At 40.1% G+C, this 288,358-nt stretch overlaps 2 protein-coding genes across 4 annotated transcripts; one reads left to right on the plus strand and one right to left on the minus strand.

Annotated features, from left to right (window-relative positions):
- Positions 1-3,338: 3,338 nt before the first annotated feature.
- Positions 3,339-133,113, minus strand: CERS6 (ceramide synthase 6). 3 transcript variants are annotated; one of them, XM_050900244.1, is made up of 11 exons: positions 132,944-133,113; positions 91,921-92,026; positions 89,279-89,409; positions 64,088-64,145; positions 40,317-40,367; positions 36,081-36,173; positions 29,073-29,201; positions 24,752-24,858; positions 7,747-7,903; positions 6,710-6,733; positions 3,339-3,785 (listed from the first exon to the last, which is right to left on the minus strand). In XM_050900244.1, the coding sequence occupies exons 1-11, from the start codon at positions 133,111-133,113 to the stop codon at positions 3,624-3,626; spliced, it is 1,188 nt and encodes a 395-aa protein (XP_050756201.1). In that variant the 3' UTR covers positions 3,339-3,623. The 3 variants fall into 3 exon arrangements, with proteins under 3 accessions (XP_050756201.1, XP_050756202.1, XP_050756200.1); XM_050900245.1 differs by having other exon boundaries at positions 3,339-3,781; positions 6,706-6,733; XM_050900243.1 differs by lacking the exon at positions 6,710-6,733.
- Positions 133,114-178,504: 45,391 nt separating this feature from the next.
- On the plus strand, positions 178,505-285,240 carry STK39 (serine/threonine kinase 39). Its single transcript, XM_050899811.1, has 17 exons — positions 178,505-178,677; positions 201,107-201,219; positions 206,328-206,436; positions 207,786-207,927; positions 210,137-210,192; positions 214,424-214,533; positions 214,642-214,743; positions 214,937-215,070; positions 219,052-219,100; positions 219,207-219,272; positions 242,519-242,641; positions 242,770-242,802; positions 244,761-244,828; positions 262,732-262,784; positions 264,698-264,766; positions 279,594-279,658; positions 283,797-285,240. The coding sequence occupies exons 1-17, from the start codon at positions 178,557-178,559 to the stop codon at positions 283,869-283,871; spliced, it is 1,488 nt and encodes a 495-aa protein (XP_050755768.1). The 5' UTR covers positions 178,505-178,556; the 3' UTR covers positions 283,872-285,240.
- Positions 285,241-288,358: the final 3,118 nt, after the last annotated feature.

Raw genomic sequence — 288,358 nt, forward strand, 5'->3', positions numbered from 1 at the left:
TTTGTTTTTAGTTTTTTATGCAAAAAAAAGCCCCACCATATGTTTTTCCTTTGGTACAAAATATGCCAATATGGGAAACAGTAAACAAAGGGAGACCTGAATCTTATTCTACTATATTCTGGGCTGGCCAGGGAGAGAAGACAAATTCTTACTATTTACTAATAAACTCTACATATCATTTCCTCATTTTTCTACTTCAACATCTCAACCACTGTGTCGTGTACTGTACTATAAAAAGGGAGCATAGAAGTTGAAGACGAATAGGTTATAAAGTACAAACCCTTGTTTCTAAAACGACTAAAATGACAATTCTACAAAAGGTACGAATACACAGAACCTTTTAAGATCTTGCATTTACCATGAGCCATGCGAATCATTTCAATCAATTTCCTGGAATATGTGCGAGTATCCTCTAAATACTTGAGGGCCTCCAAAAGCACCTTGCAAAGCTCTTCGGCAGAGAAGCAAACAAATTCAAATGAAAAAGGAAATAGTTGCGTGACATTCTCTCTGCAGAGTGGAAGATGAAGCCAAAGTTTTGACATCCATTGGTTAAAGCAATGAATCAAAACACACTGCCATGTATGATCACTAAAACACTTGGTCCTTCCCACTAAAGACAGAAAAAATTGTGTGAATTTTTAATTTTCATAAAAAAACCTGTAGCTTAAAAGTTCAGTGATCGTTTAGCAAAGTTTAGTGAAGTTCTCAATGCTTCCTTACTCTTCTCCCATTTCCCCAAATGTGTCACTTGAATCTCTCATCAAACCTATTTTCCAGACATATCTGTATTAAGTTTATTCTAGGCTGCTAAGAACAGACTCCAAAAAGCCAGGTTTATAAGAGATAAGTAAGTCATTGGGAGTCAGCTGAACCATGGTAACTGTGTACATGCTTTAGCACATCATAGATGCAACTGAATTTAAACCTCAAAGGAAGAGTTTCAATCCAAGCTACATTATTTAACAGTTGGGGATACAAGAGCATACGTAGCCAGCGATGATAAATCATCTCAAGGGTTGTAGCCTTGACTGACATCTGAATCAAAACTATAGAGCACAACTGGGGAAGACCAACAGGGACCAAAGGTCTCCTGCCTCTTGCACAGGGATTGTTATTGGGAACTGCTCTCTGTCCTGGTATCAACAACATTACAGTACTATTGCATGTTGTCTATGTTGTGTATGTTGATAGTTCAGAGCAACATTCTGTCCCCATGTAAGACAAAATATTTTGCCAGAATGCCATTTTTGTAACCATCTTTGCAGAAGGGAAATGGTCCAGCGAGGTAGTAATCAACACCATGAAAGAGGTGTGTTTAAACTGCTATTCTCAATTACCATCTTAGCAGGACAGATTTCAGAAATTATAATGTTCATTCAATATATCTCAGGGTGGTTTTGTTTTAAAATCTTGGTATCATCTTGACAGTAATTATTAAACAACTGCCACTTCCAATACTGTGGATGCGATACTTTCTATTGCAATCAGTGTATTTTCACATGTATAACCTGCCCTGCAGGTAACTGTATGAAATCAGAGGCACAGGAGACAGATGAGAAAAGTTAGAGGCAGAGAAACTTTTGGGAGAGAAGGAGATTTAAATAAGACTCCCTTGCTCCCTCAGATATACTCATGGACACGTAAGCTATGCAGCTGCTGAATTACAAGGTTACCTGGCTTTTTCAAAAGATGCTCTGTGGGTAGTAAAACTGACAGCTCTTCTTCCATGATTTACAATTTTTCAGTTTCTTACCTTTATTGCCTACTAAGTGGAGGTACTATTTTCATTCATGCCATTCTGCCCTTACTTTTAGCACATTTTTTGCTAACACACAAGGTTCCCTATGGATAATAAAGGTTTCAGAAGTTTTCAAGTGACCAGTAGAACAGGACAAATCTCAGTTTTTCAAAAGAAAGAAGTGGCAACACAACTTTCTTCAATGGAGTCTGTATAAAATAGAGCCTTTAAACATGTTTTATGGCATCGGAAACCATCTATATTTTGGTATTTGCATAGGTGGAAGGAATCAGAAAGATTTCCTGGCTTAGAGTTACAGCTAAACTCAGCACTCCAATCCCTTTGTATATAGAAGACACACTCTTACATTTTTTCCTGGTTTGTTCCTTCCTTTTTTTTTTTTCCTTTTTTTAATATATATATAAGTCTTTGGTCTATAAGCACATTGGTTCTGTGTGCACATACACAATACTGTTGAACAGTAGGTTGCATAGACTCTGTTACCCAAGAACCTCGCCTACTTTTGGCACTGCTGTCACAAATCACAGAAAAGTGTCCAACAAGAGTTGTATGATCCTTAACATCCTACATCAAACTTTGACCGGAAGAAGTGTGTATATAATGTTTAAAAAGACATTTATTTGGGTGTTACTTCGTCTTCTTTGGGACACAGTTTCTAAATCTTGGATGAAAAAGGAGTGCAAAATTATTTTACAGACACCCTTTATTTTATTTGTAGAGGTGATGAAATACTGCTGAGCATTCAAAGTTTGCTGTGAATTACGTAAGTGAATTTTGCTCAAGTTTTCATGCATTTAAAATAAACTACTACTAGTAATGTATGACATTCTGCCTTCTCTCTCCTCTCTTCACCCTACCAAGAAAGTGGCAATAATTATAAGAACGATAAGTAGACTGAACTGTGTCTGAGGAAGCAATGAACTTTTCATCTGCTGTTTTTTCTACTATACCCCTGCTCTCATCCATCTGAACGTGCAAGAACAGTTTCAGGAGTGAGGTCTGGATTCACAATGGTGCACTTGAACAAATCACCTTTCAACATGGAATCTCTGCAAAAAGCTAAAATCTGTAGAGGTCAAAAATTGCAAGGCAAAAAAAAAAAGTTGAAAATGAGTCTATCCTAACTGTTGACATCAATGCTTTTGGGTATTTGCATAACAAATCAAGTCTACTTCTAATGCAATTAACCATCAAATTGAATTTTAAATTATGCTAAAACAATATCCCACAATTACCGCATTTTTTTTCCCCGAATTGCTAATTGACCACATTACCTACTATTTAAAATATCAATCCAGTGTTTTAACACTTTATGCTGGAGGAACAGCCACTGTGATTTGATAGGCAATTTCAAAACCAGCACTTTAAAACACAAAGATAGCAAAAATATCTGAAGCAGATCTAGAATCTATAAAGCTATGTTCTCTCTTGCTGTAAGTAACAAATCAAGCAACTATTACTTATAGCAGACTCAGCAAAAGCAACAGGGATGGACAGAAGAGATCTGAGTGTGATGTTCTCCACCACTGAGAATCCCAACAGATAAGTTTGAGAATGGATATTCCCTTTTGTCCAGAAGTTCCCAAAAGAGTACAAAATAAATAATATTTCAAAGACAGTACAAGTGAAAATACTGCTCCCATTGTGTCAGTTACATACACATACAGCATGCCTACGTATACAGAATGGTGTGTTGTCTTCATTCACAAACAGGAAATATGGCAGTGCGCTATCAGAATGCTTTGATACTCCTAATTTTTTCTGATGCTGAGATATATGAAGAAACTGCATTCACAACTTATAATTTACTTCCAGTAGCAAACAGTTCATTCTGTTCGTGTCTCATGACTCAACACAAGGATTAATGCTCCTCCGAACAAGTGCCACCAGTAAGATACCCGTTTGTCCCATTGGCACCGCTGGTCCCATTAGTGGTGATAGTGCTGTGCAGGGTCTTTGAACGAGGTACTGTTTCTTCCTCATCTGAGCTTGACTCAATGTCACTTCGGTCATCCTTTGCTACCTGTAGAATTTGAAAAAGAAGCAGCAGTAGGTGATTGTAAGGAAACAACTGAGCTTTTTGGTTCAAGAGAATCAGAGCATTCAAACATTTTTCAATTTGAGCTTTGAAGGCAATCTCAGCTCTGGCACACTTCTCTGCCTTTGCCTGCCTGGACTCACTTCAAACACAGATGTCTGTACACACATACACCACGTGCAAAGGCAGGGTGAGAACTTTGCACTGGTGCATTGAAGGCAGTATGTCCAAGTGAGGACACAGTGCTCAAGGCAAAGGGTTGTGCACAGACGAAAGGAACCAACAATCCAAGCTCCCAAGTTCAACCTAGCCCCAGTCCCTCTGTCCTCCTACAACTTTACTTCCTGTGCTTCCTTTGGGGTGCTTCTCTTTGACCTGATAATACATAATATTCAACCCAACTTCCTCCCCCTCACCTCCCAACTCATTCTCTAAAGGCTACACGGCTCCAGGGAACAGTGCTAAGGGCTGGCAGTAGGAGACAGGAGTACTGGCTGAAACATAACTCACCGCACCAGGTAACTCCAGTCTCTGACTTCAGGCAAGTGGTGAGAACAGGGACATGGTCCACTTCAGTCCCTATCACAGGAACCACAAACGTACTTGAGCAGTTCAACTGTCTGCCCCATCGTGTCACTGGAAAGTTGTTTCAGAAACAGACTGACCTTAATCACTAGGGATTTCCTGCTAATTTCCAGCTGACTTCTTTCCTGCCAGTTTATACCCATTTACTGGGTGAATGCTGTTCCTTAGGTTAAGGAGTCCGCTCTCCTCCTTTGTAGAGCTCTTTGAAGATCATAGAGGAAGATCACTAAGTTTGAGAGCTGAGTCCCTTCAGAATCCCTGAGGTGACTTTGCTTCACTCCATTCAGTCAGGCGCACCCAAAACAAGTAAAAACATGAGGAAGCCAACAACAGGCAGGTTAAGGAGAGCAAACAAGGGCAACAGAAAAGAAAATCCTGCAAAGAAAAGGCCCTGCCTGCCCTGTTTTTAATGGGATGTTTTTCCCAGGGAGGTAATAACGGCAGCGCCAACGTGTAGGATCACAGGATAACTCAGGTCAGAAGAAACCTCAGGAAGTCTATGCCCAACCTTCTGCTCAAAGTAGGGTCAGATGTGGAGTCAGGTAAGGTCACCCAGAGCTCTACCCAGTCTGATCTTGAAAATCTCCAAAACTGGTAGGAGTGCATCAGATGAAGTACAAAAAGCATCAATGGAAAGAGGTCTGAAGTCTAAGCTGCATGCAGCTTTAGAGATGCAGCTTTCTATGCCTGCTTCTACCCCTGTTTGTATAGCTGAGCTTCCTCATTCATTCAGAATCTATCCATGCTGTGCTGGTTGCCACATTGGGCGATTACAATTGACTTTACTAGAGAGAATGGACATAAAGGGGGCAAAACACATGGCGAGTCTTTTTCCCAAAGAAATCAAAACAATTAAAGAACAGGGCCACTGCATGTTATTTTTTCCTTACAGTAACCCTCCTCTACTCCACAAAGCCCTCATGACAATTCTGCTCTCCAGCTCTCGCCTCAGAAACAGCCGTTTGCCTTTGGGGCTCCCAATGCTGCTACCATCCTTGCAATATCATAACACCTGAGTGACACTATTCCGCTTAGGAACAGAGAAAAAACACACAGTTCATGTATACCTCCTAATAAGTAAAGTTTTTAATGTCAATGTCTAGCAAGCCCGCAATTCTGACACCCATGAAACTGGACTTCAGCTGAGGTCAGAAATTTGATTCCATACTTACACAGGTTCATTTAACAGATTACTTCAGTCTCTTTTATATAAAGAGACTTTCATACTAAAGCTGTTGGGATACAGAAATACACTTAGAATTATACTTTTATCAGACAGAAGAGAATGGGCCCAGCACAGGGTACTCAGTGCCTGTGATTGACATGAGGGCAGACCAGATGATCGAAAAATTCTGCGCCATCTTCAATTCTTTTAATATATTAGATTCACTGCCAATTCTTCTGCTAGGGTCCTGCCCTGAAGGCAAACAATCAAAAGAAGATTCTATGCTGCAGCCACTTCTGTTAAACATGTGATCTGCTCTCTTTATTTTTAAAATGCAGCAACATACCAGGGTCTTTGCACTTAAAACCTGATATGAATGCAACACATCTTGCAGTACTTAGTTCTCTTTGTTTATCCCCAAAAGAACCCACTGGAGTCATTTCTACAGAAGGAGTCTAGAAAATATATATCTAGGTTTATAAAAGTCCTAAGCATAACAGCGAGTAAGAAATAGATGATCAGGATTAGTTACAAATTTAATAATAATAAATTGCTTTATCAGCTGAGCTGTTTCAAAGGTGGATACTAGTAATACAAAAACAAAACAATAATTAAGGATGAAGATCTATTGTAAGATATCTGTAACGTGTTGTGAAAACACTGCTTATTTTACTGCAGAAATGGAAAGAATGGGGTTGCGAGTGAGGAAGTAAGTTAAGATCTGAAGGAAGGAGAATCCTCTGTGTATATGTTGTATACATGCATCTTTAACCTGGCCACTGTCTTACTGTGAGTGTCTAACTCTGCTCTCGTACAATTTAAATTTTCTCCTGTGCAATTGTTTGAACTACAAGGCAGAGGATTTACGCTCTCAAGTATGCTTCCTGAATGGTGACAGAGGAATATCCTGCTGATACGTATGTATAAAAAAGGTTGTAACATAATAGCACCCAGATACTACAGATAGAAGTGGGTTTGAATCGTATTAGGCAATGCATAGGCAAGAAGTAAAAATGGCCCTTAAAGATAGCCTTCACTTAAATATATAAACACAAACAATAGATAAAAATAACAAGCAGAAACTACAAATTAAAAAAAACCACAAACACCAGTATTGCGCAGAATAAATCTTTTGCATAGTAGATTTAAAGAAACTTACATGCAAGGGGTTCCACTTCCCAGCCTTCCAGCACAGCACAAGGGAAAGGATAAACAAGCAGAGTAAGAGAGAGTACAAAGCACTCTTTGGAGTCACTGGTGTAATTCAGACAGGACAGCTGAGGCTAATAATCGCTAAAAGCAGAGAAGACTGAAGTGCGGCTTCCAGGCAAAATAGTGTTCATGAATGCACTGTCTTTCACACAGACCGAGTGGCAGATTCTGGGCTCCATCCAGTGCAAGGCTGAGCTCTCCAGTATATTCATAGAAAGCAGTTTTCTGCAGAACAATCCCATTCACTTCGGGGGTGGTCATATGTCTAAAACATCTACTCATGCGCTCCACTCTTTAAGGGCAAAATGCCCTGTACATGATCTGTAAGTGTTAGTTCTATCACCTAAATGTGGATGCCATATCTGCACAGCAAGTGTAATGGGGCTAGCATTTTTGTGAATTATATCTTCCTGTCAAATGTAACAATGGCAGCAAGACACTAAATTTTATCCCAAATGGTCTTGCTGTGGGAATTCTAGGAAGAAAGTACATGGCCCTTCGCAGAACCTCATTAATACCAAAACCCAAAAGGGGCTGTGATTTGTAACTTTGCCACTAGCAAAGGCAGCAGAATTTCAATTTATATTATTATTACTATCACTACCAGCTGGGAAATCAACACTTTGCTAACAACTACTATAAAGAAGAAAAAAAGAACTGGCAGCCCCAAGAAAGCAGTTTGCTTGGTTTTTTTAAATCCAATTTCTCTAATGTAGTTCGGTTCAGTGTGTCAGATTATAAAAAAGAAGTGTGGAAGCACATATAAATACAATCACTATAAAGAGTATATTAACTTATCTGACACTTGTTAGAAGGAGTGGGCAAAAGTTTCCATGAAAAGAAAGAAGAGTTTACATAAAACAACATGTGTCTTCAGTAATGTGTTATGGATTAGAAAGAAAAAGCAATCAAAAAGTCAGTGACCCTGTATTGATATTGAAAAAGTTAAAATCCTAAACATGAAACAGAACCGTGCTGTCTTACCTTGCCCTTTGAAACAGCTTTGTAGGCTGCCTTTATGATTAGGTAAGACCAAAAACAGTGCAGAATTTGAAGAATCACCAGCAGCACGTTGAAGACCCACAAGGCAGGAAAATTGCCCAGAGCTTCATACAGTTCAAACAATGTTGTGTTTAATATCCTAGAAGTGAAAGGGACAGAAAAATAATAACACTTTCCTTAAGCCAACAATGTAAAAGAAGCCCTTTTTAAATCAAGATGACAAGTACTTGATTAGATGGGATCCACATGGATAGTTGGTTTTCAGAGTAATAGTGACTTGGACTGAATCACACAGGTGTCTCCAGCGAGAAACAACATCAAAATGTTGCTTTCAGTGTTTACCTTCATTTTGCAAACATCACATATAGAAAACAAAGATCCTCAGTGTGCATGTCTTCTCTTCTTTTATAAAGCTGGCAGGCGTTGGTTGTCTCAAATAACTCCTTCCCTGATTAATAACAAAGATTATTCCATTTTTTCAAATAAAGCTTTTCAATCTCAACTGCCTCCAGTAGGGGTTTGGTGCCCCCATATTAGCACACGGTAAAAGCATGTATGAGAACTGTTATACTACAGTGCAACCCACATGCAGTACCATATTCTTCAAACCATGTTCCCAGGCTGTGACAGTGAGCTGCAACCTCTCCCATGTTACACAAGACAAACCTGTCCCAAAAGCCAGGCAATGCTCCCTAGGTACTCCCATCTGAAGCCCTCTCTCCCAAACCCAATCTCACAGCCGATGGGGTTTGTTTCAGTGTAAAAAGCTATGGACGTCTTTGCCCTCTTGGTATCAGCAACTTGAGTGATGTGCTATGTGGAACTGAAAACAGTCTGAGACCATTCAATTAAAGTGAGACTTCAGTGGCATGTGAAACAATGGCACATGCATGGCAGGATTCAGCCTCTTCCGGGGTTTTCTAAAAATCGGGTGGGGGCTTTGGCTGAGTGTCCCAACATAAACTCTTACTTAGTGGAAACCTCAGCACCAACAGGAATCCAAAGTCAAAATAATCAACCAGTCAAGGGGCTTAACCCTGGGTCTTGAACATCCTGGGTGCCTGCACTAACCACTAAGGTACTGGGTAGCTCTAGTGGCCACTTTTTGCACAAAATCCAATTTGCACACCACTTATGTACAAGCAAGAGCGAGGTTTAGCAGTTACATAAAGGATATGTGGACAACAGGGATACTTGGGGATGGCAAGGGGTGGGAGACCTTTTTGCAGCCTTTCAATAGTTCAAGGGGGCTTATAAGAAAGATGGGGACAAACTTTTTAGTAGGGCCTGTTGTGAAAGGACAAGGGATAATGGTTATAAACTAAAAGAGGGTAGATTTAGACTAGATATAAGGAAGATGTTTTTTACAATGAAGGTGGTGAAACACTGGAACAAGTTGCCCAGAGAGGTGCTAGATGCCCCATCCCTGGAAACATTCAAGGTCAGGTTGGACGGGGCTCTGAGCAACCTGATCTAGTTGAAGATGTCCCTCCTCATTGCAGGAGGGGGGGTTGGACTAGATGACCTTTAAAGGTCCCTTCCTACCCAAACCATTCTATGATTCTATGATTCTATGAAATTCAGGCAGTTCTAGACGTTTGAACCAAGTATTTGAGAATCAACATTTCAGGTGCAGGCAGTAACAGTGATGTTACAGTATGACTTCTGAAGCTTTGTGAATACAGCACTAATTATTCTGCCCAAATACTCCGCCATAGCAGACGATTTCAATCTGGACCTCAGCAAACAGCCTGAGAGCAGAGAGTGGACAACAGACAGTAGAAACAATGGCATTTTTGGAAACAAATCATGAACTATGAATGCCTGTTAATTAGGGGGAGAAAAAGATGACAATATAAGGATTTGTCAACCTCCATCCATTTTCCCTGCTGGTGTAAAAATTCATTAAAAAGTCCATTGGCTTTATGTTCTTTTTCTTTTTTTAAATTAACTATCTCCCGCTAGCCACTAGATGGCACATTTAATCAAGCAAACGACTGCACAGCTCTTGGGTGCACCAGCTTCGTCTAAAGGCAGGAGATGTAACCGAGGTCCTGCAAGGGCTTCAGAACAGCACAGTTCTCATTTGGAAAGTTAGAGATACTGAGCTCAGCTTTTTAATGAGCAATCACATTTGCCACAATCCTTTCCAACAACATAAAAATCAGCTCAAGTAGTATTAATAAGAAGTATGTACAGACAGCAAACCCACAAGACAACATTTAGTGGTAATGATTGATGTGTATAAACAGCATTGGTCAGAAATCAACCAGCTATTTCTAATACACTGGCCTTAATACTGTAGCGCATTTCATAATAAATTTTCTACCTTTTTATTTTTGCCTTCTTACACTAAACTGCATGTTTGCTTCATAATTTATTGAGAAGTGGATGTTTTATAACCTTACTATACAGCTGTGTTTTTACACTGCCTTCTGTTTATGGAGTGAACATCAGAAAAAGAAACTGCTTTCCAGTTTGCAAAAACCCCATCATATTATTGCTTCTGTCAGCTAAAAGTCTTCAGTCTCAGCTTTGTGTAATTTGTTCTGCCAATGCTAGCTCTACATGGCACAGCAATACCCCACTTTATAATTCAAGGAGACGCCCTCATGCATATCAAAACATAGCTGTAGTCAGCATTGTTTTACTTGACCAGTACTTATTTCAGTTCTAACCACCATATCAAATTCAAACTTGAAATCAACAACTCCTGTCTGTAAAGCTACCATTGTTTACATCCAACTGTCTTTTTTTATATCTAAAATTTTATATGCTCCAGAATTGTAAATGCAGTTTCTACAGGTTTCTGTTTATATTTTCATTCATTGGACCAAATTCACCGCTGGGGACCTTCATAGGAGTCAAGCCAAAAAAGCAGCATTAGAGATGCAGATGGTCTGTTCTTGCAGAAGTCCAAAATATCAGGAAGACAGCAAGGCCAAAAAGAGTGCTTCTGGTTCCAAAAGCAGTTTCATCATGGAAATGAGTCACCTACTGTGTATTAGATATGGGAAATAAGCCTTCACTGAAAAAGCAGACCTCTTTCTAACCTGCTCGTGTCTGGCAAACTAGGGACAGGACTGGAACTCTCCATTAAAGCTGCATAAAGCTTTGCTCAGCAATGCTGAGAGGGGTCAGTGACCTGACGTGCAGGCTAGGTGTGCAGACAGAGCTAAGGCTATGTCTAAGCACGTAGGGCTGAGCAGAAGCTGAATGAAAAATACAGAAAACTAGAGAAAAAATGGAGGAAAGCAAATAAACTTTCTCTTAGAATAAATCAATTATTTCATGTCAAAAATCTGAAATGGGGGGAAAAATCACATGGTTAGTGGGCAGAATACAGAGAGAAATTCTATTTGTACAGACTGAGGAAGGGAGGGAGGGAAGAAAGGTTAGACAACTTTCCACCAATTCCACTACTGAAAGGTTTCAACGGAAGCATTTTCACCAACTACACAAATAACAGGGACTGGAAAAAGCAGCATGAGAATGGATTACATGAAGGAGAAAGTGCCTGTAGGATGTATATGCAAATAAATCTTAGGTTCAAATACTCAAAAAAGCATTCAAGCACTTAAATCTCCAAACATGCTTGCTGGAATTTTTCAAAGCTCTCCAGTGGTTAAATTCCAGCTTTTCATAATGAATCGTGGAAACTTTGATTCTTGGCTCTCTGACTTGAAACAGCTGGACTTGATCTCACAGGGAGAAATTACTTTAAGCTGCAAGTGCTCTACCTCTCTGAAAACTTTGGTCAGCATTTCTCAGGTCTCTGCAATTTGAAACAAAATGTTAGCTTCTGCTTTTGAAAATAGGTTCTGGACTGTAGCAATTTTTCTGAGGCCCTGAAAGATTTTGATAGCTGGACAAAACAACACAATCTCATGGAAGGTATTCTTCCCTCATTAAATGCATCCCAAGCAGGGTTGTGCACCTGGCCACGTAAAGCTCTCAGTTTAGCACCTTGAATTAAGTAGTGTGGCTGATGAAGGCAAATGAAACAAATTCACCACTTAAGTACCAATCTACTCTTACAGAAATCTGTGGCAGACTTTCAGGAATGCTGCCACAATATCTGAGCCACTGGGAGAGGTAATTCTGTACTGACTGTACTACCACTCTAATTGAACACTCAGGATAAAATTAACACATTTTCAACAACTACTAAACAATCAGCTGCATCACATCAACAATAACACAGGTTTTTCCTATACTGTCTAACTCTTTATCTAGCCAGCAAAGCAGTACTTGGGAGGCTATCGGCAACGGGCCTGTACACTGACTCAGATAAGATTACACTCCCTCCCCTCACCTTAGTGGGCACAAGTCCAGGCTCTTGGATAACAATTACTAATTCTTCGCAAATTGATCACTTGTCTTGCACCAGGGATGGAAGAAGAAAAGGGAGATGAAGGAAGAGAGACATAGAAAGAGAGGGATGGGTGGAAGAGTAAAATGTTTATTTACATTTGTCTGAGAATTGGCAAAAACGTGCTGTGTTTGCTTCTGAAAGGATCCCAAGAGGAATGAAAGGAGGTGAGAAAGAAGGCCATGTGGAAAGAGTAGGCAGTCTTCCAGACAGGCAGGAAATTAATGATAAACTCTGCAGAATGAAGCATAGCAGCGTGATGGGCACTATTATCACATCCAATGGGAGCAGAAACTGTGCAGCTGAAATGAGGGCTACTGCAAGTTGCCTTAACTTCTGCAGCACTGTCCAGTGACCAACATACTGTGCGTGCAACATGCTGAATGAAAGGCATGTTGTTACCACAGTGCAACAGCCAGAAATCTCAAAGTATAACCAAGGACAGCAAAACATAATACCAGCTTGTCTAAATAATTCAGAATAAACGTCTTTATCTCCTTTACCAAGTGTATATTAGACAACAGTATTCTATATTGCACCATAACCAGCTGCACTGGGACATCCTTCAATACTGCCTTAATTACAGAGCAAACAGATAATTACATCTAGGTGGGCATTAATGAAATTCAGATCCTATTTAGTGCAAGTAATCTGACAATACTACTGCCAGCAATTCTTCAAAGTTTCTGCTTTTTTGATTTTTTCCTTTAAAAAATAAAAAATTGCACTTATTTCTGCCCCAAAACATAGTAGTTTATTCTCCATTACACATGGTAAAAAGTGACCAAGACCAGAGAACAAAGAGTCAGAAGTCCTAAATTCTGGATTTAGCTGTTCTAGTAACTTATTATGTGATCCAAAAAAAATGAAAATTTCTTTACATAGTTTACTTTTTGCTAAAGATGGGCACAAGGTATTGGTACATCCTGTCTGCCACATAAAGATGCTAGAAGAATTAATTCATTAGCTTGTTTATAAAACACCATGGATTACTTGCTTAAAAGATGCTGTAAAACTGACAGGGGAAAAAAGTATCACTGAGATTCACAAATAAATGAAGAGGCAGTGGAGTGTGAAAGCACATGTATGTGCACATGTTGATCAGCCATAGGATGATAAATCAGCTACATTTCATCAGCAGTCAAGATTTATCTCTGGGATTTAGACCTTGATTGAAATCTAATAGGACTTCATATCCCAGGCTGTCCTAGTTACTTATAATGACAATGCTAAGCTAACTTTACACAACAGGTGATCTGACACACAGACGTTTCTGCATGAGAGACTTCAGGTGAGTTACCCAACTTTTTACCTGAGAAGGGTATGAAATGATATGCAAAATAGTCATTAAATTGAAGAAACTTTGGTCTATAGCACTTGCATGTCCTGAAGCCCTCAAGCTGCAGCACAGCTAAATATTTAATTATAGCAAATCCAGTACATAAAGAGCTGTACTGCCAACTTCTTCCTCTTCTGAGTTTCAGCTCGGCCAGCTGCTGTGTCTGTACCACTCTTCTGCTCTGAACAGATGCTTCTTGCTGAGTGGAAGAACAAGCTGGTTTCCCTTTTCAGATCCTGCTGTCTCTTAGGTTTTCAGTCCCTCAGAGTAGGATTTATGCTACTAATCAGTGCATGGTAAATATGAGGGGAGCAGCAGAGACCCATTGTGAACTGAGAAGAGTCAGATGAACCAGTTACCCCACACATCATCAATGAAACAGGGAAGGAAGGACGGGGGTGGAGAGAGAGATGATCTTTCAACAGCATCTCAGACTGATTCCTCAGATTTTTTAGTTGGTGGTGCTCATTACCCTCTTCTTTTAGACAGTAAGTTGATGAAAGATCTCCACAAAACATAGCGACAGAAGGGATATAAACTCTTGAGTCAGTATTCAGAGCAACATTAAATCCACACACTTCAATTTTATGAGTGAGCTCAGCATCACGTGAAGTTCTGCTCACCCACACCAGCCCCACATCAGAGGATTTCCTGACACGGTGCTAATACAAGCTCAGCTGCTGTAGAGATGGGTGGCTGCTGTCCTAATACTACTCAGGAACAATACCTCTGCAGAAATCACAGCCCTGCCACTGAGACTGTGTTATTTTAAGCCCTGTGTAGATCAGTAGGATTTCCAATTACTTAACTAAAATGATGGAACAAGTAGGAAATTATTCACGTTTGATGTACTGTAAAAGAGACCATTCTGATCAAGCTGTCACTGTCCTGGGTTCAGCTGTGCTCTTCTCTTCACTCAGTTCCTTCTCATCAACAGTTACTGCCTATTAACTGATTTTGCAGCCACTGGTATGAATAATAGTATTTCCACTCTTGTGGATAGAAAAAAACAAGAATACAAGGTCAGAGACACCTTCACAATCCAAGCTCAAATCTCAGGAGAGTCTTTCAACAGACATTAGGATATGGAGAGAATTCAAATTTCCTAGCAGAATGTAATTATACTCAGCAAAATGTTGTATCAGTAACATGTTCTGGCAAAATGCTTGTGTAAAGGCCTGTGATCATAACACACAGACACAAAGAAACTATGTTATGCTAAGAATGACACTTCCAAATCTGAAAATCTCCAGGCAGACATAAAACTTCTATATGAGCAACAGAGAATACATATCAAGATCCATTTGCCTGGAGTTCATGTTATTCTCCAAACAGGAAAGGCGTTTGTTGTAAACTATAGGAGGCCAGTTTCCAATCTTTGCGAAACAGGGTATCAGAGAACAGAAAAGCCTTCCCCATACCTCTTTCCGTTGACTAAAAATAAGTGCAGTACCTCTGCTCAAGGAATATTTCTTCCCCTTGCTTTTGGAGCACGCACTGACACACTGCCTTGTGTTTAGCTATATGCCATGGCAGACATTTTTGGGGAAAAAGATTACCCAAACTTTCTGTAAATGCAGGAACTAAACAGAACTAGTTCAAAAGCCCACAAAACATCACAGAACAGCTGCAGCCAGTTCTCTGCCAGGTACCCCATGTCTTTCAGGTGGCTTACATACCATCAATAGTAGGGGTACCACACTTTGGATTCATTGGTCTAGTCCTGAGAACATGGCCCTAGAGTAATGGAATAATTTTAAAATCCATAAAAATCACACAGCTTAAGGAAGTGTGGTGGCACAGTGTCTGCCAAGGACTCATCTTTCAAACAAATGACTCAAGTATTATGGTCCAGTTGTGGAAGAAACGCCAAAAGATGTGGATGGGGAGGGAAAAAAAACAACACCAAAAACCCTATCAACTGTACCTTTGCCCCCACAAGCATCATAAGAATTTCCTCCACACCAAAGTCTGGGAAATCAGCCTTAAACAGTTTTCGGTTTAATCCAGTGTTCTTAATAATGATCTCTACTTTCATAGCTATTACGGGTCAAACTCTGCCATCATGCAACATTGATGAAACCAACAGAATGTGCTCACTTCGCTCACTTACATGGGTCCTGGGTTTCTCCCAAAGTGTTTAGCCACAATGACCTCCTCCTAGCTGAGCACTAATGAGACCCTAGCTGCATCACGGCTGTTGATCATGATGTTCAAAAGCCATTTACTATTTCAAGCTGGCAAGTTAACTATCATACTCCCATGCTTTTGTACAGCTATGATTTTTATGTCCCACATATATCAGCAGCTCACAGTGAACCAGTAGCATTGTTCCGCTTTTATATTGACTCTCTAGCACTACAAAATATGCTCCACTAACAGCAAACGCTGGTGCTACAGATACAGCCTCTAAGAGAAATGTGGTTGAGAAGAGGCAGAATGTTTGCACATGGTCAAACTACCTACAGCCACCTAGACTGTCAGCACTCGTATGGGCTGTCTGTGGTACTACCATATCAGCACAGCTCTCCCCTCCACAGAATGGGCAATGCTTAAAGATGTACTTTGAGGCAAAGTTTCCTCACATCCCTCTCTTTTAGAAAAAAAACCAGTCAAACTGCAAATTCCCATGCTCAGCCACTTTTTTCTCCCCTCCTTCCCACAAGTGATGCAACTTCAGAGGAGACCTGGAGAACTTCAGCTGACTACAAAGTAGCTTATACGGGAAGCTGACTACCATGGCGGAAGCAACCCTCAGTTCAGCCTCCTCAGGTCATCCATACTCTCCAGTCACCATGCCTTGCTGAGCTGATTTAAAAGTGGCTAACATGTCTGGCCACAAGAAAAACACCAATGCTGCTTCCCTTCCCCTGAGACATTTACACTCATCAGAATAATTCTGAGCAAAAGAAGTGCCACAGCACAGGTTTCTGTCCTGTTTTCAATCAGAGCACAGGTTTTAGAAAGGACACATTTCATAATAAAAGGAGGAAAGTGAGAACACTGACTGAACAGCCTATCCTTGACAACAGAAAGCATTATTACAGCCACAGGGTACAGTCTGTAGAAACTAAAAATGAGGATAAGAATCAGCTTTGGGAGTCTGATGAAACCCTTTTTCATATAATTTTTTCCTGTCGTGATCACATGAAAATCTTAAAAACGGAAACACTGAGCAAATGCCACTTTTTGTTATTTACACTGCAAACCCACAATGGTGAATGACACCTGTAACCTTTCCATTTCTTAGAGCTTCCCTGCAAATAGCTGTATCAGTATTAACCTGGCACTCCAAAGACTTTAGCTTTGCTTCATGTAGCACTCAGAGGCCTGAGTTCACAAGCGTTGTAAACAATTTGAGGAAATAAAATAACCAGGCATTAGAAAGAACAACATCAGACAACGTTTTGTCAAAAGCAGATGGGATGACAACATTATATATGCTCTGCTAAAGAGCTAAGACGAGTTGTGAGTAAATTTATGGAGACTTAGTTACTTAAACCTTCTTTTTAATCCATAAATTGAAGTCTATGACTTCTTCAAATATACTGTAGTTAGCTTGCCAAAAACTTTTTATTAAATGCTCTTGATAAACTGATGAGTTATAAGCTGCCTGCTGAAATTACAAACAGCCTGAAATATAAGCACATTAGATAATTTTTGTTAGTTCTACAGCATCCACTCAGTGACAGCATGAATAACATCAGGAATCAAGTATCAAAATCATAATTTATTCCTTCAGTATCTGCTACCCACAAACAACTTTGATTGTGCTCTGGTTTAGACAATATTCTGAGCAAAATGAGCTCGCAACAGTGTCAGAAGAGATTTATTTCCTTAATAAAAAAGTAAGTTATTTTACTGTAGAACAGAGATGTTTGTCCAACTCTATACATAATACTAGCCAGGCTAGAAACATTTTCACTGACTTGAGGATCCAGTGAGAGTAACTAAAACCATCACAAAACACGGCGTTCATTCTGAGTCCAGACAAGGTCTGGGCAGTTGGGATTTATCTGGCTACCTAAACTCTTACCATCCCAAGTAACTGACCAGGATTCTTGCTTTAACTAGTGCCTATGTACTGCTTTGACATAGTAGGATGCTTTTTAAGGGTAGGTTTGAGCTTTCTGTTTTACCAGTATGTTCAGAGCAATGAAGCAGGGTGACTCTGCTGGGGTCCACATACTGCCTTCCCACAATACATGTGCTCCAAGGGCCAAACAGGAGAAAATGTGCCAGGAAAGAAAAGCAGTATGAAAGACGACGACTCAACTTCCCTGCATGTTAAGAGCTGCACAAAAACAGTCAATATCAGCTAGAAAAAGAACAAAGCTAGGAAAAAGAGAGGTTCAGCAAACCTTTGCAGCAGCTGCTACTCATGGGTGCTCTGCACTGCCCTATTTGTAACTCAAGCTGCAATTTGCTCAGAGGAAAGCTGATTCCAGGATAAAAGAAAGGAGAGAGAACAGCGCAAAGTGGCAATACTGGATCACTGGAGACCCAGTGTATGTGTTAACAGCATGGCTATATCCCACACTATTGTTCAACCAGTGATGAAACTTGGGAAGAGCTATTCAGCCAGTCATGCAGAGATGAGAGAAAGACCGGTAATAAGTAACTAGGGTTACGCAAAACATGACCTGTGTTCTTTATAATCAGCTTACATCAGGCTTTCATTTACATTTGTACAGTTAAGCCACTGTTTTACATTTGTCAGTGCATATATGTAATATGTGCATGCTGAGACCTCACAGGTCGCATGAATGCCACCGCCGTTTCCCTGCTTCCTTGCCTTTTGACAGCAGTACTTGTCAGCAACACTTCCCTGAAACCCACTGTGTTCCACCTCTCATACAATATAACCGATTATAAAAATAATCAAAAGTAGTGAAAAACAACTGCATACTAGTACTAGTCAGAGCAACCTGAAAGAACCTGAATTTACCCAGCTTGGTGCCTTCACCTGGTAAACATCAGCCTAGCTTTCCTGGAAGCCTTCTCCTTCTTCTTTCAAACCCAAAAGTTACACCTTTACCTGCAGTTACCTTAAGCTATCTTTTAAAACGATGAACAGGTTTAGTAACCTTGTATCTTCCTCCATGCCAACAACCTTTCTTCCACTGAAGCTCTTGGAAATACGCTGGTTCATGGTCACTCTGTGAAACCAGTTTCAGATACCAAACTCTTCACAGCATTAGGAGATTTATTCAAACTGCCCTGTCAAAAAAAGTGTGTATTCCAGAAGAATAAGCAAAGTAAGTGAGTAGTCTTGGGTCTCCTGTACAGCCCAGACTTGAGGAGTTTCACAGTTCTCACAACATGAACTCTGCAGCTAGCAATGAGCAAAGAAAGACTGGAAAATGCAGTGCATCACCTTCTTCACTCACGTCTCCTGGAATGGAAGATGCCTGTTTGTCCTCTGCACACCTCAAAAAATGATTAAAAAATATTACGACTCCTAATAAATATTACGACTCCATGGAGTTTCCCTTCCTGGATATTGAAAGAAAAACAAAACAACAGCAAAAAGCAAATCATTCCTTTATCAACAGGGAGAAGACTATGTCCATTTAACTACAGCAAAAAGAAGCATTTGAGGCCTGGGGAAGAGGAATTGCAAGGCTTATTGAAATAAAGAAAGGCTTGAGGTAACTGCTTTGCCCAGCCTGATTAGACTAGCCAAGGGCTCACATAATTTATATCAATTCTTTGGTTTGAGATTGCTTTCATTCTCCCTACAACCCTGTATCACCTGAGAAGGCATCATGTTACCCCTGACTCATGGAGAGTTGTGTTTTATGTTGTAACTTGCTAGAACAGTGATTATGCGCAAGTGGGAGAATTTCACAAGCAAAATGTCTTGTCAGTGAAAATAGCAGCTTTACTCCTACATTCGCTTAGCAGCAGGAGGCAGAAAGTGTCCTGGGGTTTTTGAATTATTGCTGAAATGAACTCCAGATGCCTGCAGAAAGACTGCTAAATATATACCTAATTGCCAGTTTCTTTTGTCTTAGCCCCGCTGCTAAACAACCTTCAAACAGCAGCATTTGATACATTCTGAATTCTTTATTAGCACCTTTATGCAACATTAAATGGCACTTGTGCAAAGCCGGAGCACAACAGCATGCCAGTGCTTCATAAGTGATGTCTCTGGAAGCCTGCCTTTGGTATTCGCCTTCCTGTGTGGGGGAAGTTTTCTTATAAATTACAGTCTTCCTTTTACATTACATGCACACCAATTTTATACCTCTGTCGTGGTTTAACCCCAGCCAGCAACTAAGCACCACGCAGCTGCTCCCTCACTCCTCCTCCCTCCCAGTGGGATGGGGAGGAGGATCGAAAAAAAAAGTAAAACTCGTGGGTTGAGATAAGAACAGTTTAATAACTAAAGTAAAATAAAATACTACTACTACTACTACTAACAACAAAAAAAAAATTGTAAAGAAAAGAAATGTTTAAAAAAAAAAGAAAAAAGGGAAAAAGAAAAGGAAAAAAAAGAAATAATACCCAAGAAAAGACAAGTGATGCACAATGCAGTTGCTCACCACCCGCTGACTGATGCCCGAACAGCGATCCACCCCTCCCGGCCAACTCCCCCCAGTTTATATACTGGGCATGACGTTCCATGGTATGGAATATCCCTTTGGCTAGTTCGGGTCAGCTGTCCTGGCCATGCTCCCTCCCAGCTTCTTGCACACCTGCTTGCTGGCAGAGCATGGGAAACTGAAAAATCCTTAACTTAGGATAAGCGCTACTTAGCAACAACTAAAACATTAGTGTGTTATCAACATTATTCTCACACTAAATTCAAAACACACTGTACCAGCTACTAGGAAGAAAATTAACTCTATCCTAGCCAAAACCAGGACAACCTCTCAGTTTTTATGCTAGAAAAATTTGCATATTTATGTAATATTAATCAGGCACCAAATACGCTATTTTGAATATTCACCAAAGGAGAGCAAAACTGTGCTTTCTGGCCTGCTGCCACTCCAATGACTCGTCTTTGCTGACACGCAAGCTAATGGGGGTGAAGATTTAGAATTGCTGTTTCATAGAGAAAAAGGATTTGGGAGAGACAAGCTCGTATGTCCCATGCTTCATCCCTCCTAACCCTGACTCACACATGCAATGCCCACAGTACAGCTGAGAACTATGAAACTGCCTCGGGGCTCTGTGATTACAGGTGTATGTAAGGATAACCATTAGAGTACATACATCAAGGCTTTTGTCTGGAAATATGATGGTCTTAAAAAATCAAAGATCATATACACCACACTGAACCATTTGCATATTCAAATAAATGTGTTCTTTCGTAGATTAAGGGAGAGGAGAGGCAGAGGGATCGCCAGTGTAGCCACTCCATCTGTGACACAGGAGCACACAGCACGCTGTCGGCTGCTGCATTCCCGTAATACACAATCCCTCTGTCTTCGCTGCCTTTAAGAGTCTATGCCGATCTTTTCCATCCCAGCAGCAAACCTCACCCATGGCTGTAACCTGCTGCCCTCATTAGCCCAATATTCAGTACCAAGGGAGCCGACATCAACGACAGAAGCTACTGTGCAGCCCTCTTCCTTTTCCCTCTTCCCCTGATCTACTTGCTTTGATTTTTGCCCTGCTTTCAGCACACTGGGCCAGTGCTACTCTACAGAGCAGGATTCAGACAAGGTTCAATCTAAAGTGGCATGGAAGTGCTGCTGTCACCTAATGTATACGGGAATGGATGGGCACATCCAGAACGCCAGCACAAAATGCCACAGCTGTAAAGCAGGGCTCAAGTTTTGTCACTTGCTAGATAACTTATCATTGTGCTGGTAATCTTTTCTGGGACTCCACCAGTCAGACAGCATGAGGTGTGTATTAGGGACACTTCCACAGACTTCAGCTCTATGATGCCTGATTCCCACTAGCCATGTCAATCTTTAATTTATAATTTGCCTAGTCCTAGCAAGGGATTGCCGCACAGTGTTACACTTGGCTGCAACACTTCATAGAAACCACTTGAGACAGCGTGAACCTCCAGTTTCTGAGCTTCAGTTCCAGTTATAAACACAGCATTATTTTAAACACTTCAGGTTGAAAGTGTGGACTTTCCAAAACTTGACTACCATATTAAGGATGTAAAGGATGCGAAAATCTGGACCTTGCCAATTTTCAGATGTCTCAAGAGAAAAAGCATATTGGGCAGCTGCTTCTAGTTAAATGTGTGAAGACTAACAACCTTCAAAATCGTGCACTCCGGACAAGATTAATCTGCTCTTCGTTGACTATTCAGCAAAGCAAGCACATAGCAGTGATCTGGTAAAGTTTCTGTTTGAGTAACAAAAAATTTCAAGTCAGCAGTTCCTTCTTTGCCATTTCAAATAATACAGAGTGAGGTTTAAATGCTGGAGTCACAGCTAAACACTTAAGGCAGCTCACAGAATCACAGAATGGCTGAGGTTGGAAGGGACCTCTGGACATCATCCTGTCCAACTGCCCTGCTCAACTTTGGTCACCTGTATTAGGCTGTCCAGGACCATGTCCGTACAGCTTTTGAGTATCTCCAAGGATGGAGACTCCACAACCTCTCTGGGCAACCTGTGCCAGTCCTCGGTCACCTTCACAGTGAAAAAGTGTTTCCTGATGTTCAGATGGAACCTCCTGTGTTTCAGTTTGTGCTCACTGCCTCTGGTCCTGGCCCTGGGCACCACTGAAAAGAGCCTGGCTCAGTCTTCTTTACACTCTCCCTTCATAGATTTATATATATATTGATAATATCCATCCTGAGCTTTCTCTTCTCTATGCTAAACAGTCCCACCTGTCTCAGTCTTTCCTCATGTGAGAAGTGCTCCAGTCCCTTAATCACCCTTAGTGACCCTTTGCTGGACTGTCTCCAGCAGCTTTGTATCTCTCTGGTACTGGGGAGTCCAGAACTGGACACGGTACTCCAGGTGTGGCCTCACCAGTGCTGAGTAGAGGGGAAGGATCATCTTCCTCAACCTGCTGGCAACACTTCTCCTGTTGCAGCCCAGGATACGATTAGCCTTCTTTACTGGAAGGGCACATTGCTGGCTCATGTTCAGCTTGGTGTCCACTGGGATCCCCAGGTCCTTTCATGCAAAGCTGCTTTCCAGCTGGTCAGCCCCCAGCATACACTGGTGCAGGACTTTGCACTTCCCTTTGCTGAACTTCATGAGGTTCCTGTTGGCCCATTTCTCCAGCCTGTTGAGGTTCCTTCCCTCTGGATGGCTGCACAACCCTCTGGTGTATCAGCCACTCCTCACAGGTTGCAACATGAGCAAACTTGCTGAGAGTGTACTCTGCTACCGCATCCAGATCATTAATGAAGATGTTGAATGGAACTGGACTCAGTATTGACCCCTGGGGTACACTGCTAGTTACTAGCCCCCAACTAGACTTCATACTACTGACCACCACCCTCTGGGTCTGGCTGCTCAGCCAGTTTTCAATCCACCTCACTGTTTGCTCATCTAGCCCATACATTATCAGCTTCTCCCTCAGGATCTTCTGGGGAGCCAGTGTCGAAAGCCTTACTGAAGTCAAGGTAGACTATACCAACCACCCTCTCCTCATCTACCAAGCCAGTCATTTCATCACAGAAGGCTATCAGGTTGGTCAAGTATGACTTCCCCTTTGCATTCCCCTTTGTGAACTCCTCCAGTCATCATCTGAGTGAGCCTTCCCTGAAGCAGAGTCATGTACTGCAGTCTCCAGCGGCAGAACTGCACTGGTGGAATGGGGTCCTCCCTCCGTTTCTCAATATAAACCAGAATGCAATAGGCAGATGATATCTTACGAGCAGGAGTGCCACCATTTTTCCTGTCTGAGACCATGCAAGTAGAAAAACTAGCTTACTTCATTTACAGAAATTCAGTGAATGGCCAAGTTAGCTTCAAGGAAGGACTGAGGAAAGGGAAGCAAAGCTGTTTAAGAAACAGATAATTGCTCCTTTGAAAAAATAAGAAGCATTGTTAAACACGCAGTTTGTGTGTCTATCCATTTTCTCCTTTTGTCATGGTCCTTCACCAACTCACAGCGCAGTAGGGACCAAGCATTATCACATTATCTTTGGAGTCATTAAATGCTAAATGAGACTTCAACATTGTGCTGTTAAGCAGAGCTGATGACACAGCTCCCTAACAGCACCTTGGTCTTATCCTGCTTGCATTAACAAAACCCCAAAGAGATATCATTATAGAGGATCTGAAAGGAAACTGTGGCAGAGAGGTTGATATCGGCATCTGTAAATCCTCTGCATGCTTAAATAAGGAGCTTGGTGGTAATCTCTCTAAATAAAACTCTACAAAGGGTAACATTTCTGGCATTCTTGGTGCTTCCCAAAACTAAAACTGTCACTGTTATCTTCTGATGCAATGACAGACCCCTGTTGCTCTCATAGGGATACAGAGATCTGGGTTAGTTCTGTTCATACGAATGAAAGGAAGGATCCTGAATACAAAAGAGTGAGGCTAACACCTTCTCCCAGCCCTCCTCATATATAGGGCACAGGTTATAGAGAAACTTGAATGAGTTTCTACACTGAAGTACATCAGTGTATTTCCTAACTAGCCAGCTGCCTTCTGGATGGTGAAGACCCTAGCTAAAGAATCGAACATCTATGTCCTGTTTGTGTGCGTACCTTGAAGAGAGAGTATGTGCACATGCAAGCAGTTGCCTTTGTCTGGGAAGAGGTGAGATTACAGTAACACCTGTATAACTACCTTATAGATACATGTACTACACAACTTCTCCAGGACCCCCAATTCAAAGGAGTGGTGGAAAAGGAGTAGCCTGCAGTATTGCAATCTGTATGGCAATAACATCCTTACACCGATTTCAGTGGGCCAGACTTTCCTTATCTCACTGTGTCTTTCTTTAAGCTGAAAATGTTCATAAAGTGTGCACTGAAAGCTAATGAGAAGATCCTAGCTTCAAGTTTAGCCTCTGGTCAGTGTCTTCGGTGACTAATATTTTATTTCTCCTCTAACTTCTTGCCAATGCAGGTGACCAACTGCTAACCTGAAGCTATGTGGTCTCCAACCCACTTCTACCTTAAAACCAGCAGAAGCCCTGTATTTTTCTTGTCTAGCACACAGTAAACACAATGGCACTCTAGCAAATAGGCTATTTCAGCACCTGGTTATGTCTGAAACTCTCCTTGGTGCTTTGGGAAACAGTAATGTCAATGAATCATGTTCAGTTACAACATAGTTATTTCCAGGCTTGTTTGATGCTTAGCATTTGAGGAAAATGATATGCTTACTCACCATAAGGGATATATGCCAAGCCTACTGACAATGAAGACAATGGCAAATGTAAGGAACAGAAGGTCACTCAGTTTTTGACACTTGCAATAGTTTGCCATTTTGGCAGCCTGTAAAAGAAAGAAATGTCTGTTTACTTCTGTGAGGACAACTGAGTTCTTTGGTATTGTGTATAAGCTGTAAGAAGAAGAAGAAATCAAATTTTTATGAAATCGCTAACATTTTCATTGGGCCACCTTGCAGTAACCTCGTAACTCCTCTCCACCAAGCATCTGGAAAATGTCTTCTCAGAAAAAAAACCAGACTGCATAAAACCAGAGTACATCTCTCATTTCTTCCTTCCCCAATCTCCTTTTTGAAATCCTACAATTTCAGATTCATAAAACTCTTCTAAACCTTTTATTGAACCCCATTGTGTTTATGCTGTCCTTGTCCCCAACCTCTTTACCTACCTGTCTCTCACCTTTCCAGTGTGCTCCACCTGCATTTTGAGCATCCATCCATCTTCCACCTGCCCCATGCTCTCTGACCTTCTAGTGTTTGCTATCTATAAACTTTGTCTCAAATCCTCTACTATGCCGCATATCCTACGTTCTCCTACAGCATCTCTTCTTCCTTTCTGGCCTATACAGAACAGTTTCCACCTCAAAGATTATACCCCTCCCCTTCAAATCTTTTTCCAAGGCTCTCTTCCCCTCTCTTTCCAACTTTTGCTTTCCAACTTGCCCTACGCCTATTTTTACGTTCTTCCCTCATTTGTCTTCATGCAGTCTTCCGAATCCTCCTCAGTGGAGGAGTCACTAATTACTCTTCACTCAAATGGCTCATCAAAACACTGATCTTCCCTGAAGTTTCTTTGCCCTCGTCTCCCTGAAGAAAACAGCATGTACAAGCAAGTTTGTTTTAAGACATCTATGCTGCTTCCACAGCGTTCACATGTGTAAGCAGTTACTTATTTTAAAACATCTGCTTCAAGGCAGGGACAGTCTTTCTTTATGCTTTCTGTCAAATGTATCCAGAGAGTCACTGCACAATTAAGTACATGAAGAGCCTGATTTAGTGTCCACTTAAGTCACTGGGAACCCTTTCAAAGCTGCCCTCTGAGGGGACCTGTATCCAGCTCCCATATTGAGAAGATGCTTACTTGTGCAGACTTTCCAGAGGGCTAAGAGAGAGGAAAATTACCACAACTATGCATACAGAATACTATTCTGAATGCAGAATTCAAACCAGAGAATTGCCTAAAATGGTGAGAGGCACTCTTGCATTCTGTCTGATTTTTTTGGTATGAACACACTGAACCTGAAAGTGCTCAGTGCTCATGTCAGACAATCTGGATGCCAAAACCAACCTGCACTTTTGGATGTTACCTAACTTCTGCAATGTTTCCACTCAAAACCTGCATATAAAAGATATTCCTCACTAACAGAAGACAATTTAGGAAGCTCACAAAACATGAGGAAAGCCACCAGTGCTGCAAAGAAAACATAACCCTTCTGAATCAGCCTGATATTCTAGTGGACACAAATGAGTTTCCTAGCAGTTTGTACTCACAGTCTTGTTTAGGGAAAAGAGAACACTTTGGTGCAAACATGCAAGCAGAAGAGTTACTAACACCTTGATTTTCAGATGACTGAAAGTTCAGATAGGAATTTTGGATGTATTTCCATGGCGGCAGTCCAAAAAAGCTGGTTTCATAGTGCGTGGAGCTGATATTGCTATAGCAACTTGTAGTAGTACCATGCCATTTCTCAAAAACAGTACAGCTGTTGGGTCATCAGTTCTCAAATAACAAATCTACAAATGATATTGATAAGGAAGGACTACAAAAAAGGGAGAGTATGTTGTTGGATGGAATTTGGCCACCTAAGACAAAACAACACAATTTTCAAAGCTTAAAAATCATGACTACAACTGAATAACACAGCTCTTCCAGATACTCTTGCTAGTCTATTTAAATCCATTTATTTTACAGCGCAGCTACTTCCCTTGGTCTGAAGTGTCCATTCCCTGCTCTTTTAGAAAAGTGTCTTAGGAGAAAGCTGGAACCTGACAGAAAGGATTCAGGTTGAACTGTCAGCTATGTGAGGCTCATACACCAGAAGCATACCAAATTGGCAACTATTCACATCGATACATTGGCATCAAAACTGTCACAGTGTTCATCAACTGAAGCTGAAAAGTCTCAAGGTCCCCAAATAGGCAGGATTTTAACTGCTTCAGCAGGTTAGGTCACAGCATTTCCAACCCACAAGCTGTACTGCAGTGCAAAGATACCCAAGTCCCTATAAACAACTTAGCTGGAATTCTGAAAGTTGCCTCCCAGTAGCCTAGATTCCAGTTTAAGCTAATGTAATGGCTTCCTAGGCAAGCAAGTTATTCTATGTTTGGTCTGTCCTGCCATGGCTAGGCTGCTCTGAGTATCCAAGATAACTTTCACTCAGACCTAAGAGAACACCTATGTATTCCTGAAAATCCTACTATGACTCTTCTGTACCTGCAGATGCCTTAAGACCTATGGAAAAAACCTCACCTCCAGTATTCATACCAATATATACTACTTTCTGCAATGAGAACAGCAAAACTGTTGCATTCCAGCTTTCCATTGGACATGTTTCATTATGAAATGGCAGGTAGAAAGAGTCTAGTGACCTCTGGAAATAGTTTTTCATTTTTACAAATACATAATAACGTAAAACAGGTCAGGTGCACAACTGACCCATCATGGCAAGATATTTTACCAGCTTCTTTTGCAGTTTGATAATTTTCTTCCTCTGCACTGACTTTCCCCTCAGTAATGTCAGCAATGTGTAAGAGTCCATCTTCTCTCATATGGCACCAGGGCTGTGACCCACTGCCCTAGCAGAAGAAAGTCTGTTGAGTGAGTTGTAATGGCCCTCCTAGTAAAAGCTGCTCAGGGCTTGTGATTCTCTTTCTCACACTTTAGAGTAGCTTTAGTATTTCCAGTCAGAACACACTGAATGAATTGAATAGAAAGACTACTGAAGTATGTGGCCCATGAGGAAGTGTATTTGCTGAATGTTTACAAATCATGTGAGAATACCGCAATTTCTCTTTGTCTTAGCCAGTGAATGAACAGAGGAATCGAGCAAAAACATGTATCTCACTGTGTTGAAGGTAAGGTTTTAGCTAGTCTATCACAGCTGCTCTCCAGTGGTTTTATAGTTCCACAGACACCGGTCTGATTGGGAATGAACACCTTCAATTACATCCTTCTGGTGGTGAGAGAAGAGGAATGAAGAAAGTCTGGGTGAACCCACAGCTAGCAATATGGATCTACACACATTGCTACAACAGAAAAATAAACTTGTAAAGATGTAATTATTTCTAACAAACAGGAGAAATCCAGATTCTCCGTTGCTTTCTATCTCAGGCAGTCATGTGCCTTTTGGATTAAAAAAAGATTAAAAAATAAAACCAGATTTACAGCATTATCGAATCAGAATGGCAGGATTTTGATTCTGTGATAGGTAACTCACACAGTGAGACTACATTCTTGCATAACAGGATCCTTGCAACTACTTTAATAAAAAATAATTTCAGACAAAATAGTTATTAACTTGGGTTTGATCCTGATGGAGAGTTCACAGACAGCCCACTCCCAGCATCACCCAGAGCTGTCTAAAAACTGATGCAGACACAGGATGACAACATCTCTAACTTGCTGCTATGGAAATTACAGACTATCTTGACTTAAAAGAATTTCATTCATCTCTTCCTCTCCAAAGCCAACTGCTTAATACTGGCATCTGCACGCGGAGACACAGGAACCTGGAGAATCCTGGGGATCAGAGGTCAGCTCACTGCCTGTGCACAAACAGCCACTAAATTGTCAAGCACCCTCTGCCCAGCAAAGCACAGCAGAAACAAACCGTGACACCTTGATTGTTTCGGAGACAGGATTCTTGCCCCACACACCACGTCAGAGGGGTCAAGAACCAGGAGCTTCTATCCCACAGTCACCACTTTCCAGATTTTGTAACTTTGAGCTTTTGACTTTACAATGTTATATTTAAAATCTGTGTGTAACTCTCCCTGGCATGCAATACATTACCAGTCTCTGCTCTGTACAAGCAACTTATCAAGGGATAAACCAGCCTGAAGTCACAAACATGAACTGCTACCAGTGTAATATACTTCAGCAAGGAAATATACTATATTAATCACCATTACCATCTTGAACTGGACTCTTTGCTTAGGAAATACTTGTTCTGCATAGCAAATAGATTCTACCTACTAACATGCTAGCTCTCTGAATAGTGAATACCATGTACAGACACTGATGACATACATATTATCTCACCTCTAGGACAACATCAGCCGCATCATGGAGACATAAGGTCAAGGTTCCCACTCGTGTCAAATTGGTTACATATGAGAAGGTTACCAGGGTGACTGTTACAATGTGATGTGTGAACATGATGCCAAAATCCTAGAGCAGCAAGAAGCAGGGAAAAAAAAAAACAATGAAGCAAACAGTGAGATTCAGTACTCTTATACAAAAATGGATGGATGTTTTTTAAACCCAGCATTATGGTTATGTTACATAAAGATCCTGCTACATAAGTGCATTAAATACCCTGCTATATATTTCACTTAGACTGAATAAAATAATCATTGTATGTTAACAAAATGCAAAAATATTATTGAAAGCTAGGCAATATCTACACTTCTCAGTTCATAGTAATTTAACCTAATGAAGTAAACGTTTGTGGCTGAAGTTACTTTGAAAAGGCATATGTACACACAGATCAAACTACACCATATTTTTTATACACCAAGCAACATACAATACTCAACGCACCATTCACAAGAGTTCAAATAGCTACAAAGGAACAGGAAACACATTTCCACCACACTAGGAGTTATCAACAGTCACTTGCCAAGCACAACTGAGAGCTCTCACAGAGCTGAGAATCCCAGTTCCAGTTTTTTATTTGTTTGTTTTTAATGAAGCTGCTTTGTCTTCACACTGTAACAGGGTCAGAAAAGTCTTCAAATGAGCTGGTGCAGCTCCTCCTACTCAGATCTAATCTGCTGCCTCCCAAATGACACAGGTTAGCTGGTCTCCAGATCAGTAACTCTGAGTTATTTGGCCAGCAAGTAACTGTTACTATTGAAAAATACAGGAGCAGTGAAGCTCCTGTAACATCACATTCCCAGATACATGCCAAGGGGCAGGCAAAGCAGAGGGAGCAACCTGTCTGCCCGGCCTAGACTCCTAGACTGATTACTGAGAGAAGAGGACCCGCAGAGCTTAGACTCTTCTCTGCAAGGCACCAAGTCAGTCAAAAAGCAGTCTTGCTGGAGTTTGCTGAACTACCCGCACAGCTTTGAGAAAGTGATATCAAAACCCTGAAGAAAAGATCACAGGCATCATTTGACCGGGGAGTTTCTCCATGCACCAGGTGCAAAGTTACTACCACAGCTCTCAGCAGATCTAGTGGCTTTCATGCAGGGCTGTCTGAAGGGAGAGAGATCCAGGCTGTCAGAAGCAGCAGCTCCTCCAGGCAGCCTGCTCACCAAGCATCTTGGGAGGTGGAATTTGGCTTTCTGGCAGCTTTTGTGGGCCAGTCCTGCTGAGCTGTGGTAGTCTTCAGCTATGTGGCCCACAGCAGAGAAATCGAAACTGAGATCCTGCGGTCTTTAGAGAGGCAGCATCTGGTTTGCAAAGGGACTGAAAGTACGTGTGTCAGGCAGGAGGACCCTACGGAAAGTGCTAGTGAGCTCCCAGTAACACAGGGTCAACTCCAGAAAAGCAGCAGCTACAGCTGCTGACTGCTCTCTCCAATATGGGGAAGAGTAACTGCCCAGTGTCACCGTACCTCTCTTTGGGAATGCAGCAGGCATGTAGCAGGCACCGCTGTTTTCAAGGACATGCAGTGCCACTGTCTCTCAGTACCAGCACTTGGCTTCACTGCAATGTACACCTGGAGTCCATGGAAAAACCTGCAGCTCGAGCAGTCTCACTAACTGAATAGGGACAGGACCTGCTCCCAGCCTATCACTTCATGTTTAATGCTATCACATGCTACAAGGTCCTATTTCCTACACACACTCATCACTGGGCATTGCCAGTATCTCCAACACAGAGCTGAGGGGGGATGGGGGGGAAGAAAAGAAAAAAAAAAAAAGACTAAAAGCAGAGAACCGTATCCTAGTTTGGTATACACCCAATGTTTCTCAGCCAGGTTATTTGGTCCCCAGCAGCATGGAGCACAATCAAATACATTCAGCAGTCATATCAGGCCATTGCTTTAAATCCATTTACTTAAAGCAGACCGAACAAAAAGAGAATTAAAGGCTGTTTCCCTTTCTAAGGGTCTTAAGGGAAAGCAGGGGTATGTCATCTTAGTCATTTCAGTAACTACAAACCCACACATGGGGACCATCTCACCATACCATAATCAAAACAGCAAAGCACCTACCTTATTCCCTGGGATTAGAAGCAAGCTACTAGCATTGCCATATGGCCATACTGCAGCCTAGCTCTTTACCTGCTTCAGCTGCAAATGCTATGGCACTGTTCTTCATTTTCATTCTAAGTGCAATTATGTTAGCACATAGGCAGTCCAAACGGGGGAAGAAGCCCAGTAGAAAACCTCTGTTTTTATAGCTGACACATTCATGTTCTACAAATACAAGATTTCTAGTCCCTCTTGGGAACTCTTCAAGGCATTCCTGACAATATGGATTATTCCTAAGCAGCCCTAATGCTCTTGGGCAGCAGTCTTCTGCACTTCTGCATGAGTCTACTTACAGAAATGCTGTCCAGGGAACTCCTTCTCTAATGTTTCTTAAAAAGAGACAGTTATATGACTCTGCCAGCTCTGAAACAGATGCTGGACTGACCTACTGAAAATTGTTAGAAAAAAGTAGCAGTGATATAAATAAGACTACTTTTGTTATTCTGGTCCTTTCTTTCCTGTTTGTGACATTTCTTTACGTCAGTAATTAATACTATGCTTTGAAGATGCTACCTGTTAGATTTTAATTATACGTAAGGGTAACGAATACATAGAAACTAATGGTACAAGTCCCCATAATGTCAAGTGGTACTTGCGTTCCCAGCTTACTCAAGCACTTTCACCCATACACAGCAGAAGAGCAGCTGTAACGGAATGGGCTTTTTCTTTTTTTAAATGTATTTCAAACTGTATGTATGTTTGTGCAAGATGCATTTATTTACAGCAGATTTGTAGCCTCCAGTTGTAATGGCTGAAAGATGTCATGTGCCTGTGTCACAAAAATATGTGACTAAGAATAGGAGAAAGAACCTACTCCTGACACCTTCAGTGGGAAGAACACAGGGCAGACAACAGAGAAACCCCATGGGTCTCAACTTGTAGACAAGCCCTCTGGAATCAAGACTTCTGCTACCCACGTTTATTTAACATGTCACACTCACTGACTAAACTGCCAAGTGGCTATGGAGCATTAGTGCCACTGAAGAGCAAAACATCACCTTCATTAGTCACTCCAGCTTCTGGAAATGGGCTATGTTATATATCAACAAGGAAAGGGAGTATCACCAGCTAAAGGTTTCAACCATTACAATTCTAGTAACGGTCTGCAAAATGTACACAATCTAAATTCCTTTCCTCTGAAACAAAAGAAATCAGCTCTAATACTCTTTTTTTACTGAGTTTGAAGAAAGAGATCTAGGATCCAGATTTAGTGAAATATAACATAAATTTTCTAGAATCAAAATGGAATATTCAAGAAAATTAGCAGCTACAGATTATTTTATTTTGGGAATGAGTGAACTGTCATTTTTTAAAAAAAGTAAAACGCAGAAGCTCTAGGAATTGCCAAATGCTTGGAACTAAAAGGTGTGAATACACAGAAAGGTCTCCCAGATCTTCTACAAACCTGTTAAAACACTGACTGGGTAGAAATTTTATACATTCTCTTAAATACACCCATCACATATTTTTCTATCAAGCAATACTTCAAGTATCTAGAAAGCATGTAAATAAGCCTCACTGCTTTTAAAATTCATCAGGGGCTTGTGAGAGTAACAAAGTTCCCTGATCTAATTTTTCTTCCTTTGTGTTTTACAAAAGAGGAGTATGGGAAGCTGGACAGAGATGATAAAAAACCAAATCATACTAGGTTGCAGTCTTTGAAAATGAAAACCCTTAAGGGTAGAACATCATTACAGCAACATAGTAGAAATTTATGAAGCAAACAACATGCCGTTATAAAACCGCAAAAGTTAATCTATTCAGTTCGCTGCCTTAATGCCAATAGTAGGTATGTGCAACAGCCTAAATAGTTTGCTCACACCTCTTCAGCCAGGCAAAGATAATCTGGTGGAATTTATAACACCTAAATAAACAGGTATTTGAAAGTCAGCAAACCAATTCGAAGTAATTTTGAAGTCATGAATTTGCTATTAGAGAAGAATAAAACGGAGATGGAAAACAGCAAGTACATTTCTCTTGAGGTACAGTGAGCAAAAGACCAGTGCTGGAGTTTGGCCAGTGCCGAGTGCTGGTGCTCTCAGAGAAGACCTACCGCACCTCACCTTGAGAGAAACCCAGCTACATAAAAGCGGTTGGATGAATTCCTGGAGTGCACAAGGCTGCCAGGGCGCTTTTGACCATCCCAGACTAGAACACAGCCACTGCTGAATTTAAAATATCTAAAATGATAACCAAGACTTAGATAAAAGTATTCCTCTCACTGTAACATGAAAACATGAACAGGTTTCTCAGGCTGAGAACTGTTAATCTGCTCTGTATAAACCGTCATGAAGTATTACAAATACCATCTGATAGTAGCTGGCAAATTTCCTGCTTCTTCCAGTTAAACAGAGCCTTATTTCTTATGAGCACCGTTTCACATGTTGCATATTGGGTACATTGAGAGGTTTCCACATTTTTTAAACTAAACATGCTCTTTAAAAGAGAACTACTATGGTGCTGCAAGAGCTGGTGTCTTTGTCAAGCTTGTACTACTTTCTGTCAACTACTGTAAGCCCCCAGTGCTAACATTTTTCAACTCATGGGTTTCCTTCACAGCTTGCACTTGTCCCTGGCCACAGAACAGTTTTACTGTGTTACAGCAGCGCACGGCCGCATTTCTCCAGTCTGATATTCCTAGTTATCAATTTTGCTTACACTACAAAAAGAACTGTCTCCACAGTTGAAACTGGTCAGTGACCTAATCGGTTATTTATAAATATGGCATCTCCACTGTCTCCTGCAGGGTGCTTATAATGCAAGGCTTTTGAAGTGCTATCGTTGCACTGCAGATATTGTGCTCCCGCTCTCTGCTGGACACTGGACATTCTCAGACACAGCAGATGCATGGAATACTGCTTTGATCTGGTGCTCTGGGTTCAAGCACTACAAATCTGTGGCAGGGATGTTACTTAGCTGTTAGTGATCCACTTCCCGACCTCCATCTCCCATTCTATTTCCACAGTAGGCTGCTGCAAAGTCTTCCTGATAACAAGTACAAGTCATTTATATATAACTGGGAAAGAGACTTGCAAAAGATTGTTTACTTGCACCTGTACTATGGACAGGATCAGGCTTTAGCTCTGTGGTCAGCTCACCAATGGGAACAAACTCTCCAAGTCATGAGGGAAAAAACTGTATCATTTGCTCATGAGATATATTAAATGAGAAAGGTATTACTGACCGTCCCAAGGGCCCATTTCAGAAGTGTACTTCAGCGCTGAACCTAGATGCTGTTCAGGTAGCCTCCAATTACTTTTCACATGAGCAAAGCAACTAGTCAGGAATCAATTAAATATTCTTTAAAGATGTATTGTACTGCAAAATTGCAGTACTGTTGCAATTGCAATGCTGTTACATTTTCTTCGCCCTCAAGAGGTACACAAAGAAAATAAAATATATCCAATGGCACAGTGCAGAGGGCTGAATGTGAATGAAGGGGGACTGATCAGACTAATACATTTCTGCAGCAATAAGCTGAACAATTCTGTAACATTGCTGCAGAGGTTTGGTTTTAGTTGATATATTCACAAATGACTATTCAGTATTGCTGGCACCTGCAGCTTATGTATATTAGTCAGTGTTACTCTTGATTTAAATTCATCTCCACTATCACACAGTTCCGTTGAGCACTGTTTTTCTGCATCTCTGTTTTTTGAAACAGTGAAGTTGTACTAATTTCAAACTCATGATTAACAGAATGTTTAGCATCTACAGACAATGCAAGCAAGGGATTTACATGTATTCATCCTAAATTGGTTGTTTTGTTTACAATTTACCCTTCAATATGGATTTAAAATTTGTGGATGTTTTCTTGAGATTTCTACTTCTGGAAAAATTCGGAAATTCAAAGAGAGAGGTGTTTTTCTATATACATAGCTCTGACACAAGACTCCCAGGAGCACACTGTGGTTCCAAATAGCAGATAAATTTATTCAGGACATACTGGATCCTTCATTTACTCTTTTCAGAGTTACGCTCCTGCTAAAATTCTAGTAAACAGGAATTTTTCCATTAGCATAGCCTACAATCATTTAACTAAATGACAGCAGAAGGAGGCATATAAAAATATTATAAAATCCTTGCAAATGTTTTAAACTAATAATTTTGCAACATTAAAAAACTCTGCAAGAATAGCTCAATGGACTGTTATTATAGAACGACTGCCATGCTGCCTGTTCTGCTATGGACTAGTACTCTCCTTGGAGGAGAGAACTTGGATGAAGGAATATGGATCAGGTTGCTACTGATACTGCAAAAATGTTTTTATCTGGCCAGAGTTTTATTTTCTTGATTAATAGCCCCTTAATAGCAATGCTCAGCTACTTGAAATTTCATAACCATAAAGGTAAGATTAAATGTAACATTGTCTTTTAATATTAAATGTATCCCTGTTTTTACCATCCCTTTGTAGAATAAATTGAAAGCTCTCATAGATCTTACCAAAGTGATACTGTGAATTTATGAGGCAGTCTTGCCCTGTCACTGATATTTCATCATTTAACTCTTAGAAGAAACAGTACATCTACTAGCTTCTACATGTTCAATTCCATTCAAGTCAGTGTATGAGAGCAGAAGGCTTTTTCGGCTGATGCTATTTCCCCTTGAATATTTGATTACTCCAGGCTCTTCTTCCCATGTGCAGAAAAACCCCACATCATAGTAACAAGGAACAGAGTAAGACAAGCACTTCAACACCAGTTTCTCACTGACAAATATCTGCAAGAGGTGGTGACTAGAAAGAACTGTATTTCCAGTTCACTGCACAGGTAATACAGGTATTCCTCAAGTCAAGAAAGAAACGTGCTTAAAGCTTTCAATGTTTTTAGTCTCATTGTTCTTACCTTTCTTTTGATGTCAATGAATTGAGAAAACATTAAGGACCAGTAGAATGACAATTCAACTATGTAGTAATAATGAAGGTCAGGCATCAGTGGCTGAAAGATGGAGATGAGAAAAAGTTAATAGAGGCTAACTGACATTACAGGCACCTGAGGTCTATAAGAGACATGTTTAATCACAGCGGGATTATTGAATTATACATAAGCATCCTATATAAGAAAAATGATGATGGTTGCCTCTTTCAAACTTTGATGGCTCTGGAAAAATAAAGCTCCTCAACCTACCCTCCTCTCATGTTTTAATATTGACAGTATTGTAATACCAAAAAATTATGATGTTGTCCGTTCGGAACTTAGAACAAACTAAATTCTGAGTACTCCTAAGTCTGTTTTGAAAGATTACTTGAAACATCTTGCTGTACATCAGTAATGTGGGTTTACAGCACAGCAAAAGAAACAATGCTAGAGCAGATTAGAGAAAAGTAAAGCTAGTATATAATCTCATCTGCTTATGATTAAAATGTTGTGAGCTTTAAGCAGGGCTCTTTCTAATATAAAAGCCCACTTTTGAAGAATTTAGCCATTTTCTGGGAACACGTTAACATTTGGAAAGAAGACAATAAAATTATTCAGGCATCTTGTTTGATATACAACATCGTTACACAGATGTTTAAAAGTAAAAGAAATAAAAATAACAAGACACAGGAACTTATGCACAACCAAAACCAACCTGGGTAACTTCAAAGAAGGTAACTGGTGGCATGCATAAGCTGTTTAGCCCCCAGCCTAAGAGAGCCAGTCCTAAGAGCTACTCTAATTTCCATGTGATTGTGCCTCCCTGCTAGTCATGTCTTCCATCGCAGTGATAGAGAGGGGCACTGGCACAGGAGAAGCTCCTGAGGGCATCTCTTGAGGGATTAGATGAACCACCCCTAGAGCAGCTTGCACTGGCACAGCCATGCACCCAAGCAGGGCATGAGCTATTTCCATTGGCAAGAGGCATTTCAGTTGCCTCTTTTATTCCCATTCCCTTTTGCAGACCAGTTCTTTGCAGCTGAAAAACAGTCCTTAGCTGCCCACTAAATGCTCTATGTGGGTTATTTAAATATAAACATATGCTTATGCTTTATGAAAGACGTGCCCACTCAAATCAATCTTTTAAAGCCATTTCTTGGGCCAACGTAATCCTTTTCTGATTTAGTGAGACTGCCAGTAAGCTTTTAATTAGGTGTAATTAAAAAAAGGGAAGAGAACATGAGCTAGCAATGAACCACAACTATGATACTCATTATTGCAAGACAACTCACTGGGGAAAATTTCTAGTAAAACAATTAAGATTGTCAGCTGCTTTATTAACAATAGTATTAGTATTTCTAAACCCATATATAATGATAATGTAGGGGGATTCTAAAGGTATCATGGTTTCCCTCCACGAAAGGATCAATAGTGTGTGTTTAACTTAGTTTAAATGTTAGGTTTCAGTTCTCCACAGACTTAACTTCAGTAGGACTATTCTGTGCTTATGGGTAAGTTGTCAGCCAAATGATCCATTTGACTATATCTACAGTAAGTCCAGCTGGATTTCTGCAATGCTGTGATGAGTAATTTACAAAGGATTTGTGGCAAACAAGAGATTAGAAACTTTATCTAGTTAAGAAAAAAAAAAACAAATTGAAAACCCAGTACTTAATCCTGATTAGCACCCCGTAGACACTTTTATCTCTGAGACAATGATTTTGATAATGACTTTTACTTGATGATTTGCTTTCTGTTGGACCCTCTCCACTAGTAGCATGATTTTCGATATAGTAAGTTTAGTTGCCGCTCTCTAAAAGTTGTAACTAATTTTCTGAATGACCTCGATCTTCTGATAAGTCTGGTAAACATATGTTCTTTAACCAGTAAGATTCATAGTCTTTCATCATAAGTACATCTCTTCTTGCACGTAATAACACAAAAATAGTAGAAAACAGGACTGAAAGACACCAGTGACTGCAGCCATATCAATTCTGACAAACGATTGTTCCTAAAATCTCTGAGGGATGAAGTTTCAACACTTCCCCCATTCAATTTCTTCTGCTGCTTCCCTAATATTATTCAGTTCACCCTCCAGTCCTTGGGTGGAATTTAAGCCATTATTTCTTCTGAGGCTAAATGACCAAATTCCTCCAACCTTTCTCAGATCAAGATTTCTGGTCATTCTTGCTGAACTATCTCCACTGAACTATTTCCAACAGGTACACAACCTTCAAGACCAGTAGCACCCAAACCTAAACACAGTTCTCCTGTTCAGCCTGGCCAGGGCTCTTCACTGTCACAGGGAATTCATGCGTCTTTCAGACAACACTCTTCTTCATACTTTCCAGTCTGGCAATGACTTTTTTTTTCCCCTCCTTGCCCTTTGGGGGGGTGGCGGGGAAAGGCAGTATACCCTAGACAGGTTAGACTCCTTAAGTTGCAAACTCTTTGCTAGAGCTTTTGGAATTCAATGTCAATTATATTTGGATAGCAGCTAGTACAATGCCTCAATGACCCCTATTGAGACTCCTGGGTGCTGAATTAAAAAAAAAAAAAAAAAAAAAAAAAAAAAAAAAAAAAAAGAGGCATTTTAAAGAAGCTCAGGTTTAGAATTAGAATTCAGACTAATTAAAAAAGCTACCAAAAGTGATCCTCAAAAGTTATTAAAAATTTTGAAGACTGTCTTACTAGGTCACATTTGAAACTTTTGTTACCTCTGATTTATAACAACAGGAAAAATTATATTTCACAACTTTAATCTCTTGTTGCCTCCTGTTATACAAAGGGTATTAAGGAAACAGGTGGCTCTCAGCTTTCCCAAAAGGGTTTCCAAAGTCCATTCCTAGCCCATATACATGATGATACTTTTTCCTCAAAAGGGCTACCTTACTGTTGTTATTATTAATAATAAAAGGGAACATTTAATTAATTCTCTGATCCTCACAACATCCATGTTGAAAGTTACTTCTATCAGACCAGGAGGCAAAATGAGGTAGTGGTACAGTCAAGGCAGAGTTCAGGAGTTATCTTTTCTGAAAAAGACATTAAATCCTTTAGAGCAGGTTGACTGCTCTTTTTAAATACATCCCATACCTTAACAACTATGTCCAGTAGCACAAACTAATGGAAAGCACAGGAGAGGTTTCTCCAAGCTCTTTGGGTATGCAAACTTTGGAAGCCGCTGTTCAACCAGATAATGATAGATAAAATTTCTACCCTTCTCCTTTCTCGTGTCCTGCTCCTTCTTCCCCTGGCAGAGGATAGTTTCTGGAGTTGTAGTGCTACAGTTAATCCTGGTGTTACTGCAGCACCTGCATGTTATTGCAGCAACTGTGAAAGATGGCCAGAACTTGGACCTAGGAATTAAATATTCCTGGAACTAGTTAAAACCTTAGCAGTGCAGTAAGGAATAAGTATACTGTTATTGTTCTTTTGAAGATTGTTTAAGGAAATCAAATTTCAAACTTGAGCATAATTTTTCTGGAGGACTGAAAGAAGGAATGAGTGCAGCAGGATACAACCTGAAAGGGCATTTTTACTTTAACAGTGGCATTCTTCTCCTTGGTAAAGGAGATAAATGACTTCAGTCCTTTCTTTGAAGTTAAGTTATATACTTTGACCTAGAACAGAGAGAAATGCTGATGCTTTTTGAATCCATGAAAATACACACATTGCTGAAAATAAAGACTTGAAACCATTCTCAATTCTCTCATTAATTTTACCTTCTTTCATTGTAAGCTTCCATGAGGCCAGGACTGGATAGCCCCTATTTAAGTACCTAAAGGAGAAACCTACCTTCTCTCTTCAGTCTCCTCTTTGATCACACCAACTGCCAGGGATTAAGTCTCGCCCTGTATGCAGTATAACAACTATGAGAACTATACTGGCTTTTCCCAATCCACTGAATCTGAGGCTTTGCTAAAACTTTCAGTATCCTCAGAACTTTGTAAAAAATGACCATTCTACTGCCGTTGTAGATGTCTGCTTTCACAGTTAGATTTCCCAGATCTGTTTTCAGATCCTGTGCTTCATTTCAGAACAGGTGTGACAGCTATATTAATCTTTCCCATCTTGAACTGAAGCAAGATGGGGACCATCTAGCAATGTTCTGAAATGCCAAGTAGCCCATTCACACTAACATATTGACACAAAGCTCCACCATAATAAAAACAGCTCTGCAGAGGTGTCATGTTTGTTTTTAGGCAGCACTGTAACTTTTACCTGATATGGATACCCGTTCCAGCACTGTCTGGTATTCCAGAGCCAGGGTGTCTGAGAGAGAAAGAAAGAAAGAAAAAAAAAAAGGTCTATACACACCATTTTGGGCAATGTAAGCGTATATGGTTAATACAAGTGAAGGACAAAACCACAGGAACAGCTTAACATTTGCAATTTTTGACAGAGGCTATGAAAACTGAATACAACAAGGAGATTCCTCAAAGTTTCACAGCACGAATTAGAGCAAGCTGCCTGTTCACAGAGATTTTTGGTTGGTGCACCATGACCTTATTTTTGCAGGAGTGCAGGCTGAACGTAATCAGCTTCTGCTCAGGTAGTCAGATCTCACAGTACCTTCTCAATAACCCAGGAAATCTTGGCCTTAGGCTGCTCAAATATTTTAAAGAACGTTCCTTGCATGTGCTGTTACATATAAATATTATTCCATACAGGATCCATCCTTCATCTCAGCCACATCAGCTCAAGATAGCAAATCATACCTTTTGCTTTCCTGGCTGAAGACATGACTGTCCAGAGGTGATAGATCTTGCTATCACACAGAAAATACTTTGATATCTTAGGGCAACATGAAAGGTGCTGGAGACAAATTTATTGTAGCGTGAATCTACAGACTCTTGCATTGCAAAAAGCCGGGCAAACTAAAAGACTTGGGAACATGCAGCTCTGTTATGCTTCCTGTTTCTTTGCTGCTTGCACAAAATTTATGTCATCATTTCTCTTTCAATGCCACAAGAGAGCCTTTTAAATCTTTTCTTATAAGCAGGTTGTTTCTTTCAGAGTTCTTTAGTTTTTAAGTCCTTTTCTGTGCAACTAAATGGACTCGAGATAGAAAATACCATATGGGCAAGCTCTTCTACCCAACATATTCAACCAGTAAGTATTTCCACATTGGGTAATAAGAACACAACCAAATCAACAGCTACCAAGCAGCCACACTTCCCTTTTTGTGCATGAGCAGGAACAACTCCTTTCAGAGATGCATGTCTTGCAAAGTACAGCTGCATCTCAGGTTCTGGCAGCATCTGGACTTTCAGAAGCACATGTCGACAGTACAAGTACCCACCCACTGGGTGTCTCAGTAGAAACATGAAAGAAAACTGTGGATTCAAGGTCTTTGTGCAACTCCTTTACATAACCTTAACTGCTCTACATCCAAGTATAAAGGGGGCAGAACATCATTAGTAAGTCTCCTGGATTAAGGCACACATACCCTCACAGCATTAAATGCTTCCACTAGATTACATTTTCTCAAATAAATCCTCAGTGCATGAGACGGCATTTTCTTGTTTTCACCATCAGGTGGAGCAGTTCAGCTCAGGCAAAGCATAATGACCAACTCATGCAAAATACAGTGGGTCAGCATCAAACCAAATAAAATGAACACAAAGCAGAATGTTAAAGCTCCAGGCTGAGAATCAGGCTAGCTAGGAAGGATTTCTACCATATCAAAAGACAGGATAAATTATAGCCCGATTCCCAACTGATACTTAAGTTCTAATTGTGATTTGTCTTATAGAAGGTCCTTACAGCCTTTGTTGGTTAACAGTGATGTAACATGATTACTAAAGGCTCTTCCTAGTTTTTTGAATATGTCCTTCACATGGCAAATAAGATAAAATAAAACTTGCACACCCATACCCCCAATGCTCCTGAAATGGCAAGGAATAATTCTTACAGTAACCTGAGCGGTATACCAACATTCAAAGTAACAGACCTCCTAGAGTTTCTCATATGCCTCTCACAAGGATGCTGTAAGAATGATTAGAGTCCATCCAAACTTCTTCTTCTCTCTATTAGGAATAATTATTTCATGCAAGTAATATATTTGTTCAAACATCTCCAAAGTAGTTACTATGCTAAGTGAGTTCTCCGCATTTCACCCAACAAAAAAGGTCTTTGGAAACAGCCACAGCCCATCTGCAAGTGTTACTAATATACAGAATCTAAAATATTTCTGTCTGACAGCTGCCTAAATTAGATCCATCCAAATATTGTAGGATAATTCATAGTTTTAGCCAGGTTTGAAAAGCTGTAACTGTCTTTCATATCAGATTCAACAGGAGATAAGAGATGCTTCCTACCCAATTATTTTGCTACCTAAATTACAGGCACTAGCAAAAAATGCACATTTTTCTCTTTCAAATATTATGACATCTTAAGGCTTCTTCAGAGAGATGCCTGCTGTAGGAGCTGCAGATACTGAGGTTTACGTGCAATTAAAATGCTGAATGCTAAATAAAATAGGCCTCACTGGAGGAACACATAACCACAAAGCCTGAAAGGATACCACAAATTGACAAACAATACAATATATGCATTAACCCTCGAAGACCAACACATTGCAGAACATCTGCCTCTTCCAAGCCACCTAAGGCTCAGAAAGTCATGCTGCCATCTCAAACAAAATGCTTCTGAGTAGCTGTTTGGAAACCTAATGGGTCCTACATGGGCAACAGTGGCTAAGACAGCAGGGCACCTACACCACCACCTTACCCCTCTTTCCTCCCCAGTCTCCCCTCCCCTTGACTTGCCTTGGCATCTCTGAGTTGATTCTAACAGTTGTAGCAGCAGGGGACTTTGGTTATGCTTGCCCTGGAGGGTTTTAGGGAAGAGGCAGAGAAAGAGCTTGGTTTAAGCACAGCCTTCCCCTCTGACCTCCACAATGAACACAGTCCTAGCCTGAACCTAACTTCTCCATGTAGACTATGGTTATTGTTGGAGCAAGAAGCATCTTGTTTAGTCCTCTGTGAACCTCACAACTGTGGGATACTCTGTGCAGGCTTCAGCAGGAAGGAGAGAATCCTTAAAAAGCTCACACAGTCTGCAGTATGACACCTAGACACATTGGTGAAGGGCGGATTCATCAGAAAGGACCTAATACGGGCATTCTCAGGGCTCAGCTGAGCCCTGCGTGTGCTCACAGGATACGTCCGTGAACTTCCTCACACCAGGCAAGCTCACCATGGAGCAGAGCCCAGCTCTTCCTGAAAAGTCCCACGATGGATGGCAAGAAAAGGTCAGTGACTTGTCTTTGCAACAGATCCTTTTTTCATGAATATAAAAAGTCTGCTACTGTTTCCACTGCCTGTTGAATACCCAAATTTCCACTTTACTTCTTGTTCTTGGTATATAATCTCTGAGGAAGGGAGGAATCGGAGGGGACTGGAGAAGAGAGGAAATGCAAAGATCCTGAGAACAAAAAGGCATCCTTAAGCTGGAAACAGAATACTAAAAACTTTAGTACCAATTATGTCAGGCACAAAGCACCAGCCCTACAATGCTGATAGCCTCCCTTACAGAACATAAAGGAGTTCAGATGGAAACTTAAGCTTTACCACACTTTGGTGCAGTGCCTAATCAGTGCAGTATCAATGACAGAGGAGGATGATAAACAGCTGTTGAATCTGCTGTCATTTACAGTATTAAGGAACAAATCTCTATTATTTTCATTTCCTTACAGGAATATCTGTCAAAAGCTCCATCAAACCTCTCTCCAACTCTGTGATTAAAGGGAGTAATTTTAAAGAACTCCTTCAGAAATAAAACTTCTTTTGAGACAAGGGAATGACTGAGGATTTGGGGAGAAAAAAAGAACAAATGATCTGAGATGTCTGCACACTTAGCCAGAAGCCTTGGGTTGTTTTGCAGTTGTCCCATTCACTTATCTTTAGAGAAAGCTTCTAATTGGGCCCTGGCTTTCAGAAGCCCCAAAGCAATGAAAATCTGCATGTCTTGCTCAAAGCGCTGCTAGTATCTAGTATGTGAAAGGTCAGTTTTGATAGTAAATGGAGGAAAAAAAAAGTATTACAATAAAAACCCTTCCATTTGTGATCAGTTCGCTAGACAGCTGATTTAGCTGAAAGGTATTTTTGTGTGTATTTTATCAGGGAGGCAACAGATGCACCTGATGAAATATTATTTTAAAATAACAAGGTAAATTTTGGTTCATCATACAGTAATAAAAATAACTAAGAACACTCCTCTCTCATCCATATGTACCCAGCAGAACCCACTGAGTATAGGAATCACACAAAAGCCACAGGCTAGGTTCTTGAAGAGACAGACCAGAGCCGTACATGTCACGAGCAAGTACCTTCCCATACTGTCAGCAAGCCAGCCATCAGATGTGTGTGTATCAGGCATGTCACAGGTGTAAGTGAATTCCATACACATTTTATAGAATCAACTTGTGTCTATAAATATAAATAGATATACACGTAGGTCACATAAATTCGCAAAATAACTACTTTTGGGCAGCTAAAGTTACTTCCACAGTTCATCTCACTGCAAGCTGCTGCATCAGCAACTGAGTCATTTTTCCTTGTACCCAGCACAACTAGAAATCCCAATATGCAAGTTGTACTCACAAGCACTGGTGTTACTTTGCCCTTGGAAGTGTAAGCCTATAGATAAATAAGAGATGTGCAAAAAATGAATACAGCATTGCTGGCACTCATTTTTTCTGTTTGTAGTCCATAAACTTGAAACAAGTAACATATTGAAGAAACACTTCAGAAGTACATCACTAAGCCTCATGACAGCAAAACCAAGCTCTCCACAGAGCAGCTTCTGCCCTAGCTGTTTGGAGTATTAGAAAGAGCTGTTACGCACCTGATTTACACCTGACCACACGGGCATGTTGTAAGTCCCAAAGGGGTTCTTCTTAAATTCCCAGATAAGTAAGAAAAATCTTCTGACTTTTCCAGCAGATAAAGAAATACAATCTGCCTGCTGCTTTTATCAGAATACAGCATGTAAAAATCCAGGAACATCATGACAGAATCCCCACATCTCACAAAAGCCTATTTATGCTTAAAAACACATTTCAAACCAAAATGAGACATCCTCAGTCCAAAACAAGATTTTGTTGCTTTTGCAATCAGAAAACTTTTGACCCTGTAAAACAAAACCAGCACAATACAGAAATCCTGAGCATTCACTGTGTGTATGCTCACTACTCTGCAATCTCAAAAGGCCAAGATTTTATCTGGCTTGGTTAATGTATTTGGATACAGCTTTACATAATTTGTCTCCGACAGCTACAAGCAATATTAAGTGGAACAGAAATTAGCACTGTTAATTAAAGTCAAGATAATACATACTTTTGGCAAAGTTCTACCCACCTCAGACATTTTGAGCTGATATGGGCAAAGATGTCTCACGGCATTTGTATCTCTACTTTCATCAAGCTAGACCAGGTTCTAGCTCTTCATGGAAACAAGTGGTACAACTGAGGCCAGAAGATTTCCTCTTGATTAGCGTTTACTTAGCCCCCCAAATGCTGTGCGCAATTTGCTCTTACCCCTAGACCTAACATTTGCTGTCTGATACACACGTATGACGTGTGACATACACATACTCTTTTCCTAAACAGGAGCTGCCTTCTCCCACCACAGGCAGAACACCATCTCCTGCTTGTGTGGACCAACACCTCGCCATATTCTGAGCTTTACAGCTTATCTACCTAAGAGTTCAATTGTAAGAGCAGGGGAGGAGGAGACTACAGTCTTTCTGTTGACTGCAAAACATAGAAATATTTAACACTTTCCACCTCTTTTTTAATATCCAGGAACTGAAAATTACAGGCTCTTAGTGAACAGCACCTTTCATAACATCAGCAGAAGGACAATTATTCATAATTAACAGTTGTTTTGGGGTGTTGGGCTGTGGGGGTTTTTTTTGCATTTGATCTTCTATGTGCTTAAATTAAATAGTATCTCAGTGTTCACTTTTTTCCCAATTATGGCTAGGGATTATAGAATTTTTTTCTTTTTCAATATATTAATAAGCATTCCTCTTGTACACCATTTCGTTGAATAAGCACTCGCTTAGAGGGGAATTACTTAAATTGCTTACTTTCTTTTTCTTTCCACAACACCTGCATCCTCTTAGCATCGTATGCTGAATAGCTGCTGACATTAGGAAGAAAGTCAGATTACCAGGCAGCACAAAAAGCATCCTTCTGTAGTTCCCGTGCCAGGGGCTCTATGTTCTAGTGTAAAAATGACTCCACCCATTTACGGTAAAACCAAGAGATTTTTCAATAAATTCATCTCTTTGATGCAAATTCCACAGTGACCCTGGGTGTCCTTCCCTACCTTCTTACTTGGCTCAATGCAGATCAGTATAAGTGTAGACTACTGCAGCCCTTCTCTTTTAAGGAGAGTATATATCCATGAAAACATTTGCTTCTGCATATAATGTACCAACTAATACACTTTTTTTCCTCTTAACTACAGAAAAACTCCCTGGTATTAATTGTTGTAAAACAAGTCACAGTTTTACAAGTCACAGAAAGTGACCTTTCTTTTTTCACAAGTATTAATATTTTGCAGCATCTTTCTCTCCAGCAGAAAGAAAATGAAACTCTTCCTCATCTTCCTTTACTTTTAGAAGATGATTTATAAAGGAACAACCAGAACATTCTGAGTCAGCTTTTCAAAGTTTCTATCATCTTCCACTAAGTTTGCCTGGCCTCTAAGGACTTCAGATTTATGATGTCTTGGAAACTTTCTCTGATTACCTAGAAATGTGGTTTTTTTCTTGTTATCCTCCAAAAAATTACCCTGGATAAGACAGGATCTGAACCATGTTAACATCATCCCTTGCTATTGCTGTATTTGTTTTGCTACTACTTAAGCATTTCTCATACTAAAGTCTCACTGATTTAAAAAATACATCAGACAGTTTCCTGTCTCTACTGGCCACCTGTGACAGGCATTGAGGGCACAACCTTAACAGCAAATGATGCCAACAGCACTGGCTGGTACTGTTTACAGCAGGTTGAACTGTGGAATAAACTGACTCTCTGCAGGCACCGATGTTTAGTCACCTACACATCAAAATTAAGTATACTTTACCCACAAAATCACTAAGTTCTGACAAAACACCATGCTGGGAACAAAGAGAACTCAGTAAAACAACAAAATCCATGGCTATTATTTTGCATCAACTTCTGTGTGTTCTTCCTTCCAGTGACTGGTGATTTGGTTTGGGATGCAGTTGCTTCTCGCACCAGGAATAGCATTTTCATCAATTCTTCACAGACCCAAGCAGTCACTCATATTTCTTGGCACAGCTGACAATAGAAGTGAAGACAATGTGACACATTGCCAATGAACCTCCTGAAGTTCTCTTCTCATATATTGTGACTAAGCAAGCTGTTACAAGTTTCTGCAGAACTGTTTTTTTCTCTAGAGCTTAGTGCTTTGTGTCTGCAGAAAAAAGGTGTTAGGGGGAAAAATGTTTTTGCAACTAAGAGCGCTCAGCCTTTCCTCTCAGCAATCTGCACTGCTGATTTCCAAACATAATTAAAAATTATACTTCTACTAATCGGAAACTATAAAATATACAGAAGGATGCAGAAAAGGCCAAGATTAACAACAATCACTGGAAGATGCACTTGACATTTCAAATGCAAATATATGTGTGTGCACAAAAATATTTTTAGAAAAAATACGAATTCAAATTTGGATTTATTTACATAAAATGATTTCCGGAAAGGCAGAGCAAGCTCCATGCACCACATACATACACTGTTCCCTTTAAAAATATGATGTACAGAGATCTGGTGTTTATATCTTGTGCTGAAAAACGCATAATTTCAACTTCTAAATGATGTGGAAAATGAAGATGGCAAAAGGAACAGATAATCCTAGAGAATCTGGAAGGGTCCTAATATTGAGGCATCACATGCATTGAACAGAAGTGAAGAACACTCCAGCTGGAGAAGCTGGTGGCTGTAGCATCTCCTCCCCCCTGCTCTGACCAGCCACCCATCAGCAAAAATATTTGCTCTCATGTGCGTACCTTCTTCCTCTGACACTTCCTCTGCTACTTGCCTTGTAGTAAGCAAAACTTTTTAAAACTTTTGCCTTCATGTGTAATGGTAACATTTTCAAGGACTGTTTTGTCATGAGCAAGTTGGGCAGCCAGTGGTGCTATGACAGTTTAGAGCAGCTGAAGGTCTATATAAATATTGTAGAAGCCAGGCTAAAGTTCCTATTCATTTGCAGGTAACAGGTTTCCCAGCAACACTACTCAACGTATTTTGTAGTCGCTCTATCTGAAGAAGAGCTCTGTAAGGAGAGTGCATAAAAAGTAGTGGACATATTCAGCCGAGCACTACAGATGCCTGATAACACTTTGGTGAAGCAAAGCAGCTGTAAATCCATCAGCCTTGTATTTTTTGATCACAGAGCCAGACCACATCAGTTAGCCTAGAATTTGCATCTAAAAGGGTATTTACGAATTTATGTTATTAAAACAGACAACACGCAAATGTAGGTCTGGAATTAGTTTGTAAAGAGAGAGTGCTGAGGTTTACACTTGCCAAACCATACCTTGGTAGGAGGGTGACCTGTATAAAATTATACCTTTAAGAGACCAGCAAAAATCCCAAGAGCAAATTATTAAAAAAATAAATAGGGCAGTTCACCCCTGGTAGATCACTGCAGAGCTGCATGATTTCAGAGTACTCCTCGTTTTCCTGCAGGATGAAGCTTCAACAAAGCTCCAGGGTTTCCAGCGCTCTGTGCTCTGATACTACCGTTACTCAAAGGCATACAGGAAAGTGGTTAATAATTAAACTCATCATTACCTATCTACTTTCTATAACTATAGCTCCTATCTGTGGCTGCTCTGCCGGAAGAGTGCATCTATCTGACTTTGGCCAGCCGCTGACTTCCATGCCATGTGCCGATGGGAAGCGTTTACCATGTCCTTCATTGTACTCCTGACGCTGACTTTTGGAAATCCCCAGGGAGCTGCTTTCCTTTGTAGGACTCACTGTGTGCCATAACAGCTTGCTTCACTGACATGTAACATAACTGCATGCAGCCCACAAAGGGAGACAGAGTCAATTTTTAATAATAACAAAACAACAACTCCTTACTAAGTGAGCACCGAGGTACCATTTCACACACAAAACCAGATGTTTAAGATTGTGGTTTTATGAACCTACACTGCCTACTGGAAAAAAGTTGTATAGATAAAAATCAAACAAAAGCCCCCTCCACCTTCCACTCCTCCAACTGCTGTGTTTTGCTGTACTTTTGTATAGGCACAGTAAGGTCTCAAAATCATCCCTGACAGCCTGAAAATTAGAAAGTTATTGCAACTGCAGAATTTTTAATAGGAAATATAGGATTTCTCTAGTTCACAGGGCCAAGATTTATCCCCAGAGAGCCAAGAGCATGTTTGAATCAGATGGTGCCATTACAGGCAGCTGGTGAGGAAGCCTTTCGGCAGTGAACTTCTCACTGTCAGTGCTGCCACTAAAACCTTGACAGAAGAGCTGACTGCTTCTAAACACCGAGATACCACCAAGTCCCACCTGATGACCAAGGGAGCAGAGCTCCTTCAGACAGGCTGCTGGAACAGGCAGGCTGAAAGCACCCCATCTCCAGCCACACCAGTGTGATAGTCACTAGATAGGGACCCATTTTTAAGCACTTCAGTCACTGGAGTGAGGCATAACTAAAATGAGGCATAACCCTAAGCAACAACAAGTAAGGACAGACTAAAGTAGCCTCTTCCTCTCCCACTTCTGCAACCGTTGCATTTTTCTGAGGTTAGTGCATATATACTGCATCAGGACAACTCGCCTGTCAGGCTGCAGGTGTCTTTACTACTGAACTACTTCTTGGTGTATTTAATAATGCCACAAGTACTAAGTACTGCCTGGAAAAAGCCCAGTGAGAAAATCTCTCTCATATTGTATTTTCCTCTAACAGAATGACGGGGGGGGGGGGGGAATGTTAATTAATTTTAATATAAAAACACAGTTTGCAAGGAATTCTTTCCTGCTCAGTTCTGAGTCAGTGGCCATGATAACGTTTACTTCACTAGAGCAAAGGAAGACAGCCAAAATAATTTCCCAAACCTTTAAAAATGTCTAAACCTACATAAAATTTTACGTCCATTTCCCCTTTGTTTTTCACCTTCCCCTCCCACTGAGGAAGTGCACAGATACAAACCTTCTGTTGTTTCCATGTGTCATCCTCCTGGTGGATCTATTCAGACATAACTTGTGGTGTTTTTCTGCAACTGCTCTGTTAAAACAACTAGCAATAGGAGTGGCTGGTAGAGATGAGAACAGAGGAACTATGCTTATGTTTTATAACTGCTAAATTTGTATTAAGTTTTAGTATAAAACCATAAACAGTAAATTTTGGGCACAGTAAAAACCTAGAGTAACTGGGCAAGAGGAGAGAGTGCTCTCCCTCAGTTTCTTGAGTCTACAAATCTTGGGGACGGGATAACAACAAACAAAAACCAAAAATCCCTGGTGAAACTCCTTAAGTCACACGTGAGATAATAGCAGTTAAAAAACAGAAGCAAAACTCTGAATGAGATTTGAACTTAAAGCAGTATTTCCCCATGCTAACTTCTGTCATTGTTCAATAGCCAGTAGCCGAGACCATCAATAGGCAGGAGAAATGAGAAAGCTCTGAGAGGTGTAGCGGGGTAACACTGGAAGGGAATATAATATGAAAAAAAAAAATGCTCACCGATAATATATTTATTTAACTGGCAAGCTTCTTTTCCCTACTACTTTAAGGGTAAAGTGAAGCAGCTTTATGACTCGAAGCCCTTATAGTGTAAAAATACGTATTGTTCTACACGTTATGCTAGCTTAAATGAGGACACAGCTATCCTGCTCCAAGTCACTGCCTCAATAGTGAGTTCAACTCCATAATGGCAACTCAAAGCACTGGTCAGATTATTAATAACCTACTCTTATATCCAAATGTGTACTCTTTGCTCAGGTTTAATTAGCTGTGCAAAATAGGACTGCTTCATTCAGCTGAATAGCAAAACATGAAAAGCTCCTGGCAACAGAGGAGTGCTGTGCTAAATACTTTGCTACAGGTATGAATGAGCCACCTTAGTTTCCAGATGAATTAAAACTATTTTTATCATAAAATTGCCCAAATAAAACACTTCGGGAAGTAATTCCTCTAGATCTGCCATTTTTATGTATAGGACACTGAAAATTTTTTATCTTTCGGAAAGCTGGGCTGCCAAGAAGATGAATACTGTGCTGAAGTCAAAATTGGCAACCAGCCCACAGGGGGACACAAGGTCTGGTGGCCCCTCTTTCACTGCCCTGAACAACAGTGTAATGTACAAGTAGTAAAGATGCTGTGTATGGCTCAGTACTAGCTTAACTCTCCAAATTGCTGATTACAGAGCATTAACTTATTACTCTGATGTTATTAAATACCCTCAGCTGGATTCCAAACAGATGAAGTGAAATTAAACTCTAGATATATTTTTTAAATTAGTGCGTTGCTTTTCCTCCCCATGGTTATGGCAAATTTGTCCCCATTGTCCACATTTGAAAGTCCTGTTGCCATCAGTGTCTTATTACTGAATTAGGATATCACTGATGCTCTCCTTTTGCTTGTTTCTTTCAAAAACCTTCTGTTTCCTTTCAGCCACAAATAAATTCTGCCAGCCGGTTTAGCTTTGTCCTCTTTTGCCTAATCCAGTTATTACCTTAACTTCCAACAGTTTACACAATAAATTATTTCCTATGCTGACTGGACTTCTCTTATGAATCCTCATCGTCCAAAATGCACTAATTTTCCTTGTTGATGTACACTGAAGTGTTGGAGTTATTTAAAATTAAGTTTCCCCACTGACTTTGATCTTTCTCACAGCATGACTCGTGATTTGTATCTCAGACATCCAAAGCATTCTATTAATCTCTCCTAAATGCCCTCAACAATTTTTATGGCCTTTTGAAGAGATATCTGAAACAAATTCCTTTTCCATTAGATGGGATCTAACTTTGGTCTTACTGGAAACTTTTTCCACTCATGATGCTTATTTAAAAATGTAATATGGCATTTCCCCTTTATCACAACAGCATCCTTCAGGAGACTCTGGCATGAGTGCTCTTTCCTGCTCACACAGTGAATTAGAAATTGTTTTATTTAGCACCTAATGCTCAGCCCTACTTTCACAGAAAGGAATAAGAGTATGATTTGGATTTTAACATCCAAAATTATTTTAGCTTAACTATTTTCACCACTTACAGATACTCAGCAATTTGTTTTCCGACTTAAAAAAAAAAAAAAAAGTAATCAAAAACCCCGGAGAATCCAAATCAATTTTACAGCAAGTACAATATGCCAAAGGCAGGCTTCATTTCCTCTCTGAGTGGCATACGTATCACATTATCCCTCTGTTAATAGCACAGTAAAATATCAAATATCAACATTGTGTTAAAAGGGCTCCAGAGTGGCCTCTGACATTCTTCATTTAAATGAGAATATTTATCCAGTATCGGGCAGATAAGCTCGCTGAACAAAAGTAATTACAAGGTTTCAGTAATACATAACATAACTTTTCAGGTACAACATGGGAAGGAAACATCACAACAGATGCACACTAGACTAGAAAAAGTGCCCAACTGAATGCCTGCTTCAAATAATTCAAGAACGAAGGAGACAGAGGGCAGCAGCAAGGGCTCTGGAAGCAAACCTCCCGCTTCTATCTCTTGCCACATTGTTGTTTTCTAGAGTCAGTTCTGGTTTAAACCAAGGTGGTAGATATTTCACAAACTTATGCTTTGGTATCTCAGCGTTAAAACCAGAAGAATTCAGCCTGGTTTAAGTAGTCTTATTCTAAGAATCAGACGGTCAGATATATTCCAAACAGCGGTGTAAATATTTCCGAGATGCTGTGTTTCTTGTATTATTCTGTTCTGCAAAATATCCAGAAGCATTAGCTTCATGAAAAAGTAGATGCAGCAGGTACAGCAAGAGGAGATGGACATGATAAATGAAATACTGACCATTCTGATGCAGCTCATTTTTTTCTGCTCCAAATGACATAAGTAACATGCAACATGTTCTGTAAATAGCTTTCCAATAGCTGAGAAACTTTTACAACAGAATCAAGTCTGTTCTACTGCTAGAAAGACCAAAAACTGTCTAGGGCATTGGACATTTTCAATATAGCAATTTATTTTTCAGTTTGGCAGCTGCTGCTGTTTTGCAGTACATTTTTTTTAATACCGTTTAGAACTACCAAAACTGATTCCAACCTGTGATGAATCTTTATAGTAACATTAATCCAAAAAGTTAAAAAAGCCACAGCTGCCAATTGCTGCCTTGGGGAACTTGGCTATTACAGGTGATCTTTGGTGTAGGATAGCTTCCAGTGGGAAGAGTTGCTGTCAGTACTTTAAGCATGAATTATGTCCTCTTATGATTCCCATACAATAGTGAGGAAAAATAAATTTATTCTTTATTTCTAATGACAGTAGTTGCCGAGAGTCCCCATGAAGGATGTTCTCTATGCACTGCAAAAGACTCATGTGAAGAATTTCAAATTATTCATTTCTGCAAACTTTTTTGTTATTTCCTCCAGAACAGTATCATTAGTATTCTAACTAAAACCCCATTTAAAATGCAGCATGACCTTTGTTTTGAAATTATGAACAGGTAATTTCATGATCCTGAGCCAAGTGAAAATCCAGAAGTCCAAGTAAATGCACTTGACACCTCTGTATCTGTTGTTTTCAGAAATAGCGTGTTGCTCATGAATCAGAAGCAAGGGATCAGTCCAGATAGAGCAGAGGGGAAGACCCTACACAGGAATCCTGTGAGAGTGATCTCAAAGTCCAAGGGCTTTTATTCAACAGGACATTTCTGAGCTATCATACTTGTAAAACACAGGGCTTTTAGGAAGCACAGTATCAGCACTATATACTGGTTGGTTATACTTTTATATGCTGTAAGAATATATACTTATATTTATTTACCTGCAACCTAATCTGCAACAATGCACAAATCCCAGAGCAGAACATTTACAGCCGAATGACTGCAGGTTTCATTTCAAACAGGATAATTTTCAAAATTATTTCCCATTTATTTCTTCATTTCTCAATCCAATGCCAACTAAAGGAGCAACATAAGCTTGTTTGAAAGCACAGTCAGGGATCTTCGCTATTAGCAGCTTCATTCCACTGCAGACCTCACAGTATCATGACTTAGTGTGCACAGTAACCACAAATACAGCACAGCTTCCCAAGTAAGTATAGCAGTTAAAATGTCAACTTCGAAACTTGTCATCAAGCTCGAAAGAATCCTTTTCAGCAATATCTATACAGAATCAGTGACATTAGGAAAAGAAAACTATTCATGGTCATGCTCCACTTGAATATCCAAACAGCTCTTTGCAGATGCAGTCACCTTTGCTACAACACAACTGCTCTGTCATGAGAGCAGTGGTGGGATGACTTCAAAAGACCAATTCAATAGAACACTGCAACCAGCACAAGGCTTTGAAAAGGCTACCACGTGTATCTCCCGTAGTGTGACTACAGTGAAGAGTCACTGGACAACTGAGAAAGACCAGCTGGCTCCAAAGCAGCTGCACCCTGGCTTGCTTCCCCTGCACCTCCAGAGCTGATCGATCACAATCCAGGCTGCCCTCTGTCTTACTGAACTGCCAGGTGACAGGGCATGGTATCAGTAAGGGAGCCAGAAGCACCCTGTTCTCACTAGCACTTTGGAAATTGCAATGTACAAAGATAAAATTCTCTTCATATTTTAGAGAACTGACAGGAACAAATAACCTCCAGAAAGATGAAAGACCCTGATGCAAGACTGCTGAACCACATTTGACCCTGAGAACTAAATCAAAGTCATCGCTACCTGTTTCTTTGGGAAAATGTGTTGATACTGGATAAAATGATAACGGTAAGAAGACGGCAACAAGAGAGGAACGAAACAAGGCAGTCTTTCTGTAGTCCACAGGAACATGTCAAACCTGCAGACTTACAGGATTCCCAAATCCACTCCCCAAAATAATAAAGTTAGTTTAAGAAGTGGGGAGAAGTAGTGTAGTGATCTGACAAAGAAAGATAAGTAGAAAATATTGATGTAAGAGGTAGCTGAGGACTATATGGGAAAGGAAAGACTGTATAAAATCATATAAAATTTAGTTTCTCCCCAGAACGGTCCTGCCAATCCTAGTGCCAACAAGCCCTAGGCTGCACAAAACAGAAGAACTGACCACGGGGAAATGGGCCGCTATGACAAACCAGCCTTTCCAAGAGAACTGCAAGGATAAAGCTTTACCTCCTCCCAACTACTCATCTTCAGATAATCCATGAGATTTCCATGGCCATTCTTGAGATAGAGAGGCCAGAAAACTACCTGTACAGCAGGTAGAAAGCTACCAGTGATCTCACTCATTGGGCTTTCCAAGGTCAGATCATTCCTTGCCAGGCTACACAAACCAGGTCAGGAAAAGTGAGAAACAAACAAGTAACCAACCAAACCTGTGCCCTCCATTGCTCCATGGAGATACAACTCAGCTCTTAGGGGAACAATTAAGAAAAAACAGCACCAGTGTCAAAAAAGCCTCATGTACAGCTGTGAAATTAGAAGCTTCCTTGTTTATTAGACAAAGTAATTTGTGACTGAATTAAGCTGCTTTATTGAGTCAATGTAGGGAATGTATGCTGAGCATCCCATGAGCCTGCTGAGACCCTATATGGCTGAGAAAGAAATAGGTGAAGAGAGTACAATGAAATGTATCTCCCGTAATAGAGAAATCATATACTTGCTTTTTAAAATAGTAAGAATGACTCAATTCAACCTTAATTTTCCAACTCTGGAAATAACTTTGGGATAATACCGGCAGTGTGTGGTTTTCATCCATTTGTCTTTTAAGAAAAGTTTCCATTTAAAGGAAAGAAGATTAAATGGTATAAATGCACATAGAAGTGCTGTAGTGAATTTACACTAATAGCAACTCCTTACTTTTCTGAGTATCTGAGCATCTGAGCTATAATATTACTTTGGCCAAAAGTAAGAGTCCACTGCCTCTTGGAGGTCCTTCAAAACATCTTACCATGACTAACCAGAGCAAACAGTGACAGCAGTTGCATTTTATTAGGTCCTGAACCTGACTAAAATAAGCCATCACCAACTCATCAGCTTAGTGACCAGAAACTGAGACACATTTCCTTTGAGGAGGAAGTGTATGCTAGTGTTTCCAAAATTGTTTTATTTAACAGCTAAAATAAATGGAGATGTATTTGATGACAACTGAACATATCATCACATCCAGAACAGACCTCTGGATGTTCTGAAGAAAACTGAAGATGAAGTATCAGCGATAGAAGAGATGCAAGACACAGCATACAGTGAAGCTATTAAATAGTTTAATACCAAAATAGCTGCAAAATTGATAGAAAGATAAATAGCAGGAAAATTCCAAAAGCAGAATGGCAAAAGAGACACCACTCCAGGTAAACATCCCATTGTTCCTGTGTCCCAGTCTTATTTCCCACAGGGCTATGAACTCACAATCTTCATCGCAGAGATGCCTGTTTCCCCAAATATAACAATTCTATGAAGTTGCTGTGCATATCAACAACTGTTTACTTTCTCTAAGGTTAACAATCTCAGTAATCAAGAGATACAGGTGAACTGTAATACAGAAATGATGTCAAAAACCAGTCACCACACCGTGAAGTGACAAGTTCTTTTTTTGTATTTGAAATTGTCATGGTTTAACCCTAGCCAGCAGCTAAGCACCATGCAGTCGCTCCCTCACTCCTCCCTGCTCCCAGTGGGATGGGGAGGAGAATCAGGAAAAAAGGTAAAACTCATGGGTTGAGATAAGAACAGTTTAATAACTAAAATATAATACTAACAATAATAATAATGAAATATAACAATAATAATAGTAATGAAAAGGAATGTAACAAAAAAAGAAGAGGGGAAAGAAAAAAGAAAAAAAGAGAAAAAACCTCCAGTGATGCACAATGCTATTGCTCACCACCCGCTGACCGATGCCAGAGCAGCTATCTGCCCCTCCCGGCCAACTCCCCCCCATTTATATACTGGGCATGACATTCCATGGTATGGAATATTCCTTTGGCTAGTTCAGGTCAGCTGCCCCGGCTACGCTCCCTCCCAGCTTCTTGCACACCTGCTTGCTGGCAGAGCATGGGAAACTGAAAAATCCTTAACTTAGGATAAGCACTACTTAGCAACAACTAAAACATCAGTGTGTTATCAACATCATTCTCACACTAAATCCAAAACACAGCACTGTACCAGCTACTAGGAAGAAAATTAACTCTATCCCAGCTGAAACCAGGACAGAAATGAAGGTAGTCTGACTTTAGGCTCTAAAATTCTGGACTATAAGCAATCCAAAATGGCATTTACAAATGCTATACTACTCTCCCAGGGCTGTAACATCTGCATGTATCACTGTTGCTATTTTATTCCAAAAAGAGGCAAAGAACATGCCAACTCAGCTGAGCAGCAGAATGAAGCACCCTCACTCACAAAAAAGCATTAGGAAGCCAGGTTCTCTCTAAGTGCGCATAGAAACTTCAGGCCACTAACAGAGCATCTCCTGCTGTCACACAGTAATTGGCTAGCTCACAGGTTAGTGCACACATGAGGATAAGCACTTCATTTTCTTCTTTTGAAACATCCTATAGTTTCAAGAAAGAGGAACTTTCATAACAGCGGAATTGGAGCTCTACCTGTTGGGGTTTTTTTTCCTCCATACTACACTGCCATGTTTCTAGCTGCCTTCCATAAATTTATGTTATTTGAGTAGGTTTTTGGAGTCAAATTTACACTTCAGTATGGCTCTCCTGTTGTTTTGCAATCTATCTGCACCGCTAGCAGTGCAATTACGTGGCAGACAGTTCTGGTATAGGGGATGAATCCTTAGGAAGGGAGATGCAGAACTGACACTCCATCAGCTGCATACATACCAAGCTTGTTGCACCTGGCATTTTTTTAAACACAGCCACAGCATCCTCGTATCATCAGCTTTACTTCAACACTAAATTTGAAACAGAGCAAGTCAAAACTTATTTGTTTATCCAGGCCGATGGTCCTTTTCCCAATAGGATACCTACATGCAACTTCAGGTTCCCAAGCCTCAATATAGACTTCATAAGACTCTTACTGCAGGGAATTCATGCTCTTTTGTGAGTTTGTAATTCGCATGGGCAATTAAAGGAAGGAAACTGAATGTGAAAAGTCACCATATATCACCTGGAAGCTTTGCTTCCAGATGTTTGTAAAGGTTTTTCATTCTACAGCATTATACAGGTACTGCTTAGCATGAAGGATCAGCAAGCAAGCAACAAGCCAATCCTGAATTCCTCATCCTGCACCACGGAGTCTGTGGGAGATGGGAGTTCAGCCTGGAGCAGAGTGTGCTCCTGACAGCCGGGCATGTCCTGAAACACACAGTGCTATGGGGTGCTGTGGTGGAGTGACAAACCCATCAATCTCCCAACATCTGCTTTATACTCATTACCTAGAAAGTTAACAGTTCATTTTCATCAAATTGAAAGTTCTGGTTTGGAAGACCAGAGACAAGCACACATTTCACTTCAACAATGAGAGACTCTTTGGGAAGCAGAAAGTCTCATCCCACTATTACACCACTTGGTAATATAAATAAGATAGCTACAATTGAAAGCGTTAAGTTAGAAAGGACTTTAAGAAGAAGCAAAAATTTATAAGGAACATTTAAAAAAGAAACCAAGACCAAGGAAACAATTTCATCTTTGAGATGCTTTGACATTGAAATGTCATTAATTACTTCACTAGTTACAGTCAATGACAGCAAAACCCCTAATAAAATTAAACCTTGCAGCTCTGTAATATTCATTTACTTATTTTGATGCAAAGGAGAGTAAAAAAAAAAAAAGGCTGAAGGCACACAAGAGCTGGGGAAGGGAGGAATGTCTAATATGATAATTAAATAGTAATAACTCCACGGTAAAAATTTTACTGAAGTCTGTTGGTGTCTCATGCGTACATATTAAGACACATTTTGTAGATGATGCAATAGTTTGACTGAGTATCTGGAAGGCTGTGAGCTATTCCTCTATGTGTGGTCCATTTGTGAGTCAGAAAGCAACTGCCTTGCCTTCTCTACTCTCTTACCAAAGACTTAATTCTCTCACTTCACTGTAACTCTTGAAAGGGGCACGTATTTCCTTGATATTGCAAATGTTTGTATGATGTACCAATCACACACCTGCACCGTGCAGTTAAAATCACCTCCTAACTGAAGCAGGCAGACACCAATGGTAGAAGCTGCACTTTTACTGTTTCTTTAGGCCCAAGAAAAGGGAAACAATCAAAGCAGCTGGATATGGTGTATGCCATCAACAGTACATGTTATAAGAAAGAAGTTCATTCATACAATGTCACCTCATGAGTCGTGTTATCACAACAAAGGCAAAGTTGACAACATAAGCCCATTTGAGTTAGGAGGCACTGAGGGCAAGACCAGTGCAAACTCCATAAAGGTCTCCTGCCTTGAGAGTTCAGTGGTGGAGTTGGCAGAAGGTGGGGGAGAGTGCTGTGAAGCAGCTGTTTTATGATCCAGAGGCTGTGGAAAGCAGACGTCCATATGGATAGAGGGAGGGAGAGAGGGTGGAAGCACAAGTTTTTGTGCGTTTTACATTGCTAAAAACCGTCATATACAGTATCAGTGCTTGGTCATGATACCATGACCTACAACAAACAGCCACATGCAGGACAGCTTACTGCCAATCCTCTGCCTTCCCAACCTAAAGGATTCTCCTGAGTTCATGGTGAACTTTATTCAGCAAAATGCCCCAATCTAAGTGTTCTGCAGACACCACTAAGACACAAACTTATTTAAAACATACAGGTTGATAGGTTCTGTTGCAACAGAGCAAACTTTGAAGATGAAGCTTTATGTCAGGCATTTTTTCCCTGTGAATTGCGATTTTTTGAAAATACTGTTCAACAAAAGTAAGATTTTTTAATTTTATTTATGACTTAACAGCATAGATCTGTCACTGGAAAAAAAGGCAAAACCCAACAGAACAGTTCGATAAACAGACACAGCTTTCAGTGAGAAGAAAGTTGCTAGATCTCCAGCAATGTACTCAGCCATTATAGCATAGCAAAAGAACTGATATATCATATGAGTGCAGTTGTTACTACAAAGACTTACAGGTTGCTTTATTGGGAGCAGAAATTTCTTTTATCTAGATCAGCCATTAACTGCAGTCACAGACAGTAACAAAGACAAGCTTGCCACGGCATTTTAGAGAGAGCTATGATTGCTCCGAATGACAGTTTTATTAGCTTTCACGTGCTTCTGTAGGGAAGTGAAAAATCAAAGCTGAAACCCCAGGCCTCTTTCTCCTTGCGAGATGCTCTAGCCAGGCAAATGTAAAACTTTAATGCAGTTAGTTACTACCATTCTAAAAATAAATCAACGTCAGCATGTGTGCCATGCTGACAGTACCACACTTTCAGAACTAAACCAGAGTTGATAAGTCTGCTAACCAATTACTGCTTATTAAATTTGGGCACATCTTCCCAAAAAGCCAGATAAGCTTGTCAGCTCTACCAAGCCACCAAAGACCTAATGACATTCTTTGCAAGAATGATGGTTTGCCAGAGTATCCTGGTTAGATCTTCCTCGGGCGGTTTGGTGGGCACAAGGATACACAGACATTCACCCTTCTGCTGATACTGCACTGATGCAGTAATATTGCTCTATACAGCAAACAGGGAAGGTGACAGTAGAAGACAAAGCAGCAATGATTCATGTGCTGTGGGCATTATGAAAAGGTGTTTTCAGAAAGAATCCAAAAGGTGAAATTCACCTCTAGGCAAAGGGCCAGCACAAAGCAAAGGACCTCAAAACTAGCTCAAAGTGATGCTTAAGTAATTAACAGGCTCCATGCCAGTCTTGTAGGTAAAGATGAATTTCACCCTCAAACGAAGGAAGGAACATTTAAGAAAGCCAAATGTGAACAAAAAACCCATCAGGTCAGCAACATATACAGCAAAGCAAAGAAGTGGCAGGTTGCAAGAAGACTAGGTCAAGTCGGGAGGGAAGGACAATAATACAGAAGTCCCAGTATTTTGTTGCCTGGTGATTCAAGAGCCAACAAAGAAACTATAAAAGAGGCAATGCATTGGGCATAATGTTTTAGGGAGAGCCTTTTGTACAATTGAGTTGGTTCACTTTTCTAAAGGGAGTACCTTGTGAGAGTAAAAGTTGTAAGACCAACTAATAAGGAGCACTTTCCACTCAAGATGGCAAAACCAGCTTTCTCAAATCAGGGATCTTAACTATCCAGAAATGGGCAAACCAACCAACCTTGAATGATTCTGCTTGTTTGAAAAGCACCAAAATGCAGTTTCCCTTTTAAAAATATATTCTTATTACATTTGGATGTTTGAAAGACATACTGTATCAAAACATCTTATCCAACTATCCAAAGTTATGTACTAACTAAGCATTGGCTTAGGTTTTAAAAGTCAAAGTGAATATTTCCAATGTGGTGCTACACTGGTGGCATATTCCATTCTTCAAAACGGGAACGTCTGTAGTATTTACTCTTTCTCACCCTCTCCCAGTAAGGCAGCACGTGTTGCTGTGATGGAACTGCACCCGTTGGGACTGCCGTTGCACCTGGGCTCACTCACCATGCTTATCAGTCTTCCGGACTATGTATCTTAGGGATGGTCTTAACCAGACCTTGTTATCTGAAAGGATGCAGATCTCTACTGTAGCATTAGCACAGCAAGACACCGCTGACTACGAAATGAACCTTCTCTCCAGGCAAAACAGCTTTTTGACAGAAAGATCTTTCTATCAAATTTCTAAGAGAATTTATTATGCTTAACTTTTTTTCACTAGCTTCCTAAGGAAGCAATTAAATGTTTCTTTGCAACTACTCCATTAAGAAAACCAAGACAAATTAAAAAGCATTTTCCATTTTGGTACTGTAGCAAAGCTCTGAAAGAAGTGTCTCTCTCCAGATTTTAGGGTCTGGATTTTATTCCTCGCAAACCCAGATTTCCGCCCTAAGTAGACCCAGCAAAATCTTTGGTGTTTGACAAACAGCAAAAAGCCTCTACCTTCTTTTAGTTATACAATGTTACTAGGGAGATGGGGTAAATATAAATACAATCACAATCATAATTTTGTTAATTTACATACATCCCCATGTGAAAGACCTCAGTATACGAAGGAGAACACCGGAATAACGACAATACCAGAAAATGTTGCGAGACTCATTTACAACACTGTATAAAAATGAGTACATACACAATTACATAATGAACAAGTTCTCTTTGTAAAAATTAAACATGTTGAAAGTTAAAATTACAGCAAAATTACACAACCGATCCTTGTTAAGCCTGTTAAGCAAGCAATGGTATACCTTGTTCAAACAACCATGCTATGTCAGCCAGCCCTCCTCAAACTGCAGTGATATGCTGAATTGGGAGGACAACATACTGCACTTTGCATGTCAACTCAGCCTTTAGAAACAGCTCACAATGGCTTGTAATGAAGCATGCATTTACTGTATTCTTCTCAGTCTTTAGAAATGCTGATATTCAGAGTTTTTCCTAGAACAGACGCTTTCTTTGTGCTGAGACAGATTCGCTTTATTAATCATAGGTATACTTTCTAGCAGTGATTTTGTGATACTGGCTAATGGTGATTTTTGTGGTATTTGCGGTAATCCATAATAGAGAAATTCAGAGGATAAAGCCTCCGTGCCCTTGTGTATTATAGAATCCTATGAACCCACAGTCACCATCTCTACACACCCGCAGGCCGAGTCACCTTTTAGGTTGTGACAATTGCTTATTAAAACTATTCTCGTATTTCATACCACAGACATGGATGTAATCACAGGCAGAAAACAGAATATCAGACCATGACCATACAGCATGTTAATGGATGAAGTACACGCAAAGCGTAAGTGTTCAAGGAGGCAGGGAGAGGTTGCACATTACATGCTGCTCTGGTCCATTCGGAGGACTGCTGCACACACTTCCTCTGGGGCTGACTACTGCTAAATAGCTGAGAATGAGCTCTGATGTCCCCTCTCTGCACAGGCACATCATCAGTCCTGCTGGCACAGGGTTGCCTGGCACCTGGGACAGCCTCAAGAATTACAACCATGAATAGGATGAGGATTTTTTTATTAGCTACTTATACTTACAAAGCACCAGAAACATTTAGGATACATTTTCTCGTGTCAAATTTTTATCCAAAATGAAGAAGATAAGATTACATGAATGCACTGAGACCACACATTCCCCTAATTTCACCTCTCAGAACTACGCAAATATGGCCCAACTTGCACAAAAGCTCTGAGAACTAGTCACACTGTAAAAATAATTTGCACCATAAATCCATATTACTGTCTACGGCACGGTTAACAGACCTCTGCCAGGGTGTTTAGAAGCTATCAATACCCTTCTCTGCTTAAATCACCAGAAACACAGAATTGATGGGAAACTCCATGGAAACTTCTTTCCACAGTATATCAGACAAAGAACGGGCAAAAAATAGCATTTTAAAAAACACTAATGGATTTTGTTTGTTAATAAAAAGCAACCTCTGCCAGAGGCATTTAAACAAGGATGATGCAGAAATTGACATGAATACTTTGGTAAGCCTTACTGCCAGCTTAATGCCTATAATGAAAAGTAATAAAGTGAACTAGGCATGATGCTATACCAATTTATTTTTTTTTACCCCATTAAATATTGATAAGAACTTATATTCCTTACCAATGCCAGTAGCAACTCATTTTATGAATGCAAATTAAATTTTAATTTTTATTCTTTGTGAACATAAGTTTTATGCCTGTGCTTTATATTATACCTATACAAGACTACAAACAAATCTGTGATGTGTTATGAAAGCATAATAATATAAGTGCCTACCTTTTTCAGGAACCGTACTCCATAGGTAAATATATAAAGGTAAAATGTAAATCTCCACCTGCAAAAGGTACAAGAGATTAACTCCAGGATACCAGGTTTGCATACTTTACAGTTCAAAACATGATTTCTTATAGTACTGCCAAACCACCACACCCTGGTCACATTAACAGAAGTTGAAGCAAAATTTTGACCTGGTTTTCTACAAATTTGTTATCAAGCATTGTGCTCATCTGCCTGCTTTTCCCGGCCTCCCATTAGCCCTCTGAAAATACTGGCTAATTTCACCTAAACACGACAGGAAAAAACAAATTTTCAAGGATAATTAAGTTTTTAAAAGTTTCATGAAAACTAGCAGGACAGTGGAGGACAGAGGACAATTTGCACGCCTATTGCAGGGAAGTTCACTTGTTATTAGACACCAGGACAATGACAATAAGAAATTTTATTAAGCCTTCAACAGGTGACTAATTTACAGTGCTGCACATCAAATACAGTCTTTAGTAATGAAAAGCATCATCCACAATGAGCTGGAAATTCGCTTAGCAGATTCCAGCACTTCACTCTTGATTTTAGGGAGTGCATTTGTGTCAGATAGATATGCTGGACACAGATATATATCCACAATTCACATCCGCTTCCGAAGAGTTTCCTTGATAAAGATGATTCTACATTTTCCCAAGTACACATGAAATAATTGCTGGGGTTATAGTTTTTTCCTTTCAGATAGAGGCAAACTAGAAGCTAGGATCAAGATGTCATGGAAAATAAGAGAGAAACCAGCAGGAGATTTAATATGAAATCATCCTCTCCTCTACATCTTTCTCCCTTCCCCCATAAAAGAAGACATACAGAGTATCTTCCTATCTTTTGGACCCATTATTGGCTTAGGAAAGAATAGTCAATGGAAGTATAAGGAAATAAAATCAAAACCTCATGCAGTGTGAATTCTTAGAGGAATTCCTGTTTTTTTTTCCAAGGGTTGAAGTGACTACACAAACATGCTTGACATAAACACCAGTGAGGTACTATTCATAACGTTTATAGCAGGATGAGACTTAGCTTCCTTAGTGTGAGGCAATACTGCAGCGTGAATCATCTTCAATTACGTATTTTACAGCACTTAAAACTTTCTCTCCACTGGCAAAACTATTAGCTTATGGTTAATTGGCATTGAAGTGTGTTCAGACATTACTGGAATGGTTTCAAAACTGAAAATGCTCCTATGTAAAAGAAGGTTAATCCAAACCCTCCTCTTCAAAGCTATTTTTACAAGTATTTAGAAAGAAAGTTGTGTCATACATAAATAACCCTCTGACAAGTTGAGTAAAGGAGAGCGTAAGAACATCAATGAGATTTAAAGTGTGATACTTCAGGCTGAACAGAAACTCTCTTATCCTGTAGCCTCTACAGCACTGCAGAGATTAATTTACTCAATTGATATGATACAAATACCAATCCCTTCAAGGGTTCAGTCACACTAGCAACACAGCTTGCAGCTTTCATGCTGGCAGTTTCCTCAAGGTACTGCAAAAATAGCATACTCAGAGGCAAAATGTTAGTTATGCTGGTAGAAACCTTCAGATCACGCACATGGAAGAAAACAGCAAGGACAGCAATATGAAGGAAGGTTTTATTTGGGTAACAATTTTCTCATTAAGCCGGTCCTACGGCTAGGAAACCTGCCATTTAACTTCAAGGTTACATACCTCATCTAGTGAAAGTTTGAAGGCTGTCACTGAAAATAAAAATACTAGGAGGGAAAAACTGTCTAACCTAATCTCACTGCTGAGCACTCCCAGTGCCCTTCTTTCACTCCTAAGTGTGAGCAGTTATGATAAATTCCTCACAAAGAGTTTTCTTGTTTTAAAAATTCCCTCAATACCACCTTTATTTCACATTTCTCCAAGCAAAAGTTGTAACATATTTGAGGACGTTTGTAGCTTGCTGTTGGGAGATGCAATATTCCACAGAGGAGTTCAAAGGCAGTCTAAAGTACTTGAAATATGTTAATGGTTAAGTTTTAGATGGTGGCTCTCAGGGATTTTCCAGTCCGCATGGACGTCTGGAAGACTCTGGTTGCAGCATTTGCTGCAGCTATCACCTCAGAGGAAATAAAAAGGTCCTTTCCTGAAACAAGCAAATTCAGAAACACCAATTTCCCCATCTAACTTTCCACCCACCTCCCAAAGTGCTGCCACTGCCGTAGATCTGCGTTAAAGCCATGGATTGCCCTGTAGGAGAATTCCTGGAGCTTCGGAAGAACCTCAGAGCCAAGAGCCACCAGATACTATTTGGGTCTGCCAAAGACAATCAACTTGCTCCAACTGTTCGAATGCTACAAAGGTGATACATGCATACAAGTATATGATAATATATGCTATTGGTCTTCTTTCCTCTTTTTCCCTAACCTGCCAAACAGGTCTACTTGGATTGAGCATCAGAAGACAAAGCAAGGCTCAGAACTAGGTGATAAAGCTTGTCAAAGTGCTAACTTCTTAAAAAAATAAGTAGTATTGGTAGAAAAAATTCCTGCTAAACAACATCCACAAAAGCTATTCAACAAACTTCTGGCTTGGTTAAACTGCAATAAAGAAAAATTCAAAACAAAGCAAAGTCGGAATTGGCCCCCAGCATGTTTATCATCATTAATCAGCTAACTCAGTTGGTAGCAGAGCTACAAAGGACTTTCCACTGCTCTGTACCAGGGCTTTTCTGTGGGCTTCAAAGGGAAATTCTGACAGCTCAATACCCTAATGGGAATCTCAATCCCATACAAAGAAGTCCAAGGAGTTTCCCACATTGTTTTACCGCTACTTGTAGATGGTTTATTGCTGCAATTAACAGCAAAACATCCACTGGCCAAGGTCGAATAGATGAACACAAGAAGGTCTGGAAAAAAATTAATTTTAAGTTATTAAAGTATTTATTATTATACTGTAAGTGAATATATCTGGTCTAACTAGCTAAGTAACTATGTTCAACATTTTAGTAAATGTTGCACATTAACTGCTAACACCAATGACCTTAACAACTGGAGATATTTCATTTGTAACTGTCTTTTTAAATAAAATAAAATTAAAAAAAAGACAAAGATGTAACTAGATGCTTGTTACCTACAAATTAACATATATTGAGATCTATAAAATCCACATTAAACTAAATCAACAGTTAAGACCATTCACAGAATGAGTGACATTTATGAGGCATTACAGTCAGAAGAAATATACATACAACAAATGGTCAAAATTAAGGGATGTTGTTCCCATCAGCTTCAGCTGTAGAGTAAAAGAAGGCAAGGAGCCTATCTGTAGCTGTCAGCTACGTGCTATCAGAAATTTAATGGTAGATACACCAATAATCCTTTGCACAAGGTCACACATAGATCACTATGCCTCTGAACACACCGGGAATTGAATTAGCACTCAGTTCTCTGCCCGGTTTCCTACTTTGCTGCAGGGAGCCAGTAACCTAAAACCCTGTTGATGCTTTATTGGTATATGAGCAGTCCTCACTCCCCCTCAGTCGCCCCTTTTATTCGGTAGCCCAGCAGTAAGAACATCTGCCAGGCTTTGGAAAACCTAGGTTCAGTTTTCTCCTCTGTCACATCTTTCACACACTCCTGAACGCTTTGTTAGCCACCAAGTCGCCATGTGTAGGACCATCTCTTCTTCTGAAGCTGTTTTATGTAGCAGAAAATACTCCATGATTTGGGATGAAGGACAGGGAGGAAAGGGACAGGAACTAGGTTGTGAAGCTGCATTATGCACTCAAAATCATACAGACAAGGCCAGAAGGTATGAGACAAATATATTTCATGCAACGTAGATTTGCCCAGCAAGATTCCTCCAAAGGTGAACACTCAATTCAATTCTCTTGCAACAAGTACTCTAACGAAATCCATCATTCACAATCTACAGTATATACGTCTTTATCCCTCTATTTGGGTCTCACTGCAGCCTGCTGATGAAGAGATGCAAGTGCAGGGAAACAGTTACAAGTAGGAATCACGTCCACTCACAGTATAGCCCAGTGTCCAAATCACCTTAGTATTTTGGGAACTTAGGGAAAATGTTATTTCTCTCTGCACAGGACATCATAGAAGAGAACGACATCTTTCTTAAGTGTGAGGTTATCAAGTCTCATTCCCAACTGGTAGTTGATTGAGAGGTCTTTAATTTGTCCTAGGTAATAGTCCCAACTCTCATAGTTGGAAAAAGCCCTTAGCCTGAGCACAGTCTGAATAGTCACAGACCCAAGGGAAGGGAAGATGTCTGGCCAGTGGCATAAACCCTCTCTAGTACCCTTTCTGGTATCCTGCTCAAGGTTGTTCTTAAGCATCATCAGCTCATGCTGAACGTCCCCAGGTCACTGGGGATAGTTTTTTGGGTCACAGCTGGTTGTCTGCACCAGGGTAAGTAACAAACTCTTCTAAAACAGCAGTAGCAGAGCCCAACAGACTAGGAAAGGCAAAACAAGATCTGTACTAAGATATCTTTTGTTCCCCTTTCCCTGCAGCAATACTTGCTGCCCTATTAAAGCCATACAATGGAGGCCACTAGGTGAAGCACCCCATTGTGGGCGACCAGCACATCAATTTACATTTAACTGAAAGATGAGGACAGCTGAAGCTGCTCTGTTTTGTGAGAATTTGCTCTGGCCCTCAGACTTGAAACACTCCTCCAGTCAGTTGTATAGAGACACAAAATTTGAATGACCCACATACACACAAAGCATGCTGCTTTAAAGACTTTTTAGGTTAATTTAAATCCAGCAAACCCAGATGAAAGCGCTCAAGGAACAAGTATTCTGGAGGACTTGATCTGTCTGCTCGCAATAGAGTTTATGAGGTTCACTTTAGTCCTGCACTAACATGCCTACAAGACTTCCAGACTGAACCAGGCTTGCGTCTGGTCTGCTGAAGCTTAGAATGAGGGATATCAAACCTGTTTACATATGGCCCTTCTGGCAAATCCTTCAGGTTGTGCTGGTGCTTACCAGGCCAGTGTTTCAAATATGGATGTGACACACTGCAATGAAGAGTCAAGCTAAGTGACTCTTCAGTAACAAAAAAATGAACTCTTTTCTAATGTAATCTTAAAATGAATGCTCTAGAGCCCCTCAAGAGTGCAGCAACAGATCTGATTGCTTGTTCAACACGCGAATGCATTCCTGATCCAGAGCACGGACAGTTTCTTAATCTCTCAACCCTTTTGAGTTGCTAATGAAATTTTAAAGAAGCTTCAGCATGACACAGAACACTAAGACGACGGAAAAGTTGGAGACTCTACCAACTAATCTGGTATACCCCATCATGCTCAGTTCAGCAAAAACTATTTAAGTGCACACTTGAGCAAGCACTTCACTAATTTCATGCATATATCTAACCAGGTTCCCTTCATCACACTGATGAATTTTGTCCTTAAAATTTCCCTCCAAATTTCTGCTCTGAAATGTGAAATTAAACTTCAGCTAATAAAAACGAATTGTTCATGCAACGTGCAAGCAAAGCACCACCCTACCCCATATACACACATACATATTTTACAGAGCCTACCACACGGCGTTCATGCTCTGCGTCAGAAAGACGCCATCCTCCCCATGGACCTGCTGTCCAGCAGAATGAGCTCAGCATGGCCACTCTCCCAGGAAAAGGGCCGCTTCTCCCAAGAACAAGGCTGAAGAGGCACAAAGCCTCTCTCCTCCTGCAGTTTTCCCTTCCATTTGTTTTGCAGGAAGACTGGCCAGCTGGGCTGTGAACACGGGCACTCCTGCAGAGCCCCCAGCTTAGCAGCATGCCCCTGGCAGTGCCCAGCCCTCCCCACCGAAAGCACACACCCCCCTTATGGCTCCAATGCCAAACCAGTGTCTGCTGCCCAGCAATGGTGTGCAAGGATCCAAAGTTATCCAACTGACTTCTGACAAGCAAACATGAAACATAATAAACGCACAGTGTTAAAAACATAACAGCCATTTTGCTTCCAGAATTGTAGCTGTTATTTACAGAGATGCTTTTGCCACTGATTTGCTACAGCCAGGGCCACAAACAGCAATGTAAGAATGCCACACTTCAAAACAGTTAACATTAAAAAACCCCTTATATTTAGCAACTAGCCATGGGCTCACCACATTGCCTGCAGGTGAAGAAACTGGCTTTCTGGCTCTGAAAACTATTTTTAGAGAAACTGTAGACTCCTGAAGTTTTTCCCATGGAAATTCACTTCAGTAAAATTTCAGATTTGCTGTTCTCAGTCACCCATTGCTCAAGTCCTGGCAGTGGCTGACAGACCTCTGGGCTCAGGCTTTGGGCTGAAAGCCAAACTGAGCCTAATGCAAACTCCACAGGTGCAGGCCTTGGTTCTGGAGATGAGAAGGCTTGAACTGCCATCACGCAGCTTGTTCTTCATTTTAATCCCCACCGTCTGACTGAACTGGGCAAGCACATAGCTGGGCTATTGCAATCGTTAGCTGAGACTGAAAACTATTTTTGCTGCAATGATTTCCTGTGGCTGTGAAGAGTATGTTCGCTGTGAGAGTGCTCAAAGGAGCATTTCTGAGGCTGAGTTTAAACAATACTGAATGTTTATTTCTTTTAAATGGGAAGCATTGCTAAGTTCCCTGCATGCCTACTGTGACTTAAAGCGGTCCATGTTTTATCCTCACATTGCATTTTCCTGCTCCCCCAAACACAGTACCAGAGCCTTCAACTTTTCAATTCACTCAAGGGGACTTAATCCAATTAATGCTGCTCCTGACATAGCCAAGGATATGTATTCCTTCTAGATGGTTATATTTAAGGAGAGATAATTATAGGATGATCCCAAAACCAACGGACTCTGAACTTTTGGATCAACTGCTTAATATTTGTGACATTATCTACCAACCTATTATAGCTCCCATTTTAGGTTAAAAAAACCCAAAAATCAAAAACAAACACCAAACAAACAAACAGCAACCCTTCTCCCCTAAAACAACAAAAAATCCCCACAAAGATAATATTTTTTTAGGCAATAAACCTTTTAAAAGTACCAGACAGCACACAGAAAAATAATGCTTAATCCATCCAAAACCTAGAACTACTAGCACCTCAAACATTTAATAGTCTCACAAATTCAAACTTAAGACCTTTTGTATTGTATCACAAGCGTTGATCTTACAGTATTAAGACTTCAATCTTACAGTAGTTAAGTTGCACAAACCTGTGCTTTTGTATCAGGCACACAACAATTCAGGTGTTACTGTGTTTCACTCTGAGCAATCTTTTTGGATGTTTTGCCTTCCCTGATCGAAGCCCTAACACACAGAGGCAGTAAGCAGTGCTATCCCACAGGATTGTTAGGGAATTCTGGTGGATGACTATTAATACTTCACAGCCTGCGTCACTATCTAGAACAGTAAAGCAACAAATGGCCACCTTCTTTTGAGACATCAGCTTTTTAAGGAATTTAGATCAGAGTTCCAACTCTTCTCCAGGCAGAACTCAAAATAAGACAGGGTGAAGGTAATTTGATAACCCAGGTGGCACACTCTCAGCTTCAGCCTGGTACGCACGGACATATGTTTTCACTTGCAAATTTTCAGAGAGATCTCCTAAAGAATTTCTACTCTAAGTTCCAATCTCACAATCTCCTTCACCTAATAAAGCTTGTTTAAAATAAACTAAGAGCTTTATTAAATCCTACATCTGCATGTGCTTAGATCACGACAGACCTATACACTGAAAACAAACACAGAGCAGATCAGAAACACAATTAGCGGGTAGGACAGCCCCATGGCATACCTTCGATTGGTTCAGAAACCAGATAGAAGTGCAGCTCTGTTTCAAACAGTCTGTACCCTCCACTAAATCTTTACTTATCTTCATTCCTGATAACTAGTCTCATACAAAGCTGCAAGCATGACAATATGGTTGATGGCAGTAGCCCCACTGCTCCAATTTGCTGCCTCCCAAGATTTCTGTAATGGTAATTTGCTGCATTTCTGCAAAGCCTGGCAGATGCAAGTGGGTATAAAGAATGTTAATTAAAAAAATAAAAAATAAATAAATAATAATAATAAAAAATCTTCTTGCCCTTTTTGGCATGGTACTGCTGTTGAGTTAGACTGAAGCAACCATGCAAATGGTAAATAGTTCCTGCACTATGGTTAAGCAGAAGTTATTTGAGGAAGGAGACAGTTACGTACTGCTCACTAAGATGTGCAAACCAGCAGGTATGATAAATTGAGAAATCTTTATTGCTTTCCTCTTCAATTTTCTGGCTTAAGATTTGACTGTCATCTGATTTTCCTCTTGGCTGCAGTTTGAATCAGTTATTTAATATTTAATGTTACAGTGTCACTTGAGACCAGTCCTGTCCTAAATCTATATGCTCAAAATGCAGCTCTGAAAGGCTTAAGAGCAAAATTTAGTAGTGCAGAAAAAAGGAAAGGAAAGAAAACACAGTACTAAATTTTGAAGTGATGCAGTTTTATAAATAATAAAGCATGTTTATATAATTAGACCAGAAAAGATGCATAACACAATAGGTGTTTCGGTAATTCCTTCTAGCTTACATAGCTTCTGTTTAATGGTTATGCAACTGTGCTCTTCTGAGTGCTTCGAGGACTACATGAAATAGATCTCTGAGGTCTTATCAGAGCTTTATTAGCATTGCCAAATCTTGCCCTACAAAGAGGTATTACTATCTGGAAAGCTCATGGGAAGAGCACACAGAAAAAACAGATGTTGCTGCCACGCACCCTCCCCTGTGGTCTGATCAACAGAACTGGATTCTCATCAGTGATGTTCAATGCACACAGCTGACACGTCTTGGAGAGAAAAACTGACCCCAAGTCTTTCCAACCTGGACCTCTAGTCTCCATTCTTACTAGTGTCTCACAAGTCACCTGTTTCCAAACATGGCCTTTCAGCTCCCCTCTGGATATCACAACAGCCACTCACTGTCCCACTCTTTTCCAGTTCTAGAGGAACAAAAACTTAAAATCTTCCAGATTGCATTTGCTTTTCACCTAGCAATGTTGTCCTAGCCATGATGGCCAACATATATGCATAAGGCAACTTTTGTGACAGGTAATTATCTTCTTAGACCAACTTGTATTAGCTGTTTCCATTTTTTCTCATGCTGAATGTTACTTTCCTGTAGCATTAAGTAATCTGCCTCAGATTGGTTTTTAGCCTGCTAAAGCAGATGCTGATCCCTTACGGGTATTGATCTTTCCAGAACTAGGCTAGGTGTTAGGGTTGTTTCTCCATTTCCCTGAAGAAACCGCCCAGCCATGCAGCATACTTTGTTCCATGCAGCACACACTGAGTTTGTGCACAGCAACCACACACCCTTGATATTACACGGTTACAGATCAGTCTTCTGGAGAGGGTTTGCTGTTTCTTCACATTCTGTACTTCCATTTCACATTATAAACCTCACCATCTTCTAAGCAGGAGTTGCAGTGCTGTCATAGTTGAGATAGGAGGATAAGCAAATTTTGTAGCAGTACATCCAACCCTCACCTTGTCCTTAATTTTATTTTCCCTTTTGCATGCTGAAGAAGTACATTTACTTAGTCATTTATGTTCCTCCCCTTTCCCTATGTCCCAGTTATCACTTGCTGCACCACTGAAACTTTAAAAAAAACCACTACAAGATGCTCGTTACAACGAAGGTTGGTTTTTGGTGTGTTTTTTATTTTTAAAGATTTAACATGTTATCTTTCAGTATTCCAAGCACACTACAAAGAAACAGGGACAGGAAATTTTTGTACTATTTTTCATGCAAAAGTGCTGTCATCAGAGCAGCAAGAATAAAACTAAAGAAGCCAGAAACCCAAATTTACCAAGAAGCACCATCTAACTAAACTATACTCATTAGTCTGAAAGTATTTAAATAACTAACCATAAGGGATAGCATTAAATATTTCAAAGCACAGTTTCTGCAGCACCTTGTACTGAATATTTCCTGTCTGATAGTCACAATTTTAGCCTGTTTCAGGGCCTGATCCTAGAAGATTTAACCTGCAAGTAACTGGGACTACATGAGCTGATGCATTAATTTACTCCTCAGGAGAAATCCATGATAAAATTTAACTCTCACATACTCATGTTTCTTTCATCTGCCAGTTTCTTGAAGTTCAGAGAAGTGAAAAACAAAGCATCCCTGAACGAACAAATGCTGGTCACCAGTCAATAGAAACAGAAGGGCCTGTCACACTAATGATATCAATAAAACAGAATGAGTGGAAGAAGTACATGAAGTGCAAAACATGTAATGTACAGATGAAGTTACCAGAAAGGTCTCCGTTGCAGCCTGGGCTCTGCATTCTGCCACAGCAGGCCTGTGTATACCCACCCTGGTGAGACACCAAAGCAGAAGACAGAGGCTATATTGAACACTGGGTTACCATATGCCTATGGCTATGCTAATAACTACCACAGCATCATCCCAAAAAGCATTAGGGGAACTAGCAAGTTTCTCACCTCCACCAGCACTGCGTACATGTTCTTGCTGAGGCCACTGCCAACATCTATTCAGTCACAGGCCACTGCTTGCCTCTTTTGAACCTAACAATACTTCAGTGATGCCTACCTTGCCTGTCCTGGACACACATATGATGCTATGCCCAAATATCACAAAAACTACTCTGCCAATCAAAAATTTGTTTCCATGTAGGTACAGGAGAAATCTTTCCACAAAAGCATTTTGATAGACAGCCATACAAATGCAGCATTAGGCAGGCATAATCTCAACCCAGGTTAGTTTATAGCTTTCAGCTCTCAGCAAAGAAAATGGAGAAGAAACAAATAAAAAAAAAAAATCAGAACAGCATATTGTTGGAGATATGTGAGAAACAAAAACAAAGGATGCTACTTAGTTAACGAGGCGTGACCTTAAGAAGAGAAACAAGATGACACCATAAGTCAGCCGGCTAAAGAAATACCAAGATAAGCACAAGGGCAACCAAAGAGCTACTTGAACTGTGAGTGAACTATCCTAATTAACATACTAGAAAACCCGCCCTCGGGTAGGGAGAGCCCCCTACCAACAGAAACCCCTTCCTCACAGAACATGCGCAGTAAAAAAGGAGGATGGTGCAACTTTAAGTAAAGATAAGGCTTGCGAGAACCAGTAGGAACAAGGGTAACTAAGCAAAACTGTAAAAATACTGATAACTGTTGCTCGAAATGTATAAAATGCTTTACCGTGTGTTAACCAGGTGTGCTAGCTTTGTGGAGTTACCACCTAGCACCCATCTCTGCGCAGACATGAAATAAACAAATATCTCGACTCTGTGTGTTAATTGGCTTTTTTGCACACCGGGTGAAAGAATCCTGATTTTTGGGACAACAATATGACAAGCTGCTACATTAGCTTACAAAATATTTACATCTGAAGAAAATACTCAGTTCAGCTTTCTCTAAAGAGCATGAAAGTACATTATCGGACAACTTACTAAGGCAGAAAACAATGTAGTTAAATTCCTGGAAGTGAAAAATATTAAACAATGTGGAAGCTAATTCTCCTCTGTTACTCTGTGTCTCCATGAACAGACACACACAGTCCATGTATCTATAAAATGAAAGGTCATCAAATGTAACATAAAACTGTGTAACAACATAAATATGAGGGAGAAGAGAGGAGTAAGGACCTGCATGCTGATTCATTCATTGCTGTGTACAAAACAAAACCTTACTGCCACTACCCTTCAGTGAGTAAGGTATTTTGATACAGGTTGATTGCGACTAGCAAACTGTAGAGAACAAGTCATACTCAAGTTTCTTTCTTTTGGTATAGGCTGAAATAGGGAAAGATACCAAATAGTTTTGGACTACTGAGTCTGTGTAGTTTGCAGTCTCCTGTGGAAGAGAATAACCTGCTACAAAAGGCATCCCTGGGGAGCTCCCGTTAGACCAAATCTGTATGGATTCAGTGTGAATTTGGCAAACACCATCTGCTAGTGCTACACATGCAGAACAGCTAACAACTCTGAAGACAGCAGAAATGGGAATAAGAAGGGTATCCTTCTAAATTAGCATTTTGTTCACATTTGTCTTTTTTAAATGAAAATAAGAGTAGAACTTGGTGGATATCTGCATTTACCGAAAATCCAAAAATTTGCATCCACATAAGAATGGATAATTTATTCTGAACCTGACAGTCACTCTTCATGAATGACTACTTGCTTGTAATGCATTTCATAAAGTTATTACAGCCTAAGCGAACATTGCTCATGTCGCTTTCATACTGCAAATGCATTACAGGTCAAACAAAAGCATAGTTTGGATTGGTAACAAAATGAACATCTTAGAAACAGAAAAGAGAACTTTCTAGGAAAACACAAAGCAATAAGGAGATAAAAAGTACAAGGCAAAAACTGCACAAGTAACCACTAAGGCATATATAAAGGAAGCAAACACCAAACCTACAGGATAAAAGCAATGAAGAGCAGAACATGTTGTGAAAGGGAGGAAATGTTTTTGCTGTCTTTCCTCTCTTCCACTCAGCTTTAAATCCAGTATCACAGATGAAATAAATTAAACTTTCCAATAATAAAATGATTCTTGCCCAAGTAGAATAGCAAATAGTGTAAAAGAGTTATTATCTATTAATAGTGAAGGTTGTGTTTACTTCTCAGATCTGTAATGGTGCTTGTCAGTTAAGAGAAATTTTAAAAGCCCTCAAATTTTGGTGGCAGTAAAATATTTTTAACAAGAGAACAAGAGATATCAGTACCTGAAATCTACCACTTAGGAGACATCAGTATCACAGACAAACACACTAACAAATGGTGAAGAAGACGCCCAATGCTTCAAGTAGAACAAGAGAGAAACTGGGAGAAAACCCTGTGCTGAATTCACAGAAGATCCTCCCCAAATCATCAAGAGTCAGTTTTTAAGCCCCGTGAATCCCACCTCCTAAGCATCAAAAGTAGTCTTGAAGTCTGTAGCATCCCAGACTGAACTCTTGCTTTCTTGGCTGTACATCCCCTATGGCTCTTCTGAAAAATCCCAGCTCTGTCTCAATGTTCCTTCAGTTTCAAGCCACTTGTCTGCAGTGTTTGGCAACTTCATTTAAAGCTGAGGCTGACCAAAGAAGGCAGTCGGTCTCTTCCATAATAAAGAGCTAGACAATTCAAGGCACGTGGAACATAAGAAAGCAGCAGCTACTGCAGTCTTTGCAGTTTTCCTTTAGTTGTCTTTAATCGTTGTATTGCGACTGTAATTTTGAACTAGTGTTCACATTAACTAGAACTTAGGGAAGAATTATTTAATTTCCATAACATAAAGTAATGAGCACACACAAACCACAAGAGAATGGAAACCTAGTTAATTTATTATAACCTTGCCTAATGTGCAATGATAATGTTAAGTGATGGTGTCTTTGCAGGACCAGCACATGAGTTAATTTAAATTATTAGTTGTGTTAAAAACTGTGTCACAGAAGGCAGTAAGGGCAGGGAATTCAAAGTTTTAAGTAATCCAATTTGAGGGAAGAGGGGAATTTCATAAGATGCAAAATGAAAAGTGCTTACAGCACAGTCTAAAAATACGGTGAGTATAGTCTGAGGACATGGCATGGACATCTTTGCCTGTCTCCTCCAGCAGAACAGCATGGGAAGAGGGCTGGTGATTCCTGACACTTAACCAATGTTTTGATTTCCCCCTAATCCCATGTTTGGGCACAGAGACATCTTGAGGCCCAGCTTAAAAAGAGAAAACAGAGATCATAGACCAGATTCACATGTGAGCATGGCAGATATGGTAGGAAAGGAATCACAAGGGAAACTGCCAACCTTGCCCAATTCTGGGGTCTGTTTCATAGCAGTCCTGAACTAACTGGAGCCTCTTGAGCAGCATACTACAGAGTTGCAAGAAGTCTACTCCCACCTTCCCCTTCACCAGATGGTTCAGCTTTCTAATGCAGTAGAATAGCAGGGCAACAAGAGCAGAGCCAGACCCAGTATTTTGCTATTCAAAAATCGAGAAATAATGATAGGAAGAGTTAGATAAAGGGTGTAAACACAGCCACAGGAGCAGCTGTTCAGCAGAAAAGCATTCATTCTCTCAGCCAGTGCTAATCTAAGCACTCTTACAGAGCTGGCAGCAGGAAGAGATGCACTTAGAGCACCGCATGGCACACCATGCCCTGCTCCACCACACCACGTCCTCCCCCCCCACCACGTGAGAAGGGGCCAGGTGGCTGCAGCAATTTCCCCACTTCTCCCCTCTGCCACACCAAAACCTGAGCTTTCACACTGGATGCAAGTACTGCCCATGCCTCCCCGGTTTCCCTTCTGTTACTCAGAGGCATACATGTTCCCTACCACCACAAGCAACAGTACTCCACCATGCTTATGTGACCACCTTGTGATCCACAACAGGAAAATTTGACTGACAAGCACCTTATGTTTTTATGCAGGGTGACCTTTAACCCCAGTAAGTATAGGGTGCTGCCCTATGAAACAGCTGTCCAGCCAGCTGTCTGGCACAGGGCAGGGCAAATGGGAGGGCAAGGATACAGAGGTCAGGGAGGTGGCCTTTACTGCTTACTAGAGCTGCAACGGTAGCCTGTGCTGCTGAACTACAACCTGAGCCAGCCTGTGCAAGTACGCCACAGCACAAAAGAGCATAAAATAATCATAAAAGGATGTATAATTAAGCTACTTATCCAGCCTGGACACCAAAGAAACGTGAATAGTCCAGAGCCTAATACAGATGCTCTGAGAGGCAAAGCTGAAGGCATAAACGCACAGCAAACCACACTGTAGCAGCTGGGCGTGATTGCCCAGACTCTGCCTTTGGAAGTGCAAGTGCTGAGCAAGCTGTGCGTTGGAGAGGAGGCATGTGCAAGATGTTTAGCCTGGATTCATCAGAGAGCAAGTGTTAGGGCAGAATTAAAATTGCTGTCAGTGGCTGCACTGTGTTCTCACAACTTTAAAATTAGGACAGCTTGCCAGCCATTAACTTATTCATGTGTCCAGGGACTCAGGCTACAAATTACTATATTTTATGTAACTCAAGGCAACTGGTACTGTCTTACCTTCTTTCTCTTGAAGCAGGGAAGCCATCAGTGAACCAGCTCTGAATAACATCATATGAAAAAGCATATTTACACTAAATAAAAAGCTTCATCAATACTCTTCTGCACTGACTTCACATGTGGCTTAGAGAGAAACATAAATTCAACTTAGCCTAACCTGGTATCAGACAAAGAAATCAGTAATGTACAGAGCTATTGAGTGCTACTCTCAAGGAGCAACATGTCACCCTGATGCAAAACAGAGCAGGATTTCCGTCTTAGCTTTATATACCCCAACATGACTCCAGGTCTTTTTGTACAGCACCAGTTTCCCTGACATGAGTCTCAGTATAAATGCCTCATTCTCTTTTACCTTCTATTGAGGCCTTGCATTCAAGCACATCTCTCTTCCTTTTCTGTGATGTTATTAGATATAATACTCTTAAGAGAATAATAGGTCCTCAAATGTATCAATCCCAGAGTCTAGATGTAACTCTTACAGTACTGTGATAAAATCGCAGTATTTTACATGCTTACTATAGGTAACAATTGCCAGACCATCTTTGCTACTCTTTACACTTCAGTTGCCACTTGCTAGATGACTTCAATTAGAGTCTCCTTTTTGGCATTCGTGACTCATCTCAGCTTCCCTTCTACCTGCAGCTACAATAAACTCTTCTTGCACGCAGCGAAGGTCACATCATACCTGTTCTGGAACAATTTCAGTCTCCAGCTCCCTCCACATCTCATTGAAAACCCATGTCCTCCCTCACCAAGCTGCCTCACAAATCTGACTCTGCCAACACCTGAGCTCCTACACCCTGCTACACCCTTCATGCCACAAACGCCTTTTGCTCACATGGCTCTTCTCTTCCTTACCTCTGTGCTCCAGTTTCAGCATGTATGATACTTCATAGTTAAAGACTTAAGATTAGTCTTCACAACAGTTCTCTAAGCAAACTATGGATACAATCTATTTATCAGCACAATACCAAATACTCTGGTTGCCCAAGTAAATAAAACAATCTCTTTAATGACAAATTACTGCTGAATTATTGCCTCAGGAGAGCAATGAATTCCATGAAAGAAACATGAAATCCTGTTTAACTACTCAGACCGGGAAAAACTATTCAATTTTCACTATTCAATTTTGAATATGCTCCTTTTCTTTTTCATTTAATACCTCCTGGTTTTTGCACAATGAAGACAGGCCGTTGCTGTTCTCCATTTATTTTCTTCATACAAGTCATCATTTCCGTATGTTTTTATCTTGTACTAAGGCGATCCTCTTACGTTGTCTCTCTGATCTCTTGCACAATCCTTGGAGCATCTACAGTCACTGTGCTGCTATTTGCATCTGCAAAGTACCATACTTTCACATTACACTTAATGAAAATTTTAATTAAAAATGGCAATGGAACAGTTTGTTCTGCTCACACCAGTCTAGCAGCACAATGGGAAATAGTGACAGGCAACCCAGCTTTACAGGTTTCACCAGTAACAGTTCTATTCCCTTCAAAGACAGCTTTCCCCGAGTAGTATAAAAGCTAGCCTTTGTTGCTCCCCCTTGCCTTACACTAACACCATCATTAAATCTGTATCACCTGATGTATGAATCCTTACCCAGACATTTCATAGAGTTCAAGGTTGCAAGAGACCAACTAGTTTGGATGGGCTCATATCCACAATGCTCAAGGCTGGAACACTGGATAGCACATGCCCAGGATCTACTTTACATTCATATGAAATATAGCTCTGAAACAACATAGGGATTTGTGGGTTTGTGGGTTTTTTTGTTGTACCTCCCTTTCTTTTCTTCCTTTCCTGCAAGAAGGATCCACGCTTCTGAAATACTAAGGCTGATGTATGGCACGTTACCAGAATGGCCTGACACCAAGCATATGCTGCTTGCCCTATGGCACAATGTAGAGGCACTAGCCCTATAGCACAACGTAGAGGCACTAGGCCTGCTTGGATAACAGGACTATCACAGCTAGAAGAGTCAGATTTGGGAAATTTTATATCCTTATCATCTGTCTGGAGGAAACCCTGGAGTGAATTATCTTTTCAATGAATTATCCTTTCAATAGTGCCTGCATCCCTTTTGGCAAGAGGTAGCAGCATCACCACAGAAGGGAGTCCAGTAGCAAATAGCTATTCATGAAGTGCAGCCCATGGGAGATGAGACCGCCTGGGGCAAAATGGAGTGTGACAGTGAAGGCGCACCCTTATTTTCCAGCTTTGGTTCCACTGTGAAGGCAAAGGCGACTTTTTTAGACATTATTTTGTTTCAAGTAAATGAGAGCTGAGATCTTCAAGCTGCTGTTTTTAGAGAGACACTAACATAATGAAAACAATAATAGAACCTCACAAGTTTGATAACACCCAGAATCCATTTTTGTTATTAGTTGTTCTTTCTCTAAAATTTCTACCTTAGAAATCACACAGCAGGTTTATGACTCCCTTCTTCTAGTGGTTAAAAACCAAACCAAACAAGAACACGCTTTTTGCTTTACAAGCAATTTATGGCTATTTGAGAGCCACCAGTTTACTTTCACCAGCAGTTTTATGACATACTTCTATCAGGATTCATTGACATGAAGATCCCATATCTTTTAATGGTAAGATACACATTACTTAGTTACATGACATTCAGCAAAGAAAAAATAAAAGTAATCAATAAAGACCTTCAGAAAACACCGTTAAAGTGGTCTTTACTTCTGATGAAGGCTGTCAGACTCAGTCTTTACTGGTTTTTCAAGTGCAACAAGTACAAACAAATAAGGATGCCACATGGAAAAAAAAAAATCAAAACTGGACAGGGCTCTCTGTGTGTGTTATAATAAAAAATAAAATTGTTGGTTCCAACAACAAAAAATCCTGCCAGCCATGAAGATTTATGCTAAGTGAGAGTAATTTCTCAGATAATTAATTTGAAAAGGGCATATTGTTTTACAAAGACAGATCATGTAGCAGTTGCTCCTCTTTCCTTTTGATACAATAAGCTTGGCACAGCTGGAGCGTACAGACAGCAGCAGCAAACAGTGACAATGCAAAACTTCTTCCAAGTAGGATGCCTCAAAATTTATTTTGCAAAGTGCTACACTTTGCTGAGTGAATTTAAAGAAAAATCTGTGTTCACACCGTCTAGCCTCAACTTGATCCTCCTGTAGGTTACAAGAAGTTAGCTTGGGCAACTTCTCAGCTTCACACTGGCACTCAGAGAAACTGGGTCAATCACAGCAGCTGACAGCTTCCCCAGCTTTCCCTTTACAGGTCTGTTTTAACATGGTGGTGTTTTGAGTTAGCAGCTCTGGGGAAACCACTTCATTGCCTGACCTGAGCCAAAGCAGACTCTTGGCTATAAACCCAGCTACTGTGCTTGAAGGAATACACCTCCTCTTATTCTTCCTGCCCAACTCCCTTTGTTTTAAGGCCATGGCGGGGGGAGCGGGAGAGGAAGTCTACATCCAGACACAAAGGTGTACACAAACATACACTTCCAACTCCTCAATGATATCACACAATACTGTGTTCTTCAGACATCACTAACAGAAATACAAAGTAGCTGCTCCAGTATTGTAACAGTTTCTGTGAAGCACTGATGAATATTTCACTCAAGGTCACAGAAAGCTAACTGAAATACTGAAAAGAAGTAAAGAAGTTAAGGATCAGCAAGAAAAATATGCAAATGATTCACTTTTTTCGCCTGTATAAACATTTATTAGTCCTATTAATTGTTTCAGTACAAAGTGTTCCAGAAGAAAGAAATCATAGTAATTACTTAGGGGTTTCCAGTACTATGCCTCATTGCAGAGTTTGCTGCTATTTCACAGTGACTTCCAGAAATTTTGGATTTTCCTTGATGCTTTCTCTCTCAGGCGAGACTGCTGTCCTCTGATCATCTGTCAACAGAAGCACCTGTCCCAGGAGCACCCAGATGCAGCACACAGCCCACGGCAGGACACAGCCCACTGCAGGATGTTATAAGAAGAAGCAGCAGAACTAAGTATCTGCCCAGTTAAAAAAAAATAATCCAGAATTACAATAACAAGGAAAACTTCTAACTTTTTATCATCATACTAGTTAGGTGTGCAGTTTCCCTTTCACCAAGCAGCTGGTTGAGTTACCAGTGCTTTAGATCTCCTGAACAGACCAGAGCAGCAGGGGAGAGGTTATGCCTCGTACCTATAAGAAGGTTATGCCTCATACCTATAACAGAGCGAGGAGGAACAGCCATTCCTGTCCCATGGAAAATAGCAGAGGAAAATGAGGGAGATTTGGTAATTCTACGGCCATTGAACAGTAACTATCACATTCACCCCAGAGCATGTAGCATGGCTTACAGACCCATCCCCTTGTTCTCTTTTCTGGTTGTGAAACACTGGTTAGTCCTCCATTGCATGTAGCCCTGAGGCAGCTAAAAACCTGTATTCACAAATCAGAATTAAATGGACCCATAATACCATTTACCACATATTTTTGCTTGCATCTCAAAGATCATTGTATTCAGCAGTGGTTTAGAAGCTGACTTAAGAGGGCTTGAGGCTATTAAAAATTCAGAGCTAGAAGCTTTTTGACGCCTATTTATTTTCTAGTGCTTTACTGCTACACACAAAGCACAGACTGATGAATTCTTTTATGCGCTTTGTTAAGATTTGTATCAGCACAGTTCAGAATTTCAACAACCAAGCAGCTGTCTCAATTTCTTTCCCTTGCATAGTTATTTTTCCAGTACAATTTTGTGGGAGAGAATTACTCTGCTAGTCGAGAAAAGCAATATGGCCAAGAAATCACAAACTGCCCATAAAATTTTCACACAAATGTGCACGAGAAGTGAAAAAAATATTTCGTATATATCTGTCTCTATACACATACACGTGCACACACATATATATACACAGCTATGGAGAGATAAAATCTCCCCAAAAGCAATGTGCACAAACACAGCTTCAATTCCTTAGGAAAAAGAGTATGTTCTGGCTAGGAGATGAGACAGACTCTTCTCTCCCCTACATCAAAACCAAGAGACACCCCACTTACACATACTTCAGCATCCAAGCTTCTTCTAGAGAAGAATGAGGAAAAAAAAAAAAAATCTTTGAATCTTCAGTTTGCTCATTTCCATGCTTTCACATGCAGACTGTTGTATAAACTCAAAAAACTCTCCTGGCCATATGTTTCTGTCAGCCACTCCTTGGAAACCATGTAAATGTCTCTAATAAACAGCTTGCTTAAATGTACATAGCTGTAGGACAGACAAGTCATGAGCCTGATGACATTCCAAAGTCCCAGGCTAATAACTTAGGGCATCACAGGTTCTTTCCCTTTGCTCCGGACAACAATGGAGGAGGACAGGATGCTTGCTCTTTCTATACTATTTAGTCTTTGAGAAAAGCAGATATGCCTACACACTGGTAGTATGAGCAGCAGTGCAATACACTGAAACCGGGAAGAAACTGGAAGTGGTTTGGGAATCACTACTGCATTGGCTTTCTGACACATCAGACATTAACAAAGACATTCTTGGATCCTGTATTCTGTCTGGCAATTAGCAAAGTCACCATTCATGGTCTTCCAAGACTTACATCCTCCCAGTCGTCCCCAGCATACCTTGAAGCCCTTTCCCCACTAGCTTATTCCATGCCTGGAATTCCCATTCCAGTATATTCAGATGCAACATTTTTCCTTAAGACATTTTTGGGAACTTATTTGTGGTCAGACATCTTCTTTTTTTTTTTTTAATTTAAAAAATTTAATTAAAAAAAAAGTTTCTGTGCTAGAACTATGCTCCAGCAGAGTTGTTAGAGCATTTGATCCAATTTATATCACCTGCCTATAAATAGATTGATAGTCCTCTGCAGAAATAACTTTTAGCCTTGTAAAGTACGGCAGATACTCTCCATGAATAACACAGAAACCACACAAACTTCAGAAAAGATTCAAAGTAATCCACTTTCTGTGTCTTCTCATGTGCTGCATACTCAAAGTGCAGAGCACAACATCCCTACGCTACTCTTGTTCAGGAGAAAGCCTGTCTTTCCTTAATGTTAGGCTGTGCCATGGGGACAGAGAGAAAGGAATAAAAAACAACAGAAATGCATGGCAGTAGAAAAGTCCACTTTGCTCAGTTCACCACTTTTTCTTCTCCTTTATGCACCTTGCATCTTTCAAGTTGAGGAAAGGAGCAAAACTGCCTAAATTCCCAAAAGAGAAAGAAAAGCTATGGACAGACTCACCCCTGCAGCTAATACAGTAAGCTAAGTGCCTGAGCATTACAATCTGAGGTTATACTAGGTGGATGCCTTTCCTAGTGACCAAAACCACTCTGCTGATAACTCCAAGTGTCATGTCAGAATCACCAAATCCTTGAGAAACAACCCATTGACTTGCTAATAAAGTAATCCTCAGCACCCCATTTATTACTGTCTTTCTGACTAATACTGGATCATGAATCATCACCTGGTGAAATTATCTATTTCATATTTCATATAGGTACTTATCACCATAACATCTGAAATCTTAAGCAGGTACATGATACCATTGAAGTCTCACCATTAGTGGTCTCCACAGCTCCGACAATGAAATGGTGCCTTTCAGACTGACGCACAAAACTCTATGGGGTGATTGCTGGTTAAGGTCCCTGCAAAGTAAGTTATTTTCACTACAATGCTGTGGCACAAACAGTGTCTATAGACAAGGGATTTTATTACTGCCTTTTTCTTCATATAACCACCATCAGCTAATGCCCAGGACATCTGACGAAGGCTGGCAGTAAGGGAATTATTCTGTTTTGGGGGGGGGTGGGGGGGGGGAAGTGTAGGTTTTGGAGTTTCTCTGCACTCTGTTTAGGACCAGAATTGAAGTTGCTTGAAAAGAAAAAGAAGGGAAGGGGTAGAGAAAGTGAGAAGCTTGGGACAAGAAGAATCTAATGATTAAGATACTCTTTTAGTCTGTTTGGGCCTGGATCTCGGGTGTCATTCATCCCAGCCAAGCTTGTTTATCATTGAGTTTCACTCTCAGCCTTTGTCCTATTGAAGCTCCTCTACCTTAGATAGTACCTACACTACTCATTTGGCAAGAAAGATAAGACAGTCAGAAACGGCCTACGGCCCTTCTGGCACAGCTGCCTTCTCCTTTGCATCCTGGAAAAGCCACTCTGGGCCCAAGGAACACTTTTTCTAGCAGTAAATTGAATCATCTCCATGTAAAAAGAGTTGGAGCTCTTTTTGAGCAGCTCCACATTTGCTGTGGGTTCTGTCACTTTTCTTCCCAAGTCACAGTCAGCCAATGCAGTTGCCAGCAAAACTGAAGTATTCTCTGGAAGGACAACAGCAGCTCAACAGTTGAAGGTGTAGGTGGGGATCACTGTCATTTTGCTTGCTCTGTGCCTGCTTATTACATAAAGGCACATTTCTTTCTCTGTCAGGGCTACAAAACTCTCCACTGGCACCCCAGTTACTGAAGACTTGGAGTGCTCCCCTTCCCACGACCGTCCTGGGAACATGTGCCTTATGCAGCCCAGAGCTCTGAAGCAGCTGCCACACATGAACTCTTCATCCGAAAAGCCACCCCATTAACTCAATAGTTGTGAAAAGGCTCCAGACCTCATACAGAAAGATTTATTTGCTCCAAACATACTGAAGCACCTCGCTTAGTGCCCTGATGCATAGATTTAACTAGACAACCATTTAACACCCATACTGAGGGGAAAAAAGGGTATCCCTGGCTTCGCAGTGCTATCCTGACTACCTACCAACAACTCCATCCAGCATGTGTGATGGGACAGCTGGTGGCACACACTGCACCACTGGAAATGCTATCAGGGCAATGCACACACGGTTGGATAACACCACATTCTCACAGAAGCATGTATAGAGATGAAGAGGCAACTCCCACTGCACCTTCTGCAAACCACGAGCAGAGAGAACCTGAACTATCCACTTATTATTATTTACACCACCTTGCTTCTTTTTGGACAAGTATTATCATAACTATTAAGTACATATATTGCAGTAATGCCCAATGGCTCTCTCTAAATGAAGCTGGCACTTAATTCGGTCAGTGTAACTTAGTGACATTCATTACAGCTTGACCTTACCTTCCAGTTTGCATTCATAGCTCTCATCTGCATGCTTTTTCCATAATGTATGCCACAAAGGAGCAAGTTCAGCACCCATAACTTTCCTATCTGTGCCTGTATTTAATGGTATGTTTAAGTTTTTTCTACCTCTAGGTCAGCCCAAATGTGCTGGCACTAATGCAAGAGAGTGAAGTCTTTGACCTGAGTTATAGAAGCAGCCAAATATACCACCCAAATACGCTAGCTCTAACAGTAATACAGTTTTAATTTTTTTCCAAGATTCCGCAGCCTTTCCTACAAGGTAAGCAGACAAGTGTATACATTAACAGCCACAACCCTTGTAGAAAAAAAAAGGTTGTTCTTCACTGATCTCAAAAATTAGTAACTCTAAGACTACCAGCTGCTGGCAACAGGATGACTAGGTTTATCCGTAATCTCACCCTGCCTGGCTTTATTAAATATTAAGTAGGGTGGATTTTAGCTGTGAATACCAAGGAAACGACTTAAGCATTCTGACAGTTAAGTTCCTCTGTTTATTAAAGGGCAATCATCTTTAGACAACTTATCTTTCTTCTTCTAAAATAAAAAAAAAGGACTCTAATTCTCTGAGCTAGAGAGACAATATGCTTAACAGTAACTCTTCTAATTTGTCTCCTGTTCAGTCCTTAGTTGAAAGTAAGTATCAGTTGCTACTCGAATAACATTTCGTCTATGGTTTGGCTTTAGAAAAAAATGCCTTAATACATTACTTATTCAGGACCATATTATGAACCTTCCTGTATGTCCCCACAGGAAAATAAAGTTTAAGGAAAATACTTAGGAAACCTACAAAAGGAAAAAGTATGAAATATATTCAGGAAATCTGCATGAATGATACAACAGTATATTCCACAAGTTGGTTTTTTAATATACACACACACACACACACTCCCCTCTCTCTCTGGCTGGTCTGCAGTGTTTTTGCGATTTCTTTACTTGCAATTTCTTAAAGAAATCATTTAAGAATTGTTAGGAATAAAAAAACCCCAAAACTTGGAAAACAATATTAACTAAGATTTGCTTTCTAACTTAAATAGGCTTCCTCTGTTTCTGCTGACATTTCTACCTAACACTTCTTTCCCAGCTAACAAAAAGTGTAACTACAGTTTTAAGCCAGCAATAACACAACTACTCAACCAACAGGGTGTAATAAAGCCAATACTTGTTTATGGCCTCAGCAATATTTGCCAGGTCTCTTGATTGAGAGCATGTAAAATCTGCCTTAAATGCATGACCTTCCATATCAAAGGAACAACATCCAGCAGTGCTAGAGGGCTGAGTCTCAGAATTAACGAGTCTTTCAAATAAACTAGTACCGTTCTTTGTGTTTTGTTATGAATTCAATGTCTATCAGTCTTCCTTTAAGAAAAACACGTAAATATTTTAAGTAGATTTAATTTTCCATGCTCTTTCAATGCAGATTAACTATTAATATGTTACGTCCAGCTGGCATGGAACTGAGATATTAAAAACAATGGAGTCTAGTTAGAAAACAACCATTATGTAGATAACCAGTTTGAAGAGCAGCTGAGTGCTGGGAAAGATTCCTTAGAAGTAAACCCTGACAGGTGAAAAATAACTTCCTAAAGAAAGTGTAGGAGCCTTTAGCTTCTCAGAGTTCAGTGCACCCAAGGAAATGGGCTAGTAAAGGGGACAAGCCTGGGATGAGAAAAAACAAAGAAGGGGTTTAACAACCCGATTGGCTTTTATCTTTACTCCTCCATCTCAGATCTCTGTCAGGTTGTATAGCTAAAGGTTGTGCTGTAAAGACAGCTTCCCACCCTAACACCAGGCGATTTGTCTCAAAGGATCAGGCTGGCACCCCGACAGTATAGAATCACAACCACCTGATTTCTGAAAGCTTTTCACCATTGAAAGTACACAAAAAGTACAATCTGACTCCTTCAGGAGAAAGGAGATTGTTTTTCTCATTTAAGAAGTTATATTCTACCAATTTGTACAATTTTCTACCTGTCTACAAAAATACCCATGAAGAACAAAGGAGAAAACTGATGAGGACACCAGCTCAACAAGACTCAAGAAGAGAACGCGCATCCTTACATGCTCTCACAGAACTTTGTAAGAGTGCTGGGCTTTTCCTGGTTGCGTCTCTGTCGAAACCAACGTTGAATGCTGCGTACATCCCAGTCCAGCTGCTTGGAGAGGCCCTCCAGCCTCTTCTCATCTGGATGCTACAGAACAGAGAAGGACAAAAATTATTTCTTTGCCTAACTGCAGTAACTCCACTTTAAATTTAGAACCACTGTAAGTGCCTCTCGATATCTTAGAGGCTGCCTGTCAGACACATGGATACGTAGAAATAAAATTACTTTCACAGAAATCTCTGCTGGCAGATACACATCAAAATAGGTTTACAGTGACTATTATTAATCTAGAAGGACATATGCCGTAATATCGCATTCACGTTATTACTAATAAGAAACTTAAAGGGGACAAAGTGATGAAAACTTGCTTGAAACTTGGAAAGTGATGATAAGTAGGGATAAAATGCCACGCATTTCTCGAGCGGCGGGGCTTACAAACATCCCCGTGCCTGCCACATGCTATGCCTGTTCCATCCTCCTGCATCAGAATCTTTGTCCTATCGACTGCTGCAGTAGTGAAGATTGTTTGACTGACATGGAAACAAGATACATCCCATGTTTGTGCATGTTAATGTTAAAAAATGAGGTCATCAAACAAAGTGACAACTTCAAAAGGAAAATCACCTTGACAACACGCGGAGAGAATTTTTTTCTGTAAAATTAGCTACACACAATTATTCTCCAAAGCAGCAAATGTGGAACTCTCATTCCATTAGAGCGGCTGCAAACCAGTGCAGAGGTAAGGTAAAATAAAATTAGTCTGTCCTTTATTTGCCTACTATATGGAAAAGAGCAGTACAAGCCACGTTTCCAATCATACAGCAATTCTACATGTACAGTACTGCATGAAGACTATTTATATATTTCTCCTGATCACATTCTTTTTTAAAGAAACAGAAAAAGCTTTTGGACAGTCTGTTTTCTGGAGCTTTAGCTTTATTTCTGCAAGCCAGTTACATACATTGAATGAGATAAAAGAGCTGCCACGATAAAGACTTTTTTAAATGTTGCAAGAGGTAAAACAGCAAAGCTTTCATCAGCCTGAAGTTTCATCTGTCAGCCTCCAGGAAAAGACAGGAAGGAAAGGGAAGGGAAACGATAAGACAAGAGAAGGGTGAAGTATTTGTCATTCATCTCAAAAAAAAAAAAAGTTTTTTAGTCAACCAAAGTAGCCACTAGTTTTTTAATGGAAGGTTAAGAAAAGCCATTCTCTGTAACTTTAGAAAAATCAAGTGATTGATGCAGCTCTTGGGAGTTTGACTAGAGAACTGCTGCACATGACTCAAAAAAGGCAGCTAGCTAAATCGGACAGTTGCTTTGACAGCAGCTACCAGACAGCCCTACCAAACTCTTGCAGGAAAGTAGATACTTTCCTTTGGAGCTCTTCCCACTCGTCTCCGTGCACTGGGTGCTGGCAGCCGTGTGTGCCAGCTCCTACCATGACTCACAGGCATTAGTTAGATCACTTCACACACTCAGGCCCTGTGTCAGACTAGCAGATTCTGCAAGGAAAAATTTAAACAAAAGAAAATAAATAATCCCATTCTTCCTCCAGCTGAGACTGGGCAAGAGCACATGTGCTACAGCTTTTAAAAACAAGGTATGTGCGATTCCCTCCCTGCAAACAGGACAAAAACCACACAAAGTGCCATGGTGATCTCAGGATAGGGTAGGACACACAAGGAAGACATCCATGGCATATTTCACTGTCCCTGACACTAAACCCAATTTTGACCTCTATGACTCTAATACTCTCTGAAGTTTAGGCTGATGCCTTTGCTGTGGCGTGCCCAGCTGCAGCCTGGAGCTGAGGTGGGACTGGGAAATTCCTGCAGCACAGTGGCTTCGTCCTTCAGGCCTTTCCACTACAAAGAGCTGACCACTGAGGTCTTCAGGAGAAGCTAAAGGACACCTGCTCACTGCTACGGGAAAGCTCAGGATGCTTCAAAAGCATGGACAGGATGACACAGAGGTTTAGTTGAGATGTTATACAGTGAGAGCTGTAGAGACAGAGACATAAGTGGTGTGGGAAAAACTTGTACAAAAAAAATCTGCAAGCTCTAAAACTTTATTCAGTCAGTTCCTCCCACTTTCCCAGCTTCTTCCCCCCGCCACCCCCCCAATTTCAAAGGACATTAATCACAATGTAAACAGCTGGGACATCAGCAAGCCACCAGTGCCCTGTGCTCAGGCAGTTCCCCTAGAAGGAGAAGCTTTGAAGTTTCATGGAAAACACAGTAAGGCCAATCTTACTGGCTCACAATTTGCTCTTTTTTCCAAAAAAAAAAAAAAAAAAAAAAAAAAAAAAAAAGAAAAAAAAAGATGATTTTGTGGAAATTTAAGCAAAAAAAAGTAGGTGGCCATATGGCACCTACAAAGTGTTTCTGTAACAATTTTTTTTTATTAAAAGCTTACAGGAGACGTCACGAAGGGATGCACAACTGCTCAAGCTGGCATGCCAATGACAACCTTGACATTTGCATGTTCTGATTTTAGCTGTAAAAATGCAGCACTGCATTTAGCAGTTAGCTTTCTTTTGTTCATAGTTTATAGTGCCATATCCCACTTTAAGGTAAATATTTTAGTTAAATACTCTACCTTTGTAATAGCTGTGAAAACTTTTTCCAGAATAGCATTAGGTTGAGCTTTCTGTGGTCCATTGGCTTGGACTTTAAGGCCTAAGGCACATGGTTTAGCAATGAACCTGCGAGAAAAAGAAGAATGAAAAAAGAAAACGAGTGAAATCTTTCAGTTATTTACTTCATTACCGTTATCAATCAATGACATGTGGTAAATGCACAAATATTATAACTTTGCCAACAAAAACAATACTTAGCCTTACAGCTCAAAAGCAAGCTCATACAGGCGATTACATCACAAAATAAGTAGCATCACTTTGAAGGATGAAAGGAACTCCACAGAGCACATGAAACAGAGGATTTTCTTTCATGTTGTGAAAAAAAAGGATAGAACCGAAGCATGAGAGGAATGCCTCCTAGAGAAGCACCAAATAATGAAAAGAGCAAGGCAGCTTGCAGAGATGAGGAGCACATAATATTCTCCTCCAAACAGAGCCTTTTTCATAAATCAATTTCCAGAGTAGCTACTGCCTCAGGACTCCCTTTGCACAATGGAAATTCAAAGTCATTAAAGGCAGCAAGCACTTAAGCTGCCCAGTCAATGCAATTTTCTAAACCATAAAGTTTAAACGGTGTTGAGCCATGCCTCAAAGACTTTGCTCTTCCTCCAAACTCTTCTGCTAAAATACGAAGCTGTCACAGATCCAAACACCAATCCGTAAGTTCATCCAGTTTATAAATTGGGTGTCTCCGATACATTTTAGAGATTAATTACACAGCTTACATTACATACACTCAAAGACCACCATTCCAGTCATTAAAAACTAAATTATTTGTAACTATGAGTCCAACTCTGGAATCCCCATGAAAGCCACAAAGTCTGTATAGGAATCACATTCATATACGAACAGTATGAACTTCTGCCATCTTTGAAGTATGTAACTCTTGATTTCACTTAAAAGACTTCTGTTTCCTAAAACTTCATTTGCTAGCAGGGACCAGAACAACACACTCAGTAGTTAAGTAGTTCCACGTTTATCCAGCTAAATGACCAGAAGCTCTTAAAAATCATGGAATTCTTATCCACATGCAAGCCCTATTTTAAGCACTGTTTTGAGCTACAACTGCTGTTTCTGCTATGTTTAAGACAGCACAGCTGATTAGAGAGAATTAAGTCCTAACCAATGTTACAGTGGTTACAGCAATAGCATTTGGTAAAGAAAGATGGGTGATCCCAGACCACCTTGTTTCCTTGTTTTTCCAAGGAAAAATTCTTGATACATTGATACCATTCCCATATGAAAGCCAGTTCTATAGCCTGAAATAATTTTGGTGACTATTTGCGAGAGGGGTGGGAAGTCATGTATCCAAAGACACATGCAGTAGTGAACTCACTATTTGATCCTTGTATGTTAGACGAGGAAAAAAAAAAACTTAGTACACTCTGTAAAAGTTTGGTCGCAATCTGGATCGGCTGCAGATTGCAATCATACTGCTAGCTCCGCAGCATCAACCAAATCAATGGCACTGCATCAGGTATAAATTCCCTGCTTTAGGGTTAAGAGCTTTGACGATACCAGATTCACTGCTGAGCTTGAGAAGAAAGCAGTCCAGTTTTCTGCTCATGAAACAGAAGCATATAAACTCTGTACATGTTATATGTAAATACACTGTAATCTAACTACACCAGAAACTTGTATATTACTTACAGTATAAGGTGACAAAAGAAGAAGCGAGAATTGTATTCTTTAGTTCAACACAGACATAACCAAACCAGTGCTGGCCACTGCTGTTAGCTGATAACCAAAAGGGTAGCTGAAGAAGCTAACAAGATGCTCATACAGTTTGATTTCAGAAACTTACTTTTTAATTCTACAGAGTTGTAAAACACTTCTAGCCATGTAACAGAGGGGCTGAGAATCTTACCATCCATGTCCATGTTTTGTACCAAAAAGCTGAAAAACACCGCAAAATTTCAGTCTTCGCTATTAAAGAAATTCAAACAATTTCCTGAAGAGAAATCAATAGAGCCAGAGAAAAGTCAAGCTTAAGTAAGACAGTAAAGGGGATGTCAATAAGTATTCAAGCTAATTTTACAAATCCCTACAAGGAAACACTTATAAGTAGACACAGGGCAGAGGAGTGCTGTAGGTGGAATAAAAACAAATAAAAGAAATGAAAAACAACTTCTTCATCAGCTTCATGCATTCACAAAGCAACCCAAGCTCAGCCTTCACCATCAACAGCAAGATCAAGAAACGTTCACTAAATAAACACAAAAATAACAATTGTTTCAGATGGATTTTCTGGGCACTTGCAAAGTCAGTCTCCTCTGAAGGAAGACTTGATTTGGGTTTGTTTGTTTGGAGGGTGTGGTTTTTTGTTTGGTTGGATTTTTTTTTTTTTTTTAAACACACATACATATTTCAACTTCTGTTCTGCTTTTCCCCTTCTACTGAGTGAAGGAATCAGACAGCCATGATATAACTTCAACAAAAAGGCAGTTCCCTAAACGTGCTAATTTAAAAGAAAAAAACAATATTTAATTTGGTAAAGTCAAAAGCAGATTAAAAAGTCCCAGTTAGAAAAATTCCACAGGGAGCAATTCCAACAAGCTTCATGCTGAGCTGATCTTCATTTGAATTTAAGCAAATCAGCTGGGTTTGCTTAAAGGCCATTCTTAAAATGACGTCTTGCTAACGAACAGCCCAGATAAATCAAGGACAAAGCACAGATACAGTGTTTGTCTAGATTTTAAAAAGAGAAGAGAATTGCAATATTGATGTTATACCCATTACCTAAAATGAAACACATTTTCTGCTTCAATCTGGTATTTTCTAAACAGGAATATAAATTTTTCTTCCTTTGCTGCTTATGTTTTTCACATGCACTGGAGGAACGGGCACATGATCTGAACCAGAGCTTGTCCACAAGGACAGCAAAGCACAGTAAGGACATGTACAGGGTACGCAGCTGCAAGACACAGGATGATCTTGGCCAGCTGTGTCAGAGAGGAAGGGACAGGGAAAGCTTAAAAAAAACCCACAAAGGTGTCTCTCCTGATATGCTCTTTTGGTCTTTCTCCACTTTTGATAAAAAGCTTTAAAAAAAATCCCTTCAAGGGATTGTTAATTCCTATTATGACACTCAAGGGAAATAAAGCAATTTTAAACAGAAACATTTTATACGCCTGCAATGCTGAGCAGGTCTGACCACCAATTCAAGTGTGCATGAGCCATGTCCATGCGATTGCCTTTGGTGGAACTGGTAAAATTTAAGAGATTTTTTTTTTTACTTTTCATACAAAAACTTAACAAATTCAAGCTATACTTTGCAGTATAAAAATTATTTTTCAAGGTTAAAATAGAATTTTGAAGTAGAATGTAATCAATAGGATCCCAAATGTCACACCAGGTGCCATAAAAAGCATCATTAACATAATTCTCACTGACAGTTTTCTGTAATAATTTAAATAGATTCATAAGTAAACAAAACAGAATTAATGTTTGATACATGTACAAACTATAAGCATCTTGCCAAATGTTGCACTTCTTAAAAGCATTACTCATTTTTTCCATTTCTGCTAACGCTGTGGTATTCAATTCCCTAAGCAGTCTTACTGAAGCCCATGGGACTATTTATTGCATAAGGTACTGCAATTAAGAGGGAAGAACTATTGTGAAAGAGTAAGGACAGCAGAATTGAGTATATTGCCAGCTTTTCTCTTTAAAATATGTAAATCTGAACAAACGCCACACTATTATCTTTTTTTCAATGGATTCCAGTACAGCTGAATCGAAAGCTGGTATTCAATTACACAGAAATTAAAGGACAAGCATTTTTTGCCGAATGCAGCCCCACTCATTCTGCATCTAGAAATGAAAGACCAACATAAAATTCAAGAACCTTGTTAAAGGCAACTTCCTCATTCACAGTCTAAAGCCACATTCAAAGCCAAAACCAAACCAAAAAGCCCTTAGCCAGTCAGTTCAGATAACATGGGTTACTGCAGAGCATCGGAGTGGAAAGCACTCAGTCTTTGCAGGCCCATAAATACTGCACCATCTGTGTGAAGATGACAAGCATTTCTGAGTGTCCCGTACCCCCTAAAAGCAGGTGCTGGTTTGCATTTTGGATCATGTCTGTTTTTCTCGAATCGATTATTTACAACAGCGACAGCAAGGCCTCATACTCCACCCCAAACTCAGAGATCAGTTTTTCTCTACAAAGGGGTCAAGAAACCCTTTGCAAAACGATCCCCCACCTCCTCTAGAGCCTAAAGAGAAGCACCATTTCACCCAAAGTATGTAAATTTGATCAAGAACAAGTACCATTTTGGGTTTCCCACTTGCCCTTTAACAAATGCCAACTAGACAAAGACAGCTGCTATTACAACAGATGAATAAGTAGAAAAAGGATAAGTAAAAAAAAAAACCAAACCCAACTGAAAATTAACTTTGCCCTGGTGGAGGAAGGTAAACGCCAGTTGGGCACCACTTGCTCTATGCAGTGATCGCAGTGGGTACAGTGCTGCGTAGAGGGAGACGAGGATCCCACCTGGCCATCAATCCCAGGGAAAACAAAACCCCAAACCCACAGACTCTTCAGAAGCCATTCCCACCACTCCACACTAGACGTCTAACTCCTCACATTCATAAAATTACAACTTAAAAATATGCTGGCTCCACTTCCTGGGCACTCCACACTCTGTAAAGTTTTTCTTCAGAAATATGAACAAGTCAGGTCAGCAATGAGCACAAACCATCCTGGGCACATCAATGGGAAACATAAGTGCAGTATCACTGATAAAATAACCTCTAATAAAAGAGTAAGGAAAATGCCCCCACTGACTCACAGAGCTCTTTCTGTTCTCCTTTACTGGCTATTTGAACCTTACTAATTAATTACCATGTAACTTTTTTAGTTTACTGCTTTTCATGTTGATAAATTACATCATTTTAATCCCAGAATTAACTAGAAATGTTAGCATTGACCCTCATAATCCTTGGAGGCTAATGTTCATTAGCACTAGCAAAGTCTGCATTAAATGATTTTTTTTTTTTTTTTTTTTTTAAGTATCACATGAAGGAGGAGGAGAAAAGTAAAAAAGATCCTTTTTTTTGTGATTCTCTGGATTTTACTACAAATCAAACAGTCCTACTTGCAACATGTAATCTTTGCCCTGAATCTGGTCAGAAACTAATATGTAGCAAATCTTTAGTCATCTGGGGCACTGGAAAAATGCCCGTAGGGTCCTCCTATAGCACATGAATGTAGTGTTTCCATACCAGCAGGTCATCTGCCATTTCTGAGCTCACCACAGTGGCTGCCCTTTAGCAAATCCATGTTTGGCAGTTTCCCAGCAGCTCTGAAGATGCTCAAACCACCACAGAGCCTACAACAGGTAAACAGGGATTACAGGTTTTTTAAACAGCCTAAAAGGTCTGCAAGAATTAAAGCTTTACAGGGCCAAAAAAAAAAAAAAAAAAAAAAAATTAAGCTAACAGGGCTAATGAATATTTGATTCAGTAAATATGCTTTTTTTTTTTTTAATGTATGGGGAGATATAAAGAAAATACTCAATGGCTTGTTCTAAACTTTCAATTTAAGAAATATCAGTCTTAAAATAACTGACAATGTCAGCTGGCAAGTGATACATGTTAACCAGTTCAAAGGAGGTTTGGATTCCTTCCCATGCCCTTTGAAGTGATAAAATTGTACTACTTTGCAATGCTTATTTGTCAAATGTTTCTGCTTTATTTAGAAACTCACTTCATTTCACCAAAATTCTCTCTAGAACAAGACAGCAAGAATCCAGAAATTGAGAACCATAAACCTTTCTCCATTTTTACAGAGGTAAATAAGCAAAAGAAAGAAAGAAAAACAAAAACGAAAACCCACCAAACCCCACAACTCTCTCCCCTCTCTCAAACTCAAGCCCTTCCCCAGGAATGGGGAAGCAATAGACTGAATGAACAAAAAGTCTGCTATAGATTTTTTTTTTTCCTCCTCTACTGCAGGAGGATAACAACTTACTACCTGATCCTTGATTTTACTACACTGTCCTAACATAATCTGCAATAAAAGCTATTGAACTCATGTCCAATTATTTTTACAAAAGGATAAGGACAAGATTATCCATTTAAGAGAACCTAAATCAAGATGAGGTTCTTTGATGTAGATGAAAAGGGGTGTTTTATACTTCTGCATTTAAAACTGGCATACCTAAAATAAGTCACCATCATGAGGGATGGAGCTGCAAGAAGTCTTACTATGCCCCAAACCCAGGAATAACTGCCAACAGAATAAACTTAGATTTTTAATTTATTTTTTTTTTTATTTATGGACTTCCTCTATCAGATTTAATAAGCTGTCCTGCCATTCACATGCAATATGTTTTAAATATTGTTGTATGTCAGGAAGGTTTCTGAAATCTGTTAAATTTTTAATTCAAAACTTTCAAACTACATGCACTGAGACAAGTAACCTGTCTGCTCCTTGACCTCGAAACTTCTCCTGCGGATTGCAAGCAAAGACTGAATTCGTTTCAGTTTCTGCCCTATTACTGTCATTTCTTAGTTTTGCATCAACCTTCTTGTTCCTCCTGAGTCTTATTAAAGCAATTACTTTTTCTGCCTAGGTGTAACGCATTTTAATGGCTAACAGGCTCTGTAAAATCTTCTTCCCACAAATTAGAAAACCTTTTTTCCTTGACATGTTTCAAGCACAGAAAGCTTCTTCCCTCACTTAAACAACTTTATTTTGTGGCCAACTTCAATATGGAAGCCCACAAACAAATTTTTATCAGTGCGAGAGAGAAAAGCTAAGCTAGTGCACATTTCACACTTTTTTTTAAATGCTTGTTGATCACAGCTTGAACCATTCCCTTTTGTCTTTCATTTTTATCAAAAGTAGGTCATATTATGGACCAACAGACAGGACTAATGGCCTCTTACTACAGCCCAAAACTTAAGGAGCCCATCCATCCCCTAACCAACAATCTATTTTCTGGGAAGGTACCTCAGCCAGGCACAAAGCATCTGCATAAAATCACCCTGGAGACTGCTCCTACATGATCTGTGCTAACAGATTAAAAATTTCATGAAGCATCAGGCAGAACCCTGGCTACAAAGTCCCCACGAACACTGAGAATATGCATTTTTGCTTTAGCCTTTCATGTCCACAAAGACATTTGAGTTGATTGCTTGCCAGTGCACTATGAGAGTTTGAATCTCCCCTTCCAGTGCTGAGGATGCATCTACATGGAGAAATTTGAGAAAACTACGGTGAATGTGAAGTGTGCAGAGCATCTCTGAGTCATCTCCCAGTATAACAAACTCTAGTTTGAGCTAAGTGGTATACTCTGATTACATACATGCAGCATCTCTGAGAACCTGGTATAAACTCTCACTTGGACACAGGCATAGTTCAAGTGGTGCTTGCATAAAAGGCTGCTCATGTTGCTATCACCAGCCAACTGTGAGCTCCATAACAAACCAAACCAAAACAAAAAAAAATATCAAACAAGCTATTCCTGCAAATTAAGTATGTCCATCAAATGTCATAGTTTCTTATCAGTATATTTACGAATACCAAGGAAGGCAGTTACAACCAGCAAAAACTGCTCTCTGTGCTAAAGAGGTGCCCAAATCTGTTTTGAAGAGTCTGGCTCCCTTTTTGAAAGATTGACGCAGAACAAATATTCCCAGCTCATCTACTTCATGCTCTCTAAACACAGATTGTTCCAGGGACTTACGATTACAATTGTCTGACTTGTTGGACATTGCTTGCTGGTTTTAAACAGAAACAATCTAAATTTGCTCTAACTACAAGGATGAGTAAAAGCAGAAGAGGCTTGTTTCTGAGCAGACGCTCAACAGATTTACTGCCATGACACACAAAAACAATTGCTGAATTCGTTTTGTTATTTTTGTACAGCTGACCTACTTAATTCAGAAATTACTTGCATTACTAATAAAAAAAGGCAGAAAAATCTTAATAGTCCTAGGACAAATTCAGTAGATAAGTAGGGTAGTCACTTCAGCATACCCATCCCAGCACTGATTTTGGCTTTATTTTCCAACTCCTTCTGCTACAGAAGGCCCACCAGGACACGATGTCTGAAGCACAGGCAGGGGTCTTAACCCAGTTAACCTCATCCAGTAGCTATACAGGAAAGTTAACTTCACTACAATTTGCTGGATGTGCTGGGAAATGGGTCACAACTCCCACAAGGAAACCTTTTCAAAGGTAAGAACCTGCCTGCCCAAGCAAGAAGCCCAGCACACGACTCAGTATGTCAGCAAGAGCCTTCTGCTGCTGAGCATCACAAGTGCTGCTTCAGATGGCAGCGTGCAGAAGAGCTCAGAGCCAAGCCTTTCAGGGGGACCTATTCCCAGCCCTCCTGAAATGATGTCAGAAAAGCACACATATGCATCTGCCTTTCATCTGAGAGGTCTGATGCTTTTCCTTGTCTTCTTGTTAGAGATGCATTAGCCGTTATTTCCACACCAGCATCATTATCCCATACCTCCCATCAAATTATACAAACTAAGCACTAAACTGTGGAACACGTGTTTCTAAAAACTAAAAGCTAAGCAGCTTGCAAGAGAATTCAGCTTACTGAATTAGTGAGGTTTTGTCTTTCCTTGGCTCAAATTATTAGACAGCATTTACACTCACTAGAGGGGGAAAAAAAAGATTGCTGGAAAATCAGTACTTTGGGGTTTGGTTTTTTTTTTCCCCCAAGGTTTTGAAAGCTTCTTGTTGATGTTTTGACCTGAGAAACCTTTCCAACAAGCAAATATGTTTTTGACCTCGGCATGTCTACAAAGTATTCCTAGTTTCATTAAAAGACTTTAAAAAAAACCCCCAAAATCAACCAACCAAAAAAAACCCCCCAAAAAACCCAAACAACCCACACATCGATCACCAATGTCCTGCTACTTCTTAAACACAGAGCTGGGAAGGTATTTTAAATCCTTCCTAACAAAGGGCATTGCTCATTCCTCATAACAAAAATCAAAGTACACGTCAAACTGGCAGTAGAAAATGCACCTATTACAATACTTGGACCTCAGGGAGCACGGCTGGCAGCAGCCTGCAGCGCTGCTGAGGGCTGGTGGAACTAATGGTGTGGAATGAGAAACTGCTCATCTAAAATACGGAAGTGCAATCCAATACTTCACTGAGCGCAGCTATTTGCTAGGATCTAGTGTGGGCAGAGTCCTGGAAGCCAGTGGTGGCAGAAGCTGATGCATCGCTACACATGGGCTCTATTGGACTTGCTCCATCGGCCCGATACTCCTCTGGAATACCAGTCACTAGTACTCAAGTACCACCACAGCCCCTGTAACGTTACAGCACCACTCATATGCCTTTTCACAGAAAATATTCTTTCCTTTAATATATCAAAGATGGATATAAAAGGCAGGCTAAAGAATAGCACTACACCTGAAACAGTTGATGCAATAGGAGTACTGACACGTACACATATTAGCTGTATAAAACTGCTCCATCTCTGCTTGCAAGAGCAACGCTTCACCTTCAAAAAGGTTTTAGTAATTTTTCAGCTGGGAAACAAAGTGCCCTATAAATTCAGCATATTGTCCTAGCAAAACAGCATTAGCATTGTCCTGGTTTCAGCTGGGACAGAGTTAACTCTCTTCTTAGTAGCTGGTACAGTGCTGTGTTTTGGATTTAGTGTGAGAATGATGTTGGTAACACACTGATGTTTTAGTTGTTGCTAAGTAGCGCTTATCCTAAGTTAAGGACTTTTCAGTTTCCCATGCTCTGCCAGCAAGCAGGTGTGCAAGAAGCTGGGAGGGAGCATAGCCAGGACAGCTGACCCGAACTAGCCAAAGGGATATTCCATACCATAGAACATCATGCTCAGTATATAAACTGGGGAGGAGTTGGCCGGGAGGGGCGGATCGCTGCTCGGGCATCGGTCAGCGGGTGGTGAGCAATTGCATTGTGCCTCACTTGTATTTTCTTAGGTTTTACTTATCTTTTTTTTTTTGTTACATTCCTTTTCATTACTATTATTATTATTACTTTTTATTATTATTAGTTAGTAGTATATTTTATTTTACTGTAGATATTAAACTGTTCTTATCTCAACCCACAAGTTTTACTTTTTTTTCCCAATCCTCCTCCCCATCCCACTGGGAGGGGGGAGAAGTGAGTGGCTGCGTGGTGCTGAGTTGCTGGCTGGGGTTAAACCATGACAAGCATCAAGTGTTTTTTCATACTTTGGATGCTATGTAAGTGAAAAATGGTTTTATACAGATCAGCTTTAGAGAAGAAAATTTGGTCACAGTAATCTGCTTGGGGACAATAAGGGACTCAAGGGCTTCCATCCAAGAGTACTTTCACATAATAGAAAGTTTCACGTTACTCAGTCTGTGAAAGGTAACTGTGATAAAAAAAGGACTTAGTAGCTGTATTTCAGCTTGCAGGCTTGCCAGTTAGTGCAGTGCTAACACACATCATTTTAAGTAAATAAAACAAATTATCCTCATCACTCAACAGCAGTATTATGAAACGCTTTGTCCTACAGAGTTACTCTTAAGGAACACGACTGATATGAGTGACCCATACCATTCAATTACTGTAAAACTGTTTATTTTTTGCAGCTGGATTTCTCACATTTATATTGTCCTGCCTTTTTCTTTTCTTGCCTGAACATACACGTCTAAAAGTCATATCTCCCCATTGTGCAAAGTCAAAAATACCCCCTTTTTCCTGAGATTTTGCTCCAATCACAAAAACCATGACCAGTAGCATCTGTTTGGCTTGAGCTACCTTTGCACACCTGCTAGCTCCCATCACAAGCTGCAGGCCAGACCCCGCTGATCACGGCCCCAATTCCAGCGCCTGTTCACACATACTGCTAAACCCTTTCACCTCACTGAGCCGGTAAACCTATTTAATCCTTTCTCTCACAAGTGGAAAAGTTAGGGAGGAGTCTAGCTCAAGCTGTAGGTTAGTTCATAACAGGACTGACTGGAGCAGAGGGTGTTCAGCCACCAATATGGGAATACCCCAGCGCAGCCTCTGCCAGCAGCACTCCAGTTGCTTGCCCAGTTAGTAAGTTACTATGAAAATGGGACACAAACAAGGCCAGCAGCTTACAAACAGAAGTTGCCATGTTTTCCAAACATGGAAGTAATTTTTTTTTTTTTTTTTAATAGATGCATGAATAAAGTTATAAGCATTTCAGTTTCTCCTGAAACTCTGTAAGACTGAAGAGCTGAAGCGGGGAGGAACTACATACTCTCTCCGGAATAGCAACAAGAACTGCACAAATGTAGAGAAAGGTCACAAATAAATATTTTTGCAGCCAGCTGTCTAATGCTTTCTTTCTTTGTAATGTCTAAAAATAAAGAGTTTAGTCACTGTGCAACTTTCCAAGCGCAGATGAGGCAGAGGGAGAAGGGAACGGAAGAGGAGATGCACTCTAGTCTGCCTCACCTCTCATACACAGTGCCTCCTCTCAGCTGCCCTCCACCAGCATCACCAAAGCTGTAGAAGGTACGGATGATACAATGCTGAAGGTATCACTCTCACCCTTTTTGCACACAGTAAAATCAGGATACATGAGTTAGGGTCAGTGGTAAAATTCAGGTCTCCAAAATTCTAGCCCACTGCTAAAGGTCAGTGGAGATAAAAATATTCTCCCAACTTTTAAAAAGCTGCAGCTTAGGGACTTTCTAGACCAAAAAAGGCATCTTTGCATGGAGCAGTCCCCAAAGAGCTGCCCCTCCCTCCGCAAGCTGCCCTAGTAGCTCGCCGAGCCCATGCAAACTTTCAACACTCTGTGGCAGAGCTCCCCAGTGTAAATTCAGACTGTGTGAAGACAACCATCTCCCTTCGTTTTGAACTTGTCACTCACCAGTTTCATTTCTGGTCCTTTACTACTTGCACTGGGTAAAAATGAACAGTCAATCCCAATGCATCCTTTCCGTGCCACTCCTGACCCTATAGATTTGTCCCCTACTCCTTTCTGCCACCTCCTAAAATACAGAGCTGATACGTCCCTTTATTGCAGCAAGTCTGGGACAACCAAAGAGAAGAGCCAGCCATAAAACATCTACATACGAAAAGACACATGGCCCAAATGGGATTAAATGCTGGACAGAGAAAAGGGCAGGAAGAAAGCATAGATAGAAAGGGAAGAGCGACAATTTAATTTTTAAATTGCAGTAGGTCACCCTAATACAATGACTCTGTTCTAACCCACCAGGCCCCATTACTTTAACTTTGGTCACATTTTCAATATGTGAGCAAGAAAAAAAGAATAAAAAAAAAAAAATAGTGAGCAGTACCTGTGTCTACATTAAAGCTGTAGCCAAGGCATACCATCCACTGGCCTCTTGGCACATACACACACTCTTAATGCAGCTCTCCTTCATCCACCAAGGCAGCTTCCAAGATGCAAAAAGAAGCTGCAGTTACCTGCCACTTGGACATGACCCAAAAGTTGCTAAGTGGCTCAGAGCAACTGTCTAAAGAAGTAAAAGCGTCAGCAATCATTTTGATAAATAACATACCTCTGCCCACTAGAAAGCCAATGCTACTCCTCCAGGTGTCTCTGTGGTAGTTCTTAGCCTAGTCATTAAGTGATAGCTTGTCTCATCAATGTCCTCTTACATTCTAATTTATTTTGCTTACTCTGATCTATTTACTACCAGGAGGCAAAATAATGAAGGATGTAGTTAAAAATCCCTAGTGATCACTCTAACAACAATCAATCCATCTGATATTACTACAAAAGACTGTAGCAAGTCACAGAACAGAAATGGACAGTTCAGCAATGCCTTCTGGGAAAATATTAAAAGGTGTCTGAAATGTTGAGAAATGATATTGTTCACCTAGAACAGGAACTCATTAAGTTACGTCGGGTTAACATGCATTTTTTGAAAGCAGAGAAGATAGAAGATGCTTTCTATTCAATGGAACATTAAAAAAAATAATTTAAGTCCTCAAAATGTTTCAGTGCTTGTTTGGCTCAAGGATCCCACCCTGCTGCCTTCCTCCACGGGTTCTGCAACCAGTCCCTGAGCAAGGGCAGGCGCTGCATGACAAGCAATGCCCAAACCTCCGCCCGTCTGCTACAAGTGTGCATTTGCATTTGAGCAAATAACCTAGCCTGCCTGCACGATTTATAGGCATGCTCTATTCCTGAACATTGTCATCACACTGCCTGGGAGAGGCACAAATGTCAGGTCTTGAAAGAAGAGCATACACCACAAAGTATTTAAATATTTGTAAGCTTCCTCTTTGTCCTCTTGGGAGTTTGGCTCCTCCACTGCAGGTGGGCTGTCAGGGCACACGACAAGAGAGGATTTAAATATGTGCCTCACTCTTAGTGACAACCCAGTACCTCTGGTGCAAATCCTATTTCTCCCTACATCAGGAGGTAGGATGTGTTTCAGGAACTTTCCCGCTCTGAGACGAAAGCTCACGCTAAATCTTTCTTCTGGTGAAGACTATTCCCTTTGAAGAGGGAATAGGTCATGGATACCTCACAGTAGGATGGTTGTATTTCTGTAAGTACTTGAAATAGGGATGGTTGGTTTGACTTGGAAGTTAAGCTTTCATTCCAAGAGCTAGGTCACAAAATCATCAAACCTTTTGAGGGAACTTCAAGATGAACCAATTTACATCCTGGCTGGCAGGTATTAGTCACACAAGATGATCACAATGGTATTTGTTCACTATATTTTTTATACATGTGTGAGCGCATGTATATATGTGCACAGAAACACAGATACATATACAAAGCATATGTTATGGCATATATATTTGTGTATATGTATATGTTATGTAAGTGTGTGTATACACAATCAAACTTCAGCATATTGTCTGACTACTCAACTACAAGAATTAGAGCCTTACTTCTTTCCAGATGCTCTGCACAAACTTAGAACAAAACCCTGTTCCTAACTGGTACAAAAATCTAGTTCCTCAGTTTATTTCTAATTAGCTTCCAATACAAAAAGATAACAGATACATGTAGATATTCAGGAAACCTATTGCTGAAGAAGCATGCAGCCAAACTACACAATAAATTATTTTGCCTATTTTATCCTTAAATTGAGATTACTTAAGAAGATAAGGACCGTTCAAAAATCGCAGCTGGATTTCCAGCTGGAACCAACTAAGTCGGGACAGGGCAGGCTCCCCCAAGCCATCCCCACCTGCCTGGGCACAGCACCCTGAGCAGGGGCAGCCACCCAAAGCACTCAGGCTTCCTCACCCACACTCGTCCCACCCTGCCACCTTTACTGCAGCCACAGAAGCAGCAGATTAGGGCTTCGAGAAACTGAAGACTATCCCTGCCCACCTCCCCAGAAAAGCATTGAGTTGTCAGCTGGATCAGTGACCTGATCCAATTCACTCCCTCAGCACAGCATCACTAAACTGAGAGATAAGCAAACCTGAGTGTGAACTCTCTAGAAGCTCAAGTTAAGCCATCACAGGACCACATTCAGATTCTCCTTTGGAAATCTGACTTTAGTATTTCTTCTGAGTATTCTCTTCTGAGAAAAGAGATTTTAAAAAGTGTATTAGGATACCTATAATTCAAAAGAATTATTATGTATTAGTTTTTCTGGAAGAAGTCTTTCAGCAAAAGATTTGTATAAATACCTATACAAATGCTCAAACCTGAGCACAGACCTGAAACCTCAAAAACCAGCTCAGATGGACCGCTTCTGAGAATTAGCTTCTACCTGCCTTGTATGATCATTAAATACCATCCAGACTGATCAAAACATTCAACAAAGAAAAAAGCAACTAGTTCTCACTAGCTCCCAAGCTTTCCTGTACATTTTTCACCTTCATCTTTCTATTCTATTTCAAATTATTTCTGAATTTTCTTAATGCTTTCCTGTTTGATTGCCACCTCAGTGGGGCACTCCTTTGGAAAGGCAGAGACGCAATCTGGAAAGCAGCTGCGGCTCTGCATCCACAAGCACAGAGCACACAGCCCTCCAGATGAGCTTACTGATGCTCTATGTGCCCCACCATCTACTGGGGAGCTGGGGAAACTAGCGCCTACCGGACTGCAGGATATACTGCAGTGTTTGAAATGCAGAGCCTTTGTTTTCTGCCTTCCATACCGAGGCTTTCCCAAAGCAAAACCCGCCATCGCAGGCAAACAATGAGTCTTGCACACAAAATGCTCGTACGCAGCTGAGTCATCTCATTGTACTCCTAATGTGCGATAAACAATTAGTGATCAGGCAAAGCAGTGCAAGAACAAATCCTATTAACAAATAATAGGAGTTGCTAGCGGATCACCCAAACGCCACTTTGGAAATGACTCCCTGGGCTGCTGCAGCCAGAAATGGCAGAAAGGGAAAGAAGCCTTGCGGCACAACGCATTGGTGAGCTGCACGCACAGCTACCCGCCAGCCACGGCAGCTCACCTCATGAAAACAGGGCTGCCGCACCAGTTTTGACAGCAACTGAAAATGCTGCAGTATATGTCAAACGAACAGTAATCTCGTATCTTGGGTATTTGTGAATCATTTACACCTTGGATCCATAAGCAAGTGTATTTTGCACATCAAAACACACAAGAAACTGTTACAATCTTATTTTCTTTTAGCTCATTACGAGGTTTTTGTCAGCGACTTGCACACTCCAACTTCAAATGATCCCACAAAGGACACCTGACTGAAACGTGATTCCCTCCTAGTATTGGTATATAACTGCCCACTTCTACCAGCAGAGGGTTTAAAAAAAAACATAACAAAACCAAACAACCAAACGACCAAACGTGGGCAGGTGGGTATTTGAGGGAGCCTGACACTGTAACATTGTCCCCCAGTGGTTGCTATTAGATGCCACAAGTGATGCTGAGATGGTAACACAAGAGACGCCTCTTTTTCTATTAGAGTTTGAAAAAAAGGAGGAGACAAATTCCCAGTGCTGAAAACCAGGCAGACACTTATCCACCCTGGTAGGTCACAAAATACTTGTAAGATAATAGTTACTTAAAGCTTTTAAAGTGTCAAGTATTTGTCACTCTTTGTATTTATGTTTAGGGGTGCTATATGCCTTCTCCTCTCCTTGGGATCATTAGAATTGTCTTGCTTATTTATTTGTTTTTAAACACACCACAGCGCATGCTGCTTGGGATAAAAGCAGCTTCTTCCACAAACCACAACCACCACCACATTACAGAGGAACTGGACCCTGCTCTGAATTGGTTTAGTACCTTCTATTAGAATATAAAACCAGAAACTAATAACCAAAATTGGGAACCCATATGAGTTATAATCATGTCACTATAGAAGATTTTTACATAATTGTAGACCATGAGTTGTATTTTTTAAATGGGAAGAAACATGGTTCCTAAGATTGGTCATCAAGTAATTCTTATTTAGGAGTATAACTAAAAATTCAAAAGAAAAAACATTCTACCTTTAAAATAAGCCGTGACCAGGCAATGTGAGGGTGCGACTTGAGCAAAGAAGCAACATGGATACTCCTGAAGGCACAGGTTAACCTAGCCCAACCACCAAAACCCGCACAGCAGAACTTAGACACAAACACGCTGCCTTGTTGGGGATCACCTCTTCCATAGGTCTTTAGAGCTTGTCCCGTTGCTCCAGGTACTGCAGTAAACTGGGCATTCTGGTGCGCATGGAGAATTACGAGACAACTCGGCAGAAAAAGCACAGAAGCTATTTAGTATGGTACCTAGTATGTTGGTCTGTCAACTCAAATGGAAGCGACAGCCAGTCTCTCACCCAGCTGGGTTAGAGATTAGCTGTGTATAACATTGCTGCACTTGAACTGTGGAGTGCTGTATGCTTGGCAAGAGGAGGAAGAAAGGAGATGGAACAGGGTGGGGAAACACCTAGGTAGGAATCGCTGCAGGACTCATTTTGAAGACTTACCCATACAGCCTGTTTGCCCAGGCAAATACAAGAGTTTATAGCCCACCATACGCATTCGGCCAGTGTGCTGCCAAGACCCTCGCACTTCCCTGTTGCATACACTCCAAAACATTCAGCATGCACATCAGTTAAGTATCTGCACAGCGCTTGAACTGCAGCAAGGCTTTGCAAACATTGAGAGCACTCGATAATTACCAACTTTACACAGAATTATAGACCAAACTCTGCCTTCCCTTGAGAACAAATTAGACATGACATCTATATCCAGGATACACAAGGAAGTATCACAGCCCAAGACCGTAGCTCACTTAGAGTGGGACTGGAAATGTCAGGCCAGCAGATACAATGCCTCAGAAGGATACTCGGAGCAGTTCCTGCGAGTGGGCACCTCCTATCAGCTCCTGGGCTGACAGTCACTTTCTGGACATGCATGTCAGTCACCGTCCCCTAGAGAAATGTTACTGACACAGCCTGGCTCCCAAAGAGCATGACCACTGCCTCCATACCTATAGTCAGGAACACAAAGAAAAGCAAAAGTCTTCAGAATACCCAGAACTACAGCGTAATCACAAATTTTACTTTAGAAGAAGAAACGGTGATGGATTTACTCCACTGCAAGATCAGCTTCTACCTACAGGGATATATTTTCAGCTTCAGAGAGAAGCACTTGCAAAACCAAAGAGGGATGGAAGAAGGAGGGCTGGAGAATGCTGTTACACGAAGGTCACAGCAGCATGCAGAAACTATCCTTTTCCAGGCCTAAAGCAGGTGAATATTGTTGACTTACACATACAGGCCAGCTAAAGAGAGAGACAACCCCTGAGGAGTTCCCATGAAGCCTACAGAACCTCTCCTGGTCCAAGTACCACCTTTTTGCTTTGCTCTTTCCCCACCACTGCAGCCCCCTCGTTGCCAACTGAGAGCTGGAAACTCTTCCCCTCTTCAAGAGCCTCTCCAGTTGGCAAGAACGAACACTGGAGCCACAGCCAGGTCCATAAGGGAGCAGAGATCATGAGCAGTGAGAAACTGCAAAGCTGCATGAAGCTGTGCTCCAGCGCCGCTGCCTACGGCACAATGAAAGAGAGCCTCAGGCCAGGGAGGGTAGGAAGCCAGCGTGCAACCAGCAAGGATGGGTTTATACAGTCTCTTGATGCAGTTCCAGCTACTTCTCAGAGCAGCTTCAGAAACAGAAGTCAGCTCCCTGGCTTTTGGTTTGGTATGGTTTTCCTGTAGCAGATGCAAGTGGTTCAAGAACAAAACCAGCTATTAAAGAACGCAGAACAGGTAAAACCCTCGTCAGTCAATGACAGAGCCCTGCACTTCAGTTAACGAATGGCTCTAGAAGGAAACCTCTCTGTGATCAAATGTCAGAAGATAAACATTATACACATACCTACTCAGCGATTGAATATCCCCCTTCAGATGTCTGTTGTAGTGCTTATCCAGAGCATCTGCAGCGTCAAAGCACTGGTCGTCAGCCTGTCATGAATCCCCATGCTGTTACAGTATTTAGTACTAATCCCTGGTCTTTCACTGCTAAGGGAAGAAAAATAAACAAACAAGCAAACCAAGCAAAGGCCAGGACCATTTGATATAAATAGAAATAAGAAGGCAAAACGATTAGCTTAGAGACATTATAAAAAAAACTTTAAAAAAAAAAAAAAAGGCTTTCAGCCTTGTTTAGCTTTGTGTGCAAAGCAGCATCACAACAACTCCTGCACAAAGTGAAGAGCGATTGTATTTCACACACTTTGTAATACTGCCGGCAGGACAAAAAACCAAGCATGTAATGTCACACAGCTATCAAATACACAGAAAGGAGAATGATGGAGGGGCAGGCCAGAAAGCCAAAAAGCCCACAGCAATCCAGCAGAAGTAGGTGCCTTCCCTTACTTCCTCACCATACATGCACATTTCCATGACACTATACGATGATGACAAAATTTTACATTTTAACTCACCAAATCTGAACATTCAAAACAAATGCAGCTGCTCATGCAGGGAACAAAAATAAATAAATAAAAGCTCTTCTAAAGAGGCAGATTTATAACTGAATCTGTCTGCAGAGCCATGCAGATTGAAAAAAACTAGGTCAAATCTTTTGCTAGTCAACCTCACTGATATTCCTCCCCAGCCCTCCTCCCTTTTAGCTTTCAGTAGGTATTGAAGAAATCAATTAGTGAGAATGCCACACACCTGTCATGCAGGTCTCAAATTACTTCTGCCTGGTACATATCAGGGGGGTCATCTATGCAACTACAGATGGAAGGGGAAAAAATTAAATCATTACAGTCTTTCCAATTCACAAATCCTAATCCTAGAGCGTATGTACTCAATGCTACTAAGGTCCATTAGCAGCCAAACAACGATGCATGTTAAAAAATAAAAGGGGAGGGAGGGGGGCAAGAGGCAGACAAAGACAGGCTAGAAAGAGGCAAAAATAGAGGAATTGCTGTGCTTTCACTTCTGCTGTGCTTGCAGCAAAAACGCTATAGTATCTGCTGTTTTTAATGACATCTTGCTAGTGTATTTTCTACAGCTTCGTGAGTGAACAGTTTCAGAAACCTCATAAATATCTCCATTTTGATCCTAGATTTCCAAAGAGTAACTGTAATACTAGTTTTTATATCTACTAGTCACCCTGTGTATGTTTTAATTATCTTTTAGGAAAAAAAGGACTCACATACTGCAATTCATATATTCACTGTCACAAAGGCAGTGGTTTGTTTTTTTTTTTTAAATCTTCATAAAATGTAGGGACCAAGTCAGTCCAACTTCAGCTTATTCATTTTTATTCATTTCTCTCCTTCTGTTGCACAGACAGAAGGCACTGTTTCATCATTTAAAAAAAAAAAAAAAAAAGAGATGCACAATTCTGTATCAGCCAAATACTAAAACAAATCACTCTTGAACTCCATTTCCACCGCATGCAATATGCTGCCTGACAAGTTACTGCAAGAAGGCAAAGAAATCAACTTCCTGACTTGTAGCAGTGATGGTCAACCTAACTGGTTTGACAAGCCACATACCGCAACCTTCAAATGGTTGAGTGCCGCAGGATGTTATGCTGACAGCTGAAGGCTGGGCGAATGCTGGCGTGCCCCACAGGCTGGGTAGGGAAACCAGTCCCAATTCTTAATGGCAAGCGCCTCCTCTAACGACATGGTGACAGCAGCCTCGGACACTGCTAGCGTTGCTGCCCCCCCCCGCGAAAAGGACTGGGATACCCTGCTTACAAGGAGCCGAGGGACTTCAGTGGTGGGAAAGGAGTGCTGGGGGCAGGGGGGAGTGTACTGCTGTTAAGCAGGACTGTCTCATTCATTTCCTTTGACGGAAAATAAAAGCCATTGTGGAATGTGACACTTTCAGATCTGGCTGGCAAAATACACGACCAGTCTCGAGCCGTTTTAGCCTGAATTAATGGAAATCGTCATAATTTCTCTTTCCGCACAGGTGCTCAGCAGAGTTTCTATTATGCTACTAAAGCCTTTTTCTCTCACCAGTAAACCCAGGACTATCACAGACCACCCAGAAAAGCCATTTGGAGCACAGTATATAGCTGAGCAGCAGACTACACAGAATGCATCCTAAATTCAGGAATGTGCAGGGGGAGCCTTTGTCTTTGATGTTTCTTTACCTTTACCCTTCCTGCCTTTGGCTAAATTCCTTTGAAGCCAAGGCTATGCTACACATAACTCATCTAAATCAGCCCCATCTGGCCTTTGTTTCTGAGCTGGATCTTATCTATAGCAGTCACTGTTGAACTTTCACAGCCTTGAGTAATTTTTCACCCTTAACTCAGCAAGCCATAAAAAATTACTGCCTCAGTACCTTAGATAAACAAAAAAACAACCAAGAAACCCCCAAACTTTTTTCTCAGGATTTCCATAGCTGTTTGTTTCATTTGGTTTTTTGACAGTGACACATTAAGAAGGGGTAGGCATCTTGGACCTGAAGCCAGGAGGACACTTGGAATCTGGACCGAATGAGATGCAAAACACAATCTAACAAGCTCTGCTTAATGTCTACTGGATCAGAAGGTAAGTAAAGAAATGGCAGTGCTGGGATTATTGAGGTGGATATGAGGAGCTGGACAAAGCACAGTAGGGAAAACAAGCATTTGTGAGAAAATTGCCAAGGTAAAAACATTCTGGAACCACTACACTGTCAGGTAGTAGCATCCAGCATACTTTGACTCACTCCAAGCAAAGCCAATACTCAGTTTTGACGTCTGTACTTTAATGCTCACTCCTTCTTCTTGAGCAGTGCTCATGCATGATAGTCTAATACAGATCTTTTGCTTCTATAAAAATTAGATGCTTCATTTTAAATTAATCCTTCTAACACAGGTCAGATAGAATGCCTGTATTTACCTAAAGGATACTTCCTTTATTTATCTTTCATTTTTTACATACTGCCCCAGAACGAGAAACACAGTCTGAGGTTCAAAAGGGGGTTTTTCCCCCATCCTGTTCAATAGATAAATTGTACAATAACTTGATTAGCTTCATTTGCAGAAGTATGATTTCTTGTTCCACAATTCAGTCAGAAACTGGCATTGTTCTTTAAAGATGTGTAGCAGAGCAGCATTGTCAACTAGGTTTGCTTTCTATATGAAACAAAGTTTATTTTTACTTTTAAACTACCAGCTGAAATTATAGTGTACTCAAAAATCAAGCTGGAAATTACTTTTTCCTTCATTTATTTAAAAAGCTACCCAAATCAATGTTTTATACAATTCAACAGCAGCTCTCAAGAACGGTCAAACTGTATTGAGCAAAGAAAGCAGAATTTTTCAATTGTTTAAATTCCTTCTGATAGATCATTAAAGCATCTTATGACTGACATTCTAATTAGAAACTTAACAGAAGATCTCCCCTATGAAATAGGTGTTTCTCAATAAGGAAATAAAAGTTTGTGGATTTCTTTCCTAAGCCTCAGTTATTGGGAAAACATACTACCAGTCTTTCAGAGAACAGCTCTTGTCTTTTATTGGGTTCTCGCCATAACTAACATCTGCTAAGTCTATAAATTAATTGCTGAAAACATCTTGTGCTTCTAGATGATCCAGGCAATCATAGCTGTTCTGGGTTACCAGAGAACATTACCATTTTTCTCTCTCACACAGGCACACATCCACACACACATCCCCCCTTACAGTACAGCATAAAGCAAGAACAATTATTTGGCATTATTTTTAATGTCGTAAAATAAACCTTTAGTGCTAATCAAGTCATCAGAGCAGCACACTGTAAGTTTCCCTAGACTATTTAAGCAGTATTTTTGTACCATGATAGCCTAAGGATATGAAGGATGCCTCATCTAGATGATTGAAAATGCTCTCTATCTTGAAATCACGAATTCTTCTATCAGTCTTCTTGGTTTGCCAACAGCACAGTTTGGCAGGCAGTTGCAATGGGCTCTTTCCAGTTTAAAGAAAAGGCTAGAGTCCACTTTAGAGAACTCTTTGCATGTAACAGTATTTCTCTTATTTCCCCACAAAAGGCCCATCAGACTCAAATTTCACCTACTTGCTCCACCTTCAAGATCTCCCATTCTTCTGGCTATACTGACATACTATGGTATGTCACCTCATCTCATGCCCAGCTGCGATTCCTCTGTCCTTGGAGCTCTCAGTTCAGCAATCAGAAATTTGCACACTTTAATACTACTTGTAACTTCTACAGATGGAAATCACCTACCCTAATGAAAGTTTTATACAAATCTCCTGTATCTCCTTTCAGTGTTCCTGGTCTCACTGACCATCCAGGGCTCTGGTGAATGATTAGGATCCAATCTCTCACCAAGACCTGCCAGAAGTAACAGTACCTACTTTTTCCAGCCAAACCTAGAAGGTTATTATTGACTTAATTTGGAAAGAGTAGCAAGGCTGCTGTCTCTCCCAAATGGCAGATTTCTGGATGCCATCAACAGAGATAAACAGATACCAGTCCTTAATCATTTTGGGTCACATTAGCCAGCTGGCATCTCTTTTCTTTCTTATTTGTAATCTGTGTTCATTAAAGATGCTGCAAGAATGTGGGGGCGGTGCCTGGACATGCTACACCCTTCCACGTGGGAGGGGACTGCAATGATACAAACACTATGGCTTTCTACTGCCTACTTTAAAAAAAAGTAAAATTTTAATTCTTCTTAAGAATTTTCAGATCTGTCCCATGCACAGCTTGAGGCAGACAAATCACACATATGTCAAGTCTCTTCCTTTCCTAGGATACAAGTGTTCTCATACACCTTTGGATTTAGAAGTGTATCTGAAGGTAGCAGTTGCAAATGCATGTTGTTTCTGGTGAGAACAAACAAATGGGCATGCCTGGTTACACTGCATTCCTCCCAGGTGCACACACATATGTCATGGTCATGTTTTCCCCCTCACACTGCGTTAGTCTCACTCCCCTCTCCCACACTCCAGAAAACACCTGTGTGCTCCTTCCAATTCTACTTCTCTGCCCCATTCCCACCACTGGTCCTCAACCTCTCCATTAACCATGTTTACCTAGCGAATACAGGAGGAATTTAGGGAGTAATTAATTGCCTAAACTTTAAGTTCCAAGTAAGCAACAGAAGTGTCAAGATACTGAAGAACAGCAGATTGTCACACCACAAGCCATGTGGTTGCTGCACTGTATCTCCACAAAAATTATTTTCATTACTCACACACATGAGGGGGTTGACTTGTCGTGATCTGTCATTTGAGATGCAAATATTTATTGATGGCACAGAAGTATTCCAACTTTTGTTTTTATTACTCATTATTTTAACACCGTTAGTTAAGAGGCTTTGGAACACCAAAATCACTAAGCCTGTTCTGCAGTAGGACCAAAAGAACTTACATTTTATCACTATTTCATTTATATCATAAATAATCCAGCTGCAGGATCAAGATCTAAACCTAAAACTATAAGCTGAGAGCTGAAGTACACTGCAGTAGTGTACTATAGTCATAAATAAAGCCTAAGAGTAAACCAAGCCCTTAACTAAAATTACAACAATTATAGGACAGTAACTTTGTAAATACTAACTTTTTATACCCTAAATAGCATTCAGGTGTCCAAAAGCAGTATTAAAATATAGATTTTAATATGTTCCAAAATTTATTTCCTTTTAGCCAAATAAAGAGGACATGTCTCTGATATAGAGCACTGCTGCACACAGCAGCCCTCCTCTACTCACGGATCTTCATGCCAAGCGTTATACTGTGCTTCCATAGAAAAGCATCAGCATTTCCTTCTGCTGGTTTTTCAGCTTTATACAGCCTTATTACACACAGCCAGCTTGTCCTGGTTTTGGCTGGGACAGAGTTAACTCTCTTCTTAGTAGCTGGTACAGTGCTGTGTTTTGGATTTAGTGTCAGAATACTGCTGATAACACACTGATGGTTTAGTTGTTGCTAAGTAGCGCTTATCTTAAGCCAAGGATTTTTCAGTTTCCCATGCTCTGCCAGCAAGCAGGTGTGCAAGAAGCTGGGAGGGAGCATGGCCGGGGCAGCTGACCTGAACTAGCCAAAGGGGTATTCCATACCATGGAACGTCATGCTCAGTATATAAACTGGGGGGAGCTGGCCAGGAGGTGTGGATTGTGGCTCTGGCATCGGTCAGTGGGTGGTGAGCATTGTGCATCACTGTTATTTTTTTTTTCCTCCCCCCTTCTTTTTTTTTTTGTTATATTCCTTTTCTTTACTATTACTATATTTCATTATTATTAGTAGTATTATATTTTACTTTAGTTATTAAACTGTTCTTATCTCAACCCATGAGTTCTACCTTCTTTCCTGATTTTCCTCCCCATCCCACTGGGAGCGGGGGGGAGTGAGGGAGCGGCTGCGTGGTGCTTGGCTGCTGGCTGGGGTTAAACCATGACACAGCTACACAGCCGTCATATTACTCAGACCTTTCTCAACTGTTCATATGCATTAAATCCCCTTTACAGACCTCATCATCTCAAAACACCCTTTTGGACCAGGCAAATATTATATTATATAATATTATATTATATTATCATCATCATCACTATTATTATTATGTTTTCAATACAATTTTAGAGGTAACGAATGAGGAAGGAAAAAAACCCCAACCCTGTGTATGACTCTACTGGGCAAACTGTGAATGGATGGCAAAGCAAGGCAATACCATTAAGATAGTCTGACAGTTTGCACTTTCCTACCATGAAGAGTATTTCTTTTGTTTCTTTTAAGTAATATGCTGGAAAATTTCCAGGCAAGACAATATTTAAGAAGGTGTTGAGAAGTAAAAAGAGCAAACTCTCCAGTGGCGGCTAGAGCTTATAGCTGCAATGCCTTTTTTCAAGATTTGGGTTCTCCAACACAGATTTCTGATAAGGACTCCCGCAAGTTCTGCATGTTTTGTAGTTAATTTCATCTTGTTCCAGTCTCTCCTCGTCAAAGCAGGAATAAGACTGATTAATGGCCTTTCTTTAGAAGTGGATGCTTCGTACAGTTGATGGCAACTGTCAGTCACTGGGACCTTATACTTAGTCTTACTTAAGAGATGGGGAGAAAAATATCCCAGAAAACTGAAGTGTGAAGATGAAATTTTCCATTTTCCTTCTTCCCCTCTATCCTCATATATCCCAGCCACATTTTGAAGTTATTCCAGAACAGAAGCAACTGCACCTCTAAGACTGTAAACTGTCCAAGGGGAAGGGGGTTTAGGAGTTCAGCTGAACGGCTCACCTTGCAGTAAGTTCTAAAAACTTTTTGCTATTTGTGATGATAGTTCTCATTAAACAATGTGAAAACATTTTAGAAGCAAGAAGCAGTTACTGTTCTTACACTCATATTATAAAAAAGGATCTCAGGCCCTAAGACTACATAATAGATCACTTAAAATCATCAGCAGAGAACATGAGCACACTAATTTTCAGTCCTCTGCTTTACTGTAACACTCAAAGTTAGACCTCCTGAGGCCAGAAGCCTTGCTCTTTCAATGTCAACAGCAAGACGAAACCAGTATACTTCCAATCACTGTCCCACAGGCTGGAGTTGTGGAGGCTCTGGAGGATGCAGAGCTCACTCCTGCAATTAAGCTTTCCAGTTAATAACTGCTATTCTGTGGGCAAAGCTGAGGGGGGACATTTGCCAAGCCTTCACTTGAAGAGAGTTTGGTTAAAGGGGAACTATAAGAAAATACAGGGTGGATCTAGTGTGCTCCATTTTCCTATTCATTATGCAAGTGTACTCATTCAGAGGCCTCTTTATGTCATTCTATACAAATAAATACCTGCAGCACTACCAGGCAAGGCAAAAAGAGCATTCTGTTGTGAAGCAGGGTGGGAGACTTGTTGAGATAGTCTTGGAGGTCATCATTACAACCTATTTAATATCCACATGTACACACACCCCCCCCCCCCAGTTATACTCTCTAAATCACCGAATCACCACATGTGGAACAAACATCATCATCATTAAGGATGACACTTTTCCTTTTCTGTTTGTGTGTACTCAACAGAGCTCTTAATAGATGCTTGTATTTTAACTCTGGCAGTGACTATAGTTTACATAGAACACCTGAGTTTGCATTAAGCTACTTGCCACGCGGACTGACAGCAATGCAGTTGCAGCACAGTACCTGTTAGGGCAACACCAGGATACTCCTTTCAGGCCACCCTACACTTGTTGACAGGAGCTACAACCCCTGCACAGATGTATCAGACCTTCTTCTCCATCACAAAGTAGCTTTGTGCAAGAGCAGAACCAGGGCAGGACACAAGAAAGCTGTCCACAAGGTGCTTACTACTAGCCTGTCGTTGAGTTGCAGACCTGACGCCTTTATTCAATATTAGAGATGCTCTTGTTCAAAAGGGACCAAGGAAAGGAGTAGCAAGGCTATCGCGATCCCTTTGACTGACCTATCACCTTATACTATGCAGGTGCAGAGGTCCACGTCTTACTGTCAAAAAAGCATACGTCTTTCTAGTTAACATCAAATGTTAACTAACCTTCTATGTGTGAGATTTTCAGACAGAACAATACTCCATGGCTGCACACATGCTACATACTACTAGTCCTGAAAAAAATGGGGGAGAGGGGAAATGTGGCACTTAGTCAAGGCAAGAAAAATGGATTTAAAAAAAAAATTATATATCTCTCTCTCTCTGCTTGATTTCTACCTAGATGTGGCTTCTGCTTCTTAATTACTAAACCAGTAATCAGATGGCTACACATGTCCATACATAATGACATACAATTTCTGGTCTTTCACACAAATTTTACACTGATATAACACCAGAACTCAGCAGAAGCTAATTTTTAATTCATATTGGCAGAAGATCAGAGTCAGGACCTTTGTGAGTAAATAAAACATATTCAAGAGTAATACAGATCCTCAATTGGCATAAATCAGTCTGACCACCCTCAAACAAACTGTGATTTACACCACCAGCAGACCTTACCATATGCAAATAATCAAATAAGACTGTGTGATAAAGCTCTCTTTATACATGTAATACAGTTTCACAAAATTAATGCACTCTTTACATTAAAATTCATATAGCAAAGCAAATGCTAATATTCCAAGAGAGACAGCTAGTCTGATGTATGGACTCCAGGATGTTTCATAGGAAACTGTAGGAACTCATTGGGCAGGGAGCATGAAAAACCCTGACCACTGTAATCTTATTTTTTCATGTACGACTCGGGATTTACTGGCCCATGTGCAGCAGGAAGGCCTACAGCTTTGGAAGAGATCCGCAGGAGCCCCAGGTGAAGTTAATAGAAGTCTGAAAGAGAAGACCAGATGCAAGTGGTAACACCTGGATTCCAAAGACCATTTTTATACATGAAGATGAACTAATCTAGCTTTTTATTTGGAACCTCTACACGGAACTATATGAATGAGAAGAAAAGTTAAGATGCTGGAAACAACTGCCTTGGCTCTTCATTCCAATAAGCCTTCCCCAAGACATAGGGTGACCACCATAAGCAAACAAAAATAAAATCAAACAACAATCCATAATAACATCTCCCTATTCTGGTCAAGGTCTAAAGTCAGCCACAGTTATTAAAGGGAAGCAGAGGTCCTTCGGAGATTGCACACAAAGCACTGGATATGAAGGACTGAAATCAAGGTTACCTTCTCCTTGCTCTGTGAATCACTTTATGGACCACATAGCTGGGAACATCCTTGCTTTGATAGCTGCCTCCTTCTCTGTATATGGTTTCTCATCATGCTGTGCTCTAGTCTGAGAGCTGAGAGAGGATGGCAGATTATTTAGCAGATAATGTCATTTTCTTAGTCAATGCACTTGGGTTATTTCCAAACCATTTTTCAGGGAATACTTCCTAGTATGGATACAGACTTTGCAGAAAGAAAATGTGAAAGAAGCTATGATTTTTCCTAATAAACACTTAGAAGGTTTTGCAATGAAGATGACGAACATATTCTTTTTCTACCAAACTGAGAAAGTACCTTGATAAAATTAGGATCAGCTTGAAACCCTTCCCCAACCTAAACCCGTCTTCCTACACACCACTGCACTGAGCAGGCCTTGCTCTATGGCTGCTTTTACAATTAAATGCCATTTTAAAAGCTAAGTTAGGAGTCTGTAACGCTCTTACCACTGCTCTTCAATAAAGGTGCAATGGAAGAGCAGCTCATCTGAATGACAGAGTCACTACACATTATAACAGCACTGAAGAGGGGCAAAAGACTTTGCTTCCTCTCTATTTCAGTTGCTGCCTCTTCCATACACAACAGCTAGGCAGCGATGGACAAACTTCAAGACAGAAACTTCAGATCTGCCTTTGCCACCAGCAGCTCTGCAGAACATCATGCATGGATAGACAGGTTTTGTTCGGGGAGGGGGGGGGGGGCAGGGAGAATCAACAAGAGGACAAATAAAAAGAAAAAATAAGATGGGAGCAGACGCACGACAAGAAAACATTTATGGGGCACACAGAAGAAGACATGAAGATCAGAAAGATGCATAGCAAGAAATACTGGAATAAACGTTAATTTTACTTTAGATATGAGACATGTAAGGGAAATTTATTTTGAGATGGGGGCACAGCTGTAAAATGAGAAGTAAGAGAGTTAGTGTCATGAATCATATGCTTTGCCCCAAAACAATGCATTCTTTTTGAATCATTAATAGGCAGCTTCCACAGCAGACGTGAAACAATCAGAATCCTAAATTCTAGCTGTATATTCATACAGCCCTGGTGCTTCAAAGATGTGATGGCTGTCATGTTTCGAGTTATAAATGAAAGCATGGTAATAAAATACAACAAACAAACAAAAAACCCACAAAAGCCCCCTGTACCACCACTAAATCCACCCTCCAGAATAGGGAAAACTATTTAACTACAACGCACTTAAAAATAAGTGTAAAAGCAGATGCTTCGAGGTAACTTTGCAGTTTGCTATTCTTTAAGGCACATTACTTGAGTAAGAGATTTGTTATTAGTATTTAAAGCTCTAAGCTACTCTGGTGTTATGCCTGAGTTATTCCAACCAGGAAACATGGCAAAACACAAGTAATGTTACGGTGATGGATACAAAGTGCTACTTTCTCTTCAAGCCTTGAAGTCAGCTCTCAACAGAACAGTAAGCAAGATGAAGTAGTGTTCTTCCATTTCTGCTAGCGCACTTTTCATCTTGACAACTGAAGGTAAATGCCAGGCTAGAAGTTTTGAGCTCTTGCCATGATTCTAGCAACCCATCAGCCTATTTTCAAGAAAATCAACCTGTTCAGAGATATTTTTTTTTCCTTAAATAAAATAAAATACAAAACAAAACAAAAACACTCAACAAAACTTTCTGTGCCCCATGCATACAGATACAAACTGAATAACTCTTAAATTAAGAGCTGGTCAAGAATGTATGCTTCTGGAGGCTGGCAATGCTATAGAGATCTCACTTTTATCTCTACATCATTGTCTTGTAACCAGACCCATTTATCAGTGCTGGCTGAAAGACAGTACATCTGTTCCTGACGAAATTTTGACATTTCTAAATTTCCATTTCATTCCAAACTGGAAGAAAACCAAATGTTTTTCACATTTCCTGTAAATGCTCTAGAAAATAACAATTCCAGGTTAGCACACACAAGAGTTCCTCTAATTAGGATATAGGGTGTGTTTCTTCTGTCAAATATCAAACTGTTTCATTATCACCCCAACAACTGACATTTTGAAATATCTCATTTTCTAAACCAGTCAATATTTTATAGCTGCTCTTAAAGATTTTTTTTAATTTAATGATTTTTAACAGAACAGAAAAAAAAAAGTATTACATCAGAGTGATATGATGCCACTGCGGTGTATAAATCACTGTGTCACACACAGGTACATATATATTTACAACTATACATATATTACCTATATAAACAACTAGTGAATGTGGAACTAAAGACTGGCTTCTCTCTTTTTTTTCTACAACTGATTTACTCTTATTATCTTGAACACAAAGGGAATAAAAGCTTTTCCAGTAAGGCATGTGATCACCGTTTCCTGTCTTCTAAGCACCTCTTTCTGTGAATTTTTTTCAAAACAAAATTATCTTGAAGATATTGCAGTGTGGAGAAGAATCAACTTAAGGGAAACAAAACTAAAATTATCCTCAATATTGCCTGTTATAATCAAATTTAATGCTGTAGGAGACTCAAAGTATTGATCCTAGAAGGCAACAGAATGTGTTTATACCACAGCAACTCAGACTTCATTTTGGGTACCCACAAGGTAATTCCTGTCTTAGGTAGAGGAGGTCCACATCTATTTCTTGATTTATGTCCTGACTGCTCACATGCCAGACTACAATAAAATCAGAAGACCCATTCTACAGCAAATGGAAAATCCAGATGTCCATTCAATCGTTACACGCTCTACCCTAATTAAGTTTCTCCTGCAGGCTTACAGTGAACTTCAACCTAATCCTCACCTATTCAGGTTTCCAGTACAGTTTACAAACTTCATACAGATGTAGGATCCCAGGAGCGCCTTGGAGCCCTGCATTGTGAAAGCATGCCATTTAGTCAGGTCTATGATTTCACAGAACTACTGAGATTGGAAGGGACCTCTGGAGATCACCAAGTCCAGCCCCCTACTCACAGCACGGTCAACTAGAGCAGGACCATGCCCAGGTGTTTTTTGAGTATCTCCACAACCTCTCTGGGTAATCTGTCCCAGTGTTTCACCACCATCCCAGGAAAAAGTTTGTTCTCATGTTTAAACAGAATTTCCTGCATATAAATTGCTTGTTGCCTCTTGTGCTTTCACTGGACACCACTAAGAAGAGTCTTGCTCTGCCTTCTTTACTCTCCCTATCAGGTATTTGTACACACTGATACGATCCCCCCCCAAGCCTTCTCTTTTCCAAACTGAACCGTCCCAGCTCCCTCAGCCTCTCCTCGTATGTCAGATGCTCCAAATCCTTAATCATCTTAGTGGCCCTTCACTGCCCTCACTCCAGTATGTTCATGTCTTGCAGAGGGGAGACCAAAACCGGACTCATCACTCCAGACATGGCCTCACCAGTGCCGAGCACAGGGGAATAATCCCTTCCCTTGACCTGCTGGCAATGTTTTCCCCAATGCTGCTGGTGCATTTCTGGCTCACGTTCAACTTGTTGTCCACCAGCACTCCCAGGACTCCATTTGCAGTTCAATTTGTCATAATCACGTCAATGCAATCACTGCAAAGTTAATTTAGTAAAATGGGTGTTGTAATTCTGGGGAGCGTTTGGTGCTGGAACTGTTCATATTTTCAGGCTCCTGTCTTACCATATCAGTTCTCTCCCTTCTCTCATACTAGGTGTGTGGGAAAAGTTGATATAGATAGTATCAACCACCCAATTACCACCCAATTATTGCTTCAATATATACAAAACACACTCCTGTTTGTGGTCTAACCACTTGCTTTTCTTTTTCTCAATGTCTTCTTTCCAACATGATGCCCATAAGAGGAACAAATACACCCAACTAGACCCGATCATCTTGTCCAGCAGCATGCTTTGGACAACCGCAAGTAGTAAATAGCAGGAAGTTCACGAAAATCTAATGGACAACTGCGGAAATGCTTGTCAACAAGCACATTCCCACTCATGACCCACTTATTACCTAAAACTTTGTTTTCAACAGAAGCAACTGGTCTTACCAGCTGCAAGGGGGATTCTGGTCTCAATGACTCACTGGTCTTCATGACTCACGGGTCTCATCTGCTACAGCAGTGCCCAGGAAAGCCACAGCCCTGCCAGTCAGCTGGTGAGAGGCTGGAGCCCTCCAGCTCCCCAACTGAGCCAGTCTCCTCCTGGTTGAGAAGTGCATCAGAGAAGCTCACCACCACCTGAGTTCACCCACCACCCCCAAAATTTCTCAGCTCACTTTCATTTTACGTAGATTTAATTTTGTCTGCTTTGTCATGCTGTAAAGCCCGCAGGTTTAGACTAGCATTCCATGTTTATGCTGCCCACCTACAAAGTTTCAGCAGTTGCCATATCAAGGCTAATTTCTGTACTTCTTAAGGAACATATCTTGTTCGGACTGTCCCCTTCACGACAGCACACCAGGCAGTTTGTCTCCAGCTATGTGGATCACTGCATTTCTCTCAGCAACAGATACATCACACAGTCACAACAGACACAAGCAAAAGCAAGCACAAGGGATATTACAATGTACCACTCTGATCTTCTTTTCACATTACTCACTTTTGTGATCAGCAACTGCTTTTGAGTAAGCAGGGTCTCTTTACCTTGCACTGTAGAGCACACTCTTATTTCCAAATAAGCAATTCCCTGCCACCGCATGAAATCATCTCTCATTAGCCTAGGCAGTTATGCTCATTTGTACCATTTTTCCAGGTAGACAGTATTGGTGCAAAAGCAGCTTTCATAGTTTAAAGTTCTGTGTAACTACAGGATGCCAAACATCGTAGCAAAGTAGAAGCTGAGAACGGCCTCTGCTTCTACTCTCTTCTCAGTAAGGATAAGAGTCCCAGGGACATGGGAAATGACAGTCCCAGTCAAAGTTCAGGTATCTATACAATGTTGTATAAAACTGAATTCAGTCAGCAACAGAGGCGAAAAGGGAGTGAAGAGATCCCAATTCCAAAGTGAGGATTTCAGCATCATTTCTATCAAGCCTTTTTTTCCTTCTGCTTGCAGAACTGAAAAACATTAAGTTTATCTCAGAGGATGGCAAACGGGCAAGAAGTAGATGTGATAACATCACATGTAATAAATAAAAGAGCCACTTTTTCCTCTGGGTCATCCCATTACTGTTAAAAATAGAGCAACTAGCTTGTTACAAAGGATAGACAAATACTAGTGCATGCACAAATACTCAAACAGCCTCAGGAATCTAAGATTTTATGCCAATGAACACCCTCTGGGCTCTAACCTCTGCTTTTTGCACCAGTGTAACTATGTCAGCTAGATTTATTTTTTTTAATACAGTACTACAGGTTATTCCCCCCCATCTCTACAGGAGAAACCAAGACAGGGAAGATACTATTAAAAGGAAGCTTTTAGTGCACTCACACTGAGAAAAAATGCAAGTGATTTAGATACATTGCTTCAACCATCCTAGTGTGACCTGTGAGTGCAAAGAAGGCTTTTCATCATTTCAGACCAAACTTTAAAGTGCATCATTTATAATATTAAAATGAGGTTTAGGTTAGTGAACCTGAAAGATAATTCATTAATACAAGGCGGTCTGGAGAACTTTAGCATTTTGTTCCTCCCTGTGCAAAAGGTTACTTGGATTAATAGCCGATATACAAATATATATGTATCTTACATATTATAAAATACACAACATGGCTAACTGGATGCTATGCTTCCTTACGGCTCTTGGACATTCTTAGTAATTGTACAGACAATTACCTTGAGAGTTAAAATTTTATTATGCTACATCAGTAACAGTTACATGAGGCTTCACAATTGCTGAGCAGTACGAAAGCTTACCAACAGCAAAATTTGCTATCATGAGAGGTATGAACTACATAGAAAAAAAAAATCATTACAGTTTACTCTCCGCTTTTGGTACAGAAGTCAAAGCTTTGTGTTACAGGTCCACCGGCATTATGAAAACCATCTCTAAGATTATAATTGGCTATGCTAAACACTCCAGCTCTCCCACCTCCACCACAATTTGACTACTTCAGAACAACCGGAAAGGTATCATCCTTGCGAGAAACTGATGGATGCCAGATGGTATAGAGTTAGTCTTCTGTAAGGACTATGTGCTAAAAAGACTTCCTCGCAGACGACGGAAGATCTCAGCCCATCTGATTGTCAGAAACTTTGCCCACCTTAAAGCAAGACATTAGTGATTCCTCCTCTTTCAAGTGATCAGAGACCCACATGTTTCCCTCCCTTTCGCTTGACCTGGATGTCCATCCCTGCTGCACCCCCAAAATCTGTAAGTGCCCAATGAGTGAAGGGCGTCACTAGTGTGGGAGACCACAGACCAATCAAGGTGTTACATGAACACCTCCAAGGAACTGTTGATACACATCATACGCATCTGACTGTCCATAAGGTGCCAACTACAGTCTTAAGCATACTACTGAATATTATATAAGGTTACATCACTTATGAAAGCTACATACTGTTATGCTGTAATTGTAACTTTCTTGTAAAAACTCCAAGACCACCTTGAGACAGGCACAGAAACCTCAAATGCTAATTAACTGTCAAACTACTGTAGGCATGGGATATTTAGCAACTGTTGGGAAAAAAACCAACAAAACACAAATATGGTCAAGTAAGCACTGTTCAGCTCAGGCATCCCCTTCCTCTCTACACTGTTGACAGGTAACAGAGATAGAGTCAAGGGAACAGATTTCCCCCAATGTTAATTTACTAAATCCTTTGTATGGACTAATAATACACTGGTCTGCAGATGCATAGAAAGAGGCAGCATACCAGAAGCTCTTCCTTTTCTGAGAATAAATTCTTAGCAAATGCGTGTTAATCAGCGACAGAGGCAGAAGTAGGAGCAACTGAAAGAGCCACAGGCAATTTGGATCCAACTGCGCAGTTACAGGAATCCAGGCAGGAACCGAATGGGAGTTTCTAACAGTAACTGGAACCTGCACTCACACAAAATCCCACTAACAGCAGCTCTGCCCCAGTAATAGGCTCCCAGTACCCACTACTGACCTGTCACTGAAACCTTTCCCTCAGCCGAGCTGTGGTTTGGCTGTCAAACTTCGGTCACCTGGATATTTTAGAAATCAGTTTTAACGGCATTCTCTACTGGAGTTCAACACATATTTCCCATTTAACTCCAAATTCTAAGATTGACACTAATGTGCATCTATAAATGGTCCTTTACGAAGGACATTTAAATAGTATGCATTTTATCCACTCCACCTTCTTTTAAAAGAACGCTCTCTGAACACACAACTACATTACACAACAGAGATGTGCACCAATCAACACAGATACAATCAAGGTGGATGAGCATACACCGCACTGGTCAGGGCTGGTAAGAGAAAGCTCCATCCATGCCAAGACAGACAACGGCTCTCCAGGTAAAAACAATCATTTTGTTGTGAGGTATCTACTTGTGTTAGTGGCTGAAGCTCAAACACTGCAACCCTAGGAAACAAAAACTGGTTACATAAAGGAAAATATAAATGACAGAAAATTAATAACTAATGAAAAGAAACACAGAGAAATGGACAGTACAATCAATGAGGTAGCTTTAAAATAAATTTATATCTAATGCTAATGCTCTATTGTTACTATTTTAAAAAGAAATTGGTTTAAAGTTTAAAAGAAATAGCTTTTTCAGTTATTTTCTTTACATCACCTGTGTCTTTTCATAGGAAGTTATCAATTTCAATGTCCTATTCCATTTCAACTGAATTAAGCATTTATTAAATAGTAATCAAGCAAAAAAGGCCTTACAGGTCATCTTATGGAAAAAAGAAATTATAAAAAACATAGAGAAAAACACTGATAAAGTTATTGTCAGTGAACATGTGCATCCACTTACACACAAGTGAATTATACCTGAATGATCAGATTTTGCCTAACACACAGGGAACTAAGCAAGAAATCTACAAATATCACAGCCTATAAACAGGTTTTGATAGAAATAATGATCATTGCCCCACCTAGCCTCCCCTGATGAGGTTTTGGGCTGCTGGAAATGCACCAAGTTTGTACACCCTCTTCCAAATTCTGTATCCTGTCTAGCCTCCTTGTTGTTGTAAGAAAGCACCAATACTAGATGTCTTAGGGATTACGAAAATCAAATTTGTATGTATACACCACATACCAGAAACACTTGCAAGGCTTTAACGTATTGTCACCTAAATGAATTTTTACAGTTAGCAAAATATATATATGTGTGTGTGCACACACACTGTCATTGTATTATGCCACCCTGATCCACTAGGAATTCTACTGTGTCATACTAAATGAGAGTCAGCTGAGGTTACTTTTGAGGCTGAATTATCATCATAAAAGCAAAATGTCATACAAAAGCCGTGAATTTCCATACGCTCAATGTCTAGAGTATCTTGATCTGACTGATAGTAAATGATGAGGCTGGCTCAGTTTAAATCAGCACAGCTGGAGGGCTGTTCCTATATATAATCAAGCTATCCCTGCCCATATGAGCCATTTCATCAACTGAGGAACAGCAGCTTCACCTTTGAGAACTGCCCCCCCTCATCAAGGCCAGAGGACAATAAAGGTATTATAAGCCTAGTTTGCCATTTTATGGAGCGATCTCATTAGATCTGAGCCCAAACTGCCGCTTACAAGGTGAGCGAAATAAAGTATACTGCAACTACAATGCAAAGATGAGAGATGAGAAACTTAGGTAGATGAGCCAAGTGTAAAGAAAGCAGTAATATCAGACTACTTGACTCAGAAGATTGCTGGACCACATCAGAAATCAGTTTAGTTAGCACTTCTTTTGGAGGATTCAGCCAACTTCTCCCTTGAGAGAAGTCTCTAAAGCAGAGGTGTGTTACCCCCTCGTTTTGTGTCCAACAAGCACACCGATTGCTGAGCAAATACTGTTTTCGTCTAACCACACACCCCTCACAGAGGACATGCTTGGGAGGATAGGAAACGATGCTGCTTCTCAGCAGTGAGGTCTAGCGCAGAGGGAGAAGAGCTATGTGATCCCATAAAAGAAAGAAGAAAAATTGTATTTGCCCAGAATAACAGATGTTTCTTTATCTTTTTAGGCCAATCAAAACTACAACACTCTGCTATTAGTAAGACCAGTTTCAATTCAGCTTTAACCTGTCTTGCCCACACTAGAACTGGAAAGGATCCGGGGAGACAGAGATCAGTATTATTGAGCACTTATGTTAACACTTTATAGCTGAAGGCGTTGTATAGTACAGGAAGGGATCCTTAATTGCTTACATGTCTTTAAAAAAATAGTAAGACACACAAAATGGATGGATACTATGAAGAAATATGTTCCCCCATTACCACTGCATTGCTAAACTCCTGACATCTTCCAAATTACTAGGTAACACTATCTTTGTGCTTAGTTATTACAGTTTTCTAAAATGTACTTTGCATTTAAAGAAAGAGATGAATGAGAAGGAAGGAAAAAGAGAAAAGGCTGTTCAGGTATTTTAGCACCTCATCCATAACTATGATGGCCTCAGCAGATACATCCACTAAATCTCATGGTTATGAGATTATACCTCAGAGCAAAGCTTATTTCAAGAGCACTCATCATCATCAGATCCAATTGCTGAAGCGATTCACCATACACTTAATGTTCTAATCTACTTTTTCCCTTCATTCAAGAGTGCTGGTCAGGGATGGCAGGACAAGGAAATCAACAAAACTTAGTTTATTTGAAAGGAAAAAAAAAAGAAAAAAGAAATTCAGAGGTGTCTAGATTCTTTTCTTGACTTGGTTAGTTAATTCACCAAACCAGTAACAAAAAAAAAATCCCAGTAGGATTAACTCTGTTAATAATAGGTAAATGTCTAGAACAAAATTTCCAAGTTCTGTCATTTCAATTGCACCAGCAAATATGTACACACAAACATATATGTATATAGAATGTAAATATATATATATAAATTAAGTCAACTTTTAACCCTTAGCATGACAAGTTTTATCCCTCAGACATATCAAGAACTTTGTAAGCAAAGACACATGAAGTCCAAATCACAGCTCCCCCTGAACCATAGTTCTTACTACTGTGAAGATCCATGAAGTTAGTCACCCTTCATAGCAAGGGAAGTAAAACCATACTGCTTCAGCAGCCTAGCAGTCAGCTGCTGTGAAGGAGTCTGAAAATAATGTATATAAAATACGTAATCAGATTCTTAACACCTTGTGGCTGCTTACCTACCATTATAAAGAGTTACAAGAGCACCTTTATTAGGTATCTTACAAAACAAAATAGAGAATACACTGATATTACAAATATTGCAGTACAACCATGGATTTAAAGTAGGCCTGGGGTTTTTTTTTAAATGTATTACGGCATCTATTTTTATTTTTTGTTTAGTCGCTACCATTGCAAAAACAGGGAACTGTTACATATCTGCAAAAGCTTGTTCCAGGATGTAGGATGTACAACATCAGTCATCCACAACTTGAGTTTTGAAAGGAAAAAATGTAGCTGTTTTAATACACAGAAGAATGAAAAATTATCAGTTTAACAAATATTCCTCTCTTTTCCCTTCCAGATCTTGTGTAACTTTATCAATTGAAATAATTGCAAGCCTTTAATTAATGACGTGCATGAGGCATTTCTGTGGCTCCCAACAAACAAGGCACAGAGGTCTGACAAAATAAATTACTCATGAGCAATAATAAGGCTTGATCTTTCCCCCATTCAAGTCAAAGACAATACCCTTGCTTTCATCAGTGGAAGCAGGTCCAGTCATTTTTGCTCAGCCTGCTTTAATAAAATGCTCTACATGAAAAATCACAATTATACCATGCCATGTGGCTTAATCCCACACAAAACGGCCTGATCCTACTTTCACAGTGGAGTTTTACAATTGATTTGAAATTAAAAAGGAAAAAATACATACTTAAGTAATTGTTAATAAAACCTCTTTGGAGGTCTCTCACCTACTATCAGGCTAGTAGAATGCATTTCCAGATCTAAATTTCAAAGTTAGCCTAACGAACCTAAGAGAATTATGAAAACGTACTGATTTTCTCATCTGTACAACTAACACTTAAAAATATAATGTACTGCAAAACTAAAAATCACTTTAATTGAATGAAGAAAAATAACCAGGAGTGGATACAGACTATTAAATAATCAGAGTAGCTTCTATAACGCTAACAACAGCCATATCAGAACTAGCAGAAGCAACGTGATTCTAAGTTTAGGCTGAAATTGCCTCCCTGACTAACTGTTCCTCCATCTAAACACAGCCCTGCTGTGATACATATTGCAGTTCAGACGGCAAGAGATGCAATATCACGCACCCACTTTCAGCGCTCGAAAGTACACATTGTACAGACTGCAAAGGAAAAAAAACCACTAATGATTTGACATTATCTAAATAATACTTGGCACTCAAATTGTAACTATATTGCAGTATTAAACTCGGGATAAGTGTTTAAATTAACTTTTGATAACCTCAGATTTTCAGGCAGACCACAAGTTTTGCTGTCTTTTTCAGTAAATCTGTAAAGCAACACAGAAGTTAACAACAGCCCATGACAGCTTATTTTTCAAAAGAAATATGGTCCTCTCAACCGAGTCATGAAAACAGCCAAGTTTTTCACAAACCAACATCCCAGGTGCCGTATTCTAACAAGGGTAAGGGAATGCTTAGGAGCTGCGGAGTGCTACCTGGCAGATCAGCTATCTTATCATTTTTAAAGCATCTTCATAGCCTTTCTCTGGCACGTGGTAACTGCTGGTCTTCCTTTATCTTCCTTGATTACCCTAATAGCATTGCCTAGCAAGACAGCACTGAAAATAGGTAGGTGTTGGCATAGGGAATTGTTCTTTTGTTCTCTACAGATGGAGGGAACACCACCTTTGTCAGGCAGCACAGAAGCGTGTGCCAAGTGAGCAACGCACTTTGCTTCAGCTGCCTCCCCGTGACAGGTGGCCTCTGCTAAATACCCGTAAGGAAACACAGAAGATAAAGTCACTGCTGACCAATCACTAGTTTGACGTCTTTTGTTTAAATATACATATGTATGTATTTATATGTTTGTGAAATGTGTATTTTGAATTCAGCAATCTCAAAGAAGGGCGACTTTGGTTCAGTGAAGAACAGCATCTGAAGCGTTTCTTCACTGAGATCCTACGTCCCGACAGTACTTCGAGTATTTCCGACATACGGCACGGACCGTTCACATCGCTACCACACAAACCGGCCAAGCAAAACTCTGCTCAGCCGCACAACAGCGCCTTACCCTCAAGCTGATGCTCACCGTCAAACTTCCCATTCCCACCTGACGCCCCGGTTTAACAGCTGCCGCCTGCCCTCAGCCTCGCGCCGCCGCCGCCTCCTCAGCCGCGCAGCGCCAGCGCCTCGCGCCTCCGGCGGGAGTTAGGCCGAGTCCTGCCCCACAGCATAAGGCGCGCGCGCGGCCGCGCAGAGGGAGGGCAGCGCGCGCTTCGCCCCAGTTTACTCTCTAGAGAGCGACCCTGCGGCGGGAGGCACGGGAAACTCTCCTGCCGGGACAGTTTCCCGCCCCGGCCCGTCTCCACAGCGCTTCTTGAGGGGCTTCCCTGAGGTGGGCGGACAGGACCCCGCCGCAGCCCGTGGGTAGCGGCCCGCGGGCGGGCAGGTCTCGGCTCGCACAGGTGCCCAAGGGCCCTTCTCCCTCCGCCACCAGCGCCGGGCCAGGGCGCCGTGGCCGCCGCAGGTGGAGGGAAGACTGCGACCGTTCCCGGGGAGACCTCGCCTCCTAGCGCCCGCGCCGAGCTGCGGGCAGCAGGAGAGGAGCGCCGGCTGGCTCCCGAACCCCGCACCTTCCTGCATCGGGCCCGCTACGTGACCGACCGAGGGGGGAGGGAAAGCGTAAGAGCCCGGCAAGGCCAGGAGAGAAGCGGCGGCGGGAGGAGGACGCCGGGCAGCCAAGGTTCCCCGGCTGCCCCATAGCGAGCGGCCGCCGCAAGCCGCGCGGCCCGCTCAGCCCCGCCGAGCCCGGGGCGGCGCGGGCGGCTCGGCGTTACCTTTCGAAGAGCAGCCGGATCATGAAGATGCAGAAGGCCAGGGGGAAGGCGAGGTAGAGGTCCTCCGCCTGCGGGAAGGCGGCTTCCTCCGTGCTCTGCAGGTCCGCCCAGGTGACGTTGTGCGGCAGCCAGAACCGCTCGTTCCAGAACCAGGCGAGGATCCCTGCCATCTTTGCTTTGTCTGCCGCGGCGCCCCCCGCTCCGCTCCGCCCGCCGGCCTCCCTCGCCGCGGCGAGGCGTGTGCGAGCGGCTGCCGGGGGAGAGGAGGATGGAGGCGTGTGTCAGCCCCGCAGCCGCGGATGATGCTGCCGAGCGGCACGGCGCTCTGTGCCGGCTCCCCGCCCCGGCCGCCCGGCGGGGGCAGCGGCCGCCCCGCCTGTCACACGGCCGCGTCGGCCCCCATTGGCTCCTGCCCGCGCCCCGCCGCGCGGCTGTTCGGCTGCTCCGGGGCCCGCCGTCCTCCTCAGGCGGCCCCGGGGCTGGCCCCCATCGGGCCTTCCCCCGCCCCTCTTCCCCTTCCAAAAAAACCCACCAAACCCCGAACCAGAAATTGCGGGGACCCCGTCCTGGGGGCACTCACTGCGGCCGAGGCTGCCGGCAGCAGCGCGCTGCACCCGGCTGGGACGCAGCCTCCGCTTCAGCGCCGGCTCGGCGTCCAACCGGCCTGGCGGCGACGCGGCTCCGCGCCTTGTCACCCCGCCTGGCCGCCGCGGCCTTCCCTCCCGCCGCTCAGCCGGGCTGACCCGCCGTGCAGTATTGCCGGGCTCCCGGCAAGCCTGGAAAGGCTGTCGCCTGATTTAAACAGGCAGATGGCAGCAACAAAAAGCCCTCCGTTTCTGAACTCTGCACAGCCACACGGACCGGTATTGACTGCCGCAGCCTGGTCCCCGTGCGACTAACCCCTGCCAGGAGCGCTGCTCTCTACCCTCTCCTCCTGAGTCGTTTAAATGGGAGAGGGACTGTCCTGGGTGAAAGGACCCTCTGAAACATTTAATGACTTAACCCTGTATGCAAGTACAGCAAACAGGCGTAAATGAGGCATGGAAAAGTGTCTGAGAGCATATCACTCATCAGCATCAAAACTGAGGTTAGGACTGTGGCTTTGCACTGCCAGGTAAAGAAAACCTTTTTGTCTTTATGTAGGTTTTTACTTTCTGTTCCTTATCTCATTGCCCAGCCCCGCTAGAGACAAGCTGCAAGAGGAAAACTGTAATTGTCTCCACCAGACTTTAGAGCAAAGATGACTAGCAGGCTTTACAGTAGCTCTAGCCACTGGACTATACACATGGTGGTCTAGGCACATACAAAATTACTTCAAGTAGTGGGTATACTGCTCCTGTAACATCACTATTTTGTCTGCCCTGCCTCACTTTATTTTAGATGGCTTCAGTTTTCTCCACTGTATCATCACAGTCTCCAGCTGGCTACTGAATACTAAGAGACACTGACTTCTGCATGGCATACGCCAGAGTTTTATCATCCTGCCTTTAGGTTTTCTGCTAGCTTGCTCTTTTTTCCCCCACTGAATCTACTTGCCCTTCATGAAAGATTAATTGCAGAGCTCCCCATGTCTGTGCTGACATTTCTGTGCTGAAGAAAATTCTAAGTTAAACACATGACCCTGATGCTGTGTAAAACGCTGTACTGATTTAAACAAAACAAACCATCTCTGTATATGAAGAGAATTTCCATCTAGGACATTTCAGGGAAGTTTCAGGGAATGTTGTGGCAGGATGGCTGAGGAGCCATGTGGGTGAACCTGCCACTGGATGTTTCTGTTTTATTGCTGAGCCAACATGCTAAGTGTCTGTAAATATTCTGATTCAGTTCTTGTGGTTGCTTCTTGGGGAGAGACAAAAGAGCTGGTAGCTGGAGGCTGCTCCATGGATACCTAGTCCTTCAAATCGTCTGAAAAAAGGTGTGAGCTCTAGCATCACTGCCAGATCTGCCTGTGCCCATCTCTTCACTGCGGTTAGCATGGTGCTCACTGCCTGTGCCCATCTGAGCCCTCAGCTCCCCACTGGTTCCAGTCCTGTGCATAATCGTCTCAGGATCCTACTATGAGTCTCTGACATGAGCTATCTGTCAAAACCCAGGGCTTTGCTGTGATTTCAGTTCAGAGGGAAAACTGACCATGGCAGTTGCACACCTCTAATGCAGCTTTCTTCACTTACAAATAGTGATTTTCTGAGCAGAAGAAAACATTTCTTTGCTCAAATCAGCAAGACCTCTTTTAGCCAGTGCCGAAAATGTAACTGGCTCATATCTCCCTTCCTCGTTCCAACCTCTCTGCCTTGTTCTCACACCTGGATTTCACCCTTCTTCCAGCTGACCTAGAACCCTCCTAGAACTTTCCCTTGATGCTCATCTTCCAGCACTGTCTCACAAACACCTGAGCTGGCTCCTGCACATGTACGTACGCCTCTCTTCAGTTACAATACCCAAATAATCCAGATCACTCCATTTTCTGAATGGACTTGCATAAGCCAGTCTTAAATGAAGACATGAGTGCATGTCCTCAGAATGACCTCAGAAGCATAAACTTTGAAATCTGTTGGTGAAAAGCTCTTTAGATATCATTTTAATAGCTGACAATACACAGATAATCATTTGCTTCATTAATGATAATTGTGTTTAAGGCAGTTAATTTTAATCAGAAAATCGGTATCATTATTCTGCACCTGAAGGTGACCTGTCTTTTTGCAGCGTATTTCAATATTCCAATCAGTTTAGAAGTATATTCAATATTTATGTCTGTTTCCAATACAATGAAGTAGTTCGTTCCCAGCCAGTACTGAGGCTCGCAAGCGCTGGGGCTCAGCATTGCTTATGTACAGATACAGGAAAGGAACAGATCTTTGCAAAGTGAACCTAGCAACAGCAATAATCTGATGATGCATAAGAGGTTAATTCCTGCTGAACAAGTAGTGTAATTGACTTTTGTGTCAGACTAAAATTATGTTAGGATGACAGATCTCTAAGCATATCTGAAAATGAATGACATTTCTGAAACATTTGGGAGGATGACCAATTAAAAGCTTTTAATTGAATTCAGATTGTAGCAGCAGTTACGTAGACGTAGCCAAGACAGGACTATGGAATGAGGATGCCTGAATCTTGTGCTTCAGAGGGAGATATTACCAGGATTTGTTTTTCTGCCCCCTAAACTGTTATATCACACAAGGGAGCCCAACAGAACTCTAAAAACTGTGGTTTCATATGTGGTCTCATATCCTGAAGCAACTTATTCCAAGATAGTGCTAGAACTTGGCCAAAAAAAAAAAGTAAAGGGATGAAAGTGAGTCTGTTTCCTCAAAAGCCCAAAAGCCCAGCCTGGGCAGTCTTTGTAATATACAAGAGTTAGTAATAACTAAACAAAAACATATATCCAAATTCCTCAAAAGTTACTGAACTTCTGTTTCTACTCCAAAAAGACAAAGAGAAAACTGACAGACTGTGCATCACTAGTTCAAGACCTTGAGCAACCAGCAGAGTGGCCACTCTAAAATGAAGGACTTCGTCGTTTGTGTGTTTGTTTGTTTAGCATCAAGAAGCCAGGTTAGATCTCAGGCACAAAAGAAAAGGTTCCTTAGCTTTAGGAATAAAATTATTGTTCTTAGTCTAATTAAGTTCCTCCTTCAGCCTTAGAACAAGTGTATTAAATGCATTTTCACACAGCAGAAGACTTCCTTTGCCCACCAGCCTCACTTCTCCCTATGGCCACGAACTTCCAGTAGCCTCTTCTCATCAGATTAGGAGATTGCAAGTACTTACTTCCTCACAGATCAGAATAAACCATGTGACACTTTCCATTGTAGATATGTTTTAATACATGAAAATTCAGAAAGTTTTCTGGAAAATTTAAATTTGTTTTCTATCAATATTAAACTGCTTAAAATAGGCAGTGGTTTATGCTGTCTTAGGCTTCCACACAGATATAAACACACACACACACAAAGCAAAGCAAAATAAAAATGAGCAGTATTTAGACATTACTCTAAGTCAAGAGAGTTGCTTTAAGTAATGGGGCACATAAGATATCAGTTGATCAGGACAGTGTTCCAACAGGTACTGCAAAAATTGCATAGAAAAGCAGCATGCTGTTTAAACTCAGCTGTTTAGCACAGAAATGCCGTTTAAAGTTTTCAAGCACTACATTCCTGCTGCAAATATGGCTCGAGTTACAAGCTCATAACAAAACCTTGGAAGCTTCCTTGAAGGATATTGACAGCGATCTTTCCTACTGGGGGGATGTCTCAAAAGCAGCTTTACTAGTTTACAGTGGGTAATAGCCCACTATTTTTATTTACCTGTCATGGTTTATTTATCCATCTGCAGTCAACAGGAGCATGTATTGCATCTTTAAACCACTTTGAGTGAGTTTGGTAATGTGTATTTGTTAGCACCATTGTGTCTGTGCCATACCGCTGGCCTCCTGGAGGAGTTCCTCCAGCAGAACAGGAAAAGCTGCAGCAAAACCTCTTGATTTTAAAGGACTGCTGAAGAATTGAAAGCAACCAGCCAAATTTTTTATCTCATTTAGTCTGCTGTAATTCTGGATTAGTGCCAGGCTTACACACGGAACTGCAATCAAACTCTGGGCCAGTCCATTTAACGGACCAGACAGTACAGGTCCCAATAACGCGATCCACTGAGGCTTTTTGTTATCCAAATCTGAACCGGGATTTTCCTGAGCAGAAGAGATGGCTATGGCTGACCCGTGTAAAAGCAGCGGTGCCAGTCCCATTTCTGTAGGTCCATATCATTAGGCCACTAATGATGTGCCTAGCAGAAGGGCCAAGAACTGCCCGGGTGTTGCGCGACTGCTCTGCACCCTCCTGGGGAGGGTGGAGGGCCACGGGCACAGGGGAAGCGGCAGTGCGAGGCGTGGCCCTCAGCTGTCATTCTTCTAACATGTCTTCTACCTGCTGGTCCCAGCAGCTGTGGGGACATCGGTTTCTTGCACTGCTAGTTTTGCCAGCTTCTCTAATAACTTCACCTAAGAAGTAAAATCACACTAACAGAGCAGCAGTCTTCATTATAAAAGCTATGCTGGGCCAGTCAAATCAGTCCTGACTCCTGCATGGGGTTGTATTAGTCTGAAGAGACCAGTCTGGCTTCACCCAATTACCAAACGATGTACCCTGAATTCAAATCACTGGCAGAACTCTGTGTAATAGTGCTTAATAGTGCATCAGTACAGTAGGTGTCCCCAGGTTATATCGCTTCACAGCCTTCCAAATTTTTTATCTTGGCAGACAAGCAAGTTTTGTCTTGGGGAGACATGCAATAGTAATTAGTTTGGCTGTTGTGAAAAGATGTGTGGACAAGTAGCTCTAGCTGAAAGAGAGGTTTACAAGCCTTGGGAGGGTTTGTGCTTTGTGCTGGGCTCCAGTTAAAGTCAAGACTTGAAGCAGAACTGCTCTATGAGGATTGGTCAGGAGAGGAGAAAGCAGGGATCGCCTGAGTCACTGTATGTCTCCATGCTTCATTTGTCTCCATTGTTCACTTTGGTTTGGCTTCCTGCTCTAGATTTAAAGAAAGCATGCCAAAGTGTACATCCTAATTATGATACAGTCATAGTTCACTTGATTTCAATGTTGCTTAACTACCCGAGCTTGTGCTAAACTGAAGTAGACCCTATTCAAACTACAGTAAGAGTAGTCAGAATCTTCTGCACCAATTTTAACTAAATTATCCTGAAAGAAAACCTCTAATGAGGTTTGCACAACTCTTAGCATAGACAGGTGGCTGGAAAAAGTGCTGGTTTTATCTCAAACTAGATACACTGCGTTACACTTCAACTGGCATTTCAGAAACACCTACTTCATGCCTATTCACGTGGCCAGGTTTGGGCTATAGAGTCACATTATAATTTACTTAGCAAAGGGACTTTTCAAACCTTCAAGTGGTCAAAATTTACTGTTCAGGGTATTGGCCAGTGTGGAGCTGTGTGGATCTTGTCTCCCCAGCATCAGAGATGCTCTGGGGGACTGCAGAGTTTCAGTAGCCAGGCCTTGTTTCCACGCTCAGTAAAATCTGGGCACTGACCAACCTCATCGTTGTGCCCGACTCAACAATGAACATGCCATCTGGAGTCTCTGCCAGCTTTACGTCAGCTGTGAGGGGACAGACAATACTTGACCCTCCACGCAATGAGAGCGCTAATCTGGCATAAAAAGTCAGCTACTACAATGTTGACCCGTCACACTGTTTACAGGGAATTTGCATTGCCAGTGTGAGCTTCTGCGAGATCAGTACCTCCCCTCTCATGGCTGCAAGCTGTGCTCCAGTCCTGGCAGCCTGGGAGTTATTTACTGTCTTATCAAACCACAGTCCTGAGAACTCTAGAAACTACTGTCAGAACTAAACTCACTTATTTACCAATCATCTTCAGACAGCTTCCAGGGTGTCTGAATATTCTGCCCAGAAGAACGTTCACCTGGACATCTCAGCTTTTTCTTCAAAGCTCTTTTAACATCACTGTCACAATGTCATCTGTTAGTCATCTGTAACACTTTGTGTTCACACATGAATGAAGCCAATGCTATTTGGTATTTGGTTTAAAGGCCCCACATAGATGTAAATTATTATTTGCCTAGGAGCTAGAGGACAGGTAACTTGCTGGCAACAGATTTTAATTTTCTTATTACATAGTTTTAAACATCCTCCTTATAAATTTCACTGTACTTACTTCACAGCTGTGAAGGGAGAGCTGGGCAGAATATTTTTTTTTCACCAAAAACATATGTTTGGGTTGACTTAAACTATTGCTGAATTCATGCTGAATTTATCAAATTAGCATTTTCATTTCCCTAAATCATCAAATACATTATTCTGACATTTTCAAACCAAAGCATCCATTTTTTATTTTGTAATGACATTGCAAGAGTAAGGTTATTTCACTTTTTAAGTGAATCGGAAGTAAAATATAAATCAAAGGATTGGGTAAAATCAGACACGTCATAATTGTATGATACAAGTGTATCTTTAAAGCTCTAGACAGTCATTAAAAATTCCCTTAGCTATACTGACAGTGTCAAGGCTCTCAGGATTATAGGTCATGGATTATTGCACTTAAATCAGTTAAGTGGAAAAGTGTCCTGGTTTCGGCTGGGACAGAGTTAACTTTCTTTTTAGTAGCTGGTACAGTGCTGTGTTTTGGATTTAGTGTGAGAATGATGTTGATAACACTCTGATGTTTTAGTTGTTGCTAAGTAGCGCTTATCTTAAGCCAAGGACTTTTCAGTTTCTCATGCTCTGCCAGCAAGCAGGTGGGCAAGGAGCTGGGAGGGAGCAGAGCCGGGGCAGCTGACCTGAACTAGCCAAAGAGGTATTCCATACCATGGAACGTCATGCCCAGTATATAAACAGGGGGGAGCTGGCCGGGAGGCGCGGATCGCGGTTCGGGAACTAACTGAGCATCGGTCAGCGGGTGGTGAGCAATTGCATTGTGCATCACTGGTTTTTTTCTTCCCCCCCCCCTTCTTTTGTTGCATTCCTTTTCATTACTATTATTATTATATTTCATTATTACTATTGTTAGTATTATATTTTACTTTAGTTATTAAACTGTTGTTATCTCAACCCACGAGTTTTACTTTTTTTTTTCTCCTTTGCTTTCCTCCTCCTCACCCCACTGGGAGGGGGAGGGGGAAGCGGCTGCGTGGTGCTTAGTTGCTGACTGGGGTTAAACCACGACAAAAAGGTACCAGAAAACTGAACTGATAACTCAATGGGCCACACTCCCTGCTGGAGTAACGCTAGCACTGCTTATGCAGTGTAGTGAACATCACTTAATGCGTCCTGTAAATACAGTCATAACTCTGCAAAAGGAAGCTGACACACCAGCATCTTGTCTTCTCCCTGTTACAGAGCATAGCTATTACGGGCACTGACACAGTAAATTAGTTAGGTGTGGCTTTAAGCATTTTCTGAATTGGAAATATAATACTCTATTTCTCTGTTTTCTCTGGAGTTGTGGAGAGGCAAAATCAGAGAATAACACTTCAAGCTTTCCCAGCTTTGTTTCTGCCCCAGTGTGTGTTCTCTTGCAAGTTCATGCTGGATAACTAATCAACAGAAAAATAAGAGGATTTTCTTCACCCCAATTATGAAAAAGGGATTGCTTTTATTCCTCCCATGAAAACAAAAAGCACCAACATACTTTGTCTGCCAGATCGTGTATATAAGTACTATATTATTATATAAAACAGTTAAATATCTTGATTTAAATGTTATATTTAATCTTTGGCCAGTGTCATCATTTTACCTTTCCTAGTGGGCTACACTCTTATTCAAATTAGTGGCTGCAGCCCATTTGTATTCTCCAGAGCCTTTGTCTCCCTCTTGATACCCAAAGCTGCCACCCGCCCTGCCGAGTCGGCTGATCAGCCCAGGCTAATAGCTGTTTTGTGTCCAGACACAGTAACGTGGACACAGCAGCAAAATCTACCCAGGGCTTTATCATTCCTTCAATTTCTTCTCATCCACAGTGCCTTTTGGGATAAGTAGTGGCTTGTTTAGCAACTGTCTTTTTGATTAAAAAGTGTAAAGATTATTTATAAATGTCAGTCCAAGCATCCAGAAGAGGAGATGAGGGGGTTTGTTCACCCACACATCAGTCTTGCCTTATACAGAAACAGGAAGGCTGCACAAATAATGTAATATAAATACAGAGTAAGAATGAGTATGTTGGTTTGTGCAGTAGACCAGTAAGCCTCCTCATCTGGAAGTAGAGATGTAGAGGAATCCAAGTGAATTTGTCCCAAGCTGTGCTAGTAAAAGAGGGAATAACCTCAACCATCCCTCCTGTACCTACCAAATATGACAGGTGTGACTTGCAGAGCGTCAGAGCTGACATCACTGTTCTTTTGTTTGCAGTAAGGGAGAAAATTTGCACAGAATTTAGTGCAATCAGTATAATTAATGTTGGACATGCCTGAAAAAGCCATGGAGTAGCTACTACCTCACTGTTTGATGTATAAACAGAATACTGAGGAACCAAATGAGTACAGAAGGTCCTCAGCCAGAAAAGCTGGATTGCCAGTTTGTTACTAGACTATAAAAATTCGCAGCAAATAAGCTGGTATACTCATACTGATGCTGCACGATATCTCAACACTAATCATATATCTCCAAAGGCTCAAGGGAAAATATCATAATGCTGTTCGGGGAATATTTAACAGAAGGACAAGGCAAAATTAGAGAAGTTTTTTCAAGGATTTTACATTTCACAGGGCTCCAAATGAACCACTAAAATTGTTTTATGGCAACTTCACTAAGAATTAATTTATCAAAAACATATTTGCAATGCTGGCTTTTTATGTGCTCGAAACACCAATTTATAAAAAAGATCCAGAGAACATGAACCAACAGGAATGATTTTTCCTGGACCTTTGTTACTAAAAGTTTTGTTATTTGTAAGAGAGACTATATTTTCTGAAGTAATACTTAGTCTTGAACTGAATTGGCTCCATTGCTTGGTGATTATTTTGTGGTTTTTAATCACCATTGCTTAGTGATTATTTTGTGAAATGCTCCATTGCATTTCACACCAAGAAAAAGAAAGAGGTGCTGGCAGTTTTGCCTTGAATGCTTACTTCTGTCTTGTGTAGGGGAGAACCCTGGTGTGATCAATGCTCCTCCTGCTCTGTAAAGTGAGGCCGATTGTAAAGCGGATGCATCACAGACAAACGGACAGACATCCTCATGGAATGGCACGGAAGACTGCAAAATTTGTGAGTCAGCTTAGTGAACCCCACAAGAAGTACTTGCAAAGACATACAGCTCTAAGCTTATAATCTGCATACCATGATCTGACTTTATAAGCATTCTACCAAACAGGATTAAAAGTGGTTATTAGAAACATATTTTAAGCATAACTAATTGTATTCTACATATATATGTAGAGTTAATTTTTTTTTAAAGATTCCAAACCTGTAAGGCCTTTGTCTCTTTTGACCTAGAAGCCAGAGCTCCTAAAAGCATATAGTGTTGAGAGAAGAAAAAACCACTACGTATTAGTGGTTTTGTGGTTTTATATCATTTGTGCACAATCCATCTCTGAAATCAGTGGCAGTTTTGTTTCTGAATTCAGAGAAAACTATCAGACTGATAGAAAAGGCAGGTGGCCAAGCTTATTATTTTCTGTCCGACTGTCATCAGGTTGTTGCTATTTTGCTTTAACTAGTCTACATTTGAACTTCATGCAAATCGGAAACAAAACAAAGGAGAAGGCTATTTTAACTGATTAGAGGTACCATCAAAATAATTTCTATAAAACTGACCTGAACAAATCAAGTACATCAATGAATAACTTTCTGGAAACAGAATTTTGGTAGGGGCCATCCTTTCACCAGGCGCAGAGCAGTTGCACTATTATTTCATTCATTTCCCAGTTAACAGTAGATACTGCTGAGGCTGGTGGTCTTCATCATTCCAGAGTAACCAAATTCAGGTATTAAACTACATGCTGATCAGCACTGCTGCAAAACACTTTTTGTGCTAGTGCTGCCTCCTTACGCTCTGGCTTTTGTTACAGTGCTGAGGAAGCCTTTCCTTCTGCACAATGAAGGGGGCCAGGCTGTAATTTGGGAACTTTACAAACATAAATTGTATGTTGGAAACTACTTTTTATTAGCTAACCCACTTCATAAAAGACCAGAGTAAATACAGCTGCAAAAGCTCAGGAGCTTCCCTGGTGGGTGAGGTCTGTATCAAGACAGCTAAACTAAATAGGAGAACTCCAAACCAAGCAAATGAGGGTAGCTAAATAATATCAATTAACATTGGCAGGCTTTAAAAAAAAAAAAAAAAAAAAAGATTTTTTTTTGCAAAGTTTCAGTCAAAACAATGGCTTTTTCTTGGAAAGGATACTCCATGGGAAAAAAAAATTGGTGTCACTTAATGTTAAATGTAATCTTTTAACTAACATGCTTATCACTGTCATTATTTGCTATTGTTTATCAATAAAAGAGGTTTTAATTTACTACAACCCCAAGTAATTAAACCTCAGGAAGAAAATGCTGCTTCTAGAAATAAGAACTCATCACAGAAACAAACAGATGAAATAATGCAAACCACAATGCACTCATTTCTAACTATGCATTTAGGATATCAACAGAGGATGAAAATCCAGCTGGCTGAGGCCCAAAGTGTTGGCGGGGGGAGTCGGAAAGGGAGTTAAAGGGACACAGTTTAAAGTAAGGAAAATACTATCTTTCTTTATCCTATTGCACCTTCCAGTGGATTTGATCACCAAGTACAACATATTTTTGTTCTGCCCTCAGGGGCAGATGGGGGATGGAGAGAAACGCTCTCACATGATTCCAGCTGAACCCGAATCGCTTGGATGAGGCCAGTGCTCTCCAGTCTCGCCACAACGAATTCAGGTTCTTCAGTCTTCTTCTTTGGAGCTCAGTCTCTGCTGCTCGTGAAATCTCACAGCTGTGGTTCAGAGCAGAAGAAAAGCTGCAGCCCTTAGGAATGGGGAATGGAGCTGGGATGGGTTATACCCTACTGCCTCAATTATGGAGTGAAATTTTCCTGCACCAAAGTGGCACCATAACAAGCTTTTTCAGGAAACAATAGGGGAAGGCAGGCAGCGTGCTGTAGCTGCACAATTTCAAACACACAAAAACTCTTCACACGAGCTGTGGTTAAGCAGAGCCAGGCACACACAGCTGCATCACATTCCAAAATACACCCCCACCTCCCAATTTGCCTGTCTTTAAATAAATGCCACTTCTTTAAAGCACATCAAGTCCCCTGTGTTATATTTTTCAAGTCCTGTAGAGCAAAGCTTGGGGTGGGGTGTGGAAGGATGGGGACAGTTCTACCATTTTTATGAAAATGCTGTGTAGTTTCTAGCTTGAATTTCCACTGTTATGCAAAATAAACACTCCCTGGCATGTTATTTTGGGTCATATGTTGTGCCTTCTGCTACATCAGTATTTACATACCCTTTGAAGTCAGTCAGCAGGTAAAGTCACAACAGCTATAATCCTCTGCTTGTTGCAATACGTATGTAAGATTTTCCTTGTGCCATAATAGCATGTTTGATGTATTTATTTCAATACAATAATATTTTATAAGTCAGTCTGAAAGCAGAGAGTCCAAACAAAGTCTTGGGATTAAATCTTCACCACACATCTTGTAAGGTTTATACACTGTATATTGACTTAGGCTCTGTAGTAGTATAAAAAGTAGAAAAATTCCACTTCATAAATACTAACATTTTGTCAGCATTAGAAGTGGTCAGCATCTATACACTTAAGTTTTAATGACTTTTAAAATTAAAGTTAGGAAAATACTTTACTGCTTTCCCTTTGGTAAATTTACTCTATTGTGTTGAATTGTGTTTTACCGAATCTATTGCATGATATAGAACAAGCAGAGGAGGAATTAAGAATCATAACATTGAGTACTAAACGAAGTACAAGCATCTGCAAGGATGGGCTGAGTTAATAACAGTGTGGATAGTCACCATGTGAGGAAGCACTTAGTGTCAATTTGTCAACCCCTTTTAACTGCAGTTGGCAGTAGCAATTTTCTCCCTTTTTTTTCTTCTACCAATCAGTAACTGTAAAAAGACACAGTAGTCAATGCTTTGCAGGTGTTCTTTTGTAACAAGATAATATTAATTAGGTATTTAAATCCCTAATTGCTGTTTATTTCTTTGACTTTCTGCATCAACAATTTTTTAATGCTTTCGTTTTGCAGACTTTTTACTGCTTTCTAAGCCATTTTTCTTTCTCACTTGACTGCCTCTCTTCTGTCCTTTCCTGTGTATGTGGTCATTTTCCCACTCACTTATTATTCAAACTCAATGTTCACTAAATTTAAGCTGTGAAAATATGTATATTTTTACTGCAGTATTATTTGAGATGGTTAATGTGTTTGTTTACTAGTGCACGCAAAGAATTATGATGTTCTGTTTGATTTCATGCTGATTTGATTACAAAATCAGCCTAGGAACTGAGAGAAACCAGCAAAGAGTATATAGGCAAAGGCTGTTTCAAATAGGAATTAGGAGGGTACTAAAATATGCTTTAAAAATCACTCACCCACAAATATTGAAGATAGCCGGCATGTTTACCACAACATTCTCAGCATGTTTAGTCATCTAGTAAAACACAGCATGGAGCGAGGCAAATACAAGCATGAGCAAGGATTTCACCAACACCAACTGGATTTGGAACAACACTGCCAGATTTTCAACTTTAGGATGGAAAAAGGTACCAGCCATAAGAAGTGCATATTGCCAAGGAGATAAATAGATTTGTGTTTTAAAAAACCCTCATCTTTCATTCTTCATCTACCTCAGCCCTTGCTGTTTATTCTGCAAAAGGCTCAGATAACAGAGAAAAAGAGTGACTGATAGGATCATCAGAAAGGCTACCAGCAGCAGAACTCTGTTGCCGCTGACTTCAGAGGGATAGGAAGCAGCACCAGTGGAAGTCTGAGCTCTGATGGCACCTCTGACTGACTCAGGGATCAGGTGAAGCAGCTATGAAGGGAACTGCACCCAGCAATGGATGATTTAAGGATGATTTACGGTCTGCCTGACAGGAGCAGAAATCAGTGTCTTGTCCACAGCACATCACTTACCTTAAGGGCCACTTCATATGCTATCTCCCAAACTAGTAGCTCAAAAAAACAGAAAAATATCTTACTTAACCATCACTCGTGAGTGAGATTTGCTAGTAGAGCAACTACCAGTTGCCCCTTCTTGGGCTGGCCATGCTATAACGTTGGGTTGGAGACACAACGTCATGACAGGGGAACTCCTATGTTAATAGAAACTGGGACCCAAAAGTTGCTGGAGAGACCAAAAATAATCTGCTCCCACCTCCACCTCTCTCTTTATGCCAAGACTACATAGACCCAGCTGACAATATGTCTATGTTAGCTGTGTGGAAGTACTGTAATCAGAAACAAGATCCACCTTAGATTAGCAATTAATTGTTCCCTTGTCATTGCATAAATGATAATGTTTCAGGTGAGTACCATGGCATTTTCCAGCAATCTTTTAATAGCAAATTCTGTTTTCTTCTCATCTTATCTATTTCTTATGATGCATATCAGGATGGATGTTGAGCAAAAGATTCTTTAACAATCTTTGCCTTCCCAGGCTAGCTATTAAAGGCCTTAAAAAAAAAAAAAGTATAATTTGAAGATACTTTGGTGGTTTTACAAGTAGCACAGACACATCTCTGTATGTGGCTCAAACTACAAACTACATACCTATGCCAATCGCGTGCCACTATCCTTCCCCTGCTGCAGTAACTGATAATGTTCCAAAGACAACTGTCTAGCAGCTTTGACTTCTGAGTTTGCTATTATTCTAAGCTTAATATTCCTAATCCTTAAATCCTGACCTTCTACTTTTAATGTCATTCCATCTTAAACAGATGACTCTAATCAACTGCTTCTCAGCACCCCTCTAATCCTATCAATTTTGCCCATTAAGTCACTAGATGTATTTCCTTCCAGAGACCTGCTATAGCATTGTCAGCTGGTGACTCCTAGAGATCCTTCTGTCACCATGACTCATGGCCTTATTTCCCAGCACATTGATTCTTGCCTTCTCCATCATTTCATTTAGCTGTAGGTCTCTAGCTCTCCTTGATGTCAGAACTTGTTAAGGGAATGTTTTACAAATTTTAAGACCCCTCTTGCTTAACAAATGAGCTACATTCAAAGAGATGCACAAAGGAGCATAACATTATAAAGATCTTAGCTGGTGGGACAAGATTTCTAAGCCAAAACACAGCTTAGTCTTCCTGCAACTCGGAGCAGCAGCATAAGCATCCTACTGCTTTTGAAGTTTTCCTGTTGTCTCAGTGAAGCCCTGCTGCCTCCCTTAGCCTTAATTTTTACACTTTTAAAATATCAGAAATAGTATCCTGCATTTTTTGTTTTCGAGGACACATAAAGGTCTGCATTCCTCTTTATTTTGAGACTAAACCTCAAGTAATTTCACAGAGAAAAAAGAACACTGTAACGAACTTTTTTACCAACTTGAATCCTGCATTACTCACAGCATTCACCACAGCCATCTAACGCTGTCTCTGAAGTCTCTCCAAGCCTCTGTTAGAAATCTCTTTCTCTCTGATAGTCTTGAGCCGTGTGGTGATGCTGGTAGCCACATCAGGACTTGAGCAGTTTCAAATATCGTCCTAGTCAGCTATCCACAGGCATCTGCAGCTCTGCTCATTTGCCTGGCTCCAGTGACAGCTATGTAGCTCTGAAATGCAAACCAGAAGTAAAAGATGTGTGAAAACTTATGCCAATCAACAGCAACTGGAGTCAGAACAGTAGACTCTTACTTTCACTATGTGTGTCTGGAAACAAGGGGGGCAGCATTGAAGTAATCACTTTACTATTAAAATATTCTGATCATCCTATCCCGAATCATGCCTCTGTTACTGCAGACAAGGCCGCGAGTCCTTCCTTCTCAGCTTCTGCTCCACGCACAAAAGGGCATCCTCCATAGTCCTACACTGCATCTTGTACTTGTGGGCCAGCAGGCAGCAAAGAGCAAAACAAAGTGTGGAAGGGGTGATACTGAGTAAAGAAGACGAGGAGACATAATGCATATTCAGAAATGTGCAATGAAAACAAATGCACAAGAAATATGAGCTGGAGAGCTGGTTGGTTACATGCCTTGGCATTTTCTGCATAACTGGAGATTTATTGCACGTATGCAGGATGGTCATATCCCGTCCCCCATGCTCCCCAGCTTATCAAGCCTGGTCAGGCAGCCCTTGCAATTCTGAAGTCAGATCTGAAAGAATCAAGAAAGCGTAAGCTATCTGTCCTAATTGCTTGAGCAACAGAGCTCCAGGACTGAATAAAAAGAGGAAAGGCACTCTCCTAGTGAATTTATGTTAATTATAAGCAAAGGAGCTCAGAATACCATTTTCAGGTCATCGCATCTCTGCTATTCACATGGCTGTAGGGACTTAATCCTCATCTGTCTTGACTGCACATTGTGTGGGTTAATTGGCATTTCTGCATAAACTATAAGATATGAAGTGTGCTAATAAATTATAAGAGTCCTTAAAAAGTATTAACTGCTTAGAAAATTAGTAATGTATGAATAACTTAGTTCTGAAATTCATACTACATTTAAGCATTCATTTTAAATCACTTCAAATTTCAGCAATAAACACCTACAAATCACCCTTTCTGAGAATCAGCAAAAAGACAGGCCAGAAGCTAATGAAGATTAGCAGTTGGAGGAAAAAATAATTGCCTTGCCGCTCCATTATGCTTCAGGCTCCTAAGACTGGGATTTACTCAGAGAAAAATCTGTTTAACGCTGCTTTTGAATTCTTTGTCTTCTGATGCCATAACCTGGGGGAGAGCAGGCTGCAGCTCACTGGGTGGCCGGGATGCACAGAAACTGTCTCCTGATTGACTTCCACCTGGCGCTGCTGCGAGGGTGCCCGGTGCCCCACAGCGGGGGTGGCCCTGGTCGAGCACACAGTAAGATGGCTTTGGTGTAGGGCTGCCCATGCTGCCATGTCCTCCTGGCTACCCCTGGGTTCCCGTGGGTGCTGCCTTGTTGCCTCCCATGCTACCGGCAGATATGCCAGCAGGGGTGAGGTGCAGGGAGTCCACTTGCTTTTGCAACTGATGACAAAAGAGGAATACAGCAATTAGACGTAAACAATTAGTCACACCCTTCCAAAGAAAACTGCAGACTGTGATGCCACCTGTGCGAACATGCCAGGAGGGAAACGTACCACAAGGATGAGCAACGGCTGCAGCCCACGTGCTGCCACCCTGCCCCATAGTTCTGGAAGACACAATGGGAGCATCCCATGGTCATTCACTTGGGTGGACTCTTGGAGGTGTCATTACACGTGTAAGTTCTTTTCTGAGACAGATTCCCCAGGGGAGAAACTGTTTTACTCCAACTGCTTTGCATACATTCACATAGCAAAGACACAGTCTTCTCCTGGGTCACTCCTCCTGGCTTCACACTAGCAGACAATTTACTAAGGAATGTGCAACATCTACTGTATGTTAAAGTTAACCCACGGGCCAGGTGTCTAGGAGTGCATTATGCAAAATTGAGGCCACAATTTAAAAAAAGCCAAACCATCATCCCTAGGGAGTCTGGTGACCATGTTCTGGCAGGAAGGTTGCAGGCTGGAAATGAATCCGTGATACTGTGTAACTCCCTGGAAGTCTGAGTGATGTGGCCCCACCTGTGAGCCAAACTCTGCTCTTTGGAAATCTGGCCTCCTTGTGCACATGCTGTGTGGAAACCGGGTGCTGCAAATAGTCAGCTTTTTGGCATGCAAGAGTTTCAGGCAGTGGCACATGCTGGCAGCCAGATCATATCCATCTTGCCAGGCTGGGAACTGGGAGAAAGGGATACCCCACCGTGAAAAATGTTTCAGCTCACTTGGCAGCTGTTATCCTTATGCACCCTGTGGCTGTGCTTACTCCACTGAGGCTCTGCTAGAGAAAGCTTTAATTTAACATGCACTGTTTACTAACACCTTTTCAAATCCTAGTGTAAACCAAGCTGTTAAAAGTTTGCAGTCACGAGCTGGTTAAAAGTAACCCTAGCATAAAGCCCAGGGCCTAGCTTGAGAAGCTAACAGGTGATAAACCACAGATTGTCATTGCACCAGAACAAATGCAGTTACTGAGTGATTGTTCACCATTTAAATGCCACATTAGGAATAATTATATCTGGATGAAGTGTATTCATTTTTAAATAACTGCTTTGTTTTGAAATACTATTGTAAAAGCAGAGCAATTTGTATTCTCATGTGTTTTAATCCAAGACATCCGAAACATAAATGGTTTCAAACTACTTCCTTCTACCCTCAGCTAGCCTGCTCCTCGCTAAAATGGACTGTCCCAGCACCCTGCCCTTGTCCCAAATAGGAAGCAATCTCCCTGTGGAAAAAGAGCAAAGATACCTCAAAAATTCAAGCACCTACAGCCAGAGGACAGTTCCCTTTGACAAGGTTTTACAGAGGCCTCTCCTGTTTGAGGCTTCAAGACATTTACTGCTCAACAAATCCTTCTTTGCTGGGAGAACCTCCTGTAATCCTTATGCCCACTGTGCTATGGGGCCTGTAGGAGGACAGAGTGGAGGCTCTGGATCAGAGCTGATGACTGCAGGAGGCTGAAGGAACATAGGTTGAGTCAGACCTGCTGAGAATCCAGCCCAGAGGTTTCGAGGCAGGTACAGCCTTCATGGGTGGCCTGGGAGGAGGCTCTGCAGCTCTTCCTCTTCTCCTGACACATAGTGCAGGTCATAGCAAGCAGGACTTGAAGGAGAGTTCCAGCCTTGTAAATTCATGCCTGAAATTCATCATCAGGCACGTACTACTTTAGTATTTTGCATCATGACGATTGATTGCCAATGCGTTTGAGGCAATTAATACATTTGCAAAAGGTAAAGTCAAGAACTTAATATTTTTATGTGTCCCAGAACAAACCAAGAACTTGGCAGCCAAATCAGACCCAGGATTCAATTTATCTGTCAGCAGTCAGTACAAGGTATTTCAAAGACCTCTGCGGAGGGCAGATGAGGGAAACATTGTGTCTTCCACTCTCCCCCTACACATGCTTTAGATTTCTTCCTGATCTAATGGAGATTTTGTGAATCCCCAAAAAGTACCTTTCAGAGAGCTTTGTCCATAGTTGCAACTCTGGCTATATGTTATCCAGTGAAACTCTGACTATCACTTGTCAGCCTTCATTATTTTCCTCATGTTGGTGAATACAAAGGTTATACTAGGTGTCCAGTGTAGAGACTCATTACTTTTGTATGCCCATCCTTTAATTTAATTGAATGTTGGCTTGTTCTTGTCTATAACAGTAGTGCAGACAGAAAGCTTCAAGCTAGTTCATAATATTATTTTTATCTACCATGCTCTTATTTATCTCCACATTAAAGCAAACAATTCTTGTCTTTTTAATTTGCCTCCATGGGAGAGTTTTTTCCATTCCCTGGATTGATCATCTTTTTCTGATTCACCCCTTTTCCTGAAACTACTCTAATTAGCTCTGTGGTATCCTTTTTGACATGGAATTACCAAGACCATGCAGCTGGTGCTGCAGTGTCAATACAAACAATGACGGATTTTTTTCCATCACAGTGTATCTGCTATTCTTTTCTTTCCCTTTAATGACTTGTTTGCTCTTTTGGCCACCGATGCCCATTGCGAAACCTGCAGTGATGCTTCATTTTAAGCTTTAAATTAGTTTGGACTCCTATGAGACATATGATTAGTTTAATTTTTCCCTTCCAATCTACAGTAGATTGCATATCTCAGCACTGAAAAATCTGTTCTATCTAATCTGGGGAACTTCAAAGAGACCATTTTTAAAAATTCCCCTCTCTCTTCATAAACTGTGCTTTATTCTCCTAGATAATTTCCTAAATGACAGACTCCTAGATAATTTCAGCTTCTTTTCTATTGCGGAAGTAAACTGGGATGATAAAAAGCAAACATCAGTTTCTTTAATACTTCTCTATTCACCTTTATACTACAGTTTCACGGTATAAGAAGTGCAAGAAAATTATGAGTTTGGGGGGATTGCTGGATAAGATTTTAGAGCTATTTTAATACTGTCTTTTCTGGCAACTATGGAACAAGCCTGTTTGCTGTAAGTTTTTTAAAACCTTTTTTAAAAATGTATTTAGGGACCGCAGCAAGTCAAGTATATTCGATTAAGTGAAGGTACTTCAGCCTTTCTTTAGAAGCATATGGCAAATAACTCTTTACTAGTTACCTAAATTAAACATAATGATGTCGCTCTATTAATATATTAATGGAAAGATTCTGATGATTTCAGTACCACCAGATCATCTGCGCATACCCTCCTTGTTTGATTCTTCCTGGACATATCAGCCGTGACAAGCCTTCAGTAACACTTTTGTAAACAATCTGATCAAAGATTTCTTTGAAGTTGAGAATTAGGTGCTTTGCTTTACAAAAAATGAACCATTCAGCAGCAATTCTCGTGAATACTCTATGAAATATTTCTGTGAAACAGGGTTAGCAGGGCTGCCTAACAACTGGCCACGTAAGTACTTGTATCAGAAGAGTGAGTTCCTTCTTTATGTTCATTTTGGCTTTCAAAAAATGACTTTGTCTTTTATTTCAAGTACGTTCCACTGGCATCTCAAACCCGAAGATTAACGAGCAACTTAAATGCCTGCACCCATTTATTGCTGTGTCAGGAGTAAAATCTGTAAAAACATAGAAAAATGATCACTTGATTAAGGTGTGAGAATAAGAATGGGGACCAGAACTAGCTTGAGAGCCAAGAAATAAGAATTCATATCGTTATGTCTGCAAAAGAAACACGACATGGCCTTAGGCAAATCATTTCACATTGCTGTAGTTCTGCTTCCTCTCCAGCTGTTAAACAGGGATAATTTTAGTCTGCAGGACAGGAAAAAATAATGAAAATACAGTCATTTCCACAGTAAACAGATAGTGTGGTAGTGTATAGAATTACAAAACTGGCAGAGTCCTTCAATTAACTGTCACTAGGATTCTTCGTCATTGGGCCTGAACTTTGGATCCCACGTCCATCCAAACCATCTTGGTCTGGGCAGAGTTCAGGCACTGTTTCTAGCTCAGTCTCTGCCATTTTCAGAGGAGACAGGACCTGGCAGCTCAGCTCTTCCGTGTTCTTAAACCGCTCCTGGGACCTGCCAGGATAGCCCTCAGATGTCTTTCTCTGACTGGCAAGCTGCCTGATAGGTTTGACCTCCTGCAATATTAGCCCTACATAGTAACTTGTAACCCTCAGTCATACCAGATTCGTTGATCATGGAGAATAGTGCCCCCCAGGATACTTGTTAGAAGCACCATTACACCAAGTGAAATTGATTCAAATAAAGCCCCCATGCTCCTCCAGAAGCATATACTCCGGTCAGTCTGTGCTTACCTTCCTTGTGAGCTGGATCTAATGATTTGTTTTAGATGAGCGAACTCCCGATACTGCCCAGCAGCCTTCAGCTACTGAGAAGAAATGTATCTCTGAGAATGTATCCTTATGCAAGCCAGTGATCACCTGCTCTACACCAGCTACAAAAAGGGAGTTTCAGCTTCCTGCAGCCTAATTTAGTACATGTTTGTGCATGTCTAAGTGCTCAGACCAAGAGTGAAATAAAAGCAGCTGTGATTCTGAGTACCTCAGTGAACTTAGTCAGCAGCAGCAATGGGGACCATTCAAGTACTATGGGGTGGGGGGGTGGGTCTCACTTTCCTGTGCTCCTCTCACATGGTTTTAGGAGAGAAGAGGGGAGCTCTGCAGAGATCTCTAGAAAGGTGGCATTGGTCCTGCTGCTGCTGCTGCTGAGCCTTCCAGGTGTGCAGCACATTCCTCTCTGCCCGTTGATGCTTGTTGGAACTGACACCAAACAAAGTGAGTTTGAATAAAAAATAATTCCTTCAGAAGGAACTGTTTCACATCCTTCACTTTTTTCTTTCTCACAGTCTTCCTACAGCAGCTGCAGGCAATGTAATTGTTGGTGTTGCTGCCAAAAGCCAGTCAGGAGCCTAATCATTGATTTACAAAACTGATGCTGTTAGACTGTAAGATGTCAAATACTCATCAACAAGCTGCAGCTTGTCTGCAGTGATCAGCACTGTGACTTGGAGCACCATTCATGCTGGCCATGGCATTAAAATGGTATCATTGAATTAAAAAGAAGGGTAATGGGATGGCAATGAAGGAGTTGCTCTTTATAAGTTTGACCACTCATTCCGGGGTTCTGGAATATGGAAAAGCTGCCTACAGTATTGACTTAACTAATAGGAAGACAACTCCTCCTATGAGGAAGCAATTATTTCTATAGTAATATGGAGGGGCTGGATGTATGGAATCAACTGCAAGGTAACTACAGCTTGTTGCAAATGAAGGTCTTTCAAACAGGCAGCCTCCCAGAACCAAGTTCTTTCTGGACACTGATGAGAGCAGGGAAGACTGCCCTTCAGTGGGCAGGATGTATCTCTGAAAGCTGGACTGCCAAAAAGAAAACAAACCCACATGAAACTTCCATCTGGCTGATGATATCTATTTTCTTTGAAGCTTTCTTGCTTATCTTGTTTTATTCTCCACTTTAAAATGCATTAAACCAGGGAAATCGAAAGTTTGGCTTTGAATTCCACTTGCCACACTGTCTTTGGGTCCTGCACCAGTGGTATACCACAAGCAGATGAAAGTGACTTCAGTGATGATTCTTTATCAGTAATGTGTTGATACCAACTTTATAGCTATATATACTATTTTCTAAGTATCTTAGCAGGAAGCAACACTGACCTTTTGCAACCTATTAATATGGGAAACCAATTATAGTTAGTTTTTCCTTCCTTCATATGCTACAGGACAAATACACTTCAGGTGACTTTTAACATCCCTTTAACTTCTTGTTTGTTCATTTGGTTTGTTTATTTGTATGAAGAGTGCTTGCTTTTCATGTGTAATAAAACTGTCTCAGGTTTGATCATCATGTCGAAAAGTTAAGAACTCCAGAGATACAATACTGGTCCCAGATGCATTTTTTGATTGTCAGTAATTTGAAAGAAAACTGTTATTAAAAATAAGACTCGGGTACAAATTGATGAGATGGTATATCAGCCCATATCCCTGTGTTTCCATGTAATGCTTTATGGAAACCTGGACAGTTCCTCATAATTCACAGTACAGAAGACATGTGGACAGTAATAATTTAGGATTCTATTACCTTTTTTCACCCAGACACGATGTGCTGCAAATATTAATTAGGTCTCACTATGCCCCTCTAGGATAGCTCAGTACTATGAAATCAATTCCAATGTACCATAAGAGATGTTTATAAAGAAGTATCTGCAACCACTATTGTTTTAATATTTTGTTGTAACCATCGGTTAGCACTTCCTCTCTGAAGTATTCGTGCATTGACATCCATCCACTTACACTAATGCTCATACATCAAGGCAAAAATAGACTCCGAGATTAAAACTGAATAGTTAACCTTGAATACTTGAGGCAGACACCCTCCATATTTTCCGATGTGTGAATTTCTCCTATTTACTGACAGGTTCTTGCAAATATATTTTATTGACCACGTTACAATGCATATTCAGGGTCCTTTTAAAATGCACATTACTGACAATCTAATTCGGTAGCTCATGTGCTTTATTACATATAACTATCTTTTTCAAGAGCTAGGGAGGATGTCTATGCTCTCATGGCCAAATATAAACATTTTTTTGGAGCTGACACAGGTTCTTTCATTTGCAACCAATTAGAGATGCTGGACTGCCATATTGGTCATACAGTTCATGTATAAATATGTACCAAGGACACCCGTGTTAATTCATGGGCACACTAAAAGCAGTTTCCTGATGACAGAAAAATCTTGTCATCTTCAATAGATGCAAGATTGAGCCTTATTATCTATGTGTTAAAAACCTAATGGTTTTTGCTGAATACATATCTGAGTAAGTGCTTCAACTTAATGTCATTGGGGTCAAATGAAAAAAATCTCCCACTAACTTGAATGTTCAAGGTTATTATGTCCTACAATGGCAAACTGCTATTTAACAAAAATTACTCTTTTTTCCCAGTATAAAATAAGCTCATTGATCTCAATATAGATATATAGTCTGAAAATGTATTTGATTTGAAAAATCACTTAACATAATATTGGGAAATTCTCTGTATTCTCTCTTCCGTGGCATTGCAATATTTGATCTATATTCAATGTTTAATATTTTTAATCAGTATCTAATTTCATCAGGATAGATCCTAATCCAGATACGAAATGGAGCATATTGCTGGGAAGAGCTAGTAAAAACACAGAAATGTGAATGGTGCTGCCTCATAGCTGTGGGTGAATTCCGCTTGTATCTATCCTGTTGAATTAGCTTTCACAAGAACTACCTTCTGCATGGTGCTGAGGAGGCCACATGCACATGGAAGAGGAACTTACACCTTGTTATGAGCAGCTGGTTATCCTGAAGGAACAGCATCTTCCAGTGTGTTTGAGATGGAACTACAACATGACGTGTTTGACTTCACCCATTTATAAAAAGTTGTGGGGAGGAGATTTTCTATTCTTTTCACATTCAAACCTTTGAAATTACTGCTTGCCAGGTCTGACCTATGGTCAACGGCACTACTTGCATTTGGCCATCCATCTGGAATGTCTGTGTTTATCTTAGTCTCTTTCTACCAAATAACTTTTGAGCACAGCAGGTACCAAACCTCACTCTCCCTCCCACCAAATATTGTCTTTATATAGGAGGACTTGATGACTTACATCTGGAAGACTGAAGTACATGGGAAGTTAAAGCTGCATTTGCACAGACTTTTCCTGGGAGCTGGCATTTTCTGGCCACCTTAGGAACAGAGGGTGAGGTATCAGCTGGTTTCCTTCTATTTTGTAGTGTAAGAAAGAGGACTGTGTAAGGGACTAAGATATCTTGCATCCCTTTGTTTCCTTTCATGGAAATCAAGACACAATAAACCATTGTTACTTTCTGTAATAGACGCATTTTCTGATACAGAAATGCTTTCTTGCCAAGACACAGAATTTGACTTTTTCACAAATATTGTTCTAATCTTATTGATACAAACTCCTAAATAACATCAACTTTACACAATAGAATCAACAGGACAGGGACAGACAGGAGGCTAATTTTGTTTCTTTAGCTACTGATGTGCTGCCGTTACTGCTTGTGGTGGGTTGACCCTGGCTAGATGCCAGGTGGCCACGAAAGCTGCTCTATCACTCCCCCTCCTCAACTGGACAGGGGGAGAGAAAATAAAACGAAAGGCTCATGGGTCGAGATAAGGACAGGGAGATCACTCACCAATTACTGTCACGGGCAAAACAGACTCGACTTGGGGAAAAATTAATTTAATTTATTACTAGTCAAATCAGAGCAGGATAATGAGAAAATAAAACCAAATCTTAAAACACCTTCCCCCCACCCCTCCCTTCTTCCCAGGCTTAACTTTACGCCCGAACTTTCTACCTCCTCCCCCCGTCCTGAGCGGCGCAGGGGGATGGGGAAGGGGGGTTGCGGTCAGTTCATCACATGTTGTTTCTGCCGCTTCTTCCTCCTCAGGGGGAGGACTCCTCACACTCTTCCCCTGCTCTAGTATGGGATCCCTCCCACGGAAGACAGTCCTCCACGAATTTCTCCAACGTGAGTCCTTCCCACGGGGTGCAGTCCTTCAGGAACAGACTGCTCCAACGTGGGTCCCCCGCGGGGTCACAAGTCCTGCCAGCAAACCTGCTCCAGCGTGGGCTCCTCTCTCCATGGGGCCACAGGTCCTGCCAGGAGCCTGCTCCAGCATGGGCTTCCCACAGGGTCACAGTGTCCTTCAGGCATCCACCGGCTCCAGCGTGGGGTTCTCCACGGGCTGCAGGTGGATATCTGCTCCACCGTGGACCCCCATGGGCTGCAGGGGGACAGCCTGCCTCACCATGGTCTTCACCACAGGCTGCAGGGTAATCTCTGCTCTGGTGCCTGGAGCACCTCCTCCCCCTCCTTCTTCCCTGACCTTGGTGTCTGCAGAGTTGTTTCTCTCACATCTTCTCACTACGCTCTCTCTGGCTGCAACTGCAACTCCCCTGTAACTTCTATTCCCTTTCTCAAATATGTTATCACAGAGGCGCTACCACTGTTGCTGATTGGCTCAGCCTTGGCCAGCGGCCGGTCCGTCTTGGAGCCGGCTGGCATTGGCTCTATCGGACATAGGGGAAGCTTCTAGCAACTTCTCACAGAAGCCACCCCTGTAGCCACCCCACTACTAAAACCTTGCCACACAAACCCAATACACTGCTTATCAAGAATTAGTTGTCTTTTCATTTCTTGGTGCCACTGTACAGTTTGGAAAGTCACCACTAAGATGTTTATATACCAAGACATACGGAATGCCTGAAAAATGTAGGGCAAGAAATCAGCAGATTTAACTTCTCTTGCTTGGAGCAGAGTTTTGAAAACAAGGTGGGAAAGAGATGAGAGGGCAGATGATCACAGGCTGGGCTGCTAAGGAGAACTAGCAACAGAGGTGGTTAAATTATCTTTAGTGAAGTGTACTTTTACATCTCACTGGAAAGTTTCCTGGAGAACTGTACTTCACTAAATTAATAACAAAAACTACACAACAAGTAAATAACAGTCCTACACCTTACGTGCTGTGTCAGGTAGAGTTTTACATCACATGGTCTAAAGGAGGAGTTCTTGCAAATAATTCTTTACATAATAATTAAGTAGAATTTGGAAATCCACTGCAAAACACCGAATGTTGCTTTTACCTGAATTTACTCACTGTGAACTCTGTTTTCAGCTATAGTTTGGGCACAAGATGGAGCCTCCAATTCCTTCAAAAACAATTTAAAAATATTCAAGAAATCTGCATTCAGATATATAGTCTTGGTTTTGGGGTTCTTTCAGATAAACCTGTTCCTCTATAGAGACCAGGCATTGGTTCAAGTTGTTGTCTCAAACCTGGAGGAGAGCATTTTCTGCAGTCTCTCTGTCTTTACATGGTTATTAGCCAACATTTTCTGAACTAGAATGACCTTTTCTATTGGTATTGAGGCATATAAAGTGGATAATCATAGCAGAAAAAATCTATTTGGTAAGCAAGTCCATTCTCCTTTAAGGACAGACTGCAGTCCCAGTGATGGATGTATCAGATTAAATTGTCACTACAATTTGATTTTGCCAGGCATCTGCAAAAATTATTTATTTACGTAAGGGAGAGCTTCAAATGTAGAAAGAGGAGTAACAGCGCTCTCAAAAAAAATCAGCTCTCTTAAAATTGTTTTTTCTTGTGGATGTTTTCATTCTTCCCTGAAACAGTTAAAATATTTTAATTATTAGTGGAACTGCAGAGCTTCAGTGTTTCTGTATAGCCACCATAATAAGTACCCAATCAAGAGCAGGAAGACAAAATAAGAGATAGAAATGACAGTTAATCAGGGCATAGACAATTAAGAATCTAGTAGCACCACTTAATTTTTCTAGGCTGGTTGATCACTTTTCACTATAAGGGAAGAGAAAAATTTCCACCTTTTAAATCTGAATGATGTTTTCTAGGAAAAGCAAAACCTCACTTGATCTGTGAATTCATTACCAGAGACATAAAGGTTGATCAAAGCATAGAAAAAGGAGGACATTTGAGACAGAGTGGAAAAGCATACCACTGTCTCCTTGGCATGTTACCATGGATCAAATAGGACCAAATCAGTTCAAACAATAGGAGTATACAGCCGAAAGCTTGCCCAAGCAATCACACGGGTAATGATGTTAACTGCCAGGAAATAAGTGATTTGCAGTATGTGATGGCTGCATCAGTTGGCGAACTACCTGCTATTATGTAGTGCAAGAAAAATATTTATTGAATTTTCCCTCTGTGACAATTTCAAAGATCACGCATTAAAAAAAAATCTGTATGTTTTGCATGTAGGAACTCTTGTGATAAAGTATCCTATGCACTGCGCTGTAAGAACTGATATTTTGCCAGTATCCATATAAGAGGTCTTATTGATTGTAGATTTGTCTCAAACAGTTTTGCGCTGCTATTCCTTTGAGACCACTGCTTTTAACTGCAGAGAGCCATCATCTGAACATAGAGCTGGGAATCACTCTTCAGCTCCAGTCTCAGTATTAACTCTGTAAATTTTAGCACTTTATTTTTAGTCAAAGCCTGAAGAACTCACTGAAGAAAACAAGTATTCCACAAAGGCTGTGTTACAAGTATGATAGGACTTTTGAACTGCTGGAATAGGGTTAGTAGAATACAAGAAAGAGTGTTAGTGGGTTTTGCAGAAAAAGACCAGGATCAAAGACCAATTAAAAAGAAAAGTTGATTCAATAAGGGATTCTGAAATGCAATCTGAAAGTACTTTGATAGTCAAGAGATTAGGTAGATTCTTCTTCTCTTCCTTACATGCAGCTATAGAGGTTTGTTAAAATTGCAGTGCTTATGAAAAGTACTATGGTATATCTGATCACCAAAGAGACTACAGCATCCTTTTTTACATGCAATTTTATGGAAAAGTCAGGAGGAGAGGTTTCTTTGTGTGCCTTAGCCACTGTGTCATTGTGCCTCCCTAAATGCCCTCTGCAATTTCAACATCAAAATGTAAAGTTCATACGTAAAATTGCTTTACTGGATACTTTTATCCACAAAATATAAATATTACATACTTAGAAATTTAATTTAATACATCAAGTTCATACAAGCAGTTATCTCTCCAGTACCATACAAAAAAGGTCAGGAAAAGTGACAGAGATCAAACCTTACACATCTTGATTGCCTGGAGGAGTGGAGAAGGAGGGAGGGAACTATCTGCTTGAGTTCCCAAGAGGTCCTTCTCCATTGCTGTGGAGGTCAGGCAGGTGACAGCCATCTGACTGCCACCTTCAGCCTTCTTCTAAGGAATCAGTTGATTGGCTCCCAATGGTTTGATTTTCATTGCAGAGGTAAAATGAGCATTGGTCTTAAAAGTAATCTGGGGCCTTGGATTAGGCTGGGAGAAGAATAGCTGAAAAAGACTATTGTGACATGATAGATTTCAGGTGGGAAGAGCATCTGAAGGCATTTGGGTGCCATCTGAACCAAAGATGACCAGACTGAGGTTTGGAAGGGGTAAGAGGCTCGGGAGATACAAATACCTAAGCGGCAATGGGGGGAAGGGGTGTTTACGCAGCAGGAATCAGGTCTCAGGATTTTAATGGGAAAGTCAATAGCTGAAAGCTTGACTGTCACTGTACAGGACATAGAGAGGTTAGAAAAGTGCAACTAGAACTATTAGCCGAGTTAGCGTTATTCTGTTACCTGGGTGTTGAGAAGGGGAATTACATTACTGCTGAAGAAGGCGCATGTGCCTCTTGTATAAGAACCTCACTCTGGTATCACGCTTTGATCTGGTGTGATCCTATCCGCCTTTTTAAAATAACTGTGTTATGCAGAGCAGTGCCCATCCCCAGGGTTACTTTCTGTTTGCCTTCCCAAACAGGGCCAGTGCTGGTCAGGAACAAAAGAATTGGTTCAAGACATGAGTAGAACCTGGGACACCTGGGATTTCCTCAACAAATTCCTGGGACATCCCATCCCAAAAAATTGTATTCCAAAACCAAAATGCAGACAAATGGCAAGAGACAGATTTTAGATAACCTTGGTGGAAGTTACAATAATGCTGATTAAAATAAATACATGCCTTCAACTCTACAGTTTTGGAAAATGAAGTGATTTCCATTTTCTCTTCTTTCCCTCACTCTGTCCAAGACTTGAATCATAATAATGATGATTTGAACAGAAAAGGAAGCCTTTTTTCTTTTTAAATTTTATGGCAGTCACTTAAGTCACCATAATGACATTGCAGAGAGATTACCTGGTTGATTCTAAGATTTGTGGCATACGATAACTATGTCAAGGCACTTCTTGCAGTAAAAGCCGTAAAGAGACTTAAAACATACAGCACAAAGTAAAACTGGGGACATAATTTTCAGAGCTGGTATTTCATTAAAAGTTGCTACTTCATTCTCAGCTCCTATTTCAATAGTTTATCACTTCAAGTGTTGCGTGGTCCACAATTTCTGCTTTCTGATAGAGGATTTTATTAAGTCACTTAATAATGAAATAGATAGAAATTTCAGCTCCATCATCCTAATTTAATTAGTTGCTTTGCCAAGAAAATCACAGCCCTGCGCTGTTCGATAGCGCCAGGCTGGAAGACCTTCCCGCTTCCGTGGGAAGGTGTGCCACCTTCCGTGACAGCGCCTGGTGCAGTGCTGACGCCCCTGTCTCAAAGAGACTGAACAAGCTGCCTGTAGGCAAGGGCATTCAGTGGGAGCAAAATCCAGCCTCCCCATGCCCCGAGCAGTAGCTCCCACAACCACTGGTATATCTCAGCAAGCATACCATAGGACAGTGCTAACGGAAGGGCGTATTTTTTTTGTGAATCTGTTTTATATGTCTCACTTGCCTGTGCCTCAGCTTGCCTCTTCCTCACAAAGGCAGGAGGAGTGGGCTCTTCTGGGAAGACCCGGGTCTCTGTTCTCCAGCCTTCTACGCTTTGGGGAGTGTTTGAAGTCTGAGGGTAGGCTCTAGACTGGGGTATTTTTTTGAAGGGAAAATCAAAGCATTAGAAATAGTTTAAACAAATCACTCTTCGTGCCAAATACTGTATTTGAAGAAAGATAAACTGTAGAAGGATGTATCTTTTTGGTATGCCAGCATGATAGTGGGGTGGCTTTTTTTTTTTTTTATCTTACACTTCCAAAGAGCTGTGCAGAACAACTATTTAACCCTTCAAAGTGAATGTTAGGAACAGAAGGTGATAGGGTAATTCCAGTAACTTGCAACTTCTGAGTGCCTTCACATTAACAATCCAATTGGTTTTGCAGTTCTCTTACAAAGAGCTTTGTTTACTGCACTGTATACCAATCAAATTATGTTGCACGTTCATTACGTGTGCACATATACACCAGGGAATAAAGCTGGTGCAAATGACTACACTGAAAACTTTCTTGAACAAGTAAATCTTCAGTGATTCTCTCTCCCTCTGTTCTCTCCTCCTGTCCATTTGAATACAGACTTTTATAAGACTTGTTTAAAAGATATGTAAAATTTAGATGTTCTTTCTGATTCAAGGAAAATATTTTAGATGGTAGTTCTCAGCACTCAGATTCTGCTGTTAATCTCTGACTTTTTTTTTTTTAAGACAAGGAAAAGACAAGGAAAGATAGCTTAAAAAACAGGTAACATGATGAGAAGAGGATAAAGAGTATAAATAAATAAAACAGCAGTGGAGTGAATAAACATTGGGAGAAACATTATGTTGACACACAATTTCTGGCCACCCTTCCCATCTCACCTGGTCATGTTCCAGAGCTAAGAAGAGCCAGGTACAGCTGTGAACTCTCGGGATCCCCATGTGTGATGAAAATTTTGAAAAATTTCACTATAATTACACAAATGACCACTGAATTTTTCAGTTTGATCACTGTTAAGCGCAACACCATAACTAGTACAAAATGTTAACCTGCATTAGCTTCTCTTCAAATATTACAGCACTTACGAAGTTCTGGTACTAAACTTTAGAGCTCTGTTAGATGTGACGGACTCATGACAAGGAGCACTGCTTCTCCTTTGACTATGGGTCCCACCAGCAGCCCCTGTCCTTTGCAAAGCTGAACTCCCAATGGACAAAACTGAGTTAAAACAAAGGCACATGACTGTCAGGTCCCTGAGTGCATCACCAGGCAATGTCCCCTTGCAGAGGATTTGCTGCCTGTGCTCAAGGCCTGCTCTGATACAGCGTGGCTTGGTGACCTGGACCAGCCTGCTGTGAAGAGCTGTGAGAAGCCTCGCCTGGGGCCTCTGGTGCTCGGCTTGGAGACTGCGCCTAACCTCAGGCCCTTACCTAAGCTGCAGATTTGCCTGTGCCAGGCTTGTTCCTTCCCCATCCTGACCCTGCCTTGTGGCCTGGACTGCCTGACTCAATCTTTGACTTGCCCTGTCCCTACAGACTTGCCTGGCAGTCATCGGACTGTCACCGACCCTGGCTGCCATCCCTGGGCCTGCCTGGCTCACCTGGCTGGGGTCCTGCCAGACTGCCCCCTGCTCGCTGCAGCCACTGGCCCTGCTGCCTCGCTGGCACCCGTGGCTCCTGGCTCACCTGCCCTTGCAGGGCAGCCCAGCCCTCGCTGCTCCCTGATAGACACATCTTGGACACAGCCACCTTCCAGAAAGCTCCAAGTCTGGGAATATAACCAATACTAAAACCAAACAAAAGATGTATTCTCCCTTGCACGCACCTAACTGCACATGCACTCGCTCCCCTGGTCTGTGATAAATCCCTGTCGTGGTTTAAGCCCAGCAGGCAACAAAGCACCATGCAGCCGCTTGCTCATTCCTCTCTCCCGGCAGGATGGGGAGGAGAAAATACCACAAAACGGCTTGTGGGTCGAGACAAGGACAGGGAGGGATCACTCACGAATTATAGTCACAGGCAAAACAGACTCAATTTAGGGAAAAATAAATCAATTTAATTTGTTACCAATCAAATCAGAGTAGGATAATGAGAAATAGAACCATATCTTAAAAACACACCTTCCCCTCACCCCTCCTTTAGTCCTGGGCTCAGCTTTGCTCCCGATTCCTCTACCTCCTCCCCCCAGCAGCACAGGGGGATGGGAATGGGGGCTGTGGTCAGTTCGTCCGTGCTGCTCCTTCCTCCTCCGGGGGAGAACTCCTCACACTCTTCCCCTGCTCCAGCATAGGGTTCCTCTCACGGGGGTCAGCCCTCCATGAGTTTGTCCAACTCAAGTCCCTTCCACGGGCTGCAGTCCTCCATGAACTGCTCCAGCATGGGCTCTCCCACGGAGTCACGGCCTTCTCCAGGCCCAGCCACCTGCTGCAGCGTGGGGTCCTCCATGGGCTGCAGGGGAATCTCTGCTCCAGCGCACCTCCTCCCTCTCCTTCTTCACTGACCTCGGTGTCTGCATGGTTGTTTCTCTCACATCCCACTCCTCTCTTCACTGTAGTAGTTCTTCTTCTTCTTCCTCCTCCTCCATCATCGTCTTCCTCCACCCTTTTTTTCCTCAGCAGTCTTTTCCCCTTCTTAAATACGCTACCACAGAGGCAGCACCACCATCGCTGATAGGCTCGGCCTTGGCCAGAGGCGGGTCTGAGTTGGAGCCGGGGAAGCTTCTAGCAGCTTCTCACAGGAGCCACCCCTGTAGCCCCTCCCCTGCTACACAAACCCAACACAATCCCAGAAATAGCCCATGGAGTAAAAGTAATCAAGATATATGGAAGAGTAAGGAGTGGTATTGTAAAGCTATGGCGGGATAAAGATGAGAGATCACATCTTCTATAGAGTGCCGATACTGCTGGAGAGAATGAATGAGTGCTTGAACACATGGACTTTCTTCAGTCCTGGAACAGAGTCACTAAATCTCAGGCAAAATACAGTTAGGCAGCAACTACTCAGAGTTTAAACCCTTTAAACAAATTGAGGGAAAAGGGTAATTGGCACCCGTGAGGCACAGATGCCTGTCAGCAAGGAGGGAGGCAGAGAAGCTGTCAGGGCTGTAGGATGTAGAGAGTCAGCAGCTCTGGAAGAACAGCAGGCATGGTATGGCAAAAATTATCTGTACTGAATTTATGATTTTTAATAGGTAGTGAAATTATGTTTTGCTCTTCCTAGACTCATCTCTGGAAAGCAGCCCGGGATGAGACTGAGAGGCCAGAGCTGCAATGGCTGTACCCTAAAAAAGTTCTCCTGAAGGCAAGGGGTGTTCCTGTCCTTGCCAGCTGTCTCCGGTTCTGACCTGCACCTATCTCCAAGCTTGCTGCTTCTGCTTCAGAACTGAAGAACTTGTGACCTAAAAACTTGTCTTTCCTCTTCATCTCCCCAACAGTATCAATTAGAATGATAAGAGATTACTCCCTTCCACAACCTTGTTTCTGAGAGTATAAAGATATATATAAGCTATAGTGTAACAAAACCTCTTACTCTGAACAGATTATAAGTAGCAGAAGGATGTACACATCCACCTGCTAAAAATAACTGAAGCTTCTGCAAATTGCTTACATAGCTGAATTTATAAGCAAAGAGTAGGCAAGAGTGGGAATTAAAAATTAACCTATGGATCTAGAAACTGGCAGTCCATTTGCATCTGATTACAGAGTGTACCTGCCCCTGTCACCTAGCTGAGTGAGTGGCAGCTGCTTTGAAATCAGTTCATTGTCTCCTTGCAGTTTGGGGCTGCTGCTAAATGATGCTTGGTGGCATTCTCTGCAGAGAGACTGAAGACTGATGGGGTGGTGGGGTTTGTTGACTTTGCAGCTGGAGGAAGCCTGTTTGTCTGCCTGTGGTATTACCCTTCTTCCATTAAGCAAGTGGTTCTAGCATCCAGGCTAGCCAGCCTGGCAACTTTCAGGGGCACAAGGTTAAAAATACTTCAAAACTTGAGAAAACATAGGCTCTTTCTGTTATGAATTCTCTCATTTGAAAGTAATAGTTCTTGGGGTTTGTCTGGCTTGCCTCTGCAAATGATATGAACTTATAATTCATCAAGAGAGTGGAAATGGCACCTGAACCTTGCTGAGGAATATGAGATCAGCACTAATACAAATCAATACAGGTTACTTTCCTGATTCATAATGTGTGTGTCAGGTTGCAGTTCTCCTGGCTGAAGGCAGCCTGCCTGATATATTTATCTAGTACTTGAATCAGTGCCCAGCTCTGCAGAATATAAGATTTCCATTTAAAAGTAATAGCGAGTTTTGAACCCTGAGGCTTGTTCAGAGATCTCACAATGTCATTGGGGTGCATAGATATTTAAGTATGGTTGGATACGTGCCCTAAGAAAACAGTCCTAATGGTGATGGTGAGCGAGCAGTACTATTTCCAGCTTGGGGTCCATCACGGTCAGCAGGGGCAATTTCCTGAAGGGTCTCATCATTCATAAGCTGATGCTTCACTTCTACTGATACCAGTGAGGCTTAGACACTAGGGCCGAGTCCTGCACCTCTTGTGAGTCACCTTTATGTTCTCTGCAAATATACCTGGCAAATGTTTTTGTTTTTTTTTTTTTTTTTAATCTGAAATATTGGTCAGCTGGGAGTAAAAAACATTTAAACTGATTTAAGTTCTTCCTCCAGCTTTTGGACTAGTTCATACACCAGTGCTTCACAGAAGTTGCACAGTTGGAGAAATACTTTGACAGAATTTCTAAGCAGCTTTGAAGAGGACTAGTACTATCTGCAGTACAAATGCTAATTTAAGCAAAAAAACCCCAAAACTATTTTATTCATATTGCAGGAAAATCTTGTGTAAGCCTAGAGTAGTTAATTTACAGCCCAGAATCTAAGGCACTAATTAAAAGTATAAGTCTTTATTATTTGATTTAAGACATTTGGCAGACAAGATCTGAATCTAAAAAGTAAATATCTTTTCCAATCTCTGTCTCTATACATATGCTGTTGTTTAATTGTTCAATACAGTATTCATTCAGTGAACTGTATCAGAGAATATCAATAAATATGCACACAATCCGTGTGAAAAGAAACCTTTTCTGTTTGCTTCATTAAAAATAGTAGCATTTTACTGCAGCAGCAGAAATATGTCTTGCAAATGTTGTAACTCCTACATATTTTGAGTTTACATATTGCACTGTTTCAAGGAGCAAAAAATACTCTTATATAACTTCAGAAGTACAACAAAGAGACAACATAAACTTCTCCTCTTAAGGGAGAGACAACAAAAAGCCCTTTATGTATTGTCACTTGCTGGGAGTCTTGGGAGAATTAACAAAAAAGAACTCTTACTTTATTCCTCGTCTGACAAAGCAGCGGAGGAAATATTCGTTTCCTTTCCCATTATTAAAGGCTACCACGTTTCTGCCTATTAGAGAAAAACTATCAGATGTAAAAGCAAGTACAAAACCTGTTTGGTCTTCCTTAACCACGGTATTAATAGATTCTTGGAATACATTCAGATATCTGCTTGCTAAAAAGCTTCTAGCAGAGAAAGGAGTTCCTGCCCTTCAGTTGAGGTGGTGTAAAGGACCATAGAAAAGTCCTTAGCTGATTTTAGTGCTTCAACTTTCTTTCTGGACAACATTTAAAAATATGTGGGTATTTTTTAAATTTCCAGGTGATAAATGGAGCCTACTTAGATGGCTTACAACTTAAAAATGACAGTGATTCTCAGTTGAAATATTACTGCCACTGTTGATAAGGGAAATGCATTTGTTCTGCTTGTTTTATATCAGGGGATTTGGTGGTCTTGTCACAGTTCTGCAGCAAACCATCATTCTTACATCTCATTCTGTATGTGTATGGTCTACCTCCTTTCTGGGAGCTGGGTAAGGTGCCATATGTTCCTTTCACTGTCTCTGGCTGGAGGTGACCTTATCTGTCATCTCTGATATCTGTGATGACTTATTTCCATTTTTGTCTTTTTTCAAAGAGGCATTAATTCCTAGGTACTTACCACCTTTGTTATTTGAGGTTTTCTATTTCTCTATAGGTTTGCACATCCCATCTTTTCTTCTGCCTCCAGCTTCTTCCATTATTAGTATTCTAGTTTGGAGTTTTCTGTTAAAAACGTCTGCAGGTTACCAACAATGATTCATTGTTAGAACTGTTAAATTGTACTTCGCGCTATTAAATAACAGGATATGGCATCAATGAAACTGAATCTGACATAGTTTCACTACAATCCCTTTCAGTATGGATGGTATTACTTTAAAATTACTTTCAGCTGTCCCACTGAATTAAGTGAAAAAAAGACTACTGACTTTATTGTGACCTGCTCAAACTTGTGTCACATAAACTGCAACCTAGAATATTTATCTAGCTAAACAAGTCTAACTTTGTCAATCAGCTGCTTAGCTGAGATACTCCTTTCGCATATCTGTTCCAGCAAATTGAGAATATTAAATTGTATATTTTTGCCATCAACATAAACAAGTCTATGAAAGATTTTACCTATGCCCTTTTTTTTTGTCACCAGGACATACACTTTTGTCTCCACTGAAGTTGTGTCCATGGCATATCACAAGCCTCCACAGTTAATCTGATATCACAGAAGCTACGAGGCCAATATAAAATTTTACTAACTCTTTTGTTTGCTTTTTAAATCCACACATAGCCTATAATTTTTAATACATTTTTCTCTAATGTCTTAAAGATCAGTGCTCTGTTAAAAAAAAGTTGACATAGGGGTGGGATCTTGCTCCAGAATCAGTAAGTGGAGCGGGGCACCTCCTGTCCCAACCTGTGCTAACGGCCTTAATCTTGCAGGCTCTGCTCTTCAGATATATTTTTGGCAATCACAGTCCACGTTTTGTTCAAGTCAGTCATCTGTTTTTTTGATCTAATCATTATTTATGTGCCTGCCTTTCGCTTTTGTTCACTCACGGAAGCAAAGGCTTTCATGGCATTTCTTTGTTTTCTGTATGTTAGGTATTGCCCTCATTGGTGCTGCTGTTGTTAGAACCACCTGCAGGTCTTCCTGGATTTTGAGCTCTACCACCTTTCTCCCCTCAGGGCTGTGCTGGTTCTCAGTCCCACGTGGAACATCAGGGTGTTTTCCACCCTCTGCAGATTTCTTCCCGGAGTGGACAACTTCAGTTGTCTCAGCATGTCAGCAGGCTAGCCAAAATTTTGGACTACTGAAAGACGGGAATGAAGTTTTTGTTCACAGTTCCAGCCACAACCCAATCCACTGTAGGAAACCAGAGTAAGTTCCTAAAGGCACACAGCTTTGACAGGTTGCATATTCCTTTATAGTTCTACTTTCCTTTGGTTAAAAGATATCGCACTCATACATTTCAAATATATGTGTAGCGCATTGCTCAAGTCTTCATAATACAACTTTGTAGTAAACTTATTCTAAGTAAACAGTGTCTGATGTGCATGACGTGTTAAAGAGTTTTTAGTTACTATAGGAAATGAGGTGATACTCCAAGGGTTTTTTTTTCACTGGCACTGCAGATTCAGATAAAAGCTCTGTTTAAGTATCTTCCTGTTGTCTTTTGTACTGTCGGATATTCAGTTGTCCCAGAGCTTCCAGCTGCCCCATTCTTCCCATCAAATACTATTCTTGCCTTTTGGTTGTTACCCAGCAATATTCACCCTGGGCCCTACACATCCCAGAGCCAGCTGTGCCTGCTCCCCTTGCTTGTAGCATCCTCTTCCCGTAAAGCTCTCTCTGGTGCCACTCAAAGATCACATCCCAGAACTACACCACTTCAGCTGATGCTTTGTGTAAGTGGTATGACCTGTATCAGTGAGTACTTTCATACCAGCACTATGCCCTGTGTTGTTGTAATCACTGGTAACACAAAGCTGTGCCTACGCTAGGACTCGTTTACCAACAGAGGAAAAATTGCATTTTACTGGCACCATTTCCAATACGTTTTCCTGTATATTGGCAAAATTCGGCTGTTATTTTAGTACAATAAGCACCCTTACATAAGCATAGCAAACAGAACTAGTCAAAGTATGGTTTCTGCTGCTACAACTAGTTTTGTAGGTGCAGTCGTACTGGCCAGAGTACCGGGTCAGAGCTCTAACTCTGATCACTGTATTTGCAGAGGACGCATTACAGGCTATAGCAGCAAAACCTGCTTATAGCAGGGTATCTGATTTTCGCGCACAGTTGATTCTACTATTGGTAATGACTGAACAAAATTAGGAGTGCTTTCTTGGCATGTTATACCTAGTGGTATATACTAAATGTAGGGCTTTTATGGGTACAGCATCTGTGAATAATTATGTCTCCTGGGGGTGTTTTGTTTGTTTCGATGATATGCCAGTAAAACTTAAAAATAGGTTGTGCCTAAACTGCCTAATTTCTGTTTCTTGTCTATTAAAAGCACGGCATTGATGAGTTTAGGTTTCTGTCATTCATGGATAAATTAGATTTTTAAAGAAATCATAAAAACAATAAGGGATGCATTAGAAAATAATGTTTATATTGCTACATTTAAAGCCTTCTTTTCTTCAATTACACAAATGGTGCGAAACCCAAAGCAATTGTTAAAGGTTTTTAAAGAAGACTAAAATCTAAATATTTGAGTGAACAAATGTTTTTTTAATACTGTGAACATTTGAGGAGATTATTACTGTACGTTTTAGCTTTTCTTACAGATAGGAGAGAAAGGAATTAGAGTGTTTAGGAATTTTAAAGCACCTCATTGTTCTGAGGAAGAGAGATTTTTCTTTAGATTTGAGTTCTATTTTTAATGCCTTAACTGGCATTTTAATCTTCCTAGAGTGCAGACTACTCATTCGTTACCAGATTTTTGTTTCAGACATTATTCCATAGCTCGTCTTGGTACCAGGAAGCTTTGTGAGGTTTAATTGATAAATAGGAAAGGGTGGCAACTTCTGACCTTTCCCCTTTGGGTAGATTGCCATGTTTCAGCACGTTATTAGAGTAGAGAGAATTAGAGCAATAGGCAGTTTTCTGAATCCAAATCTGAAGCTATGCTGATGATAGTACTTTTGCTCTGTCCTGTGACTCTGGAAATTAATGGTGGGTATGGCAAGCACTCCCAACAGGAGAAACACTTGAGACTTCTTGATGCTAAGCCCATGTTGCCAGGGCTCTGAGAACACCAACTGGATTTACAACCTCTTTCCCTACTCCTTGGGGTTTCGCTGTCTGTACTCCAGGCCAGCCCGGACATGGTGCTGGTCTGTAACCTTGGATCAGGGTCCTGTGAAAACAGCCAAGTTGCAAGAAAGAGTTGTGAGAAGCCTCGCCTGGGTCCTCTGCTGTGTTCAAGCTCAGGCCCTTGCCCATGGTCCTTGCCTGAGCCATGCTGTAGCAATGCTTGGTCCTTGCCTGAGCCTACTAGGCCGTAGTAGTGCCCAGACTTGCACCATGCTGATCCTGACCTTGCCTTGCTGACTGAGCTTCCTAGCTGCAGCTTGGACCTGCCCCATCCCTACAGACTCGCCTGGCAGTCATCGGACTGTCACCGACCCTGGCTGCCATCCCTGGGCCTGCCCCCTCGCCTGGCTGGGGTACTGCCGGACTGCCCCCTGCTTGGCGCGGCCACTGGCCCTGCTGCCTCGCTGGCACCCACAGCTCCCAGCTCACCTGCCCTCGCAGGGCAGCCCAGCCCTCGCTGCTTCCTGACACGGCTTGCTCAAGCAGGAGCTCTTCATTAAACAACTTTCTTCCTCAAGAATGAGCTAGGTTGAGGAGCTCTGCCAGTTTTGTGAAAGCAGAGCAAGCTGCCCGGAGAGATAGGAGCCTGAGCTTTTTATAATGCTCAAGCTGGACTGGGAATCTTGCTGAATTACTTGAGGGGAAATTTAGCCAGCAGCTCTGGACAGTTTAATTTCTCATTTGCAGATCACAATGCTGGAAATAAAGCATAAAATATGAGCAAGGTTTATTTTGTTTTTAACTGCCATTTTGATTTCCCAGGAAGCACTGCCCATCAGACCCCGGGTTTTCCATCAGAAAAAAACATTTGGAAATTTTAAATGTAATCACAAAATTTTGTTTAATGGTTGGGTTTCATATACAGGCACATTTATGGCATTTAGATTACAAAATTATTTCAGCTTACATCCCCAAAACTAAAAGGAAAACATTTTAAAGTGTTTCAATCCCAAGAACTCAAGCACTTCTATAAACATTGCTGAATTGAAGTTTGTAGCTTTCCAGTAAAGTATGAACTGTTCCTTCCCTGATCCTGTAAACAGAAAAGGAGGAAAGGCTAGGGTCATTTACTCAAATGATGAATAGCCTTTTATAATTAAGGTATTTGTTTTGGACTTAGTGTCATTTCATTACCATCTAACAAGCTAAAACTGTGCTCCTGCTTAAATGGTGGCATATCCCATTCCCTGCTATTGGCCACATTTTTCTCATGTCTCTCCTGTTTATCCTTTCTACCACTTGTTTGGCTGCCTGGTGAACTAGCTAATGTTTTCAGCTGAACCAAACCAGAAATTAGCTGTCAGCCAGATTAGGTCCCTGATCTTGCTGAGAGACTGTATGAAATCCCATCCTTAGAAAATACGTGTTACATTCCCAGTTTTGCTACAGACTTCTTGTATGACCTTTAGCAAATCCCTTAAGCTTTCTCTGTTTCCAGTTATGAAATTGAGATACTTATATTCCCCAGCCTTTTGGTATATGAAGATTAGTTTATTAATATGCATGAGATGTTCATACCCTACAGTGATGAAAGCCATGCAAGTTCCTAGATCACCTCTTTTATATGTTTGAGTTTTATCCATTCACAGCTACAGAGAGTGCATTTCTGCTAAAAGCCTCAGTAAGCCAGGCACCTCCACATCATCTTAATGATATTAAACTGGAGTTCAAAAACAACAATAATCTTTAGTCCACTGTCATCTTCATGGTGACTGTATCCTAAATTCATTCAAATCATCATAGCGGTACTTGTGATTCCTGCAGGTTCCAAACGGCATTTGTTGCAAAAAGGCTATTCTTGCCAATACATGAATGGCTAGTGTGTAAATACTCTAAATGTATGCACAGTTCTGAATTTTGAATGTTTGAAATGTATAATCATCAGTGTGCCATCATGATTTAGGTAATGAGCCACTGGTGCTTATGGTGCTGGAATGAGCTAGTCATTTTTAAGCTCATGATTTTCAAGTTTTGGCTGGTTTGGTAGCAACAGCAAGCTAGCTGCAAAATGCATTGTCATGCTCTCATCTGAAAAACTGGATGGGGAGGATGTGAAGACTTAACTACCTTAACAGTGGTTCCTACCATGCAATGCTAGCTGTGACGTTGAGGAACAAGCTCTATCAAGACTGAGGCTGCGTCTGTTCTCCAGCTCTGCACAGAAGCTCCCATAGGCTCCATTATTCTTTTAAGTGACATCTTCAATATGCCTGTCAAGGCCCCTCACTTTCAGAGTGGTTGAGACGAAGATGTGAGCATTTCCTATATCTGTGGCCTGAAAAATAGGATGGTCAAATAAGAAAATACTTAAGAAAAAGGTTTGGTGTTCACATGAAAGAGAACAGTACTTCATTCTGTTTCTAATAGAAAGAGTCACTAATCACAGTGGCATGTATTGTGGCACTGACTGTACTTACCAGAAAGGCAATGGAAGTTTCTGTTGCAAGGACCAGTAACAGCTTGGGGTATGGCATATAACGAAATAATTAAAAGCCCCATTTGACTATATAACAATAAACTCTAGCTTAATGGTTACTGGTTCAACAATCATTAATATCCAGAACACAAAATCTTCCTGCCTGAGTTTAAGGAGTACATTTGCTGGGTGGAGCAGCTTGCAAAGGTTTACAAGGAGTGGGGGAAGAAAAGAGACAAAGGCATCAAGGCCTTCAACCTAGGAAAAAAATCGAAGTGGTTTATTTTGTAAGGTCACTATGCTCTGATAGACATTAACTTCAGTGAGACTTAGTAAGAACACAGCTGACAGTGACTTCTGACTCAAAGGTTTTCCAGTCGTATTAAGATGCTTTTTGTGATGTGAATTGCCAAGAAGATTCTCATGTCTTCTGTGTGAGCAGCAACTAACCTAAGCTGCAAGCTTTGATGAAAGCAAGTATCCTAGTGACAATAATGGGCATGTTACCTATTTAACTATGCGTTCACTAGAAGAGAAAGGGAGGTTGCAAGCAGTTAGTCCACTCCCATCAGCACCAGCTGCTGTTGTGTCAGCCTTTGTATCTCATGATGTCGTTGAAAGCACAGTTGTCCCTCACTGCTACCAAATTAAGAGACTTTAAAACTTTACGTACATAATTGCAGAGAGCTGTGCTGCACCATGTGATGGTCATAACTGCAATATTAGGCCATTTTTGAGGAAAGAGGATGGTTTTACTTCACTTGTTTCTCTGAGATAGAAGTGACAGTAGAGAGAATAGTTCCTTCTCACTCTGGTTTAGGTTGCATCTGCTGCCTTTCTACTCAGAAGAAAAGGAGTGGGTGGATACTGTCCCTTGTGCATGCTACTAATGTATGAACCATTGTTTATGAAACCCAGTCCTTGTGCTTGTCTTTGACTTTATATAGGTATGTTTATGTTTAAAGCTAATTAATTGGTCTGAAATGTTATTGTAAGCACCAAAGTTGTTATTGTCTAAATCCTTCAAACCTAGAAATGAAATCCGAGTTATTTTGCTCTAAATTTGTTTTCCCTGTCTGCAGAGGGTACTGCTGGGGGCTATTGAAAGATCTGAGCATTGGCTTAACTCTTCTCCCATGGTGGTCTACAGGGTTTTAAATATCGCCAGTTTTGATTGTAGCCTGGCTACGTAAAGCCTTTTTTCACTTTGGAATCAATCATTTGGTGACTGGATTCAGTGACCCAGGCAATTTCTTGGAGTCCTATGTCTTCAAGCACTAGGAAACGCCAAACCATGTTCAGACAGGACCGTTCTGAACTGTCTTCATTTCGGAGAATGGTGATTTTAAGTGAGCCCTAGCTCCTCCTCTGGAATTGAATCTCCAAAATCTGCAGATTGCTACTCTTTTCAGCGTCTGAAAAGTCTTGTGGAAGAACTACTCCCTGTAATGCTTTGAACAGCAGAGCCTTCAGTACTGCAGGGCTCTTCTCCTATGTCTCCAGCAGGGGACCTGCTTTTCAAAGGCAGCTTGGCCTGCTGGCACAGACCAACCCTTCAAGGTCTTGCTGCTGCTTTCTTATTACCTTACCCGACTCTGAGGCTCTGATATTTTTCTTGAGATGTACCCTGAATGCACGGAACATTTCCCACAGGTCTCACTGCTTATCAAATTGCTATCCTGGAAAGTTCTTCCTGTAAAAGCTGCTCATTTCAACAAATTGCAGAGTGCAGGTGCACTAAATTCCTAAAGTTGTAGGATTAGTGGGACAAATTGGGACAATAATCGGGACAAAAATTACTATAATGGTATCAGATGTAAATTAGCAGTTTAGATAGTGATATAGCAGGAGCATCACAGAAATTCATGGCTCAGGAACTAACCACCCCCACCCCCCTGCCACCACCCGCAACAACTGAGTACAGATGGAGAAGCTGGCTGTTTTCCATCAATAGTGAGTAACCCATTTTTCTGTGCTGATTGATTTGGCCTGTGCTGTTGCTGTCTTACTCATTTTTTTTCATGCTGTTGCTGGCAGAAAGGTCTTCTCTACTAACAACAAGTTTGCCTAGTCTTGGCATTAAGCTTAATATTGAATGACAATTTAATACTTCCTCTTCCAGGTCTTGCTGACCTTTAGTTTTGTGGCAGATAATTTCTAATGTGTGTATATGAAAATATTTTAATCACCTATCTTTTAAAAACGAGATTGAGAGGAATCATTAGTTTAGCACAAAAATGTGCAATATTTTTTTCTACTACTAGGAGCCTCTATACTGAGCTTAACTATTGCTTGTGAGAAAATGGAAGTTCAGTGCACAAATGATTCCATATTTGCAAGTTGCTGATACACCTTCTGATGAAATGTTAAGCAGTGGTGAGGAGTTCATTCTTCCTTCAGCTTTCTCAGCAACACAGCAAAACATAAGTAACTTGCTTTTCTTTTTGGAATAACCTTCTATTAACTGAAAGTCTTCACTGAATAAGCTACACAAAAAAGTTTAGTTAGTAAAAGAGGGTTATCCTGAACTGAACTAGGACTGAATAAAGTATCTAACAGGTTGTGTTATGTGTACCTTTTCATGACTTTAAATCACACTTCATCATACTTCCTAACAATTTATGAGATTCAGTTCTGCTTTTCATCAGTGCTGACTTTGAAAGCTTTCCTGCTCACATATTTTCATTATTAGTTCTAATTACCTTAAATTCCTGCTGTAGTAGGAAGTGAGATTTTAAAATCTATGGAAATCTTTTCTTACCACTGTTCCAGATCTTTGTAAATCTTAACATACAAAGCATTCAAAGTAGGAGTGAGACTATAGACTGCACAAATAGCTATTTTCTAAATTATTTCATAGGAAGTAAAATCCTGCTGATACCATACAAACACTGACACTACTAAGAGAGTGGAAAGAAAAAAATTTATGTACTAATAACAGCAGAGTTTAATCTAACCACAGATTTTTTTTAATCTCATCTTGTATAATGGGAAGCAGTAGAGAAGTTTTAATTATGATTCTTGTCTTGAATATTTGTTTAAATCACTTGGTTCTGGTTAGCTAAGGGGAACATTTCTCAGCTATGCAGCGTCTTTCTTAGTAGCATGAGCTGAGGCAGTGTCCACACACTGAGGTGATGTGGCTCTGCTACCCTCCCCGGAAAGGGCCTCTCATGTTAAGTGGCAACTTAACTGCTTTGCAGGACTGCAGCCCTCATTGCTGATGAAAAATTTTTTTTTCCATGTTCTCAAATTTAAATACAAGTAATCTTGCAGCAGCAGTGCGCTCAGCAGTAACACTTGTATGCTTGAGGGCTGTGCTCCAGAGATGTCTGTGTGCTTATGTTACCAGCCTAACAGGTGCTTTCCAGCATCCCTGCCATGCGATGTAGCTTCCTTCAAGCTCTGGCCCCGTGCTCAGCCCTGGCAGGGTCCGGAGAGGCGCCCGGGGGTCTGCCGGCAGGGCCGTGGCCTGCACACGCTCAGCCCGCCGCCCTTCACAGGACCTCGCAGTGCTTCCAACCGCGGAGAGCCTCACGCGGAGCCGCGGTATGAGCGGGCAAGGAAGATGGCCGGAGATGCAGCCAGCCGGCAGGCAGGTTACGAGGCGCTGAGGGAGGCGTCGAGCCCCTGGGGTTACCGGGGCCGCCCCGCCCGCCTCCCGCGGGGCGCCTCCCGCCAGAGAGCCCGCGCCTCTCCCTCAGGCGGAGGTGCGTGAGGGGGGCGACTACCGTGCTCTGCCGGCGCCGTGCACCGACACCGCCCGGGGGCCGCCGGGCCCAACCGCCGCTCTCCCTCTCCCCTCAGCGGCGCAGGGCGAGCGGCCGGGGCCGGCGACGGCGCCCGCCTCTGCCTCCTCCCCCTCGGTGCCCTGCCTCCTCCCTCCGCCGGGCGGCCGGCTGCGCGGGGAGGGAGGGAGGGAGCGCGGCCGAAAGGTGTTGCTGGAAGGGAAGTTTGAAGAAGGTCGTCGGGTGCCTGGGCGCTCCGGCAGCATCATGGCGGAGCAGGGCGAGTCGCCGGTCCACGTCCAGCAGCCCCAGCCGGTGCCCGCGCCCGCCGCCCCGGCCGTTGGCTGGCCCATCTGCCGCGACGCCTACGAGCTGCAGGAGGTTATCGGTCAGTGCAGCGGGAGAGCGGGGAGGGCGGCGGAGGGTGCTGCAGGGTGGAGGCAGGGGATGCCGCGGTGGCCAGCCGGCCGGCTCCGGGCCTACCGGCGTTCATCCTCCCGCAGGCTGGGGCTCGCTCACTGCGGCGGATGCGCCCGGCACTGCAGTGGCGCCGCCGCCGGCTGCTGCAAACTTTATCCGCCCGGCAGCGGGCGGGCGGGCGGCGCGGCCCCGGGGGGCGGCGGCTCCTTCTAGAACCCGCCGCGCCCCGCCCGGTGCGGCCCGGCCCGGCGGAGGGTGCCGCCGCCGCCGCCCCACTGCCCTGTGGTGCATTGTCACCCGCTGCACCGGTGGCTGCCGCCGCCTGAGCCCTGACCTGGTGGTTTGCACTGGGACCTCGGCAACTCTGCAAATGCGCTCTCTGTGCTTTGTGTGTGTGTATACGTGTGTGTGTCTGTCTGTGGATGCACACATTTGCATGCATCCGCTTAGATTACTCTGCATTTTTCCGGTGGTTTCATGGGGGAGGTAAATCGCACCCCTAGATCTGCCACTATCGTGGTGACTTCCTTTTAATTTTTTTTTCATATATATTTTTAAACCCTTTCCTCTTTTCCCTTACTGTTTAATCTTGCCCCCATCTCCTTTTGCCCCTCGGCTCAGCTCCCTGTCCCCGTTGGTAGCACATAAAGCTGGTGGGGGACTACAGCTTCGTTTAACTCCAGCCAACCTGCTTTTGTCCCGGTTTGCCGTGTGAGGTTTAACCCGTCTGCTGCCCCCTCCCCACGTCCCTGTAGCTAGGGGGCTTTCTGGTAGTGCGCTTCAGCGCTTTGTTCATGTGTCCAGCTAATGCAGATCAGATGTGTTGAGTCTCCATCCCCTATATTTGGATTGGATTATTTTGAGTTTTACTGTGTGTAAAGGTGGCTGTTGTTAACAACATGTGTGATGGAAAGTTTTTCATCTCCTGACCTAGATGTTGCTTGTTGCTAATGAACTACTTCGGGAAAACTTGCTTTTATTTTTATGTAACATTTTATACCTCCAGCAAATACTGCAGATGGCAAAGGCCAGCTCTAGGACTGTGATTACTATTCCTTATGAATGAGGCCACTTAAATGAAAAAAACCAGGAGTCTTGCCTGCTTATGCTGTTGGTTATCTTCAGTATTACGCACCAATTGCTAATTGTTGTCAGGCTGATGACAGCGACAACTACATGTTATTGATCTGGGTTGCAAGTTGTGTGTACTCAGCTTTGTCATTACGCTTTTTATTTTCCACAGGCAGAAACAAAATTGTTGAGAAAAGTACTCCTTCCTTAAACTGGGATGGCTTTCTGTTGACCCAGGTGGTGCCTTTGTGTTTCTGTTTGCACTTCCTAGGCTGTGACAAGGGACTAAGGAGGGATGAGGGTTCAGGTCCCTTGCAGGTGGCTGGCCTGCACCAGACTGGTGCTCAGTGTCAAGCGAGTGCTGCCAGCGGAGGCCCTGCTATGGGCATGGGTTTACTGGCCAGAGGACTTTGTCTTACTCGGTCTGGGGAATGGATCTAAATTAGCCAAGTGGAAGCGATTCTACTAGCATAAGCTATATCTTTGCTGAGGAGTAAAACCCTCTTCTAAGGTAAAAGAGACCTCGAAGGTGTTGGATTAATCCTTGTCTAGGGTGTGACATGACTCATGCGAGTTATTTAAATAGTAGTTATTTTCTGTTACGGTACCTGTAGAATGCCTGGGTGAGAGTTTCATTTAGAAACTCCTTTCCACTTTCTTCTTTGCACTTAAAAGCTTGTATCTTTTCATATGTAAAATGTATTTCTAAATATTTATATATAAGTGTACATCCATTGTACAGGTGGATGCTAAATCGGAGTAGCAAATACCTATCTGTAGAGAAGCTTCGTTGCTAGTTACCTACTGGTGCTATTAAATGTTGATATTATTTCTTTAACTAAAGTGAATGCCTAGTGAGGAAAATGAGGTCAGGTTATATTGAATCAGATTCTTGGACACACTGAACTTGTCTGACTTCAGTTGAACTTTCACTAAGCTTAGGTTGCTTACATGACTTTCTCTCAAACTCACTGAGATTTATTTTGTACCACTTGACTTAAAAATCTTGTGCTTAGTCACATCTTTTTTCATTAACACCTTGTATTTGTTGTCTTAACTTATAGGAGACCCACTATGAGATTAAATTTAGTCTCAATACTATTAAAAATAGTAAAAACCCAAATAAACACACCCCACCCCACTTCCTCCAAAAAAAGCCCCTTATAAATTCTATGCAATTGACCAAATGCGGACATAATTTTGGAGACGTTGGATGAACGTTGTTGCTTTTAATGAATCTAGTGAGGGACTCTTAAAGCATCTTTTTTATACCTGAGGGAGAGGAGAATGATACAGTCTGAACTTGGTTCAGCAGCAATTTATATACCTTTGCATTGGCCATACCAGGGTTAATTGCATTGTGAACATGAGTAGTTACCACTTGCTGAAACAGAGCCATTCACCTCTGGAAAGCGCTACATATCTCTCTCTGAGGAGCTGGGTAGCGTCTTCATGGTAGAGTTCAGTTACAACAGCCCTTTGCCAGTTAAATGAGAAAAATAACAACATATTGAAACATCTTTGTGGGCTTTGCAGGAGGAAAGGTACACAGGGTGAGGTACGCCAGGATGGTTTATCACAACACTTCCCAACAGAATAGGCTTTCTATTGTATGGTAACTAAAACACAGATGCAGAATGACTTCAATGGCCTCTTTTAGATGGCATATAAAAGTTTTGGTGGTGATCATAACATAAAAGTTGTTGTTAGTCATGTGGGCTGTCTCCATCCTGTGGATTTAGCAGGTTGGAGAAGTTCTGCTCTTTTTCTCTGTGAGAACGTGAACTTTTCTTATGGCTCATCTGTGTCTAGCCAGATGCCATTTTGAAAACCAAGGCCACATGATACGGATTTCAAATGATACAGCTTTTTTTCCTTTTCTGTCTGTTGCTTCCTTCGTGATAGTTGGGAGATTCAAGTGCCTGTTAAAGAGAAAATGCTGGCTTTAAGGAGTGCTTCTTATGAGATGTTATCCCAAGTTGGCTTTATTTTTGAGGTTGCTAGCCAGTTCTTTGTAAACTCTTGGTGTGCGGTTTCATGATACATTTAATCTGCTCTAACAGGGAGCTGTTGAAAGGATTGCATTGATCTGACAGAGAACTAGTTCTTCTGCTGGGTCAGTTTTCTGTCGGATCAGGTTCCCTGTTTGACTTGCTGCATGGCTGTGTGATTGATAGATCTGATGTAAGGAAGAGGCTCTTCCTATTAATGCCTATATACAAATCTTTTCTGGAGCAGGAAGAAACCATTCTGATTGCTATCTGTAAATGTATAGGGTAGAAAGTTAAGAGAAGAGGAAATTCTGATGTTAATTCAGATTGATAGAGGCTGTCCATACACCAACCCATTTGGAAGTTAGAAGGGGATTCCTAACTGTTAGGAGAGGAGGATTCAAAGCAACCTTCCAGTAGGAGTTGCAGAGATAAGAACTGTAATTGCTATTAAGGGAGAGCCAGGTTTAATTTAGTGAAGACCTGGGAGATCTCTTGCTATGGTTTTAATGCATTAAGTTAAAATGTGCAGTGGATTTTAATGTATGTGCTGGGTTTTTTTTGTAAGCTGGATATAACTTAGATGAAAATAAAGTTAATCAAAGCAATACTGTGAGAGATGTTCTTATTCAATTTGGGTTTATAACCAAGTATTCAAAATAAAATAACTGAAATAGATTTCTCTGAATTTGTCACTTACATATGCGAGGTTTTTCCTCCTCAGAAGCAATATAAATCTTCACAGAACAAACATTTAAATGGTAATCAACGTAAAAACCTGAAAATTGAATAGTGTTAAAATTGTTTTTGTACCTTTCAAATTGTAAGGAGCCCTACATCACATGGGTGAGACAAAGCAGCATTAAATTTTAGTTGTTTTTTGGGTTTTTTTTATGTTTTCATTTGGGGTTTTTTTGGTTGTTGGTTTTGTTTTGTTTTTAAAAAGGTTTCTTAAATTGATATGAACAAGTGGCTTTGCCTTGTTTTTGGAAAACTACGTTGGAGTTGATGCTCTTCTACTGGATGTAACTTAATGTTTGTCAGCCTGCGTTGATAATTGTGGACGGAAGATTCTGTTACAGGGAAGCAGCGGATTATCTTGTGATTAGGCTGGTTGCTAGCTTTCATTATAAAATTATATTTTTATCTCTCCTGCTGCAACTGACTGGGAAAATTAATTTGGCTAGAAAACAGCCAGAATTAGTTGGAACATAAAGGGTTGCTTCTATGTGATGGATTATCTGTATTGGCTGCAACTCATTAAAAAAGTTACCTTAGTTGAACTGAGGCTTTCATCTAGTTTTGCCTTTCTAACTTTGAGCTCAAAAATGTCTTGTGGTTTGTTGCCTCATAAGGCACAGTGTTGCTAAGTCAAATGTGTTGGGATTTTGAGTAGAACAAGTTACCATTCGAGACTGTTCTGCTGATTTTATAGTTCTTATTGTAAGCAGCCTGTGAGCCACTCTTGTGTTAATGGCTCTGCGGTCTTTGTTGGTGGTTCTATGGTATGTTAGTTACTTACTTTTTTCCCTCCCCTGCTGCATGTGTGTTGCTAATGGCTCTTTGTCTGACAGAGAATAGACTCTCCTATATTTGTTGTTATCATCAGAGATCTTGGACTCTGTAGACAGGTCTCTGATTATGATGCTCAGGAACTGATGTTCAGGTTTGTAAGCAAGGTGTAAGGTGTATGCTGTTTTGAAAAGCCTCTCTATAGTTAGAGCTAACATTACAGTTCTGCGTTGTTCTGTTAATCAGATGCTCGTGTCTCATTCACACTTCCCAAAATTTCTTACCCCTGTGCTTAATCTGGATTTTTTTTTTTTTTTTTATTTTGGGCGGAAAAAACAGTTGAAGGGCTTTCTTTTGCAGTGGTTTTTATGTATATGCTGCAAATTAGATCAGACTGTGCTCAGTGAAATACCACACTGTAGCAGCTAAAGGTATGGTAAACTTTGATATTTGCTCTTGCAGAGGTTTATTTCCAAACGCCTCGTAATTCTTGCATAAGAAGCTGCGTAATTAGGTAGTGTTAAGTATTACTTATCAAAGATCTTTATAGTAAAACTTTGTGTAAGAAGAAAGATGTGCCTGCCTTAATTCTGCTCCAAAGCAAATTCTATTCCTTACCAATAAATCTTAAAAGTTACAACAGCAGCCTAAGCATATTGTACATGCACATATTAAATATAGCCTTCATAACATTAATCATAACTTAATACAACTGTAGCTTGACAGAAAGAGTTTATTATTTTGTAAATTAAAATTTTACATTTTGGGAAATAATTGGTCAAGATTTTCTGTCGGCTAATAACCATTTGAGGAAACTGTAGAAATGTTAAATGCCCATTTAGTATTTTAATAAGGAGTGGTTTCTACTTCAGTTGTCAGAGTAAAGATGGTCATGGTGCAATTTAAAAATACCTTGTAGAACTCTCACAGTGCTGTGCTGCTAATGAGGCTGTGCAGAGCTCGTAGTTGTTAATTATTCGCCTTGTCTCCACATGATAGTAATAGTGTTGGGGAAGGGAGCTCTGTCTTGGCTTTTTTGAACGAAAATGAACTTTCTGCATAAGAAATACCCAGATTGGAGACACGGCTGTAGTTTTTATTGCTTCAAAGAGGTTAGGGTTTGTAAGTGATTCAATATCAAACTTTGTTAGATAATTTAGTGACTTTTAAAAAAATTTTAACTCGTGCAATTGCAATTTAGACTTGTCAGGAAGAAGATTAAGTATATTTTACAAGAACCTGAATGGCATGAAAATAGCCAAAAAAAAAAAAAAAGAAAATTATGCTTAACTTGCTTTGAGTTTCTTGTTATTGTAAGTAACCAGCAAATAAAGCTTGTTTTAAAGTTAATTTGTTAACTGGAAGGGTAAAGGAACACATAATCAACACGTTGGGCAGTTGGCTGGTGCTATGTAATGGTAATTTACAGAAAGTATGCTATGCTTTCCTGCTCTTGGAATCTGCCTACGTCCTTTATGCTTGGCCCTCTTGTCCCTATGCTTTCTCTCTCCCCCCATCCAAGTTCTTTCTACAGATAAGGTCCAAAACCTCTGAGACCTGGAAAGTCCTGGCTCCACGGGAGTTGCTTGAGTGCTAGAAGAGGAGCAGTTCTGCTGGTGAGCGTGTGGAAATTTGTAGGGATTGCATGATTTTGATTCTCACTAAGCCTTACAACAGCAAGGCTTTGCATCTTCAAAGTGGAACCACTGCTTGTAACCAGCATTGTACTTTGATAGCAGGGGCCAAGTTCAGACCTGGGAGAGCAATTTTAGGTTGGGTCATGTGTTGCTCTGAAACAACAGGAGAACTGTCTTACTTTTTTTTCTTTTAGTGAAGAATCACTTTCCCTTAGGTCAGAGACCAGTTGTTTTTTTTCCAGAATCTGCTTGTCAAATGGAGCTTCTCTTTGTTAAATGGAAACAAAACCACATCTGTTCTGATTGACTTGAGGGGAAAAAACAGTGAGCTCTTCATGCAAAGGAGATGCGGGTGGCTCATATAGTGGCTACATGTGTAGGCCGTATTTAATTTTTGTGTGACCCTTTTGGTTCTCTCTCTCATGCCCCTTCCAAAATAATTCAGAACTATAAGGCAGTAGTAGATAGAGGCTGCTTTTATTTCCAGTAATAATAGCAATTCTTGGCGTTTAAAAATGGACCTTAAAAATCAAGTTAACTCTCGTTAACGTCTTGGGTTTGCTGAAGTCACTGGGATACTGCTGAGCAGCAGCAGCAGAGGAGCAATCTGCTTGCAGAACTTGATTAGAATTAGATTAGAATCACCTGATGAAAATTTAATGATATGATAGCATTTATATTGCTCCAACTCTGCCATTGTTTCCTGAGAAGTAGGATGAGAAATAAGTAAGTTTTTTTTGCTTGTAGTGTGTGGCCATAATGGACTCATATTCTAGCAGGCACATTCTGTTGGGGTGAACTAGCTGAAGATGCTTTGTAGCTCAACACTGCAGTATTAATTAGAGATCTTCATGACAGTGCAGTAGCAATACTGCCTTTGTTTTGGTAGATTGCTGTTCTTCATTCTCGGAAGAGAATGATGCACTATGTGGTGACATCCGGAAGACTTGGAAAATATTGCATTCATGGTATTAGAATTGTTCCAAGTGTTTACTTTCAAACTAAATGAGGAACAATAAAATACACCAACTAAATCAACACCAGCATTTGTTTATAGTACTACTTCAGAAATGAACGGTAGTTCTCTTAACAGCTTTTTTCTAGGCAGGAAATCTAGTTCAGCATAGCAAATCTTCAATTTATCCTGCTTGTATAAGGTGAAGTGGCGTTAAGCAGAGTTTTGTGGAGTTCAGATGATACCCTGGTAAGGTAACTTTTGGTCCCACAGTGAATACCAAATATCAAGTTCCTGTGTAGTTATGCAGAGCCATTTCCAGTGTGAGTTTTGCCTTCCAGATGTCAAGATTTGTATGCATATTGAATAATGGTTTCTGTATCGATGATGAAACAACAGGGAGAATGAAATGATCACAGTCCGTGTTTCTTTTCTGAAAATATTTTAACTAAAAATTAGATCTTGCATTTTATCTTAGGGGCAAAAATATCTGGCCATGTAACATGATAGAGTATTTAAAGATTGTAGTAGAACATATGATAGGAAAGGGGTTTTGTTTTTATTTTGCATTTTACTAGGAAGAACTGGTTCTGTGTTAGAAGAGTGCTGGAGAAAGAAGAGATTTCCTTACATCTGTGAACTTTGAAGGAAAAGTTTTATTTCTGAGGCAGTGTCATGCACCTATATTTGGTATGATAAGATGCCATTGCTGTTGTACAATATGATCTAAATTAACTGCTAGGTTAACTTTTTTCTTCCTTAATACGAAAAGGTAATTTATTTTGACTTTTTTTTTTTTCCCTTATAAATCTTTGTTGTGTAGAACTGTAGCTCAAAATAGCTGTTTCTTCCAGATATGTTATTCAGAGTATGTTACTCTAGGGCTTTTCTTTGTGGTATTCTGAAAACTCACAGCTGAATGAGGTTTGGACAGGCAGGTAAGAAGGAGATGGGAATCAGTAGAAACCTTAGCCCTGCTGGTCGTGTCTCAGCTTGGACAAACTAAACCTGTTCAGGGAGTCTCTCTTAAGAGATTTTCCTCAGCTTTGTACTTCAGGCGTGAGCCTGCAAAACTTTAGCATGTCCATGGCCACAGAGATGATTAAGGGACTGGAGCATCTTTCATTTGAGGCTGAGAGCTGGGACTATGCAGTCTGGAGAAAAGAAGGCTCAGGATGATCTTATTATGTATAAATACATGATGGGAGAGAATGAAGAAGAGGGAGCCAGACTCGTCTCAGTAGTGCCCACAGACAGGACAAGAGGCAATGAACACAAATTAAAAGTGATGAGTCTCAATCTTAACACAAGAAAACTTTTACTGTGAGGGTGATCAAACATTACAACAGGTTGCCTGGAGAGGTTCTGGAGTCTCTATCTGTGGAGATACTCAAAACCTGGCTGGGCAGCCTGCTTTAGCTGACCCTGTTGGAGCAGGGGGATTGGACTAGATGATATCTACAGGATGCTTTCAACCTAAATGATTCTATGATTCCACGGTTTGAAACAATTTTTGGCAGCGCCTTTGTGTGAAACAGCAGAAAAATACTTGGTTGGGGCTTCGTTCTTTCAAAGAGCATCTTAAATTTAGGAAGCAACTCTGACAGAAGTGTACCTGCTAACAGAAAGGCAGATTTGGAGAATATTTGTGGATTACAAATTAGTTCCACGTTGGAATTTCATTAGTATCTTAGTTGTGTCTACATCTATAAGTTTCTGGTGAAATGGGAGCGGATAAAGGGAGTGAATCAGTTAATGTTGAGGCCTCTACAATGTATTTGGGTTTGGAGTTTTACTTCGAACAAGATATACACTAGTTCCTTGGACCAAACATCCTAGCTGTCCTTGTTTTTTGAAAATATCCAAAGACCAGTCTGAACCATTACATCTTTCAGGGGTTAGAGAATGTTTGTGCTGGAGCAGAACTTCCAGTTCAGGTTCCTCTAAAAGGAGTTTATTTTGCACACACAAGAGCAGTTCTGCAAAGCAAACTGAAGCTCTGTGTGGAAGATCAAGGAGAGGGTATTCACTTCAAAACTGCCCTGTTTGCTCTAAACCAAAATGCAAATGTACAGGCAACCAAATAGTACTAAGTGCAGGTTGGTGCTCTTTTTTGAATTTCCCTCTAACTTCAATTACTTTATCCTCTGTTGGTTATTTCTCTGTTTTTTCTACTCTCTTGACATTTTTAATTTCTCTTGTGGCTGATGGGAGGCTTTGCCCTTGAGTAAGAACTGCATCCTGATACATGTGTTTCTGAATTGCATTGTTGGTCTTTTTAATACTTGAAGTATTACTGTTAAGATTTTCCTGTGAAACTCTTGTGTTGACTGTTCACTCTAGGATAAAACTCTAGACCTTTGAAACAACAAATTTGGATACAAAATTTTTAAGGGAAGAATGATGTCAGCTTTCCCTTTCTCTTCTGGATAAGCTTCTTTGGTTTAAATTGAGATTTATTACCTGATGTTCTTTTGTTGTGCAGCTGACTGAATGATAAGGAAGTTTATGTTAGCAGCTTTTCAAATGAATGTAGAAAAAAAGCTACTTTTTGTGCTGCATGTGTCGGAGTGAAGTGTTTATGCTTCTTCAGATCAATGAAGGAAAAATGAAATGCCCCTGCTGGTATGCTTTCTGGAGGGCTGATTAGGTAGAGGAGAATCTCTCAGATTTCTTGTAGAAACCCCCTCTTCTACAAAAGCCCTGGAGATTTTGCTTTTTCTTTTTGATAACAGATAGTTTGAAGACTGTGATTTGAAAAAAAAAAGGGGGGGATTTAAAAAAAGTGTATTGTAAGCAATGATGTGAAAAATATACTTTTGGATTAACCTGGTAAGAACAAATTTATTATTCTCCCAAAATGTGAGCAAAATTCACCTAGTTTTATCAAACCCTGTAAAAACAGAAACTGTCAAGACCTCTTACACATACTTCAAGGTTTTTTTTTTCTGTGTAACACGGTATGAATGATGAGAAAAAGGTTACATAAAAAAAAAAAAAGTGAGACCTGTTAGGTCATTGATGCAGTCTTTGACCTAACTACAGCATCTTAAACCAGCAAGAAACTGTCTCTGTTCTACACAGATGTTCTTTTGTATGGCTTTTGGTTCTGTGAATTTGATTGCAAGTTTTGGGTACAACTGTAACTAAAAAAAAATCCGAGTAAAGAGATTTACGTTATTACCTGAAAATCTGACCTACATTGTGAGAATGAATGGATAATAACACAACAGACAAAATCCATTTTAGTGTTTGTAATAAATTCTTAAACCAAGTCGTATCCTTCACTTCAACTCTTTTTCATGCCTTTTGTTGGGAAAAGGCAGAATGAATAGGGATTTGTTGGATTCATTCACGTCGGGTACAGTACATCCACATTTCTCCTTATCACACGACAGCCCCAATGTGATTGTACAACAGGAGCTGACTCCTGCTTGCAGTGTGCCAGCTGGGTGGCTGTGCAGCACAGCTGTGCTGCCGACCATGCTGCAAGAGCAGCGGATGCATGGGTGAAAAAGCCTGCTGCAAGTTCTTGGCTGCTGCTTTTTCTGTTTCTTCTTCCTGAACAAATTTGCAATGTGAGTGAAGTTGGATTCTTTTTGGTTTTGCAGGAAGCCAGTGCAGATCTGATTACAAAACTAATGTTAAGTGGAGAAGGGGTCAGGTGCCTCAGAGCTTTTCTTTCCCCTCTTCTGTCTTGTGAGCTAGTTTAACAGATAATAATACCTCTTACATATGTGCCATTATTACCTGTGGCTCAGTTCTTTGTTTTGGTGTTCTCAAGAGTCCTTTCAGAGGACCTTTAAAGATGATCCACGCTCCTGCCAGCATATTCTTTTACATAATCTAACCTAATGACAACCTAACAGAGTAGGTCTTCCCTTTTTTCCCCTAGGTGCTGGGCTCAAATGGATTTATTTTAGTTAGTTATTTTTCATCATGGCCAAAGAAAAGTATTCCTTTAAATCTCTTTAATTAACAGACTGTTATGTGTAATGGTACTCATTGTTCAATGGCACGCGTATTTTCTAGACCATAAGTTTGGTGAATTCACAAGTTACCTTTATACACTGATATGAAAGTGGAGGCATTTTAGGTGTTCGTTAGGTGAGTACAGCTAAGCAACCTCTTTGCTGTCTGACCTGAGACGTGCTATTTCTTGGTGGCATTGAATTCCCAATTCCTGTTCTGCAACTTTTGTAAATTGTAGTAAAATTAATATTGAAACGGAGTATAGTTTATTTTACTCTCACGCATAATGTTGTGTTCCACTTTTTTTCTTTTTAACAACGGCAGCTCTTATGGAAGGTAACATCATTGAGAGGAGAGATCGTTCCAGGTATAGAACTTGGCTTTTCACTGCTAAGTTCAGTTTCATACTGTTTAGTTCATTAAGCTCTTAAAATGCAGTACTTTATATTACTTCATAATCACAACCTTGGAAAAATGATAGTGAAGGGAGTATAAGTGGACTGGATATCTAAAGTGATGATAAGATACCCCAAGAAGACCTGAAAGCGATGGGACTTGTGAGGAAGACATAAGTTCTGCAAACTGTAACAGAGATACTTTGTTTGCATTTCACATTGGATGCCCATTCAAATTGATATGTCATAGGTTTTAAGTGGCATATTTTATGAGAGATTTGATGTGTTTTGGGGTCAGAACTGAATGCTTTTAGCTTGTTTACTTGTTTGTTTTAGGTTCAGCTGTATTTATTAAGTTGTCTCTGTGTGTTGGTTGTTCCACCCCATACCATTCTTTTTTAGCATACGTGAGCAGGATAATTTTGTGGTGTGTGAGAAGTAAATTCTGCACCAGAGAATAACATCTATTTACTCCCAAGAATCTGTTAATCAAGCTTACCAGTTATCACCCGACACTAAGGGGACAGGCAGGTTCTTTTAGGGATCCTTGGCAGAATGATGATGGCACAAAAATGTAGTTACAATTAAAGCTTTATTTTCTTAACAAGATATTATGATTAGTATAGCACAGAACTCACAGTTAGAATGGCACAGGATTTCTACAAGCAGAATCAGTATAGTACAATTTATAAGTAGTGTAATACAGAATTTATAATACGACTTAACTTACGATTTCTAATCACTTAGATCCTAACTTAACTTATGACGTCTAAACACCTAAGTAATACAGAGTTTATAATACAACTGAAGTTATTATTTCTAATCGCCTGGACCCTCTGCAGATCAGATCAAATCTTAGTACATGGTTTGCTGTATCAATATAACAATCATCATCAGACTCAAAAATCTTATGAAAGCATATGAGTCAGTCCTCGGAGGAAGCAGATGACAGTGGAGACATCCCTGGCCACTGGGGGTCAGGGGTCTTGCTGTCCAGCAGCAGCTCCGGTCCAAGTTCCCCACTCAGGACTTGTAACTGCTTGATTTTATGGACAGTGCTCTGTGTGCTGTTACGCTTCCCTGTGTTGTGATGGGGTCACCACCACCACCACGTTGACTGGGTGCCTGGGACCTTCAAGGCGGGTAAAGAAGGGAGTAATCAGCCTGGCGCCCAGGAATCTTGAGGCTGGTAGGGAAGGGAAGAAGAAATCTGTTGGTTTGTTTACTTGGTTCACAGGACCGTCAGGGCCTGATAGTAAGGGAAAAGGGAATGAATATGTGACCTGCTCAGTCACAGAGAATGGCTGCTTGCCTTATAAAATGGTGTTAATTATGCTGACCACATTACCAGGGGTTGAGGGCAGGGGGGACCGGTCACACCAGTCTTATCCTGACACCTCCACAAGGCAAATTCCAGTTCTGATGACTGCAAATTCTGAAATAGTGGTGATTGTGGATTTTTTTTTTATATAAACATTTTTCACTTATAAATAACACTTCTTATGAAGATATTTGAGATGTGGAGCAGAGCAAAAGGAATTTAATCTTGGGTAGTGTTTATAATATGGGGTTTGCCTAGACAGTCTAATTTGAGTTGCTATAGTTCCCTTTCAACTTCTTTATTTAGATGACTCATCTATTTTAAATGACAAGTCAGGGAGAAGATAACACCTGCTGAAAGTGGACTGCTTTTGTTTAGGTTTTCCTTACCTGCTGTGGTGCTGACATTTCCTTGGCGTGGATTGCTAATGAATGGGAAGATGCTCTCATACCACATCTGGAAATGTACCAGGCTCCCTGTGAGCTCCATGACCAGCATGTAAGAGGACTCAAGGCCATGGAGTACTTAGTTAAAAGATAATTTTGGTGATGACACACACAGATGGGCATTAAACTGCCTGGATGTTTGGCATCACTCCACTTTCCTCTGCAACACCTTTCTTTCAGTGTCAAGTACCAAGGTGCGTTCGGAGTATGTGCAGCTTCCTATTCAAAGACAGACAAAAGGAGAAGCATTGTGGTTGCTGTCTGTTTCTGATGCACTTCTAAAAGTTGATCCTCAACTTCGTTAGCACCTTATCTTACCCAAAAGACTTGAATTCCTTTGTAGGTACCTTCTTAAAAAAAGGGCAGGAACATGTTTTTGTTATGTGCCTTATTTTTGTGATTGATAGGGCTAAAAGTTTTCCGGTGTTGAAATGTGGGGCTGTCAGGTAGGTTGCTAACCATGTCTCCTGCTGTGTTGTCACTTTAAACACTAATAATGATAGCACAGGGGGATAAAACCATGTTCTGCACTAAATATAGTATATTGGATTGGAAAACTGGTAAGGGAGCTGGAATACTGACTGTCTTACTACTGTAGCTTCAAAGGCAAGACTGTGTGCAATATGTGACATGACTGTATGGGGTAACAGGATGTATTTCTCTGGTAGTGAGGCATGGCTTTATTTCTGCCGAGCTTCAACAGAATGTGTGATCTCGATCCACCTGTAAGTTATTGTTTCTCCCATGTGCTTAACAAACACAGCAGCTATATTTTTGGTGGTTCATTTATTTTACTTGTTTCAATAGAGTTGCACTAAATAAAGCCTCTCTGACAAAGAAGGAGGAAAAAAAAAAAGGAATCTCTCAGGCTGGGGTTTAACATCAGCGCCTGTTGGTCTCTGTTGGGAGAGCTGGGATGGGAACAGGGGGAGGGGGCTGTCGTGAGGTGGAATGAGGTAGTGGGCATAGTCTCTATTTTTCTTTCCTCCCTTTCCAAACTGTGTGCTTATTGCCAGGTTTACTTGAATGCCCCAAACATAGTTAATGGTCATCCTTGGACTTTCCAATCTGATCTTAGTGTGTTGATGGCATTCTACCAAGCTGACAAATGCTGAGCTCTGTATGGCCCTAGGCAGAAGTCTCCTTACCAAGAAAGTGTCTGAAAGCAAAAATCCATCACTTAGGCTGATACTTTATTTCAAAGCTGAACACAGTCACTATTAAATAAACCTGTGTCTAATCTGAATATATCTGGTTTCACTTTCTAGCCACAAATTTCTTTAATGCCTTTGTCAGTCAGAGTAGAGCTCTTTTAAAATTCTTTTAACCATGACTGGTAGTGATAGCTGATTATTCTTTAGATAAGACAAACATTTCAGAAGAGTTCCTGCAATATGGTGTGTCTGGGCTCACCGGTGGAGGGAAGGAAGACTTTTACATTTTCCAGATCATTGGTATAGGTTCTCCACTTTCTTGTATAGTATTGATTTGTCTTATTTCCTGAATAATTAGTTTGTGATTGATAGTTATTTGCTGTACTCTGGTGCTAGAAGTCTCTGTGTGCATAATAATTTTGACGTGGACGTTTAGGCTACTTCTCTAAGACTTCAGTGGGATCACAGAAGTATTAGTAGACCTTTATCATCTTTGGAGAGTTTTTTCTGGATTATTTATGCAACGTGCTTTTGAAAAGTAGTATGGGATAAGCTAGACCTCAGAGACTTTGTGTAAGTTACTCTCCCACAAAAAGGTAAATACATGTCCTGGTTTCAGCTGGGATAGAGTTAATTTTCTTCCTAGTAGCTGGTATAGTGTTGTGTTTTGGATTTAGTATGTTTCAAGAAGAATGTTGATAACACACTGATGTTTTTAGTTGTTGCTAAGTAGTGTTTCTACTAAGTCAAGGATTTTGCAGCTTCTCATGCCCTGCCAGTGAGAAGGCGGGAGGGGCACAGGAAGTTGGGAGGGGACACAGCCAGGCCAGCTGACCCAAACTGGCTAAGGGAATATTCCATAGCATATGACATCGTGCCCAGTATATAAACTGGGGGGAAAGCTGGCTGGGGACCGCTGCTCAGGAACTGACTGGGCGTTGGTCAGCGAGTGGTGAGCAATTGCATTATGCATCACTTGTTTTGTATATTCTAATTCTTTTAGTATTATTATTATCATCATCATTTTAATTATTATTACCATTATTATTATTTTCTTCCTTTTCTGTCCTATTAAACTGTCTTTATCTCAACCCACAAGTTTTACTTTTTTTCTGATTCTCTCCTCCATCCCACTGGGTGGGGGGAGTGAATGAGTGGCTGTGTGGTGCTTGGTTGCTGGCTGGGGTTAAACCACGATAATACATCAACTGAATAACCCAGTGATTCTGTAGCCATAATGGTGATATTTTTAAATGCCCAACTGCAGAACAAATTCATTTTGTATAGCTCCATGAAGAATTAATGAGATTGTTGAATGATGAAAATGCAGAAGTAGCAGTTCTATGTACGGGCATAGATTTCATAGAACACTTAGAGTATTTTAAGTGAATTATGTAATAAGCCTAATGGCTAGGATAAACAAACTAGTAATCTTATAACTTACTAGTATCTAAGTAAGTTATAAGGATTTGATTCCAGCATGAATTAAGAGCACAAAGTGGGCAGGAATTGTTAGTAAATGGTATTTACGTGATTATTGTGAAGTTCTTAAGAACACAAGCATTTATGTCATGTGAAGATTGAGGGAGAAGTCATGAGTTCATTTTCTGTGAAGAAGTTAAGTTTCAGAAAGATTTGGAGTTTAGTATGGTGGTCTAAATGAGCTTTAATGAGCTGATTTATAACTTATTTTTAATCATTGGAAGTAATATGAAAGAAAATGAGTAATACTGAAAGATCTCTAGAGTATTGTGGGGTAAAAGCTAGAAACTGAAAGAAATTAAAGGTTCTTTGTTCTCTGTTTCTTAACCAAAAGTATTGCTTTGCCACCAACAGAATTGATTCTTTTGAGACTGAAGAGACTAGTTCTGCACAATGCTGCCATAGAATATGTTGAAGTACTGATCAGTTCATAACACGTACGTAGTAATGCTGGAAATATGCTACACAATATTGCATGCAATATACAACATAGCATTCAAAGCTTGTATATAAGCACAGATGCTTTGTATGTTCCATAAAAAACCCTACATGTTTTTATGAGTGGAAACCTAAGCTAGATTGCATTTATGCAGGCATTGTTTGTGTGCACAAGTGCATTCTGCTCTATTCAAAAGGAATCCTGCAGTTACACTGCATATGACCTGCCTTTAAGAATTACACAGGGGACTCTGTTCTTCAGAACTGGACTGTCTGAGAGATTAAATAAAAATACTTTTATGCTGCTTCATCCATTTTCATAGATTTTATTCTATTTAGTACTGGCTTCTTTTACAGACAGTTACAATTTAGTCTTGGATTTGAGGCTGACTTAAAATTTGTGTGCACTAATCAGCTATATTTAATAGGAGGTTTCTATATGTTAGGGGAGCAGAAGTATGTAAAAATGCAGATGGTATAGGTTGGTATGTAAGAATTTGTATAGATTCTGAGATAAGGTATTTAGTGTTCTCCAATTACTACTGCTGTCTAACCCTTCAGATACCTAGTCAACAAGAAAACTTACCAACAAATTGCATCTTCCTCTTCAGAGATTAGATAGAACCACCGTGGCGCTGGGGAAGGTGTCTTTGGATAGAGTGTCTGAAGGGACCTAATGAATGCAGAAATCTTTAAAAGAGGTGTGTGTTGGAATACTGTAGAGAAACACTGAGCTACTAAAAAAAGTTGTGGTAAATCATTATGGGGTAATGAGGTTACTGACTTTTGTTTTTGAGGAGAAGAAAATTGAATAGTTCTAGATCTATTTTGAATAGAGTTACTGTGCAGTGATGAATGAGTGGAAAGTGTCAGACCTTTATACATAACAGGGAATAAATGAAGTGTCACGTGCTTGTATGAAGAAGAATGTGTACATGTGCGATGTGCAAGTGATATGGTCCAGCCATCTCACCTCACAGTCTGTCTTTTTGAGACTTGACTAGTGGAGGGTAGAGAAAACTAAGATGTTGTTGTGGTTTAACCCCAGCCAGCAGCTAAGCACCACGCAGCCGCTCCCTCACTTCCCCCCCGCTCCCAGTGGGATGGGGAGGAGAATCAGGAAAGAAGGTAGAACTCGTGGGTTGAGATAAGAACAGTTTAATAACTGAAGTAAAATATAATAACAATAATAATAATGAAATATAATAATAATAGTAATGAAAAAGAATATAACAAAAAAAGAAGAGGGGAAAAAACCCAGTGATGCACAATGCAGTTGCTCACCACCGATGCCCAAGCAGTGATCTGCCCCTCCCGGCCAACTCCTCCCCAGTTTATATACTGGGCATGATGTTCCATGGTATGGAATATCCCTTTGGCTAGTTTAGGTCAGCTGTCCTGGCTATGCTCCCTCCCAGCTTCTTGCACACCTGCTTGCTGGCAGAGCATGGGAAGCTGAAAAATCCTTAAGATAAGTGCTACTTAGCAACAACTAAAACATCAGAGTGTCATCAACAGTATTCTCACACTAAATCCAAAACACAGCACTGTACCAGCTACTAGGAAGAAAATTAACTCTATCCCAGCCGAAACCAGGACAGATGTTAATGTCAGTTGTTGATCACACTTGTTCAAAAATCCTTCTTCTCTTTGCCAGCTGGAGACAGGTTCTGCAAGGGTTAAATTCCTGTTTGGAAGACAAAAAAAAAAAAAAGAGAAAACATACCTTTATGTCAGATTTAGAACAACTTGAAGGAACTTACTCAGATAAGCTTAAATCCTGGATGAGTATTTTTTTTTGTGGGGTCTTCATATGCTTTCTGTGAAGCACATGTGAAGTGGAAGGCAGAAAACTGCTTTTAGGTTATAGCCTTTCAGAAGAAGTGGAGAGTGGCCATATGTAATAGCTCTTAAGAAGGTTTCTATTGCATGAACCCAAATAGTTAGAAGCAATTCTGATGGCTCTGCTGCACTGAGGGTGGGATGGTAGGGAGTGCATGGTTCATAGCATGAAGGAACAAGTTGGCTTGTAAGGGTATGCTTACACTAGAGAGAAGGATGGCAGCAAAAAAGTGAGGACAAGATGAAACTCTCTGACTTGTTGTCTATTGTGAAATGGGAGTAGTAGGCGTCTTGATGTGGACTGAAATTGCATTGTTTCACTGCTAACTTTTGAAATTGGCATAGAGGACTTGTCTGTAGCAGGAGAACGACTTCCAGTAGTGGAAAAACCCCATTGTTCTTACAAAGCTGGTTTTCTGAGTCTGACCACTGGTAATCCTTTGTTTTGTTCTTCTGCAGGAGACAGCTGGATGTAAAGGCTTCATGGTTTATCCAACCTGAGCTTTCATTATACTAGATCAGTTTTCTAAATAGAGACTGGATACTAAAACCAGTCTGTGCTTTGGTTGTGGTGTAGTTAGTATGCTCTCTGCTGTGAGGGTTTTGGAAGACTTGTAAGATTCAGTATACCTGAAGAAGTCATGCCTTCTGACAAGGAATGGTTGACTGTAATCTCTTCTATGCAATCATTTTCTGAGACCCTAATTTGTTATGCTAAATTGTTGTCTGTGACAATTTTGTTTCACTGTATGATAGTGCATTACTCGTGTAGTCTGTTATCTCTCAACTGAAATGCTTATCTGGATAGACCTGTTTATAACAGCTATTCCTCTGGAACACTTCACATTTCTACTTGATCAGTAGACTAGAGAAGGGCATCTTTTTATTGACACAAAAGGAGTCTTTTGACTAGATGGAAAAGCTGCAGATTTTCCTCATCTTTATCTCCGGTTGCTCACCTTGTGAGCCAGAGGAGGAGAGGGGAACATGTTTTAAGAGGAAGGAGGCATATAGCCACTAAGTGTCTGGCTCCTACTTCGGTAATTGAAACTGCTTTTTCAAATGGGTTTTATATGTAGGTCCCACTGAGAATGCAGGCTGCACATATTGCCTTTAGTATCAAAATACTGTATTACATAGAGTATTCAAAAGGCAGGAGAAAGAAGAAACCAAGTAGATTGACTTTATTCTAAATATAGAAAGCTTTTTGCATTGTCAATACATCATATTCTTGTGGTGAAGAATATCTCATTGCAAGTAATCTCTGAGGAGAAAACACAGGGAAATGCACTGAAAGGCTTTTCATATGAACTTCAAACTCTAGTTTATGTCCTAAAATCTCACATCTCATCCTCTTATCAGTAGGCAGAAGGGGAACAGATCTTCAGCCTGTGCATAAGGATAGCTCATGGTGAATTTTGCAATCAAGAGTTTTTAAATAATAGTAAGCACATAGTTTTTGGTTTGCAGTCAAGAGTTTTTAAATAGTAGTAAGCACATAGTCTTTGGTGATACAGTGGGGTGGGGTCAGGGATGTGACAGGACTTTTTTTTTTGTAATCTAATTTTTCCAAAATGTTTTGAAGTGTTAATTACTGTCATTTTACTTTAACTTGAGGAAGCAGTCAGGATTTCATCCTGACGTTGGCTGAATAATTTTCCTGTGTGCTTTTTCTCTTTGTCCTTTATGTAGCCTTTGTATATGAAGCTGTTTTGAAAGTGAAGATCTGGTTGTTTCCTACAAGTAGATAAAACTACTGGCATAGATGAAAAAGATACATCAAGGAAAATCTTGGTCTTTGTTCCTGTATCCTTAATAGCTAAAAATTTGGTTTCTTCCCCCTGCCTCAACCTACAGTTTTATATCCGAAGTAACAAGAGGATTTGTGTTTTGACGGCTACCAAATGAGAACTTCATTAAAGTGATGTAGATGACTCTTACTTGAGCTGAATTGTGCTGACTTGGTGGTTCCTTCCTTGGGATGTCTTATTTAATTTTTAAAATCTCTCTTAATTCTTTCATTACTTACATTATTGGAATTTTTAAAGGCTTTCTTCTGTAAGCAGACAGAACAGGACATGTCAATATTTGTCTGTGACTGCATCCTGCAAAAACATGACTAGTCCTGTTGAGACTTTTTTTTTTATTATGAGCTCAGAATTTTGTAATGAAATTCATACACGGAGTTAAAAAGTTTTGTGATTTGAGTGAAAATGTCATGTGAACAAACAATACGTGAAAATAGCTAAGCAAATAGCAATTAAAACATGGACAATAACTTTCAGTCATGAGGTATTGTCGGTGCTGTTTTCAGATGTGCAGAGGGAAAAGCTCTCAATTGTTCTTAAGTCGGCTGGTAACTGAATCCACGTTTTAGAGCTTGACAACAAAAAGCTTTTTGTTCACAATTTGTATTTGTCTAGGACATGCCAATTACTGAGCATAAATAGAACATAATGTATGAGCAGGCCAATATAACATGTTGCTCAATTCGTGACTTACCAGAAATCCGTAATTTATATTAAAATATTTTAGAATTACAGGTAGTAGCTACTCGTCAGGGAATTTTAGATTTCTGCCTGAATGAGCACGATGTAATTACTTTGAGGAAGCACACACTGCTGTATTTGATGTGGCAGCGAGATGTGCAACTTGGGCAAAACTCTTTCTGAATATTACTTGCAATCATTTCATTAATTTAGTGAGGCAACACTGACTGGGGCAAAGCCAGTGGGTGCTTGATAAAAGAAGCAACAAGACCTTTTACTCCTGCTGTTTGCAAATAAAGCATAGTAAAGAAAATTATTCTAATATTTTCCCCAAAATTTGTTCAATTCCACCGAGCTTTCTTATCAGTGTAGTTGTATGACCATATGTGATTTGCATGTCAGGGAAGCATGACTGACTTTCTGTCCTGGTTTTGGGTGGGACAGAGTTAATTTTCTTCCTAGTAGCTGGTACAGTGCTGTGTTTTGGATTTAGTGTGAGAATACTGTTGATAACACACTGATGTTTTAGTTGTTGCTGAGTAGCAGTTATCTTAAGCCAAGGACTTTTCAGTTTCCCATGCTCTGCCAGCAAGCAGGTGTGCAAGAAGCTGGGAGGGAGCATAGCCGGGGCAGCTGACCTGAACTAGCCAAAGGGGTATTCCATACCATGGAATGTCATGCCCAGTATATAAATGGGGGGGGGCGGGCGGGGCGGTGAGGGGGGTTGGCCGGGGGGCATGGATCGTGGCTCTGGCATCGGTCAATGGGTGGTGAGCAATTGCAATGTGCATCACTGGTTTGTTTTTTTTTTTGTTCTTTTTTTTCTCTTCTTTTTTGTTATATTCCTTTTCATTACAATCATTATTATTATATTTCATTATTATTATTGTTAGTATTATATTTTACTTTAGTTATTAAGCTGTTCTTATCTCAACCCACGAGTTCTACCTTCTTTCCTGATTCTCCTTCCCATCCCACTGGGAGCAGGGGGGAGTGAGTGCTTGGCTGCTGACTGGGGTTAAACCATGACGCTTTCTCTGCTGGGCCATTCAGCAACGCGCGTCTTACTGTTGGTGTGATACTTGTGCCTCCCGCGCTCTTTACAAGAATCAGCATGCTTTTTGTAGGATGTTACCCTAATCACAGTGAATGAGCAGGAACACAGGTGAAACTGTGGAAGATTTGGCATGTACGATTTTACTGATATTTTTCTGTTCATTGCATAGTGGGAACAAAAACCTGGTTAAACATGGACTGACCTGGAAGAACAGAAAGAACATTTGATAAAGCACACACTCTCTACCCCTCTGCGTAATGTTTTAAATCGTGTTAACTGTACAAGTCATGTTCTTGATTAAAACAGATGTGCCCAAAGACAAAAGTGTAGTGGTTCCCAAACTATGAAATGCATTGAGGTGGTGGGTGTGATGTGATAAATGAGCGCATCGTTTATCCCAAGTTGTCGGCTTGGGAATTTTTTGTGGAGTATGGAACAGAAACTTTGAAGTTTTTCTTCTCCATTTGAGAAGTGTGCAAGCTGTCTTGCTAGTGGAAAGGTATGCATGTGGGGAAAAAACTGAAAAAGGATAAGCAGCAGTTTTTAAGTTCTTTGTCAGTGTAGGGTTCTTATGTTGGTCACTGGTTTAAACTCCTGTTATATTAAGACTGTGTTCCTTTTCTGCCCTTTTTCAGGTAGCGGTGCTACAGCAGTTGTCCAGGCAGCGCTATGCAAACCCAGGCAAGAACGTGTAGCAATAAAGAGGATCAACTTAGAAAAATGCCAAACCAGTATGGATGAATTACTTGTAAGTAAATCAGAGGGGAACATATTACATGGAGACTCTCTTCTGTTTTGATTTTGGTTTTTGCTTGGTCCAAGAGTGAGGGTAGAATTTTATGCACAATAATAATGAGAAAAGGATTTGAAAATAATTTGAAAGAAGTATGCCCTTCCCCTAAAAATATATTTTACTAATGTATATTTTCTAATGCCACAAAAACAAGTAGTGCGAATTTGAATCTTGGGATAACCAACTGTTCAGAACTGTGGGAAGAACCTTACCCCTTGCTTTCTGGAGACTCGATTTTCAAGAGATTACTGGCTGGCTGGCTGTCTTAATACGGAGGAAAGATATATTTTCCTTTGGTTAAACACTGATTACAAATATAAAGGTAAAATTTAGTAGGTGTCCTTAAAATGTCTAAAGCACCAAAACATGGCAAAAACTAGTTGTTGGATCATTTTGTAATGATAACTTTTGAGGGGAAAAGTAGGAATGGCTACACTGCCATCTACACAAGGAAACTCTTGTTAAAGCTAATAACACACATCTATCCAATAGGCCATAACAAGCCATTTGAGGAATGCTGTTTGTTTGGGTCACTGATCAGAAGAGAAAGGGACCTGTAAGAGGCCCTTTGACAGGGACTGCAAGAGTTTTTCCCCTGCACTGGTTACGGCAATCCAGACAAAGTCACAAAGAACTGTTAAAAAACGAAACCTATTGCTTTCTAACACTCCTAGTCAGGTGCTTTTAAGACTAATGCGTATTTATATATAGGCAGCATAACAGGAGTTGAAGGACACAAAACCATTCTAAAAGTGAGAACACTCTCTTCTGTTCCACAGGTTATACTACTGCCTAGAGACTGTGGGCTTTTTCTAATGCAGAAATTCCTGCCTCTGAAGGAAATGATCTCCTCAGCAGGGAATTGCCAGTGCAAAAGATATCTTGAATTTGATACAGAGGGTATGGTCCATCCAGTTTCTTCAGATAAAATGGCTTGTTTACAGTGGAGGACCCAAAATGCTCTTCCCCTGGTGATTGATGGCATTTGCCTTCAGTTTATGTAACAGCTTGTATGGGACGTTGTTGTGTTTTTTAGAAGAGGATTGTGGTAGTGGAAACTACCTCTGAGGTAGTGAGACTTCTGTTGACTAAAAACTCAAAAGACAAATTCTAAACTGTGTTTAGAAAGAGAACAGCCCGAGGTGAGATGCTGTGCATGATGTGTTAACATCTACAGTCCATAAAGAACGTTCCTATAAAACCAGAAATACTGATCGTTGTAATATAAAACAGTCAAAATTTGATCTTTTTTGATTAGAATTTGAACTAATAATGGGAATTAAGAATTAAAAAGTTACAACAAATGAAAGCAGACAAAACTGCCAAAAATCTGCAAGAGATATTCAGGTGGTCTAGAGAAATGACTGCAGTTAGTTACTAGCTTGTACAAAGTTACCTTAGGAAGTGCTTGAGTGTCTTTACGGCTGACATGTCTCCACTGACTGCCAAATGAGGCAATAGGTCTTGAATTTTTGGTCCCATATTGCTTTCTTTTGGTACGAAGACAACTGTCCATACCATCTTTTTTATTTTTTTTAACATAAGTCAATTTCTGCTTTTCTGTGTTGAGATTTTGTGTTTCTTTTATTTGTTGATCTGTTTTGATCTGAACATAAATTCTGGCTTTCCCAGTTCCTGGTTAGGAGGGTAAAAAAAAAAAAAAAAAGGGGGCCATGTATGATTCCTTTTTTATATGTGCATACACACATGTGCAGGCATACACATACATAATTCTTTTTTTTCTGTGAGGGGAAGTATACTTAGTCTGACTCAGTTCTAATAGAGAGATTTTAAAATTTTGTTTAAAAAAATAGAGATGTCGTTCTGGAAAAGGGCATCATTGACCTTCAAAACTCATTACAACTGTACTAACATTTTTATTTCAGTTGATAATACTTAAAATGCTCTTGCGTTTTGATTTTTTTTAACACCATTTTTGAGTCTGCTCAGTTTTCAATCACTTATTTTTCTGATCAAACAGTTTCCATTGGCACAGGGATGTTCTAAAACTGTCGGCCTTCTAAACATGCTGTTTTGTAAAATCCTGCTGCTGAGTGCTTATGGATGGTGTGCAAAGGCACCCTTCACATTCTCAACTGTGTGGCCTTCAGAGAAGTGGAAAATGCAGCAAGCCTGGTGCCCATGTAAGCAGACTTAGGATTTGGGCCGGTGTCAATTAAAATAGAAAGGCAGTGTGGGAGGGAGTTTAAATAATACTAAGGTTACACAAACTGCCAAACTCCTGAAATTCAATACTCTGTTTCCTGCAATGTCCTGTGTTCTCACTATTGTAAGCTAAATGTAACTTAACCCCATGAGCCAAGGAAAAAGTTCCTGTCCTTAGTATTGTCCTGACTGGGTATCTTCCCCCATCCCCTGACCTCCAGTTTTTTAAAAGAAATGAAAAACTCAACACTACAAACCAAAGAATATTCTATGGAATGGCTTACTTGATTGAATAGATTTTCAAAACTGTTTGCATTTCTGCTCTAGATAGCCCTTTGAGGCAGACTCTCTGGAGGAGCCCCTTGCATGTTATGCCCAACTCCTCAAACAGCCGTACCCTGGATGTCCGTGGAGGAGGCCCTGGGGAAGCACCCACAGAGCTGTGGCACCTGCCTCATTGCTGGGAGTTGGACTGGGCCCTGTGGGTGCTGCAGCTGAGCACCAAATGGACCCGTCTTGCAGTTGCTTATTAACTATGTCACCCACCTGCCCTTAGGCCAACACACATTTTTGTGCAGCTGCTCAGTGAAACTGGATCAGGAACAACCTGGCTGAAAAGAAGTTAGCTTTTAACCTGGACATATTTCCTGATGCAGTGCACAAACACTTGTGCTAGCACAAGGGAGGGAGAAGCAGAGGGATGAGGGAGAGACTTTAAATTTTAAGTGCTGCTATGGCTTTGGTGCTGTCGAATGTCTAGAGTGATATGAATGTGAAGAAGGCTCCGGGGCGTTCTTCTGGATGTCCTGCTGCAAGCTTTTCCTCTGACAGTGTATTTTAAGTGAATGCTTTTCTCTCTCACCTGTGCATATCATGGGCTTCAGCCAAATAACTGAAGTTTGTGGAGGCTTACCATTCTCTGTGTGATAGGGGCTCTCCAGAAGTGCAAGTCTGAAATTAATACTTTCCTGACTAAAGTTTAATCCCTTATCTCTCATGGGGCGCTTTCTGTTTGTTTATTTTTGTTTTGCATAGACTCTCTTTGGAAAAAGTCACCAAAGCTGAGACACAAGGTGCCTTTGGCCTTGGTTATTGTGATAGCTCAATTTTTGCCGACAAGTTGATGCAGGCGGACAAAATATTCAAAGCACTTTTCAGTTAAAGATAGTGAAGCTTACCACAGTCAATTAGTTACATTTCTGCACTATTAATGTGTGAGTGAAATAGATGAGGTGTATTTTTGCTCAGTAATGGCAGGTAGACTTTTTGAGCCATTGCTATATTACCAGCATAGGAAAACAATAAAACAATGTAAGAAATGAAATAGTAATCAAGAGTGGGAGAGTTACAGTTAAGATTTGGTATGGATAGCTGGATTAAGAACCTGAGTCAGTAATTTGACTTGTGTTTAAGCTGACATGTCTTCTGGGAAAGTGAAATGTGCCCCTTTCCCATATCTTTCTTCTGTTTTCCACCTACTGTCTACTGGTGGTGGGGGGAAGCTATTTTCCAAATTGCTCAGTTATTCAGGCTCATTGCATGGCTATCCAGGCGTTCATCCTTCTGTGGTTCAGGGCTCAGAAGTTGTCGAGGGAGGAGGACTTTTGACAACGGGAATAGCTGAAATGTGTGTCAAGCTACAGTCTGACTTAATAGTCACCAACAGGCATCACAAGATTAAGTCACAGTCTTTTAATACATATAACTAACTTTTTATTAGAAAGCGGCTGTGATCTCGAGTGCATTGCAAATACCAACAACAAAAAAAACTTCTTTCAAACACTTGCTGAATTGAAGTTGAAAGCTGAAAATGGCATCTGTGGTAGCTTTAATCAATCTAAGTGGGACCGCCATAGTTCCTGCCTTGTGCCAGTGCTGGTGAGTCAGCATGTAACACGGGTCCACCTGAAAGCAGTTGCTTTTCAGGGAGGGAGGGGAGGTGAAAGAGTTTGGTTTTTAGCTGGATTGGCTCCCTGACTGGCTCACCCTCCAGGAGCATGTCCTCTAGCACTAGAGATGGATCAGGGCTGTGTGGCCGGAGGTGGAGAGGGAGAAGTAGGGTTGTGGGAGCTTAAGTTGGTGTGAGGCCAAACCCTTCGGTACAAAGGACGCCTAAACGCTCCTATGTAAAGGACTGGCAGGATAATGAGAGCTGCCGGAAAGGTGTTAAAGAACAATTGTGTGAAAGAGTGAATAGAAAAAGGACTCTGCTTGAAATAACAGATACAAGGCAGTCATTCTTAATGTGTACAGCTGTGGTGTGTCACAGATGGTGTTACTTGGTAGTGCCATGTTGTGAATCTGTTGGTGATTGTGTGCTCCTCTAGTCAATTGTTTCCTCTGACTTTTGGTCTGTAATGTTGCTTTTTTCTCTTCCACTTCTGTTTGATTGCGTGGCTCTGGTGTCCACCTGTCCATCCCACAGTAGCTGAGCCAGTGGTGCTGTGTACTTTGTCCGACAGCTTCCTTCCTCCTTTCCCACCTGCTCCCATTCTACTCTTTTCATATCCCTTTTGAATAGGAAAGGCAGTAGGTTTTGATCTTTCCTTGTGTTTTGTTGTCCAGCCTGTACCCACACCTTCAGCTCTTGCAGACTGCTCATTCTTCATTGCTACCTCTGAATTTGGTACTTTAACAGTAATTTCTTTGCTGCTTTTAGAAGAAAATTGATGTAGTTATGCCTGTATCTCCTGGCCAAACCTCCCTCGTGTTCTTTGCAATAATGTTTTGTCTTGCATGCAGATTTATAGGTGAATTGAAATGTTTTGATGCCTTGATGCATATTCTGTGCATACTTCAGTTCTGTAACAGTATTTCACTTTGGAAATTAAACTTTCTCTCTATACAGGCAGAACTGATAGCTGGCTGTGTTATGTTGGGCTTTGTATTTCTTACAGAAAGAAATTCAAGCAATGAGTCAATGCAATCACCCCAATGTGGTGACCTATTACACATCTTTTGTGGTGAAGGATGAACTTTGGCTGGTTATGAAGCTGTTAAGTGGGGGTAAGTTACTGATTTTACTCGTTTAGCTACCAGGAAATTGTATGATTTTTTTTTTTTTCCCCCTAATGTACCGTCTTTGAATTAATTGACCTAAACCAAGTAAGGAGGGAGGAGAGAGACTACATAGGATGAACCTTGAGACATAGGTGTCTTGTAGCAGGAATGTGCAAGCTTAAAAAGTTTGTGTATGTATATTGATAGTACAGGCTAAGAATTACTGAGATAAATTCTGTGATCTAACTACTGTAATTTTTTATTCTGAATCAATATATTAAAATTCTCTATTAAAGCTGTGTAGGGAAGACTGATGAGAATTAAGTCACTTCTGTCAGTGTGGCCTTTTTTTGAGTTTCTCTAGAATCCACTCTCTTTTTGTAAAAATGCATATATTTGATTTCATAATGAGTGTTTCTCATTCCTTATTCAAGGAAGATTCTTCCTAGGACAGGCATTATACATATTGCATCCTTTTTATTGCTTAAACTAACCAAATACTCATTACAGTTTTTATGATGATGGTTAATGGTATAAAAATCTTATTTGGTCTGGGGGAGGAAAAAGGAGCTGAACTGAATGTGCTTGTAGCTTAGAAAAACGAGGCTCCAAAATAAGAAGTGGTGGTCCTGGTTGTTGCTACATGATGTTCTTCAAGATTAGTCTTGGTGGCAGCAGACTACTGCACCATCATGCTAGAAAGCAAGGACAGGAAGTGCTCATAAAATAATACTTGTTATGTCACATTTGGTTGAATTGTTCAGTTCAGTCAAAAGCAAGCATAGACCCTGAGAGAAACCAGTGATTCATGACAGGAATTTACTGTGAGCTGTTGAAAAATGCTTGGATAAAAAGAAAGTTTTGCTATTAGGTACCTTGAAATTTATAATAACTGAAGTTTAATGTCAAACTGGGTGTTGCTAGGAATGTTGTCATCATTTGTTTGCAGAGAATATCTCCTTCCAGTCTCGCAGCTGCATGTTTGCTCTACATCGTGAACACATGAACCGTAATCTAAGCTGGATATTCAACCAAAACCTTTGCTGTACATGTCTGTTTAAACATGGGATACTCCTGAATTTTTAATAAATGGTAGCTTAGCAAGCTGTTAGCAGATCTTTCTAATGGATCATTGAGTGTTGCAGTATTCTTGACAAAAAAACAGTGCTTTGTTTCTTGTTTGAACAAGGTAGCAGTGTGCCTTATTCTGAGAGCTAGTTACATGAGGTCTTTACATGTACACGCAAAGATTTAAATTACGGTAGCATAGAAAGAATGAAGAAATCGACTGTCTCAAGAATCTGATACGATGATGCTGTATATATGCTTTTTTCTTTCCTGGATCTGCAATATAGGTTCAATGCTTGATATAATAAAGTATATTGTCAACAGAGGAGAGCACAGAAATGGTGTCCTCGAAGAACCCATAATAGCAACAATTCTTAAAGAAGTTTTGGAGGGCTTAGACTATCTGCACAGGAATGGGCAAATTCACAGGTAGGAGCATATACACGGTGAAAAGCATTTTCAAAGTTGTGTGTATAGTTTGTTGATACTGGTCAGCTGCAGTTGCTTGGCTAAGCAAATTGTATTGCCTCTTTCACGTACTACAAATATGATCAGTAATTATCAAATGATAACACTCGGGCAGAGGCAGTAATCTTGACTGCAGTTTGTCACTAATATTTAGTACTTGCCTAGTCTTTATTCTGTCTGTCTCTCTTATAGTTAGGATAGGTCTGTGCTGCACTAAGTATGCCAGAACTGTGGTCTATACTCCTGTGCCTGCCAGTACTGTAAATACCTAATCTGAATCTAGTTTATGTGATATGATCTGTGACTTTGTTATTGTGTTGCACAGTAAACCTGTAATCTTGGGCACTCGGGCACTGCTGTATAAATGTGAAATTTATTTTTTCCTGGTAATCAGTAATGTCTATTACAACTCTACAGACCTCTCTTTATGACCACACGTGAAGCTGGGATTAGCACTATGGAACTGCATCTTGGTGAATAAGCATCTAGTGATTGTTCTCTTCTATATATTCTCTCTCCAGTGACTTCCTCAGTGTAAACTGTGCAGATCCCCTGGGGTGGTCTATATGTATCTGCTGCTTCCACTGTTTGGATGTTGGAAGTGCTGTACACTGACCTCCCTAATTAATTTTACTGAGGTGAATTTGCCTTTTAAGGAAGGTGCCTACAACAGGCGCTCTGTCTGTTTCAAGCATTAGACTTTTATAAGGGAATCTTTTAAACAAGAAACAGACAGAACTGTGCTGCAGAACAGCTGCAGACAGAACTCTGAGAATGGAAGTAGTGCAGATGTAGCACAGTAATTGTTCTTTATGTGTACTTCTTATGTCTCATCTTATAAATGAACTGCCTCTGATGTAAATCAAGAACTATTTCCTCCTTTTGCAGAGAGAAAATTGAGATAAATGGAGAAATAAAAAACAATTATCTTGACTTCTGGTCTGGAATGCCAAAGATCTGCCTCAAACCTTAATTCATAGTCTTCTGTTAAGCTGATATTTTTGCGGAAGGAACATTCATTAGCTTTTAAGGATAGCAGGACCCTTTGAGGTCGGATTTGGGAATTCCCCTTGTTTATTCTTAAAGGACCTTAAAAAAGATAAAAAGAAAGAGATCTATTTGTTACATCTGAGATTTCTTCTTTTTTATAACATCTAATTTGTAAACTGTGCAGTACCACAGAAGTCCTGTTCAAGATGATACAGTGTGCGTTCCTTTTCCCGTGTATGTTGTAGGTGAAAGCTGTGGTAGTTCAGGCAACACTGTATCAGGTGGTATTTGCCAGTTGGAGATGTTTCCAGAATTGTTCAGGGATTTTGTTCTGTTGTTTCAATGCGTTCTTGTTTATGTATAAGGAAACAGGTTATGTTACCTTTCGGTAGCAATGTGTTAATTATTTTCGGTAAATGTTGGAAAGATTGATTTGCTCAAATTCTTAAAGTTTATGATATATTCTTATGAAAGATTTATCCAGTGCATTAAGAAAGGGATACACATTTCTATTTAAAAAAAAAAAAAAAAAGGCCAAACCAGCCAGAAAGGTTTCTTCTTAACTTTATGCATGAATAGTGTATTAAATGGATATAGATGACTGTTAAGCACATGCTGAATTTTTGACAGATTCAGTGTCAAGTAACTTTTCATCATGGTACACTATAGCAAAATATGGTTGCTATTCCTGAGCTTTAATAGCTTCATTGGGTAGAAATCTACAGTATATTTACCTTTCTTGAAGATGGGTCTTTTCTCTGAAGAGATCAAAGAGGAGAACTTTTTTCAACTTTTTTCATTAGTGGTGCAGTTGGATGTCATAAAGCATTAATTCTTGCTTTAAAGCTCTGAAAGCTCTCAGTTTGCGAGATTATATTTATAAAAGGCAGTAAAACAGACTTTGGACCTAAATATTTCTGTTCTCAAAATCTATCCTGGAATTCTGCTCATTTTATGCCAAAGCTGAATTTGGCTCTTTTTATACAAGAGAGAGTTTGTGAGAGCTTGAGTTCTGCACTCTGTTTTATTGTAAATCAGTTACATTTTATACTTCAGTTCCTGTTTCTGTCTTAAATTTTAAAATGCTATCTTGTGAAACTAATTAGTATACAGTATTTATTTATTTACATAAAATGTGCATGTATGTACTTTCATACTAACCTCTTTTTGTACATTATAGAGATTTGAAGGCTGGCAACATTCTTCTGGGTGAAGATGGCTCTGTACAAATAGCAGGTAATGGCGGTGGTAGAGTAATAGCTAAATAAAAGAAAAAGGTAATTGCAGCTGGATTAGGGGCAACAGATACAAGTTTTTCTGTTGGCTTTTAACTATTCCTTTTGGAGTGCTGTAGCTGCAAGTTATCCAGTTTCAGATTTCAGGGTTCTTGGTTAATGGTACATGATTTAGAAATTACTCGATATTTTTGTGTCCCATCAAATATATAAGGAAACTTTTTAACGTTCTCTCAGTGTTTCCTTTTGAATCACCCATGTACCTTAGACAGCTTGCAAACGGTAGCAAATTGCATTTCTGTTCAAGTTTATTTCATTTATTTGTGCAAGTAATTGTAGTAGTTCTTGTGGATTAAAAAATCTGTATGTACTGCCCTTCATGAGGACCTTGGCTATAACTTAACTAGTCACTGAGAGGCATGAGATATATCTCACTGAGAATTATTTTTGGCATTTCTGCCATTTGTCTTGCAATGGTATCAGTTGGATACAGTTTAGCATCTTAAATATCCTCTGAATATATCGATATGCTTCTTGAGTGGTAGTCTGTAAGAATCAAATTATTTGGTCTTCATAAGAGGTAAGTACTGAGCAAGACCCCATATCCCATCTCTCAAGCTAGTATCAGATATCTGGAAAATAGAGCGAGCAGGTGGTGATACCTGCCCCCTCTCCCAGCATACTCCCAGGCCTTTCACAGTTTATAGCTCATGACCCACTGATGAAAGCTTTGTGTTTTAGTAGCCCTCAGTAATAAAAATGGCTATAGCCAAAAGTTCTTTTTTATATAAACAATGCTTTCAAAGTACTGTGTAAACATATATTTTGAGGGCTTTAATATGCCAGTGTCTGAAGTTTATGAAACTGGATGGGAAAAGATTGGCTGGCAGGTGAACCATTTACTAATTGGAGCAGTTTTAAGTCTTCTGTTTTGAGTTCAAGACTTTTTAAGTAGGTAGTCCATTTTACAGACTTGAATTTTAATGAGAGACTTAATATTTATTTATTCACTTGATTATACCCTACAGTTGTCTTCATTTTGTGTAGCACTTTGGGCAACTGCTGAGATTCTAGGTCTGTGGTGTTCAAGTATTTTTTAGATCTTCTCATATTGTAAAGGAGTAGATGTCCAGGCAACCACCTTAATTAAAAATAATAATAATAACTAAAAAGTTGAAAAAATAAAATCTCATGATCCATTTGAAATAAAGCTGTTGACTTTAGATTATTACTTTCACACATAATCAAATCTACTCTCCCAGAGCAGGAAACTTTCGACTTATTCACAAATATAAGGTTAAATAGTCACTGCAGTTCCTCAGCTCCAACATACTAGTTCAAACTGTTGTGATTGTAACATCTGGTGCTTTGGGCAAGCAAGATGATTGGTACTTTCTCAGGGTTTCAGCCTTCTAAGCCTGAATTGCCCAGCGAATGTCTAAATATCAAAGAAACCAGTAAAGGAACAGATATGTGAGATGAGGTAAGGAGCATATAACAAAGAGCAATCATACACAGAGATTGGTGGAAGTGTAGAAGGTATGGGCTGTATGATGCGTTTAGTCCATACAAGAAATGACAGTTTCAATAAGACTTGTCAGAAAAATAATGTGCATTTTGAGGACTCTAGGCAGGAGATCCTGCTCTTCGGTTTTGTGCATAGGTGGCTGTGTGAACTTACCCGTTGCACCGGTGGTTCTCAGGGTGTTCACTCTTGTGGTAATCCATACCCGCAGAAATGTTTGGAAAAGATCTGGTTAAAAATAGGCAGAGCCTATGTCTCAGATACTCAGGCCAGACGGAGGAGAAAGATTTATCAGGGACAATTGTTTGGCAGCCCAAGCTTTCATTGCCCAACCCCATTCTCACAGGAGCTTGATGCTTTATTTCTCTCCCAGTCTTAACTGTGACCCTGCACATGGCCTTGGCTGAGCCTTAGGCTGAAGTGTACAGCCACTGTCAAGGTGAGAAAGTTCGGGGAGAAATGTTTTTGCAGCTTGTGCCTTCCTGCATCAGCTGCTTTGCAGCTCTGCTGCCATGGAAGCAGTGGCTTTGTCTTTCTCCCAAGCCTGATCCTGACCCTAGAGCTTGGTTTTGGCTGAGGCTTGGCCAAGAGCCCCAGCCCTGGCTGAGGTGAAAAAGCTGTCAGGTACAAAATGTTTTTGCAGCTTGTGTCTTCCCTTAGTGGGCTTCTTGCAGCCCAGCTCCCTTAGAGGCCGTAGGCTTTGTCTCTCTCCCAACCCTACACCTAACACTAACTCTAGATGTTGGCCTTGGCTGAGGCTCGGCCAAGTGCCCAGCCCTGGCTGAGGTGAAAAAGATGTTGGGGAATAAATGATTTGTAGGCTATGCTTATTTGTGCAGCTCTGTTTCCTTTAATTTCAGAATGCTTTACTAATACAGTTAAATCAGGGCTCTTCGTTAAATTTGTTTTTTCTTTGGTATTAGCTGTGACTTTTAGTGCCTAACACTGTTAAATTGTTCAGCTCTTTCTTTGTAATATATTTCCCTTTCATCTTTATGTAAGTTGTTCTCAATAATACTTTGTCTCCTATGTGATAGGAAGCTTGCCACTGTAGGTCATGTCTTTTCTTAAATAACCTGTATTTGTGAAAGCTATGTCTGGGATGGGAAATTAAAGTCTTGTTTTTATTGAGTAGCTATCAAAGCATTCTTTCTGTCTGTAAACATACAACAGTGTTTCACTAGTATTACAGTGAAATGTTCACTTAATTAAATATTCATCACATCTTTCTCAGTGAGGTGTTGCAATGTTTCATTTTGAAGCTTATGCAAGAAGAGATTTTACTTAGGTTTTGGGTTGGGTTTTTTTCATTGTCCTCCCTCACCCATTTATATTGGTTATTTGTTGGCCTTTTCAAAATTAATGTTATGTTAATAGGGAAAAACAGCAGTAGGGGAGCAAAGGTTAAGTCAGGATGTTAGCTGTATATCTCAGTTCCTGAAAGGACCTGTAAACAATTGTCCAATACAAACTATTTATCTTTGGTACTGAAAGGACATCAATTTTTTTTCCATATCTCTCCTTTATTTATGCATATATTTATTTATTTTTAATTTCTGCCTATTCAGCTTTTCCTTATATACAATAGTTCCTCTTCAGAAAACTGTCACTAATACCAGCATTGATTTTTTTTTTTTAGGATATTAAAAACTTAGAAGCAGGTGTTTCTGAGGCTGTTCATGCTTTTCAGAAATACAGACAAAACCTGTCTATTCTATAACTCACAGATTTTGGGGAAAAAAAAAGGTTTTTTTATTCATCAGGCAAGCTGCAGGGAAAATTAAAGAGTATTGCTTGAAGCTTGCTTCTTACTTGTCTACTATATTTCTGTGTGTTTTAGCGATGTAGAAGAGGTCCAGAATTTGAGTCTGTGATGCTTAACGGTTGTTTGGTGGAAAGTAATGATAAAACTACATTTTCTGTAGTTATTGATTTATTTTTTTTTCAACCTTAAAATCAGGGAACAATAGGAAAACAAAAATTTAAGTAGGTCTATAGTAAACTACTTGATTTCAGTATAACTGGATTGTAAATAGCACAGTCTAAAATACTCTTCATATAGCTCCATTCAAAATGACAGTATTTCTCCATACGTTGGTAATCTGCTCTCCTTTCTTCCATTTATCCCCTACCTCTCCCATACAGCTGTCACTGACATAGTAACAGGTTAACAGAACACTAAGGTTTTTTGCTATTTTGGAATTTGGAAAAAAACTATTCATGTCATGGTCTACTATTAAATATATATTGTTGATCACTTTGCTGATTATCTTTGATTTGTCAAATCTCCATATGTATTTAAATTATATATAGTATTCCCTCTTGTTCAAATTGTGTTCAAATTTAGTAGCTATACAGAAGTAGCTCCTTATCTTTGAACAGTAGCAGATGCAAGCCTTTCAAACCTTGGCTCAAAGTGCACATTTTAAAACCTTAAGTGACAGACATACTGGAGTCCTTTGTAACCTTATTCAGGAGGACACATACTCGGAGGTTAAACTTGAAGGTGTCCTAGTGCAGATCTCCCAGATAAAACTATACCTATTTCATAGCATTTCAAGAACAGTGTGTCATGAAACAAAGGTAAGCTCTGCAATGGAGAGTTTCTATAAGTAGACCTTTATAAATTGATTTCACTTCTAAAGTGTAAAACTTTTGCTTTGTTATTGGTAGTTTAACGGATTTCGACTTTTTTCCCCCTTCCCAGATTTTGGCGTTAGTGCATTTTTAGCAACAGGAGGTGATGTTACTCGTAACAAAGTAAGGAAAACGTTTGTTGGTACTCCATGTTGGATGGCCCCCGAAGTAATGGAGCAGGTATTCCTAATGTTAAAAAAAAAAAAAAAAAATTAAAATATTTTCCATCTTTAATTTTTGGAACTTGAGACGTCACTGCCTTGTTTTTCCTTTCTGGTTCTATTCTAGGTGCGAGGTTACGACTTCAAGGCTGATATGTGGAGTTTTGGGATAACAGCCATTGAGTTAGCAACAGGAGCTGCACCTTATCACAAATACCCTCCTATGAAAGTAACAATCACTTTGTATTACTTAATTGCCGTTAGTGGTATTATTAATGCTGCTAGATAGTTAGCACTACTTCATTTTCAATAGCAACTCAAGATACCTAAATGTATGTATTCTGTGGAATATTTATTCTCTTGTAATTTCTACATGGTTTGAATTGACTTTGCTGACTACCTCTTTTTTGGGTTTACTGTAGGTGTTAATGCTGACACTTCAAAATGACCCTCCCACTTTAGAGACAGGTGTAGAGGACAAGGAGATGATGAAAAAGTATGGCAAATCCTTTAGAAAACTAATTTCATTATGTCTTCAAAAAGATCCTTCCAAAAGGTAGGTCATTATTGCCATGTACAGTGGAATTATTTTTTCAAATATACAGACTACTTAAGGTTCCAGTGTTTAAACATCATCTTTAAGTGTATGATTTGAATTTTGTAAATAGCAGTCTTCAGTCATCTTCATCTGTGGAGAAGAAATTGCCTCTTAATTGTTGCTTAAGTTTTCTTCTTCTGGGTTGTTAACCTAATTTATTTATACTTATATATACTGTTGAATTAAACTCTGATCAAACAAGTCTTTGCTCTACATTTTAATTTCTCATCTGAGGCAAGATATAAATCTTGATATTGTGTATAAGTCTAACAAGACTGTTCAGATTGATCAGACAGAACTGTTGGTAATCAAACATTATCAGTCTCTTGGCCTTTAAATTAAATTAAAAATAAATAAATAATTTTATGTTGATTTTTCTCATTTTGTGGCATAAGCTTAGTATTGCCTTTAACTTGGATATTTCCAGAGAAAATTACTTATTAAGAGGTATTTATTACTGTAACGTTAGGGGCTCCAAGCTTGTTTAGAGTTCTCCTCATGTTTATGTAGGCAGTTGCATGTCATAGTATCTTTGTGATTTGTTCTTTCTTGCTATGTTTTGTGAATGGGATAGCCAAGATGATGAAAATATTAAACATCTATTCCAAAACGATTGCTGAGGTCCCAGGTTCCCAGAATGATTAATTTATTTGTCCTTTATTCATTTTATGCAGACCCATTTTTGTAGGTTTCTTTCGCTGAAGAGTTGGAGGAAGCACATTCTAATTAACATTATTTCCTAAGGGTATTTAATAGATTGCTTTTTTGAAGAGTTTCAGACCTGGTATTTCTGGGAAAAAAAGATTGTTCTGAGAGAGCAATCCTGATTGAGTACTGTGTGGATCTTTTGTGGTGTGTACTTCACTGATGTTATGCTAGCTTAAGTCCAGGATATTGTTGTAGGGGGGAGTCAAGTCGAAAAGGTGACAGCAACAACACTAGAGAACAAGTATAATTAAGAAAAAAGATTATGTGGCAACATCTTTCTTCTTGAAATCCTTCAAATTCTTTTTTTCACTGAAGGATCATTTGTGTACTGTTTTCAGATTCCCAAACCCCTTACAATTGGTGGTCTTAGTAGCAAGTCCTGATGCTTTAAGCTTAGCACTGGAATTTGGCTGCTTACAGATAAGAATGAAATGTGTTCTGGATAATCAAGCTTCTTTTAGTTTCCAGTGTCCAGCAATTTTCAGGGCAAGATTAAATTGGTATGAAAACGTGAGAAGCAAATAATTAAAATGGTTTTCCTTCTCTCCTTAAATACATAATGCTGAATTACCTCATCTGTAGTTATGACATCAGTGTTGAAACATTAGTGTTTAAACTAATTACACTTATTTATTACACTGATACTTAAACACATGCAGTATCTTCATACTCAGGATTGCCTTGAATTGAACAATTAGACCAACAGATAGGTGACTAGATCTGTGTGCCAGTTACTCTAACTGAGGAGCGAGTGTCCTTATATTGTGGGGTCATCGCTATTTTTTATGTTTCTCCCAAGCCAGGATTTAATTTTGGCTTAATCTTAATACGAAGATACCTCCATAGTCATCATGTCAATTGTGGGAGGAGTACCTGCTCTTTGTGGCAAATTCTAGGACTGGCATTGCACTATTGTTGTCTCAGACCATGATGTTTTTCTTTTGGGAATCTGTGTGTGGGTGTTTCTCTCTCTCCTCAGTGCCAAGGATGCTGCTTACAGTCCTCAGCCACAATTCGCTGCTGCGGCCTGTGTGGAAAACAGGCCCAGAAAGCATGTCTAGACCAGTTCAGAAGTGTCTGGCATAATTAATGGTAGAGGAATGGAGAACACTAGTTTGGATAAAACTTCGCTAAGAATCTAGCTTTTAAGTGTGCATATCCCTGTTATAAGGTGTGATGGTACTGGATCACTGAAACTTGTCTTAAAGTTAAGAGTTAATTTGAGATAGAACTGTAAAACTTTGACACAGAAACTGGTCTGGTTTTGTTTTGTGTTTTTTTAATGTTCCCCTTCCTTTTTGCTCATCCAAGGTTTATGTGTGAATTACTGCTAAGCCTGGTGGTCTCCACAGTACCACTAATAAGAACTCCTTTATTGTAGAATTTGGTGCTTTGGAGGGGAAGAAAATAAGTGCTCTATGGAACTACTGTCTGGGTCTAAATTGGATGCTTTTTGTTGATGTCAGGAGTTGTTTCATTATTTCTAGTGGGAGTGGGATATGGGATATCTAGTGGGATATATATATACACACTACTCCTCTTTTCTTACTCTTCAGATGTGTCCTCAGAGAAATAAACTAGTTCAGATTTTGGGGTGTTTTTTGAGACTGAAATTTTCCAAATTGAAGCTTTCCATTGTCTTACCTAGTTTGTGCTATATCCAATCTGTTGCTTTAATTCAAATGGAAAACTATAGCAGATATTGCTTCTGTTCATTTAGAAATGATGTATCTTGGAGATTTTGGCTTCCCTAAATTCAGCTGTGTCAAAATTAGTCTTGAATAGTGGTATGGGCTTCTAATAGAAAGGATGAAAAGAACCTGGAGGATTTTATTTCATCCCAAGAGATGCTTCGCTTTCTCTCCAGAGTCTGCTTCAGTACCAGTCTGGCTTTGGCTAGTGTTGTGGTTTAACCCCAGCTGGCAACTAAGCACCACACAGCTGCTTGTTCACTCCCCGCTGGTGGGATGGGGGAGAGAATCAGAAGAGTAAAAGTGAGAAAACTCATGGGTTGAGACAAAGACAATTTAATTGGTAAAGAAAAAGCCACGCACACAAGCAAAGCAAAACAAGGAATTCATTCACTACTTCCCATGGGCAGGCAGGTGTTCAGCCATCTCCAGGAAAGCAGGGCTCCATCATGCATAACGGTTACTTGGGAAGACAAACGCCATCACTCCGAATGTCCCCCCCTTCCTCCTTCTTCCCCCAGCTTTATATGCTGAGCATGACATCATATGGTATGGAATATCCCTTTGGTCAGTTGGGGTCAGCTGTCCCAGCTGTGTCCCCTCCCAACTTCTTGTGCACCCCCAGCCTACTCACTGGTGGAGTCGTGTGAGAAGCAGGAAAGGCCTTGACTCTGTGTAAGCACTGCTCAGCAGTAACTGAAACATCTCTGTATTATCAACACTGTTTTCAGCACAAATCCAAAACATAGCCCCATACCAGCTACTGTGAAGAAAATTAACTCTATCCCAGCCAAAACCAGCACAGCTAGATAAGTGGCTTTTTAGATCCCTGAAGCTAGGGGAGACAAATCCTGCTGTTGGAATCACTTCGGTAGCTGTGAGATTGTGATTAACTGTTGAAAATGTCAGAAATACAAACTTGATGATGATGGGAAGGAAGAGACTTGAACAGAACTGCAAGTAGAAGTGAAATGTCTAGTTTTTGACCTTACAACTGCTGCTTTGATTTTTATTTGTCCATTTGGTTGGAAGATGCTCCTGATGACTCTCTTTTTGGTTTATGCATCATGTTAATAGTGTCAGTATAGTTTCTTGTGAATATCTGCTGACATCAATGAAGTAAAAGAATGCCGGTAGCAGGTATTGATGCTACTGTTTGGAAAATGTAATTATTCTTTTATTGCTGTGGAGCAAAGTTCAGTTGCGTTCATAGAGTCACTTGGGGAAGAACATGATACCTGACTCCTTTTTTTTGTTTGTTTGTTTTAAGGGTAAAATGCATTTGTGTTGAAAGAAAAAGGGGGAAAATAGGCAACTTAGAGACTGATTTTTTTTTTTTTTATTTTTGCTGTAGAGAGGCTTAATTTTTTTCATGTGTGGTGAGTACGTGTGAATTAATTCAGTAGCTATTATCATTCATTCCCCATTCATACAGTACTAATTCAAAAGTATTAGAGACGTACCATTTAACTAACGTCTTGTACTGTATTCACTGAGAGGGGTCTTTGTTTTCTGTTCTAATTTATTATTGATCTTTCAGGCCCACAGCAGCAGAACTTTTAAAATGCAAATTTTTCCAGAAAGCCAAGGTAAAACGTTTAACCCTACGAGTAAATTTTGCTCTGCCTTAAAATCTACATGAAATTTCTTCTTCCCTTGTATTGATTTTTAACTTACCAAATGTTGGTTTTGCAGAATAGAGAATACCTGATTGAAAAGCTTCTCACTAGAACGCCTAATATAGCACAAAGAGCAAAAAAGGTGAGTTCATTCACGTCTTTTTCTTGACTGGTATGCAAGAGAAAGCAGGGACTGTTCAGTTGCCTTACATTTTAGTTGACTGATGGAGCCGTTCTCTTATGCAGTCCTTCAAAGACAGTGACTGTTGAATGAATGGTTGCTGCAGCCTAGCTTTCTCCAGGAAGCCCTGGGACATTTTGTCTTCCTTTCTGGCCTTGCCAAAATGAGACATGGTATTTGTCATCATATATGATATGATTTTTTTTCCCCCACTCCCTTTTAGAAAGCTACAGGTGAAATGGTTGTGCAAATAAAAAGTGATCTGTGAGCATATAGGTTCATAAACTGCAGAATTCATATCTTCATTGATCACCTAGAGAAAGGGTGAAGATACTGTAAATGGTGTTTATTGAGGACTACCTGGTTCTTTGGATTATTTCAAACGTGATGTCCAAATGTATGGAAGTTGGGTCCAAACTCTGCAAGAGTGGCTGCTGAGTTATTCAGATCAGTGGAGCCATATCCCACAGGTGATGAACCCACAACTGTGGGATATGCTGGTATTTCTGTGGTGCCTTTGGCACTTGTATAAATGAACTTGCCAGGTCATGTGCAGCAGAACTAAAAAAAAAAAAAAAAAAATTCTTGACAGGCTTAACAGGTAAGTATTTTAAAAACGTAAGTATGAAGCAAGCTGCTGTTCATAAGAGCTAATAAACAGAAATGAATGTAGACGCCTGCTTGTTGTGTGTGAGAAATTATGGAACTCCCTTTCTGTGGTGACTTAACTCACCATGTCTCTTCAGTATGAGGAACCTGCTCGGAGATTGCTGAGCCTCTGCAGGTGACAGGATAGTGTGCTGAGTCCAGCTTTCTAAAAGCAGGCTTTCTGGGAGGATGTTTTGAGGAGAGTGCTTCAGGAAAGGAACTATTTCAGCCTTTGTTGGCACATCGGTTAGGCTTCAGTTACCTGGACTGGCACTTGTAAGATTTTCTGTTGTCTTTGTGAATATTGGTTTGGCGTAATTCTGCAACGCTGAAATGTTCCTACAGCAGGTGGCTCATACTTGGAACAGACTGTCAGCAAGACCTGAATGCTCTAAGTTCCTTCTAATCTTCTTTTAGGTGGAAGTAATTTGGGAAATCAGTGACAATGATGGGGCTTTGTGAGACACTGGAGTAGAAAGCTGGAATGAGAGGGCTTGTAGAAGGCGGGTTAGCATCTGCAAGGTGCAGAGGAAGGGTAAGAGTAGTTCAGTTGTTTGGCCATGTGGTGGCAGCAATGCCCACATAAAAAATTACCTAACGGGGGGGGGGGGGGGGGGAATCATAGTCGTTTGTTTTTCATTTTACATCTTGGGCCATACAGGAGTAATTTAGACATGTTCTAGTACCAGCTAGGTGTCTGATAGAGCATGTGCCTCATGAGATTTGTCTCCCAGCTATGTCCTCAGGTCAACTTTAGATACTGCATGTTAACTCATACATACATGTACGTATACTTATTTCTTTAAATAACTTAGCATTTGGAATTGCAAAATGAATGCAGGGTAGCCTCCCATACACCACCAGAAATAGTTTTCTGAGTCACTTGTTGGACAATTCTTTCTAATTTGGAAGAGGCATGATTCTTAAGAAATCAAAGCTGTACAGTGCTAGAGACAAATTAATAGGTCTTTTAATTACAGCATAAATGGAAAAAATATTTAGGTTTTAGCTAATGAAAATGCTAAATTGTTTAGATTTTAAAAGGACACAATATTAAAATTCATCAGGGATTTAAAATTTAATTCACTTGTTACAACTTTGCATGTAGCTGCTGTTTTAAGATACCATAAAATATAAATGTATTTTAATATTAAAACTGTGGGGTTTTATTTAAAACAGGTTATGTAAGTAGAATTTAGTTGCTCAAACATTACTGTGTAAAATGTCTGAGAGGTCACTGTTGGGAGAAGTAACCCCTGTAATGGAAAAATAATGTCACTAGGGCAAGAGATGGGAAGGAGCTACTGTCATCACTGCTTAAATTATCTTCTGTAGCACTTGGTGGGAAATGCCTATAACTAATGATCTGTAGCACTGCTGCGAGCACAGATGTCAGATCTGCCCTGCAGTAATTTAATTTTTCTTGCATTTAGCACATGTATAATTACTTTGCCTTGTTTCCCAGAACTCCAGCCTCAGTTTAGTTTTATCTTTCTTTTCTCTTGACATAGTGTCCTCATGTTTTGCTTCTGCCTTTACAGCTTATACTCGGCAACTGTTTTGACTAAATATGAGTTCAGGTCTGTTTATGAAATCCTGAAAGCAAGTACACATGATCTTGTATGTGTGAGGAAAACATTTGATGCTGTAAAGATGTGTCCTGTTTTAAAACCCAATTTGATAATTAAACACCACCTACATTGTGTGTTTAAAATACTATTTAACATCAGAGTTGTAAACTACGTCTTTGTGCACATATTCCCCCTGCCCCAGTGTTTCTTTATTTGCTGTTAATTCTGCTGATTTTGAAATGATGCTCTTCTTCCTGGGCCTATCGTGATAATTAAGGATAACACTGAACCACTTCTAGAATTGGCTTGCCCAGGAAGAAAGGAGGAACATGTCTTGCCTCTTCCTGTGCAGAACTTCCTTAAGTATATACTGGTACTGATCCACAGAAATGAGTGTTACACCATGCAACTTCTTACTGGCAATTCTGGGTTTCATTAATGTGACTGCTCACTTGTGAGAGCATTGCTGGTGTCAAGAAGAACTGAAGAAAAGGCTGTGGTGAATGGTCCAAGCTCAGTGCGGTATGGTAAGTGGGGACATGGTCTGAGACTGCACTTTTGTCATTGATAGAAATGTGGGAGCCCTGATTGCAGCCTCTGCCTTGTTAGGTGGTGTGATGGTAGAGCAGCCTGCCCTGTCCTGCTTGGATCAGGGCTGTGTACACCCCTGTTATACAACAGCTTAGCAAGAGTTCAGATAGACTATTTATTAACATGTGTTGAAGTAGTTTTAATTTTGAACTAAATGCTAAGTTGTTTCATTTGTGGTTAGAACTGCTATATTGGAATAGAGGAAATTTGAAACAGCTTCCAGAATTCCACAGTCAGTTTTGAAATCTTGTCACACTAAAAAATTAATTACAACTGTAAGTACTCTGTATGCCCAAAGGCCCTGGGTCAATTTCGTGGTTTTATAATCTTGTTTCTTTAATTTTGAAAATCTCCTGCATGACTGCCACTTTTACAAAGTGAACAGGGAAAAACATATATCTGCATTTAATTTTATTGCTGTCTGAAGTGCTGCTAGTAAAAAAAATAAAAATCTGAGTAATAATTGGGCTTGAATTCTATTTTTGGGAAGGTGATATTGCTCTGCGCTGTTAATAGAAGGTCTTTAGAGCTCAGACTTGTAAGTTACTGGGAAAAACCTGTGACAGCATAAAGAGATGATTAGTGTGAGTGATACTAGGTTTTATTAAAGCTTCAGTAGGAATACCCTTACTGATGGATTGGAATTCTAGCTCTGCAGTACAGCTAATTTAGGGAAATGATCATGTTACCTTACAGAAGAAATTAACAGTTCCCTGCATTTAATGAGGAAAATATCATTAGATCCCAGATTTCTTGGACAGCTCTAACAGTATGATTGCACCTCAGCAAGATGTACATATGCAACATTTCCTTCTTTCAGTAATGGATTTAATCTGATAGATACACCTCACCAATGATGGGTGTTAGTACAGCTGGACTCCAGACCTTTTGAGAAGCAGAGGGCAACATTAGTTTGAGCTCAGATTATTAATAAAAATTTATGTTCATTGCTGTGATTCTGTACACTTTAAGAAATGCTTATTTCATTAATGCTGATGTATAAAGAGAAGGGACGTGCTATACTGGAACACTTTTTCTGGAAAACAGCAGCTGAACTATAAGTATGTGTTTGGCAAGGCTTTGTGTGTGGGAGGCCCCTCCATCGCAGAGGATTAATTGTTCAATTTACCCAGAGCACTGCTACAAATGAAAAAAATAGTGCAACTGTTTTTATATTGTTGGGTATTAGTAGAAAAAATAGAGGAGAAATTGGCATTCAGACCATGTTGATTTTTTGTTTGTTTTCAAGAAGTTGTTGGAAGTAAAACTTAATGGAAACACTTTTTCCATAAAATGTAAATTTGACAAAAATTCACATAATCAGAAAGCAGTGCCTGTGTTAGTAGGTAGTAGAAGTGGAAAGTGTTTTAAGGGGCAGACACATGCAGTTGCATCAGCTTTGTTTTAATATTTCAGATAAAGGAAAAAGATCGCTGTCAGCATTTCTGCCAGGTATACTTAAATGCAGTTGTGCCATAAGATACAAGGAACTTCACACAGTATATGGGATTGTCCATCCTTTCTTTCGTAGGGTGCTTTTACCATCTGTGTAGAGTTTGTGAGGTTGGATTTTGTGCCTTCTCAAATGGAGCTAATATAGTACAGAATAGACGAGCTTTAAAACAAACTATGGAATAGTTGGCTCAGTTGAGTGTCTTTTGTACTTCAGATGGCCATAAGCATCTCTACAGTAACTTGTATTACTTGTTATGGCAGGGTTAAGAGCTCACACATGATTCATCTTAATTGTTAAAAAGTACCCCTCTTCTGTACTGGATAGTGTTTTCCAGTTCATGGGCTATCACGGTTCAACTTCAGAATTCATTTGTGTGGTGAATGAGTCACTGTCTCTTGTGTAACAGGATTGATCTGCTCATTAACTAGTGTTGTGTTCATGACCTGTTGACTTGTTCAAAAATGTCTAGAACATGTACTAACATGAGGTTGGTGCATAACGAGAATTTTTCTGATTAGACCAGTAGCTTTAAATATTTGGCATTTATTTAATCTGTTGAAACTTTGAGTACTGGAGGAGGGTTTCATTACTGTGAAATGCAAGTGTAGTGTATTCTTAAAGGTGCTGTTGAAGGACTCCTGGTTAAAGAATCAAGACAGGATAAAGGAAGTCCAGGTGTGCATGATGGTGGTGGTAGATTCTTGATCGGGAAGTAAGTCTTGTAACTAACCAGAAGATAATCCTATTTTATTGTCCTATATTTAATGATTTGTTTTCTGTCTGTTGCTGAGAATGTGCAGGAGGGTACTGGTTTTACCTCTTTGCCTTCTGAGAAATGAAGCCTCAAACACTTCACTCGCATGACATCCAAAACCCGATTGCCTCTCGGATTTGAAACTGTGTCCTAAGTGGAAAGTGACTCAATGGAATTAGTTGTTATTAAATCTGTTCCCAGTCTGTAGGCCAAATTAGTATTTTGTTAATGCAGGCAGCCGCAGCTGGCTTGCTAGGGTCACCTTAGTGTCATGAGGTTTCCCACTGTGGTCTCTTGAGCAAGGTGATAGAAGAAGCCTTTCTGCCTGTCTGTTCATAAAAGTAACAGGGAGTTCTGGGAGGAAGTGGAAGTGTGTGTTACTTGTGATTTTGTACATTTTTGGGAAGTTTGTCAGGAAGGTCATGCGGGGAGATGAATTACAAAGAGGATTCTGTAAATGCATGGTGGCTCAGAAGCAGTGTTGCCATCTGTTACCATTTGCTGAAAGACTAATGGAATAGCTATGTGAGAATTTTTGCTTTCATATGGAGAAGTTAAATCTTTAGCCTTCCTAGTTCTAAAAAAAATAAATTGGAGAGGAAAAAAAAAAAAAGGAGCTCAGGCCCAACACTCTGAAGAAAGTGAAAAGTAAATACGTTTTCCTGGTTAGATCTCGTAAAGCTTTTAGAAGTACAACACAAAAAAATAAACATGCCATTTGTTTTGACACTCGCTCCCCCCCGCCCAGTGCTTGATACTGGTGATATTCTTGAAGTTCCTGGGGAGAACTGCAAGGGAAGTACAGGGGAAGCAGGACATCCTTGAGATTGTGCTACCCAGTGGTATTACGGGGGACTTAATTTAGCTGAAAAGTGCTCTTGGCTCAAGAAGTTAAAATTATGGCTGGAGCTGAAAACTTCAAGGTTTTAATCAGAACAGGTAGTTGAAGGCTAGCAGAGCAGAAAGATGGACTGGAATAGTAATAGTTCATATGCAGAGTCCAGTTTCTGTTTAGTGCTGAAAAGCAGCTCCACGAGAAGATTACTCAAACTGTGCATCTGCAGGTAAACATAAAGTTATGTAGTATATGAAGGGAAAGGGGAAAAACGTCAACTGGATGACAAAGATGTGTGCATCCCAGCTGTGCTGTGAGAGAGTCATAGACAGCAGAGGGCAGCCGCATCTAACACACAGTGCAGCGAGCAGGGTTCAGTCCTTTCTGAACTGTAAAGTCATGCAGGCTGGGAGAGCATTGCTCAGTTAGGAGCGGCTCTAGATCTGTGATTTTAAATGCTATAGCCTGGTTGAATGCATGCTGCTGCTTGATATCTAACTGAAATACAAACACTGGGGTTTTATAAAATTGGATTTTATAAAAATTGCAGATTTATGTTCGTTATTTTCATGTTCATTTGTAACTTTTTGGAGAACTACACTCAAATTTTCATTTTGATTGCCTTAATTTTTTTTAAAATGTCTTGAATAAGCTTAGGTCTCTTTAAAATCTGCATGGAATGCAGAATGTATATTACAGTAATTTCTATTATGTGCATAAGTAAATGGAAACCTTGTAGAAAATAGAAAACGGAAGAAATCAGAATTTCACCTTGAAATGGTATTTTCAAGCCTTTAAGCTTGAAAGTAAGTGAAAATCATAGTAAATTCTTCTTTGAATTCTACAGTAGTAGACTATTTTCCTAAATATTCTTTAATGTGACTATATTGCTGGCAGTGAAACCCACCTTATAATGAGTCTTTAACTACTGAGTAGTGAAAGCTCTACATGAGGCTGTATTTGTCATCTTTCTTTTCGTGTCTGGTCATTTTAAGGAAGTAAACAGCTTGGATGATAGAAAAGGATGGTGGAACTGGAAAATGCTTATTATAAAAGGAGGATCCAGTGATCCCTCTAACAGAAAGCCTTTTAGTAGTGATTCACCATTATGATGCCTATTCATCTGAGCAGCCAGGAAAGATAATCAGAAGCTCTAAAGATCTGGATCTTTATCTTTCTTCTTCATCTTTCAGAGTATGAAGTTACTTTGCCAATTTGCTGTATTTTTGATTGGCTTCCTTTGATTCCTGCAGGTACCTTCTTGGCCTTAGCACCTTTGATTGGGGGGCAGGAGGAGGGCAGGCAGGGAGAAGAAAGAGGATATAAAAGAGCATCTCTGCATGTATGAATTAGCCATCAGGTCATGCCTGATAACCCATTTGGGATTTCTTGGTTTTGAGGTGAAGTGTTACTTTTGAGAAACAATGCAACTCTTCTGCACAATTAATTGAGAACATCCTCCTCAGCACAGGTACACATTCATGCCTGAAAGGACTATTGCTAAAATGTGAATTAAAGAATTATTTGCAGTTAATAACATTCAGTAATGAAATTTATGTAGTGGAACTAATAAATGGAGAAATAATGTCTGAAAACCAAAAATCATACTAAATTACTAAACTTGCACATTTGCCATGTTACTGGGATTTCTGCAAAACACTGCAATTTCTCAAAACAAAGTCAGGTTAAAATTTTGGACTCGGGCTGGAGCAGAGATAATAAATGCATTGCAGTATTTATGTAAAACCTCGTGGTTTTGGAAGGCAGAAATAGGAGTGCAGGGCATTACCTGCACTTGTTTACAAGATGTTTAGGTGACAAAATAGTGTCTCTAGTTTGAGCCGGAACGTTTTCCTGTCTCTAAGTAGCATTATCCCAGCAAGAGAAGACTCTGTGAAAGAGTGAAAGGAGGAGGGCTTTGGACAGGGAATCCCCCAGAGTGGGTGGGGAGTTGGTACACTGAGCATCTGTACCCACTTTTCAGCATTTCCTCTGGAGATGTCAGAATGTGCTCCCTCCTCCCCTCTCCCTTCAGCTTTTAATGGCTTTGTTTTCCTCTCACTTGATTGCTCCACTGTATTCCATTTCTAAACTGTGATTGTAGGTAAGGTTTCATGGCAGTCTTCTCAATTGATGGCCCTGCCCTTGTGTGTCACACTCGTCATCATGTGAGCATGATACTGTTTGGCTATAAAAAGAAACCAGCATCATAAATACTTAAAGCAAAGGGTCTTTTTTTTTTTTTTAACAGATTTCTGTTCTTCGTTGACTTGTGCTATGTTATGCCTTAAAAAAGGGTGCTCTTCAAGAACCAGTAGAGAGAGCAGAAGTCCTATTCAGTGCAGAATTACCAATCTCCTTTATGCAGTACTCTTTCATGAAAGAAAATGTAATGATCTTACATTTCTTGACTTTGTTGCCAGTGTAATTGATTCCAATAGTGAGTGGTGATTGACACAAAAATAGTGAAGATTCCTGTATTTCCAATTCTTATATGACTTAGGTGCCTTTTCAGTTTTTGCAATACTTTGTGCGGCATTAAGGAAGAAACAAGTATTTGCAAGTTTGCATCAGTGTCTCAGATTTTCCATATTGACTTACTTCATTGAAAGTAATTACAAATGTTCCATAAACATGACATTGCACACTTCAGAGCAAACAATAAATAGCTGCTTTGGAAGGATGTGCTGGATAGCTGTGAATATATATTTTAATTCCAACGCAGGTGCAGTTTAAATTTTTGAAGAAACTGATTGTAAGATCAAAACATGATTTATGAAAGCTTGACCCCAAAGTAAATGAAATATTTTTGGCCATTATTCTAATGTGAAATTTTAAACAGGATAACAGTTTCTCTCGGTGTTGCCATGTTTTGCAGACACCAGTTGCATTTGACTTGGAATTGAAGAATTCAGTTGAAATTGACTTGGAATGGAAGGATTTGATGTTCCTGTATATTTCTAGTGAGACAACAGATACATATGTGAGAATATTCTCGCTGTTGCTTTAACTGACTCAGGACATAGCACCTGAAGTGCTAATGACACCTCCTCCCATAGTAAGGTCACCTTGGAATACTGAAATTCAGACCCTTCAGACTGAGACTTTAGGGCATGGGAGACGTGTACACCAAATAACGTGTTTCCTTCATAGGAGCTTCCCTATGTTCTTCAATCAAAAAGTTCTGTTGTTTCATATGGGGAATGTACATACCAGAAATGTCTAAAGACATTTTTCAGGAACTGCAAAGCCTTAAATCATCTGTGTCCTTTAAGTCAACAGTTTGGACAAAACCTAAGCATGGCTTCACAATGTAGAGAAGCAATAACAATTAATTTGATGTGGAGTATGAATGGTAACTTTTGCAAATTTTCAGGGTTCATGACTAGCCTTACCTATCCTTTTCTGCATATATGAATTTTTTCCCCCAGGAAAGTTTCTGTGGCATGGGGTTGTGGGCAGTGAAGTAGAGGACTTGAATCTCTTTATACCACGAAAGGTGTAATGCAACAAACCTCCACAGTTCTTGCAAAGGGAAGGGGCTTATGTAGTCCTGAGTGATGGCTTGTACATCTCAATTTTTATCCTGAGATGAGAGTTTAAGATTAGTATCTGGTCCTGAAAGGCCAGTTGCAGTTATCCCAGAACTAGTTTCTATGCCAGATCAAATTCTTGCTGTCAAAGCAGTGTCTTAGGCCTGCCTGCGCTTTCAAAAAAAACCCCAAACCCAACAAAAACCCAACTACACAAACAAAAAAACCCTGCCTACAGCTGACACCCCCCACCCCCCCCACCCCCCCCGGTTCCTGCATATGAATATGAAACACTTAAAGTTCTGTCTAACTTCTTTTCCAAGAAGGAAAAAAACAAAGAAAGACTAAGAGGAAGGGTTTTTTCCCATGATTATATTTGCAGTATGCAGAGTGGTTTATGAGGAGGGGACACTAACACCAAATTACTGTGGTATCTTAACACCTTTTGGGTCCTACAAAGCAGAAGTGCCGGGGTGTTATATTAGAAAGGTAGTGGTATATCCCATTATTAATGATAGTCTGCATAAATTATGGTGAGAAAAAACAAAATTCCCAATTGCATAAAGCACATTCAGGTTTGCAGAATTTTTGTGGCTTGCATCAGAGTAAAAATGAGACTTTGCATTATAATGAACTCAGGGGAATTTAAGAATAACCAGCAGTGAAGGGATTAGGATGCTCACATGACCTGTGAGACTAGGTTGGATGGGGACTGGACTTCTCTTGAGGAAGTGCCTCAACTCTTGAACAAAGGATGATGTGTACATGTGGGAATTCATGCTCTGTCTTGGACCTTGGATGATTTTTTATTTATTTTTTTTTTTTTCCAAAAATGTGATTACAGTGTAGGTGTCGTATGCAAAAAGACTGATGTTCTTTTGCATGAATATATATTGTAGAAAGTGACTTCTCCATGGTCTGCCTTTTACCTCAAGTGCTAAGCTGTGATTAAATGTGGAGCTGTTTTAAACAAAAGCCTTGTGCCATGATTGGATAAATGTGATGATATGCTGATTTCCTTCATTGCATTGGAATGCAAATAAATGGGGGTGGGGATTGAAATTTGCTTTTGTATCTTAGGAAACATTCGGGAAAGGTTTGCAAGATGGCTAAAGGTAAAAATGATAAAATCTGATTGCTCCACAGGCTTAAGATCTGTGTGGAAGGAACTAGTCTGGGCGTGTTTTTGAGAGAAAAATACCCAGAGCAAAATGTTGTGCTAAAACCAAAACAGTGTTCAGTAACATCCTATTTCTCATCATCATTCTTTCTATAAAATAGCTATCATGGAACTGGCACGGTAACTGCCATTGTAAATACTTCTCATGAAGTTGTATGAGAAGTAAAGCTCTTGGGACTTCTGATTTTAAAAAAAAAAAAAGTGGGGAAAAAAAGGGGGGGGTGGGGATGCAAAAAACCTCACCTTATCAATTACTAAGTAATATTGGCACTTTAAAGAGTAATTCAGCATATCTGTTCTATAAGAACTTCTGGGATCTGTGGAACAGGGGAGTCCTGTCTCCTATAAGAACTGTTACCACAGTCAGTCCACAGAAAGGTGGAGATACACAGCATCCGTTGACTGGTCTTTCCCTTTCGTGCCTGAAAGTCAAATCTGGGCTTTTACTAGGACAGACTGCAGAAAATGAAAAAGATGAGGTATTTAAATAACCACCTTGTCATTCCTGCTCTCTGGGGCATGTGGGATTGTGTATATCTTGAATACTGTACTAGCAGATGTAGCTGAAGGGCATCAGTGGTAAAATAAAAGACAATTTTATCTCCAGAAAAAGCTAAGCTAGTTGATTTGTTGGACTGCAGTATTTCCAGAAGGATGTGTGTTTAAAAAAAAAAAAAAGAAAAAAGAAAAAAGATATGGATTGCCTTCTGTAGATAGGCAAGTGCAAAAAATGGAGAACGGCACTGACTGTTCTCTAGTTAGAAATCAGTAGGGAGCAGTGTCAGAGTTCCACAAAGACTTTTGCAGATGTGTTTTAAATGGGTGGGGTCTCTCTCGAGGAATTCAGGAACAAATTACATTTGGGCTCTAAGTTACCTATATATGGAGGGCAGCCAGGCACCTTCCATGTTACTGAAATGTTTAACGCTCATTAATGCCATCCATTTTGCTTACACAAATGCATCTTATTTACTATACTTTCAGGTCACCGTACTCTTTTGTGGAGCAGAGTTAAAAATGTTGTTTTAAATCTACCCAGGACAGCATCCCAAATATTCAGTTGCCAGAGACCTTAATAGGAATAGCTTAAATAATTGAGATAGTGGGAAAATCAAGATTACTAGTTCAGTCATCTTCCTGTAGAATGAGGAAGAAGACAATAGATGCATAATATTACTCTTACTGTAAGAATGGATTTTTAATGTGGTCTAGATCATGTGCTGTACCATGTTATGAATTGCAGTAATGTTTTATGTGTGTATGCATTGGTATCCCACAGTATGTCCTTTATATGTTTTTTTAAAATTGGACACTGACATAAAGTGCTGAATCTGTAAGTGGGGCCCAGTTCTTTGCTGTTTTGAGTAGTTGTGAATAAGCAAGTAGAAAGATCTTAATATTCAGAAAATGTTCATTCCCTTCCTTGTCACCCTACAAAAATAAACTCGTAAAGAGATTGCAGAAGCAAAAGAATCAGTGATGAATAATAGATTCTTCTTTCCCCAGTCTCTAACATCTACATATAGCAAGCATGTCAGTGCCTAGAAGACAACAATTTATGTTTTGCTTCCTTATGATGTAGCCTGCTTTTCGTCAAGCGTTGGGAAGTGCGGGCAGCTTCTGCATTCTAATGCTGGAGTTCTCTCTCTGTCAGGCTGATTTGGGCTAACCTTTGATGAACGGGATTTACAGTTGCCCTGTTCATCTGGTTAAGCAGACGTTCTCCTGGAAAGCTGATGCATGCTATTGTTGGCTGGGAATGTTAAATTATCTGTATCCTACTTTAAAAGGGTGAGGACAAATAGTTCTGTCAGCAGCTTAATTTATCCTTAAATCTTTGTGACTCTGGTGTGTACTGGAATAAGCTTTAACCAGCAACAACATATACTACAACAATAATAATAATATGATGCTTAATATTTTTGTGGTAGTCATGATTTTTTCACTCACTAAATTGTCCAAGCATTCTCTGTTGTAGCTGATGTTCATAATGTCTTTCTTCCACAGCTGTGGTAATGTTGGCAGTGGTTTGTTAAGTTTTTCCTCCTATAAACTGCTTTTGGTTGTAGATTACGATGTTCTGAGCTGCTTTTGTGTTGGGTGCAGTTTAAATGCCAGTCATTCAAATTCATTTTTTATTCCCTGGTGCTCTTCTGATTTATGGGAAATATGTTTTCTAATATGTGTTAATTTGTCTTTGTAAGGCTGAAGGCTTTCATTGTTTTCTTTATTAGCTAAAGTTATTCAATTTAGTTCCTATTTTGGAAGGAGCATTTAGGTTTTTAAAAACAATAAAACCCAAATTAGAATTGAGCATGTTTTAACCTGTTTCCCTTTCCCTCTGAAATACTTACTGAGAGAGATATAATCCTAGCATCAAGAACTATCGATGCTGTGTATTTTGACTACAGCTGGTGGAGAAATTGCATTTGTATAGCTACCACATGCAGTGTAAAAGAACTTCCTCCTTATTTTTGTAGAGATACAAGAGGTTTGTTTCAGTTCCATACTCTGTCTCAGATTTGCTTTGTGGCCTTGGATAAATCACTTCATTTGTCTGCTTCTTTATTTCCTTCTGTAAAATGGGAGGCCTGTAGCAGGATATCAGGAGAAATATATAGAATATTCTCAACTGCTGTAATGCTATAATCATTGGGGTGAAACGCAAGTGTGCTGCCTTTGATATCAGTCTTCTAGTAGTATCTCAAATGATAACCAGTAATGAAATTCCAAATATTTACAATATTCCAAATACAACCCCTGTTGTATGTTCTTGCTAGGAACAGTGTTAAGACTGTTGTTCTTACCTTCCATTTGCCTTTTCTTCATTGTTCATCTGGCACTTCAGAAATTAATTTCGGTCCTAGGCTAGTACTGCTCAGGACAACCCTTCTTACACTAGCTTGTAAGAAGACTAATGAAAGGTCATTTACCATTTGGTTGGAACAGATCAATCTGGAGCAAACTGGATCTGAATGGGAATATGGAATTCAAACTACCTATAGCACTAATTGCTAATGTCATTTGAGGATGAGCATCCATTCTCATGTTGCTGGACTTTCCTGCCAATTTCAGCACTGACACAAGAGAGATGGGAAGTTGGACTGAAGTCCACTGACAATTTTAGGCTTGCATATGGAGGTCTGCAGAGATGTCTTCTCTCCAGCAGGCTGAATCGTGAATTTGCAATCAATGTCATTGTGATAGAAACCATGGATGCAGTTGTCAAATAATGTTTACAGTTTCTATTGGGTTTGCATGGCAAGGTTTTGGTAGTGGGGTGGCTACAGGGGTGGCTTCTGTGAGAAGCTGCTAGAAGCTTCCCCTATGTCCGATAGAGCCAATGCCAGCCGGCTCCAAGATGGACCCGCCGCTGGCCAAGGCTGAGCCCATCAGCGACGGTGGTAGCGCCTCTGTGATAGCGTATTTAAGAAGGGGAAGAAAAGTTACTGCACAGCAGCAATTGGAGCCGGAGAGAGGAGTGAGAAGATGTGAGAGAAACAACTCCGCAGACACCAAGGTCAGGGAAGAAGGAGGGGGAGGAGGTGCTCCAGGCGCCGGAGCAGAGATTCCCCTGCAGCCCATGGTGAAGACCATGGTGAGGCAGGCTGTCCCCCTGCAGCCCATGGAGGGTAACGGTGGAGCAGATATCCACCTGCAGCCCGTGGAGGACCCCACGCCGGAGCCGGTGGATGCCTGAAGGAGGCTGTGACCCTGTGGGAAGCCCGCGCTGGAGCAGACTCCTGGCAGGACCTGTGGCCCTATGGAGAGAGGAGCCCACGCTGGAGCAGGTTTGCTGGCAGGACTTGTGACCCCGCGGGGGACCCACGTTGGAGCAGTCTGTTCCTGAAGGACTGCACCCCGTGGAAAGGACCCACGCTGGAGCAGGGGAAGAGTGTGAGGAGTCCTCCCCCTGAGGAGGAAGGAGCAGCAGAAATAATGTGTGATGAACTGACCACAACCCCCATTCCCTGTCCCCTTGTGCTGCTGGAGGGGAGGAGGTAGAGAAAATCGGGAGTAAAGTTAAGCCTGGGAAGAAGAGAGGGGTGGGGGGGAAGGTGTTTTAGGATTTAGTTTTTATTTCTCATTATCCTAGTCTGATTTGATTGGTAATAAATTCAGCTAATTTCCCCAAGTCGAGTCTGTTTTGCCCGTGACGGTAATTGGTGAATGATCTCTCCCTGTCCTTATCTCAACCCACGAGCCTTTCGCTATATTTTCTCTCACCTGTCCAGTTGAGGAGGGGGAGTGATAGAGCGGCTTTGCTGGGCACCAGGTGTCTAGACCACCACATGGTCTTAAAAATCCCCCACATAGAAAGAAAACACTTTAACTGTATATACATAAACAACAGGATTTTGAGATAGCATGAATCAGGAAGAACATAGTGCATTCTTTGAAGGACAGTTCATATGACGGAAATGCTGTACTTGATTGTAAAATAAAATCAGAAGGAAAGAGAGGTTTATCTGTTCTCTCAAGGGTTAAAGGGTCACTGAATCTCATCGAAAGTTGATAAACAGGGCACAAAGTCTGGGCTTTCTTTGTTTCTTGATCATTGTATGGCGTCCTTTGAGAGCTATGCAGTACTCATTCCTAAGTTTTATGTCTTCAAGTCTCCAAGATAAGCATGGTTTGAACTTCCTTCCTTCTTGTCTTCAGGTAATTCTTTTCCCTCCCAGGGTAATACTAGAAGTTGGGATGAACGGTCTGTCTTGCATATGCTTGACATTGTTCATTCACATTGGTTTCCTTTAGCACTTTATTCTGAGGGTAGAAGAACTCCTTATGTCCATATTTGTGAAGGGTATCTTCAACATACATTTCAAAAAACACTTTTGTTGAGCAGAACTGGGAGTCGAACTCTGTCAGAAATACAAGAGGTTCTTTAAGTGGGACTTGAGATGCCCTCTGAGGCATTCATCATGTGGCATCGTTTCTGAATTTGGGTAGGAATGTCTTTGCTGTTTGAAAATATCTTGATGATGTTATTGCTGTCTGTTTGTGTGATCTCTTCAGATCTGCTGCTGTTTCTGTCAGTTTTTCCACGGGTTCCTGCAGTAACCCAGTGAGGCTGAGATTATTGGCAAAGTACAGCTGCATACTTTGGGCAGTGGTGAACACAGCTTTCTATAACCTTCCATCAGTAGCCATCTAGATAATTTTTTAGATAACAGTTGAGTGCTATGTAGGCCATCAAGTCCCCATGAACTCTCCTCATCATTTCTATGTAGTGATTTTTGTGTTGGCCCATCGTAGTGTTTTCATTAACTTCTACAAGCTGCAGCATTTCAAAGAATAGCTTAAGCTGCCCACTGCCAAAGGAAAGAATTTGTAAGCTTTGCCGTAGGGGACTGTGGTTTGATGGGAGAAAATGGGATAATCGTTTCTCTCCCTCTGCCCCGATGGGCATACTGTAATGTTTTTGCTACAAATGCTTGACACCTGAGGCACAGATTCTGTTGTTGTATTGTGCAATGCGAGTGCTTAACAGGCTACGGTTCAGTACATGTATGTATCAACTATTCTTCAGCAAAATACTTCCGTGTATTGCACACCTGGTTATTGTAAATTGAAAGGAAACAATCAAAACAGTAAAGTATGCAAGAATGTCATCTAGAGAAACACACTCTTTATTTCCACCCTGATGGAGATGCATTTCTAACAGAACAATTCTGGCACCATGCCACTTGGTGATTGCTTATCTTTGTTCCTTTTTTTCCTTTTTTCTTTTTTTCTCCTCACAGGCCTGTTATAATGGCCCTTAGTGTACTTGCTGGAAAAGGTTTTTCCTGTGTTGAAGGTTGTTTAGGCCTGTAAGGACAAAAGGGATATAGAGCTTTACCACACTCTGTGATGAACACTTCAAGAGTAATGCAAAAGGTCAGAAAGACCTGATTGTGAAGAAGTGAAAATCTTCTGAAGATTTTAGTATAGCGACTTGGCATACCTTTATAAAAATGTGCTCACTTTAATTCTGCGGTGTTTTGTGAGACGGGGGAAAAAAAGGTTAGAGCAGAAGACACATTGCATCCTAGCAAACTAGGACTTGGGGTGGCACAAAAGACTAGTGTTTGGTGGCCAAAGACAATTGCTTAAGAAGAATCTGTTTCTTTAAGGGACAGAATTGCTTTAATTTTATGCCGTGGTTATCAAAAGGACTCAGGACTTTTAATGTTATTTAAAGTGTCTTTGTCTTGATAAAGCAAACATAATAGGAAAAGAGGATTACTAGAAATTGGGGGAATACATAAAGTGCTGAAGGGTTGTCTTCACGCTTACTTTTCTGAGCAAAGGTACAGCTGGTCAGTGCTGGAGCTTATTGGTTGGGTTGATTATGACCATTCTTAAACTCTTACAGATGATCATAGTCTAATAAACTGTATGAACATTGCAATGGGTGCTGATCCCTACAGCTAATTCATATCTAATGTGGTGCTACTGTGGTCTCCAAACTCTGCAATTGTCATTACAATGCTTAAATGCTTATCCTAGATGCATCCCTTCTGAAAGTACTAATAATATGTTGATATGAGAAAATACCAAAGTAGTTTTTCCTGAAGTAAAATTGTCCTTTTTAGTTGAATATTTAATACCAATAAAGTGTGTATCCACACTATAAAATGGTTTTCTATGCTACTGTTTCTGTTTCAGAACATAAAATAACAGCATTATGCTATTCATGTTTTTTTTTCATGAAGAACAGAGGTATTTATGTGAGAAAGTAGCATATAAAAAAGGGTACTGGAAGCAAATAGATTGACTTCCCCCCCCCGAAAATGTGTGCTGATGTGTGATGTTGATTGTGTAAATTCATGATGAAAAAGCTGCAGAGATACTTAGGAAAAGGTTTTTTTAATACTGAAAAGCCAACAATATGTTTATACTGTTTGCATGAAGGTGTCCTGGTTTCGGCTGGGACAGAGTTAACTCTCTTCTTAGTAGCTGGTACAGTGCTGTGTTTTGGATTTAGTGTGAGAATACTGCTGATAACACACTGATGTTTTAGTTGTTGCTGAGTAGCACTTATCTTAAGCCAAGGACTTTTCAGTTTCCCATGCTCTGCCAGCAAGCAGGTGTGCAAGAAGCTGGGAGGGAGCATAGCTGGGGCAGCTGACCTGAACTAGCCAAAGGGGTATTCCATACCGGGCATGACGTTCCATGGTATATAAACAGAGGGGAGCTGGCCGGGAGGTGTGGATTGCAGCTCAGGAACTAACTGGGTATCGGTCAGCGGGTGGTGAGCAATTGCATTGTGCATAACTGTTCCCCCCCACCCCCTTCCTTTTTTTTTGTTATATTCCTTTTCTTTACTATTATTATATTATTACTATTCTTAGTATTATATTTTACTTTAGTTATTAAACTGTTCTTATCTCAACCCACGAGTTTTACTTTTTTTTTTTTTCCCCCCTTTCCTCCTCCTCACCCCACTGGGAGGGGAAAGGGGAAGCGGCTGCGTGGTGCTTAGTTGCTGACTGTGGTTAAACCACGACAGCCTTTTAAGAACCCACGCCTCCAGGGGAGACTGTGACCATTTCGAGTCACGCCAGCGCTGAGTGCTGCCGTGCCAGACATGCTAGAACTTCAATATGAACTGGAGTCAAAAGCAGCTAAGTGGTATGCCACAATTGATGTTGCTAATGCATTTTTTTCAATCCCTTTGGCAGCAGAGTGCCAGCCACAGTTTGCTTTCACTTGGAGGGGTGTCCAGTACACCTGGAATCGACTGCCCCAGGGGTGGAAACATAGCCCCACGTTGGGCGCCAAAAAGGCTGTCGTGGTTTAACCCCAGTCAGCAACTAGGCACCACGCAGCCGCTTCCCCCTTCCCCCTCCCAGTCGGGTGAGGAGGAGGAAAGGGGGGAAAAAAAAAAAAAGTAAAACTCATGGGTTGAGATAACGGTTTAATAACTAAAGTAAAATATAATACTAACAATAGTAATAAAGAAATATAATAATAATAATAGTAATGAAAAGGAATATAACAAAAAAAAGGAAGGGGGGGAGAAAAAAAACCGTGATGCACAATGCAATTGCTCACCACCCACTGACCGATACCCAGTTAGTTCCCGAGCCGCAATCCGCGCCTCCCGGCCAACTCCCCTCTGTTTATATACTGGGCATGACATTCCATGGTATGGAATACCCCTTTGGCTAGTTCAGGTCAGCTGCCCCAGCTATGCTCCCTCCCAGCTTCTTGCACACCTGCTTGCTGGCAGAGCATGGGAAACTGAAAAGTCCTTGGCTTAAGATAAGCGCTACTTAGCAACAACTAAACCATCAGTGTGTTATCAGCAGTATTCTCACACTAAATCCAAAACACAGCACTGTACCAGCTACTAAGAAGAGAGTTAACTCTGTCCCAGCTGAAACCAGGACGAAGGAAGGGAAGAAGAAATACTGAGCCTGATACTGAAAGCCTAGTATTTGGGCTGAATAAAACAAGAAGGAATGACAAAAGATTGTGTGACAGATTTAAAGAACTTAAACTAGCATGCTCACTAAAGGGAACGGAGACAAATGTATGGTATGTCTGGATATATTTGCTCCCTGTTCATATGTATGCCTATCATTTTTGGGAATTTATAACGGTTTCTTACCACAGATGATTGGGGCAACTACTGAGAATGATATTCCAGCTCCTCCTCTTGTGCAGGCTGTAGCGCTTGTGCTAGCTCATGATCAGCTAAATTAAAAAGCTGATTTGGCTGCAAGCTAACTGTGTTCCATGTTAATTTTTCAATTGCGTTGTCTGCACAGCTGTAGGAGCACGAATGAAAGCTTGAGGAGACTTGATGTGGCAGATCATGCACTCCAGTCATGATGCTGCATTGTAAGGATTTTAGAGTACGTGATTTTGAGGATCCTGAGGGATTGCTGCTGCCAGAACAAGATGATCCAACTTCCCTTTTGCTGCCCCTTTTGTTTCTGCCTCTTTGCTTACAGTCTTTGCTGTTTGACCTCAAGATGGGCTGATTTAACCCACAAATCTTGCAAAAAACTTGTTCAGAAAAGAAAAAAAAGACTAGTTTTTCTCCCACGCTAGTGGGTTGAATTTGCTCACTGTACCACCAGGTAGGTCCCGGTGCAGCCCTGATGGACATCTCAGGATTGTCTCTTCCCATGGTAGCAAACTAATAGATTGTCTCAGTTGTCTTATCTTAGTCCTTTAAAGTGGCTCTCTGGCTGTGCCAAATTCAAAGCCTAAAAAGCTTTAGCTGTATAATGTAGATTTTATTCCTTTACTTCTTCTGGTGTATTTTTGCTTTTTTTAATGTGAGTTGAATATGGTAAAATGCTAGCTGTCTCCTAAAATACTTCACGTGTGTTACTACCTATATGCATGTTAATGAAAGTGCTCTGGAAAAGACACAGAAAATCTGAAGAGAAGCAGCGCTACACGAGTATCAAGTCTGTTATGATAAGTTTCTGTTACAACAGAAATTTAAGCTAATATATTTCCATCCAATATGTGATACTAGAGTTATACAGGTTTATGATGAATGAAGAGACAATTAATTTATTTGCAGACATGTTGCAGTACTCTTGCTCTGTCCTGCACCTAGGGTACATGCCCTCCCTATGTGACTGAGTCTTTGTGGCTTTAACCAGAACTGAGCCTGAGCAAAGCCACTGTTAATCAAAAATTGTGCAAATTAATTTGCTAAGTAATGCAAGTGTTAAGCATACCCACCAATAAAAAAATGCCATAGACAACAACTTCACATTTTTGAAGGTTGAATAGGTTGGGTACTTTGCTCTATCTGAAATTATGATTTCTTTCCTGTGAATATGTGTGCTGGTGGGAATCAGTCTGATTGAAACAGAGTACAAGTCTAAACTTTTGTTTTTCTGCCTTCAGACACCTTTCAAGAAAATAATTTAATTTAACACGATATTTTATTTTGCAGTAACTTTCTTTTCCTTGAGCCATTTGTTTATTGCTTATTAAAAGGCAATCTGTTTAAAAACTTGAAATGCTTTCCATCTTCATGAGTAAAGCTTTCTCCTATAACTCTCTGCCAGCACCATTAAGCTCCATTAAAATCGTTCTAGTTAGAATAAGTCTTCACAACAACTGAAAATGAATGCCGAAGAGATTTTTATTAGTGCACAATGTAGTGTGTGAATGTGTCTGTAAACCATTTCTATTTGTTTGAAAAGCATGCTTTTGGTTGTGGTTGATGTCCTCTCATAGGTTCGTGTATAGCTGTTGGGAAAATGCTTGTGCTGTTAAACAAAAGCCTATGGCAGGACTGTTGCTTGAAGGATAATAAATTATATTGACAAGCACCAGGCAAATTGCCTGCTAGATTACCTTGTATCGGTGCTAATCCCTGATGATGTAGACAGTAAGAGCCCACTGATTGTGCCTGGGCCGATTGCAGCTGAGTAAAAAATTGCTGTGCTACTGCTTCTGTTGACTTTTGCTTGGTTCTCCCTCCCAAACGCACACGAGCTTCTTGTACCAAGTTTTGAGGCAGCTAGAGCTAAAATTGGTGCGTTAGGAGCCTGGTATGGGTAACAGGGAAAATAGTGCAGAATTGTTCCTCAAGTAATGTAGTAGGATATTCCCCAGTGTCCTGCATAGGTTTCCCCTCTTTTCAGTTACAAAGGAGTACAAAATACAGAGAAACTGAGTAGGGCACTCTTACTCAGTTGTGCAGGGAAGAAATGTAAGGGAGGAATATCATAAGGAGTGAAGAAGGTACAGAAATGTGCTGAGGTTCTGGAAACTTCACCCTTGCCTCTGGTTTAGTCTTACATGTGCAAAAGGGAAGAGAGGAGCAGATGGGTGTTTGGGGATTGAAGGAAGGAAAAGAGGTAAAGAGTGCAGACAGACACCAAGGATACCTGCTTGTGTATGCACAAGGTTTTGAAAGAAGGCTCCTAAGTTCATATTCACTTTTGCTGTTGTGGTGTCAGGCCAGCCAGCTCCAAACTGTGCTCAGTCCAAATCCAGTAGAGAAATAGCTTAAGTGCCCAGCTTTCTATGAAAAGCCACTTTGGAAAAATTGTATTAATGTCTGCATCACACAGTTTTCTAGAAGCTCACAAGCTCAGACTTCTAGTGTCCTATACTGTTTTCATGCCACATATTTTGCTGAAGTACTACCTGATGGGATTTAGAAGCAGCTGGAATCTGTCACGTGCTGCATCTCTCCTCACGTTGTGCTTTGCAGCAACTGGAGGGGTTTAGAGCAAGGTTAATACCAGTTTAGTCTTTATGTAAGTTTCATGATGTTGAAAAAACAGTAATTTTTCTAGTCAGAAATGAGATTTTATATTTAAATTTTTTTTTTTTTTTTTTTTTTAACATCTTCCTGTTTTGTGAGGTAGATGTACTGGCAGAATGCGTTTCCATCACTGCCACCAACCATCAGGATGGTAGAACCACGTTAATCAGTGCTCAGTATACTTCAGTGCAAGACATCAAAATACCACAGACAGGAATCTGTGAAACCAAAGTTGAACCAGGCTGTTGTATGTTGCTGTGGATACTGGCAAACAGGATATACAATTTTGGGCTAAGACCATCTAGTTTATGATTTTTTTAAAAAAGTTATTTTTATTAGATGTTTTCTTCAGCAGTTGTTCTTGGCCTGAAACTGCTTTTCTGCCAAGTTAGTTCTCCCTTTTGTGTGCTGTGAACACTTAATGATTTGCTCCTTTCGTTCTCTTACCAATGTACAGGCTGTTTTCCTGAATAACTTTTTTCCTTTTTTGTAATTCAAAGGATATGCTTTAAGCTTTACAAATTTATAGTGCTGGGGAGCTTACCTGTACGAGCATTTGAAGTTGTGCAGTGGGAACTGTACGTTGGTTCAGTAATGTGAAATAATTAGAGAAACTGATTCTAATTTAAACACCAGTGGGGCTGCTGCTTATTGTGCTGTGCTTCCAGCCGTCTCATGGGTCTCATAAATGCATACCAAGGTGTGGGAAGAATTGTTGGATGTTCTTTTGTTTTGGTCAAATAGGCTAAACATGATCTGGGGGAAAACAAGCGTGTTGGCAGGCTCTGAAAAAGAGCAAGATGGCATCAGAAGAGTATTTGATTTTTCAGATTTAGCTGCTGGATACTCCTATTAAGCCTTGTTAGACTGTTTGATCTACAGGAGTTTGCCCAACTAGTTTGGTGTGGTGCATGGCTGCCTACCTTCTCAGTCTGCATATAGCTGCCTTTTTTTTTTTTTTTTTTTAAATAAGGATAATTTTACTTTTAAAGTACCCTTAACACCTTTACACATTTTAAAGCTCTTTAGCAGAACAATTGAAGTTTTTAAGACTTGTGTCCCAAGAACAACCTTGTCTGTGTAACTTCTGCTTCCTTGAATAGCTTCCTTTCATTTCGGGGGTTAGTTCATAGTAAGCAGCTGTCATCTACTTGAGCTTGTTCCTAAGCAGTTGTAAAATGTATCCAAACCCCGTTTCCCTGTATGAATTTTGCATAGCTTAGCTGTTCTCACTGGCTCAAGAATGACCCCTGAGGTCAGATATTCCAGTACGCCAGTGACTCCTTCAGCAAACTAATGAAAGCATATAGAATAACAATAACAAAGAATTGCTGATTGATCAGAACACCGATAAAGACTAAAGATGTCTGTGTAATGGTGAACACTTAATATTTTGGTAGGTCAGACGAGTACCAGGTTCCAGTGGTCACCTCCATAAAACAGAAGATGGGGACTGGGAATGGAGTGATGATGAAATGGATGAGAAGAGTGAGGAAGGCAAAGCTGCTGTTTCTCAGGAAAAGGTAACTTTTCTTTGCGCCAAGACATTTACACTCTGCAAGATATTCTGTCTTAATGTTAATTGTTAGTATTTCTGGATCTTTAATTTATAAAGCTGCATAGCTCATATCTCACTGCATTTGTTTTCCAGTCACGAAGAGTAAAAGAGGAGGAGAACACAGAGGTAAAAATGTCTTTATCAATTTTTTTTTCTTCCAAGTGTTCGAGTGAAGGGATTTCTTTTTCATTTCTGTTGTTAAAAATGTGAATTGAGGCGGGAGTGTTGTTCTGCAGCCTTGTATGGCAAGTACTTGTGAGGATAGAGCTGTATGCAGTTGGGCCTGTAACAATTAACTTGAGCACATAGTGGATAAAATGGATAGGAAATTTAAAGTCATGTTATGTTCATGCCCAGGAGAATTGGTTAAGATAGGTAATTTGGTTGTTTTTAATGAATCTTTGTAACTGGATCACACTAATTGCTGTCCTTTTGTCAGAGTAATGATGGCTGTTTCGGAGCAGCCAGATGATCTCCAAATAATTTTTCATTCTTAGGATTTGTATCACGACATGTAGCTTATAATTAAAATGCTTCATCCCATATACAGTAAAATAGTTCAGTACTGTGGCATAGTAGATTAATTCAGAGGAATAAAATACCATATTGAGTTTCATGGCCCTGTGCTGAGGGTGTGGGAAGCATTGCTGCTATAAATAATTGCTTAATAGGATTACTGGCTTACAGCCAAAGTGCTCTTTTAAAAATGTCTGTTCCTTGGGTGGGTGATCCTTGCCACTTCACCTGCAATTTTAGATTTTCTGATTTTCATCGGTGTCATAGAAATCTTCTAAGAGACTAACAGCTTCCTGCCAGGTTTGGTCCTGTTAGCTCCTGTGATGACCCCAGTCTTTCCATTGCATAGCTAGTTTACATAGCGCTTCAGCATCTGAGATGTCTTATGTAATCTGAATGTGGGGGGAAAAAAAAGGTATTTCATCAGACAGTCTTTTTATGTCTTAGAAATTGACAGTTCTGCAGTTTGTGACTCAGTTTATATAGGTAACTCTTATTATGAGTTGTTTAGTTTACGAAGGAGAAAAAAAAACTCTGTTTGAAGTCTTTTGTTGATTTTTGTTTTCCTAAATGCTCCAGAAGATGACGTGGAACTGAGACTAGTGCAGCTTGTCACTGTTGGTGTGCCCCTGTAGGTCATTGGGCTGCACATTCTATACACTGAAATAACAGGTCTGTTGAAAATGCAGAAATAATAGTAGTAGTTTATATGAATGGAAGGAACTTAATTGAAGTAGAAAAAAATCTACTCCCCTTTTAGTGATTAAATAATTTTCCAAATATTCATTAACTTTCGTTTAAAATACACGGATAATAAAATATAGATCTTGTGTAACACTTTTTTAAACTAGCTTTAATATGGAAAACTGTTGGGAAACAATCAAATGAGATTTGTGATGCAAGTTATTATTTTGGGAGGAGTTGACTGTAACCTTTGAACAGGCTTCTGTGAGTGGTGACAATATGCCAAGTTGGGTATGAAATCATAGTAGGGTAGAGGACCCTGAGGTACTCTGTATGTATGGTACGCTTTTGCTTGAGACTTTATATAATTGTTAGTTGAGGACTGAGGAGGGTATCATAGTGTGAGGGAGGAGTGATAGTGTGAAAGATATCTGTATTCCTGATTTTTCTCTGTGAAAAGACATTCTCTGAGCTGTGATGCCCGCTTTGATATGCTACTAGTTCTTTGCAGATGGGTAGATGCAAAACTTCCTTAACAACCGAAACTGTTCCACAAAAATAATGAGTAGTAGCTTGGTATTCTCACTGTGTGCGTATTATTTAATAGGTTATTGGAGCTTTGATGCAAGGTGGATTAAAAGCTCTTACAGTCAGTGCTTTAATGCAGGCCTTATCATGTATCTCTGTAATTGAAATATAGCAGTTTTACTGGTATCAGCTATATTTTAGACTGTGTTACTGAAAGTATTTAAAAGGTTTTTGAGAGTTAGAGGATGTGTAAAATATTCTGTGCTAACTTCAAACTGTTAGCATGGCAAGTATTTCAGGATTTTTTTTTACTTTGGCATCCTTTATAAGACTTCTTGCTTTTTTTTCTTTAATAGTCTCAGCCTGCTGTTAGTGACGAATATAGTGAAGTTCCATGTGCAGTGAATCTTGTCTTAAGACTAAGGTAAGAGATTCTTCTATTTATTTTAGCATTCCTTTTTAGTTGGCTGTATTATTCTTGATCTCCCTGATTACTTTCATAATATTAACATAAGTGTTAACCTCTTTAATCTTCCAGTATGACCAGTATGAATAGTGTTTCTGTGACTAATTGCCGTCTTTTAATTGCTTACTGAAATAGTGTAAAATGAAAAGCAGAATATGAATGTGGCTTCAGGCTAAGTGTACCCTTCATTAAGTATTTTCTTTCTTTTTTTCCTTGCAATGCAGGATCACAGTGAGAGATTTTTAATGAGTTTCTTTCACACTTCAGCAGTCAGCCTCTGACAGAAATAAACCATAGCTGTATTACAAGTTGCCTACTCAAAACGTTTTTCACTGGCAAGTTTGATCAGCCACTGTGGAGAAGTGACAGATATTTTAGAAAATGGATACAAATACATTGTCTGACTTAAATTTATACGTAGTTAAAATGAGTCAGGTTACCTTTAATTAAAATCAGTTTATAACTAAGATTTGAATTGTTTAATTATGTGGTCTTGTTCCTGGATAAAAGTATTTTTTCATAAGAAGCTTTGATAAATTTTTATGTATTTACAGCCACTTTCCTTAAATCACTAACTTAGTTAAAAAACTTACTGCCACTCACTTTAAAACTTCTTTACATCCAGTTTGTATTGACAGGTTATCTATGAGAGGTTGTAAACTCTTAATTATTGCTATGGGCAAAAGTTGAATGTTGTGGGTTTTTTATGGTAACAAAAAGATAAAAAGTCAAATAGAGAAATATTTACAAAATTACAACCAGTATGTTAGAAACAAATAGCAGACTTATGCATAACAAGTAGCTTTAAAACAGTAACATCAAAAACTGTTAGTAATCAGAAAAAAAAAAAAATCTATGTAGAATGAGTGCCAAGTTCCAAAATCTATTACGTTCCCTTTTCTTTGACTGCTTTTCTAGTGACAGCTGCAAAAAATTGCATGGCTGCCAAAAGTTGTTTACTGAAGGGAGGAGTAATAAATTTTTTTGTGCAGAGAGAAAAGACTTAGAGATTATTTGGAATCGGTTTAGTTGTCCAATTTACATAACTGCCCAGTTATGCTATCAATATTCTTTTTCATCTCTCTGCTGACAGACAGGTAGATGAAACCATTTACAAAACAGACCAATTTATACTGCTATGTGGATGTACTAGTGAGGTGCATTGGGTATTTTTAAATTACGATGAAACCTATAGAGTAATTAGCTTCTACCCAGTTACTTGCAGTGTTGGCATATCCACAGGGCAAACATTTCAGTCCTGCAAGTACAGTGAAATGTCAGGGATTAGCTTTCATTTTTCTGCAGCTCTTAAGCCAGAAGTGAAGGAAGGTGGATCCTAGGAGACCTGAGTTTCCAAACCCTTGTTTGCATGATGAACTTTTGTTCTTGTTAAGGAACCTCTTAATTCATGGGTGAAAAAATTCCCTGCCCCTACCCTCCCTAAAAGCAAGTCTGTAGTAACTAGATTAATGTGTTACAATTACGAAGGTTTAGATGATTATTGGTAGAGAGGGAAGAAACAAGAATTTCAATTTTAGGAACCAGAAAGTTTCCTTTAAACAAAACAAAATAGTCTTGAACAGCAGATACACTCTGGGGCCGGGGAACACTGTTGGCGGTGTCTTGGAAAAAACAAAAATCTGATGCATAATTTTGCAGAGCGAATTTTGTTAATTTAAGCTGACCTACTTTGGAGGGAAGAATGCGCTGCGGTGCAAACTCCTGGCCCCATGTGAGCTCTGGCTGTGTTCTGCCTCAGTGGTAGGAGATAGGCTGAGTTATGCATCTTTGCACTGTGTGTCTGGGTTTCGTTCCAATGGAAACCTGAGCATGTGAGTATGGTCAGAGCTAGCACATAATGAACGTGTGTGTGTGGATGGTTGGGAGGAATATAGGAGCGTGGGGTATACCAAGCAGCACTCCTTTCCTTTAGCTGGGACTTTGCAAAGTGGCATCTGAGAGTGAGGGCTACAAGCTCCCTATACCTCTGCCCAATGGTGTAGATACAGAGTTAGTACTTAAGCATTTCGTTACATTTGCTACTTTAAAGGCAAGAGCTATTTTGTTTATGGAACATTCACAGAAATTCAGGGCAGCCACTGGCTGGGTGCTATATAAGTTGTGTTTAGCAAGGTACCTCTGATGGCATTTGAATAGTTGTGCTTCCTCTTCACTGTTGACCCCACGAGGGGAACAGCTGAGGCTGCTGTGAGTATGGCGGGGCTGTGCAGTCTGCTGAATACTTGTCAAGAATTACATTCAAATGTCTTGTTCTTCAGTAAATTAACAGAAACTTTATTTGGGGAAAGGAGCTGATGATTATTTGTTAACTTTTAACAAAATACTTACGTTTCTTCCGTTATCGGATTACCTGTGGGGAGTTATCTCAACTCATTTGCCTGTCAGTGTCAAGTATCTGTCAGTATATTCTGTTAAAAGCTTTTCATCTTTGACCTTACTGTGAGCACATTAATAGTGGCCCTGGCCTGGCAGTGAGTGGTTGCACTCGAGAGTAGAGGACTTCTGGGTTCTGCATTTTTGGGTCTAGGTCTAGCTGCAGCGAGCAAATTCAGAAAAGCCAGCTTTAGAGAAATAGCGACTGTGGTAACAGTATGGTGCTGCTTTATGTGCATAGGATTAGGAGTCGTCTTCCCCAGCCCCAAAGAGTCTCGATACTTGGACCTTAACACTCTGCTAAACAAAGGTCAGAGTAGGTTTCAGGCTGGCATTCCACTGAAGTATTGACAAGCTTGTACCACACCAGGTAATGTAAGTGACAGGCTACAGAGATGCTGTTTTGGAAGACAGTAGTGTTCAGAATATTAAAGTGTTAGTGCTTGAACTATTGCTGTAATCTGTTTTGCACTAATTCAACTGTTTTTTCTGTTTTGTTAGCAGAAGGGCAGTTGTATGGAGTTCCTTCATAAAAGTCTGAAAAATAAATTTCCTGTATCATAGGATGTAAACCTGGAGGCCCTCAGTCACTCACGGTCAGTCCTGGGTTACAGAGGAAGCTGCCCTCTGTATTCCAGCTGTACATAGCTGTCCTTATGCTGGGATCATTGCAGGGTGGATGAGCTTACATTTAGGGCAGCTGTATATGGAGAAAGATGCTCTGGCCCCTAACTGCTCCCTTTTGTTGTAATTAACTTACTGAGTAAATGTTTTTTTGAGCATCTGAAAGTAAAAATACTGCTAGTTTTGGCGTTTGTAGTGAATAAAAGCAGTGTAGATGACTTGCTTTGTGTAACGCAGCATTCCCTTGGGATTGTAAGGTAGTAAACAGCTAATATCCTCACAGGGATTTCTGCATTTATCCACCTCCACTGCAGATTTTAAACTATTCTGTTGATGTCTTTTGGTGAATTGATCATTAAGTCATATAGCTGATAGAGACTTGAGCACATCAGAGGATTTTTATGGGATTTGTTAAAATGAACCGTAACTTATGAACCATATTATTATGTAGCAAGTTAGCTACAGTATGAGTATAGAAACAATTTCCTGTGATGCTTCATCTGCTACTATTATGTAGCTTTTAAAGTGTGGCTTGATACTCAGATAAACATTGTGAACATTAGATGCCAGACTTGAAGACTCAAAGCTCAGTATATCATCCAAAATGTTGGAAGCTTTTTCTTTTAAAACAATTCACTTGAGGCAATCAAATTATATAAACTGCAGTAGCTTGATGAGTTCAGAACACACTGGTTTTAGATGCTGAGAATGACTGTTTTTAAAAAAAAAAAAAAAAAAAAAAAAAGTGCAGTACTGATGTGGGTAAAAATGTAAATACCGGCAAAATACAAGAGGAATGAATTGACTGATGGGGAGGATGAGAGGGGAAGGGAAGTAAACATGTCAAGAGAAGGCTCAGGAAGATCTCATCTCTTCATTGCTTTCCTTTTGCTTGCCCAGAGAGGGGCCATGGGGTAAGGGGACAGCAAAGGCTGAGCGTCTCAGATGGGAAGGAGCCCTTTCTGTGTGATGGAGGCTGGCTGGGCTAGGACCTGAGGGGAGAAGGCGTTTCACCAGGGTCCTCAGGCAAGAAGGGGTGGTGGAGAGAGAACTCTGATGGCACTTGCGGTACTGCTGAGTCTTTGGCTGGGGAGCTATCTTGGTTGCAGAGAGTTTGTCATGGAAGTTGATGCAAACATTTAGAGCCTGATGGGCAGAAACAACTTAATATGAGGCTTGGGAGTGTGGGCCAAAAGGTTTGAAGAGTAGTGCCTGGAGATTTGGGACAGGGCAAAGCCTAGGGAGATGCGCAATCTTCAACAGGAGTGAGGAGGGGAAAAAAAAAAAAAAGCAAGTGCTCCTCTGGCTTGTTTTTTTTCCCTCTTTTACAATGAGGCTATGCTACACCAAAAGCCATCAAATTTTAGATGATAGTTTTGCATTTTTTTCTTAGTAGTATGTTCCAAAAAAGGTTAATAGTACCCATAAAAATTAAAAATTACCTTCCCAAAGGAGGAATTCTGGCAGAAGTATCAATGCGTTTTAGTAATTCTTTTACTGGATGGTCAGGTTCTGCTATTTTTCCCAAGCAGAGCAAGGTTGGACTCATTCAGTAGTTGAGCAGGGAATGCCAAATTAACACCAGCCTCTGCTTAATGCAAATGTCTTGTTGTGGATGAGAAGCACAATTCATATTCTGAAATAATCTTTAAAGAATCCCATGGCACTCTTTACACAAGTGCTGGTATTTAACTCTTAGTCTGGATGGTTTCCAAGTTGAGTATCTGATTTTTCTGTCCTTAACTTGTATTTAATACCTTTTTGGTTTAGTAGTTTTCTCAGTGGGACTAACTTGTAAAAATATTCTCTGCTGTCAGAGTTGCTTCTTCAGTTGGAGACGGCAATTTCCAATTTATTTTCTATCTTTTGCACTGTTGTGTCTTGGAGTATGTTGCCCCAGAAATTAAATTAGCAGCAGTGTGTTTTAGGTAATTCCATGCAAAGCTTGTGAAAGACTCTAGTATTAAATACTTAATACAGACCATTAGGATTTTAAAGCTCAAGTTTAATTAAGAGACCGTGCTTGAATTTTGCAGTGAACTGAAAATACTGGTTCTCAGTTGTTGCTTGATCTGTTGCCATAGCGTGTAACTATGACCCAGACTGTCTGAGCAATCGTTACATTGAAATGCTTATGCTTCTGTATCCTCAGCCTCGCAGAGGAAGAGGAATTTGAAAGTGGGGAGGTAAGAAATCTGTAATCCAAATTTTCTCCTGTGAGGATGTGCACACCGTGTGTCTTGGCAGCGGACCCTGGCAGGAACTCTGCAAAGAGAGGTTTAAGGCAATTTCTGTGATTTAGTCCTCTGACAGGACTGTTCATACCACCAGGGAAAGGAAAGGGGATGGGGAGGAATTATTACCCTTGATTTCAAATTTCCAGTCTAACCGCCAAGTTGTTACAGTTACAGATCTAGGAAGGTCACTGTCAGCGGGTTTGACTATTTAGATTAATAACAGAGACATTTCATGTTAAATTAGGAGACTTGTTAATGGTTAATAGTTAAGAATTGCAAATTATCTGAAGCAATCTAAGATGGTTAAATTAGCTTCTATGACAGGAAGATAACTTACTGATGGTAATTTGGAATGTCCCAGGACCTAATTTAATACAGTTCCTGCGCACTAGAAGAATTAAGCCGGTGGAAGAACAAAAGGGGCGAATGGAAAATTTTTACTTGATGCACTGGCAAATGGGATACATCTGTGTTATTATTGCGTATCTTACTTAAAATAGTGTGTAGAGAAAATGCTAAGGCAGAATTGTATGTAATGACTCTCTGATCGTGTTATTTACAGATAAATGTTTGTGCATGTCTGTATTTCTTACAAAAACGTTTCTTGAGCTAATATAGCTGGATTATTACCCTTTGAAACTGTGTGTCATTTGATCCTTTCTGAGGAATATATCTTCTGCAGAGCTGGACAGACAGATACAATTCAGAATGGCAAGTCCAAGGAGTAGCTAGTAGCAGGCAGCTGCCTATGCTGTGCTACAGCAGGAGAGTTGTTAGGACTTAAGTGAAATGTGATTTCCTCTGCATGCCAGAACACAGACGATGAGATATCACTCACTAGTCTGAGCTGAAGCTCAAGTGCTAATCTTCCTGCTTTCACGTAGGCCTGTTTTTTTGACTTCTTTCTTACAAAATTCATTACATGTAAAGTTACAGAAAAAACGTACTTGGCTGGAGGTACCTAGTAGACCTACTCTTATGTTGTTAATATTTAAGTTTGAGGCTTAGATTTTTAGGAGGAAAACAAACAAACCCCAAAATCTGTTCTGGCTAGAGGCAGAATGCGTTTGATAATTGGCTCAGTACCATAACACAGAGTTCTCAGTTCTCTTTCTTTCTTTTTTTTTTTTCCCTCCTACTTTTTTTGGTATCTTAAACTTTTATCGTTCCAGTCTCTTTTGTAAGAAGTGGGGCTGATGTGTATACTTTACCAAGGGCAGGTATTTCTCATCATTTTTACTATTTAGAATGGCTTCTGCTCTCCAGTGTATTTAATGACAAAATCCACAAACAAACTCCCAGCTGTGTGGTAGATTTACAAGTGGAAAATAGCAGAACTTCTCTATAGGCTGGGAATTGATCCAGTAACAAACATGATAAACAAAACCATTTGTAGAATTCTTGGAAAAAAATGTACCTGTGATTACAGTTGTGAGCACTGTCCTATATTTTATTTTGCCATCACCGCTAAGGCTTTGCCCTGGGAATCAGGGAGGTGTGGGGACATGGTTACTGAACTGAATTTTATTTTCACAGCAAGGAGACTTCATTTAAATAACCTGTTTAATCATGATTAAATCATGACTGAAATCAGTAAGCAGGAACCCCTGATTAAGCTATTGATTCTAATCCTGCTTTCTGTTTGTACCTCTATTATTTCCTTCAAAGCTTGCTCTTTAAAAATGGTAAATTATGCACTTCTTATTCACTACTTAAGGATGTTTTTATGCCTTGCTGTATTTTTATTGAAAATAAATTAAACATTTAAAAATTTATTTTAATTATGACCTAAATAATCCTGTATGCAATTGCTATACCATCACTTATTTAATAGAGAACTGGTATATTTGTTTATGAAAACAACTTTTGTATGTAAAATTCATAATTATTGAGCCAAGGAATCAATATATTGTTTCTGCTTGTTAAATTTAGCTTATCAAGAAGATTTGCATGTCTAAATATTTAGATAGCAAGGAATTAGGCATTTAACCTGCACAGCTGTGGTTGTAAATTATGCACGCAATTGCATTTGGGGATGTTGCTGATGCTGAAATTTTGAAAGCACTAGAGCTTTTTATTCCATTCTGAATTTTTCTTGTATTATTTACAAAAGAAAGAAAAAAAGAGGGGGAACAAAAAACAACAAAGAAATCCAAACACCACCCCCAACCTCCTTTAACATAAAGGAAATAGTTTAAAGCTTGAATTGACCTCAGTGTTAAAAGTAATTTTATTTGTATTATTAATGGCATGTATGTTAATGGTCAACTGTAATATGGCTTACATTTTGATAATTCAAAATTTAATTCTAATTAGATATTTTTCTAATAGCTTTAAAGACATCACATTTACCTTGAGAGGCCACACTTTCATCTTCATCCATCTGCTTTAGAGTTGCCTGTGAATGTGGTGACATAGTACATTTGGTGGGGTTGAAACCATTTTAAATAATTTTGTCTGTTTTGGCTGCTTGTTCCCGCTTAGTGTAGTGGTTCTCTATCTTTCTGCTTTGTACTGGTAGGGCTGTTTCTGGGACTGTATTGGGTGACTATAAAGCAGTCAGGTTTTGGTTGGTTGGTTTGTGACTTCTGGTGGTTTTGAGGGGAAGGCAAAATTTTAACTGAACTAATTTCATTGATCCTGTTTTGCTCCACAAAGCAATTGTCATTGCTGCTGTAGTGGGGCCAGTGAATGGCCACAAGAGTTGCACTGGGACACAGGTGGGACAAGAACTTAACATATAAGCAAGCTCTGCTGGTGAAGCCTATTTATTGTAAAGCCACTTTCTCAAAAGTTTGGCCCATGGCAGGAAAACTAGATGAAACCTTTGAAGATTTTAAAACAAAGCTTAGACTTTTTGCCATGCTTCTCACTCTTCTTGATAAGCTAGTTGGGATCCATGAATTTTAGACAGATGATATGCAGAGTGCCATCATTTTATGGTGGCTCAGATGTCTTTCTGGTTTACCTACAAGTCTCCTTTGGTTGCGACGGTAATGTACTGATAGATCATCAGGAGTGAAAAACTCTGAGCCAATGGCATTGAAAGGATGCACACATCCAGGGAGTTTTTGATTCAACATACTTACAACATTCTTTGGTTTGGATAAGGCAAAAGGTTTCTCTGAGCCTTCCCTCAAAGCATATTTTGTGCACTGGGGACTTACACATCTCTATTAAAAAAATACATATTCCTGTAGAACTTGCTGCAAGTCTTTTGTCTTGATTTCATAAATGAAATCACTTCTCTAGAGCTCTGTTCTGAAGTACCCCTAGCCTCCTGGCAATGATCTGCCTTTCACACTTTCTGATTTAAAGAACTGAAATTTTGCTTCAAGCGTTATGGCCATTTTAGAACGCTGTACTTGGAGAATTTGTCGCTGGACTAACAGGTTACAATCTCTCTTCTTGTGCACCAGGTGTGCAGAAGCATACAAAGTAAGCCTTTGCCTGTTTAATCTGTTAGGTGCTCTGGTTTCTCTTATCAGTCAGGCAGATGGTGTATTGCTTCAGTCTAATACAGCTAGTACAGCTAATTCAGCTAATACAGGTTTGACTTCCTTAAACTATGCACTGATCAATAATGTTTGGTATCAAGAAATACAGAGATCTTTCAGAGATATACTCGGAGAGGGTAAGTTAAACTATTGGCAAATCCAAGAAAGGCAACTATAACCACAGTGTGCTGTAATGTTTAACAAAGTGATCATATTATGTGCATGGCAGTTGTCCTCTGTTATTGAAATGCTCCCACTGAATACTTCAGGGTGATTGTTTTTTTAACATTATTGATGTCATCTGTACTTAACTCTGGTTCTTTCTAGGAACAAGTCAGTTTTACATCACTACTGATTTTGACCAAGCATTGAGATTCTAATCACATTAATAACTCCTGAGTATAACTGCGTGCTGCCCTTCATTGTGTTTCAAGTACTTGTTAAAAATACTGATGCTTTTCAAAAGTTAAATCTTTACCAATGCTTTTTAAAAAACTTTTGTGCTAATTCAGGAATAATTTTAGGGAAAAAACTTATGATTAATATTGCCCTCTCTGCAGCAACAAAACTGATAGCTCTTTGCTTAAGTTGTTTCCACCTGCTGATATATGAGACCAGGTAGGAAGTGTAAGCCTCAAAAAAGATGATGCGAGTGAATACTGCTTTTCACTGCTGATGCAGAGAAATGGGTCACTGAGGATTGAGGTAAAAAAAATATTGTTTGTTCCAGAGTTTGCTCTTTGACTTAGCTGGGAATGAATATAGCAAGGAAAAAAATTGAAGGGCTTATAACATTCTTTTGATTTAGCTTCTGGCATCAGCAGCTGCAGAAAGAGAGAAGACCCTATTTAAAAGCATGTTTAGGTATAGATATATCTAAAATGTCTCTAGTTCTAACACTTATGTCAAGGAATGAAGACTTGGGGCTGTAAACCAGTGGATGGAGAGAAAGGACTTAATGTTCGTATGTCACTTCTAAAATTATAAACATGGTTTTGCCAACTTGCCTGGTGGTACTTGCGTGTATTGGCTAGTTTTCTTGTGTTTCTTCTGTTGCACAACTTGTGCCTTTTCGTAGTTTTACTGTCATATCCCATTCATTTTTACTAGATTGAAAGCACTCTAATTTCTTTTAAGTCTTAAGCAACTTGGGACTGGTCAGCTATGGATAGAACTGTCAAAGTCCTTTCCTGCTGGAGGAGCTGTCGGCTACCCTGGAGCTGTGGACAGTGTTCTTAACTGGTCTAATTGTGACCATAACAATTCACTTCGTGGCTGCTTTTTCTAATGTACACTTACCTTTTTTGTATGGTAGATGGCATACAGATGGTAAATCTTTAACAGATAACTGCTGTCTCATTCCAACAGCTTAACAGCCAAATGACAGTGTTTCATTTTGACATTGGCTGTTTTTCAGTCTTGAAAGCATCATTTGGCTGTGTTTTGCCATTAGTATTGCTGCTACCTCTTGAAGTGTAGTGATTAACAAGTGTGTTGCATCATTTCAGGGATCTGCTCTTTGCCTAAGAACTTGTGAAGATTAAATGGTAGTGGTAGTGTTTTGTATATTTAAATTTTGAGTCCTATAACTTGATCTTGAAGCATCATATGCTGAACATATTTCCTTCTTCCAGTAATGTATATGGAGGGGGATAAGTTGTAAACCCATGGAGTTTTTTCAGTACCACTGAAGTAAATGGTAAAGTTTTAATGGACTTCAAAGAAATGTATAGGTCAGGACTACATTTTACTAATACAGAGAGATTTTAGTCCCATTCTGCTTGGTGGCAATCTGGAAACAGGGCAGACTTCGAACATCTGTTTTGCTCCTGCCAAAAGTTAACAGAAATGCCCTTCCATTTAATCTAGAATTGACCTGAAGTCATTAAAAATAAGTTGAGAAGAGCCATCTCTCTCCACAATGCTGAACAGACATGATCTGCTCTTGATGGTATGGTAATGTGTAATGGAGGAGCCTGGATATTGATTAGTAAATGACAACTGAGCATGGCAGTGTTAGAGAGAAAGGGATTTACATTAAACATGTGGTGAATCCTCAGGAGGCTAATGCTTCTTTACAGTAAATGCTCTCTTCTGTTGTATTTATGTGATCGCACAGGAGCTTTGAAGTTCTGATTCACAAAATTAATAAAGAGACTTCCTCTTATTACTGCTTTGGTTCTGCTGCATGCAGGGTACCATGACTTCAGAAGAAAAAAAAGTGGGGGGAACGGGGAAGAAGTGAGCTGTGATTTTTGCAGAGGTAGGAGAGGGTTCTTGCTTTCTCTGCCCTAGCTGAATGGATAAACTCCCACAGCTCAAGCATAAGAAAATTGCAAGGCAAGGAAAGTAAAGGGACAGAAGATTTAGATGACAGGCCACCTCGAATTTGGGACCAATGGATACATTTACTTTCAAAGATTCTACTCCCGCATCCTCTTTGCAATACTGAAAGTGAAGTGCTAGTTTGCATTTCACTGTTTTGTGTATATTAACTGTGTTCTGTAAATACAGTTGAAACAAAGTTTTAATTAAGCAAAACTGAGATTAGAAACAGGTACTACATATCTTCAGTACAAGTATTTAATAGCCAATACTTAAAAAGGGGTGCTGCATCACTTAATCAGGATTTTCCTTGAATCAAGCTCTATAGCTTGCCACAAAGTAACTTCTGCTTTCTGTAAAAGCTAGGTTACAAAGGGAACCATGTTTAACTTCTGCGTTATGCCTTAAGCATGTGAAAGTGAGAAATGGGTGACAAGTTATTGTGAGAAGGAAGATGACCTTTTGAATTTGAATAACATTTGGTGTGGCCAAATAACATTTGTCCTTCCAGCATTTGAAGAGCAAGGAAAAAAAGTAAGCAAAATTTCTTTAAAAAAACCCTATAAACCCTAATCTTCTGTGTTTTTCGTTCAGTTACATTTCTTGCATTGTGCAGACAAAGATCTTGCCCCAGAGACGTAGAATGAAAATTGGATGAGTACAGCTCTAGGATGTACAACCTACCTATCCCTCTGATGAGTCCACTCCATTTTGATGTGAACTTCTGCTTTCTCTGCAGTCTAAATGAGCAAGTCATTTAAATGCTTCTGTGGTTTTAATTACACCAGCAACTGCGGTGAGGCAGTGCAAATACCATACTGCTTGCCCTTGCTTCTTAAGCTATGCTGTCTTGTTTTTTCCATTCTAACGTAGTTTGCTTCCGTCGTAGTTTCAATGCAGTTCACATTTTGGAGGGGAGGTGCATCTGTGAGACCTAAATTTTGTACAAGTGTGATAAGTGTGATGTTTATTTTCAGTGTGTGTTTTTTGTTAAAGCACACTGATTTAGACTTGGCCAGTGTCACTAATCCCTGATGGTGGGGGAAGTTCTGTTCTGGTAGGAGTAGGGCTTGTAGGAGTATGGGGAGGGGAAGGGCTGGTTGGTGAAGGGTGCCATTCATAGTAAAGTTTCTACAGTTGTTGTTGAAGACTAATTTATTTCTGGTTCCAGAGAAGCATACGTATTCTGCTATTGTCTCTTGCACTAGCCAGACTTGTTAGGGTTTGACAAAACTAGCCATGGCCAAACTTTTCAATTTTAGGGAGCGCACACTTGATGCAGGTTTTTTTAACATATAGATCAGTTCTGTTGCTGCGTTATAACTAGTCATGATCTGAAAAGTGGATGGAAGAAATAAGTGCTCTTCTGAAGTTCTTCTGAGAATGCTTTCTTGCCTATGATTTGGTTAATTGGACCTGGTCCAATTAAATCAATGCTGGTCAGGCCCTGAAAGTGCAGGGAGTGTCCCTTTTACCAGGAAACAAATGGTGCAGGCATTCTGGCCTCTTAACTACCTCCCCACATGGGCAAACCAAGGACCCTTGCCTGGGCAGAGCTTTTACTTTGTTGACCATACCATAAAGCATAGCTTTTGGTTTTTTCATCGTTTGGTTTTTGGGATTTTTTTGTGGTGGTTTTTTTTTTTTTTTTTTTTTTTAAATGTTTTCACTTACTTCTCCTTGACTGGTAATGTCCTCCATGTTTAACTGGAGCTCAGGAAAAAGAGGATGAAAGAAGGAAGATACGTATGTATAGATACATCTTCCTTCTTCTATCTATATCTATCTATATAGATAGAAGAGACATAGGGAGAGATGGATATAGATATATATTTCCTTTTTCAAAAATATATATTAAAAATGTGTTTAATTTTAATCATGCAGAAATATGGAAAAATAAGTGAAAGAGAAGGTAGAATGTGCCCCAGGCCAGAGCTGCAGCATCTGTGTGTTGGAGTCTGTTAAAATAGGTTCAGTGGTGAGGAAATGGTCTAATGAAAGTGAATACTCTTTGCTCCAGGAGAGCTCTCTTTTCCTGCTTCCACTTGTCAGTCTACAGAAATAGTAGAAAATGTTCCTATGCCTTGTTAGGACTGGATAACCATAATACAGAAAAATGATATACTAATGAAAAGAATGGTTAGCATCCAAGATGGATAATGTTGGTGTAGAGCAATGTACTTTTACATATGCAAGTGGACAAGAATGGGGATGATGAGAACTAAGATTTTGGATTGGTTTTCCATTGGAGGGATGAGAAAGGATGATTAAACAGTTGAATTAAAAAGTAGCATTTGATTAAGAAGATACATAAAGTTTCATGAAAGGGGATGTATTTGTGAAATGCCAGCAGAAGTAAGTGACCATTGATTAAAAGCATGAATGTCTGCAGTGGCTGTAGTGTAGTCTGGACAGTGCTGACTGTCTACATGACATAGTGATGGAACAGGTAGTGATGGGGAAGTGCCTGTGATTTATGATTTCTAACTCCATCTGAAAGAAGAGAATGAAAAAAATCAGGGAATCTTGCTTCTGCTGTAACTAATCAAAAGCCATTAATGATGCAGTTTCCATGTAATATATATGTACTCTGTACTGTTTCACAAGTCAGCTTCGTTGATTACAATCCTGTTATCACCTGTATTCTTGGACACTCAGCTCTGTATATGTCTTTGTAAACCATGTGTGATGATTGAGTAGCTGAAGTCTGAAAATTCAGGAAGCGATGCAGAGACAAAACCTGTGTGTTCTTACACACATGCACACACCCTTCTTTTGGCTTACCTTATTTGAGAATTTTTTTTCTTATTTTGGGAAGGAAGAATATGCAGTTACTTAGCTATGGTAAGATGCATCTCATCCGGGAATACAGACTCTCCCTAGGGGCTATATGGAAGATGCTGAGGCTTGTGGGAAATAGAAGCTGCTGTTTCAGATAACTGCATAAGAAGTGGTGGATAAATTTGGCGGGGGGGGGGGGGGAGTAATAGTAAAAAAGAATGAAAATCTGCTGCTTGATACATAATCAAGCTATCCCAGCATGATTTAGACCTTAAGTTTAATTCCAAGACATCTAATTTTCTTGAATCTCCCTTACATGATAGACATTCTGCGTTTAAGGACAAAAGAAATAATGACATTTAATGTCTCCAATTTACAGTTGCATCATTACACAAACATGATTTCCTATTTTAATTCAACAATGTAGATCTTTTGTCAAGTGTGTGGAACATAGCTAATTGACTACAGCAGGAATTATGCTATCATTAGGTAATTATTTGAAAGGCTTTGTCTTTAAATGCAAATGCCTGAAACCACTTTGATGTCTTAGGACTTTTTTCAGTAGAACCATGTCAATCTGAACAGCTGCATAATTTGTTTATTCTCTAATACTGATTTTTGTAAATATCAGCATTGTTCTGCAAATCATTTCCTTCAAAACAGAGCATCTTTGTTTCATATCCTAATGACAGGATGGTCTAAGTTTATAGGCAGGGGGCTAAGTGATGAAGTCGGCCTATGTGCTTTTTCTGGTTCTTTGAGGAAGCATTATTCCCTAGAAAATCAGATCTAGCAATCTTAGTGTGCACATCAAGTGGTCCTGATGAAAACAAAATAATAATGAAGATTTGCAAAATATGCTTTCATAAAGTGTAAAGTTTTAAATTCTGAAATTACTTTGCAAGAAAGATGGCTGCCAAAATGTCTTAGCATGGCGTGCTTTGCTGTCACCCTTTTTCAAAGCAGTTCTGTGGAATTCTTCCTATTGGAGGTGACTGCATAATGAAAAGCAACCTGCAGGAAATTAGTAAACTGCAATGTGCTAAAGTGCACAAAAGTCTTCAAAATTTACTACTTTTTAAGAGATGGGCTGTTTTAATCCATGATAATCGACATATATTAGTCTGTAATGGCACAGAGCAAGTGGCATATAAGATGTATTATAAGAGATGGTAAAAAGGTCTGAGTTTGCATTTTAAAATAGAAATAACTTTTTCACAAATGCATTAGAGAAACTAGGGACCATTAAGAAATGATTAAGATGATAAAATTATTAATCACAAAGTAAGTGTCTTTCTTCAAATCCTATTTCTATTTAGCAGAAATAAAGTCTGTGTGTGCTGCTGCATGACAAGAGTGTAATGGATGTAAGTAAAAAGAGAACTCCAATGGAACAAATGAAACGCTGCTTGGAAACTTTGCCTACAAATAAATCAACAAATCCAAACAGTTGTCACCATAGTGTATCAAGGGAACTAGCAAACTAATTTGCAGTAACAGTGACACTAACTAGAACCAGACAAGTGTCTGAAGACTGGAGAAGAGCATGAGCAGCTTTTAGGGGAGAACTCGAGTGCATCTTCTGTTTGGTGGAATATATAATGGAATAAATAATTTATGGAAATCAATAAATGTTTGGAAGGTAATGGAACCATAAGCAAAAGCACTTACAGGCTTCTAGCAAATTAATCTTGCCAGACTCCCTTTGTTTTGCTTTCCTGAATAGTAGCCTACCATTAAAGAGAAAGCAGCAGTGTCCTAAGTTCAAAATAGTTCAGAGTGTAACAATTCCAGATAGCAAAGTTGGATGGCTGAATACCTATCAACCTTCCTTGAATTTTCACCTTCACTTAAATAAACAGATTTGACTCATTAACTTTCTATTTGGGACACACTGCAATTTGGACACAAAGTAAAATACACCCTATTTGCATCCTGCTCAAGGAAAGAGTCTGTGTCAGGAGCAGCTGGTCTTTCACGTAGCTGTATCAGTCTGTTAGAAAGCTGATAGTTTTCAGGAGAGTTCATAATTACTTAGTGCCTTTTTATATGGTGGATGTTCTACTTATGGGAGGTCTGTAGAAAGATATAATCTGAAAGCCTAATGTATTAGTTTCTAGATAGGTAACTGTAAGAGTGCAAAATCTACAGAATTACTTCTCAGCTGGTTTTAGTGTTTGACTCTGTGGAATAAGATATGCAGGCTGGAGCAATTCAGTATAGCTACTAATAAGCAAAACTTTCTGGTTTACCTCTGCAAAGGTGTGAGAGAAAGTTTTTATTCCCTTGATTTGCTTCTTCAAAAGTGCATGCAGGAAATGAGTATCTAAGTCTGAGCTGCATCCCACATTCAGTCAAAACATATCTTATTTAAGAAGAATGCTACATTTATGCGCAACTTCCCTTTTTTGGAAAGCGGCAGTTTTAATAAGCTTATTAGATATAAAAGTGGATTGTCAAAAGGGAACTCAGAGATGGGTCATATGTTGATTGATTGATTGATTTATTTATTTATTTATTTTTAAACAGCCACCCAGGTTTTTCTAGGAAGGGGGGGGAGGGGAAAGAAAGAACTGAGGTTCATACTAATTCACTGTTGAATAAAAATAGACAATGCAATATTCCATATAATGGCAGCAGATTTCTACAACAGTAGTAAATGAACCTCGTAAATTTGTACCTGGCTAGCTGCATTATCTGCAGATTTGTATTAGTGATCTTAAACTCCCATAGGTCTTTATTTAGAGTAGAATTTTGGGAACCTGAAACTCCTTCAGCTTTGAAGCATTCAGTATATTCAGTAAATGAGTACTTTTCATTTTAAGCACTGCATGTGGCATACTTATTTTTCAGGGTTTGCTGTCTTGCTTTTGTCTGTTGCCAGTCATTTTGGTTTTTGTGTTCCTGCATGTTGCTGGTTTTTTGACTCTGTAATACTTTTATAAGTGTTTAGCGAGTGATAATAGCTGTAAGTCACAGCTGAGTATGCCTGCCTATTGGATTTAGTTTTCCCACAGCAAGACTTCATGGCCTGCTGAAATATGAGCTTGCATACAGTTTCCTTGCCGAGGAGAAGAATAATGGACTGCAAAACACATTCTGTTGCTGTTAGCTTTTCAAGCGGATTGAGCTATTCATTGGAAAAAGTGTGTGCTACAGCAATTAAGTTCATCCCTATGCTCAGTCAGCTCGCCATTTCCAAAAATGAGATGGACATCTATTTTGCAAAGAGGCTAATGTTTTATTGATGGTAGAAATTATTAACTAAAACTGGAAACGTGCAAGGAATGGAGGTTTGGAGCACAGTATGAGACTGTAAAGGAATTCTTTAACGTAGGTATTAGTCACCTTATGACTGTGTCATACACTGAACTGGTTAAAGCACTGTTTGTGGCAAATGGGAAGGCAGAAAACCTTTGGCTTTCACACTCTGCTGCTTGTTTTGTATGTAGGTAGAACCTCACTGCTGAGACAATGGTGGTCAGTGAAAGAAGTTACTCATTTCAAAACAGCTTTATAAACACTGTGCATCAAACACTGCTTTTCAGCATTTAAGGTTTGCTAGATACTTTGTCTCTTAAACTAGCATCTCTGTATACATGTGATCTCAGATAGGGAGCTTTAACAAGTGAACACTTTGTTACTCTCGGAGGAGTAGGGGTAATATGTACGATTCAGACTGTGTTGAACTAGTAGAGTCAGCATGGCAGAGTGTCTTTTGAGGATGAAAATGTTTATCAGAGGACCTTATTTTATCCTTTAGGTTACCAATGGCATTTTTCAGCTTAAGCATATCTTTCTGTTAGTTTTCCCCAAAGTACTGCCATGAAAATGCAGCAGTCTCTCCAGTCTGGGTGCTTTGGGAGAGCAGTGTTGTTCAAGTTGAGGAAATTCACACTACAAAAATGCGGTTGTCAATGCCATAGGTATTCTTTGGGTGTAGGAACTGAATAGTTGTTCTGTTTTTCATTACATTTTAATGTGTACACTGAATGTTTTTCAGGAACTCCAGGAAAGAACTTAATGACATACGGTTTGAGTTTACTCCAGGCAGAGGTAAGGCTCCTTCAATTTAATTATTCTCTTATTGCTCAAAAAGGTATTTCAGAAATTGATTACTGCTTATGGTTAATACAAACTACCTCTCTGGAATGTTTCCTACTGTGCAGAGCTTTATATTGAACTTTACTTGAACAAGAATAGCAGATGTATGTAAATTCTAGTGTCAAGGTTGCATAATATATAGTATATATTAGAAGACTTGATCCACAGTATACTTTATCAATTTCATGTCTTATCGAAACGATCTATGCGGTATATAAGATCTTGCATAGCAATATTTACAGCTTTGGAATTTCCATTTTCACATTTGGAAAACATTGTAGGAAATGGAATATAGTAGCCATAAAAGTGTATGTGGTGATGGTGGTAATATTTGAGTTTCTTTCCCCTTTGTAATAAAAGAAGTTGTGTTAGCAAGTATGAAGTGCACACCATTTTTCAAATGCTGTCTTCAACTGAAAGTTGAGTTGCATCTCTAGCTTTGGTATCATCACCAGAAAGAAATTTTGGCATTGAAACTGTAAACTCTACTGCATGCTTGTAGAACAGTATTGGCTTTCCAGTGCTAAGAGTTGTAAGAACTCATAAAGTTACTTTTGTTTGAAGAAAACCAAGTATTATTGGGATAAAATGCACAGGAGGCTGATATGTTGAGTAGGAGAGTATCATCCTTATTAAATAGCAACCCGTTGAACTATGAACACATTTCATATTTCTCAGAAGTCAATATTCACTAGATTTAGAATAGCCTTCAAAGAGCTTCCGCCTAAAAATGAATCCAGATTGGAAGAGGTGTCTCTCTTCCTGTAAATCATAGTATCTTTCATGTGCAGTAGTTCTGTGCATGGATATACTCTCCGTTGTCTGCCTGCATTTCTCATTGATTTTGGCAATGGGTAATAACGAAAGAGATCTCTTACTTAATTGGGCACAGAGCATCCTGGTTTAGGCACTTGTTAAAAGAATTACTTAAATACTCTCTAAACAGTTACATAAGCCATTTCAGAATTCCTGCTTGGTCAGAAAATAGAGGATACGACATACCGGGACTGTTCCTAGTAGTCAGTCACTGAGGCAGCCGGAAGGCGGCTATGATTCTCATCTTCAAAGCTCTCCAGAAATTGCAGCTAGCTCAGCTATATTGTTTTTCACCCGTGTGTGTTTCTTGAGGAAATGATGCAACTTTGTGTAACTGCCTCAAAGCATGTGCTCCATGCAGATATTTGGTTTTGAGGCCATATTACAGTTGAGACTTAGCTGGAATTTAGGCTTGTTCCTGCTGTTTCCTCCTGCTTACCTCTAAGCCTTCTAAAGTCTTTATCAAGGAGCAAGTACTAGTCACAGGAACTTAGGAATTAACCCACTCAGATACAGCAATTGACGGAAAATCGATCCAAAGCTCTGAATTTGCTGGGTGACAGTACTTAAAAGCTATTTTAAGCCTAAAGTTGAAAATAATGACTGTTTGTGTAACTCCTTTGCCCCACTGGTAACAAACAAGAAAGCCTATATAGCACGTCTCTGTCCAGATATGCAGAACAATGGAGGGGATAAAGAAAACAGTGAAAACCACACCAGAACATAGTTTATTTTCTTGGTTGTGAAGATACTGAACTTGTAAACTGTGTAGGAGTATGTAGTTAGATAATAGAGGAGAAATGCTAGTGGCCAGGAAAGGTCTGTAGGGGGTTTGCAATGAATCAAATCATCACCTCATGCGTTTTGCTGTGCAGAGGCTGATAAGATAATTATCTTTTTTCCTCCTAATTAAAGATAATTTTGAATTCAAGCCTGCCTCCATGGGTGTGTTGGAACTAAAATATATTTTTGTTAAATTGCATTGGATGACTGATACTTTTTGTTGTTTTTGTGGGCTCTCATATTTATTCATTTCACCTTTTGGACAGACACAGCAGATGGCGTTTCTCAGGAGCTGTTCTCTGCAGGCCTGGTTGATGGCCATGATGTAGTTATAGGTAAATTACATTTTTGTTTGCAATTACACTCTTGTGACAAGTTTGTGTTAAATGGATGTGAAAAATGTTTTCTCTAATGCTGGTTTTCATAAAATCCTTTTTGTCCTAATTTTGCTTTCATGTATACATCGTTCAGTCAACAAGCCAATTTTTGATACCAGTCCAAGGATTGCTTTTGGAAGTCAGAACTCTTTACTGGTTTGAGAGGGATGATATAATGTAGATCTCCTGAAGGATTATTTACAATTCAATGATTGATCATTTTTGTGCTAACTTAATTTTTTTGTTTAACAATAAAATGATTTTTCAGTAGGATTTTGCAGTGTGCTTTGGCAGCTCTAAAGTTAGTGAGTATTCTGCTTGGGTTCATGGAAGTAGAAGCAAGCCAGAGTTCAGAATCTGTGGAAATTGCACCTAAAGATACTATTTCTATGGTAAAAAAAAGATAATCAGAAATGTTTTCTGGCTGCTGAGAGGAAAGATACTTCTCTATTTTTCTATTCTGTGCTGCAGTAATTTTTTTTTTTTTTTTAAATGAAATTCTGTGCCTGGCAAAGATGATTAATTTGGAAGTGCTTATTTCCCTGTAGTTCCTTCTCTTCTTCTGGTTGCTCAAGACCAGTAGATATATAGTTACCAAAATCAGAGTGGGCCTAGTAGATGCTAAATGTGCGAGAACTGAATCGAGGAATACTAGCAAGTCAATCTTTGTGTTGCAGTTAAAGAAGTTCATATCAATTGGTTCAGATATCATTACCAAACTCCTCAATGATATGGAGAGTGTTTTACAAGTCTGTGAATTGATGTGACTTGCGTGGAAGGTTATCTAAATACATTCTCAGTGTGTTTGTAGGGTAGCTAAAGTATTTCAGAGAGAAGCCAATACTTTTTGCTTTTGCGTGTTCAGAATACAGGTTGATTCTAGCTGATCTAAGAAACAAGAGCCCTACCTATGCTTTTATTTTAATCTCTGAAGAAAAAGTATTTAGGGGAGGTTCGCAGATGGTACAGGCTAGCAGGCACTCTTAAAGTCACTTCTACTGCACTGTTACTATAAGGGTTCAGGGGAGAGGGGTAGCTTGGCCTTAGTTTGGTGCCTTTTAAACATCGCTTATGAAAAATGTCATTACCATGCTGCTGCTGCTGTTTTTGTTAGAATTGTCATTGCCACAAGATACCTCACTTCATTTAGAAATAATAAATAAATGATTTTTTTTTCTGGCTAAGAGAAGAATTGTTATCTGTTGGCTATCCCACCTGCCTGGGCAGTCAGCTGGCACTCTGTGTTGCACAGAAGTCAGAGTCACGGCTGGCGATGCCGCAGTGCAAGTCCTGCTGGGACCCAGTGAGACCCCTTTTCCTTTCTTCGCTCTTCCCTTTTCCCTTCACGGCAAAGTTCTCTTCCAATGCAAAGTGCCAGTACTTCTCTGGAAATGGCACCATGAATGCGATTTGTTGTTATCTTTCAGGGGGAGTGATGGGACTTTGGTCCTGGAAGAAGCACGAATATTTAAATAAGTAAGGTTTTCCCTAGCAGGCTTGGTTAGAGACGCTGTCTAGTTAATAATAAAAGTTTATTTCCTTGCTTAGTTCCTGCTTTGAATTGCATCAGACTTTGATTTTTAGCACTATGATGATGGTCCTTTCTGTTCTTTCCTGTTTATCTTTTTATTGTGGTATTAAAAAAGTAAGGAAATCAAATTTCTTGTATATAATGAAAGCATTCAACTTAAATTTAATTTTGTTAATTATAATCAGTTCATATGTTCGTTTTTCTGTGATGTTGTAACTTACCTCAAGTTCCACAGGCACAAATTCTTGCATGACTTTGTACTATAATTTTCACTTGTGTCTGCTTCACCCTTGAAGTTGTTCAGGTTTTCAGATATGTTTGGACATTGTTATCTTCCTAGAAAATGACTTTAGATTTCATGTTTTACTGAAAGAGAAGTTCTGCTAAATGCGATTTTACTTTAATTAAAAAAAAATTAAAGTTGGACTTAAGTTAGAATATGTTTGTGATTTGCTTTGGGAAGATTGGCTAAATGTTGTATGGGCATGGAGTAAAACAACTTGCATGCAAGCAGATTATTGCAAATTTCAGAATTTCACTGTAGCAGTGCAGTCCTAAGAAATATTTCAGTCCCTTAGTTTAAAGCAATAGGTCATATAAGAGAGCAGATGGTGCTGAAAATGTAAGTCTGCTTACAAAACTAATTTTCTGTGTAAAATGATTTTGCTACCTTGTTCGCTTGAAATTAAAAGGTTTAAAATCTTCCTATATAGGAAGAGGGGAATAGTATAGAAGAGCTTGGTTAACCTTCTTCACCAGAAGAACTGATTCCATTAGCTTCCAGATTGAAAGCAGCTGATAAATTACCTTTCACTTTTCAGCTGAAGCATGCAGAAATTCAGCTTCTGTAACATGAATGAAAACAAAGTTCTGAGATAGTCTTATAAAAGTTGTTCCTGTAGTTTCTTCTAATGGATGTTGGAATGTGTAGAGGCTGGGAGAAAAAAGAAAGGTGAAAATACCTGTGCTTATGTTGAACTCAACAATTTATTGGTGTAACAGCTGATTTTCTGAAAGGACACTTGAATAGGAGTCAGCAAAAGCTGTTGTGGAAAGTATGGCCATGGCATATGTGAGCTGAAGCTGTTAGTGGGGACCAGCTGACGTGTAAGTTCTATAGTATTTTCTGCTAAGCATCAACACACTTCACCTTTTGAGTCTTGCTGGATTTGCTTCACTTAACATAGGCTTCCCAGGAAGATTTCCATTCTGATAAGCGATGAGTTCAGCTACCTGTTCTGCAGAGAAGCAAAAATCCCATCTTGCATGTTCAGTTCTGGCTACGATTGACTGGTTTCTGTTCTTATTGACAGTAGCATTGTTTCACAGGAGGTCTCTAGATCAAGGGAATCAGTGCAGAGAATTTTGTTTGAAAGCAGACTAGAGTTCATGTTTGCAGAGGGGAATGAGTCTTGGAACTTATATGTAGGCATTGGTATCTAGCTGATGAGGTATTTTTATGCAGTACTGAAATAGCTATGTTAAATCATATGAAAGATCTGGAATATTTTCAAAATACATTTTGAGATGAAGTATGTCTCTGTGTGTATATGCAATATATGTATATTAGCTAGTAAACATCTAGTAATGCTTTATTATATTTTTGATACCATAAAGGAAACTCAAATCATATCAACAGTCAGTTCTTTTGAAAATCACATAGTTGCAGTCCTGCTTCACTGGTGTATAAAATGTGCATATAATTTCAGCGAAGCCTTAGGCTATAGTTAATCTTCTAGAGGCCTTGCTTAAATTTCAGAAACTAAAGGTGTATTTACAGTTATTAAATTGCAGTGTATATATAAAAAAATACTTCCCTTCCTGAATACTACTTAAAATAAAAGCCTTGATATCCATGCCATCAAGAAATATGCAGTTGCCCTTCGCTATATTAATCTACCTTTATTTTAGGTATTTTTGTCAAAAAGTATCTGTGAATACCTTAAGCATCATGGAGGATGTACCTTCACTTTTAAATACATGAGACATTAACCACTGGTAAATGGGTATCTGTCTTTAGTGTTGGAGCCAGACCCAGGTATCCACTTAGTAACCAGAGGAACAGCTTTTAGTCAGTCAAAACAAAAGCTTCCTGCTGAAATACCTCATGTGTTTAGAAGAACCAGATGAAAACCCAATAGATCATATTTTGAAATGAGATCGTATTTTGAAAATAGCAAGCTTTTTCATCAACATCTTGAATATTTTCTTGGAAGTGTGAATACAATAGATGCCATAATAGTTTGACTAAGGGGTTTGGGGTTGTTGGATATTTGGCGGGGGGGGACGATGGATGCGGAATAGCCTTTTTATTTGGTGCAGTTGCTGTGGTAAGTAGACAGGACTTAAATTGGCATCTGGAATAAAAAAAAATCATGGCTGTGGATGGGTTATTTGGCCATGGGTGCGGAGAACATGTATCTGACTAAATCCAATTCCAGAATGACATTATTTACAGTAAGTAATATGTATGGTTCCAAATTAATCACAGTATTAAAGCATTTGATATTGAAACAGCTGACTGTCTTATAGTATCATGTCTGCTGATGCTGAAGGTACTTCCGTACTAAAATGGAAAGATGAAAAAGCAGAAGCCCAGATTGTTAGTATACTGTCTGTAACAATATCTTAACTGATAGTGGCACTGATAATCCAATTCATAGAAAAGCCACAGAGTTACACAGCGAACATCTTTTTGCTTTCTTTGGTTTTGCTCTGCATTTGCTTATACCTGGTTTACTTTGCTGTCTTGTTGATCATCTTTGAAAGTCAATGAAGTGATGCCTTTTGTTCAACTAATTCTGGCTTATCATCTTACTGTAATCAGAAAATGAGATAGCGCTGCACGAGTAGAAAACATACTGCATTAATCTGTCCTCAAAGAGCAGTAATGTTGCTATGGGTAGGTGACTTGGATAGCACTACCATTTCAAGGCAGCATAGGTTTGTCATTTAATATCAGTAATGTTTTGAGATGCACTGATTTTTGTAGTCTTTGAGGGAATTTGTTAGAAGTTCTGTTTTTTCTTGTGTCTGTCTAGTCTTGTGGTTTGAACTGAGTGAAATAACTGAATTTTTAGTAGTGTATCACGTTTTTATATGTTCCAAAGCTCAATGTACCCATAAACTTTCTAATGAGAAAATGCCTTTATAGACCCTAACAATTAATTTCAAACGATAGACTAAATACTTTGTGTTTACTTTTTAATGTATTATCCAGAAAGGAAGCTTATAGATTTAATGAAAACCTGACTGTATTTTAGGGCATTTTGTAGAAACTCTTGTGCCTTCAACGTGTGCACATAACTCCATATCTCTTTAGCAAGATATGCAAATGCATTACAGATAGGAGAATATCTCTAAAATCCCCAGGGTTTAACTGAGAACTTAAATATTTCAACATACCTGGCTCATTTAGAGCTAATGCATTGAAGGGTGACTCATAATGACTAGACAGCCGGGAGTTCTGGAAGCTTGAGGTACGCCGGCAGGTAATCAAGCTTTGCATCTAATTGCGCCTTCAAAGTTATTTTAGCTATATGTGTTGTATGTAAAAGGTGCACTTGAGAAAGTATATTGTGTGAAACTGGCAGGTTTCATGCAAGTTCCCACCTTGCTGAATTTTCAGTGTGGTGGAAACTTAAAGGTTCAAGGTGAAAAAACCAATATTGTGTTAGGTGAATAATCACTGCTGCTGTAATGGTGGTTGTGGCAGAACTATAAATACGTGATGTAGGAAATTCTCCAAGTGTGCAAATCATTCTCTATACATATATGTATATTCATGTATCGTAGTAATTGTGCTTATCTTATAACCATGATCAAGTAACTAATAATCTTTAGTTACTTTAAGAAAAAAACAAAAAAAGGTGGAATTGGCAGTTACCTTCAAAGAAAGTTCCTTTTTTCAGCATGCAGTCCAACAGTTCCTACTTAACTGTGTAAATGAGGAATAAATACATGTTTGTTAGTGGGATTAGTTTGGGTTTTGCCTGATACAGTAGGTGATAAACTCTTAGGCCTGGAATGTGTTCCCTGCCATCATAGGTCTGAATTGTAGTTTTGAGGTCTGGTCTTTCTAGTTAAAAAAAAAAAAAAAAAAAAAAAAAAAAAAAAAAAAAAAAGACACCTGTGAATTTGAATCAGAAATTGCGAAGACAGCAATGTAAGTAATGTTCCTCTTTTCAATAGTAATTTAGTTGCTGTTATTTGTTTCCTTGGCATTCACTTCTCTGGAAGTGGTTAGTATGTCAAAATAAGGATTTATTGAGGCTCTTCAAACTAGAGGTAGTCTGTTTCAGAACCTAACTCCTGCACATCAGGGAGTCTTTTCTAAATATATTTTTCCTTGTTTCAAGTTTCAGATATAAGGTATTGAAGTAGCCTGGCTGCTATTTCATCTTCTTAATAGTTTTGTCAGAACAATATCTATAATTCATAGCAGAACTCTGGACAGGAGGAGTTGTGAAGATCTGATGGGGAGAGGAGATTACCCAGTAATAATATGCATAGCAGAATGTGACCTGCCTTATTTCTGCATAGACCTACATTTCAACTCTAATCCAGCAATGATGAAGGTATTTGTTAGAGCTGTCTTCAGTATCTTGATGACTATCAAACTGTTGTCAAAACCTTTGAAAGCTAGCACTTGCTTTCTATATTCAGCCACTGGCAAATGATTTTTTTCAACCTTGTACTCTGACTCATTCTTTTGTATAGAGAATTTATGAGCACAATTTCCTGTAATATCTCAGGCTTGTTAAATATCCCTACTAGCAATGTTGGGCAGCAGGTCTAAATTTTTATTTTAAATGTTCATTTGAGACTAGACTGAGGTTTAGAATGCTCAGGATCATCAAAATGCTTTTCTTGAAAGGGAAATTGTGAAATCTGTATATACTCCTCCCTCATCTTCTGGGATAATCTACCCCATTAGATACATGCAGAATCAAGGTCTGAAATAGGTAAGTATTTAAGTATCCAAATATATTCCTCTTACCTTTTTATAACACTTTGTTTTAAATGTGCGGTGGTTTGCCTAAGTGTTCTTCACTCACTCTGGGGGGGGGGAATCAATCTGAAATATCAACCTTCTATTTTTTCATGAGTTTCTGGGAAAAGGTACAATTTGCCAGTTATATTAATATTTTAATTTAATTAATAAAAACAGTTATCACAATTCCAGTCTTTTTTCTTTTTTTTTTTTTTTTTCCCTCACAGATTGTAGAATGTGAAACATTACCTTGGGATCAGATATCCATACTAAATAATTGAGAATTTGGGAGTTTAATAGTGTTTTACTGGAATTGAAATAGGTAGATTCCTGGCACTAACTTATTTTCCATTTTGATACAGTGCTCCTGTTTCATAAAATACACTGCTTATGTTGGGTGGGAATTTTTCCATCAACTACCTAAAGAAAAATGAAGTTTGTATATTACTTTATTAGTCCTTGGTTTTCCAATTTTTGTCTGTGACCCCTGGGTATTAATACCCCATGTTAGTGGATCTTAATGTGAAGACATTTGAGGTTTACTATTATTCCATAAACACTTTATTTTTTCAGTGTAAACAAGGATAAATATTTAAAGTCTTTATTTGTCTGTAGAGGTCAATCAGGAATATATGTCCCTGATGTCTCTTCCATGCCTTTGCCTGTTCCACTCTTGAATAACACAGCATAACTGGTTAGTTGTTAAAGCTTTGTCCCACTTCCCTGCCCCCCTGCTTTTTTGTAACAAGATATCCTGATGCCAAACTACTAGTTAATGTCCTTAAAAATGTCTAAAAAGACGTGAACTAGCCTAAACCTTGGTTGTCTGTATAGAATAAATGAATTAATACCCAAGTTAAATCAGCCCAGGTACTCAATAGGGGTAGCACAACCTGTTCCTGTGAGTATTCTGTGCATAATTTGAAGTACTGCTTGCCTCCTTTTTTTACTGTTGCTGTATGTTGGGCCACTCTTCGGGAGGTGAGGATGGTTTTATTTGGTACAGTTCTTCCTCATGCCTGGTACTTTATACACACCATGAAACAGCATACATTCCTGGGTTTACCATGTTTACAATATTGGGGCTCAGAACCCATACGAACCACAGGGCTCAAGTGGTTTTAATAATTACTTTAAGCTGTGGCAATTGCACTGTGAAATTGTAGTCCTGTTCATAAGGATGCTGTAGGAGACCGTTTTTGGTCCCCCAGTGTTCCTTTCAAGGGAGAACTGCTTTTGCCTTCTCTTGTCCTGTAGCTGTCCTCTTTAAGCTGTGTTTTCTGATTGTGAGGCTGCAAATCAAGCTGTTGGATATTAAAGTATCAAATGTTGAAATGGAGATAGTTTCCACTGTCTATATCTACTGATTTGAGAATTCAGACAAATTTGTGAGCCTTAATCTCCCTTTGATAAATTCCTAATGACAGCCTCTTCATAAATAATACATTTCTAAATGTTTTTAATGTTTCTGCCTTATCAGTGTCCAATAGCTTCCTCAGAAGAGAAGCCAGGCTTGCTGTTGATCTTTCCATTTTCTTCTGTTTCTTTCTTACAAGAATCATGTCTATCTCCTTGCAGTCCTCTAGCAATAAACACTTGTTAGTTAGCTGTCACAGATCTCAAAATGCTTTAATATTTCCCTTGCTACTGTTCTCAAGTAACATAAACAGAAGGGATTTTATGACTAGCATCCTGAATGGGTGAACAAGTGGAATCGTGCTGCACTTAAAAGACCTTTTTGACCTCTCTTTGAAAAGCCTTTTAATCTTTCATGCAGGCAGTTCATGAGCTATTAGATAATAAGAAGAAAGTCAGAGATCTGGAGGAATTGTTACCAAAAGCTCTAAAGGTTGATTGCTATGATTGTTTGCATAATATACTATAGTCCGGTGCTAGCTATGTTTTAAAACTTCGTTTTGATTTTGTTATGAACTTGCAAATGCATGAAAAACACTGTGTAGTATGAAATATAAATGAGTGTATATATTGCAGTGAACCTCTTGTAATATGTGAAACCACCTCAAGAGTGTGCATAATAAATTCAGCCCCTTGGAGGAAAGCCCTACCAGCAGCTGAATTTTCAGGAGTGATAATTCCATTGAAAAGTACTCCCTGTCACTCAGGCATCCTGCTTCCTAAGACCCATACAGGAGAATACAGCATTAATCCTCAAATCAGCAGACTCCCAAGGCAGTTAATTATGTAGAACTCCATGTATCAGATGAAAATGGCAAAATAACTGCCTGCAGTTGGGGAAGAGGTAATATTTGAAACAATCAGCAGGAAAGCCAATAAATCTGTGGAGCTTTGAGTTTGGCCTCTCTAACAGCAATACTGTTGATGAAGTAGGGAGCAGTTGAAGGTGGCTATTTCTTATAGACTGAGTTTTGAACTACATAAAGATTATTTCACTTTTCATGTATTAAAAATATTTTTCATTTTCTCAGAGCTTATAATTTTTCAGGTTTTTTGTGACAGTAATTTTGTGCTTGAATAATGTTTTCCCTTTCCTCATATCTAAATCTCAGGATTACAATATGCAATAGCTTTGCAAACTGTTGAACCTAAGCATACTGTCAGAGGTTCTCCATCCATTCTTTTCAAAATGGAAAAGCAGATGAATCATTATTCTTTTGAGACCACCCCAGAAATATAATCTCAAGCTTTAGATCCTGCTTGTGTCTGTTTATGCCAGATGGCTCTGGCTCAGTTGGCTGGGTCGGCATTGTACTGGAAATAGTTCTACTGTACTTCATATAGCTTTATTTACTGTCTCATTAATTTTAACTTTTCCAGAAGTTTTTCCTATTCAGAAGTCATTAGGGTTAGGTTTCGTGCTGTGTTAAGAATTTTAAATAACCAGGCAGAGTCCTGTCACATTACACAAGCAAAACAGCTATTTGAGACTGCCCAAAGTATGGTTATTCCCTTACATTTATTTATGATCTTGAAGATGGCCTTTTTTGTTCTGTTACCTCAGCTTATATTGATCACTTATTTAAAAATTATAACTGATGGGGTTGGCCAAAATTGTCATATAGCAAAGACTGATTTGTAGTATATTCTACATAAATGTGCATGCTAGAGGACTGTAGTTATGTGGGGGTTTTTTATTTATTACATCTGCAATTAGCAGCCTGTGTTGTTTATATGCTGGGTTTGAGCTTTTATCCTATTGCATGTTCCGCAAGTGCAGACGCTTACTTCAACAGTGGCATAACCATTTGTCACTGAGCAAAACCTGCAAAAGAACCTGGGATGATTTGTGGTACCTAGGTTGATTATATGTCCTTCAGAAGCCTACTGAAGAAAGCAGAACGGCACCTCATTTATTGTTGTAAACAACAAAAAGCCTATTGTGCTAACTGCTGCTAACATTTGAAGAGGGCTTTTGCTCCAAGGTATGGTTTGAAGTATACTCTATTTACTTGAGGTTACTGCTGGCAAAGGTTTTTCCATCACCACTTAATTTTTTCCTGCAGTTATCTTGTTCATGTTTCTTCTTCTGACTTTTATAGGAGCATGGCCATAACATCTTGAGAAAACACCCTGCAAAATAAAGTTGAGTTTAGTATATCCAGGCCTTGTAGCAACAGTGAATTCCCAACAGGATTTGAAATTGTCAATTAGTGCTACTTGCAGGCAAACTAATCTGCTATGAATTTCAGAAGTACAACATCCAAGGCATGAGTTCAGAGTACTTCAAAGAAAAATGGCTTTGTCAATAGGAACTGTAGTATACTTAACTTAGAGATAAGGTGTAAAGTAGAATCCAGAGACATATATTTTACAACCCTCTCCACTTTTCCAAATAATTTAAGTATCATTGGAGAGAACGATTCCTACCTCTCTAGAAACTCCTAATGTGAAACTCCTTTTCACTTGGGGGAGAGCATTACTGTATTAAATTGACTTTGTTCACTGACTTGCAATGGAAGAATTGTTGGGAGTGTGGGGGAGGGAGTGGTGGTGAGAGTGGGATGGTTGTTTTCCTCCCTAGTGTTTGCAGACATGGTTGGGTTCATCTGCATTTAGAAACTTTAGGTTCATTTTTTGTATTTAAGCCAAATTAAAACTTGGCCAGTTTGTGAAGTATGTGAACTGTACTAGGAGGCTTAGTGAGTCTCCACCTAGTAAATAATTTTCCTTGATGAAAAGAGCCTAAATTTAGTAGCTGGGGGAGATGTTCATTAGTAAAGCCTAATAGCAGTTCCACTTAAAAGTAATTGTTTTTCTTTCTTGCCTGATGTGATCAGTAATTCTGAATAGGGCTGAACAGTAGCAGCAACTGCTTGTATGTGAGAACATTGTTTACTGTTGTGAGTGTATATCTGGCATGAATTTCTCTGTGTCTTTCAGGAGACTTTGCATACTTAGTGGTCCAAACTGTGTAGGTTTAGTAATAGTTCTAAATTTTTAGAAGTCTGTTCATAAGAGTGGTAAGTCAGTTGTATTTAATGCAACTGATGGCTTAATTTAATTGCATTTAAAGTAGGGTGAGTATTCCACTCTAGAGTGTGCTGTTTTACTTATAATTTTGAGGATGTCTTTACTGTAGTTAAGATGGGATCCCCAAACTTTCTGGAGAAATAATTGGAAGGCACTGCAGGCTGGCTTTCAGGAAGGACTTTCAGCTGCTTGGACGGCTTCTGCTGCCTGTGCTGCAGGCTCTATTTCTAAAGGAAGTTAACTACGTGGACATCTGCAGTTCGTGGGTTACTGCTGTTTTTCCTAGCTGACTGTATCAGGCCCCAGAAGATTCCAGTTACCGGTTGAGCCCAGATCTTCAAGGTGTTTAGGTGCAGAGAGACATGCCCAGTGCTATGTACTTAATGAGGTCCTAGAACCTTTGGCTTGCACTAAGGTGAAAAGGATAATGATTGTGTCTATCCCTAAAAAAAAAAAAAGAACCGTATTTTAAGTAGTTTCCTGAAATGCAGACTTAGGTATCCAAATTCAGACAGTTGCCTCTAATTGTTGGCCTTGCAGTCTGAATAAGGACAAGACCTAGCAAAACAAAAGCAAGAAGTTAGAAAAATCAAAAAAGATACCAACAGGACTATATGGTTTTGCTAGATAATTACATGCACATATTTGATTCTTAGTTGATGTTAATTACATACTCTTTCAGATATTGCAGAAAGAGCAGGCCTTCGGGGGGATTCGCATTCACGGTGGCTTGATTGAATGGGATTAATGACATTATTTTGGCAAAATCATTTTTATTGCCATTCTGTAAAGACCAGAAAATGTAAAACACAGAGTACCAAAAGTCACAGGTGAAATGCTAGTTTTACTTGAAAAATGCTGAATGTGTATAATTGAAATTGAAAATATCTCCGTAGGAAACTGCAGGTGTGACTATTTTTTATGTAAACTTGTATTCTAATATTATGGATTCTTTGCAGGTCTGCTTTCTCATTTTCAAGCGTAGCCTGAAAACATCTGGCATTACTCCCTTAAATCCTGCTAATCTTGTGTTTGATTAAACATGTCCCACTCTAGTTATGGCCCATCAGAGAAGCAAAAATAAAGCATATTTCATATGCTTGCTTCAGATGTTTCTCTAGCATTTTATATGTAAAAGTTTTTGGCTTGTGTTCATATTAAAAGTGAAGACAAGTGAACAAATAAAACTGTGTCCCTGTAGCCTTTCATTGAGCACTGTTCTTTGAAAAGCAGTTTTCTGAAGAATGATATCCATCTAAAATATCACTCCTTTCTGTTATGGTGTTTAATTAACAAAAAAAAAAGTAATTAGAATTAGCTATTTACATGTATTGCTAGTTTATCTTTTGCTATTTTCGCTTTGAAAATGTTAATTTCTTCCCTGGTAAAGAATCAGCAGGAAGGTTAGGGGTTTTTAAGACTTTGATATCACTTGTGAAGTCCTCAGTGCTGCTTTCCACTGTATGATAGTTCATTAAAACACTTGCTCATAATGGGCTGCTGTTTGCAAGTGCGGTAATAATAACTTTGCCAGTAACTTTGCCTAAGGGCAGCTGGAAGTTTTTGCATTCAGGCGAAATAGCCAAGCAGCATGCTGACTTGCCTTAGTTGTTCTACAACTGCTCAACATGAAGTGGAAGGCTTGCCCTCCTGAAGACGAGCGTGCATTTGAAGCTCATCTTTTTGTAACATTTTGTAATAGGTGAAGTTAGAAATCTTTGGATTTAGGACCCAACTCCCATCTGGTTTTGTAGTGCTGTGTCTCCATTTCAGTGTAGCCAGCTAATGCTAGCTGGAGCATTTGTTCTTTCTTTTTTATTTATTTTTTTTTAAGACATGTTTTACGGGAATTTGGATAAGCCAGAACTGCTTCTGAGTGCATGATCCTATTTTATAGATTTTTAAGACATAAAAAATTGAAGCTATTCTATCCTGGCTTCAGGAGCTATGAGGCTGAACACTCCTTTTTGCCTACGTATGAGGTTCTAAGTATTAATTGTAATGAAAAGCATTATCTGTATTTGCATGTATTTTATCAGGTAGGAGGTATTGCAATAAAATTGACATATTGATCGTGGAAGTGAATTGTCTGATTAAAATAAAAACTGTTTGTAATGACTAGAATAAAGAAGGTTATGAATAATGAAGCTTTAAAAATGGAAAGACTTTCTATTGTAGTGCCTGTAGTTGAGTTCATTTAACTGTGAAGGTTAATTTTTTTCTTTCCAAAAAGTGTTCTCTATAAAATGTACCTTGTGCTTGCTTTTAAGGTTTGGTTTTAGTTTCAAACACCCTTTCATCCCCAGTCAAATTTGTTACAGGTGTATAAACAATCCTTGGTGCCATGTCAGTGGTATAAAGAAAATGAGACCCCCAAAAATTTAATTTGCATTTAACAGTGGTAGATTGGCCTAATTGTTTACTTCTCTAAATTCCCTTGCCAAACACTGTACTTCCCCATGTGAGGCCAATTTCTGTTACTACACAGTGAATCACATATGGTCGGGCATGGTAGGAGTGAAAATTTTATCATCGTGAGGTTAGAAGATAGAGGAAGTAGCAACCTGAGTTTGTAGCAGTAGGACATTCAACATGCAAATGTTTGCTGTGTATCTTCCACCTTATGAAGTCTGTGGAAAGTATTTATGGAGAACATCTGGTTTCTTGATTCTCTGCTTTATGGTACTTACCTACTCAGTGTACTAAGAAATGTCTGCTACTTAATACCTGTTTATTTCCTTTTTAAAATCTTGTCTAAACAGCTCTGCCAAGTGTGGAGTCTTTGTCTCATGCTGATGTCCTGTTGATGACATCTTATGCTCATGAGTCAGTCTTGAACAAAGGCTCTCAATGATGTGGTCTGAGTTAGCTCAGGATCTATGACTGTGCAAAGCTGGGGAGCAAGTTTAGTAAACGTACAAAGCTGAAAGCAGCCAATTTTTTGGTCAAGATTAATGGTAGAAATATTGTAAAAAATAGAACAATTAGAAGTGTGACTTAGGTGTTTTGACAGAAAAAGGGTTTATTATTTTCCTGTATCCTCCGTTTTCAAGGAGTAAATTATTCCCTTTCTGCTACTTCTGTTACGGCATACAGCTTCCTTCTCTGGGCACTCAGCCTCTGTAGATCTAGTTAAACTGTTTATTGCTGTTACATCACAAATCTTGGTTATGCTTACTGAGAGAATAGTTTGAAGATCAGCTCCTTTTGTATCACTCTCTTATTTTTGCTCATTTTTCTTTTGGTAGTGAGCTGTAACACATCACCAAGAGTCTGTATGGGTACTAACGCCAGCCCAAAAAAGGGACAGATGCACACACATAAAGCCAGGAGAAACAGAATTTGGAGGCGACAGTGAGCTCAGCCTTCTCCTAGAAACTTGTGCTGATGGTGGCCCTGGCTATAGGAGAAACATGATATAAATCATGGCAGCCATCAGCTTATCCTTGGCTGCATGATTCTCCCAGTTTCCTTGCACTTGCATTTGTGTGATTGTTAATTGTTTATGGAATAGACTGAGGTGAAAATTAGTAGGGTTTTTTTTGTGTCATTTGGTTTTCAGGCAGATTTTTCCCCTGAATCAGTTCACATAGTCACAAAGTATCTGTGACTGCAAAAGAAAGGAGGCAGGATTTATGGCAGCCCAACTGCCCTCTGACTTTCAGACAACAGCTAGAGTGATTAAATGATTCAAGTGGTAATTTACAGACATGTATGTGTGTAGAATTAAGTAGAAGATTCAACATGAGGCTTCATGTCACGTTGAATGCAATTTTCTGTAAATCATATTTTTTTCGTACTTTGTTTTACAGTTGCTGCTAACTTACAGAAGATAGTAGATGATCCAAAGGCCTTGAAAACATTGACTTTTAAGTTGGTAAGTAAAAGCATGAAGGGAAGAAACAAACTAATTATCACAGTATTCACACAGAGTCTGGATTTTATCTCGTTTGCAGCTATTTTGCTGAATAAATGTGCTGACAGATAAGATGATTGAAATTGCCATGTGTGAGAGAAGAAACCTAAACCCTATTTTGACAGGACATTAGGGATATGTACAGTCACACAGCTCCATAACTGTGCAGGGGGAAGGAGGTTCATTTACATGAGTTCTGAGGAAGTCTGAGGTTTAGGTGAGAAACTGCAGGGAGAAAACACCTGGGAAGAATTGCAGAAACAGGTAAAGCAGAGAAAACTGTAGTTGTTAGTTTAACTCCCCTCCAGCCCCACTCCCTCAGCTCTCCCCTGACTGAAGCGTCCTCTGCTAATGGACATTTTATTCTAATCCCATTTTTTCCAACACCTGCCACCATTTTTCTTGCATGCAGGTCACCCTCTCCACTGCTTGCTTCTCTTTAGTTCTTCCCTTCAACCTTCTTTCGATTGACCATCCACACTTGCAAGTTGATCTTGCTCCCACTGTATTTCATTACTGTTTCTCCCTCCCCACCTCTTTCTGTCTTCTGTATATACAACATCAGACCCTGGTTTTGGGCCTGGGACTGTTTTGTGTGCTGCATTTTGTGCCCTGAACCATGGGTCCTAATTTTGGTCGATTTTGATTCTATCATGATAGATCTAATTTAATATTAATAAATTTACATTGCAAAAACTTAATTCAGAATTGATGTGCTGTATTTGTTTTTATTTCTTGCTAAAATTAAGTTGAAAAATTTACATACCTAAAGTTATTGAATGATTAGCTATGTAAATACCAAACTCTTACCAATTAGCTTTCAGCACCCCTTGCTGAGAGTGACTCAGCCATGTATGAAAAACTAGACTGAATGTCTGTTAGATAAGCAGGTCTCCAGAATCACAGCTTTGTTTATAAAAGCAGCTGCTTCAGATGGGCTGTAGAGACCCATTTTTAGAGAGTGACCTAGTTGATGATAATGTATTAATTCAGAATTTTCTTCCCATGTCATTTTTTAAATACAGATTTGAGTAGTTTTAACTGACCAAATCATTTGGACCCATTTTTCCTCTATGGTCCAGTAAAATCACCAGAACTTACACGTTTCTTTTGAGAAGGGGTTGGGCTGGGGGAATAAGGACACGTAACTCCAATTATTTTGTTTCTGTGGCCCTTACTGTCTAAATATAGCTTAAAGGCTGATGCTTCTCTTTTTGCAGCTGATCTGTGTTCTTGCTGTCTAAACACCTGACTTAGCTTTATTGTGTAGTGAATGGCATCTCACCAAGAGCATTTAGATACATAGATACTCCAGAGGCTCTGTAGAAGTCTAGGTTTCTAGTTCACACGCTTAAAATAGAGGCTTGAGATTCCAAAATGTAATATTCCATAGTATCCAGTTAATGTTTATATACTTTGAAAACATATCCACTTGAAAATTTAGGTTGGGGTATTTCTGTGATTCAGTTGGATTTATTGCTGGGGTGCAGTCAACGTCACGTGGTATTTAAGATTCCAGTGAGTGAATGCTGTTACAATCCTACTTCTTACCATAATCAGAATTAATAGACAATCCAAAATCAATGTCTTTGTCCCTTCTCAAGTTAAGTTCCATTGGCTAAGTAACAATTGCTGAGGTTAATTTTTAACCTAAGTTTCTTCCTGATATTTTTAACCTAGGTTTCCTGCATTAGTTCCCTGCTTCCTGGGAAAAGAACATAACCACAAGAAGTATCCTAATTTATTCTTATCCTTGGATTAATTTAATATATGTTCCATTTCTACCTGTTTCTATGTTGTGTAGTGGAGTTGCTAAATGAATTGTTGCCTAGGAGAACTCCTGTCACTTGTTTGTATGCCCTACTGAGTCTTTGTTACCTCTTAGCAAGGTCTCACTGAATTTGAGAGAGAGCACTTGTATACAACTTGACTAAAACACATTTTGTTGGTAAATATTTCATGGGGATTCAAAGCCTAGATGTAGCTAATCCTATATCCATTCACAGAATTCAATTGAAAAGTGCTCTTTAGTCTAGGATTAGTTACTACTATTTGTGGGCAAGGAATCTGGTTAATATATCACTGCTTGCAGATCGCTTTTGCTTGTATTTTGCTGGTATATAATATTCCTATTCAAACAGCAAGCATTTTCATCTTTGGGGAAAAAAGAACAACTTATGTCTTAACTTTTTTTGTTTAATTATTGCCAAAATGATAAAGTTATTAAAGTGAGTTGCCTGCACGAATCTGTCTTTAAGGTTGGATCTCCCTCTTGAATATTTTTTTAACAGTGCATCTTTGATCTTACAATGATGTCATTCTACAGAACATATATAGTATTAAACCTCCCTTAGTTGCCTTGGCTCACACAGAATGATGAGTCCCCTGCAGGATCCAGCTGTCCACACTTTGGGAAGGAGGCTGCTTTAATGCACAAGTAATCTTGGCAACACTCAAGGAAACACAAAATTATTGTGCAGAATAATTTGCATTTTATGTAAGGATTTTTCATATGAAAAAGGGAGGAAAAAACCATTAATGAAAGAATGCATTCAGTCACTAAGTGAATTGCAAATACCAAGAGCTTTTCTTGTATGTTGCAGTTTGTGTATAGCAGTTGTACTTAATGCTAAGCACAAAATGTAAGCTAATAGGTTCCAGGTGCATTACATATTAGACAATATTTATTGATAAGGAAGGCATTTAAAAATCTATATGCATCTAGATATGTTACTTAGCATGGCTTTGAGGAGACTGATAGCTAGCTAGAGTGTAGAATGATGTTAATAGTATTAGCTCTTTTTATCATGATATTTTAGGTGCAAAATTCAAACTCCATTTATTTAGTAAATTACCACTCCAAAAACCATTGAGATATCTTAATAGTAACCGATGGTGATGATCTCAGACCTTTAACTTGCTGCTTCAGTGGAATAAGACCTGTGGAATACTCTCTGAAGAGAGAACTTCTGTTCTGTGTGTCTGATAAAAGTAAATTTGAAGGAGTAGCCTGATGTATTGCTTCCACAAGTATCGAGTGAGTTTATTTTTGGTCATGAAAACTCAATGGATAATGTCACTTGGTGCACCTTGTGTGCACAGTCTGAGAGCTCTTTTCCTTATATTGCATATACACAAACGAGTTCTGCTAAAGGGTTCAACTGCTACTAATGCAGAAAAGGATCAAGAGCATTTTTATAGGGCGAACCAATTGTTCTGACAGGTTTTTTGGGGATATGCCAAAGAGTCTGAAGGCACCTGTCATAAGTAATTTACCATTACACACTGTTCATACGACTGTATTATTATTTTGATTTACCTACCACACAAGTGAAAAATGCGTAAAAGACTATTTAAAATGTAGTCACTTCTGTCCTACAGAAGCAAACTTTGTCTTTAAAAATCAAAATATAAAAATATTTTGCCTACAGTGTGTGTAATTTTTTTAAAGCAGACCTAAAGTAACAGTTCAGTCCTGAGCAAGGTGGTTTTATATTCTTACCATTATTTGTGAAAAATGAACTGATTACTTGTGCCAATTTGTACTGTGACAGACTTTACTGAAGAATCTCAACTGTACAATTTTAAGTACTAGACTGTAGTGTCAGAAAGGAGCTGTCCTTTTGCAAATACTGGTATTTACTCTTCGTAGACTGCTTTAATCTCTTATTTAAAAACTCAGTGAACTGGTATTCCGAACAGACTTGATAGCTGGACTCATGAGACATTTGGTGTGTACAGCACAACGGTAAAAGGTGGATTCTATACACGTAGGTTATTTGCTCTTCATGAGTGAAAACGGCATGCTTACATGAAAAAGCAAATTTGGCTCCAGTCTGGAAAGTTTGGGTTAAAGAGTTTGGGTCTTTAAGTGTTCGTTTCCCAGTATTTTTTCCATAATCTTTAATCTTGATTAAAAGAGTTTGCTAAAATTAAGGATGCAGTTGGCTGACACTGACAGAGGATACAGCAAGCAGTCTGAAAGCTTTCCTTCAAGTAAGCTGTTTGCTGACTAGGTGATATGGGGAAAATTTATAGCCTGGCTGTCAAATCCTCCTTTGTAGTGTGATATACTAAACATTTCTGTTTGTACTTGCAGGCCTCTGGCTGTGATGGTACTGAGATTCCTGATGAAGTGAAACTGATTGGGTTTGCTCAGTTAAGTGTCAGCTGATGTCTGTCCCTTGACCCCAAGCCGAATTGTGAGATTGCGAAGAGGCCAGCTTAGATGCAAAGGAAAATTAATGCACCACACACTGAGTTCTGCTTCATTCTCTAGCAATTCACAAAGTCAGAACAAGCAAAGCCCACAGCTACACCGCTGCTGCTAACATTCAAAATGCTACTAAATGTCTCTTAGCAGTTGATTTGGATTCCCCCTAAGTGAAAAGCCTGTGGAAATGCACTCAGGTGGCTGTATTTATTGGTTACAAAAAGAATTTTCTATCAAGCTTACTTCTTTCATAAACTTTGAGTGATATTATTTTACCTGTACTTGTGGTTGATAATACTGCCTCTGTTCGGTTATATTTAGAAATTAACATAAATATAAAAGTTACAAATTATTAGCCAAACTTGAATTCTAGTTTTAAAACTGACTGTGAATTTTATTTTTCATATATTTATGCATTACACATCCTAGTAATAAGAAAATGATTTGACTTGATTATGTGCTATTTGCAGTTAATCTCCCATTATTTAAAAAAGTTTCAGGTGTATCTTTGAAGTATTTGGTAACTTCTGGGGGTTTTTTGAAATTAATTAGGCATTAGCAAGCTTTTGTTGGTTGTGTGTCTAAAAACGAGTCCACAAACTGATTGTCAAGGGAGTGGGAGGTGCCTTGCAGACATTAATGTTTTAAGAATGTGCCTGAGGCTGCTTAAATAAATAATCTCCATTTTCTAGAAGTACCATACATATGGTACAATATATATAGTTATCTGAGCAAGGAGGAGGTACACAGTAGCAAAGGTGTTAGAGTATTTTGACTATGCTTTATTGGGGAGTCTATGAGCTAGAACTACTTTGAACTGTTGTCGTTAAGGTAGACTGCTTACTGTGTCCATCTCTGATCTGACTTGTCCTTAATGGTAGAAACCGGTTTCATACAGGTGATAAAAACTTGAAGAACAAAGCTGAAGCTTTACTTGAAGTTCTGCAAAATATCAAGGTGGAGTGAAAATAATAGGGCTTTGTGCAATGATCAAGTAAAACTCTGTTACAAAGAAAACACTTCTGACCCAAGTAGTCTTATGCTTAACCTGTGACATAGATGTTATGGAGCTAGCGAACCTTAGAAAGACTTTCAAATTTGGAGACGTATTTCTTGGAGGTTACAATTTAAACTACTTCCTAGCTAATCCTAGATAAGCGGCAGCTCTTTAATGTACTGAAAACGGCAAATATATATTATTGAGAGAAGTTATTTATAATGCCTTGTCATAATCGTTGAGGTGTTCTAGAGCCATTTGCGTATGACTCAATGTAATCCCATCCCATCCTACTGTTTACATAATGATTACTCCAAGATGACTGCAAAGGTTAAAAAAATAAAATAAAAATAAAAGTGTATTGCACAAACAGATCTGTATTTTGAATTTCCATGCTCTGTGTGCATTTCGATGGCTGTGTGGCAGGGTGATGTTATAAATGTCTGCTGCCCTTATTTAGTTTACGAGCAGCACCTGGAGGGGGGAAGGGGAGAAAACACTGCTTGCTCGCTCATGGGAGAGGGTTGCTCTTGACTGCTTGCTTTCCCGTGCTTTGCAGAAGCCATTTTTAAGACTCTTGGGGTGTGTTTACTTCAAGAAATCATTCAGTTATTTGGGGCAGGACCTGTATGCCTGTGGGATGCTGGTTTGTGTGGGGAAGAGGGTGAGAAGGGCCCTGCCCCCTGCTGCCCCCAGCCCAGGTGCAGGGCTGGTGGCCACAGCTGAGGCTCGCTGGGGCAGTTCAGGCCCTCCTCAGGCAACTGGTGCCCTCAGGCCCGTTAGTGTGGGGAGCCCCAGCCCTGGGGGAGGGTTTTGGCAGTGCGGCAGGGGCTGGGTGCCGCACTGTGCGGTGGAAGGGCCCTGTGCTCTGGTGGGGCCGGGCCTGGCCTGCAGCCAGCTGAAGGCAGTGAACAAAAATGGTAAGTGTGCCTTTCCTCAATAACAAAAATGGTGTGTCTTTCCTTAGCTTTGGGGTGTCTTTGCAGGTGTGGGTGTGGTATTATTGATAATCTGGTCCGTATGTCTTCCACATCAGCGGTATCTTACCTCAGTGCCCTATAGTTGGCTGTTTATCTCTTGCCTTACTTTGGTTAATGCTTTGCCTCGGTCAGCTTGTGCATGCTTTGCTCCAGGCTCCCCGGGGCCAGCCGCAGGAGGAGCTGGGCAGGGGACTTGTGGCAGCCACCAGTGGCAGCACTGCGAAGGCTGTGCCTCCAGGCATATGCCGATCTGCGGCCGGGGAGCCTCCACCTCGGCTGTGCTGGGTGAAAACAGAGCGCACTGCATCGTGTCTGATCTGGGGGGCAGGCTGCAATTTGGCAGCTAATTATTCATTAGAAACCTTTGTATTGTAGTAAGAGTAAATTAAAAGGTGCCTTAAATGTGCATCTACCAGTGAAACAGTTGAGAACCTGCAACACTGCGATGGGGTGGCTACTGAGCAGGACCCGAAGGAGTTAATCTACCAGCAATGCTCTGAACTTATTTTTGTTATGTACATTAATGTATGCTTCTCAAAATACTGCACCACTATTGACTAATCCACCTGCAAAGTAGTTAGCTGGTTAGCTTTCTTTTTCAGGCAAAGAAATGAACGTTCAGGGAAGCTTGTTGTTCTCACAGATCTATAAAAGAAGTGGGAATATATAATTGGACGAAAATTGTGTTCCACTCGCTATACGCCTCCCCAAAGACTGGGGAAAAGGTGTTGGGGTATGAGTAGCAACTGTCAAAAGTGCTCATCTGCTGTACTGGTTGGGGCTGCAGGAGGTAGCTAAATAAAGAAGAATGTAATACTTTAATTGAAGCAGTCAGCAGTATTGTACCAAGATAAAGCTGTAACAGTTGTTGCTCACTTGCAGTCTGATGCAGAAACATGCCAATGCTTCACTGAGCTTCCATGGCTCAGTGAGACAGCAAATTCATGCAGCAGTGTTATTGCAGCTGTCTTGGTGCTGGTTTTTTAAAATGTTTTTTGCTGCTGCTGAGGTATTGTGAATAAATACAACGTGAGCAAAATGAGTTCAGAAGGACAATGACCTGAAAGAAAAGGTAGTTAAAGTTTTAGTGTCTGTTAAAATTAAGTTCATAAGTAGTTTATTCTTGCAGCTATATACAGGTGGAAAAAAACGTAAAAATATACATTAGGTTGCAGTAGAAAGTAGTGTGCAAGTGATGACAGTAGAAATAGCCACCAAATGTAATAGGAATTTGCATGCTAAATACTTTATTCACATCCTCTGTTGAATAACAAGGGAAAAGAGAAAACCAGCAACTATTCATTTATTCATGTTTGCATGAAAAGCATTTAGGAGACGGGTACAGTTCTCATACGTATGATGTGACTTGTCCAGCAACACGACGACTGCTTTGGGGCAATACCTTGGGCCTGTTGCTGGCTGGAGCACCTGGCTCTGTTTGAAGGAAGAGCTCTCTAATTAATGAGGTGAAGCTGGAACAGGTGAGCTTCCATATAGCTGTCTCTGAGGCCAGGAAAATAGGGCTTAATTAGATGGTTCTAAAAATATAATCAGCTGTAGCAATGATTATATGCCAGTGCTTGCAGCTGGGCACTTGCAGGCTCTGTGGGCTGATGAATGTCAGCGTCCATGGAGCCAGCCCTGCCAGTATGCTCTGCTTTAGTGTGCTGAAAGTAGCTCTGGGCTGGGGACTGAGATGGAAGTCAGTTGATGAAACACAGTTCTGTATTTATTATTTTCAAAGTGTTAAAAAGGACGAATATAAGCACAGAATTTAGCTCAGCACGAAACCAGGTCTGGAGAATAACCGGTTTGTGTGTGAGTGTGTAAAGGAGTGGGAGAGGAGGGACATTTCTAGCCTTTTATCTCCTGGGACTCCAGTGTGGGCTTCAGGTCAGGAAAGCTGCCTCCTACTCTGGCAACATGCTTTGCATGCCAAGAGAACAGGAGCGCATGTCTCTTTCCTCTGACAAGTGCTGACCTCAGATATTCCCACTGACACATACAGAGAGTTGTATTCAAACTGCAATGCAGCTAGCTAGTTGTGATAAATATTTTTGCTTTCTAGAAATATTATCCTACATGCTACTACAATTTCCTCTGTAGACCTCCCTGCCGCACAGCACACTTCTACTTTTGTGCATGGAGGTGGGAGGGGGAGCAGGGAAATAAGCCGGGAAACATCATTGAATTTTCTCTGCCCCACGTTCTCTCCTGAGATAAAGATGAACGTGTGCCTTTTCAGCCAGCTTGGTCTAATTTAAAATCTCCAATTTGGGGGCTTCCAAAGTGGTCCTATAAAATCTGATTGTGGGGCATCTCTTCAGAATGTTTTTAAACGCCATTATTTCTCTGAGAGGGAATGCTGCGTGCAGCTTGTAAATGGTGTGCCTCCCCCTCGTGCTTTTCTTAATCAGAGATTTGTTTTCTTTTTCACCACCTACCTCTGCATAATGATGTTGGATGGTGAG

This window comes from Gymnogyps californianus, chromosome 7, assembly GCF_018139145.2.
Source record: "Gymnogyps californianus isolate 813 chromosome 7, ASM1813914v2, whole genome shotgun sequence".
NCBI lineage: Eukaryota > Metazoa > Chordata > Aves > Accipitriformes > Cathartidae > Gymnogyps > Gymnogyps californianus.

What these genes read in the sequence shown, in the direction of transcription:
- CERS6 (XM_050900244.1), bottom strand. Translation starts at nt 133,113, where the DNA reads ATGGCAGGGATCCTCGCCTGGTTCTGGAACGAGCGGTTCTGGCTGCCG. An exon ending in ATCCGGCTGCTCTTCGAAAG is followed by an intron (nt 92,027 to 132,943) that starts GTAACGCCGAGC and finishes TTTTTCTCGCAG; the next exon opens with GTTCATTGCTAAACCATGTG. An exon ending in AAGCTGTTTCAAAGGGCAAG is followed by an intron (nt 6,734 to 7,746) that starts GTAAGACAGCAC and finishes CTGTGCTGGAAG; the next exon opens with GCTGGGAAGTGGAACCCCTT.
- STK39 (XM_050899811.1), top strand. Translation starts at nt 178,557, where the DNA reads ATGGCGGAGCAGGGCGAGTCGCCGGTCCACGTCCAGCAGCCCCAGCCG. An exon ending in CGAGCTGCAGGAGGTTATCG is followed by an intron (nt 178,678 to 201,106) that starts GTCAGTGCAGCG and finishes GCCCTTTTTCAG; the next exon opens with GTAGCGGTGCTACAGCAGTT. An exon ending in TGAGTTTACTCCAGGCAGAG is followed by an intron (nt 262,785 to 264,697) that starts GTAAGGCTCCTT and finishes CCTTTTGGACAG; the next exon opens with ACACAGCAGATGGCGTTTCT.